Source organism: Sorex araneus, chromosome 1 (assembly GCF_027595985.1).
Source record: "Sorex araneus isolate mSorAra2 chromosome 1, mSorAra2.pri, whole genome shotgun sequence".
Lineage (NCBI taxonomy): Eukaryota > Metazoa > Chordata > Mammalia > Eulipotyphla > Soricidae > Sorex > Sorex araneus.
In genome coordinates, this window is record NC_073302.1 from 310948775 (window position 1) to 311237132 (window position 288358).

At 43.7% G+C, this 288358-nt stretch overlaps 5 protein-coding genes and 1 non-coding gene across 7 annotated transcripts in view; 3 read left to right on the top strand and 3 right to left on the bottom strand.

The window, feature by feature from the left end:
• The window catches only part of SCRG1 (stimulator of chondrogenesis 1), a 10112-nt gene extending 2601 nt beyond the window's left edge, over window positions 1-7511 (top strand). Inside the window, exons 2-3 of the mRNA XM_055118984.1 lie at window positions 3587-3842; window positions 7420-7511. Coding sequence (XP_054974959.1) covers window positions 3601-3842; window positions 7420-7474 — 297 coding nt within the window. The 5' untranslated portion in view covers window positions 3587-3600 and the 3' untranslated portion in view covers window positions 7475-7511. The remainder of the gene's footprint in view (window positions 1-3586; window positions 3843-7419) is intronic.
• A 20030-nt stretch (window positions 7512-27541) lies between these two features.
• On the bottom strand, window positions 27542-32733 carry SAP30 (Sin3A associated protein 30). Its single transcript, XM_055118933.1, has 4 exons — window positions 32087-32733; window positions 30398-30523; window positions 29784-29882; window positions 27542-27874 (listed from the first exon to the last, which is right to left on the bottom strand). Exons 1-4 carry the CDS (start codon window positions 32399-32401, stop codon window positions 27752-27754), a joined length of 663 nt encoding a protein of 220 aa, XP_054974908.1. The 5' UTR covers window positions 32402-32733; the 3' UTR covers window positions 27542-27751.
• A 30298-nt stretch (window positions 32734-63031) lies between these two features.
• HMGB2 (high mobility group box 2) lies at window positions 63032-65786 on the top strand. The gene is made up of 5 exons (XM_055118960.1): window positions 63032-63181; window positions 63561-63730; window positions 64031-64176; window positions 64279-64453; window positions 65100-65786. The coding sequence occupies exons 2-5, from the start codon at window positions 63581-63583 to the stop codon at window positions 65253-65255; spliced, it is 627 nt and encodes a 208-aa protein (XP_054974935.1). The 5' UTR covers window positions 63032-63181; window positions 63561-63580; the 3' UTR covers window positions 65256-65786.
• Window positions 65787-71073: 5287 nt separating this feature from the next.
• Window positions 71074-214053, bottom strand: GALNT7 (polypeptide N-acetylgalactosaminyltransferase 7). 2 transcript variants are annotated; one of them, XM_055118891.1, is made up of 12 exons: window positions 213298-214053; window positions 140703-141163; window positions 97314-97480; window positions 93196-93326; window positions 92862-92941; window positions 90208-90390; window positions 86190-86307; window positions 83863-83985; window positions 79423-79641; window positions 76995-77093; window positions 76189-76317; window positions 71074-73898 (listed from the first exon to the last, which is right to left on the bottom strand). In XM_055118891.1, the coding sequence occupies exons 1-12, from the start codon at window positions 213412-213414 to the stop codon at window positions 73761-73763; spliced, it is 1965 nt and encodes a 654-aa protein (XP_054974866.1). In that variant the 5' UTR covers window positions 213415-214053; the 3' UTR covers window positions 71074-73760. The 2 variants fall into 2 exon arrangements, with proteins under 2 accessions (XP_054974866.1, XP_054974860.1); XM_055118885.1 differs by lacking the exon at window positions 90208-90390 and adding an exon at window positions 90530-90712 and having other exon boundaries at window positions 213298-214052.
• On the top strand, window positions 117784-118816 carry LOC129399331 (sugar transporter SWEET1-like). Its single transcript, XM_055118974.1, has 2 exons — window positions 117784-118166; window positions 118204-118816. Exons 1-2 carry the CDS (start codon window positions 118020-118022, stop codon window positions 118582-118584), a joined length of 528 nt encoding a protein of 175 aa, XP_054974949.1. The 5' UTR covers window positions 117784-118019; the 3' UTR covers window positions 118585-118816.
• An 11199-nt stretch (window positions 214054-225252) lies between the features above and the next one.
• On the bottom strand, window positions 225253-225324 carry TRNAE-CUC (transfer RNA glutamic acid (anticodon CUC)). The gene has a single exon. It is a non-coding gene; the product is annotated as a tRNA-Glu (tRNA).
• Window positions 225325-288358: the final 63034 nt, after the last annotated feature.

Below are 288358 nucleotides of genomic sequence, written 5' to 3' on the forward strand. Positions count from 1 at the left end.
CTGTGACTAAGACTATGACAGAAATAGTACTGTACTGTGTGCTCTGGCATAGACAGTGAAAATCTGAAGACGTTCCCAGCCTGGCCACGTACCCATTTCCTTTTCTAGAAATGTATATATTTACTCCTTTGGTGACTGTAACTTGAGCACTGACTGTGAGCTCAGTCTGGCAGCAGACACTCTCAGGCATGGGTCAGAAATCAAAGGAACAGACAGTCCTGGCCATCATGCTGGTGTCTTCTCAACCTTCACGGTATGGGCCAGCCCTGACCTCAGCACTTCACCTTTTCGCTGTCTGCGCTCACTCCCCTGCAAGGTCCCCTGCTGTTCAGACTACCAGTAAAGACACTGATTTTGCATTCTTCTGCTTTTAAGTGGTGGAGGACAGTGAAGACACTTTAAGGAATAAACCTGAGTGAATACCAAGTATTGAGATGTCTTTGTTCAAAACTGTCCCCACTAATTTAATCCCCCTCCCCCTGGCTCTCAGCACTTTTTGGCCTCTACTTCTTTTCCTCAGTCTCCATTGCTGATTGATAGCTTCTTGTCTAACTTTCCTTCCACTCAATCCATAAACGTTCTTTTTCTGATGCTCTATCCCTAGACATGTCCATTTCTCCTTAATATCGCCTATAAAGTAAAGTGAGAAATAATATCCCCTACCCCCACCCTACACACACACACACACACACACACACACACACACACACACACACACATAATTTGGGCTTTTTTTTTAAATTAGTGAGTCATAGTGAGGGTACAGTAACAGACTCAAACATTTCGTGCTTGTTTTTCCCTCTTGCAGTGTTCGGGAGCCCATCCCTCCACCAGTGTCCATTCTCCATCACCAACGAACCCAGTATCCCTCCCACCCCCCAATCCCATCCCCCCACCCCGCCTCTGTGGCAGGGCATTCCAATTTGTTCTCTCTCTCTCCTTTTGGGTATTGTGGTCTGCAATAGGGTATTGAGTGGCCATCATGCTCGATCACTAGTCCACTTTCAGTGCGCATTTCCCTTACCACGCGAGATCTCCACTCACAATTTACTTGGTGTTTCCTTCTCCATTTGGTATGACTTTCCCCCAGCGTGTGAGGCCAAGTTCCAAGCTATGGAGTCAACCTCCTGGTATTGTATACTACTATTCTTGGGTATTAGTCTCCTACTCTGTTATTTTATATTCCACAGATGAGTGCAATCTTTCTATGTCTGTCCCTCTCTTTCTGGCTCATTTCACTTAACATGATACTTTCCATGTTGATCCACTTATATGCAAAGTTCAGGACTTCATCTTTTCTAACAGCTGCATAGCATTCCATTGTATATATGTACCAGAGTTTCTTTAACCAGTCATCTGTTCTTGGGCACTGGGTTTTTTTCCAGGTTCTGGCTATTGTAAACAGTGCTGCGATGAACATATAAGTGAAGATGTCATTTCGACTATACTTTTTTGTTTCTCCAGGGTATATTCCCAGAAGTGGTATTGCTGGATCAAATGGAAGCTCAATTTCTAATTTTTTGAGAAGCATCCATATTGTTTTCCAAAGGGACTGGACCAGTCAGCATTCCCACCAGCAGTGCAGGAGGGTCAATTTGGGCTTATTTAAAAAACGTGATTAAGCCTGAAATATGTTCATAGACTATCATTTTGATTTGTCAGTGGCAATTTTCATTTTCTTTTGTCAGTCAGCTTTTACTTTCTCTCAGGTAGAGATACAAATTCTTTGACAATATTGCTAAAATGGACTAGACCAAGACCATGGTATGATGACATTATTTGTTCTAGCCTGTTTTACCTCTTTGAAAGCAATTTTTCTCTACTGAATACACAAAAGGACTGGAGCGATAGCATAGCAGGTAGGGCGTTTGCCTTGCACATGGCCAACCTGGGTTCGATTCCTTTTTCCCTCTCAGAGAGCTAGGCAATCTACTGAGAGTATCCCGCCCTCATGGCAGAGCCTGGCAAGTTACCCGTGGCATATTCAATATGCCAAAAACAGTAACAACAAGTCTCACAATGGAGATGTTACTGGTGCCTGCTCAAGCAAATCGATGAACAATGGGACGATAGTGCTATGACAGTGCTTTAAGTACACAAAATAATTACTCTGGGAACTTAATAACACAAATTCTAGCTATGGTCACTATGCTTCCCTTCCGCGACCATTCTTATTCAATATTTCTCTGAAGAAATCAAAGTATTTGATGCTTATCAAACATGCGAAATGCTAGTTGCGGGTGTGGTTCAGTGGTAAGGTCTATGCCTTGCATGCATGAGACCCAGGTTCAGTTCCTGGAATTGCAAAGCAACAACAATGACAACAGTAATAATAATGCTACTGATTTATATTGTAGATGGTCATAAAACATATTTGGAATAAACTCATTCAAATAGGAGGATAGAAAATATTGATCCCTAGTTTTTCTACCTGGAGCAATAGCACAGCGGGTAGGGCATTAGCCTTGCACACCGCCAACGGGTTCGATTCCTCTGTCCCTCTTGGGGAGCCCAGCAAGCTACTGAGAGTATTCTGCCTGCATGGCAGAGCCTGGCAAGCTACCCGTGGTGTATTCGATTTGCCAAAAACAGTAACAACAAGTCTCACAATGGAGACATTACTGGTGCCCACTCAAGCAAATCAATGAACAACAGGACAACAGTGCAGTGCAGTGTAGTCTTTCTACCCAGGAGTTTCTAAGTTTCTAATATATAGAACTATATATTGAAAAGAAGTTCATCTTCAAAAAACAAAAAAAGAGAACCAAGAAATAATACAGTGGGTGAGATGTTTGCCTTGCATGCAGCTGGCCTGGATTTGATCCCTGGCATCTCAAGTGGTCTCCCAAGTACTGCCAGTAGTGATTCCTGAGTTCACAGCCAGGAGTAACACCTAAGCAACTCTGGGTGTAGCCCAAGAACCTAAAAAGAAAGAAAGAAGGAAAGGGAGGGAAGGACAGAGGGATGGAGGAATGAAGCGAGAGAAAGGAAGAGAGAGGAGCTGGAGTGATAGCACCACAGGTATGGCGTTTGCCTCACAAGCAGCCAACCTGGGTTCAATTCCCAGCATCCCATATGGTCCCTTGAGCACCACCAGGAGTAATTCCTGAGTGCAGATCCAGGAGTATTGTGCATTGCCGGGTGTGACCCAAAAAGCAAAAAAGAAAAAAGAAAGAAAGAAAGAAAGAAAGAAAGAAAGAAAGAAAGAAAGAAAGAAAGAAAGAAAGAAAAGAAAGAAAGAAAGAAAGAAAGAAAGAAAGAAAGAAAGAAAGAAAGAAAGAGAGAGAGAGAGAGAAAGAAAGAAAGAAAGAAAGAAAGAAAGAGAGAGAGAGGGAGGGAGGGAGGGAGGGAGAGAGGAAGGAAGGAAGGAAGGAAGGAAGGAAGGAAGGAAGGAAGGAAGGAAGGAAGGAAGGAAGGAAGGAAGGAAGGAAGGAAGGAAGGAAGGAAGGAAGGAAGGAAGGAAGGAAGGAAGGAAGGAAGGAAGGAAGGAAGGAAGGAAGGAAGGAAGGAAGGAAGGAAGGAAGGAAGGAAGGAAGGAAGGAAGGGAACACCAATATATTCTAATTTTTTTTTTAATCTACCTCAGGGCTGGAAGTCAAGATGAAATTTGTGGTACTTCCTGTTATCATCGGGTTGTCTTTGCTGCTAGGCCACCAGGCCATGCCCACCAATCGCCTGTCTTGCTACAGAAAGCTACTAAAAGATGGCAACTGTCATAGCCTTCCAGAAGGAGTACCTGACCTACCCAAGACAGATGGAAATATCCAGAATCATTTCTGGGCTGGAAAGAGATGTGAAATGATCTGTTACTGCAACTTCAGTGAATTGCTCTGCTGCCCAAAGTAAGGAAATGCATTCATACAACCCACAGCGCTGAAATGAATGCAAAACAGTTGTTTCATAATGAGTTTGCTTAGATAAATTACCTCTATTTAGTAACATCTCCTTTGAACCTCAACTTTATCTAGAATCATCAGCATTGTGCATGGAGCTGAATGTTTTCACTTAAGAAATGGGGTTTGACACATTTTAATAAAACTAAACTAAAACCAGAAAATTAGTCATAACACCAATATAATAAACAGTAGACTTCTTATCTGATTTTTACCACACACCCAAAAATCTACTGGTAACAGGAATCAACTTCAAGGTTGATCTTTTAAATCAATTTGAAAACTAATAAAATTCTTTAGATATAAGATCCCAATGAACAGTAATTAACTGGGCAGGAAAGTTTGAGAACGGTCAAAGATAAACTTTCTTCTTATGTAGAAGCAAACCTGAAATTAGCTAGAATTTATTAATTGACCTTCAAAGTAGAAATTATAAGACAATAAAATACATCAATAAATCTTATTAGCTTTTGATTTTAAAATCATTTCCCCTGATTATTAAAGAATATCCAAATTTAATAATCTTGATTATTTCAGATGGTTACTTTTTAAAAATGTCTTTCAGCATTTGTCACCATACTTTCTTTCTCTCAAGAAAGCTATGAGGTAGAAACGGATATATCCATCTTATCAAGGAAAGGTTAGGAAATTAGGTAAATTCATTAACACCATCACACATACCTGATTAGTATCAGCACCAAGACCAGTGTTCAGCTTTTTTTATTTGTGTCAGGTGTTTTTTATACCAAGTCAGTTAATTCATAAAATGTGTCTCCAGAGCAATACCTTCAATATCACCTGAATTCTGGTTCTAAGAGCACATCTGCACTTGACAGCAGACCAATCTCCTAAATCAGGAGCCCTGGAGGTGAGGCATAGGGATTAGGGTTGAATAAACCCTCCTGATTCTGATGCATTATAAGGTTCAAGAATTACCGTACTGAAAAATACTTTCAAAAACTTGAGTTAAGTAACTTAACAAAATGGCTCTATTTCTCCAGGTTAAACAAATGAAATGTCAATTAATGTTAAAATACCATGTTTCATTTTTGTAAGTATAAGATGGAATCCAAATCTACCAAATGAACTTATACTTATCACTGTATCACTGTAATCAATGTCATTCTGTTGCTCATTGATTTGTTCGAGCAGGCACCAGTAACGTCTCCATTATGAGACTGGTTGTTACTGTTTTTTGGCACATCAAATACGCCACGGGTAGCTTGCCAGACTATGCCGTGTGGGCGAGATACTCTCGGTAGCCTGCCGGGCTCTCCGAGAGGGGCAGAGAAATCGAACCCAGGTCAGCTGGGTGCAAGGCAAATGCCCGACTGCTGTGCTATAGCTTAATTTTTGTGGATATCTATACTATAGCTAAGAATAGAATACAATGAAAATGTGTAGGAATAGATGTGTCAGTGTACAGAATTAATTTTGCTTTTTGGATCATACTCGGCGATGCACAGGGGCTACTCCTGGCTCACGCACCCAGGAATTACTCCTGGAGATGCTCAGAGGACTATATGGGATGCTGGGAATTGAACCTGGGTGGCCACGTGCAAGGCAAACACCCTACCCACTGTGCTATCACTCCAGCCCCTTCTATCTGATTTTAAATAAACTTTATTCCCAATTGCAACAAATTCACCTTGCTAAATAATATTATTTTTCTATCCCCTGCAATAAACACAACTTCTAATTCAATATCCTAGTTCTTGCATTAAGATCTAATTGACAAGCAGTACTTTTTAAGTTGAAGGTATACAGCATGATTTGGTAAACATATGCTGTGAAATGATTGTCATAATAAGTTTAACAACCAATATCTCACATAAAACTCACGAAAATAGATTTGCTTGGTGATGTGAATTTCTAGGTTCTATTGTCTTAAAACCTTTCAGACACACGACAGAACTATATTCTCTCTAGCTATCATGCTGTACATTTCATGCTAACGACATTTCTAATGGGCCCTACTGGTGATACAACCTTGCATGTATGTACAATTTTACAACATTTTCCCATGCATACCTTACCTCATATGCGCTTCCTGTCAAGAGTAGAATCGCTTCCTATTTCTCCCATCCCCAGAAAATCTAGAAATATATTTCTTTATTTCAAATAAGTTGTTTTATTCCCCTCTTTCTTCCCTCCCTTGTTGCTGATAATGCTGTTGTTTTGTTGTTGTTGTTATTGTTTGTTTGCTTGTTTGTTTCCTTTTGCTTTTGGGGTCACACCCAGCGATGCTCAGAGGTTACTCCTGGCAGTGCTTGGGAGACCATATGGGATGCCGGGGATTGAACCCTGATCAGCCGTGTGCAAGGCAAATGCCCTCCCCACTGTACTATTGCTCTGGCACCTGATAATGCTGTTATAATGATCTGGCATTGCACATCCGTCTAGCCTCGGTGCTCACACATTTTTAGCTGTCATGCTTGCCGGAGGCTATTTACTGGGCTGCATCACTCACACACTCAGTCACAGTGCTCACAGAGGTTTGTACTTCTTTAGCCCGTGTTTGTGCCCGAACTCTGCAGGGCACACAGTCTTCATCGAGGCAGATGGGTTACCATTGTGGTGCTCTCTGGGTCTCATGATGGTGCTCCTGTACATGCTCACTCACACACTTATGGCCATGACGCTCACATGTCCTTGTTGCTATGGTATGAGCAGCAGGTGGGCATCCATTTTTGGTGCTCACACACCTCATTGTAGTAGATCCAGAAATCACTCGTGGCACACATTTAAAGAGCAGAGTTACCAGGATTGTACTCAGAGTATGTGAGATACCAGGGACTTAAAGGGATGACATATGTTTACAAAGCAGATGCTCGAAGTCCTTGCCTCTGGGTTCTGATAATATTTTTTATCATTTTGTTTTTAGGACCATACCCAGTGGTGACCAGAGGTTACTGCTTGGAGTCATACTGGTGGTGCTCAGGGGATCCACACAGTGCTGGGGATTGAGTCTAGGCCTCGAATCAGCTGCTGTCTAGCTCACCATCCCTTTAACATCAAATTTTCCTTGTTGTTGTTGTTTTGTTTGTTTTTGCTTTTTGGGTCACATCTGGCAATGTTACTCCTGGCTCTGCACTCAGTAATCACTCCTGTCAGTGCTCGGGGAAATCATATGGGATGCCAGGGATCAAACCCGGGTCAGCTGCGTGCAAGGCAAATGCCCTACCCACTCTGTGCTATCGTTCCTGCCCCAAATGTCCAATTTTCTGCATGTTACCTGTTGATTTAAGTTCCATTGTTCATCCCATATGGAAAAGAAAAAAATATAAGAGTTTGAGATTACATAATCTTTTCCTTTATGTAGATGATAGCATAGCTCACTGCCAAATGATTGGGAGCAGAATAGAACTGATTGCCTTCTCAGTCGTTGTTGGTCTTTGTATTTTATAATCAGATATGATGATAAGCATATCTGAAATTTTGGAAATCACTGTCTATTTTAACCCAGAAAAGATTAATGTATATCTTATATTTCAGCTGAATTTGAACATGTTCTCTTTTCTTTCAGAGATGTGTTCTTTGGCCCAAAGATATCATTTGTGATTCCTTGCAGTCATCACTGAGAATCTTCCAGGACTTCAGAGAACGCCATTCCTAATTTCCTGTAAACTCCATTTAGTCAGTGTAACTGTAATTCTAGTTTCTTCTATATAGTACAATAAAGCACAGACTCCATAAATTCATGCCTAAGACAAGTAAACTTGTGTTAAGTAGTAATACAATATATTTTATTTCTTTTATCTCTGTGGATATTGTTGGCACTGCTCACATTTTGGGCTAGAAATTTTTTCACCAATGAGTATCCACTGTCTCAGTAAAATAATTCTGTTTCCCAGATGCAGGCTTCATAAGGTAGAAAGTTCAATTCTTGGGGCTGGAACAATAACACAGTGGGTAGGGTGTTTGCCTTTCACGTGGCAGACCCGAGTTCGATTCCCAGCATCCCATATGGTCCCCTGAGCACCACCAGGAGTAATTCCTGAGCGCAGAGCCAGGAGTAACCCCTGAGCATCATTGGGTGTGACCCAAAAAGAAAAAAACTGAAATTCTTAGTTGACAGTTATCGATAACATATAATTACCAGGAGTAATTCCTGAGCGCAGAGCCAGGAGTAACCCCTGAGCATCATCAGGTGTGACCCAAAAAGAAAAAAACCTTAAATTCTTAGTTGACAGTTATCGATAACATATACTTAACGGAAAGAACAAGGTATACCTTGATGTCCTTGAATGGAAAATTAGAAGTTCTTAAATAAAAAATTAAAAGGGAGCTAAAATTTGAGTGAAAATTCTTCAGATTTTAAGAACACTTTCATTTTACTTTCTTTTAAAACAACAAACCCTCCATAGGCTCACTTTTCAGATACTAACTCAAGTTAAAAATTTTACCCAAAAATGGGCCTGGGAGATAGTATTGGGGTTAAGACACTTGCCTTGCATGAAGTCAGCATCTAGTTTGATTCCAGACATCACATATAATCCTCCGAACACCATGAAGAATGACCCCTGAGAAATTGTCTGTCATGGACTCAGGGGGAGGGTTGGAAAGGAGCAGGGGGATACTGAGGACATTGGTGGTGGAGAATGTGCACAGGTGGAAGGATGGGTGTTTGAACATTGTATGACTGAAACTCAAATGTGAAAGCTTTGTAACTATATCTCACAGTGATTAAATTAAAATATATATATAAAGAGAAAAAGAATAACCCCTGAGCACAGAGTTGGGAGTAACCCTTGAGCACTGCTAGGTGTAGTCCCTCAAAAAGGTATCTATTAAGGCCAGAGAGATAGTACAGCAGGTAGGGCACTTGCCTTGCACATGGCCGTCCCTGGTTCAATCCCTGGAACCCCAGACACTGCCAGGAGTGATTCCTAAGAATGGAGCCAGGAGTCAGACCTAAGCACTGCCAGGTGTGGTCTAAAAACCAACAACAAAAAAATAACCAAAATTCAAGATATAATTTTAAAATGTTCTAATTCTGAGGCCTGTAAGCTACTAACTAGCACTCACAATTCTTTTCTTGTATTTTTCCTTCCTTCCTTCCTTCCTTCCTTCCTTCCTTCCTTCCTTCCTTCCTTCCTTCCTTCCTTCCTTCCTTCCTTCCTTCCTTCCTTCCTTCCTTCCTTCCTTCCTTCCTTCCTTCCTTCCTTCCTTCCTTCCTTCCCCACCACTGCTGCAGCCAGCCTAACTCAACTCTCTATATCAGTTCTCAGACTCTGTCTTTAAAACTATGACACATATTCCTGATGTATTCATGCTTATTTTTCTTGAGAAACAGAGCACACTGAAAAAACAAAAACAAAACACAAAAAATACTTATTAGAAGAGAACTCAAAATTAACATGAATTTAGAAGTAAACCAAACAGACACATCTGAAGAGTCTTTCCAATGGTGACAGCAGCTATAGACTCTAGACTCTGTTCCTATTCTGAGATGTATCAGGGATTGGAAGCTGTCAGAAGTCATTTCAGGAAGTTAATGCTCAAAGTGGGTTAAGCATTTGGCTAAAGGCCAGCTACGATTAGAATTGGGGGATGTGGTGATAAATAAAATGGGTGAGAACTCCAGGAACTTGTTTGCTAACCAAAGGGAAATTATGACAAACAATTGAGGATGTGTGGAGTACAACACAATATGTTGTGGGGGAAATTTTGAGGAGTAGGGTACCATGCAGTTAATACAGAAGATTTCATTGTGGGAATCAACGTGATCCTGTTTCATTGGCATATATTCTTGGAGGTTCCCAATCTGTTTCTGAGACCATACCTCGTAGAGTATCTGATATTTCTTCAGGACTCAAAATTTATCATTAAGTGAAATGATTCAGAGGTAGTTACAAGACCTCTTAAAATAGAAGTGTTTTCAAATAGTAGGAGCTCCAACTGAACCCTATGAAGAGGGTTGGAACGATAGGGCAGGAGGTAGGGGCCTTATCTTGTACAAGGCCAGCCCGGGTTCTGTCCCTAGGACCTCACCGTGGATGTGGTCCAGAAACTAAGAAAAACAAAACAAAACCCTAAAATGCATGAAAATTGGAACTGTTTAAAAATAACCTATTTGTTTGATCACACAGTATGTGATTTGATAGGGCCTTTTTCCCTTTTGTTGAATTGACAGTATGAAATAATGGAACAGTACATAGGATAGAAAAATGAAACAATCAGTAAAACTATTTCACTTTCTACTTGGTACAGACTATCTGTAAGGGAGAACAAACCCTAAATATTTAGTATCTCTGTTACACATCAGCATAAGAGAAGATGTGGCTTTTTGTTTTTGTTCTGTTTTGGTTTTGCTTTTTGGGTCACACCCGGTAATACTCAGGGGGTTACTCCTGGCTCTGACTCAGGAATTACTCCTGGCATTGCTCCGGGACCATATGGAATGCCAAGAATTGAACCCTGGTTAGTCAGGTACAAGGCATATGCCATCCCCGCTGTACTATCACTCCAGGTATAGATTGTTTTGGTTTTTTGTTTGTTTGTTTAGTTGTTTGTTTTGCTTTTGGGGTCACACCCAGCGATGCACAGGGGTTACTCCTGGCTCTACACTCAGGAATTACTCCTGTCGGTGCTTGGGGGACCATATGGGATGCTGGGATTCAAACCTGGGTTGGCTGCGTGCAAGGCAAATGCCCTACCTGCTTTGCTATTGCTCCAGCCCTTGGATTTTTTGTAAGTGTTCTACTGCTGCAACCAAATTCTTCTGAGAAAAACAGTGCTTGAAAAGGCAGTAAGTATTTACTCAACACAGTTTTATAGATTATTACGATGGTCCTTCATTACATTCTCTTATTTCTAGAAATAACTTTGTAATATGAATTTCAATTCTATTTCTTATTTTATTTTCTTGTTAGTTTAGTTTTTGGGTCACACCCTAACTCAGTGCTCTGGGGACCACATGACACCAGGAGCAGGACCTGGGGCGGCGGAGGGGGGGGGTCCTGCATGCAAAGTATATACACCAGTCATCTCCCTGGTCCCCCAATTATGCTCTCTAGTAATGAACACACTACATGCCTGGTATGTTTGAGGCTTCAAGTTCAATAGGACTAAAGGCTCCCCACACCATTGGGTATGACCTTAGTCACCCCCAGCACTGAAAGGTTGAAGAGCATCCATCAGCTTATTCTAGCACTGCTCCTTCAGACCTGTGCAGTCTGACTGGAAATCACCAGAAGTGGCCCTCAAATCCCCAGGTCCCACTGGGGAGCCATCCACGGCCCAGAATAGCAAAAACAAATGTGTTGTGAAGTACATGTTCTTCTTTCCATTACCAAATAAATGTAAAGACATGAACGTTCACACAACTTACCTCAGGCAACTTTCTTTTTGACTGGCTCACTGTGTTTTGAAGAGCCGGCATTTCACATGAAGTGAGTGGAACGTAATTACAAGAGAACTAAGCTCTTATGGAAACTTAGATGTTTACTATTTTTCAGCATCTTGACTATCGTTGTGCTGCTTGTTTGTACGTCTTATAATAGAAGGAGTAGGCTCTGTCACAAAGCCTGTTCCACAGGGCAAAATAAGTCTTCCACAAGCTAAGACTTAGATAAAGTGAATTGGCCAACATTACATGATCAGAGCAGTTGAGACAGGTTTTGAATGTCTCATACTAAAAAAAAAAAAAAAGAAAAAAAAAAAAGAAAGAAAAAAGGAAAGAAATAAAAGAACCCAGAGGTTCCAAACATGTTTGGCCTCCTGCTTTTCAGGGGGGAAAAAAAATCATTCAGCACCTCCTCAGAAACCTACCTTCTTTTTTTTTTTTTTTTTTTTTTTTTTTTTACATTTGGTTATATATTTAATTACCACATTAGTTTTAAAACAAACATTTACATATTTGAAGAAATGAAATTTGCTACACAATGGAGTTTTCATGTCTATTTTCTATGTAACCCAAATATTTCTTTTTTTTTTTTTTTAATTTATTTATTTTTAATTAGAGAATCACCGTGAGGGTACAGTTACAGATTTATACACTTTTGTGCTTATACTTCCCTCATACAAAGTTTGGAACCCATCCCTTCACCAGTGCTCATTCTCCACCACCCGTAAACCCAGTGTCCCTCCCACCCACCCCAATCCCATCTCCCCCCCACCCCACCCTGCCACTGTGGCAAGGCATTCCCTTCTGTTTTCTCTCTCTAATTAGCTGTTGTGGTTTGCAATAAAGGTGTTGAGTGGCCGCTGTGCTCAGTCTCTAGCCCTCATTCAGCCCGCAACTCCCTTCCCCCACATGGCCTTCGACTACAATGTAGTTGGTGATCGCTTCTCTGAGTTGACCTTTCCCCAGAACGTGAGGCCAGCCTCGAAGCCATGGAGTCAACCTCCTGGTACTTATTTCTACAGTTCTTGGGTGTTAGTCTCCCACTCTGTTATTCTATATACCATAGATGAGTGCAATCTTTCTATGTCTGTCTCTCTCTTTCTGACTCAAGAAACCTACCTTCTTTAATCAAAGAAACAGAAAGCCCTTCCCAACTGTACCCAGGGCTATTACGCCTCTCTTGCTGGGTACAGCGCCCCCTATTGACAAGAGACTGTATCTCCTACATTGGGAAGCAATGAGAAGAGTCTTAACCACCAGACCATTTAGTAGCATTACCTAGTCTGTTTCCTTTTGGGAAAGTGAGTCTTTATTTCTATGAGTGCACATGCCACATGTCTCAAGATTGTATATTTTAGAGAGATCACTTATTCTGACTGATTACTGAAAAATAATTTATACATTTTTATCTTTGGTTTTCTATCTCCGTTTTCTGGCTACAAACCTATGGTATAAAGTTGACAATAATAGTTACTAATAATTATTTTATTGTTGATAAAATTTCTGTTGTGCTCATCATATCTCATAGAGATTTACCGAATATTTTTCTTTGCTGAAGAAGATACTAATCTAGAGATACTAATTTGGATAATTGAAAGTAACATGGGGAACCAAAGCAATAAGCTAACAGTTACAGGAAGAAGGAAAAGCAAAATAAAAATATTCATCAATCCCTTGGCAACCATGTTCCTTATAATTCTCAGGTACCTGGGTTCTTTTCATAATAATTTTTAGCGGATATTATGCCAGTTGCTGTTGGAAAATAAATAATACTATCAGTGAAGCACACCAAGCTTTAAGAATAATATTCCCCAAAGAAAAAATTATTAACTGTATGTATTTCTAAATAATTTTTACATTACAACTTAAGCTGTACTCTCAAAAATTGGAAGAAAAACTGATATAAAAAAGTTACAGCAGGGCTGGAGCGATAGCACAGCGGGTAGGGCGTTTGCCTTGCACGCGGCCGACCCGGTTTCTAATCCAGCGTCCCATATGGTCCCCTGAGCACCGCCGGGGTGATTCCTGAGTGAAGAGCCAGGAGTGTGCATCGCCGGGTGTGACCCAAAAAAAACCAAAAAAAAAAAAGTTACAGCAAATTAAACCTGAATTAGAATGGAGTTTGCATAATGTATTCATCATTTCTAGTGGTATGTCTGAAGAGAAAGGTGTAGCATATATGTAGCCTATATATTCTAAGAACTTTACAAATAAAAGCATATCACAAATTTTCAACAAAAAGAGGGTATGTGTCCTCATCAAAATTCCCATGTCATTCTTCAAGGATAGACCAAATGCTGTGAAAATATACATAGAACCATAAACCCCTGGATCTACAAAACAATCCTTAGAAATTATAACCACTGCCCAAAGGTATTAACTTACCTAAAGGCTAAAACATTCATGTTCATAAATTTGAATATTTAATACAATACTAAAAAAAAAGAAAAAAGAGGATTCACAGTCCTGATTTTATTAGTTATTATTATCATTTGTTCTTAGTTTTCTATCTTCTTTTGGTAGTGCTGGGAATCAAACCCAGGACCTCACACATGCAAGACAAGTACTTTGCTACAGAGTCACAAACCCAACACTTTTCTATTTTTTGAAAGAGTAACCTTAGGTTTTCTACATTTAATATTGACTTTTAACAAGAGTTCTTTACTTTACTCTACAAACAAATATTTACTCAAAGTGGGTCGATAACCTAACTTTAAGAACTAACAGTATATAAGTGGATGGGCATGAAAAGTTTCATGCTGAGTGAAATGAGTCAGAAAGAGAGAGACAGACATAGAAAGATTGCACTCATCTATGGTATATAGAATAACAGAGTGGGAGACTAACACCCAAGAACTGTAGAAATAAGTACCAGGAGGTTGACTCCATGGCTTCGAGGCTGGCCTCACGTTCCGGGGAAAGGTCAACTCAGAGAAGCGATCACCAACTACATTGTAGTCGAAGGCCATGTGGGGGAAGGGAGTTGCGGGCTGAATGAGGGCTAGAGACTGAGCACAGCGGCCACTCAACACCTTTATTGCAAACCACAACAGCTAATTAGAGAGAGAAAACAGAAGGGAATGCCTTGCCACAGTGGCAGGGTGGGGTGAGGGGGAGATGGGATTGGGGAGGGTGGGAGGGACACTGGGTTTACGGGTGGTGGAGAATGGGCACTGGTGAAGGGATGGGTTCCCAAACTTTGTATGAGGGAAGTATAAGCACAAAAGTGTATAAATCTGTAACTGTACCCTCACGGTGATTCTCTAATTAAAAATAAATAAATTTAAAAAAAAAAAAAGAACTAACAGTATAAAGTCCCTAAGAATAAAACAAGATTAACCTTCAGAAACATGTTTGCAGACCTGGAGCGATAGTGGCTAGGGCGTGTTTTTCTTGCACGTGGCCCACCTGGGTTTGATCCCCAGCATTCTATATGGTCCCCAGAGCACCACCAGGAGTAATTCCTGAGTGTGGAGCTAGAAATAATCCCTGAGCATTGAAGACAACTCAAGAAAATTGCCTTCACGTTTCCATGTATGACCCCCAAAACAAAACTAAACAAAACAAAACAAAAATAGAGGAAGAATGTTCAAAGCCAATTTACAGAATTAGAGAAAAATCCGAGATGATTGCAACGCACATATCAGACAGAGATTTAATATCCAAAATTAACAGCAATTATAGTGGGCAGAGCAGTATACAGCGGGTAGGGCACTTGCTCTGCACTTGGTTGACCCACTTCGATTCCCAGCACCACATATGGTTTTCTGAGTCCACCAGGAATGATCCCTGAGTGCAGAGCTAGGAACAAGCCCCGAGCACCACTGGGTGTGGCCCAATTACAAAATAACAAAACAAAACAAACAAACAAACAAAGACAAAACAGGTGAGCAATTACAGTTCAAAACACAACCTAAGTGGAAAAAATGAACAAAGGGTCAGAGAGATAGCACAACAGATAGCTTTACAGGCAGAACACCTGGGTTCAATACCCCACCCCTGCAAGCTCCCCTGGGTAATGCTAGGAATGATCTCCAAGCACTGAGCCTGGAGTAACCCCTAAACACTACTGTGTGTGCACCAAAAACAAAATAAACAAAGCATCTGAATAGACATTCCCTCCCCCCAAAGATATATAAGTGGCAAATAAGTAAATGAAAATATATTTAATATCATTGGTCATTTAAGGAAATGCAAATCAAAAGCCATAGTGAGATTCACAACAGGTAGAAGGGCTTTAGTTTAAAAAATAATTTTTTAAAAAAAGCATTGGCTATTGGAAAGGTAATGCAAAATGGTATAAAATAAATGGTTCAAAAAGAAATGCAAGGGGCTGGAGTGATAGCACAGCGGGGAGGGTGTTTGCCTTGCATGTGGCCGACCCAGGTTCGATTCCCAGCATCCCATATGGTCCCCTGAGCACTGCCAGGAGTAATTCCTGAGTGCAGAGCCAGGAGTAGCCCCTGTGCATCGCCAGGTGTGACCCAAAAAGCAAAAAAAAAAATGCAAAATGGTATAAGCAACTATGACAAAATTTGGAGGTAAGTTAAAAAATTAAACACAGAGAGTCTTGATGCTTGCCTTGCACACAGCCGACCCAGACGTGACTTCCGACACTCTATATTGTTTCCAGGCCTTGCCAGGAGTGATCCTTGAGCAAGAGTAAGCCATGAGTACCACTAGGTGTGGCACTCAAATCCCCACCACCACTACCACCACCACCACCACCAGAAAAAAGAAAGGAAAATATAGAATTATAGTATGACTAATCAATTTCACTAAGTAAGCACCAAGAAAAATAAAAACACGCCCAATGCAACACCCAGGGAAGGGTGTTAGAGTAGTTCAGTGGTCTGTGCGGTGGTAGAGTACCTGCTTGCATGCTTAAGAGCTGGTCAAGCCACAGCATCACTCTCTATCACTGAGTGTGTAAAAACCCTGATAGAAAACTGTGTGCAAGCACCACAAACAAATCTGTGAGTCCTGGGCATCACAACAACAAAAGGAGGAAAAGGAGGAAGGTGGGGATGGGCAGCGGTCCATGTTCAGACAGAAATGCAAACATGAGGGGCTGGTACCATAATACAGCAGGTAGAATTTGCCTTGCATGTAACTGAACACCAGCACCCCATATGGTCTCCTGAGCACCACCAGGAGTGATCCCTGAGTGCAGAGCCAAGGGTAAACCCTGAGTACATCTGGGTGTGACTCGAAAACAGAAACAAAAAGGAAATATATACATGAATGTTGATAATAGTATTACTTATTATTATAGCCAATGGTATCACTGTATCACTGTCATCCCGTTGTTCATCGATTTGCTCAAGCGAGCACCAGTCACATCACCAGTAACGTCTCCATTCGTCCCTGTCACGTGCTAGTGTAGCCCCATGGCGTATTGGGGTCTCTTTCAGGAGCAGGGGAATGAGGACCGTCGTTGTTACTGTTTTTGGCATACCGAGGATGCCACAGGTAGCTTGCCAGGCTCTGCTGTGCGGGCGGGATACTCTTGTAGCTTGCCGGGCTCTCTGAGAGGGATGGAGGCTTTACGGGCAGCCTCTAATTGCCTTTATAGGTGTTCCCAATCTACCGAGTGTAAGATTTTGGTCAACTGGCATGTTGTAATGATCTCCACACTGACAAACACGCACCTGCCTGCGTTTCTGGGCAGCACCTTGGACATGTGTGGCCTCAGGTTGATCTCCTTGAGGTTGATGGAGTGTGCCCAGAGGTTGTTGGGCAGCTGACAGAGCAGGACCCTATTGTGGAGAGTCTGTGCCAGGTCAAACACCTGTGCTGAGTCCCAGGTCACCCAGAGGTTGGCTGACAGCACCCCACAGTGGATGAGCCACTGTTCGCACTGCTGCCATGGCTCTATGTCTGACAGCACTGTGACTCGGCCTAGCTGGGGCAGGTGGTGACGCTGTGGTGGCCACCGCAGTTTCTCTGTGCCCCGCCGACGCCATTCTTTCCAAATCTTGCAAAACAGCCACCAATGTACATCAGGAATCACGCGTAGAGTTCCAGTAGGGATCACACCTAGAGTCCCATGCCTGGTGTGCTGAGCTGCACGTTGTCTAAGGCGAGATGGTGAGCCGGGTTCGGGAGAGCTTGAGGGGTTGGGGGGCGCTGGCGCCATCTTGCCTCCAATCAAACATGGTGTGGTAATTACAGAAAATGAGTAGGGAGTGTCTTATGATGTGTCATGGCCGTGCGGTTTAGGAATATGTTCACTCATGCGTGAGGCTCGGCGTGTGGAAAGTGGCCTGGAGAGTGGCGGAGGTTGGGTTGTGGAGGTCGGTGGCCGGGGCTGGGTCCCTTGGGGTGGCGAGGGCTCTCTGAGGTGCCCTGAGTGAAAACAGCCTGGCACAGAGTCTGGTGGCATGGTTATGGGGGCCTCATTTTATGTTCCCTTCCAGGAGAAGCAGCCGTGAGTTCTACCATAGCCAATGGTAGACAAACAAAATATCCATCAATGGATATTGATGAATATCCATGAATGAATTGTGGAAATAAAGAGACAAAGACAATAGAAAGATATATAAAGATAGATGTGTGTACAGACACACTGAATATCATTCAGTCACAGGGAATAATATATAGGCTACAACTTGGATAAGCCTGGAAAACACTAAGAGGAAAAATAACCACGAAGATATACAAGTCATATATCAAGCCCTGAATTCAGCAAGTCTATTAGCACTATTTTTCCAACAGTATATGCTGACTTCTTATCACTGTGCCCAATTTTTATAATCCTTAGACTTTTCAAATTTTTCAAGATTGTAATCTCTGTAATGGTGATTCGTGATCAGAGGTCTTTGATGTTGCTAATCTGATTGTTTTGGAGGTGCCATAAACTATGTCCATATAGTTGTGAAATTAATTGGTAAAATTTGTGTGAATTCTGGCTGTCTCTCTCCCTCTCCTTGGACCTCCTTTTTCCTGAAACACAACAAAATTGAGATTACATTCATCAATGCATAAAAGTGTGAAATAAAAGAAAGAGTTGCATATTTCTCTATTTAAATCAAAATTTACAAATTATTAAATTGAGCAAGGAAGGCATACAAAAGCTGAGATAGGCCAAAAGCTGAACCTCTAGCAGCAAACTGTTAGCCAAGAGCTAAATAAATGGAAAAGGTCTTGAAGGAAATTAAAAGTGCTACCCTAATGAGAAAGCAAAATAGACTTCATATTGATAGGGAGGAAGTGTTAGTAGTTTGGAGAGAAAATCAAACAAGACACAACATTCCCTTAAGTGAAAAGCTAATCCAAAGCAAGACCCTAACTCTCTTCAATTCAACAAAGACTAAGAGAGAGAAACAAACTGGTAAAAGAGAAGACTAAAGTTGTCAGTTCATAAGGTTTAAGGAAAGAATCCTGGGGCCGGAATGATAGTACAGCAGGTAGGGCGTTTGCCTTGTGTGTGGCTGACCTGGTTCGATTCCCAGCATCCCATAGGGCCCCCCAAGCACCGCCAGGAGTATTTCCTGAGTGCAGAGCCAGGAGTAATCCCTGAGGATTGCTGGGTGTGACCCAAAAAGAAAAAATATTTAAAAGAATCCATCTCCATAACTAAGCAAGTTGAAGCAGCAAGTGCTGATTTAGAAACGGGAGCAAGGAATCTAGAAGATCTAAGAGCACTGATAAAAGTGGTTCTGTGGGGGGCTGGAGCCAAAGCACAGAGGGTAGGGCATTTGCCTTGCACTCGGTTGACCCAGGATCAATTCCCAGCATCCCATATGGTCTCCTGAGTACCGTCAGGACTTAATTCTTGAGTGCATAGCCAAGAGTAAACCCTGTACGTCACCTGATGTGACCCAAAGAGCCAAAAACAAACCAAAAAAAAGTGTCTATGTGGAACAACAGATTATCCATGTAGAAGAACAGCCTTGGAAGGCAATGGCATGTAGGCCTTGTTTAAAGAGTCAAGGCAATGCCTGCATTTGAAGGACAGACTCCTAGTATGGGCCAATGCAATGGTGGCTTTCAGTTGGAGTCAATGCTCCAACCATTCAGAAAATCCCAAGACCCCATAAAAATGATGCTTTCTACCCTACCTGTGCACTATAAATGCCCCAAACCTAGATAGGAGCACATTTACACACAAATGGATGTCTGTGTATTTTAAGCCTCGGACCAAGCCTCACGCATGAGTGAAGTCCTGTGAAACCCAGGTAATGTGGAACTTTGTGACCTTGACTCTGGGCTTAATGGGACCAGGAGCTGAGATCCTCTGCCCGATTTCCCCAGTCTCCGTGACCCAGAGGTCATGCTCATAAGCCACCTCCTGCTGGCGCCAGATAATTTCGTCATGGTCCACCATCCAGATCCCACAGCTGCTTCTTCCGAAAGGGAGCATAACATGAGGCCCCCATAGCCAGGCCAGCGGACTCCATGCCAGGCTGTTTCACATGGGGCACCCCAGAGGGGAGTGGGTGAGAGCCCTCGCCGCCCTAAGGGTCCCAGCCCCAGTAGCCAAAAACCCCCACAACCCAATTGCCGTCATGCTCAAGGCCGCTCCCCATGTGCTTGGACTGAGACTCACATATGAGTAAACATTTTCCTGGACCACACGACTGCTTTTGCAGCCATGCGACACATCATAAAACACTCCCTACCCATTCTCCATAATTACAACACCACATTTGATGGGGTTCAGATGGTAGGTAACAAATCATAGAGGGAAATATATATATGCATATGTACATACTTTCAGATATATATATATGTATGTATGTATATACATATATATATATATACCGAAGCTCACATCACCCAAACTTTAACATCATGTTAGTGATATCCTATAGATGTCTTAATGGCTCCTGCCAAAAGAGAACAATCTTCACACTGTTTCCTATATGAGCACTTTTGTTGTAAGCATGTTCAGCAGTTCTTCATGACAGACAATATGAAATATACTATTTTGGTTGTGTTTTGGGGCTGGGACTGGGGCTTGGGATGGAAACATCCCGAATTTGGTGATGGGAAGGTGTAATGGTGGTGGGATTGGTGTTTGAATATTGAATGTAATCAAACATTGTGAACTAACTTATAAAATTTAAAAAAAAATTAAAAAGTAATGTGGAGTTCATGCTCAATTCAATCAGCTTAATCAATGGCTGAATAAATAGCAGTGCTCCTACATTAAAAAATAATATTGCTACTCATGGACAACATACCTGATCACTCCAAGAACCCCGGTGGAGGGATACAAGATTAATGTGACCTTCATGTATGTGGAGACAACATCCATCCTGCGGCATGTATTTCAAGGAGAATATTGACTTTCAAGTCTTAAGGCTTAGCAATAATAAAATGTGCTGTTGAATTAAATACATTTCAGAGGGATAAAGCAGCAGCCATAGAGTTCCTCTGAATTTGGGCAAAGTAAGTTGAAAACCTCTTAGCAAGGGATTCATCACTGCAGATGACACTGTAAGATCACAGTAAGAAGACGTGATTCACAGGAAGAGGTAAAAATATCAACAATAACAGGTTTTGAAAAAAGTTGATTTCAACCCTCTTGAATGACTTTGAAGGAGTTCAAGGCTTCAGTGGGGGGGGGGATTAATTATAGATGTAGTAAAAATAGAAAGAGAACAAGAATCAGAAAATAAAGCCTCAAGATAAGACAGAATTGCTGCACTATATTTAGGCCAAAGGCCACCAAATAGTTTTGAATACTACAGAGAGATTGTTTCTGAAAGAATCAGTGGAATGGGGTCTAGAGAGATAAGCAGCTGGTGGGTGCCTTGCATGGTGCACTCTCGGCTCTGACCCTGCCAGGAGTGATCCCTGACCACAGAGCCAGGAGTAAGCTGGGTGTAACCAAACAAACACCTGCTACACCACCCTGCCCCCCACAAAAAAAGAAAAAGAAATGACTACAGGCACCTCATCCTTCAACAACTACAATCCTGACCAAGGAGTCATGAACATTTGATCCTTTATTAGCAAAAAGGTTACAACTTAGTCAAGGCTCAGATGATGGTTATGACTATTTAGTATGTTTTAAAATGAAGGTAAGGGGCTGGAGCGATAACACAGCGAGTAGGGCATTTGCCTTGCACGTGGCCAACCCGAGTTCGATTCCCTGTATCCCACATGGTCCCTTGAGCACCGCCAGGGTAATTCCTGAGTGCAGAGCCGGGAGTGACCCCTGTGCATCGCCGGGTGTGACCCAAAAAGCAAGAGAGAAAGAGAGAGAGAGAGAGATGAGAGAGAGAGAGAGAGAGAGAGAGAGAGAGAGAGAAGGACAGTTTGGTACTGTGCTGCCTCCTGGAAATGTTGTAGTGAATTCTGATGTGATTGGTTGCCCATTTCAGTGACATAAATCCCCTTCGTGGGGCTGGAGCGATAGCATAGCAGGTAGGGCGTTTGCCTTGCACTTGGCCAACCCGAGTTCGCTTCCCAGCATCCCACATGGTCCCCTGAGCACCGCCAGGGGTAATTCCTGAGTGCAGAGTGAGGAGTGACCCCTGTGCATCACCGGGTGTGACCCAAAAAGAAAAAAAAAGAAAAAGAAAAAAAATAAAATGAAGGTAAGTTTTAAAATGAAGGTGTATGTCTTGGCTTTTAGACAAATGCTCCATTGCACATGTAAGAGTGCGTAAATTTGACTTTCACTTGAACAGGGAAGCTAAAAAAACTCATATGAAGTATTGTATTTGTTTCATTACATGGTCAGAAACCTAAGAAACATCATCTGAGGTATCGCTATCTATTGCATGATTTCTTTGATGTGATATATCCATTGACCAAGCAGATTAGGACAGGAAGCAGAGGATGGAAAGTAAAAAAATTAGGTGTAATTGTTTATAGGTTCTTTGTGTTTGGATCATGTACAGTGGTGGCTGGGAGTCACCAGTGCTATACTTAGGGGTGCTCATGAGAACATGTAGTGCTGGCAAATAAATTCAGAGCCTTAAAAATATAACATGTTGGCGACAATCCTTAGCTCTTTGTTAGTGTCTTTATCAGGTGATAAAAATGTTTTAAAATTTGAGGAGGTTATTACAAAGGATTGGGAATATATCAAGTAACACCGAGTAATATACTTAAAAATGATTAATTACAAATTATCCAAAGTTCACTTCAATTTCAAATAGCCTTATAGAGAGAAGTCATGTAGAAATTTATTTTATTTTCGTATAGAAATTAATTTCAGGTATTTTAAAGCTTTTTTTCTAACTCATTCAATAAAATATACTTACCAAGTAACTGATTTATTTCTGGAGCCCCTACTACACTTTCACATTTTTATCTTTCTAACCCCAAAGGCAGTATTGAATTCTTCTCCTGGTGTTGTAACACAAAAAAAATAACGTGTACTACAAGTGATAAGGCATCCCATTCTCGATTACTCCCCACTGTGGGGAGAGGGAGAGCAAGGGTTCTCCAAAGCAGTGCTCAGGGGACTTCGTGGCCATTGCTGACTATCCTCGGTCAAGGTTGGGGGGGACCTAAAATTTTAGAGCTCAGGCCCAGCAGCACTGGTGCCGCCATGCCTGGCATTGCCAAGGACTGAACTTGGTGCCTAGAGTGTAGAGGCATCTTGAGCAACCTCTCTCTCTCTCTCTCTCCCTCTCCTTGATTGGTACTTATATAGTTAAGTAAAAACTACTTCTCATTAATTCAGGCTTTATTTTCTGTCTTGATTGTGGGCCGGATCAGGTGGTGGCCCAGGAGTAAGTTCAGGGCTTTCTCCTGGCTTTGTGTGCAGGGATCACTCCGGGTGGGCTCTGGGGACCATATGTGGTGCTGGGGGTCAAACCTGGGTCAGCTACATGCAAGGTAAGCGCCCGACCTGCTGTACTGTCTCTTAGGCTCCATGAACTCATGATCTCTCTCTTTTTTTTTTTTCCTTTTTGGGCCACACCCAGCAATGTTCGGGGTTACTCCTGGCTCTGCACTCAGGAATCACTCCTGGTGGTGCTTGGGGGACCATATGATGCTGGGAATCGAACCCGGGTTGGCCGCATGGAAGGCAAACACCCTACCCAGTGTGCTATCACTCCAGTCCTGAACTCATGATCTCGTAAAGGAAATTAACAATTTAGAATTTTACATGAAGTTGAATTTCATGTTGCAGCCTTAGTTTTAAATCACTTTTAACAAGGATTTAATTCCATTAACCAACACCAAGAAATTACATCCAAGTTTTAACCAAGGCAGTGTGGCTGTTTGTACATGGCAGCCCTGTGTGATCTTGGTGCCCAAGTTTCCAGCCTGGCTCTTAGGGACATAGGTGACTGGCTCTATTGTCAGATGGAACTGCAACAAAAAGAACTAACTACTAAAACAAGATGTGCCAGACTGAGGCCCGGAGTGGGACACACCAAGCGTGTGTTTGTGTGTGAGCATGGCAGTAACCTCCAGTGAGCACAAACAGCATGAATGAGCATCACAACTAAAAGAGTCTGAGGTCTAGCTTGTATGGATGCTAACACCACAACCCTCTCTCTCACTCTGTGTGTTTGTGTATGTGTGTGTATGTGTGTGTGTGTGTGTGTGTGTGTGTGTGTGTGTGAGAGAGAGAGAGAGAGAGAGAGAGAGAGAGAGAGAAACCTTGGGTCATCAAAACAACAGAGAAAGGAACTGTTCAAAATAAAACTAAACTCTGCATCATAATTTCAGAATATGTCCTTGAAGTTTTATTTCTCCCATGTCACAAGCTATAAATTTGATTCCTAACAAAAACTTGGCTAAGAAATACAATCTCAGGAAAAGCAGAGGTTAAAAAATATTTAATGAAAAATCAACACAGTGAAATATATAAAGAAAACAAATCAAAATCAAATCAGAGCTATGTGTGATTAAAACTTTAAAACTTTTAATTATTCAAAAAAAATCTTTTTGTTTAGTTTTGGGGGCCACACCAGCAGAGCTCAGGAATTACTTCTGGCTATGCTCAGGGTTTGGGAGGGCCATTTGGTGTGTGGGAGATTGAACCCAGGTCAGCCATGTAAAAGGCAAGCATCCTATATGCAGTACTGTCACTGTGGGCCTTGATTAACACTTTTATTTTTATTTCATTTTTGGCCACACCAAGCAATACTCAGGGGTAATTTCTGGTTCTGCACTCCAGGTGGGTTTTGGGGAACCATAAGTGATGCCAGGAATAAAACCTGGGTCAGTAATGTGCAAGGCAAGTGCCTTACCCATTGTACTACTGCTCTGACCCGATTAAAACTTTTTTTTTAATTGGATCACCATGTGGAAAGTTACAAAGCTTTCAAACACCCATCCCTTCACCAGTGCACATGTTCCACCACCAAGAACCCCAGTGTACCCCCATCCCACCCCCACCTCCCTGCCTGTGTAGCTGATAATTTTTCACTTTACTTTCTCTTTTCTTTGATTACATTCAATATTTCAACAAAAAATTCACTATTATTGTTTGGAGTTTCCCCCCAAAATCAGACCTGCTGAAAAGGAAGCATTTGATAATTTGCTTTCCATTGCTGAGAATGAAGAGATAGGAGGTTGCACGGTTTTGTATTTCTGTATTTTAGTATTTTAGTAACTAAGTCCAGGAAACTTTCTGCCAGAAATTGCATCATTGCAAGCTCGTACCTCTCTTTAGTGGTCCTAATAAGATGGTGGTCGCCATGCCAACCCCCCCCCCACCACCAAAAAGGAAAAGCCGAGAGAGAAAAACCTTTCCCCTCCTGGGGCAGCATGGGGCTGTGGTTTAGTTCACAGTCTAGAGACATTTCTACAAGGAGTTGCTGGTGCCAAAAGTAGATAGGTGACCTCCGGGATCATGGTCATTCAGCAACGAAGAGGCCGCACACGTGCGGCCACTCGGCAGTAGAGAGCAGCGCTGGTAACGCCCCAGTCCAGAGATCTCCCATGCGTCCCATTGGTACAAGCTCATACCTCTCTTTAGTGGTCCTTCCCAATTAAAACTTTTAAAGCTTGTTAGATTCTCACATCACTCCACTTTAATAATTTTAACTTACAATGCAAACAGTTTAGGACATGACCAAAAATTATGGGGTCTAGATTGTTGAAGTCCTTTCTATATTCATGCCTATAATTACTTCTTCTCTAAGATGGAGTTTAGAAAAACAAAAGTAAAGCCATTTAGTTGGATGTTCTTATTCAACAGTCACCACGGCTTTTATCTTCTCTGACACACTGAAATTTTCTTTGGAAGGAGGTAGGCATACAAGTTGACCTTTTTGTTCTTCCTAATAATTAAGGAAGCATTCAGAAATATATATTAAAAAAAAAGTTTTAAAAAGTTGCACTGCACACTATTTACAATAGCCAGAATCTGGGAAAAACCCGAGTGCCCAAGAACAGATGACTGGTTAAAGAAACTTTACTACATCTACACAATGGAATACTATGCAGCTGTTAGAAAAGATGAAGTCATGAAATTTGCATATAGGTGGATCAACATGGAAAGTATCATGTTAAGTGAAATGAGTCAGAAAGAGAGGGACAGACATAGAAAGATTGCACTCATTTGTGGAATATAAAGTAACAGAACTGGAGACTAACACCCAAGAATACTCCAGATAAGTACCAGGAGGATTACTCCACAGCTTAGAAGCCGGCCTCACATGCTAGGGAAAAAGGCAGCCCAGATAGAGAAGGAACTATCATGTAAAGGTTGCTAGGAGGGCCCGTTTGGGATGGGAGATGCAGGCTGAAAGTAGACTTTAGACCAAACATGATGTTCACTCAATACCTCTACTGCAAACCACAACACCCAAAAGGAGAGCGAGAGCAAAAGGGAATGCCCTGCCACACAGGCAGGGTGGGGTGGGGGAGATGGGGTGGGGGTGGTAGGAGGGATGCTGGGACCACTGGAGGTGGAAGATGGGCACTGGTGTAGGGATGGGTACTCGACCATTTTATAACTGAAACACAAGCACGGAAGTTTGTAAGTCTGTAATTGTACCCCACGGTGATTCACTAATAATAAAAAAAAAAGTTGCACTGCAATGTAAATCCATTTTTCTTTGTAATTTAAATCAGATTGTCCCACAAAAAGCAATATACTACCATTTCTTACTTCTCCTTTACAGATTTACTTTCCTAATACTAAAAAGAAAAAAAACCCACAAAACCAAAAACAAAAAAAAAATAGAAAGATCTTTTCATCAAGATCTCAACATTGGAAAACCTTCACACTCCATCCACAATTGCTACCATGTTCCCCACTTGGAACCCACTGCTCAGACAAGCCTCATCCAGAAATTTGTTGAAAAACTCAGGGATATGAGTTTTGTGACTGAAAATCTCCAGCTTTCATGGGGTCAGGGATGGGCAAACTCCCCCCATATCCCTGTGCTTCTGGAATCTCAGCAGTCATGCCCACCAACAACCACCTCTGGCACCATGTAAGCTTTCACTGGCCATGATCCAGAGACTCAGAAACAAATCTCAAGAAATCAACAAGTGGCAGAATTTCTCCCAGATCCTGCAGAAGATTGAGTTGTCCCACAACCCTAAAGGTGGGGGGAGAGGCCCCACATCTACCCAGAGTCCTGGCAGCAGAAAATCTCCACACTCCACAATCGTCACCATGCTCTAGGCCAAATCCCACTGCTCTGACAAGCCTCATCCAGAAATAAGTTTGCTGAAAAACTCAGGTATGCGGGTTTTGTGACTGAAATCCCCAGCTTTCATGGGATTGGGAATGGGCTACCTCCTTCATCTCCCTGTACTTCAAGAAGCCTGGCAGTCATGCACATGCCAGTCAGTTAAGAATTTAACTTCAGCTGGATCACCCAGTTAAAAATTTTGGATAGCCTGGAGTGTGTGGCTGCAATTTTGGCTGCGTAATATCTCAAACTCCGTCACACCAATAAACCAGGAGTGGAACACCAGATTGGACGGGATGTAATGTAAAAGGTAACCAGTCTTGATTAACAAAATATAAAAACAGAAAGCTTAACCTGTAACAACACGTTAGTAATGTCTTATATAAGGGCATCAGGGCTCCATTGGGAGATACAACAATCTTCACTAACTTTCTTCTAAGGAAACACCTTTTGATCATCCTTTTAACAAATAACAAGCAATATAAAATAAATTATTGAGGGCTGCTATGCGGGCAGGCTCAAGAGGTGGTTGGGAAAATTGGAAATAATGGCGGTGGGAAGGTGCAATGGTAGTGGGATTGGTGTTGGAATACTGAATGTCGGTAACTTAAGACTTAATAAAGTTATTTTAAAAATTAAAAAAATTTTTTTAAACCAACACTGGTTCCTAAAAGTCAATGTAAAATTTTTAAAAAATCGTATTTCACAAAATAAATACACTGAAGCAACTATAATAGTAATAACCTTTATTTAAAATATTCTTTAATCTAGGAAAGCTCATTTTTACATGAGTTTCCAACTAAACGAGTCAGAAACAAAGAAAATAAAAGCAGAGAAAACCCTCTGTAGAAAAAATACACAAGGAACATTTCTACATGTGAAAAAACAATAGACAGTCTTAACATCTGAATATCCAAGTCTTAGTCTTAATTCCATCTCTCCTAGTGAACACCACTATCAACCTTGAGATCTGATTTGTTCTTGTCATTCTTCACTGAGTAGATGAAATATGTTAAGGTGTCTTTTTCATTCACTGGAATTGACCTAAAGTGGCAACCAACTATCTACAAAGAAAAAAAATAAATGAAAGCAATTATTATTTACAGATTTTGTTTAAAAATAACCACCCACATTCTTCAAAAGAAAAGGTTTAATGTGACAAGGGTACTTTCCTTAAAATAACAATATACTTAACAAGTATCAACAGAAAGTATGTAAGATGCTATAAACAGGAGATAGTGTGGTTTTCATTAAATATACATTAGAATGTGTAATTCCTTTTATCTTAAATTTTATAATTACAATGTAGATTAAGACAAAAATACTTTTACTTTAAACTTTTAAATATCAATAAAATAAAGCAGAAAGGAAGAATCCACATGTATCACACAATGGTTCAGAACCTAGTCAGAAAGAAGCATACAAAAAATGCTGAAATCGTTTTGTAGTACAGAACCATGACAAAGTTTTAAAGTGTTTACACACACACACACACACACATGGGGGAGGGGGGTGCAGAATGGTTCTACAGCTGGTAGGGCGCCTTCCTTGCATGCTGACAACCAGGGTTCAATTCCGAGCATCCCATATGGTCCCTCAAGCCCTGCCAGGAGTGATTTCTAAGTACAGAGCCAGGAGTCCTAAGCATGTTTCAGTGTGACCCAGAAACCAGAAAATGAATTAATTAAAAAAGGAATGTTCCCACATATTCATTTACTCCATCCGTTCTTTCATTTACAGTCCTCTTCATTATAATTCCTTGATACTTTTTCTAAGTAAAAATTATGGGTGAATAAGAAGGAAAAGAGGAAAAGAGGAAAGCTTACTTCTTTCTTTGCCTTTTCTATTTTAATCTAACATGAGCATTTTACCTACCAGTAGACATATGTTAGGCTGAACTGTACAGCTGATATGCACATCTAGAAGATAAAGCTTCTTAGATAGTTTTCCATACAATAACCACTAAGACAACTATTTTAAAGATTATAGTCATCCAACTTTGGAATCGCTTACAAATTCCTGCATTTCTAAGTAAACAAGTATTTATGGCTATTTGGACCATAATTGTTTCTCAGCTTTTGACAAGACAAAACTCTAGAAATACTAGAACTTTTTTTAGATCAGATTATCAAAGATTGTAGGCATGATTTATTTTTGTTGTTGTTTTTGGGCCACACCTGGCAGTACTCAACAGTCACTCTTGGCTAGTCTGTGCTCCGGGAGACCATATAGAGTGCAAGAGATTGAACCCCGGTCAGACACATGCAGGCAAGCAAGTGCCCTGCCCACTGCACTATTTTTCTGGCCCCAGGATTTTTACTGTAAATGATAAAACTGGAAGACATAAATCTATATACACCATAATGTGGTGCACGTATTTCTTGGTTCTGTTATTTCCTGAGAAAAAACATGTGGGCGCTCACATACACACACACACAAATTCAACTTTTAAAAGTTTTCAAAAGTCCTATACAAAAGCAAAGTAAAAGTTTGGGTACGAGTCCATGCTTCTCTCTACATAAAATAGTTCAATCAGTAAGCTACAGCAATATTATTAGGAGTCTTATCCATAGGACTTATCCATAGTCTTATTCCATCAGAAACTTAAAATATATTCCTAATGAAGGTATCAAAACTTTTTTGTTTTGTATCTCACCTGGTTGCTCAATAAACATTTACTGAGCAACGAAATTTTTAAAATCAACATATTTCTAGATGGAGAATTAAAAAATCCCACTCAAATATTTCTGAATTCACCATTAGTAGGTATTTAAAAATCTACACCCAGTCCCCTAAGTAGTCATCACCTAAAGGAACTTAGGTGGCAGACAACCAAGGCAACTAGATTCCCCGAGTAATGGATTTTTAAAATTAAGTTCACCTATAATGTTATATATGCTAGGTTAACAATTTCAAGAGCAATTGAATGTTTTGTTTATATAAAAAGTTTGAAGTTACTTGAAACTCATATACCTCAACAAGCTGTGCTTTATTAAGTCCTGGTCTGGTCGGTAGTTTGAAGTGTCTTTTATATCTCCTAAGTGTATTTACTTGTAACTGATACAAATCAACCTAGGGAAGAAAAAATATATATATACAAATTAGTTCAGAAATTTGTTGAAAATTATCTTTGATATGCGTGCATTTTAACTTCAAGTCAATACAAATTTAATTCTACTACTTAAAAACCTTTAACCAAAAACTCTAAATGTATTATTTTAATCTTCTGAGGATAAATGGTAAAACCAAGACCATAACTTTTTGGGGGATACACGAAGTGGCAGTGCCTGGGGGCTTCTCCTGGCTACCTGCTGGGAGTACCAGGGAATGCCATGGATTGAACCCAGGGCTCCAGACTTAACACCATCTTCCCACCACCCCCACCAAAAAATTATAAGATAACATGTATATAAGAATTGCCCTGTGAAAATACACATATCAGCCACATGTATCACTGCCCGCTAACAACTTATATATATTTTTTTCATTTTCATATTTTTAAGTATTTATAATCTTTGCTTACACTTTTCTATGAAAGTTCTAGAATGAACTAGTTGTTTACATTTGCCATATAAAAGTTCATCTACCTCTGGGGTATCAATCTCTTGAACAGGTGAATCTCCTCCGTCATCATCACTCCCTTTTCTCTTTCTTCTGTTTCGAACACTCTGAATTAAGTTCTTATGATAATCACAAATATAAAGATGCCTTGCCTAAAAGAGAAATGTTTTGGTTATGAGTACAGGAAACTGTGTCTATGTGTTAATGAAATAAACAATACACAGGCCTGCCTGATGAATTACTGGAAAGGTCAAATAAGGTCAGTGTTTAAAAAGAAAAAGACTACATTTTTTTTTTTTTTTACCCACGTTAAGTCCCGCACTTAGTTAAAACAAACTGTACCTGGCAATACAGTTAAGAGGATTGTGGGGGTAGAATGGAGAAGGGTGCCAGGAAGAAAAGGGAGGGAGACAGAAAAGAATGAGAAATTCCAACGTTCTGGATTTCGTCATCGAACTGCAGTGAGGCTGAATCAGTCAGATCATGCTGTATTTTTAACCAGTGAAACGATGATGTCCACAATTCACACTATTCAATAATTTTTCTACTTAAAGATCCAGTTTCCGTGGCTTCATATATATGTGCTTCCTCATTTCTAATACCAGCATCACAGCTCAGAAACAAAACTATCCATTTCTGCACATTAACTACTCATCTCATAGCCTAACCGTGGCTGAATCTGGGTTATAAACGTTTGTTTGCGTGTCAAATTAATAACGCTTTCCAGCCAGAGCAACGCAAAATCACTCCAGTGTACCTGATGAGTTTCTCAAGAACACCATCCAAGAACTGTCTGAGTAGGTGCAAGTAGCACAAATAAACTTTTCAAAAAAAAAAAAAAAAGCACAAAACCTTTTAGTCATGCATAGTAACATTCGAAATCCTGCTCTTTATATCTTACTAGATCACTCCATTAAAAAAATTATTTTAAGGCTTAGGCAAAGGAAGTTCATTTGATTTCTAAAGTAAGTGCAAAAGCAAAAAGCAAGAACAACAACAACAAAAAACCCGTGCAAGCTGCGGCTTGGATTCTGACATCTTGTTATTCATTGACCGCCAGCCGCCGCTCTGGGAAACGGCCTCGGCTGTTTTTGAAAACCCTGCGCCCGGGTCCGGAGCACAGAGACGCCCGGGAGGACGGGGCCGGCCCGGGCGGAGGGCGGCGCGGCAGCGGCGGCGACGTGCAGCTCCCCGCGTGCCCGGCCCGGCCCGCCGCAGCCCCGCTCCGCGGTCCATCCGGGTGGGGGCGGGGGGCGCCGCCCGGGCCGGGGAGCTCGGGTCCCGGCGCGATCGCCACTTTCTCCGGACGGCGGGAGCCCCGGAACAGGGCGCCCGCGTGCGTGGGGGGGCAGGACGCCAGCTGGGGCAGCAAAACAAAGGAGGCGGCTCCAGGCCCCCGGGAGCTGCCGGGCGCCGAGGCAAGTCCTCGGGGGCGCTGGGAGCCGCGGTCCCCTTTGTTTCGTTTCCCGATCGCGCAGGAAGCAGGAAGGGGGAGAGCCAGGGGGCGAGCCGCGGCGTGCAAGTGTGAGCGTTTGAGCGTGTGTGCGTGTGTGTGCGTGTGTGCTGGGTGCACTGGGGGTGGCGGCCGGAGTTGCAACGACTTTGTTGTGGGCTTCCTCCTCCTCCCACGGATCTCACCCGGGTTTGCACCGGGGGGCTGAGGCGGCATCCGCGTCCCGGGCCCCGGTGGGCAAGGTCGTCCCGCCCTCACTTACGCTCTTGTCCAGCTCGATCTTCACCTTCTTCTGCGAGATGCTCTTCTGGATCCTCTTGCTGAAGCTGGCGTTGCCCGCCGCGCGGCCGCACCGCTCGCCGTCCTCCCGCAGGCAGCACAGCTGCCCCGGGCCCGGCCCCGCCGCTCCCGGGGGGCCCGCCGCCGACACGGCCCCGGCGCCCGGCACCTCGGCCCCGCCGCCCGCCCCCGCCCCGTTCCCGGCCGAGGCGGCGGCCGCAGCTGCGGCTACCACGGCGGCCACGGCGGCGGCCGCGTCCCCGCCGCGGCTCATCTCCTCCGGCGTGAAGCCGTTCATGTCGCTGCAGAGCTCGGGGGCGCCGGCGCTGACAAGAGACCCCCGCTCCCCGGGCAGCTCCCCCTCTCTCCCCGCGACGCTGCGGGGGTCTCTCCGGAGCCCGCTCTGCGCGGCGGCGAGCCCCTCTGCACCCGAGCCCTCCGGCCGCACGCTCAGACGCCCGGCGTCGCTGGCCTGCGGGTGCCCGCTGGCGCCGGGACGGGGGACAGTGCCGGGGGTCGGCAAGCAGCGGACTCGGGCGGCGCCGGAGCAGGAACCCCGCTCTCTGTCACATGGAGACTCTTCAGCAGTTGGACCGCTGCGCCTCCGCCTCCCTCCGGCCCCCGAAGCCGCGCAGGCGCAAGGGGACCCGCTCCCGCCACGCCCCGGCCGCCGTGCCGCGGGGCATCACGGGAAATGTAGTCGGCTTCGAGGGGATTACCCGCAACTTCAGCGCCTGGCCCGTGGGGAGAACTACGCGTCCCAGCATGCCGCGCGCGGTGACGGGCCAGGGTGTGTGTATGTGTGTTTTTGTGTGTATGTGTGTGTGTTTGTATGTGTGTCTGTGTGTCTCTGTGTGTGTCTGTGTGTGTTAAGCACGAGGAAAACAGGGGGCAGATCTCCGCCAGAGCTTTTCTGGCTTTGTGTATGTGTTTGTGTATGTGTGTGTGTGTGTGTGTGTTTCTGTGTGTAAAGCACGAGGAAAATAGGGGGCAGATCTTCGCCAGCGCTTTCCTGGCTTTGTCGTCTCTCCCGTGAAGTTCGGAAGCGTTCCTAGGGTTTGAAAGTGTTGGCATTGTAGACGGAGCGGTGGCTCCACTTCCGAAGCCAAGCACACACATATACAGACAAAAAAAAAAAAAAAAAAAAAACGCCAGGGAGAATGTGGAGGAGGAGCCTGACGTCCCCGTGTGTGACAGAGGGGGAAAGTTTCGGGGCCGTTTGAGTATCTGGAAGAAGAGCTCGTGGGGGTGCGGCCACGCTGTCGTGGGAAACCTAGCCCCGGAATGCAGGCGCGCTGGCGCTGGTCGGGGCCGGCCGTCCCGCAGCGGAGCCCGCGACCGGGGCGCCCCGGCGGGCTGCGGCCGGAACCCGCTGCTCCCCGGGAGTCCCGAGCGCGCTTCCCGGGGCGGGGCGAGAGCCCGGCCGACGGCCCGAGGGCGCCTTTGGCCGCAGCGCTCCCTCCGGCCCCCGCGCGCACCCCCTCGGCGCGGTCTCGGCCCGGGTCCCGGGAGGAGGGCGGGGCCTAAGGCCCCCTGGAGGAGTCGGGGCGCCCCCAACGCCCAGCAAGCCCAAGTGCTGCTCCGACACTTCCCTGGAGAGGGTGGCGGGGACTCGCGTTTCCTGGATCCTGTGTGTGTCCACTGCGTACGCCTGTGCGCGCGCGCGCGCGCGCGCGTGTGTGTGTGTGTGTGTGTGTGTGTATGTTAGGCGCGTGTGCGCCCCAACGTGTGCCTTTGCTGAGTGTGCTGGACGCGGACGCGTGTGAGCCTGGGGGCCGCAACCGTGTGTGTGTGTGTGTGTGTGTGTGTGTGTGTGTGTGTGGGTGCGGACGTGTGTGCCGTCTGCGTGTGCGCGTGTGTGTGCCGGGTGCGGACGTGTGTGCCGTCTGCTGTGGCAGGGCGGCTTGGACCGCGGGGAGCGGCCGCGGTGAAAGCCGCGCCGTTGGCTGGGGAAATCGCGGCGTAATTACAGTCTCTTTTCCCCGGCTGCACAATACCTGGCAGTGTTAACGCTTAGGGGGTTGGCCCGGAGAGGGGGAAGCGCGTCGAGCCCTTGCACATTTACTCGGTCATTTTAGTGACAGATCGTTTTCAAAAAAGAATGTTCAGATGTTATCTGCCCTGAAATCCAAAGCCGTTTGTTCCATCTGTGCCCTTCCCTTCCAGGAGATGGCGAAGTGGGTGGGGTGGGGGTGGCGGTGCGGAAACAATTTAAATATTACATAAACTGAGTGGGCTCAAGAAAGACGCCGACTGGCAATGTTAATTTTTTTAGGCTGTGCTACCCAGTAGGATGTCTGATAGCCCTGCGGGGTGTGATCACTCAGCAACTGAAATGTTTTGCCACGGAAAACCCGATCGTTTTTATCCAACTTAAAAAACAAACACCGAGTTCCATTATTGTAAAGCTTTTAAGTGTGTCTGCAACAACCTGGATATATGACTTATTTTTCAAGTTAAATTTTATGAGATCTTAAAAATGGCACTTGAGTTGAGATGTGCTGGAAGTATAAGCTGGGATTTCAAAGATGTCATAGAAAAAAATTAAAGAATATTGAATCGCTTGATTTTTAGATACTTTATTGACTGACATTCTGTGGTTACAATTCTATTAACGATGATTTCCCGGTCACATCATTCCAACACCACACCCCTCGCAGGTGTACAAACCTCCCTCTCCTAAAGCACCCACCTTGTCTCCCTTTCAAACTAACCCCCACCAACTCTGGAACAGCTTAATTTTTGTACTGTTACATAAATGATATCTTGTCCATACTGGATTAACAATGTAATGTTAAAATGTTTGCCAATTTGTCTTTTTAATAATGTGGCTACTAGGATATTTATTATATTTATATACTTAAAATATTTCATATATTTAGTGTATACTAAATGTGTACTATGTTTAGTGTATATAATAAACTATATATTATATATAATATGGTTCACATTATATTTTGTTAGATAATGCTGATGCAAAGTGTTAAAACACAATATGGTATATTGTAGGGAAACACAGAGCTTATCAAGCACAGAATGTATGCTACTGTAGGCTGAATGAGCACTTTTCCTAAATGCCGAACATGAGAATATGGACAGGATGGATACCTTCTTGTCTGTCTGTGTATGTCGTGGGAAGGATACACCCAGCCATGCTCAGAAGATACTCCTGGCTCTACGCTCAGGGATCACCCCTGGTGGGGTTGAGGGTCTCTAGGATGCTAGGGAATAGAGCCCTGGGTCAGCTGTGTGAAAGGCAAGCACCATGCCAGCTATATGATCTCTCCAGACCAAGGATACATTCTAAGTCCAGCCATTTCTTGGGAGGAAAGCCAAGGGAAAGGTATCTGGGAATGGCTTAAAGATGGTTTCTATAGTAAGTTTTTTTTTGTTTGTTTAAATCTTCAACAAACTTAATAGAATTATTTTGTTTTTTTGCAATTCAGGGTGTTTGGTTCTGGCCCTTAAAACTTTAGAATCTACTCTCTGCAAAATGTGACCAAATCAGTGTGTGTGTGTGTGTGTGTGTGTGTGTGTGTGTGTGTGTTTGTGTGTGTGTGTTCTGTTCTGTTAATAGCTTCTGTGAATATAAGTGATGAATTGTGACTCTACCCCCTTTTCAGAGTTTTTTGGTTTTTTTTTTTTTTCAAATAAAAGATCCAATCAAACACTCAGTGATTGCATGCTAGGATATTTTGTAGGCAGGCCCTAAGGTTCTAATTTGGGATTTCACTGGTTAGTAGGGAGACACATAGCTTATAAAGCATATAATACATGCTGCTCTACGCTCAATGTACCTTCTCCAAATTCTTAAGTTGAAACCTAATTCGGGATGATATTTGGAGGTTGGCCTTTGGGATGGTGTCTAGGCCACAGGAGATTGAGGCCACATGAGTGGGAATAATGGCCTCTTAGGGAGAGTCTGAAGAGCCCGCTCATCCCTTCCATCAAGTAAGAACTTTGTGAGGGGACAGAAATCTGTGAATGCAGATTCAATAGACATGAATAGTCAACACCTTGATCACACACATCAAGGCACTAAAACGATAAGAAATGAAGAAGTTTCTGGGCCAGAGGGATAATACAGTGCCTAAGCAGCATGCATTGCATACAGCCAATCTGGGTTCAACCTCCCTCACCCGCCCCGCCCCCATCCTATTCGTTTCCCAAGAGCACTGTCAGGAAAAACCCCTGAACATCGCAGGGTGACACCGAAAAATAAACAAAAAAAAATTGTTTGGAAGCTGCTCATCTACGATGTTTTGTTATAGCAGGCCAAACAGACAGAAGCACATGTCTCAATAAAATTAGAGATGTACAGACTTAGCACACGGGGAAATGATTCATCTCTAACAAGTAGAAAACATTTCTGGAGTAGGTGACGTGTCAGTTCTCAGCACCAGATTGAAGTGTCTCTTTAGTGAATCTATTGTTAATGCAAAGGTATTTTCATAACCAGAAACCATTGTTTATTTCTAGAATTTTCATTTTTAGGGCTGGTAAAAATTCCTTAAAGTATAAATCACATTCAAAGTTGAAATTAGATTTTTTTTCTTTTTCTTTTTGGGTCACACCCGGCGATGCACAGGAGTTACTCCTGGCTCATGCACTCAGGAATTACTCCTGGCGGTGCTGGGGAGACCATATGGGATGCCGGGGATCGAACCAAGGTCGGCCGCGTGCAAGGCAAACATCCTACCCGCTGTGCTATCGCTCCGGCCCCTGAAATCAGACTTTATGGAGTTTCAAGCTTCTGTAACTTGATGGTTCTTTAGGGAAAAAATGCAATCTTGAATGCAAAATTAGGTACAGACCTTTAAAAGGGCCTGTCCAAGTGAAGCTCTAGGTAATGTACGTTTAATAGCTACGTCATAAGTTTGCATTGGTAGATAATGTAAAAAATACAGATTTATAAAATCTAAGGGGGATTTTTAATGTAAAAATATATTTTGCTTTCTGAAAAAGGTCCAAGTATGATTTTTTTAAAAGGCATTTTTCCAGGACCAGAGATAATACACGAGGTAAAATGCTTGCCTTGCATGTAATGGACCACCTGGTACTTCTGAGAATCGCTCCTGAGCACAGGAATTGCTCTTCAGTACAAATGTGGCCCAAACCACAGAAAGAAAGAGAGAAAGAGAGAAAAAAAGAGAGAAAGAGAGAAAGAGAGAAAGAAAGAAAGAGAGAAAGAAAGCAAGAAAGCAAGCAAGCAAGAAAGAAAGAAGGAAAGCAAGCAAGCAAGCAAGCAAGAAAGAAGGAAAGAAAGAAAGAAAGAAAGAAAGAAAGAAAGAAAGAAAGAAAGAAAGAAAGAAAGAAAGAAAGAAAGAAAGAAAGAAAGAAAGAAAGAAAGAAAGAAAGAAAGAAAGAAAGAAAGAAAGAAAGAAAGAGGGGCCGGAGCGATAGCACAGCGGGTAGGGCGTTTGCCTTGCACGCGGCCGACCCGGGTTCGATCCCCGGCATCCCATATCGTCCCCCAAGCACTGCCAGGAGTAATTCCTGAGTGCAAAGCCAGGAGTAACCCCTGAGCATCGCTGGGTGTGACCCCCCCAAAAAAAGAAAGAAAGAAAGAAAGAATTTCTTGCCTCCGCTCCTGCTAGGGCAGTGTTCCCTAAAGTGGGTGATACACCAAGGTGCTGTGACCATCCCGGGGATGCTAGTAGCCACAGGTGCATTTGGGGAGTGTTTTGCTTAAAGAAGACAGATTTCTGGTGGGCGGGTGGAGGGTGTGCTGAGGAATTTTGCCTAGGATGGGGTTTGGGTCACATCTGGTAGTGGTCAGAGCTTACTCCTGGCTCTGTGCTCAGAGATCATTCCTGGTGGTGTTCGGGGGACCATACAAAATGCCAGTGCTTGAATGTGGGTAGTCTACATGCAAGGCATGTCCAGAGTAATTTTTTTTTTCTTCCAGAGCAATAGTACAGCTGGTAAGGCATTTGCCTTGCACATGGCTAACCGGGGTTCGATCCCCAGCACCCCGTATGGTCCCCCTGACCTGTCAGGAGTGATCCCTTAGCCAGAAGGATGTCCTGAGGACTGCTGGGTGTGCCCCCCCCAAATAAATTCTCCTAAAAAGGGGGCAGTAAAGCAAATAAGTCTGTGAACCTCTGCTCTGGGGCGCTGTCACATGTTTTTGTGAAATAAGCAAATAAATCTACTTAATTTACAAAGCCATACAAATTGGTTCATGATCAAAGGTGAATGTGATTAGGAAACTGAAAGAGAAGGAAGGGTACTAAAAAAAAAAAGACTCAAGTAGTCGTTTAAAAATGGAGCTGGAGCAGATATTTCAGTTTGTCTGTTCTTTACATACTTGAATTCAATCAAACTGAAATTGTTTGGAGAAATTCTGAAGCAAATAGCAAACACTAGTTTGAGAAGTCATCCTGATCACAAGAGATATAACCCAGGGCCTTCCACGTGCAAGACACGTGTGTGATCATAGCTACTTCCCTGGCCCCACAATGAACTGTGTTTCCCCTCTACACCCCGCCCCCCTCTTTCTAGGACTCGACCTGGAGCTGCTTTTAGGGACCTGAAGATCCAGGGTTGGAATCTAGGGCTTCCCCAAGCAAAGTCTGTGCCCCAGCCTTGAACCATTTCCTTGACTCCCACATGAACTCTTTGAAAACCATTTACATCATCACTCTCTTTCCTTCCCATGGAAATGCTATCTTTTGTTTATTTTTTGTATACTCTTTAGGTTTCTACCCAGTCTGAGTTCTCATAATTGCAATTTCTCTCATTCCCGATAAACTCGCTCTGCCTCTGAACTGTGTCCTCATTTTCAGGTTAAAAGTTCAGTTAAGGGGCTGGAGAGATAGTTTGGTGTGGAGGATGCTAGCCTTGCCGAGAGCTGACCAGGGTTCAGTTCCAAGTAACCAGTGTTAACAATTCCTTATGTTTTATTCCAGGAAGAAGATTGTATTCATGTCAGTATGCATAGTCATAGGAATAAATATTAATTCTATTATAGCTGAGGATCACATTACTTTGTACTATGCTTTTAAAAGAAATCTTAAAAAAATTTTAGAGTAAAACAAACAAAAGTGCATTAAATGTAAATGTCCAGTTTAAGCAATGTTGGTAAAATAAACACGGATATAACTGCTGCGTAGGCCCAGAAACACCTAGGGCCAGAGAGCTAGTTCAGGGGTTAAGGCCTTGAGTCCCTGGCACCCCATATGGTCATGTCAGCAGTCAGGAATAGTCCCTGCACAGCAATGAATGTGTCCCAAAAGCCAAAAAAAAAAGAAAGAAAAGAACATCTGCAGAACTAAATTTATCAAGGAGGGGGAGAGGTAGGTGAGTGGGATGCCTTGAGACATTGGTGGACACGTTAGACTTTGTTGAGTGTGGTATTGGAACAGTATATGCCTGAAACTTGATTGTTACCTTGAAAATATTGTATGTTGTAAATTGCAATTTCTAAATAAATATTGGGGAAGAAAAGAACATCTCCAACAAAGCCCTCTTTGTGGGCAAGCCACCGTATAGCCAACAGGTTCCAGGCTCAAATGCTCACCCACACCCATCACCCATGACTCCTGGGTTCTGCTTGTGGTTTAACAGTCTCCAATTGCCTCTCATGACCAAGAAACTCTTCATGATTTTATCTATTAAACTGTGCTTTGTTAAGTGTCTATGAAACAAGGAGATGGGATTCTGCCTTGGGTAAAGCGCAGTGGCTTTCTAACAACTCCTCCCCCCATCTAAAGATGGTTTCTGATGGTTCTCTCCCTACTCCCTATCCCCCATTCTCTGCCTTGCAAACAGTAGGAAGTGGGGTGCCCAAGAGGCTGGGAAAATCACAGTGGTGTAAGTTAGAAAACACCCTTGAGAGGCAGAGAGACCATGAGTGTAAGAAAAGATTTTTGCATTGGACCCACAGATTGTGTAGTCAGACCTGCAGCACTTAGACTGACCCTTGGGATCTTCCTGACCTCACTTTTCATTATCATTTTATCACATAACTATCACTGTCATCACTGGGCTGGAGGAGCAATAGTACAGTGGGTAGGGCATTTGCCTCGCATGCGGCCGACCTGGGTTCGATTCCTCCGTCCCTCTCAGAGAGCCTGGCAAGCTACCAAGAGTATCTTGCCCCCACGGCAGAGCCTGACAAGCTACCCCTGGTGTATTCGATATGCCAAAAACAGTAATAACAAGTCTCACAATGGAGACGTTACTGGTGCCCGCTCGAGCAAGTCAATGAACAACGAGAGGACAGTGATGACAGTGATGATCACAGAAGTATAAACTCTAAAACTACTTTCTAGTTTTTCCTGTCTTTGAACTTCATGTAAATAGAATCATGCTCTATGTTATTGTTTCCTTTGACTTCACACAATTTTTGTTTTTTTGAAATAACACCGTGATTTACAAAGTTGTTCATAATATAGTTGTTTCAGATATTTAAATGTTCTAACACCAATCCCACTACCAGTATGACCCTCCCTCCACCAATGCCCCCAGTTTCCTGCCACTCCAACCCTGCCCCCTTAGTAGGCACAAAATAATTTACTTTTTATCGTTTGCTACAACACATATCTTACAGTGGTGTCACTAAAGTCCTTGAGGACTTACTGAGCTGCTTGGTGCCAGTTGAATTCTCTGTGTTGTTTTCGCTTACTGGGCATGGTGGGTTTCTATGCAACTTGGTCCTCTAATTTTCCGTGCTCCTTCTGAGCTGTCAGGACTGTGAAATTAGGAGGCACTTGAGCTGTGGGACTGGGACGATTCAGCAGCTTGGCATCTCTTCAAGGTTAGTCATGGAGCTGTGAAGTTGGGCCATTTATCTGCTGGAGGATGTCAGGTATGGGTTGGCTGTGGGGCCCCTCGGTAGGTTTTAAGATGCTTTTAAGATGCACTTGCATATAGTTTAATTATGGCATGTGTAAAATGTAATTCATCCATTTCATTGGTGGGTTGATATGAACTGTACATGTTCCCTGATAGATACGTGCTTGATTAAGTAAATACATATTTTTGACCAGGACTGCCGAATCATACAATATACTTCATTGCAAGTGTTCTAGATGCCAAACTTTTACACTTTCATAAACACTGTCCATGAATTCCATATCTTGCATGCCACATACCATTTGATATTATGCATTTTTCTTTCTTTTATTTTTGACACCCTCATGTGTATATATATTGTATCTCACTGTATTTTGTCTTCAGACCACACCAGCAGTGTTCAGGAGCTACTCTTGGCATAGTGCTCTAGGCCTCTGGCATGCAAAACATGCTTACTAGCCCTTTAAGCTATCCCTCACACCCCTAATTTGGTTTTATGTGAATATTTCTGATCACAAATGAGGGTGCAGTTCATTGGTCTTTGGCTTTCCTCTTCTTCCTATTTAAACCTTTTGCCTGTTCCATTGGGTTTTCTAATGACTTATTGTGTTTAGTGTATTCTGAATAAGAGCTTTTCAATTTTCACTGCAGTGGCAATTTTGGATCAAAGTCTATTTTTGTGGTGGGAGAGGGAGGATTCCCAAGCAGTGCTCAGGGACCCAAGCACCAATCTCTGCTATACTCAGCCCTGCAGTATGGATCTTATGGTTTCGTGTTTTGTCCCTTGATGATATGCTGCTCTGACTAGTATGGGGTGGACCATGCTGTGTGGGGTATTAAATTGAGGCCTTCTGTGTGCCACACATCTGCCCTTTGTGCTATCTCCCTGGGCCCTGGATTAAAATCTTTAAAATGGAAAGACATCTGTCTTTTATACGCGATTTTTTTGGTCTTTTTTTTTGGGTCACACCTGGTGATGCTCAGGGGTTACTCCTGGCTCTGCACTCAGAAATTACTCCTGGCAATGCTTGAGGGACCATATGGAATGCTGGGAATCAAACCCAGGTTGGCCATGTGCAAGGCAAATGCCATACCCACTGTACTATTGCTCCAGTCCCTATACCTGATTTTTGTGATTTAAGTTCCCTAGGGTCTTAAGTCCAATAAAAAAATGTATTGGTGGTTCAACAGGAACAAAAAATTTTTAAATGTTGGGGTCTTCCTGCCAGAGGCAGGAAGGGGCCCTTTGCTGTTGTTTCTTTCTCTCTTTGGTTTTTGGGTCACCTCTATCGATGGTCAGGGCTTACTCCTGGCTCTGCACTTAGGAGTCACTACTGGCTGGGCTCAGGGGACCCTATGGAATACCAAGGATAGAACCCGACTCAGCTGCGTGCAAGGCAGAAGTCCTACTCACTGTCCAATCTCTCTAGCCTTAGCTTTAAAGCGTTCGATTTAATTAACTGGGTGCTTCCAAGTGGTGCTTGTAAGGCCCCAGGGCCACTTCCAGCTGCGTGGACTGCCTGCGAGGCCAGCACGCTATCCGCCGTACTATCCTCCCATCCTGGATGGGTCCCTTTGGCTGGACCTGTGGGGCAAGCGCAAGTCAGGGAAAGGGGGCGGGACGAGAGAAGAGCTACTGAGGCCCATCCAATAGGCGTGGGGAAAGTTACTGCGGCTCACCCAATAGGAGTGGAGAAAGGTAGCAGGGCACATCATTTGAATCTCCTGCGTGAGCTTGGGCTGTGGGTGCCGAGAAGGGAGTATAGGTAGATACAGGTGTGTGTGAAGGGCAGGAATGATCTGGGGGAGGACCCTACAAAGCCTATAATGGATGTGGTTGGTGCAGTAACCACCACGGGAAGGCATTTGCCTTGTACTCAGACACCCCATAAGGTCCCCTTAGCCCACCAGGAGTGCCAGGAGTAAGCCCTAAGCACCACTGGGTATGGCTCAAACTTGTTTTAAAAAGAAAGAGAAGAATCAATTGAATTGGCTGGGGTTTGTATTGTGGGAATACCAAGAATGTAAAACTCTTGTTGTTTATGGGAGATAAGAGAGAAAAAGTCAAAACACAGCCCTAGGTTTCTGGCCTCTGGATGGAGGGGTCATTTCCTGAGGAGGTGGAGGAGGGGATTTAGCAGAAGGTTTTGTTTAAGTACCTCCTGACTTTGAGGAGCTTTGGAGCTCGTCTGAGGAGGTAGAGGGTGGCGTGGTGTAAGCTCAAAGTCTGGAAGGAGACACAGATTTGGATCCCAAACCTTCAGTGGTCAGAGCCACCGTGAGTTGTGAACCACTAGTGGGTCTCCTCCAGGGGTTTGTGGACAGTCTAGTCAAAACTATGTGGACAAGGGGCTGGGGCAATAGCACAGCGGGTACGCGGCCGACCCAGGTTCGATTCCCAGCATCCCATATGGGGGCAAGCACCACCAGGAGTAATTCCTGAGTGCATTAGCCAGAAGTAATCCCTGGGCATCACCGGGTGTGACCCCAAAATAAAGAAGAAAACATATAGAAAAGTAGGACGCCAAGGATCAGCCTGCAGAGATAATACCACGAGGGACTGCATTGCCCAAAGCTGACCCTGGTTCAATCCCCAGCACCGGATATGGACCCCTTGCACTGCTAAAGGTCATGCCTGAGTACAGTGTCAGGAATATGTGCTAGGCAGTGCTGGGTGTGGCCCCCAAACAAGGGAACAAAATGTAGGAAGTCAAGCAGAAGAAAAGTGGAAGCGTGGGCCAGCTTAAGAATGGTCTGTTGGGGCTGGAGTTATAGTACAGCGGGGAGGGCATTTGCTTTGGATGTAGCCGACCCAGGTTCAATGCCCGGAATCCCATAGGGCCCTCAAGTAACACCAGGAATAATTCCTGTGTGCACAGTCAGGAGTAATCCCTGAACATTGCTGGGTGTGACCCAAAAAGAAAAAATAAAATAAAAAAAGAATGGTCTCTTGCTTAATATGCATCTTATCATCCGTGTATATGTTCAGTTCTTTACAATACCATGTGGGATTTTCCCATCGTAATTCCAGTGGAACATTTTTATAATACTGTTTCCCAGCCATAAACACCCAATTTCCTCTCCGTCTATTCAGATATTTTATATTAATGTCTTTCAAAAATAGATAAAGGATGACTTTGGTGTCCACAAAATAGAATGGAAAAAAATGCCCTGTTGGTATTAAAAAATGTGATTGATTTTGATACATTAATCTTACTGAACTTTGTATATTAGCAGCTTTTGTGATTGATAGATTATTTTCAGTCTTTTATCATTAAAAAATGACAGTGATTCTGCTTCCTTTTACATGTCTTTTTTGGTTGGCTCTGACTTCTGTTACAGGTTGAGCACTCAGCGTGAGCATTTAAAAAAGAAAAAATTGGGGCCGGAGATATAGTACAGCAGGTAGGGCGTTTGCCTTATACGTGACTAACCCAGGTTTCATCCCTGGTATCTCATATGGTCCCCCAAGCATCACTAGGAGTGATTCCTGAGTGTGGAGGCAGGATTAACCCCTGAGCATTGCCAGGTGTGACCCCAAAACAATATATATATTTATATAATATGTATTATATAATAATATAATGGACTGGAGCCATAGCACAGCGGGTAGGGAATTTGACTTGCACGCGGCCGACCTGGGTTGGATTCCTCCACCCCTCTTGGAGAGCCTGGCAAGTTACCGAGAGTATCTTGCCCGCACGGCAGAGCCTGGCAAGCTACCCGTGGCATATTCGATATGCCAAAAACAGTAACAAGAAGTCTCACAATGGAGACATTATTGGTGCCTGCTCGAGCAAATCGATAAACAACGGGACGACAGTGCTACAGTTCTGACATTTGAGCCACTTTCTATGGGCTGACATTGGATCTTTACTATTTCTACATCTTTTTTGGGGGCCACAACTGAAAGTACACAGGGTTTACTCCCGACTCTGTGCTCAGGGGTGTCTGTTGGTGGGGGTCAGGGGGTCATATGTGGTATCTAGGATTAAACCTGAGTTTAATCCCTGCACAAGGCAAGTGCCCTACCCACTGTACTCTCAGCCTCGAGTTCGCCTTCCAGGAGTTACTTCCTGTGCTTAGAACTCTGTTTCCGCTTTCTCCCTAGCCCCTTCAGTTCCCGTCATATACAGACAAAGTCTGAGTCCCTCTTGCAGTGCTAACGCTGCCTACACTTCTCTGCCCTGCAGAGCCCCCAGAATACAGCAGACCGCTGCAGCCTGTGCTTCTCCACAGTTGTCCTCTGCAGCCATTGTTCCTATACCCTGCACTGGAATCGTGGCATGCCTGCAACCATCCTTTTGAAACTAAAGGGTAGCAAGTAAACACTACTAGTACTCTTCCCCTGAGTTTTGAAGAACTTTGTTGAAACAAAAAAGTAGGGCAAGTGGAGCACGGTTCCGTCATACCTCTATTTATGTATACTGTTCCCTTGCTTTTGTTGCTGTTGTTAGTTTGATGTCGTGGTCCTAGCATGCTGCACTGTGATGATAGCTGTTAGGCGGAATATCTGCTTGTAGTGCTCGCCGGGAGCTACGTTCCTTTAGCTGTGGTGCCTGTGCACACATATTCTGGTTGTAATACCCCCTTGGGGGATGACTGTAGTGCTCACTAGGCGTTGCACTCCTGACTGCGGTGCTCAGTTGCTGCGCTGGCACACTTGGCTGTGTGCTGAAGATGGCACTCAGTGTGCCACCTGCGGTCCCCGGCAGCAGAGCTATCAGGATGGCACTCTGTGCGTGGAGGTGGCCCTGGGGATTGAACTCGACTCCTCCAAGCCCGAAGGCAAGCACTTTCAGCCACTGAACCCTCCCCTGAGTGCCGCATCACCTTGACTACTGCTAAGGCTGATCTGGGGAAGGCAAGTCCCCTTCTTTGGCCATGACGATAAACCCAGAAGTAGGGATCCATCCTGGCAAAGCAGAGAGAGAGCTAGAAAACAAAAAAGACAGCGGGTTTTCCTTTGCCACCTGGCAGAGAACAGGGCAGAACCAGTGCAGTCTGGGGCTGCAGTGCTCAGGGGATCATAATAGGGATGGAACTGGGGTTGGCTACACGTAAGGCTTAGGGCAAGTCCTCAAACTGAAAGAGGCAGGGGCTGGAAGAGGAAGGCCTCATTTCTCTCCAAACTCACCACTTAGGGAACTGAGCGAGGTCAAGCATCACTTCCCTATCCCCATTCACCATTTAGTAGGGCTTTTCCTCTATGAACTCACTAAACACAAAGCCTAGAGGGCTGAAGAGAGAGCTCAGGGCCTCATGTCCAAATCCACAGAGTTCTGAATTGGATCTGTGTCACTGGAGTTCCCCAGCACCATCAATATAGCCCGGGAATGAGCTGCTGGGGAGGTCTTGGTGGCCCTGAGTTCCAGGACCTTGCTGGGTCCTGGCCTTGAGTCATCCAGCCGAACTGACAGTGTAGCTGGGAGTAGCCCGAGGGCCCTGCAAGCACTGCTTGGAACCCCCTCTCCCTCAAACAGGCACAGACATGAACACAGACTCCTCCCAAGAGGGCGTTACTCCCTGAGAGCAGCTCAGCAGTGGAAAAGGATCACCCCCTACATCACCCCGCCTAGAGGTCTCGACACCCCTCCCAGTCCAAGCACATTCTCCTGTTGACTCTCCCGCTTCACAAAGTATGAGATGACGTCACCTACAAGGCTTAGAAATGGATCAAAACAGAGACAGTAATTGAATCCGTTCCAAGGTCAACTCTGTGCCCAAGGCTGAATTTTCACTCTGTTCTACTTCTTACTCCCAATTTTATCTAGCCACATTGTGTAACATAGAACGCAGAGATCCTTGACTTCACCAAAAGGGTATTTCAATAATGAAATGCAGAGTCATATCAATAATAGAATGCCAACAACACACAGGTCATATCTGAATATAAACTATTTCCCGCTGTCAATTTCCAAGGGAAAAATTCAACTCCAACTCCAGCAATAATTAAAGCACTTGCAAGTAAAGAAGCAAACATATGGTATCACAAACCATAATGCCCCAAAGAGGAGGGTGGGGAAGGGAGAAAGGAGGAGAAGAGGAGAGGGGGAAGAGGAGAGGGAGAGGGAGAAGAGGAGGGAGAGAGGGAGAGAGGGAGGGTGTGAGAGAGAGAGAGAGAGATGCTATAGAGACAGGCAGGGGGAGGGTGGTGAAAGGGAAACTGGAAACTGGTGGTAGAAAATGTACACTGGTGGAGGGATGGGTGTTGGAACACTGTATGACTGAAACCCAACCATGAATAGCTCTGGAACTCTTTATCTCACAGATTCAAAAAAAAAAAAAACCTGGATATTTTTCTGTGATCTCTTTGGTTGTTTTCTATGATATGTCTATGCCCCTAGAGATTAGACCTCCTCTAGTTCCCCATCGGCCTATTTTCTTTAATTTTGTTTTTTATTCTAATACTACTGCTCTGGAAACATGACTGAAGCTGACTTTGCATTACTCTCTCTTTGCTCTCAGATTCTCTTTGATATCCTGAGCACATTTGGTTCCTAGAGTCAATATTTCATGCGTAATTTTTTTTTCTTTTTGGGTCACACCTGATGATGCACAGGGGTTACTCCTGGCTCATGCACTCAGGAATTACTCCTGGGGACCATATGGGATGCTGGGAATCGAACCTGGGTCAGCCGAGTGCAAGGCAAGCACCCTACCTGCTGTGCTATTGCTCCACCCCATTTCAAGTGTAATTAAAAAAACATTTTGCTTTTTGATGCACTCAATTTTCAATTTATCCTCAGTCCAGCTCAGGGAGTAGTTTCTCTTCCTTTTTTTTTTTTTTATAGGAGTCTTTCTCTCTCTCCCTCCACACACCCTAATCTCTTTGTCTCCCGCAAACCCAGTTCTCTGATCACTTGTATCACTTGTCATCCCGTTGATTTTTGATTTGCTGAGCGGTCACCAGCAATATCTCCATTCGTCCCTGTCGCATGCTAGTCTGTGTAGCCCAATGATATTTGCTCGCACTAGGAACAGGATGAGCCTCAAATAGTTTATTCAGAATTTTGACGAAGTCTGACCATCTCGTAGGTGGGTGGCCATGAGGTCTTTTGACATCCCGTGGAATCCAGTCGGTAACAGCTCTAGTCCAGCCGTCTCTGAATTGCATTACGTGTCCGGCCTATCTGATTTTTGACACCTTGGAAAACGAGACAGTGTCCTGTGTAAACACACAAAAGAGAAAAGGGGGCCAACGGGGGGGGGGGGGGGGGCTCTATCTTTCCCGCCGCCCACGTGCTGCCCACATTCGGTAGTCTCCAGCCGCTTCCCCCGCCCTGGGGAGGTTGATGGCGATGATGAGGCAGGCGAAGGAAGAAGGCCAAACTGGTTGCTCGATCAGTTTATTTCATTCTCTCTCTCTGCTTCTCTCCCGGTTCTGGATCTCTCTCTGGGTCTTCCTCTATCCCCTCTGTCTTCTTCTTCTCCCCTCTCTCTTCTGTCTCTTCTGTCTTCTTCCTCTGTCTCCCTTATCTTCTTCTTCTGTCTCCCTTGTCTTCTTCTTCTGTCACTAACTTACAGTACAAGTTCAGAGTCCTTAGAAGGATCTGATCTTAAAAGATAACAGAATCTGATTACGGAAAAGGTGATTAACTGGTTGGGAAGGAGGGTGCAGATAAGAGTTTACAGATACACAAAGGAATGGGAGTGTCTCCAGAGCACTTAAACCTAAACTCCTTGTGGCAAGGGAGGAGGGACAAACCAATGTTATCCTACAGTGTCCCTTATTCTTGACCGTAGACAGAGGTCAGAACTCCGGATTGGATTCCTTCTCTCACTTGAGTGAAACGTAATACTCCAGGCATAGCTCTTTTTGATTCTTCTTTGGGATTCTTCTTTGGGATACCCGAATAGCAAATAGCGTTCTCATCCTGTTTGTGTAGGGCCCAGGTCTCTGAGTCATACTTAGTGCAGGAAGAACAGTGGAGTCAAAAAGATGTGCCCGGAGCTAGAGTTTCTTCGTCCTCTTAACCACTTCTTCAACACTCTTGAAGGTGTTCCACGCTGATACTTCTCTGATAGTTCCTAAAGAAAATGTCACTGTCATCCCGTTGCTCATCGATTTGCTGGAGCGGGCACCAGTAACGTCTCCATTATGAGACTTGTTACTGTTTTTGGCATATCCAATACGCCTCAGGGAGCTTGCCAGGCTCTGCCGTGTGGGCTAGATACTCTCGGTAGCTTGCCGGGCTCTCCGAGAGGGCAGAGGAATTGAACCCGGGTTGGCCGTGTGCAAGGCAAATGCCCTAACCGCTGTGCTATCACTCCCAGCCTGGGTTTCCCGGATAGCTTAGCAGTAAGGCATTTGCCTACCACTCGGGAGATTCGAGTACGTGTTCCTTGTCTAGAAATAAACTGATTTGCTTAATTTTTTTAGTTATTGTAGAGGCCACACCCATTATATTTCGAGACCTGGGGGTCTCAACCAGCAGTTAAATGCCATAACTTAATTGCCTTCTTATTCATCGCTTATGGATTTGTAATAACTTCCTTAAGTTGTTTCTTTAACAGCCCAAAAGATGGCTTAGTTTTTATAAAAACTGCCATTATTTATGAATATACATCCCTTCTCCTTAAATCAAGGAAACTACAATTTGATTACATATACACCATAACAGATATCAGGATATATGGAATTCACAAGTTAAAATTAACTTCTGGGGTGGAGCTATAGTACAGCGGATAGGGCGTTCACCTTGCACAAGGATGACTGGGGTTCAATCCCCAGCATCCCATATGATCCCCCAAGCACCACCAGGAGTAATTCCTGAGTGCAGAACTAGGAGTAACCCCTGAGCATCGCTGGGTATGACCCCACAAACAAACAAACAAAAAAAATTAACTTCCTGGGTAGTAACTTTTAAGAACCTGTGGCAAAGCCACCGGCACATAAGGATTCAGTTTCAAAAGAGAAAAACTGCCTGTAGGTAAGATAAAATTAGTATGCAAACAGATAGGATTGAGATAAGCCAGCTAAGCCAGCCTAGCAGTAACAAATGAAAACTGGAAGGCCCAACAGTGCTTTTAATAAGCAGGATACTTGGGTGCCAGAGAAGTTCTCAGCCCTGAACTTGCTGCAAAGTCCAGGAGAGGCCGTAGGTAGGTGATCTGTGTCTCCTCTGATGAATTCTCTATAGGGAAAGACAGTCCTTTCCCTGAGGGAATATCCTGGTTTGTCAGGGGTTCCTTAGCCTGCAGAGACCTGAGATCTGGGGCTCACAGCAACCAGAAACTTAGGTATTGCTGTCAAGTCTGAGACACTTGTGTGCGTTAAGGATCTTGTCACCTTCCCTTCACTGAGGATTCTGAAGGACTAAGAGATTTGCTGCGCCTAGCCTGGGTTTTGCTTGGTTGCCCAATAACTCCCAGCGGTTCTTGCTGACCTACCCCTGCATTTTAGATGTGTTCTCTTGCTCAGATACTCATGCATGCTTGCTTCTGTTTAGCAGGGCTTATAAAACTGCAATTTGCTTGTTACCATAAACTGCAGCAGCTTGCCAAAGTGAAAGACTGAAGATTTTAAAGACAAAAAGAGCACAGGAATTAAAGGCAAACAGTGTGGGAGCAAAATCCTTTCAGGGTATTAGCTACTTAGCTACCAGGGTCAAAGTCAAGAATTTGTAAGGGTGGTGTTTACTAAAGCATTGTGACTTCAAGTCACTTACCTAGTTCACTCCAGAAGTCTCAATCTATCTGCTGATTTCATTTCTGATCCGGCTCGTTTGTTTTTGGGTCACACTTTTTAATTGATTTTGTGTAATTTAACACATTTGGAAATCTGAAAGGGGTCCATAAAAGAATCTGAAGCAAAGGAGAAATATGACTAAAGACATGATGACATATGTCGGCTAAACATTTTCTCTGTCTCTAGTGAAATATAATTGATTTGTACAGCAGGTAACTAAAGCCCAGAATTAGAACTCGCAACCAAAGTCCATACCCATACTGGACTTTGAAAGACAAGATTTGGACGAGAGAAAAACATGTTATTCTAGAAAGCAGTTGCTCCTACGAGAAGAGGAAAAAGAGAGGTGTGGTTGCCCAGACTCAATTTCCTTTTATTTATTTATTTATTTTTGCTTTTTTGGTCACACCCGGTGATGCACAGGAGTTACTCCTGGCTCTGCACTCAGGAATTACTCCTGGCGGTGCTCAGGGGACCATATGGGATGCTGGGAGTCGAACCCTAGTCGATAACAGTTCTCAGGTGAGTTTTTAGTTAAGTTTAAAAAATGCTGTATAGGGCCTGGAGCAATAGTACAGCGGGTAGGGTGTTTGCCTTGCACGCAGCCAACCCAGGTTCGATTCCCAGCATCCTGTATGGTCCCCTGAGCACCGCCAGGAGTAATTCCTGAGTGCAGAGCCAGGAGTATCCCCTGAGCATTGCCAGGTGTGACCCAAAAAGGAAAAAAAAAAAGCTGCATAAACATTCCAGTAGATTTTATGGAGTTATGCTTATACATACAGAAGCACTTCTGAAAGTATAGACCTAGGAGTTTATGTATTTCATTTATGGAATACAAGTATGACTGTGATGCAATTAAATGGTTTTCTAAAGTGGTTCTAATAACCTAAATGCCTACCATCAGTGTGTGAGGTTTAGTGCTAAATATTCAGGCCAATGCTTTGATGTGATCAATTTTTAAAATTTCTATTCATTGTAATGGGCTGTAAAGAAATCTCATTTTAGTTTAATTTACATGCATGGTGATTGATATTGAGTATATTTTCATATGCTTAACTACCATTAGATATTCTTTTTGGTGTGTTTGTGTAGGGTACAGGGGATCAAATCTGGGCTTCCAAAAGAAAAACCAAACCAAAAAAAAAAAAAATTTCAGGGCTTCCTAGATGCAAAGCATGATATAGATCAAACAGAGCTATATTCCCAATGCTGATTATATTTTTTTGTGGTATCAAAAGTCACAAGCTTTTCAAGTTTTACTCAAGTCTTTTTACCATTAAAGTGATTTTTTTACAGGTATTCCTCATATTTTCAGGGTATGAGATCTTCACTGGCTAACTGTATTGTCACTGTCACTGTCACTGTCATCCCGTTGCTCATCGATTTGTTTGAGCGGGCACCAGTAACGTCTCTCATTGAGAGACTTATTGTTACTGTTTTTGGCATTGTAAATAACTTTTTTTCCTGCAGGGCTTGTTTTTCTTCACCATGAATTCTATCATCTATTTAAGGTGTGAGATTTTGGTTGTTTGTGTTTTGTTGCTTTTTTTTTTTTTTTTAACTCATGTCTAACCTTCAACAGTTATGCAAAATTCTTAGCTACTATGTCTTCAAACATACCTTTCCCCCATTTTTAGTCTTTACCTTTTGGGACTTGAGTTACTTTTGCATTTTACATTTTTACTCTTGTTTCTATTTCTACTTCTAGCAGAATATTTTCTATTTACTTACCTTTTTCTCATACTGGCAACTATTAATCTATCTTTTAAAATAATCATTCTCATTCATACTATCTTTCTTTTAGTAGTGCATAGTTTATAGATCTCCTGATAGTTAGTCTATTGAATCTCAGTTTTCCTGATTTTAAAATACCATTATTGGACCTTACCTTCATAGTTTTGTTGGGCATACATTTTTTTTAAATTATATGGTCATTTTCTCTAAGTTATTAATAGACTATTTTCATCTTTTGTCATTCACTGTTACTATCTAGAGCTCTGTTCTAATCTTCCTACATATGAGGGCTTTTTCTTGCTTCAGTTAAATTCATTTATATAGTTTTGCAGATTGAACTTGATTTGTTATAAATTTATTTTTTATTACATTGCTTGGGTTATCTTAAGCTTTCTAAGTTTGAATTCATATTATTCATTTGATTATGAATATATTATATATGAATTCAAAACATTCAAACACAATGTTAAAGTAGTATTGCTCCCCTGCCCCCCAACGCAAATTTTTTTTTCTGACTTTTTTTTTTCCTGAGTAATTAAACCCATGGGAAAATTGCCAAACATTATTCTATTTTGATATTTTGGCTATGCTTTATATGTTTTTTTTATCTTATCCTACTGTTTTATTGTAGTTTCTTCTTTTTATAAAATCTTAAAAAATTTATTTTATTAAAACACAGTGATTTACAAGTTTGTTCATAATACAGTTGCTTCAGGCATACAGTATTCCCACACCATTCCCACCACTGGTGTAACCTTCCCCCCACCAGAACACCGCCCCCCCCAGTCCGTCTCCTTAGCTGGCACATGACAAATTTACTTCATACTGCTTGCTCCAACAAAATGACAAATAGAATTATCAGAAAATTAAAGTTAGATTTTGTTTCCTGATACAACTGGTTACTGTGTGCCTTTTCATAGAAAAACTCAGTTTGTTGACTGAAGATTATTGATGGGAAAGAGTTTGTTGTGTTTTCCTATGAGGATTTAGGTCATTTTGCTGTTTGACATCGGTTATTCATAGGAGGTTGTTGTCTGAGAATGTTTTTATCCCTGCTTCAAATCTCAGTGACAGCTTTACAGGGTAGAGGATTCTTGATTAAAATTTCTTTTCATCCAGTATACTCTGAATGTAGTATTGCATTCTCTTCTTGCTCAAAGACTTTCACTTCAGAAATATGGCTGTGATTTTTCTTCCCTTGCATTTGGTGCTTTGCTTCTCTCTTGCCACTTTAAGTAGTTTATCTCTCCCTCTCTTTCATTCTTACAATTTTTATTACAGTGTACGTTGTTGGTGTTGTTCTGTTTGATTTATTTTGTCATTGTAGACAATATTTTTTCACTAATATTTTCTAAGTCGATAATTTTGTTTTCTACTCTAGAAGTTAGTCTATTCATTAAGATTCCAAGAATTACATTGAATACATGGAATATTTAGTTATTTTATTTTTTTTTGTTTTTTGAGCCACACTCGGCTGCGCTGAGGGCTTACTCCTGGCAGGCTTGAGGGACCATATGGAGTGCCAGGGATTTAACTAGGTTGGCTGCCTGCAAGCTAAGCCCCTTACCCACTATATCTCTGTGGCCCTTCCATTTGGTTATTTTTCAGTTATTTCCTATTATTATCAATAGAAACCAATTGCCTCTTCATTTTTGTAATTTCATCTTTCTTTTCCTCACTAAAGATTTTATATATAAATATAAAGCTTCATCATGTGCTGGGTCGTCTTTGATCTTGAACTTATATTCATTTAACCAGACTGTGATTTTTCTGTAACATTAAATTGGGGTGTTTTTCAAGTGAAGATTTTCATGTTTCTGCCAAGAGACAAAGGGTGTGACATTATGCTGTCCTTTAACTTTCTTCAAAGGATCCAGTTCAGCTTCCTTTCCTTATGACTGGCTTATGAGTAAGGACCACAAATTAAACTGGTGCACGGGGCATTTGTTTTCATGCTAATCTGACTTGTAGATCTATTTACTACTCAAACCTACCACTTCTGAGTTTAGTTCATTGTTGGTGTTTTCCTCTGGCACTTATTTTGGTATCAGTGTGTATGTGAGGAAATTCCTTGGCTAGTTCCCCAATTTTCTGACATCATAGTAAAGCTTTAAAATAATTTACTTGAGAACTAATTTTTTTGAGGAACATAAGAACATAAGAATGTATGAGCAGCTAGTTCATTATAATTCTGACAGCTCCCATCATTTTTTCTCACAGAATAACAAAAAAAGAAAAGAAAAACATCCTGATTGGAATCTGGGAATTATTTCCAAACAAAAGCACTGGCATAGGATCTTGGAGAGACATCAGCAGCTGCGTTATCCCAGGAAGAGCTGTCAGCTGGCTCAGATCTCTGGACCCTAGGCAGGATAGAAGCAGACTTTCCCAGAGTGAAAAAAAGCTGACATTTAAAAATATCACAATGAGTAATGAAATACCAAGCCCAGGTAGATTGCTCAGGAATACTGTGACCTGAACTTAGTCAGAGGTGATTAAATCTAGTGTGGCCAAACACCATTCGTCTGCATGTTCTGAGTTAATAATATCTTGAATCACTGACTGCCTGTTTAACAGCATTATTAGAAATTACTTTTTCTGACATAATAAAACAAAGGAAGACAAGTTCCTGGTATTTTCTTCAGTACTTCACCTGAAGTTGCTCGGTTTGGCATCACTTTCCCTTATGATAGAGAGTAGCATTCTCTCAATTGATTCGAACCAATAACAATCTATCAATAACATATTTGTTATTTAAAGTAGGGAGGAAGGAGAGAATGGGTATGGGTCCTCAGCAGTTACCTACAATGGACTACATTTTAAAAGAATGATAGGATAAGAAAAATGATTAAATAAAAATAATGATTTAAGAGAAGGACCAGAGTAAGACCTTTCTACTAAAAATTCTTGAATTCTTTCTTAAGTTGGTTTACAAATTTACTTTAAAAACCTAGAATAATACATTATGCATTCATGAACACTTTCACTTGGTCAATATTTGAACCTATGACTTATATATAGGTCTGTGTCAGGTCCTATCAGAGCTATAAAACGACACATTCTTTGCATTCAAGCTTCAAAAAAACCATTCTCTGCATTACACTAATTTCATAGTCATTATTTCTTTTGAAACCATTACAATTCTATGCAGAAAAAAATTTTATCAGCTGAAGACTTACAGACCCATCAGATCCCTGCCACCTCTTTGTCCTATGTGATTTTTTTGTGTGTGTGTGTGTGTGTGTGTGTGTGTCTGTCTGTCTAGGAGGGGGAGGGAGGTCACACCCAGTGATGCTCAGGGCTTACTCCTGGCTCTACATGCAGGAATTACTCCTGGCAGTGCTTGGGGAACCATATGGCACCCCGGGGACTGAACCTGGATCAGCCGCTTGCAAGGCAAACGCCCTACCTGCTGTACTATCGCTCACGCCCTACTGTGATCTTTTTTTTCTCTTTTTTCCCTTTGCTTTTTGTGTCACACCCGGCGATGCACAGGGGTCACTCCTGGCTCTGCACTCAGGAATTACTCCTGGTGGTTCTGGGGGTGGGGATGGGGCAGTGTGTGTGGGAGGCGGTGGGAATCCATATGGGATCCTGGGAATCTAACAGGGTCGGCCGCGTGCACGGCAAATGCTGTACTATAGCTCCAGCCCCTCCCTAAATGATTGTGCCCACTTGATTGTCCTGAGACAGATTTCCAGCGGCTGGCTCTATCTCTCCTTGATGGCATTCTCCTAAGCGCATAGGCAGCGCAGTCCTGGTGCTGTTAGGGGATTTGAAAGTACCTCCTTTATTAGCAGGCTTCTCAGATGTGGATGGGATCTGTTATATGAAAGAACTCAGGTCTCTTTCCCCTTAGGTAGGTTAACTTTGGGGACCTGTGTCTTATTCCCACCCCAGCTTTCCCGTGGGACTATGCGCCAGTCATTCCTGGGGGTGGCGCAGGGGTCTGGTTTGATAAGGCTGCCTCCCTTGGTTTTACTTCCCCACCTCCTCCAGGTGTTTCCTGAGTCCATGAGAAAAAACTACCTGCGCATCAATCCACCTCTTCAGAATGTAGCAGGCATTTCCACTAGCTGACCTCTTCAATACCCCACATTCACCTCTCAAGTGCTTAGTTCAGGGCACGGGCACGTGATTCAGGCCGTCATTGAAATCCTTCCCAGGAAACATTCTTCTACCAGAAATCGAGAAAATAATTCCACTGCCTGCCCCTCTTTTTTTTTTTTTTTTCTGTCCCCATCATTGTACTTTCAGCCAAATCCAAATCGGTGTCTGGAACAAAGTGGGAGTCTGTTAAATACTTAACAGTATACTAAATGAGAGTAAGCCCTACTAGTTCTTTGCTGCCAACCAACATCTATACTCAGATATTGATTTTTGATTGTGTGAAATACTCTTCCTATAACATATCACAGTGTCAAATAGGAATTATGAGTGTAAACTCCAGAAACTGACTGCTTGAGATTTAAGCTGACACATTTAATAGTGCTGGTAATTGGTCAGTGGACTCTCAGATCCCCTCCTCTCTGCATCACAAGGGCACTTGAGTCCTGAGAAATATCGCTTGGGCTCACTTGCCGATTAGTTTCCAGTTTAGTTCTGCCAATGGGGAACTAAGAGGCAAGATGGGGGCTCCCAAGGATAGATCCATGGGACAATGTTGATCTTTCAGGCATGCAGCTGAGAGCTTGCATTGCCCCCCCTACCCCCAATGAATGTGATTTGTGATTCTGTCATAAAAAAAAAAATATGTGGTTGCAGTTGTGTTAAGTGTGTCTACTCCCTGGTCATAACCAAAGGGAAGAGTTCTCGAGAAGAGGGGAGGAGAAAGGAAAGTGATTTCTGCTGCAGGCTATAGACTTTTGGCAACTAGGATTTGAACAACTAATCAAAGGCATATTCCGAGAAGTGGTTTGTAGTTTACCGATAATTCTACTTACTCCTTTGTTCCTCTAGGTGAAGTTTTTGTTTGTTTTTTGGGTCACACCCGGCAATGCACAGAGGTTACTTCTGATTCTACACTCAGGAATTACTCCTGGCAGTGCTCAGGGGACCATATGGGATGCTGGGAATCGAACCCAGATAGGCTGCGTGCAAGGCAATCGCCCTACACGCTGTGCTATCGCTCCAGCCCCCTCCTTTGTTCCTCTAGCGCTAGAAAGGTAGCTCTAGTTGCAGTTACCTCTCAAAAACGCCTCTTCCCTTTTGCGACTCCAGCCTTCTGTGACGATTCCCTCAATAAAAAGGTCTGAAAAACTCAACATTTTTTTCTCTTCCTGACTGGATATTAACTGATACTGTGACTTTAGGCAAGTAACTTAATTCCCTCTTTGCTGCAGTGACTCTTCCTCTTGAAAAAGTAGATGAAAATAATATATCTATCTCATCAACATGATTGAATTACAATAGCTATTTCAAACTTAGATATATTTTTAACATAGCAAAAACTCACATTAACTGGAAACACCGATAAAAGTATATAAAAACTTCAAAAAATTTATAAAAGACTTATTTTCCTATTATAAGAAAGCCATAGATATGCAGTTAAATATGGGACAAATGGACACTATTACAAGCGCTATTGGTCGTTAAAACTTTTTCCTAAAATAGATTACTTGAATTAGCTTCTTTTCAAATGATCCTTATATTTTAACACTTCATATTATAACTCCCATTGTTAAGTCTAAACTGTCTTGACTGTTTTGAACGCAGTGCCTGCAAATGGAAAGACAAATCTTTCCCTCCTCATTGAGATACAATTTACATACCATAAATTTCATCTATGGAAAGTGCACAGCTCAGTAGTTTTTGGTTAATTTATACAGTTGGTAACCCTCAACATAATGCAGTCCAAGATCACTTCCATCACCTGAAAAAGTTACATCATACTTATTGGCCATCAGACCCCACACCACCTCTAGCAATAGGGTTATTACATCACATTTCATTCCAGAAATCTCATAGAGATGGAATTATACTATGTTTCCTTTTATTTCTGACTTGTTTCACATAGCATAAGGTTTTCAGTGGTTCATTCATATTACAACACGGATCAGTATTTTTCCTTTTCTCTCCACTTATTTTTCTCTCCACTCAATAACTATGAGCCACCATAATTATTGTATGAATATACCATATATTTGTTTTTTCATTAATGGGTATTTGATTTTTCTAGGTTGTGACTATGACAAGAAAAGCTGCTATAAATATTCATGTAAAAGTCACTTTTATGGACACAGGTTTTTGTCTCTGTTGATCCTAGTGTAAAAGTGAGGAACGGAATTGTTGGGTAAGTATGTTTAAATTTTGAGAAACTGTCAACACTTTTTCTGTAGTGACTGTATATTCTATTCTCACCGGGGATGTTAAAAGTATTCCCATCTTTCTATATTTTCACTACTTTCTACTTTGTCTTTGTACAGGCATTTTAGTGGCATCTTAATTGGCATTCATATGTTTAGGAGCCATTAGTTATTGACTTTTTAGCACAGATTACCTTTCTGTTTTGGGGTCACACCCGGCTGTGCTTGGGGTTGCTCTGGGGGTAGCAGAGGTTGCTTGAGATTGTTTTATTTTAGGGGTTCTCCCAAGTGGTGCTCAGGGGGCCCCGACCACACCTGGCTAATTGGGTCTCTAGTTCAAGGCTTGGGGCTGAGGATGCTGAGCTGCTTGGGCTCTGGGGTGTGGGTTTTCTAAATTAGTTTGATATTATAATCAAGTCTTTTGAAAAACTTACTGAATAAATTATAGGAATTTCAATAGAGCCGAATAACTCAACACAATAGTGCTATATTAACATTGCTATATTGATGTCAGTTTATCTACAGAATAGCTGGAAGATAGGGAATTTAGAAATCTCTAGAAATAGGTTTTATTCTAATTCAAGATAGTTTACTGGTAAATATTTATCATTTGTGAAATGCTTGGATCAGGCAAAGTTTGACAAATAAAGTGAAATACTTTTATCAGAAGATTTCAGCAATATTACCAAGCTAAAGCTTGGTATATATAATTTATAGATAGTTGGGTAGCCAGCATGTATTTTTATTTCATCATATTCTGAAGTAACCAGGTTCACAGCTAACTGGTATTCTTACAAAAAAAATTTTTTTTGAAAATTTTTATTTTTTGGGAGGTGCACACCAAATGATGTTCAGGGCTTACCCCTGGCTTTGCACTCAGGAATCACTCCTGGTGGTGCTCAGGAGACCATACTGGCTGCCAGGGATCAAACCCAGGTTGGCCACATGAAAGGCAAGCACCCTACCCACTGTACTAGCATTCTGGCCCCACTTACAAGAATTTTTTAGAATCTAAGTTATAGATTTAAAAAATTTGGCTGTGAATGGGTACAATGCTGGAATTTAAACCCGGGCCTCGCATATAAGGCAAGTGTGCTACCACTAAACTACAGTCCTGGCCCTCCCTGTACCTTTTCAAATTCCAATTTTAATTCCCCTAGCAATTAACAATTGCAAAGGTTAAATCAACTTCCTGGACAGGACAGAGAATTCAACAGGTTGAGCACATACTTTGCACGCAGGAGGCTCGGTTCCAACACAGCATGAGTGGTCCCCTGGCCAACACCAGGAGTAATCCCGAAGCACAGAGCTGGGAGTAGCCCCTGAGCACTGCTAGGTGTGGCTCCCTCAAGCCTCCCACCTCAATATTTCCCTTCATTACAATCACATAGTCAAAGAATTAGAGAATTATTCAACTTAAGAGGTGAATGATACTTTAGAGACCAACCTCATTTAAAAGACTGTCAGTCAAAAACTTAGCAATGTCAAGTACACCAAACGAGAAGCTCTTGCTGAATTTTAATTTGTACACTGCTTAATGAAGAACAGAAACACTTTCCTCCTTACCATTTCAGCGTTGATTCTGACAAAATTATACTTTGGCAATTTTTTTTAAGAATATATAAAATTGTGTTTGCCTTGCACTCAGCCAACCCAGGTTCAATCCCCAGCATGCCATATGGACCCTCAAGCACTGTCAGGAGTAATTCCTGAGTGTAGAGCCAGGAGTAACTCCTGAGCATTACTGGGTGTGACCCCAAAAGGAAAAAAAAAATAGAAATTGATGTATTTGGAAATGGTTTTTATTTAATAAAATTTTTATTGAATCACCGTGAGCTAGTTACAAAGCTTTCATGTTTGAGTTTCAGTCATACAATGATCGAGCACCCATCCCTCCACCAGCGTACATTTTCCACCACCAATATGCCCCCACATCTCCCTCTGTGGCAGACAATTTCCCTCTTCCTCTCTCAACTTTTGGGTATTATGGTTTGCAAAATAGATATTGAAGGCACATCATGTTTGGTCCATTATCTACTTTCCATACACATCTCCCATCCCCAGCGATCCTTCCAACCATCACTGACTTAGTGATCCCTTCTCTATCCCAGCTGCATTCTCCCCCAGCTCATGAGGCAGGCTTCCAACCATGGGATCTTCCTGAACCTTATCTCTACTGTCCTAGGGTAGTTAGTCTCATATTATGTTATTTTATATTCGGAAACGGTTTTTAAAGGTTTTGAGTTTTAAGAATTCAATCTTGCCTTTCCAGTTAGAAGTGTAAGAGACAGAAACACGGTAAGGATGATCTTTTTACCATTATCCCTTGATAAGATATTTTGATTTTCTGATAAAGTATGCCAAGCAAATAATAGTGAAAGACCTGTGTTTATTTTATCAATCATTCCAAAACAATATTTGGGATTGCTACCAGATTTTATATATAATATCTATTGGGAAAGGAAAAGTTGTGTGTGTGTGTGTGTGTGTGTGTTTGGTTTTAGGGCCACACCTGGCAATGTTTAGGGGTTACTCCTGACTTTGCACTCAGGACTTACTGCTGGCGGTGAACCAGGGACCAAATAGGATGCCGAGATGGAAACTCAGTTGGCCACCTGCAAGGCAAACACCTTAAGCTTTGTACCTCCCTCCAGCACCCCCAAAGAATTGCTCTTCATTATTTATCTTTTGGTTTTGGGGCCACACCAGAGCAGGACAGAGAACTCAACAGCTTGAGCACGTGCTTTGCATGCAGGAGGCCCGGGTTCCGACACAGCACGGAGTGGTCCCCTGAGCAACATCAGGAGCAACCCCCGAGCACAGAGCTGGGAGTAGTGCCTGAGCACTGCCAGGTATGGTTCCCTCAAGCCCCCATCCGCCAATATTTCCCTGGGCTTTCTCTTGGGCCTGTGCTCAGGGGTCACTCCTGCCTGGCCGGCTCAGGTGAGCATCCGGTGCGCATGAGATTGGCCCGGGGTGGGGCAAGTGCAAGGTAAGCATCCTACCCACTGTACCACCTCTCCGGGCCCCCAGTGCAATCTCCCTTTCAGACCGCGACGACAGTTACATAGATCAGGAACTCTGACCTTGTCTTCCGTAAAGCCCACTGTCACCTCAAACCGTGCTTCCACCCCCAAAGCCTCCACCCAAACAGCAGCAGGCACCTCTCTAGCACAGGCGGGCGGCCCGCCGAGGCTTTTTATTTCCTAAGCCGCGGGCCTGACGCCCAAGCCCCCCCCAGCCCCCATGCGCTTGCAAGGTCCCCAAACACTGGCTCCAAGTCCCGCTCCTCGCTCTGGCCGCTGCCGTTGGAGGAAGGGGCGACCCTTCCGCGGCGGGGGGGCACACACGGACACACGGGGGCGGCCCCACCCGAGTGTCGGGGCCACTTAAGGGCGATTCTACTCCTCAGCCCGTCCCGGTCCCAAGGTACCAAGCCGGGGTCCACTGGGCCAGCGGGACGCCCGCACCCCGCTTCTCAGCCTGGCCGGGGGCGGTGGGGGGGGAGGTGGAAACGGGGAGGGGGCATCCAGGGCTTTTACTGGGGTCGGCTGCGGGGGTGGGGGGTCTTTCCAAAGCAATTTTGATGCGAATGTTGCCCCCAAAACGCCTCGGCTAACAGCACGAAGCGGGCAGCGAGGCAGCCAGGGCGGAGAAGGGGTGCGGGCGGGCCGGGGCTGCACCCCTACTTGGGGTGCCCTCGTTGACCCCCTCTACCCCCCACCCCCGGCTGCTTGACACCGGAGACAAAGGGGTGCCTGGAGGAGGAGGAGGAGGAGGAGGGGCTTCCCCGTGGCACTGCGCCGTTCGGCGACCCCCCGGCAGGCGGCGGAAACGGCGCCCCCCTTTCCTGGCGATCCTCGCGCGGGGTTCCAGCCGAGCCCCGGCGAGCGCGATCCGCGGCCCCTCGGCGTCACCCCGCTTGTGACGGTGGGGCGCGGGGTCACCGGGGAAGGGGCCCCCGCGGGGCCGCGCCGGCTGCTCTGTTACCTCAGGATCGGCTCGCGGAAGCGCCGCCGCGGTCACCCGGCCGGGGCTGAAGCGGCCTCAGGCGCCCGACCGGGTATTTTTAAATCTGGCGGGGCTTTCCCTTTCGGGCCGGCCACGCCTCCCGGGGGCCGCTCCAGCCAGTCAGCGCCGGGCCCGCCATTTTTCAAACCTTTTTTCCCGCCGCCAATCAGGATCGAGCTGTACATTCCTCTCCTGACCGGTTCTAACGGGTCTGGGAGTTAACGACCTGGGCGAGCCACCGAACCTGCTAGGCGGCGGCGGGTGGGCGGGGACCGGCGATCCCCCGACCAATAGGAAGTCTGCGTGAGGGGAGGGCGGGACCTGTCTGCGTTTGAATACTCCTCCGGGCCAATCCGGAGAGGCGAGGGTGTGGCCTGGGGCTCTGCCCGTCAAGTTGCCGTGGCGCGGAGAACTCTGCAAAACAAGAGGCTGGAGGATTGCGTTAGCGAGAAACCAGTTCGCGCCGGAGCCTGTGCAAGGCGGCGGCTGAGGCGGACGCGGCCGCTCGGCGCACTCTGAGGAAAGGCCAAGCAAGCAGGCAAGCAGCGCGCCGGCCTCCGCGGCTTCCAGGCCGGCCGCGCCTTCCTTTGCCCTCCGCCCGGCTGAGGGGCTGCGGCTCTCGGGCTCGGCGCGGGCGAGCGGAGCCGGGGCTGGGGACTGGGCCGGGGCCGGAGCCGGGGCCGGGGCGGGCGAGCGGCCGGGGCTGTGGGACGCGGGGGGCCGGGCGGCGCGGCGGTGCCGCGTGGCGGGCGGGCGCGGCCGGCGGGGTCCGGGGCCGTGGCGGTGGCGGCGGCGGCGGCGGCGGCGGCGGCGGGGGTTGGCGGGGCGCGCGGGCGCGGGTTTGGGCGGGAAGCCGAGCCCCGCCCGCCGGCGCCGCGCCGGGCCCCGCGCCCACCCGCCGCCTTTCTCCGCGCCAGGGAGACGCCTTCCCGTCGCCATGGGCAAGGGAGACCCCAACAAGCCGAGGGGCAAGATGTCCTCGTACGCCTTCTTCGTGCAGACGTGCCGGGAGGAGCACAAGAAGAAGCACCCCGACTCGACCGTCAACTTCGCCGAATTCTCCAAGAAGTGCTCGGAGAGATGGAAGGTGAGCGCGGGCCGCGGCGACGGGCGCCCCCCCCCCACCCCCGCCTCCAATGTTTTTTTTTTTTTTAAATTTTTGAGGGGTGTGGAGGGGGCGAATCATCGGCGGGCAAGTCACCGTCCCCCGCTTTCCGCTCATCCGGATCATTTGATTGGGAGGATTCCCCGACGCCAGAATTGCTGGTGCATCGGGTCACGGAGCATCTGACTCCGGGGTGCAATCTGGGCGCTTTGGGGAGGGGGGGGGCCAGGTCGAGTCGAGTCACTGCACCTCCCCCCAACCTCTTCTACCCCCCCCCCCCAGACCATGTCGGCCAAGGAGAAGTCCAAGTTTGAAGACATGGCCAAGAGTGACAAGGCCCGCTATGACAGGGAGATGAAGAATTACGTGCCCTCCAAAGTGGACAAGAAGGGCAAGAAGAAAGACCCCAACGCGCCGAAAAGGCCCCCGTAAGGGAAAGGGGGGGTCCAAAGGGGGAGCCCCGTGCGGTCCGCCCCGTCGTCGGGCTCGCGCGCGCGCCGCGCTCACGCCCGGCTCCCACTTCCTCGCAGGTCTGCCTTCTTCCTGTTTTGCTCCGAGTATCGCCCCAAGATAAAGAGCGAGCACCCGGGCCTGTCCATCGGCGACACGGCCAAGAAGCTGGGGGAGATGTGGTCCGAGCAGTCGGCCAAGGATAAGCAGCCCTACGAGCAGAAAGCGGCGAAGCTAAAGGAGAAATACGAAAAGGTGCGTGGCCTTCGGAAGGCTTCCAAGGGCAAAGTTTGGCTTTTTGGGAGGAGGGCCGGGGAACGGAGTGGAGTGGGTGGTGTTTGCCAATTCAGTTGCACAGCGCGGCGACTCTGCAGTTTGGGGGAGTGGGGGGGGGTGATGCATTGACGGCTTCAGGCGGTGTGGAAATGTTGTGTACTCATTTGTACACAACAGCGGGGCTGTTCAGGCCACAGATTAATTGGAACTCTGTGCCTGCGAGCAGTCACCTGGAGCACTGGGAGATGCTTGCGGATAGGTTCGCCCACGGTTATGTTGGTTTCTTTAACGTGGGACGCTGTAAGTAGACGTTTCTGCACAGAGAGAACTAGTTGTAGAAAGCCGGAAACGTTCCCCCCCCCCGCCCCCCGCGTGAAGTAAACGGTGGTGCAAGTACCGACCTTGATGTACTGCAATCTTGTTTTTACATCACTAGTTTTCATAAGGGTCGGGGAGCAAATACTTGAGATTGAGTTACACAGAAGACCTTTTGAGACAGTCATTAGGGTTATTGGTCAACCACCTTTGGTTGTTTACAGCTCCGTGGGCTTTCACAGTTGAGTAATGACACCGGAAGCTGGTTGTGTGTTTGTGAGTGTTTTCTGTTTTGTTTTTTAAAATTCAGGATATTGCTGCATACCGCGCCAAGGGCAAAAGTGAAGTAGGAAAGAAGGGTCCTGGCAGGCCAACAGGCTCAAAGAAGAAGAATGAGCCAGAAGATGAGGAAGAGGATGAGGAGGAAGAAGAGGAAGAGGAAGAAGAGGAGGAGGATGAGGAATAAATGGCTATCCTGTAATATGTATGGAGTGTGCGTGTGTGCTCAGGCAGTTGTTTTGCTAAGAATGTGAATTCAAGTGCAGCTCAATATTAGTTTCAGTATAAAAACTGTACAGATTTTTGTATAGCTGATAAAATTCTTTGTAGAGAAAATACTTTTTTAAAAAAATGCAGGTTGTAGCTTTTTGAGGGGCTACTACATAGTTAGATTTTAAAGCTTCTGATGTTGAATGTTTCTAAATATTTAATGGTTTCTTTAATTTTTTGACTTGTGTATGGTAGCACAGCAAATTTGTAGGAATTAGTATGATAGTAAATTTTGGGTTTTTTAGGATGTTGCATTTTGTTTTTTAAAAAAAATTTTGTAATAAAATTATGTATATTATTTCTATTGTGTTTGTCTTAAATGTTAAATTAGCTTTCATTTACTAAAAAACCCCAGACACCTGTGGAGCAATACTGACTTAAAATTCTGCCTAATAGTTCTCTAAAGATGATTAAGGAAAATGTTTGATTAAAGGAACGTGAACTTGCACTAATTATTGATATTTAATCGTTTTTTCAAAAATCATCTGGAATTTAGGGAATTTTTAAAGGTTCAGGAGGTGTAGCAAAACAAGTTTGTCTCTTGTGCTTGGTTTTAACCTGATGCTTAAAGGGAAAGTTTCTGTGTCATTTGACAGTTGTTAGTACAGTGAGTATGTACCTAACATTTTTAGAAACAAATAAGGTCAAGGTTTTTGTTGACAATGGGAACTTAGTCCTCCTATACTTATTTTTTTCCTGCCTGGGGAGTTTCTTTTCCTTTCCCTTCTACTTTCTAATAAGCTTTTGATTAAAAAAAAATTAACAGTGGAAGTCCAAGGTAATGAGAGTGAGTGTTTTCACAAAACTAAGCTGGGCATACAACTGGGGTTGATCACATGTAAGCAAGCACCTAACTTGTGCTATCTCTGGCCCAAGAAAGACTTTTAATAAAGAGCTGTGCTCTTTAGCTGTGCTAATAAAGGTGTGTTATTTGGTTTTTTTTTTTTTTTTTTTTGCTTTTTGGGTCACACCCAGCGATGCTCAGGGGTTACTCCTGGTTTTGCACTCAGGAATTACTCCTGGCAGTGCTTGGGGGACCATATGGGATGCCGGGGATCGAACCCGGGTCGGCCGCGTGCAAGGCAAATGCCCTACCTGCTGTGCTATCGCTCCGGCCCCAAGGTGTGTTATTTGAAGAGTCAGTCTCAAGCCCCTCAAAGATGAGATTTAGACCAGTCACCAGGACTACATGGATGACTTTAAGAAATGGTGTTGGAGGGGCTGGAGTGATAGCACAGCAGGTAGTGTGTTTGCCTTCCACACAGCCTACCCAGGTTCGATTCCCAGCATCCTATATGGTCCCCTGAGTACCGCCAGGAGTAATTTCTGAGTGCATGAGCCAGGAGTAAACCCTGTGCATAGCTGCTGAGTGTGACCCAAAAAGCAAAAAGAAAGAAATGATGTTGGAAAGCTCTGAAAATGGGTAAGAACATGTGGTGTTGGGGTTGTTTTTTTTTTTTTTGTCCCAGACCAGCCAGTACTATGTAATTTATGAAAACTTCCTTTTCAATTGATCAATGTCCTTGGAGATGAATCAAAGGACTGAAGTGCATGTTTTGCACTGGACAAGGTTTGATCCTTGTCTGTACATAACAAGTACAGTCTTGTGCATTACTGGGTGTTACCCCAACTCCCCAGGAAAAAAATTGACCTTGTGCAAATGTTTTTGGGTTCCATAGTGGAGTTTATCTTTCCTTGAGTCCCATCTATCCAGTTCTCAGGAAGGAATCCCAGTAACTTACCCTTCAAAGGAGATTTGTAACTTTCTGACAAATGTCATATAAGTGGAAGCTGACTCTTGGTCTGCCACTGCTCATTTTAGAGATTGTCTTCGGTATAACTAAAGGCTGCCCCATTTTTGTGGCACTTATTAATAGCTATCAGTTTAGTATCCCACTAGGTATCTGCAGAGAGTTAACATACTTTTTAATTTTAAAAATAATGTTGCTGTGAATATACTTGTATGTGATTTCAGAGAAGTTGGTACATTTAAAAATAAGCTAAACACCTAAAACCTGTAGTTGCTGTGTGCTAGTAACTGCACTTATGCTGTAAGTTAATGAAAGTTGCCAAAATACACTTCACAGTTGTGTTCAGTGCCTATTTCTTTTAAGCCAACATAATTATCTAACTTTAACCTTATTTTGGCATAATAAAAATGGATTCTGTCATTTGGGTATATCCTGAGCCATTTGTGTCCCTTGTTGATCTTAAAATTTTCATAGGACCACTCCCAGTGATACTTGGCTGGTAGTATGCTAAGCCATGGCCCACCAGAACTATACCCTAAGGTTATAGGTATAGGTATTTCTATACCTGCTAGGAGTTGGGGGTGTGGTTTTTCCCAGCAGAGCTTGCAGAGACTGTGTAATGCCAGGAGACAAATCCATGCCATTCTGGACTAGTTCTCTTAAAGATTCCCCCTGGAGATTTTTTAAAAGTAGTGATATTCACAGGATATGTAAAGTACTTTAGAGACCAGAGTAAAGATACCTAAGTTAAGTGAATATTCACTTTCCTTGTATACTGCTCTATATGTAATATAAGAAATCTAGTAAGTGTCCCATAATTACCTGACATAAATGCTCGGTATAAAGGAGTTTGGCACTAATTAACTCAGATGGAACTCCTAGATGGAAATGTGGGTCTAGCATGCTTGTTTCAATTGATCCACTGGAACCAAAATGAGATCATTTTGTTGTTTGGTTTTGATTCTGGGCCTCCTCTGGCAGTGCTCATGGGTCATTCCTGGTGTTGCTACTTGGTGTTGGGAATTGTACCTGGTTGAGTCCTGTGCAATGCAAGCACTTTATCCACTGTACTATCTGGCCTCTAGATTATTTGCAAAGTGAAATCTTGAGTTGTAAATATTGGCAATAAATTCAAAATTTGGGAGTCAAAACATCTCCAGGTTAGATTCTGCCCTAGAAGGTCCAGTTTGCCACATCTGCAAGTTAAATGGGCCTTGCCTCTTTAGCCTCATCTACCTGAGACGTGGGCTTTCATACTAAAGATCACAAATCTCATTCTGGGGAAATTGGGGGGTGTACTTCCGACTTTCTCCACTCTTTCTCCACTCTGTGTTTTCTCTTGAGCAGGTATCTCCTTCCCTGTCTTCATTTCCTGGATTAACTTATTTTACTTCCAAAAAAAAGGTATATGTAAATTTAAGTTTGTAATGTTGATTTTAATTTGGACTACACATGAAGGTTTATGTATACTTTCCAGATAGCACTGTTTTAAACATTGTTTAAGAAATCTTGTGCATTCATTGATCATCTGCAGTAAAGGTAAATACAGTGTTTATGAGGTTTTTAATGGAATTTCATTGTGCGTCTGGGCCTTTGTTTAGAACATGTTTCTCTCAGTGAGCCCTATCTTAGAAGTTAGCATATTTTTAAAGTAGTGACTCAGAGATATGTTTTAAATACTCACATTAGAAGGAAGGAAAAATAACATGTAAGGATGATGTACCATGTTTCAGAACTGGAAATAATTTATACTACATTAACTATATTAAGCCAATCTTTGGAATCTCCTAGGGCAGGTAAGAGAAAGCAAGACACTAATCGTTTCTAATTGATTCACATTACTGTGTTACTCAGTTCTCCACATGTTTCCAACAATAATGGCTTATAGCTAAAAACTGCAGATACTACAAAGAAAAATAAGATTATGAAAGAAACAGTGAAGTGAGGTGCCTAGACTTGGGAATCAGATCAGAATTTAAATAGCAAATAGTTTTTTTTTTTTCCTTTTTCTTTTTGGGTCACACTTGGCGATGCACAGGGGTTACTCTTGGCAGTGCTTAGGGGACAATATGGGATGTTGGGAATCGAACTCGGTTGGCCGTGTGTAAGGTAAACGCCCTACCTGTTGTGCTATCGCTCCAGCCCCAGCAAATAGTTTCTTACTGGTTTGGTAACATCACTGTCACTGTCACTGTCATCTCGTTGCTCATCGATTTGTTCGAGCGGGCACCAGTAACGTCTCTCATTGAGAGACTTATTGTTACTGTTTTTGGCATATCCAATATGCACGGGTAGCTTGCTCATATAAATCATATGGACTTCTAGTTACTTTATAATATAAAATCAGAATTTTTTTTGAAGAGCAAAGGAATTAACATGTAAGACATCTCAGCAAGAAATAGTATGTACTTAATATATAGCTAAAATTGGGGCTGGAGTGATAGCACAGCGGGTGGGGTGTTTGCCCTGCACGCGGCCGACCCAGGTTCAAATCCCAGCATCCCATATGGTCCCCTGAGCACCGCCAGGGGTGATTCCTGAGTGCATGAGCCAGGAGTGACCCCTGTGCATTGCTGGGTGTGACCCAAAAAGCAAAATATATATATATATATATATGTATATATATAATTATAGATCCTAAAAGGTTGGGGGGGCTCCCCAAGTGGTGCTCAGAGGGACCAGGGACCACTCCCAGTGGTACTTGATCAGCCAGGCCAGCAGTTCAGTGCTAGGACCCCAAGATGTGGAGCTGCTTAGGCCCTGTGGGGATTACCTGGGCAATGCTCGGGTACCCCAGGGCTATTCTCAGCTATACTCTGGAGGCCACGTTGTGTTTGGGTCCAATCTGGGTTATGTGCATGCATGGCATGTGCCCTAACCTCAGTACCATCTCTGGATTCCTCTGAGATTCTTGACAGTCAACAGTAGGAGAGAAAGCTAAAGCTTGATGGCAAACACATTCCTTCAGATAATTTTCCTAGCACCAAATAGAAATTCCTCCCATGCAGTTCTGTGGAAGCTGAGTATTGAAGCTATTTATGTCTTTGACTCTCCAAACTAGTAATTTGTGGACTTGGATCAATCACGTAAGTAGCTACAGACAAATGTGTAACTTATGGTTCATTTTACTTTTGATTTTCATAGAAATGGCTTGCTTTAGTGTTTTTGGGAAATGCCTTTGTCATTCATTGTGATATTATGGACACTTGTTTATCAAGTGTCCACTCGTGTTCATTGCCATGTAACATTTCATGGTGTGATTATACCTGTTTAGACATTCTCTAAATGTCATTCTGTGTAGGTTGTCCCAGGAGTGTTGCTATTCTAAGTGGCAATGCTATAAATTCCTGTGCGCATCTCAGTCAAGTTCACACCCCCTACCCTCCCGCCCCCCCTTTAATGACCTGCCCAGTATATTCTAGCTGTCTCAGCAGCTTCCAATGTCTCCTCAGCTCAGTGATGACATCACTGCTTAGGTCTGCTTTTCTGCGCCTCACTTGGAAAAATCCTCCCAGGCCTATAAACATTACTTTTGGGGCTTGGGGTCTACCTGGCTGAGTACCCAAGTGCCTAAGGGATCATATATAGTGCCTGAGGTAGAACCTAGTGGTGCTTGGGGGACACTATTTTGTTTTTGTTTTAATCCCACTTGGCGATGCTCAGGAATTCCTCATGGCCATGACGTGCCAGGAATATTGCCCAGATCTGCATGCAAAGCATGTGCTCCAGCCTGCTGCACTATCTTCCGGGCCTAGAGAAATCTCTCTATGTTTTCTGTCTACAGACAGGTAAATTTGAAATAGTCTAAACAAACACATTTTAAGAACTCCAGTATGTATTCAACTTATAACTGCGGTTTATGACAATCTAGCTATTCTATCTACCTTGTAAATAATAAAATCAAGTAATTACTTCAAACATGCAGCATACATCAAGAGACTTAGAAATGATTACAAGTACTAAAAAAGAACCAAAACTCACGGATTAAAATACAGTATTTTATTTTTTTCACCTAAAAAACAAGCAACCCAGAATTAAGATATACATAAACTTCTCAAATTGATCCCTAATAAAATTTTGAAGATTTATACAATTTCTACAGAAACATACAGTGTATCAAAATCTGCATAAATCAAATTTATAAAATGTGTAGAAATGCATAGTGATAGTATCAATTTACAAAGCAAGAATATGGGAATTATTTCCAAAGCAGCCTACAGTAGAAAATAGTCATTATGGCAGCAGCTTCTGATGTTTTTTGTGTTTGGTACGGTTTCTAATTTCAATATAGAGAATCATTGTCATAGATTACATTAATGAATTGCACAAAATACCCATTTAAAATTTACATGCACAGTTTGGTGCCACCTTTCTTACGACTATGCATAGTTAACAAGATTATTATCTATTCAACAAGGAAAATGGAATCTATTTGCAAAAACAAGTAACTAAAGTACCAGTATTTTGTTTCTTTTTTCAGTTGATTTATTTTGCAATCATAGAAGCATATAAATGAATTCCTTTTTAAACACCCCTATTGATGAATTTAAGTTAAAATGGTTGATCACAGATCAATAGCAAAATACAAACTGAAAAATCAGAATTATCAAGAGAACTATTTAGGATTAACTCCCCAACTTTAAGAGCTAAGCATGAGAGAGACAAGTTTGTAGGCTTTTCTTTTAAAGAAATGTAGGTCTTATTTTTTTTTTAAAGCTTTAATTAAAAATATTTCCCTCCGGTAGCTGTCTGTGAATTCCTTTTATTATAACGATATCATGATTCAAGATTTAAAAAAATGCCTAATTACTTGCCATTCCCCACCTTCTCACTTTCTTTGTTTGCACTCAATGTTGCATTTGAATATTTGAGGGAAATAAAGCACTATTTAGAAATTCATATCTTCTCTGACCATTTTGTGTAATATTTGCTTTTTGTATAAAAGGTAGTCTCTTAATGAATGTTTAAATATAGGTTAAGTCATCTTTTCACTGAAAAAAAAATACAGAAATATGGTTCCTTAAAAAAAAGAATTAAAAAACACTAGAGAATGAATATCCACTCTAACAAAGTAATTCTGCTTTGCTAATTAACAATTTTTAAATAACGCTTAGAAATATTTTAAATGTGCAGGGAATTTCATTTTATGTGTAAAGGTTGAAATAAAACATCCAGTCTTCAGCAGTTGCACAGCTTAGGTTATAATGCGCAGGAATTTTGTAAAGCTTAGTCTAATAAGGGCTTGGAAATTCTGACCTTAGTCAGAAGAAGGTATTTTTACCCTCTCACCCCAACCCCCACCAGCTTCTTTGTTTTATGGTCCATACCTGGCAGTGCTCAGGGCTTACTCCTGAGTTTATTCCTGGCGGGCTTGAGGACCTTATATGGATTGAACACTGGTGACTTGTGTACAAGACAAGTGTCACTCATGTACAATGACTCCAGCCATAAGAGGTAAAATTAAAAAAAAAAAATTTTTTTTCTAATTGCTAGAAGGTCTCTTTGATGTGGTGTTTTGTTGTTTTCGTTAACCCACTTTGATAGGTAGCACTGTAGCACTGTAGCACTGTCGTTTATTGTTGTTCAACGATTTGCTCGAGTGGGCACCAGTAACGTCTCCATGGTGAGACTTGTTACTGTTTTTGGCATATCAAAGACTCCATGGGTAGCTTGCCAGGCTCTGCCGTGTGGGCAGGATACTCTCGATAGCTTGCCGGGATTTCCGAGGGGCGGTTGCGTGCAAGGCAAACGCCCTACCCACTGTGCTATCTCTCCAGTCCTTTGATAGGTATTGAGGAAAAATAGATTCCAAGTAGAGTGGACAATTTTTCTCTAGGTGATGAATCACTTCGCTATCTTAGGGACTGGTATCAGCTGAGGGGATTGGGAACACCAGCAAGTAAGGGAATTAATGTCACATCATCTTCAAGCCCTCTGGAATAAGCCTCCAGATGGTCTCTGTTGTCATATTTTTTTCAACCCATACAACATTCAATGTCAGAACAAATGGTAGCATATAAGTATTCATGTCTGAGTAAATCAAAGTATCTCTCATACAGTTGACGACTCCATTAAAACCACCTAGAAATTGCATCAAAAGCTCTTGAAATCTATACTGAGAAATGAAAGAGGCACTAAATGTGTTGAAATTCACCTTTCAAAAAAGCAGCATGACTGTGAAGAAAGGCCACCACGGCTGAAAACCTGGGGCAGTGCTCTGAACTGATGTCAAATTAAATAAGAGACACAACAGGTTGATAATCACCAAATTATACATGACATCTGGTTCATCCAACCTTTTTTTTTTCAAGTGTGTTTAAAAAAAAAAAAATCAAACTGCCTTTCAGACCCCTGAGTGTAATCCCGAAGAAGACAACGAATTTAACCCCGTTCCTAATAAAACAGAGCCAAATGCACAAATTACCAACAGCATCTTAAAACGAAACACGAAAGGATGTAAACATCTACAAAGTTTAAGGTAAAAAGCAGTTTTGTAAACAGTAACTGCAGATGATAACGTTATTATTGTAACATCACAGTTTATCAATGTCCTTCAGACCGGGAGGTTGTGGGTGTGGAACTGTACAGAGTCAGTGAGGATTGCAGCAGGTTTCAGGCGGGGGTCAGTCTTGTGTGGGTTAGTAGGTAGGTGTGGCTCTCTTCCGTTCTTCCTAAATGCCGTGGATGTTATTCATTTCCCACTTCTGACTCGTTTTACTGTCATCGCAATTAGAGATGAAAACTTGATGGAGGACGTCGGAGCGATCGAGGCACCTTCCAGTAGGGATGTGGGTGAATCTGAACAGGCTCTGGAAACCAGAGGAGAGAGAAGTTCGACATTTGAATTCTGATGGCGGGCGCTAGAAGTCATTAGACCACCTTCTTCTTTCATAAGAACTCGAGCAAACTGGGTAGCTTACCCCCATCATAGACTACTGTGGATTTCTCTCTGTCTCTGTCTCTCTCTCAGGGTGGGGATACATGGTTCAGTTCTCGGGGCTTACTCCCGGCTCTGCATTCAAGAATCATTCCTGTGGGCTCATATGGGATGCCATGAATTGAACCCAGGTCGGTCACATGCAAGACAGGTGGCCTACCCACTGTACTATCTCTCTGGGCCCCTGGGGTTTTCTTCATTGTCAGTTCTTTTTTTTCTTTTTGGTTTTTGGCCACACTCAGTGATGCTCAGGGATCACTCTTGGCAGTGCTTGGGAGGACCATATGGGATGCTAGAGGTAGAACCTGGGGTGGCTGCAAGCAAGACAAGTGCCCTACCCACTGTACTATCTCTCTGGCCCCGATGGCCAGTTCTAAGTTCTTTTATTGTTCAGTAAAATGCACTGTCTGATGCCTTGATTTATTACTTGGTACCTCAAATTCAATGTATGCAAACAAAAATGATTGCCTTCCCCTCCAAACCTACTTCTCTATTTCCATCCTGGCTAGAATCAGCTATCTCTCCTCACAACAGAGGCATTTTATACTAGGTTTTCCTCCATTCATTCATATTTTAGCAGTCGTTGAGCCTAATCATGTGTTTCCACTGAAAAAGCATATCACATCAAATTGAATACAGAGCAATATCAGACTCCAGAATTGTTTTCAGTTAAGCCAGGCATTCTGGCAATTTGTGAAACTATAAAATGATGTAATTCTTTTCACCATTTTTGAGAAAAGTCGATGTTTTTTATTAAAATATTTATAGTCGCATGTAGCAAGATTATCATTCTATTCAAACAAATTAAAGCTCGAATACAAGCTTTCTCAGGATTTAATTTCTAACTTGCGTAACCTGCACAGCAAAATCTATCCAGAGGAGTCATAACGATACTTCGGTTGGTATATTTTCCATTGCGGGAGCTCAAAGGCTCTACCCAGCTCTGCTCAGGAGTCCATGAAATGCCAGGATGGAACAAGGGTCTCTCAGTCCTTGGGGCCAGGTATGCTCCCAACACGCCCCCTCAAGCTGTCACCCTCCAAAAATTAAAAAAAAAAAAAACCACCCTCTGTAAGTAAGTTTTTTTTTTTTTTTTTTACTGTCAACATCTGCCTCTGGGAATTCGAAAATAAAAAAAAGCATCAGCAACTGCCACATGCCCCCTACGAGGCCTGAGTGACAGCTGGGGCTAAGCAATGTCACACTATCAGTGCTTGCAGCAGACAAATGTTTGCAGGGTGCATGGGACGTGATAATGAGACTACATGTGCAGATCTAGTGGAGGAGGGTCTTTCTGTTTGGGGCAGCTTCCCTGCCTTCTGGTTTCATAGTATTTATTTTTTTTTGCCAGGTGAGGACTTTGAAAGTCATACATAAATCTATTACGATGTTAGAATCCCCAGCTTGGCATGGTACTTCGCTGACGGCTGAAGCTAAAACGCTTCTCATTTCTCTGCAGTGTCAAGGGTGAAATTGACTATGGTGCCTTGAAATCAAGCGTCAGGCCACATCTAACCTAAGTCCTAAACACTTAGGCCCTGGGAAGACCAGTGTCAACTGTGTGATATGTTTGTCTCTATCTCCACCTGCTGGACAAGATGAAATATAAAAGTAGTATTTTTTATTTTTTAAGTATATAGGTAGGGGCTGGAACAATAGCACAGCGGGTAGGGCATTTGCCTTGCATGAGGCTGACCCGGGTTCGATTCCCAGCATCCCAGATGGTCCCCCAAGCACTGCCAGGAGTAATTCCTGAGTGCATGAGCCAGGAGTAACCCCTGTACATGGCTGGGTGTGAGCCAAAAAGAAAAAAAAAGTACATAAGTAAATACACCTATTTATTCTAATGAATGATTCCTGAGCTTTTAAAAAATTAGATTATGATAACGTAACAAAGATGCTGACTACCCCACAGTGCATGTTACAGTGACCCTTCGTTGTCATTTTAGGGACTCATTCATGATAATATTGGCCCACTGAGTAAAAGTGGTGCCTCATTCTGGATCAACAGGAGTTTCCGTGCTCAGAAAAATAAATGACTGAGAAGAAATGCAAGGCCATTTGAATGCAGGCTTTAAAAGTTATATGTCTAAATTCCACATGGGAAGTGCTATGCATAAAATAGTATAGAATAATATTTCATTTGTTGAAATGGAGAATACCTTAAAATACTGCCATTCCTTGAATTCATTTAGATTACAGTGTGTAATCATAATTTTTGACCCATCAGGTCCAATGGTCAAACACTGGTCATACTGCATGAGTTGATTAGCTTCATTGATTCGGAAAAGCTATAAAAACAAGCAAACAGACAAAACCCATAAGCAAAAGAGCACTTTCTCAGCAGATATACATATAACAAAATTTATAATTAAACTCAGTGACATATTTTTCTGTCATGCTGAACTCTATGTTCCAAGAGAGGAATCCTTAATTTACTTGAATGTTGTTGAAGAAACCCTACTTACACTTAAGGATTATGTTCTTTAGTCTCTTAGTTATGGGATGGGCCATGAAGACATATCATACACATTTATAATGTATGGAGAAGGTGAGGATGTGAAAAAGAGGAAACAGCCCTTAGAACGCTTCCCAATCTGAATTCAAGACAAGGAAAATACCCACATGAGGAAGGAAGAAAATACAGTAGTGAAATGGACATCACAGGCAATAATATTGTACTGGAGCATCTATCGATTACTGGAGAATGCCAGTTAGGAAAATCAATAAAAAATAGGTTGCCTACTCCCAGGAAAACACATTCTCATCTCTGATATTTATTAGACCTCATCTCTGGGTTCTAAACACATCAAGTCTCGTCCCCCTCACTTCAGCAAATGTTTGGGCAGTGCCAATTTTTATTTACAGAATGTTTAACTCTACCCAAACAAAATGAACCACTGGAAAGCTGACTAAAGGAGAATGTGCCAGAAAGCCCTGCCCCCCTCCCCCTGCGGACCCTGTGTACCTGATTTCCTCCCATCCGATGGCAGGGTCCGAGCTCCACGAAGCCTCCGTTAGTTTTCCCCATACTATCGATGCAGTAAGCGGTTTCCAAGCCTCTGATCTAGACACGTTAGAAGAGAACCGAGAAAGACACAACTCTTTAGTCTTCAGTAAGCTTGAACATCAAGGATAAAGCTGTTCAACAGCCGAAGGTCCCAGGGGATGGCTCAGCCTGGGTAACATCCGGTCTGAGCCGCACCGTGAGTCTTGTGGGAGTTTAGAGCCTATCTGTCATCCCTGAAATAATTCAGGAAACTTGACATGAACATCAGCAAGGCCTCATTCCCACAAAAAGGGTTTTGGCCCACAGATGTTATATATACATAGAAGAAATACAACGAAACGGACAGTATCAGTTAAGTACGATTTTCAGCTGCGTGATTATTCTTGAGAATGAGACGCCATCCAAATACAGCGACCTCAACCACAGTGGTCAGAGACATTGACCGCAGATGTGCAGACTGGAGAAAACTTGGAAGGAATCTCTCCCAAATGGCTCTACAGAGATTCAGGGACGAAAAGGTAGGCCAAAGGGGCCAGTGAGACGTTTCTCTGATTATGGATAAGGTAGGTGAGAAGCAAAGCCAAGGTTTTATCTTTAGAATGCACACTGTGTCTAAAAGTCATGCCTTTTTCCTTTGGGGAAGTAAATATTTACATCTCAATCATAATTATAATCTGGCTAGTATTGGGATAACAAGGCTTTATCTGTTCATTCAGCTAATACTGATTGGGCATCAACTGTGATAAGAGCTTCAGAAGATATAGGGTTGGAGACATAACACAAAGGCTGCTTTGCATGCATGAGACCCCAGGCACAGAATAAACAAAGAAATAAAGAAAAAGAGAAAGAAGGGAAAAAAAGGAGTAAAAAAGAAAGGAGGAAAGAAAGGAATGAAGAATAAAGAGAGGGAGGGTAGGAAGGATGGAGGGATAGATGGAAGGAAGGAAAGATGGAAGGAAGGAAAGAAGGAAGGAGAAAGGGAAAAGAAGGAGGGAGGGAATAAAGGAAAGAAGGAAGGAAGGAAGGAGGGAGGGCGTGAAGGAAGGAAAGGAGGGAAAGGAGGGAGGGAGGGAAGGAAGGAAAGAAGGAGGGGAAAAAAGGAGGGAGGAGGGAAGGGAGGAAGGAAGGAGGGAGGAGGGAAGGGAAGAAGGAAGAAGGGAAGGAAGAAAGGAAGGAAAGAGGGAAAGGAAAGAAAGAGGGAAAGAAAGAGAGAGAGAAGGGATCAGGAAGGAAGGGAGGGAGGGAAGGAGGGAAGGAAGGAAGGAAGGAAGGAAGGAAGGAAAGAAGGAAGGAAGGAAGGAAGGAAGGAAGGAAGGAAGGAAGGAAGGAAGGAAGGAAGAAAAAGGAACAGAAAGTAAAACAAGTCAATGATCTTCAGATACCTTATGTTTCTCTGGGGGCAAGTGGAGAGTGTCAGGATGGAGGTTTTGGGGGGGGGGCGGGGGGCTCCTCCTAGCACGAAGCAGTGGCTTGGGGAGGCGGAGTGAGAACTGAAGGTGTGCTGAGGGGTGAGACTGAAAACGGAAGATGAACTTTCCATCCATCCACGCCCCAATTTATCCCCCGAGTACAGAGGCCAGAGTCAGGTACGATGCGGTTCTGCTGGCCCAGAGATTTCATACCCCAGACAGGGCCAGAAGGAACGGATGCCCAAACCTGAGAGACGGGGTCGAAAGTGCCAAGTGCCCGGGAGAAAAAGGCAAAGGAAAGAAAGCAATGGCAAGGGGGGCTGGGAGACAGGGAGATCTCACTCAAGAGGTGGTGTAGGCACCTCCAGGAAGCAGAGGGGTGGGGGGCAGAGGTGGCAGGAGGACATGGAGGAGAGGAGCAGCTAGTGAGGCCAATAGCAAAGCGGCCCTCGAAGACCCCGGAAGGGCCTGGAAAGGATATCGCCTGCCCTGAGAGAAAGCGGGTGTCACTGCAGCTTTGGACAGAAGTGTGATGTGGCCTGATGCCTGTTTTATTTGCAAAGATCACTCAGAATGCTGCCTCTAGAACATGCCTTGCAAGAGACAAACTCAGCCCAGCAAGAAAATCCCCGGATGGGTGGTGGAAGGGAGGGAGGGTGTGAGGACAATGGTTTTTGGTTTCGGGTTTTTTTTTTTGTGGTGGTGGGGGGGTCACACTTGGCAATGCTCTGTGTTATTCCTGGCTCTGTGCTCCGAGGACCACATGAGATGCAGGGATGGAACCCAGGTCGGCCGTGTGCGAGGCAGGAGCCCGACCTGCTGTAACCATCACTCCCGTCCCCCCTTCTGGATGGTTTTTACCTGGATTTCCCCCTGAGAATATTTCCCTTCTACCCACACTTATTCCTCTTCACATTCTTCCCGATTCAGTCTCTCCACACACACAGGTTGCAATCCGAGTCTCATCTGATACTTACTTCTCCCCAGTCAACATTTTTGGGGGGCAAAGGGTAGTGGGAGGTGATATCATAAGCTATTTCTTCCATGAACCATTTGAAGCTTTTGCAGTTGTGATCTTCCCGAAATTTTTTCAGCTCCGATATATCCCCATAGGCTAATGCCTTTGACTCGGGACGGCTTGCGTAGAAGTAGTCTTTGTATTCATCCCACCACACCTCCACCACTCTAACATAATTCTGGAAACAATGAAAAAGGAAACCGTCATAGAAAACAGAAATATCAGGGAAGTCGTAAAACTTACTGGAGACACACCTCACACTCGTATCAGAGGACCCGATACTTAATTCAACAAATGCAAGTGAGCTGATCACTCTAAGACTCTGAGTGCCAGGGGGGAAATGCTGTGTACAGAAATTGATGTTTAATAAAAAAATGATGGACAGAACTTGATGACACAGAGCCACAAGATCATATATTATTAGATGCCCTTTATTCTCCCCTCGAGAGGCAGAAATGGAAGCCTGAGTTGTGGTGCTGGCTGGGCCTTGGGCCTCCTCTGAGCACAATCCCTGTCCACTAGAAGCACATTTTTCATTTCAGAAGCCATTACAAAAAGCAATAGCCACACTGAATAAACTGCATTCTTGCGGGTGCCTTTGCTGGACTCATTACGACTATTTCAATAGAGCTGTTTTGCTGTGGCAAAAACTAGTGTTTTGCCATGACCCGGAAGTAGCCTTCTCTTTTCTTCAACAGACGCATTTTCAGGAAAAAAAAAAAAAAGGAATAAAAGAGCAGTATGAGAAGTGGATACTGGACGAACCGAGCAAGATCTAAGCCCCGAAGGTTTCACTGAATGAGCATGCAGGCAGGAATGCCTGTCACGACATTTGTGCTGGCTCAGCCCAGCTCCTGAGTCCTTCACAACATGGGTCATTAGCAAACCTCCCCTAGAAAGGGCTGAGAGGATGTTTCTGCCACAGAAACAAAGAGTTTCTGTGGCAACTCCTCAACACGGCCACGGTGCAAAAACACTCGTAGACCGTGCACAAGCAAAGGCATGGGGCTGGGTTCCCAGGAAGCCTGACGTAACTCAAACGGGCTGGGCCTGGCCACTGGGCCTGACTCGCTGACTTGCTTTTGACATCAAGTGCTCAGTTTCACTTTCTGTCTAGGCTATAGGGAATCTAGCCAAGGGTGAGCAGTCCCTAGGCACGTTGTGGTGCAAGTTCATGGGGCTCAAAAAAGTTTTAAGGAAAAGGATGCTAAAAGAGCACAGGTGAATCCTCATCAGCGTTTGCAACATATCTCCTATGATCCATCTTGAATGTTTGCGAATCCATCCCAAATTAACCCAGCCCATGTCTTCTGGAAGCTAACAGTCAAAGAAGGAAGTGTTCACTCATTAGGGTTAGAGCAACTGAAAGCAGGAAATTTTAATGGTTTAGGGTGCCACAGTGGGGTGCCAGGCTGCTCAGTGGCAAAGGAGTTGTTCATTAAAGAGGTCAGAGAACGGGGCAATAGAAGCATCGAATAAGGGTGAGCCACTGGGATTCCTGTATGCGCTATAGCATAACTGCAATGCTGGAGGCAGAGGAAAACCGCTTCTGGTTCTCACCTTATTCTGTGCTGTGAAAGTGAAGACATTCATATATGTTAGGCATTTTGATTTGGGTCTGGTACATGAGAAAGCACTCAAAATGTGTCATTATTATCATGATTTTGTTTGTTTGTTTAGGGGCTTTTTTTTTTTTTGAGTGTGGAGTGTCTATTCCCCAAACTCAGGATTTGGGGGTTGATCTTGCGGTGCTCTGGGGAACACGTGGTGCCAGAACCAGGCTCCTGCGTGTGCCCTTTGAGCCATCTCCGTGGCTCCTTCTTACTCTTTTCAAAAAATTTGAAAATTTAAACTTTACAAGGGCTGGCGTGATAGCACGCGGGTAGGGCACTTGCCTTGCACGTGGCTGACTCGGGTTCGACTCCTCCGCCCCTCTGGAAGAGCCCAGCGAGCTAGCTACCTGGAGTATCTTGCCCATATGGCAGCACCTTATAAGCTACCCGTGGTATATTCGATATGCCAAAAACAGTAACAACAAGTCTCACAATGGAGATGTTACTTGTACCCGCTCGAGCCAAATTGATGAGCAATGGGATAACAGTGCTACAGTGAAACTTTACAAGAGAGTCATCAAAAGGCACTGAGTAGGTAAGAGACATTAGATTCATCGAAGAAAACAAACACAAGCATGGCCGTGGTAGGGCTGGCTGGACTGAACTTAAACCTGTGGGCAGGAAGCAGGGGGACCCCTGAATATCCGTGGAGGAGAGCTGGGGGCCTACTCAGCCCGGAAAGTGGTGGGTGAGAGGTGTTTGCAGGGGGCGGGGGTGCAGGATCATCTGGGCTTGGCAAGGTGGGAGGGGAAGGAGTGGGGCAATCCTCAGATGAGCGTCAAGTTTTACTCATGGGCAAACGGAACATGGGACAAGGAAGTCCCTTTGGGGAAGTCGCCAAGTTCAGTTTAAGAGCACGAAGGGACACCACAGAGCGTGATTCTACGAGACAAGACCCCGTAAAGGTCTGAAGCTCTGGGAAGACAAGTAGGATACACAGGGCAAGTACCAGGGAGAAGCAGATGATGCTGAATAAGAGACAGGAACATTCTAGAAATTCCCTCTCTTCGAGGCAGCCGTGATGAGATTTACAGTCAGTTCTGAGAGGAGGTGAGGACTTACTTCCCTCTCTCCTTTTGTCTGCCGCCAGCCTACCCTCCAGGAGTCAAGCTGCCCTGGCATTCATCTCTTGAGTTGGGGCTGTGCGATGCTCCTTAGGACCTGGGCTCCTCTGATGCCCGTTTTCCTCACTGTAGAAACTCTCCTGTATAGCATCTGTGGTGGCCGTGGAGCCTGGGCCGTTTCTCAGCTCCTTTGGCCGGCTGCCCAGCTGTGTGGGTCCTTCCAGCCTCCCTGTCCCTGCTTCTGTGCCTCATCTCTTTTTGGGAGCTGTCCCAAGGCTTTGCTGGACCTTTGATTGGACTCTGGCCCGCAGTGGCCTTTGCTCTGAACGGGGCTTCTAAAAATGGCCTCAGCAGAGAAACAGTGAGAGACTTGCGTGTCCTCAAGGGACTCTCAAGGACACGGGACTCTGCGTGAGGCTTCCTCGTTTGGGGCATCAAGAGATCTTCACTGTCACTGTCACTGTCATCCCATCGCTCATTGATTTGCTCGAGTGGGCACCAGTAACCATCTCCATCTTGAGACTTGTTGTTACTGGTTTTGGCATATTGAATACGCCACGGGGAGCTTGCCAGGCTCTGCCGTGTGGGCGAGATACTCTCGGTAGCTTGCCAAACGCCTTATACGCTGTGCCATTGCTCCAGCCCATCCAGATACCTTCCCATTCAAAAATGGGATGCTGCTTAGCACACAAACTCCAAATAATTTGGGGCAGGGGGAAGGGTGTGTACATTAGGGCCACACCTGGCAGTGCTCAGGGAATCCTAAGAGGTTCCAGGGATGGAACCAGGCTCAGTGTGTATAAAACAAATGCTTTACCCCTGGACTAACTCTCTGGCCCATGCTTCTTCTAATTTTAAAAAGCTAAACACAAACCATTATTTCACTCATGTGTGATTCATGGAAGGTGTTTTTTCCCTCAACCCTTTTCTCTAGGCTGTAGGACATTTATTTCCCCACAGAATATAAGCAAATAAAAAAAAAAGTATTTATTTAAACATATTCAATATACTCAAGACCATTAAATATAGGGATTGTTCTTCGAATGGGATATGATACTAAACCCCTCTGAGTGCCAGGGAGCTCTCTCAAAAGGCCGGAGCACATGCTTAGCACGTGGGAGACCTGGGTTTGATCGCCAGCACCACAGGAGAGTGACTCCTGAGCACTGAGCTTGGAGTAGCCCCTGAGCACCACTGGACGTGATCCAAGAATCAAACCAACCACAAAATAGTAAGACACTTCAGGTGAAGCCCAGTGTACTCTAAGCTAAGAGCCGGAAGTAGTGTGATTGCTTCAGGCAGAGGATATTTCGCTGGCTAGCAAAGCTTGTGGTGAATTTTGGTTCCCCAGCCATCTCTCCTTTGAGCTAAAAGATTCCCCCACCTTTTTTCATTGCTAGCTTTTATTGAATAAATACAATCCCAATTCACACTTGAACTACCAAGTTATGACATGTCAGATCTAAGTGAGTATAGTCAACTTAATATTATCATCAGCTTAACAGAAATATTTGATGTGGAATAATAATATGTAATTGTGTATGTGTCACATGGAGTTCAGAACACTGAACTCATTCATCTAAAATACAAACATCGCAATCAATTATTAGATGCCTAGAATGGGCATACTTATGAACATCTGTGAAGGGCATAATTCTGTTTTTATCAGTCCCATTACAATCCTGTCTAAATTTTTAAGTGAAATGAATGTAAAAGACTCACCTTTATTGTTGGCGAGGACCCCACATAAACGGGGGGAGGGTTCCCTTGCCAACCGGAGAGGCGGTAGATGTGTCCGACTCGGGAACAAGGGACAAAGAGTAATTTGCCACCGCATTGCCATATCTAGTGGGGGACCAAGAAGAAAAACAACAACAACAAAACAAAACACACATGGAAACAGTTTTCCAATGCCAAGAGAAATTAGAGCTGAAAAGGTGTTTTCCCGGAGTAAATCTAAAATCTAAATTAAATAGTGACCAGGGGGATTCTAAACTAAACACATCCTAAAAATTATTTGTTTTTCCGAGCTCATAAAAAGAAGTTGGTGGTAGGGAGGGTGTTGAAGGGGAGGGTGTGCTAGTACACAGTGTTGGGGACTCCTCTTATGCCTGACTCTAATCGACTTTTTCCCAGGGTCACCTTACAAAGTCACACAGAGCCTTCATTCCTAACACGCTCTTCATTTCCATCGCTAATACCCTTCCCACCTCGGTGATTATGAGAATAACCTTCCAGCTGGCTTCTTCACCTCTGGCTTCTCGCTCACGCTCTCTTTATTTATAGCAGGACAGTATTCTAGCTGAAAGGCAGCTTTGGGTCAGCTCCTTCCCCTGCTTAATATCCCGGATGGTTTCCCACTGCTTATCAAATTAAGCGAAAGAAAGAAAAAAATTCCCTGAGCTCAGCATTTCAGACTCTTCAGTACGTTCTTCACGTACTCGTCCACTTTCTCTGTGTGGGTTTCTTCCCGACATGGACAGATTCTGCCAGGCTGGCTTCCTGACACATTCTGTGTGACTCGGCCTCGGAGCCAACGGACTAGAAGTTCCTCTCTCCTCGCCTCCCTGGCCCCCGGCTCAGCAGCGCCGTGCCCTTCTGTCTAGTTTTGGCTCCAGTTCTACCCCTGGCCCAGTGCTGTTTCTTTTGTTTTTTTTTTTTCCTTTTTGGGTCACACCTGGCGATGCACAGGGGTTACTCCTGGCTCTGCACTCAGGAATTACCCCTGGCGGTGCTCAGAGGACCATATGGGATGCTGGGAATTGAACCCGGGTTGGCCGCGTGCAAGGCAAACGCCCTACCTGCTGTGCTATCGCTCCAGCCCCCACAGTGCTGTTTCTTAACCGGACCGGCGGAACGTCGCTGTAGTTAACCCGATCGCATACTTGGGGCTTGTTTTACTCTGTTCTCCGTCGATTGTTCATTCTTCACGAGCAAGGACGGGGTTCTCCTCCGTGTCCCCAAGTACGAAGCGTGAACACTGAAGACCTGACTATCTGCTGAACTCAGACTCTGCTCTGGTTCTTGATCTTTCCTTTGGGCCATGGGGTGGTGCAGGGAGAAGGGAGTGCTCATGAGAGGCAACGTGGCCCCGGTGCCACCCTCACGCTGGGGGCATGGCAGGGAGGCAGCTCTGTGTTAGTGACTGTGGGGTCTGCCTCCAGCACCAGACAGGTAAAGGCGGGGGGGGGGGTATTCTGCAACGATGCTCTCTGAAGAGCTCCTCTAACAAAGGGACCTCCCTGTGGGGGTATCGGGAGGGAAATTGGGGTCACTGGAGGTGGGAAATGGACACTGGTGGAAGGCCGATGGGTGTTCGGATCATTGTATGACCAAACAGCTTTATAATTGTTTATCTCACAGTGACTCAATAATAATAATAAAAAAAATAAAAATTTTAAAAATGGGGGTGTGGCATGAGGGATATGGGGGACATTGGTGGTGGGAAATGTACACTGGTGGAGGGATGGGTGTTGGGACACTGTATGGGTGAAACTCAATCATGAAAGCTTTGTAACTGTATCCCACGATGACATGGCGATTCAATTAAAAAATAAAAAAAATACATAAAAATATAAAAAAGAAGGACTAGAGTGATAGGACAGCGGGTAGGGCGTTTGCCTTGCACGAGGACGACCTGGGTTCGATTCCTTGGTCCCTCTCGGAGAGCCCGGCAAGCTACCGAGAGTATCCCGCCCTCATAGCAGAGCCTGGCAAACTATCCGTGGTGTATTCGATATGCCAAAAACAGTAACAAGTCTCACAATGGAGATGTTACTGGTGCCCGCTCGAGCAAATCGATGAACAATGGGGACGACAGTGCTACAGTGCTGCATAAAAAAGAAAGGGACCCCCCTGTAAGAAAGAAGGCTGTGGGAGGATGTGTTCAACCCACTGAACCACGAAGGATAGGGTAAATCAAGAGGTTTTGCTTATTTCCTCAAAACACACATCTTTTTGCCAGTCATGTCTCATCACTTAGGCCCTAACTAGTGTTCCACAAGGACACAGGCCCCCTCTGAAGGTCACGAGTCAGGGGAAGAAATTACCTTGTATGAGATCTCAAAGTTTTCACCACCCCAAATCTGAAGGCCTGGGTCGTAGAGACCCAGTTCAAAGAAGAAGTCTCGTTCAATGGCAAATAACCCACCAGCCATGGCTGGCGACCTAAGAGAGAGAAAGAAGGCAGTAAATACCCAAGAAAAGTTACCCGACGTGCCTTCACCAGTAGACAAGCCTTCTTGAAAATAATGCCCCCCAAAAGAAAAAAATTAATATGACCAAACATTAAGAAATTATAAAGCCTTTACAAAACGATCTGTTCCTAATTCCCGAGTGAATTTTTAAGATCCAATTAAAGCTTTTTAACAAATGAGAACATTGCATCATTTGGCCATTAGAGGGCGCCCCAGTACCTCTGTTGATTTAAAAATTAAGCCTCAGGTTAGCTCAAGACTTTTCCCTTTGCTCCTAAAAATACCGAGCCACCCAGTCTTGGTCTGCTAACTGCTCCTAGAATGATTTATGAGTCATTCTGGGATGAGTGAAACCATGCACCATGGAAGTAGTCTGCCAGCTTTTAATTTTATAGCTCGGGGCCTTGCCAAATAAGGGGCGTAAATCATTATAAAACAGGCACAGTTCATTCAGAGTTTGTGAATGTAGCACTGAACGACACAGGAGGAATCTGACATCGCCATTTACTGTGGTGGGAAGGGGGAAGGCAAGAAGGCAAGCTGTGGGCCTTCTTGGAACGGGGTCTGGCACTGGGTATGTCTTAGGATGAGGTTGGTTTTGGGGGGAGGGGTGCGCAGAGATTTGGCAGCTTTGTAGGGAGAAGCCACCCTCATCATGAGAAGTGCTGGGGGGCAAGGAGGGGGGAGGGTTCATTTTCACCTTGCTCCTTGCTCCCCCTACCCATTCTTAAGTGAAGTTCCTCTATCAGAGTACCTCCAGCATCATGCATGATATTGAATTCCCTATTGACTTTGGTTTGGGGGCCACCCCTGGTGTGCTCAGAGATCACTCCCAGAGTGCTCAGGGGACCATATGTAATGTCAGGGATTGAACCCCGGTTACCTGCATGCAAGGCAAGCACTTTACCCACTGTACTAGCTCTGCAGCCCCAGTCTGTGCTCAGGGATCACTCCCGGGTGCTTGGGGGAGCGTATGTGATGTTGGGGACTGAATCCATGTCAGCTGCATACAAGGCAAGTGCCCTATGTCCTGTACTATCTCTCCAGCCCCCACAATTCCTTTTTGTATCATTTTGTTTTGGGCACCACGCCAGTCTGTGCTCAGGCATCATTTCTGCAGTGCTCAGGGCACCGTATGTCATGCCAGGGGTTGAACCCTGGTTGGGCACGTGCAAGGTAAGTACCTTAACCATTCGATCTACTTTTCCACTCCACTGTCACCATTGCTCTGAATTCTGCCTAAACTCGCTGCTGGTAGGTCCTTGGTTTGGTTCTGCGCACTCAGACAGGCAGAGAGGCCCATCCCTCGTGGTGCTGGCCTATGAGCTCTCGTGCGTCCATCCTTTGGTCCCTAACCTCTGAGACATGTCATAGGAACAGATGATCCCAAAAAACGCTCTCCTTCCCATAAGCACCAATGTGCCTTGGGATTTTTCTTCATTCCGCTTCTCCCAGCGTCACCGAATCATCAGTGGAGTTATCTGTTTAATATCTGTCTGGTCCACTCTATTTTAAGCGCCACAAGGGAACTCAGCTTCTAAAAATTTATGGTTAGAAAACAGTGCCTGGAATATTGTAAGCACTCATTAAATATTGGTTGAGTGGATAAAAGATAAATCAGGTACTAATAGCAATATTAAAGGAAAATCATTATCTGGGTAAACTCATTCTCTTATTTTCTTCCTAAAATATGCCTCCTAACTCACAAAAGAGCATTATTCCATCTTTGGTTATATTTTCATGTTTAAAATGAACTGTGCATGGGGTTGAGCAATAGAATACTGGGGAGGGCATTTGCCTTGCACGTGACTGACCTGTGTTCAATCCTCTGCATCTCATATGGACTCCTGAGCCCACTAGGATTTATCCCTGAGCACAAAGAGAGGAGTCATTCTTGAGCACTGCTGGGTGCATCCCCCAAATGAAACCAAAATCTACTGTACTTTTTTTTAGGTTTAAATGTATTTCTACTTATCTTGGGGCTGGAAGAGTTAGCACAGTGGGTTTGCCTTGCATGCAGCCAACCCAGGTTCGATTTCCAGCATCCCATATGGTCCCCAGAGCACTGCCAGGAGTGACTCTGCACTCCTGAGTGCAGAGTCAGGAGTGACCCCTGTCCTGTGCATTGCTGGGTGTGACCCAAAAAGCAAGGAAAAAATAAGGGGGGTCAGAGTGATAACACAATGGGTAGGGCATTTGCCTTGTATGCAGCCAACCCCGGGTTTGATCCCCGACATCCCATATGGTCCCATATGGCCAGGAGTAATTCCTGGGTGCTGAGCTAGGAGCATCGCTGGGTGTGACCCAAAAAGCAAAAAATTAAAAAAAAATATTTCTACTTATCTCAAAACACACTTGAAAATACATATTAATATGAAAGCCAGTGAATTAAAGGGAAACCTTCCTTACAATTTTTCTTACTTCTTTAAGAGAAAAATAAACCTCTCTACTATCCTGGGGAATCAGCAAAAAACACAAACTCAATCTTCTTTATGACTTTCCCTAGAATTACTTGTTATGTCCATGAATAGATTCTTGAACTGCTTTGAGAAAAACAGGAACTTCAAGGGAAACATCAACTAGAGCTTGAAGCTTTATAATTTCTCATGTTTGCCATTTCAGTATCTCGATAAGACACGCCTCAAATCCCAGCTGCAGGGAAACCTGGTCCCCAAACAGCACTAGGGGTATTAACATGCAACAGGAAGCACTCAACCAAAAGCCAACTGTAGGAGCAGAAAGTCAAATTAGAATAATCGCACTTTCCATAAGATCACAGTGACACTGCACGGAGAACCCCCTCGGAGCATTTGAGTGAAAATTTTGTTTGGGGTCATTCTTTCAAAAGATAGTAACACCCTCCCGTAAAAAGACCAAAAGAATTGAGTTAGATTGATTGGTTCCATCTGAAGAGCGGGAAAGGACCAAAGATGATTTTTAGAATAAAACTTTCCTGAAATCAAGCACTCTCTAGTGAAATAATAAAAGATTCTGGGGAATGTTTTTCTGAAGGTGTGTATTATTTATTCATCACATGCAACTCGCACAAAATTAGTATTCAAGAATTTGCAAAACTGGAGTGCTAGTACAGCGGGTATGGAGTTTGCCTTGCAAGTGGCCGACCTGGGTTCGATCCCTGGCATCCCATAGAGTCCCCCAAGCACCGCCAGGAGTAATTCCTGAGTGGAGAAGTGGGAGTAACCCCTGAGCATCTCTGGGTATGACCCAAAATAAAAATAAAAAATAAAGAAAAGGGAGTTTGCAAAACCAAGGGAAGCAACCCCCCCCCAATATAAAAACCCCAAACCCCCCAACTCTCTAACCTACATCCATGGCATTAAAGTGGAAGGAAAACCTGGACTGTAAATGATTTAAGCATGCTAAACTTACAGAACAGCACCATCCCCCAAAGACACAAATTTAATGTTTCTCTCATCTACTATTATGGGGTGGCCAAGATGTTCTCTTTTGTCCACTTGTGTTCAGAATTAATGTTATCTAATGCTCCCCTCTCCCAAAGAGTGCTTGCATGTAGGGAAATGACCAAGAAGCAGATGTGCATTACATCTGATAAACAGTCCAGCGCCTAGTTCTTCGGGATGAGACCAGGTCTGCCAGTATCTCTCTGTGGAGTCTGGCTGTGCGGTGGGCGCAGCCATTGAGGTGAGGTCATACTTGCTGGCACTCGCTCCCGCAACGCGTTTCTCAGAAGCATCCCGTCAAAAATTACGTGAGACTTCAGTGCAAGGACAGAAACCCATTGAGAGCTGGAAGACGCAATCTACAGGTTCATTTTCAGCGTGGCAAGAGGTTACTAGGTTAGCAGCAACAGCATACAAAGGAAAAACAGGTAAGTGATTTAGTTGATTACCGATATGGTTCAGTTTTTGTCTTTCTCATTTTCTTCTCGCGAGAGGTCAGAGGCACCCGTTTCCAGAGCATACTCCAATCCCATGCTCCTCGGGCATACCCATCTTCGTCACCACCCCCTTGGGGTACAATTTGATATGTGTTGCCATTTATGACATCTATAAGCGGCACAGTGCAAGTGGTTCTGTGTTGTGTTGAGGATGGCAGCAAAGATGAAATGGATGGTATGTAGGGACCCACATATTTATATGAGCACATGGGGAAGGAAAAAAAAAGGACTTAGATAAACATTCAACATAAGAAGATAAAGTAATAATCTTTACCGATAAGGTTCAGTTTTATGTTTTCTTTTGGCCTTTTCCTTGTAGCTTAGCGGAATACGCTTCCATAGTAAACTCCAGTCCCAGGCCCCTCTGGCAAAGCCATCTTCATCCCCACCTTGCTGTGGTTCAATGGAATAGTCATTCCCATCTATGTAATCTATTAGAGGCACAGTACATGTAGTTCTGAAACATTTACAGAAAATGAAAACGCATTTAAGAACCCAAAACTGACTGGTTTGGCATGCCTAGCTAGATGCTCTCTTTTCGTGGGTTGTTTGCTTTGCTTTGCGCTTGAGAATCTAGAACTAAACGAACACTTGGAAACAGTCAAGGGGCCTGTGCTGGCAAGGGCAGGTTGTGGGTGACTGTCCCCCTACCTCCCCCAGTTTACAGATAAATGATCAGGACAAAGAGCCTGGCCGTGGAAGTTAAAAACGCTTTCTCATATTCACTGTCACCCTGCAACTTTCTCTCGATACCTTTACTTATTCACAACATTTTTCTATTGTTTTCTCTCCTTATCCCGCCATTAAAAATGTGTGTGTGTGTGTGTGTGTAGAATCCTTGAAAAGAGAATGTGAGTGTATGAGTGTGTGTGTATGTGTATGTAGAATCTTAGCAGAGAGAGAGAAAGTGTGTGTGTGTGTGTATAGAATCTTAGCAGAGTGTGTATATATGTGTGTGTGTAGAATCTTAGCAGAAAGAGAGAGAGAGAGAGTGTAAGTGTGTGTGTGTATAGAATCTTAGTAGAGAGAGAAAGGGAGAAAGAGAGAGAGAAAGGAAGAGAGAGAGAGAGAGAGAGAGAGAGAGAAAGGAAGAGAGAGAGAGAGAGTATAGAATCTTAGCTCTCCCAGCTTGTTGCAGCTTTCTATTGCTTTGGGGGCAGTTATGAAAACTGTTCCTGTACTTTATTTGATCTCTCTCCTGCTTGTATTATCAAACCCAGTTTTTATTGAAAAACAAACAAAAAGTATTATATTGTTGTCCTGCTTTTTTAAATAACAAGAAAAATATTGCCACTGAAGAATTTATGGCATGGCATGACAGCCCGGAGGAAACAAATCCTTTTGATTTGACTTTCATGAAAATGCAAGTCCTGGGTGGCCGAGAGTCAGCACGACAGAGAACCGGTGACCCGGCTCAGTTCACTCTTTCTCTCATCAGAGAAGACCTTAAATCTCCTTCCAAAATCGGGAGAGCAGCTTTTCCTCCTCATGGTAAGGTGTTTCTGAGCAATCAGGGATCAGGGGGAGGACCCCAGGGGCTGGGATGTTCTGTGTGGGGAGAGTGGGTTCAAGGGACACTGCTGGTTCCCTCCAGATTGAGGATCCTGAGGGCTCTGGGAGAAAATTCCTTTCTCACTGCCCTTGTGTGAGGTTCCTTTTCATCCAGAGAGGTGAATTTTTCCTTATCTTCCCTCTTTTCTCATAATTCCTGGATTTTGAAGTACATGGGGCAGGGCAAAAAAAAAAAAAAAAAATGTCCAGGAGAGCTGGCAGTGTGATGGTTTATCAGCTGCTAGGTTAAGCCTCAGCATCCCCTTCGTACTCGGAGCTAATAACATCTCTCTGCCAGGGTTACGAGGAGGATGAAGCCAGAGGGTCTGCAGTGAGTGTTCACTGGAGATCTTCTCCAGCTTCCCCCTCCGATTCCTACCAGCCTCCACAGGGAGGCATCTGCTTTTGCTTGATCTCGAAGCTGTCAGAACTCGGGACAGGCTTTCGGAGCCAGAGGACGGCTGCTACTGTCTATTGTTTCAGCTACTTCTGAAGGAGCTAACGAGGCTGACGGCGTTTTCATGAGCCCGTTGCTTCTGTGTGAGAACTTTAATGTTTCTATAGGAACCTACAGCGTTGGCAGGAGTAACAGCTGGCCCTGACTATGTAAAGCGCTAATTTAGAGAGGGCATGAAAAAAATCCCAAAGGGTATTATAATTTCAAAGCCCTCTCTTTTGAGTCTTTAGGGCTGTGACCACGGTTTAGCGGGGAGCCATTAATTAATACTGCTCTGAGAGAGAGAGAGAGAGAGAGAAAAAGACCTCGTTATTCGAGAAGTTTCTTCACCACCCAACCACCCGGGGTTTTTTTCCAGGGAGATGCCCGAGGCTTCTCCCAAGCGCCCCGACTGCCTACATCCAAATGAACCCCGAGATTCAGAAGAATCACAGCATCCACCCCAGCCAACAACTAGCTGGATGACAGTGCTTCCAATGCAATGCTTGGGGCACTAACTGGCACTGACATCAGAAGAATGAGAACACCAGGAGATCCTTCTAGGGTGAGGTTTACTTTTTAACCAGGAAGGAAAAAAAAAAAAGCAAGGCGATGTTACCTGTCTTTAGAAATGGGAGCTACAAGTGGTGCATACCAGTTAACTGCCACCTCACAGTGGGCATCAAGGTATATCAAAACCTTAAAGAAAAGAGGCAGGATGAAAGAACACTCTTCACATATGGCACATCACACATCACACACCATTCACACTTATACAGATGCTACTACGCATGCGCTCCACAGTCAATTTTGACATATACGTTATACCTGTTCAAGCCAGCATTTTTGTTTCAATTAAAAAAAATTTTTCTTTTCTGAAGGGTACTTGAAAAGGTCTATGATCTAGTTACCCATCCCCAAAGGAGACATCGTAGAGGTCAAATGTTTCCTACCTGTCCGAGTTTAGCTTTGTGGGCACCGATACTCCGTGCTTGAATTAAACCTTCTCTCCTTTCGTTTCGAAATACCTTCACTAGGCCATTCCACCGCTTAATATACTCATCGAGTTTCTCTTTCAAGTGTTCTGTGGGTGAAAAAGGCAATCAACACCATAAGAGACATGTATGTATATAAATCATTTAAACTATAATTTCCTTTCAAAAACAGGGATAGGTAACAGAAAAAACCTTGGAAGTCAGAGGGAATAGTTACTATATTTCAAATACAATAACTATTGGGCATTTGCCCTGCTGCATGCTGTGGCCCTAGGTTCGATCCCCAGCACCTCATATAGTCCCCCCAAGCACCGCCAGGAGTAATCCCTGAGCAAGTCAGCCTAGGAGCCATCTCTCCTTCCCAGGATAGTCCTTCGACTTCCACTATTCAGAGCCTGTATGATTGACCCCTTACAGCCATACAAGTGCCTGGCTTCCTAAATGTGTTTCTTGGAGACACAAAAGTTGTTTCTATAGAGTACAACAATATGATAGCACTGTAGCACTGTCATCCCATTGTTCATCGATTCGCTTGAGCAGGCACTAGTAATGTCTTCATTGTGAGACTTGTTGTTACTGTTTTTGGCATATTGAATACGCCATGGCTATGATACCTAGAAAAAATGTTATATAAAGTATTTTATATGGACTATTAACATTTCACCTATGAATGCAAACCTAATCAAAAAAGATGTGACTAGTGCAGAATCAGTGATTATAGGGGCAGAAAGGCTGTGTACTTAATACTTGAGCTCATTCTTAGGGGGCCAATAGTTAACAAATTCCCTACAGACGAGTACTCAAAATTGAGAGGCAAAACTTTTCTGACATCCAGTTTTAATGAGAATTGTAAATTAAAACCCCATGTTGAGAATCTGAGAATTTAATTTACAATTCTCATGCTGAATTACATTTCTTCTCCCAGAAAAATTGATGCAATTTTCCCTTAAAATTTTTTTTTTTTTACCCTGGTGTAGTCCTAAGCCCAGTTCCACCGGTGCATGGGGTTTCTCAGTTAATTTTACAGATTTAGATTTTTTCATTTTAAATCCAAAATGCTGTCAAGTGCCAACGAAATCTCTGTAAAATATATTTTAAAATATTTCTCTTGAGACAGGAATGATATTATTAATGAACACATTCTTGGCACAGAAAATTGCAACCAAGAGTTAAGCTAAACTCAATAGATATAGTGACAAGACTAAAATGTTTTAAGCGATACATTCTCTAGTACAGTTAAAAATGATTAACTGAAAACAGTGCTTAGTTACACAAAGATAAGGGAGTGGGGAGGAAGAGGCCATTTTTCTATTTCTTCTGCACAGAAACATATGTCTATAAGATCAAGATTCTGGTCAGGTCCTTGCAAAAAATAGCAGAGATTTATTCAGACTGCAAGAGCTCTAAATTAAGTTTTGGAGGAAGCTTTTATAAAGCTATTTTGAATGGTGTTCTCATGCCATCCATATTCCATCTTTCCTGCTAACCTTATAGTCAATGATACCGCTACACGCACATAAAAATTCCTTGCAAAACTTATTTGCCATAAAAAAACAAATATCTTCCTATTACCGAGTAGTCATTCTTCCAAAGTTTCAGTTCTGTTTTATGGTAAGCAAAGAAGGATAAATAACAACTCCAACCTGTGTCTCAGCAATCCTATTACAGGTTCTGAAATGTAGCAGGCTGATGTGGAGTCAAGCAGTGGCATGTTCTAAGCACGCTTGCTTTCATGAGTTGTTAGGTTTTTACTGAATAGAGGGGCCACACGTATCACAAACCTGCTTGTGTGAACAGTGCTGGGTGGACAAGGCATGGGATGCCAGGGAAGAAACTCAGAATCCTGCACAAGCAATGCATGTGCTCTTCTGCTTGAGCTACTTCCTTGGCATCACGTTTTCTCTCTTTTGATATTTATGTTATTAAGAATTTGTGTTCAGGTGGCTACGGGATGCAGGACTGGGACACATCCGAGTGTGTCTGAGCTTTAGAAAAGCGACCTGTTCTAAAAACTGAAAACATACAATCTTTTAATGGAAAACTAATTATCAAATGCTTCCTTAGTAGGGCTGTCTTTCTTGGGGGGAAACTCCAACAACAATAGTGAGTTTTGTGTTGAAATATGGAACGTAATCAAGGTAAAGAGAAAATGAAGTGAAATTCATCAGTTATACAGTTGGGGGGGCGGGGGTGGGGGGTATACTGGGGATTTTGGTGGTGGAATATGGGCACTGGTGAAGGGATGGTGTTTGAATATTGTATAACTGAGACATAAACCTGAGAACTTTGTAACTTTCCACATGGTGATAAAATAAAAATTTTTTAAAAAAAGAAAAAAGAATTTGTGTTCAGGGGCCAGAGAGATAGTACAGTGGGTAAGGTATTTTGCCCTGCATGCAGCCAACCATGGTTTGAATCCCTGGCACTACACAAAGCACCCCAGGAGCCACTCTTGAGCACAGAGCCAGAAATATCCAATCCCCCTGATACATATTGAGTTTATCACTGTCACTCTCATCCCGTTGCTCATCAATTTGCTCGAGTGGGCACCAGTAATGTCTCCATTGTGAGACTTGTTCTTACTGTTTTTGGCATATTGAATATGCCATGCTTTGCCACGGGGGCGAGATACTCTCAGTAGCTTGCCAGGCTCTCCAAGAGGGGCAGGGGAATCAAACCCGGGTCGGCCTCGTGCAAGGCGAAAGCCCTACCCATTGTGCTATCATCCAGTCCATTGAGTTTATAATCGTGGATACCTTTAAAGAATAGAACGTTAGCTTTCAGACTCCCTTATCTGGAAAATCATTGTTCAATCAGTCCCTTATCAAGCTGATCAAAGACAAACCAATGCCTCCATAAATGCTTATAAAAATGGTTCTGAAAAACAAGAGCAATGCATAATTTCCTATTATCTAAAATACAGAACAAAATAATCTTTAATGAATTATTCCTCCTACTCCTCCTACTCTTCCTCCTCCGTATTGGGGTTAAGCGACTCGGCTCACTCCTGGCTGTGCTCAGGGTTCATTTCTTTTTTTAAAATTTAATTTAATTTCTTTCACTGAATCACTGTGAGATACAGTTACAAAGCTTTCATGTTTGAGTTTCAATCACACAATGATCAAACATCCATGCCCTCACCAGTGCACACTTTCCACCACCAATGTCCCCAGTATAAATCCCCCCCCACCCTTTCCAGCCCTCCTCCTGCCTCTGTGGCAGACAATTTCCCCCATACTTTCTCTCTCTACTTTTGGGCATTATGGTTTTCAATACAGATACTGAGAAGTTATCATGTTTGGTCGTTTATCTACTTTCAGCACACATCTCCCATCCCGAACGATTCCTCCAACCATCATTGTCTTAGTGATCCCTTCTCTATTCCAGCTGTCAGGGTTTATTTCTAGTTGTGCTCCCTGGGGGGGGGGGGGGAGCATCTGCATCTGAAGGTCAAACTGCAATGGGCCCCGTTTAAGACGAGTCTCTTAACCCCTGTATGACTTGTCCGGCCCAGGAAATATTTCTTATTATAAATCAAGTCTATGTATGGTTTCTGGTCCAATTCAACAGTTGTATCAGCATTCAAACACAAATTTTAAGCCACCAAGCAAATACATGGGTTTTGGTGTGCAGCTCGGTTGGTGCTTCAGATAGCATCATGGAACACTTGCAATTTTGTTGTTTTCAGTCTTTCAATATATGACTTCTAGGAATAAACTTCTGCAAATGCAAGAACGAAATAACTGGCACAGCATACAATAAAGGTAAAATACACAGACTTCTGAATTTGTCATTCTAGATGCAGCTATTAAGTACCTGTACTGTTGGGTATGCTTTTTTTTTAACAACTCTGAACCTCAGGCATAAGAGGAATATAATAGCATTATCCTTTGCAGGGATTAATTGTCAGCATTAGATGATTCGCATAGAACACTTGGGTTAGTGCCAGCTTGTTGATACTGGCATCAATAGATGCTCATCATTAAAATTTAAAGACCTTTAAAATCACATTTTTGCAATTACTTATAATTAACTTATTTTATAGACCAAGCGTCAGTCCTAGGGCCATTCATTACCTTTATTACTGAAATCATCAATTAGCACGATTTCTGCCAAATATTTCCTTGGGGTCCTTTTAATTACACTGTGGACTGTCCTCATGAGGGTTGACCATCCTTCGTTGTGGAAGACAATGATAACACTGGACGTGAGCAGGTTTTCATCATAATGCCAGTACTTGCATCTGCAAAAGGAAAATTTCATGTTTACTCAGAGGTTATCTACAATGTTCCCTTCCAAATCTAAGTTTCTGATTGGATTAGGTGTTGCTGACTTATCTGAGGTATCTGTAAAACAACCCTTTGGGGTCAGAGAGATAGTACAGTGGGTGCTTGCCTTGCATGCCACAGACTCGGGTACTATCCCCAGCATCCCATAAGGTCCCCTGAGCACTGCCAAGAGTGGTCCCTGAGCTCAAAGCCAGGAGTGCACACTGAGCACCTTTGGGTGTGCTCCCCCTATGAGTCCCCCCAAACGTGTGGACTAGGAGCGGGAGAGAGTATGGGGGTTAAGGCACTTGCCTTGCATGCGAATTAGAGCTGGGAGTTAGCCCTGAGCAGAACTGGTGTGGACCTCAAGCCATAAATTAAAGAAAACAAAGTCTGACCTAGGAAAATATGCATTAAAAAGCTAAACAAGCCATTATATTTTATTTTTTCATTTATTTATTTATTTATGTATTTATTTTTTTGCTTTTTGGGTCACACCCAGAAACGCTCAGGGGTTACTCCTGGCTTTGCACTCAGGAATTGCTCCTGTCAGTGCTTGGGGGACCATATGGGATGCCGGGGATCGAACCCGGGTCAGCTGCGTGCAAAGCAAACGCCCTACCCGCTGTGCTATCGCTCCGGCCCCAAGCCATTATATTTTAACAGAAGAAACACAAAATTGGAAAGAGAAGCTGCTATGAGACAAGGTAATTCCTAGATGAAGCTACTTCCTAAATCATTGGTACTTGTGTGACAAAGACAACTCATTTGTGAATTGAGGCTTCTCATCTGGGGACGCTTAAGATGTTATTTACAGTACTGTTTTTTTTTTTTATTTCACATGACTCATATCTCAGTTTATTTTCATTTTTTTAGAACTTGAGCTTTTGGTGTAGGATTTATTTCACTTAAGGAAACAAACCAACCACTGGATGATGAATAGGTTTGCAAACTGTCCTAAGTTGGGTCAAATATTGAAAAACATTTAGAAACTGACCAGTATAACAGGCATTAAAAAATTAATAGTTGAACAAATAAAGCCCCAAGAGTGTTTAAAGTTATTAGACTGGTTAAAGAACGGTCTTTAGCTGTTCTATTAAAAAATATGGAAAACAACAGCAGCAGAAATCAAGTTGCCAGAGACTTTTTTTAATTGTAAGAAAACTCAAAATAGGGTGTGATGATGACTCAAAGATTCTGGGAAAACTGTGTGAGTTCATGGTAGCCTGTGTGTGTGTGTTTGTGTGTGTGTGTGTGTGTGTGCACGCGCGTGTGTGTTCATTTGGTTCTTTGGCTCTAAGAGATCAAGATCATAAGAAACGAGAGGCAAATAACAACAATTTGAGGCCCAGGTTCTTCTGCAGGAGTGAAGTTTTGGGAACCAACATTTCGCACCTCTTTCTCCTGGCTGAAATGCAAAGGGAAACGCCTGTCCAAAACTTTTCATAAAGCAGCTAACAGGCTTGTCCCAAGGATTCCTGGTAAACCTGGTAAATGCTAACTGAAAGCACAGTTAGCATTCTCACCTTGTTAACTTCTACCAACATTTACCTAAGTTATGATAACCTACTGATGGGCCTGGCCCTATTGAGAGGGAAGCCACCTTTTTCCTAGGTGTTTATTTTCCATTCAAAATTATGCTCAGGAGCCAGTGAGCAGCATAGCTAGTACAGGGGGCAGGGTGCTGCCATGCATGTCTGACCCAGTTTGATCCCTGGCACCACAGGTGGTCCCCTGAGCCTACTAAGAGTGATCCCTGAGCACAGAGCCAGGAGTAAGCCCTGAGCACCACTGGGTGTGCCCCCACTCAAACAAAGACAAACCAAGTAAACTAAAAAAAACCCATATTGTTCCAAATTGCTCTTATTTCTAATATGCTTCTTTTTTTTTTTACTTTTTGGGTCACACCCGGCGATGCACATAGCTCACTCCTGGCTCTGCACTCAGGAATTACCCCTGGCGGTGCTCAAGGGAGCATATGGGATGCTGGGAATCGAACCCGGGTCGGCCGTGTGCGAGGCAAATGCCCTACCCGATGTGCTATCACTCCGGCCCTCTAATATGCTTCTTTTATGATGAGCACTAAGCATCTCAGCTGCCCAGGCTCTGGGGCCAGACTCGGGTGGCAGAATGGAAAGTGAGTTCTCTCTCTTGCTTTTGCTTTTGTTTGGGGGCCACACACAGCTGTGCTCAGGGCTTAGTCCTTGCTCTGAGCTTAGGAGTCACACCTGGGGGTGCTCAGGGGACCATGCGTTTGGCCCGGAGATGAAACCAGACCCCCTGCATGCAAGGCAAGTGCCCCAGCCGCTGTACTATCTCTCCAGCCCAACATCCATCCATACACTTGTTGATGCTTAAAACCAGACAGTCTCTCTGGCTCGTGTCTCTCTCTTGGGCTAATAACGGTTCTCTGTTCCCCCAAATGTGAGCGGGGACACAGGGGTGCACAGGACAGATGGACCTCTTTTGGCATCAAGATATGGGGTCACGAAAGCCTTGGAGAGTTGTGGGGCAAAGTGAAAGAATGAATCGAGAAAATAATGTACTAAACCCAAGACAAGGGGAGGGAGTGAGAAGGAGAGATGGACGCATAGCCATGACTCGTGTGCATGTGACTCAGATATCAGAACTTTAAAGATGGACAGATGGACTGCACAGATGGTTTGCTTCATAGGAAGGAGGCTTGGGTTCAGTTACCAGCAGCTGGAGTGACTCCGGAGTATAGACAGTGCCAGGTACTGCAGGGTGTGAGCCCAAAACAAAACAGAGCAAAACAAGACACTAGTGAAAGGAGTCCCTGCGGTCTTAGGTAACCAACACCCCTGGCCCGGGTTTGGCCATCTTTCCTCCTTGACTGCCAGAACATTTGCAGTAAGGAAAACTTTTAATTTATTTTTCTTTTTGGGTCACACCCGGCGATGCACAGGGGTTACTCCTGGCCTTGCACTCAGAAATTACTCCTGGCAGTGCTCGGGGGACCATATGTGATGCTGGGAATCGAACCTGGGCCGGCTGCCTGCAAGACAAATGCCCTACCCGCTGTATTATTGCTCCAGCCCAAGGATGCCATATTAAGTAGATTGACTGATTTTGTTGCAGACTTTTGACTCTCTTCTCTGGCAGCTCATTTGCTAAGACAGCTCAACACTTTCTAACATCAGGAGAAGCACTGCGTTCGCCTTATCACAGGCTGTGCGCTGCAAACACCCTCCTTCATATTATACACTTGCAATGATCAAAGCTGTAGGCTTACTCTTAAAGTAATTACAGAGAATATTTTCATGGTAGCTGAGTGGGGTAGGTGCTTGATGGCGGAAGCCAAGATGGGAGGGAAGAATTTCCATTGTGACTTTTCTGTAACTTAAAAAAGGAGATGGCAAAACCACAAATGAAATGCCTATGAATAATTTACTTCCCTTCTCTTGATACCAGCTGTTTTTAACATCTTCAGTTTGATAGAAAGCCGTGTTGTATTTAGGCTTTATTAATAAATAATATCTAATTTGGCAAACTGTGAAAAATGTAAACATGTTAAGGTTGCACGTCCTTGCAATTCACATATACTACCATTAAACCACAGTAATGCACATGTTGTATATTTTTGTTTTGTTTTTTTGCTTTTTGGGTCACACCTGGCGATGCACAGGGGTTACTCCTGGCTCTGCACTCAGGAATTACTCCTGGTGGTACTCAGGGGACCATATGGGATGCTGGGAATTGAACCTGGGTCGGCAGTGTGCAAGGCAAACGCCCTCCCCACTGTGCTATCGCTCCAGCCCCTGTTGTATATTTGTATGTACAAATAACTCATTTTGCCTCTTTCTTTCTTTCTTTCTTTCTTTCTTTCTTTCTTTCTTTCTTTCTTTCTTTCTTTCTTTCTTTCTTTCTTTCTTTCTTTCTTTCTTTCTTTCTTTCTTTCTTTCTTTCTTTCTCTTTCCTTCTTCCTCTTTCTTTCTCTTCTTTTTCTCCCTTCCTTCCTTCCTTCCTTCCTTCCTTCCTTCCTTCCTTCCTTCCTTCCTTCCTTCCTTCCTTCCTTCCTTCCTTCCTTCCTTCCTTCCTTCCTTCCTTCCTTCCTTCCTTCCTTCCTTCCTTCCTTCCCTCCCTCCTTCCCTCCTACCTTCCTACCTTCCTACCCAACCATGCTCAGGGGTTACTCCTGACTCGACACTCTGAAATTAATCCTGGCAGTATTAGGGGGACCATATGCGATGCCAGGGATTGAACCTGTGTTGGCTGCATACAAGGTGAATGCCCTATCAGCTGTACTATTGCTCCGGCTCCAACCTCTTTATTTCTTCAATTATCATTGGGGTAACATGATCACAGTAGTTACTGTTTATAGGTACAAAGTTACTGTACTTGATCACCACCAAAATGCCAAAGACCCTCCACCACTGTTTGTCAGTTCTAGCTCACCTCTCCCCACTGCTAGGTAACCTCAGTTCTGCAGTCAAAGGCCAAGGGTTTGTTATCATTATGTACTAAACCATCCCTTGCTTTATTTCTTTATATGTTACAAATGAGTGATATCCTGTATTTGTCCTTCTCCTTCTGACTTATCTGGTTTAACATGACCCCCTTATATTCTATTTTAATCCTAATATAAAGACCAAATGGGGCTGGAGCAATAGCACAGTGGGTAGGGCGTTTGCCTTGCATGCGGCCGACCTGGGCTTTAATCCCAGCATCCAATATGGTCCCCTGAGCACCAACAGGAGTAATTCCTGAGTGCAGAATCAGGAGTAACCCCTGTGCATCACCAGGAGTGACCAAAAAAGCAAAAAGCAAAAAATATATATATATAGATATATACCACAATCCTCCCTCTCTGTCTCTCATGCTCACACAGACACAGACACACAGACACAGACACAGACACAGACACAGACACAGACACACACACACACACACACACACACACACACACACACACAGAGGCCATATCTGTTATTGGGCACTTGGGTTGTGTCCAGATCTCAGCTAATGCTAACAGCCCTCAGTGATCTCACCTCTTTTAAAGATGGTTCCCTATTTGTAGATCATTCACAGAGTCCATTGCAATACAGATATAAAAATAGCCATTTTGGGTTTTTCTTCAATTCTGGATGCAGTCTAAGCCTAATGGGGATGATTCTTTACATATAAGAAAAAAAATTCTCAACTTGGGAATGCTTTTAAAAAATTTCATTTTCTTTCTGTCTCCCACTATAGGCAAAAGGAAGTGGATAAATGCTTATAATTTACATGAAGTATCGCTGATATCCAATGGCCAAATAAATTAGTAATGTAGAACATAAAATTTAACTTAGCATTCGGAAACCAACACACATTCTCAATGAAAGAATAATCATCACAGAGAAACCCAACCATTAAAGCTCAACAGACTGGGAGGAGTGGATATTACTCAAGCATTGAGTTTCTAATGTAGTTTGATTGCAATTATACCAAGTAAGTTCCTTAAGACTATTCTAAGGTAGAATGTATTCCTTACAGTTTCTTATGCACAGCAAAATACAGAATCATTTTGTCAGTGAATTTTTCCCTAAGAGACCATCAAAATAATAATTCAGATATGGCAAACCAGCAAAGGAATATTACAACTCTCATGTGGCTATGATTCTTTTATAAATATAAAATTACATAGACTACACACACACTCATACTCATCTAGACATACTATTAAGTTCAATGCTTCCTATTTGTATTTTTGCAGGTGAACTCAGCATAAAATACCATGTTTTCATTTATTGCACTTTACATTATTTTATGTGTATGGAGCAGGTTCTGTTCTTTGGTGATTCTGCGGACTGGTGTGTACCGTAATCCCACTGATTTCTCATGATGAAAACTGGATTAGTCTGATTTCTATCTCTGTGTCCACTGTTTATACAGATGAATACGAGAAGGTCAAATGTAGAACTTGAAAGCTGTGAGCAGTCTGTGAGAGGTTACTATCACTCATCAATTTTGTTTAATGTACTATCATTCTGGGTCTCATTCCCCTGACCCTGAAAGAGCCTCCAATGCGGCACCATTGGGAAGGACGAGTAAAGAGAGGCTGCTAAAATCTCAGGGCTAGGACGAATGGAGACGTTACCGAGACTGCTCAAGCAAATCGACGATCAACAGGATGATGATGATGATGACTGTCATTCACACTAACATTTTTTCTTTTTTTAAAATCTTGTCCATTGGGACCTGAAGACTTTACTCAAATATCTTAAGTTTTAGACCATCTCTTGGTTGGCTGTGTATGCTCCTATCATTTTAAAGACATTAGGTTGTTTCCCTTTTCAGAGGCTCATTCTGACACCTGGCAAAAGCCACCTTTATAATTATGCAAAAGTAATCTTTCCTAGGAGTTTACTCATATGCCAGTGTCGAGTTTCCAGAACCAACTCTTCCCTTTGGAAATTAAAAGGCAACATTTTCACACCTCCAGTTTACTAAAATCTCTCCTCATCTGCATCATACCTCTGAACTATGGCTAGCACACCCTAAATATCTGCTCTGTAAGAGGCTTTCATAACCCCCCCACCCCAAATTTCAGGCACTCATGTACTTTTTTATGTCTATGCTCATTATATCTGAATTTAATTCCCTCTGTGTGCTGGCTATCAAACTTTTGAATATGGAGATTCATCTGCACATAGTTAAAAAGGAACAAAAATAGTACACATACCTGTTTTCCCTCCTATGCTGAACTCACAGAATATGCCTTAATAATCTGCCTACTCTATGCTTTTTTATTTCACTCCAGAGGCTTTTTTTTTTTGGCTTTTTGGGTCACACCCAGCGATGCACAGGGGTTACTCCTGGTTTTGCACTCAGGAATTACTCCTGGCGGTGCTCAGGGGACCATATGGGATGCGGGCATTGAACACGGGTTGGCCGAGTGCAAGGCAAACACCCTACCTGCTATACTATTGCTCCAGTCCCATGACTCCAGAGTTTAAAGGTCACTTTGTGTGTGGCTATTTTTGGCAGCCACAAAATGGGATGCGTATCCAGAGTGTCTCCTGTGTCTTCTTTGAAAGCTGCCCCTCTGAGTCCTGCCCAGGCGCCCCCATCCCTACATCTCCTCACATGGCAGCTTCTGGGAGGACCACAGGTCCTGTGGATGGGCCAGAAGGAGCCAGCAGTGAACATGTCCAAGCTCGGTCAATTCAGGGCCTCTCTCTCTCTGGGCTTCTGAACCTCCTGCTGGTTTCTCAGAGGGTCTTGTATGATCTTGTAATAGAGGGAGCAGTCAGTTATTTTCAGGGACAGGCTGACAAGAGTCTAGGAATCTTAAAAGGAACGTATATGACTTCGTTTTTTCAACTTCTCAATTCTTGATCAGTTAGGTGTGCTTCCTGAATTTGGGTTTTCCCAAATACTTCTGTACCCTTTTAGCTAGTTTCTTATCCCCTGCCACCTGCTTTGCTTTGCTTAAACCAACTGAGGAGATTTTTGTTTGTTTGTTTGGGGTCCAACCAGTGATGCTCAGGGCTTACTCCTGGCTCTGCACTCAGGGATCACTCTTGGTGGAGAGCTTGGGGTGACCATGTAGAGTGCTAGGGATTCAAATTTGGGTCAGCCGCGTTTAAAGTAAGCACCCTGCCTATTGTACTCTCTGTTCCTCTAGTTCAGTAGATTTGCTTGTGACAATATATGTCCAACATGCTATGTTTGACATTTTTGTGAATTGAAATAATTTGTGTATGTATGTATAAGTTTAAAGAAAGGTTTAAATTAATACCTATAGTGAGGTTTAGATTTATACACATCACTATCTTTTAATCAAGCAATCAATCTCTTAATTTGAGATTACTGGCAATCTCCCTCTATGAGTATTGTTCAAATTACAGAGCTGGAGATGTCCTCGTTAGAAGGTATTACTTGGTGGGTTCTATGAATAATGTTTACAAGTGTACATAACTGATGAAGTTCAAGAAAATTACACAGTCTAGTCAAACAGAAAACAATAATTTGATGTGAGGAAAACCCCGCAAGTTTTCATGGAGTCTACTTATGGCCACAGAACCTGTCTTTGAATGCTGGTTATAATCAGGTGTCTTGATGGCACAGAATCTGACGCTTCCTGGTTGGATGAGAGAAAACTCTGCGCATCCTCCCCCATCAGGGTCTGCTGAACAGACTCAACTCAGCAAGCAGATGGGATGACTCACACAACTGCTCTGTGGGACTGCTGGCTTTACAATGACCCCTGCTCTGCTCTGGGTCCCTTATTCCTACTGCCACGTGTTACCTTCTCACTGATATATTCCTTCTTCTAGCTAGACTTCTGTCCTTCCAAATGTCCCGCCCCTTCTTCCTTCCTCCCTTCCTTCCATCTGTTCTTCCCTCTCTCCTTTCCTTCCTTCCCTCCCTCCTTCCCTCCCTCCCTCGCTTCCTTCCTTCCTTCCTTCCTTCCTTCCTTCCTTCCTTCCTTCCTTCCTTCCTTCCTTCCTTCCTTCCTTCCTTCCTTCCTTCCTTCTTTCCTTCCCTCCCTCCCTCCCTCCCTCCCTCCCTCCCTCCCTCCCTCCCTCCCTCCCTCCCTCTCTTCCTTCCTTCCTTCCTTCCTTCCTTCCTTCCTTCCTTCCTTCCTTCCTTCCTTCCTTCCTTCCTTCCTTCCTTCCTTCTCTTCCTTCCTTCTGTCCTTCCTTCTCACATGACAGGCAAGTGCTCTATGGTTGAGTTACATCCCCAGACCTAGACACGGTAATTTAAGGTTATAGTTTTCTTTTCCAATTTCATAATTTTCTCGTAACTCTACCCTAATACTTTAAAGAGCCTGTGTTTCTCTGATGATTGAAAAACTGGAAGATGATCTAATTACTTTCCCCCAATGTTCTCATAGCCAGTCTTCCCTTGCAGGTCAAAGGTAAGTCTGTAATAACAGAATCCATTCTCCCCTGACTATCAGCAATATGAAAATGTCAGCAAAGTTAATTGTCAGAAGTTCTGCTCTAAGCCAAAGTACCACTTCCTGCAGGATTTTTATACTCTTACATAGTTTGGTTTGATACTTCCCCTTGATTTAGAATACTGTATCACAGAATACCATTCATTTCTTCATTGAGAAATGAAAATATGAATGAAAGGAAAATAGTAAAAATTTAACTTCTGCTCTAGGAAGGGTTGAAAATCAAAATCAATGAACAGTGTTAATGGTTGACTCTGCAGAAGTTTTCCAAGTATGAGACCTTCCAGTATAAAACTCGGTCTGGAGGCAGAAAGAGCTGTTGGTGGTGCTTGTTTGGAGTGTGCCCGAGTGTGCTCTGGTTGGGAGGGGGGAAGCCAGAGGGCTCTAAAAACAGGGACAACATAATCTCAGCCTCCCGTCATCACCCATCATCTCCCCTCTCAATTAGCTCCATCTAAATTAATGAACGCATTCCAGACATGTATGTTAAGATGACACGCGTTGGTTTCTACCTGAGAAGCTGCATCTCAGCTTGTCCTGGGATAGACTTAATTTTCAGGTGCAGACTGCTGAGGTATACAGGTTTATCATAGGTCTCAGTGATCAATGTGCTGGGGAAAAAGGGAGAAACTTCCAGCAGAGCAGAGTGACTAAGAGGAAAAGTTCTCAGCTCCTCACGGCTGAGTCCTAAGGCAGGAAGTTCCAAAGAAAAAAAAAAAGGTGCGAGTAAAACTACAGTTTTTACGCTGCCTCTGTAACAAAGAGCAGCTCTGGACTCCAAAGGCCTCCTGAGACCTGGAGCTTGCTAGAAAACTTGGTTCAGTTTGATTGTCACTTGCCCTAATCTTCCCCCAGGGCAGCCCCACGCCTGGGGAGACAGCAATCTCGTTGTTAGTCACACCAGCTCAGCCTCCGTGGGCCTTGCACAGTCACAGTGTGGTTGGAATCCCAGCTCCAGACGCCTCCTGGAGACTGTGTCACTGGGCATGCGCTTTCTGTCTGTGAGTCTGAGTCTGAACCTTCCTGGGTGGCTCTGGAGAAACGACCTTCTCTGCCTCCCTGCTGACAAGCCTTTCCTTTCCCACCAGGGATGAAGGGCATTTTCTCCATTTTTTTTTTCTTTTGGTTGTTGTTATTCTTTTTTGGTCATACCTGGCGATGCACATGGGTTATTCCTGGCTCATGCACTCAGGAATTACTCCGGCGATGCTCAGGGGACCATATGAAATGCTGGGAATCGAACCCGGGTCGGCCATGTGCAAGGCAAACGCCCTACCCGCTGTGCTATCGCATTTTCTCCATTTAGAGATACCACAATTAGAGCTACTGAAGAGACTGTCACGGTGGACAGGAGCCAAGGTGGCCACTGATGGATGAGTCTATGAACCTGGACTTTAGTGTCATGGGCTCAGGATTCAGCGAGCAGCAGTGGAACGTCTGTTGCCATGAGGAGGAAGGAGAATGCAGGTATGGTCTACGGAGAAGGGAGACAAATAGCTGCAGAGAAGTCAGGCATCCAGGATGTCTCATATTCACAATGTTCCATGAAGCATTGGAGAGCATCAAGAGCTAGGGAGCAGACAGTGGTGTTTTGTTCTTGATTTCTGTGCTCTTACTTTATCCCAGAACAGGGGAGAGCTGTCCTAATAGCTCCTGCGGATTGCAGAGCACTGTGACACATGTGGTCTTCTTGTTCTCTCAAAATCCCCGGCCGGAAGGCAGGGCGTGTCCTGGGCTTGCCTTTCTGCTTGACAAGACTCAGTTCCTGCTATATGACTCGCCAACAAACTTGAAGAGTGAATCTTTTCATATGATGCAGAAAAGAGAAAAATCTAGCCGCTGACTGCAACTTGGGTGGAACTGGACTGAGCAAAGAGAGTTGGAGAGAAGACAGATACTGGCGGTATCTATGGGTACAATCATCCTTGGTACAGAGACTAGACAGTAACCAATGATGACCAACCTCTGGCTTGGCAGTATGGAATAGAGATTACCCAGCAGTGGGGGTAGGAAGTGGGGAGAATGAAGAGGCAGACCAGAAGTAGCAAAGAGACATTGGCGGAGGGGATTGGGCATTCTGGAGACGGTGAGCTATGTATGTAACTGTATACAAGATCACAAACATTAACACTGTGGTAAACATGCCAATTTAGCTATAATAAAAATAAGTTAATCTCAAAAAAAAACAAAAAAAGGAGATTTCTTTGACTTCAAGATTTGTTCACCTAAACAGATTTACTAAGATTTACTTGTAAATATCCACTTACCAAACAGGAAAACTAAGCCCTTCATTCATTTTCTCTCAGTACCCAGGGAATGCATGACCACTAAGAACATAAGCACACAGGGCTCTGTGGATTTCTGCCTGATTTAGGGTCTGAAGACAGGAAATGCAGCAGAACAGAGTAAGCATGCTAAATCGTATCACTGGGTAGCCGTCTTCAAATGTTCTCATTTTCAAAAAGGAACCAAGGAACCCTCCCCCCTCCCCCCAAGACAGATGTATTTACATCACGAGCTAAAATGTCAAACCACACATTTAGAGGAAAATCTGGGCAGGGAATCCTAGAATTGAAGGTTTAAAAAAAAAAGTTACCTTTCCTCAAAATTCCCCGAGGAAGAGGAAAAGAACATGTCGCTATGCATGTCACATGCTCAGAGATCAAAGGGACACGCACTTGTAGCACTAAGGAGCTTGGTGCCCCATGTTGGCCTCTAAGAAGTCTCAGGTAACCTTGAAGCAGGATCGAGGGCCAAGGGGCCCGGGTGAGACCACCGTACCGAGTCGATGTTCCTTGCTGGAACACGCTTACGCTCAAAGGACTCCAGGAAGCTGACAGACACACAAAAAGCAACACAATTACAGGCACTGTATCTAGGAAGGGAAAAACAGAGATGGATAAGGGCAGAGCAAGGGGAAAAGAAGCCTGATTGAGGGGTTGAGGACAAGAGTGCTATGTCTGGAAGCGTCTTTCAGAGGCCCAGTAGCTTCTGGGTGGGTACTTCTGGGACACCTGCACGAAGCAAATGCCAGGAATAATGCCCTCCCGAGCTGAGAAACCAGGGGGCCTGAGGAGGCGGGGGTAGGGGTGGGGGCTCCCTGGTACTTATGGGTGGGCCACCATCTGTCTTGAATTTTGTTGCCAGAAAATCTAGCCTAGTCTGTGTTTAGCAGAACATGTACGATATTCCCAGGGTGAAGACCAGATGGGATTCTCTTCAAGGAGGCCTTGACATGGTCAACACAGGAATGGGTCCCGTGGGCTGGTTTTTCCCGGGGACTGTCAGTGGGGACCGATGGCCATAGTCCAAATCACAAGTCAGGAGGAACAGCAGGGTGGAGACCCAGTCGGGAATTTAAGTTCAAGACAGAGTTGAAAATCACACTTTGCAAACAGTCTTTGAAATGTTTATTGAGTCATCTCTCCTATTCCATGTTTCATCACTCAGCTGGTGATCATGGGCCTGTTCAATGTACTCTAATTGCAACAAGGAACTCACAGGCACCATATGGAGGCTTGTATTTCAAAAGCAAATTCTGACCCTAATGGCTAGGGAAGAGGTGCAAGCTTCCAGGGGTAACATGGGGACTTCAGAGTTAGAAAATAACAGTCCCATTAGAGAACTGTTAGATGCTGATGGATATATCAACACAGACGGAAGAATATCTACTCTGGAAAGTCTTTCATACAAATTGGCAATAAAATTGTGCCAGCAAAACAAGGAGATATACTGATGACTTGTTTGTTTGCTTCAGGGGTCAAACCCAGCAATGCTCAAGGATCACTCTTTTTCCCCATATTAATTGAAGTAATTATCTTTACTTCTCTCTCACATGCTTACTTTTTTTGTAATTTCCTAGAAAATCCAATCCTCTGGAGGCTGATACTCTACCCAAAAGAGCAGAAGTGTGTTATCTAAAGGTTTATGTTCCGAGATGGGATGGAATTAGAAGGCAAAACTTGGAGTGGCATGGGAATTCTCACTCTGACAAAGGCAGGTGCCAAGGAAATCTCAAGCTGCAATTTTGGGAAACATTTAGTTCATTAAAATCTGGCAAGGAACCCAAGAATGTAGATGAGCATTCCAGTCAACTGCCATTTGGCATAGTTCATTACCGATCAACTACTTTCTCTCCTCAAGAGTCCCTGGGTTCCAAGAAGTTTGTAGGCAGGCCACTGACATGGGGAGATGGTTAAAAGAAGACGAGAAGAAATAAAAAGAAAAAATAAATATTAAAAGGGCAAAACAAACCTGTTCTATATGACGCAGAAGCTGAGAGAACAGCAGGTCCAGGAATATCAAGAATGAGGAAAGAGGGACTCCAGATTAAACATATCATATTACCAGGGCTGGAGTGATGGGACAGCGGGCAGGACTCTCGCCTTGCCCACAGCCCACCAGGGTTCAATCCCCAGCATCCCATATCATCCTCTGAACAATGTCAGGAGTAATTCCTGAGAGCAGAGCCAAGAGTAACCCCTGAGGACCTCCGGGTATGGCCCCAAGGTATATATATGCAGATATATATATGTTATATGTTGATTATGCATATGTATATATTATATATGATATATCAATTGATTTATATATATATAAAACATCACTAAGCAAAAGTAAACAGTTACTAGTCCCTTGAATGAACAAATCCACTAGGAAATGGTCCCATTAAAATAATCCATGATGGGCACAAAGACTGAATCCACAAGCTTTATTTCTTGCAGCACTGTTAATTAAATAGTGATAATTTGTAACTACCCCAAATGTCGCAAATAAGGGACCACTAAAGTGAACTGAACTGTAGTCAATCCTTAAAGGAAATACCTCTATTCCTAATTGGGTGGAGGTGATTTTAAAAATCTTTTTTCCTTAAATTTTCTATTAAACATTGTGCTTTCCTTTTTCAAAAGATTTACAAATAAGGTTTTTCCTGAAGAGAACTTGTGGGGAACAGACTAGACTGTTAACTCTGGCAGCCTTCAGAATTAGCAACCCCTCCTGGGCCAGAGATCTGTCCTCATTCAAACTCTCTCACGGAGGCTTTCCCTACAGTGAGACCTCTACCTTACTATCGAAATTTGAACAAATTGAGGTACGCGCTTTGTAGATGGCTTTACTGGAATGCACCTATTCTAGGAAATGAGGGCTGCATATACATGTATCTGGGGCCGGAGAGATAGTATGGCATTTGCCTTGCTTGTATCTGACCTAGGTTTGATCCCCAGCACCTCATACAGTTCCCTAAGCATTGCCAGGAGTGATCCCTGAGTGCAGAGCAAGGAGTAAGTCCTAAGCAATGCTGGTTGTAGCCCCCAGGCCACACAGACACGCACAGACACACAGACGCATGTATGAGTGCTCTGTGTGTGTGTGTGTGTGTGTGTGTGTGTTATACAAGGTCAACTGCAGTTCAATTCCCAGCACCTCAAAAGATTCCCTGAGCACAATCAGTAGTAAGTGACCCCTGAGCACAGAGCCAGGAGTAAGCCCCGAATACAGCTGGGTATGGCCCCCAAAACAAAACAAGCTATAGCTATGTGTGTGTGTGTGTGTGTGTGTGTGTGTGTGTGTATATATATATATGTATATATATGTATGTATATATATTCATACATATATACATTATGCTCATTCTTATATCAGTTAGATTATTTCACAGATTTGCCTATGATTAGAATTTTTAAAAATCACAGCTTAAGAAATCTGGCACAATAGTGTTAATGTTTATGGTGTTGATGTATAAAGTCATTGCTTACCACTGCCACCAAAGTGTCCATGACCCTCTCCACTGTCCTTCCATTGACCCTCTTCACTTCTGGTCCTATCTTCATTCCCCTCAGCTTCTCCCCAGCTGCATGGTAATTGTAGTCCAAGGCGAGAGACTTGTCACTATTCTTTCTATACCATCTAGTTCCTTATTTTGTCTCTATTCTACCATTGAGTGGGATCTTAAAGGCACCTCTATTGTTTCTACCCATTTTATTTTCCCTTCTGATATACGCTGGTTAATTCCACCCAACTCCTTTTCATTCTAGGCCCTTCCAAACAGTTGCCTTAGTGTCGTAAAGAGCAAGGGGGCCCTACACGGCTCAGACGCCAGGAGGACTAAGGTTCCCACAGGCTTGGAGCAGTGACGAGCACTGACCCCCTCGCTTAAGTGGGAAAAGCAAACCCAAGCAAAGACAGAAGAAATCTTTCTCCGAGGCCACTAGCCAACTTCTAGAGGCTTCTGACTCCAAAGAGGAACACCAGCTCTTCCGAGTTCCAGTACCAGGTTTCTGAGATGACTAAGGATGTTTAACTCTTGCCACGACAGCAATGAAGTATGTCACGGGCAAATCTCCCCAAAGCCTGGAGAATCCTGGAGATTCTCATTCAGAAGCTGTCACGATCCACCCAGCCCTGTTCCTCCAGGGTAGAAAAGTGCAACTTCTAAATTCCACTTAGTGGCATGTGGGGTGATGGGAGATTGCTGGGGTCCCCTACACGGACTTTTCCCTCCTCCCGAACCCCAAGCCACGTCCTGACTTCCGACAGCAAAAAGCCCTGAAAACAAGGCAGCGCTTTCCGCAGCTTCCTCCCTCCCAGACCCAGCAGAAGGCACCAACGGTGCTCTAAAGTTTCCAGCCACAAACACCTGTGGTTGTTTATTTTTTAATTTATAATTTTGTCAATTAGCTTAACTCAAGACCATGAAGGAACGATTTCATGGACTCCCATGGATGCTTCAATCCTCTTTTTCCAAGCTGAGGTCCACCTGCCACATCTCTAGGTGGGGGGAAGAACAGGACACGTGTAAGGGGGTAACTGTCACGATTAAAGGGGCCAGAGGCCAGGGACATGGGCACAGCTCCAGGTCTACGTAGGCAGGCAGGTAGCTAGGAAAGGCCTCTTGCCTCAAGGCAATGGCAATGAATTTCCTGGGAAATCATGTTATCAGTAGCCCTGAAGTTGCAAAAAGCCAACTTTGCAGAAAACAGGAAGGAAGGGCCTGATAAGATTTTCACCAGGCCAGACCCAGAGAGGCTGGACCACCCTGACAGAAGCTCCAAGGAGAAACAAAGGCCAGGGAAGGAATTTCAAAGAAGGCCATGGACCACTCCCAACCCTAACCCCATTGGCAACCTCCTTAGCAATGGACTTTGACCTAGGTAGAAGCCCCATGTGGGGACAGGCTGGAGAAGCCCTATAAAAGCCACCTTGAACAAAAGGGCGCCTATATGCTGCCCAGCCCATGTGCTGCTTGTGCTCACATGGCCAAGCACATGCGTGCCGCACCGCCCCTTGAGATGTGGACTTTCATGCTGGGGCTGATGTGGCAGGTAGACAGGGAAAGGCCCTCGGCAATAAAACTTAAGTCAACAAAACTGGGAGGAGAATCCTAAAACTAATCCACCCCATGGATACAGAAAACAGACTTGATAAGACCTTCAGCAGACACAGGGGAGATTGGACCCCCACCCCCCTCGGACCTCTCCCTTAATCCGATTAATTTTCATGATTCAGTCCCAGAATATTCCAGATCAAGACAACCCAAGAAGAGCCAATAAAAGCTACTTTGAACAAAGGAAGGGAGCTCATATACTGAGTCTGTGTGCTCCTTGAGCCCGTGTGGCCGAGCACATGAGGACATGTGTCGCCTGCATCTCCCCTCTTGAGATGTGTACTTTTATGCTTTCATGTCTAATGCTTGGATGTGTCTAGGGGCTCTCTCCGCCCTTGCAGAAGCCCGCGTTCTCTCAAGCACATCTCTCTCTCCCTCCCTCCCTCTCCCTCTCTCTCTCTCTCTCTCTCTCTCTCTCTCTCTCTCTCTCTCTCTCTCTCTCTCTCTCTCTCTCTCTCTCTCTCTCTCTCTCCCTCTCTCCGCCCTCCACACCCTCAAAAGCCCTCCAAATAAAATCTGTTTTACTTCACTGCTTGTCTACTGAAATTCTGCGAGCGAGACAAGAACCCAGTAACCGTGGGTCCCAGGTGGCAGAGGCAGATGAAGAGAAAGTGACCATCTCGACTCATGTGAACCACCCGTGGGGTCCACCTACATCAAATTGTGTATAGGGGTTCTCTCCACCCTTGGAAAAGCCCGGGTTCTCTCTAGAGCACATTACTCTCCATGTTCCCCCACTTTCTCTCCCTCCTTCCCTTCAAAAACCTCCAAATAAAATGTTTTACTTCACTGCTTGTTCTACTCCTGAAATTCTTTTCTGGCAAGAAAAGAACCTCGAGACCCTGGGTAAGTCCCGGAACTGGCTTCTCCTTTCCTGCAAGGAAAAAAATCTTTGTCCCAACCTGAGTCTGTGGCTCCCCAAGAAACTGGGTGGTGGGAATCATCTCCCATGCTGAGAAGACCATGGTGATGTCAAGTGTGGCTTGACGACCACCCGTGGGGCTGGCCAGGCAGAGCCTCATCTCAGACTTAATCAGTCCTGGTCTTCCCAGTGGGTCCTGGGTGGCAGAGGCGGATGGGGAGAAAATGACTATCTCTGTTCTGCCCTCCTCACATTAGCCACCCGTGGGGCCCCCCACATCAGGTCGGAGCATGTACTCTGCACTGGGGGGTGGGGTGGGGGTGTGAGGTGGGGCCCAGATTGGAGCATGGTCCCCAACAGTGGCCTCCCAGTGCTCTGAAAAGGAAGGACTGAAGGGAAGAAGGGTCTGTCCACATTTACTTTCAAATTATCCCTATCTTAATTGAAAATATTTCCCTATAAAAAATAAATTCATATCCTAACATACTGCCAGTGAAGCAGGGCTGTGAAAACCAGTGGCGACACTTCAAAGGATTTTCATCAGGATTTTATATTTTTCTGGTTCTGGAAATAGGCCAGCCTTTGTATTCCCTGGCTTTATTCTCCCCAGGACTTTTGCAAACAACTTCCCCGCTACTAGTTGTGTGGAAGGGAGACAGGGTGGGGAGGATGAGCTCACTAGCTTTTCTGGATCCCTGGCAGAGAGACTGCTCAAACCACCACCCCCCAATCTTTTTTTTTTTTTAATCCCCTACTGGAGCAATAGCACAGTGGGTAGGGCGTTTGCCTTGCACACGGCCGACCTGGGTTCGATTCCTCTGCCCCTCTCGGAGAGCCCGGCAAGCTACGAAGAGTATCCCGCCCGCAAGGCAGAGCCTGGCAAGCTAACCGTGGCATATTCAATATGCCAAACACAGTAACAAGTCTCACAACGAAGACGTTACTGGTGCCTGCTCGAGCAAAAATCGATAAAATCCCCTATATTATTTCCATTGGACCCAGTGCTGTGGTCAGACTTTCTTTCTTTCTTTTTATTTTTTTTTTATTTTATTATATTGAATCACCATGAGAAAAAAAAAAAAACAAAGCTTTCAGGTTTAAGTCTCAGTCATACAATGATTGAACCCTCATCCCTTCACCAGTGCACATATTCCACCACCAAGAACCCCAATATACCCCCCTCCCACCCAGCCCCCACCTAAGTAGCTAATGATCTTCATTTTATTCTCTATACTTTGAATACATTCAATATTTCAATAGAGAACTCGTTGTTATTGTTTGGAATTTCCCCCCAACAATCAGGCCTGCTGAAAAGGCATCATAGGGCCATGCATTACCTGGAAGGGATGTAAACTTCTGCCCTTGAGCAGGACTGGAGGTAAGATTTAAAAAAAAATTAATCAGTGACATTCTGGACTGGTTACTGTAGCACTGTAGCACTGTCAGTCCAGTTCTTCATCTATTTGCTGGAGTGGGCACCAGTAACATCTCCATTGTGAGACCTGTTACTGATTTGGCATATTGAATATGCCACGGGTGGCTTGCCAGGGCTACTCTCGGTAGCTTGCTGGGCTCTCTGAGAGGGACACAGGAATCGAACTCAGGTCGGCCATGTGCAAGGCAAACGCCCTACCCGCTGTGCTATCGCTCCAGTTCTGGACTGGTTACTAGGCCATGAAACAGATTCTGGGCAGCTTCTGACCATGTAGGGAATACGGCGCAGTTAGGGCCAGAGAGTAAGATCCTAGCGCATTTGCAAGGCCATCAGTGCCTCTGAAATTCAGATTAGGTCTGCTAATCAACAGAGACTATTTCAGCACTGAATCTAATAAATATTCCAAAGAGCGCAGGAGGCCTCCCGTGCTTCACCACTCCTGCCACCAAGCGCAGTATTCTCCGCTGAGCACGGCCTGGCACCACGCCAACCTCTCCCCGGCCCGGGCCAGCAAGCAGTCAGCCCAAGGAGGGCCGTGGAGCAGACAAAGGGGCTCACTGACTAACAACAAGTGCAGGCCGTGTGGCCTCTGAATTAAAAAGAAAGAAAAGAAAGAAAAGAAACCCTTTACCTTGTCCCTTTTTGGGTCTTGATTTCTCAACACAGACTGTATTTTTTCTTTTATTGGGGTCACACCCGGCAACACACAGGGTTTATTCCCGCCTGATGCACTCAGGAATTACTCCTGGCGGTGCACGGGGGAACCATATGGGATGCTGAGAATCAAACCCAGGTTGGCCGTGTGCAAGGCAAATGCCCTAACCACTGTGCTATCGCTCCAGCCCCCCAGACTGTCTTTTGAGGGAAGAACTATCTGGCCTCTGCGAGGACCATTTTGCAGGGTTAGTGAGATCTGAGTTTACCAAGCTCGTGAACTAGAATTGATACTTCTGTAAGCTAAGCTCTCTATTCAAAGACAGAGAAAGAGAGTGGATCCCCACTTCTGGTGGGTTCTCTACTTGTTTGTTTGATCTACTCCCTAAAACTTATTTGTAACCCCCCTCTCTATCAACAAGAACCCGAGCAGGACAGAGCAGTGAAGAACATGTGAACTAGCCTTGCACATCCGGGCAAGGCTCTGCCTTTTGGGGTCTATCCTGACCCTGTAAACTAGTGTCCTGGACAGAGCCTATTTATTGCTTGCTTCCCCCACGCTGAGCATTCTGCAGGGGGTCTTGCTGCTTACAAAGGCCCCCGAGAGTGGCAGAACTGTGTGTGCCAATGGAGCATTCTTTGGCATGCTTTACTGTGTGGTTGGTCACGCATGTGATGTCTCGATTCACCAATCTGTGTTCAATAAGGTGGCTTTAAATGGAAAGGTACCGGAGACAAGGTGACATGTGACCAGAGGCTCCCCTCTCCCCCAACCTTGCATGTCCCCTGGGAGCAGATTCTCTGCTCTGAATCTGGTGCCAGGGTGATGACTGCGCAGATGACTGCCTGTGGAACTAGGGATAGTCCATCAACACGCCCAGAAGTGGCACTTGCCCAATGCAGTGTGCTACCTGAGGTGAGATAGAAAGTGTGCCCATTGCAAAGGCGGTGCGTGATGGGTGTATGTGCCAGGGGCATGTGCCTAAAAGAGGCATGAGGGGCTGGGGCAGGACCAGGAAATCAGGGAAGCCGAAAGCGGGGCCCCGCGACTCGGCCGCAGCCTCAGGCTGTGTCCGGGTCCTGGGGTCCCCCCGCACCGGGGGATGGGGTCGAGGGAGCCGGGGTCCAGGAACAAGGCTGGTCGCTGATCGGGGCTGAGGGCGGGACCGGAAGGACGACAGGCAGCGGGATCTCCACTCCGGGTTCCCCCTTCCCACCTTTCACCCTGCCTTGGGGTTCGGGGTGCCTTACAGCTCGGACTTCAGGCACATATGGAAGACTCGGAGCGTGGACCATGTGCAGTTCCTGCCCTTTCTCACCACGGACATCAACACCCTGAGCTGGCTGAGCTACGGGGCCTTGAAGGGAGACTGGACGGTGATCATCGTCAACGCCGTGGGCACTGCGCTGCAGACCCTGTACGTCCTGATGTATCTGCACTTCTGCCCGCGGAAGCGCACGGTGCTCCTCCAGACCACGGCCCTGCTGGGCATCTTGCTCCTGGCCTTCAGCTACTTCTGGTTGCTGGTACCTGAGGAACAGCAGCTTCAGCAGCTGGGCCTCTTCTGCTGTATCTGCACCATCTCCATGTACCTCTCACCAATGGCTGACTTGGCCAAGATCATTCACACCAAGTCCACACAAGGCCTCTCTTGGCCACTGACCATTGCTTCCCTCCTCTCCTCTGCCTGTTGGACCTTCTACGGGCTCCGTTTCCAGGACCCTTACATTACAGTGCCCAATCTTCCTGGCATTCTCACCAGCCTCCTTCGCCTCTGGCTCTTTTGGAAGTACCCACAGGAGAGAGACAGGAGCTACCAGCATTTGCAAACCTGAAGAGGTCCAGCACCTTAATATCAAAATGTTACCAAAGAGAATGCCTTGTTTCAGCCATTCCTGCTATAGAACTCCAAGGCTGTCTCAAAGAGACTTCAAGAATTGAAGGACCAAAGAAAGATTCATTTTGATGGGACCTGGGAGATTAATCACTTTTATTTTTTATTATTTTTGAGATGACATTTTTTAATTTGGGAGGTTGGGGAGAAATCTTTAGAATGTGCCTTAAAATAAACTGTTCGCAACTCCAAAAAAAAAAAAAATAAAATAAAAGAGGCATGACAGAGAGAGACAGAGAGAGAGAGAGGGAGGGAGGGAGGGAGGGAGGAAGAGACAATGAAATGAATCACAACTCTCTCGGAGAAAATCAAAATGAAATCTATGCTTTGGAAACAAACAATTATGTCAGAGAATAGGACTTGTGATCAGCAGGGTCATGCTAAGTGAGGGCAAGTCAGGAACTTTCTGGAAAGAAATTCCAGGATAAGGATGCCCCTCTAAAAATGCCTTAAAAACTGCAGGCAGCTACTGAGAGAGAGACAGACAGACAGACAGACAGACAGACAGACAGAAAGTCTGGGTCTCTGTGAAAACCACGACCAGTCAGATGAGGGCACGATTCAGAGTCAAACCTACCTTTGAATAGGTTTGGCTCAGAAGAGCCTGGCAGCTAGTTTTGTTTGTTTTTTGCTTTGGTTTTTTTGGGCAACACTTGGCAGTGCTCAGCCATTACTCCTGGCTCTGTGGTCAGAGATTGCCGTGTGGTGCTGGGGAATGAACCAGGCCCTGCCCTGAGCAAAGAACGTGCTCAGTCTTGGGGCTATCGCTCCAGCCGTAAAACCTAACATCTCACACTGTGGGATCATGTAACTTGAACACATTGTGTTCTGAAATACATTTATGATTTATTTAACCAACCAACGTCCACTCTGGGTTTTTTTTTTTTTGGTATTTTTTTTGCTCTTTGGGTCACACCCGGCGATGCTTAGGGGTTACTCCTGGCTTTGCACTCAGGAATTACTACTGGTGGTGCCTGGGGGACCATATGGGATGCTGGGAATCGAACTTGGGTCAGCCGCGTGCAAGGCAAACGCCCTACCTGCTGTGCTATCACTCCAGCCCCCAGTTTTTTGTTTTTTGTTTTTTCTATTTCTAACGTTCACTCTGGATGCTTATTTTCTCTATCTCTGAGCCTGGAACTACATGAAATTCCTGAGGTGAAACCTGGGGTTCCTTCTCAGACAAAGGAGAAAAGTGTCTGTGATTATGGAATGATGATTTGCAGACCTAAACCTACTGCCCTAATATATCTTAACTGTTTCTCCACTGGATGACATGGATTATAGATGGCCTATAGATTTGTTTTTGTTTGTTTCTAAGCCACACCCAGCTGCCCTCAGGACTCACTCCCGAGAAGGGCCTGGGAGTGCTCTGGCATGTGGTGGTTGGGACCTGACTTGCTGTGTGCCAGGCAGGTGCCACCCCCCACTGTCCTGCTGCTCCGGCCCAACAGAGTACAGATTCACCCCGAGTCTGTTCAAGCAAGAAGCGTTCCTTTCTCGCTCCCCGAGTCCTTAAAGATTCTTCCTCTTCTTCAGTAAGATGACAGGAGGCCAGACAATGACGAGAAGGCACCAGCGTAAGGGTGAGGCTGAACCTCACACACACCAAGCAACCCCCTCCCCCCCCCCCCCCCCCGGGGGCTTCTAGCTGCAGGGCTCGCCTTATCTGCTATGTGACACTTCAGCTCCTCACTGGATCCGGAAACGAGGATTGGACAAAAGAGGAAAGTGAGGCCAACTATCAGCCTTCCTCAAACCCCTCACTCCAATGGGACCCCTTCAAAGTCCCCCATGAACACTCGCGGGCCTGGGACTCTAGGTTTCTTACAGCACCCCTTTTGCTCTTGCTCGGGGATGGTACCCTGCTGCCCGGGGCCTCTGTTCTGGCCTGCTGTCCTGTCTGGGCCATGCCCTGGCCTCCTGCCTCCTTCACACACTTTCAGGAGTGGAAATGGAGTATCCCAGAGTCCCACAGACATCGTCCTGAACCCCTCCTGCACAGGCTCTTCCTGAGCACGCATGGAAGAGTTGAAGGGCCAGGTTTTTTTTTTTTCTTTTTGGGTCACACCCGGCGATACACAGGGGTCACTTTTGGCTCATGCACTCAGGAATTACTCCTGGTGGTGCTCGGGGAACCATATGGGATACAGGGAATCAAACCCAGGTTGGCCATGTGCAAGGCAAACGCCCTACCGGCTGTACTATTGCTCCAGCCCCCTGAAGGGCCAGTTTGGAAGCAAATTCGAATCTCAGGCCCTGGTAGTGGAGAATTCTGTCCCTGGCCACCAGCTTCTGGCATACACCTTGGTACTTTTCTGGTATGTTCCAGCACTTTCAGGAAGCACAGCATGCAGGGCCCTGCCCTTGCATGTGGCTGATCTAGGTTTGATCCCCAGCATCTTATATGGCCCAAAGAGGCCACCAGGAGTGATCCCTGAGCACACAACTAGGAGTATGCCCTAAGCACAGTCAGAGTGCACCCCCCACCCCACCCAAAACCAAACAATGGAATGAAGCACAGGCCTAGGTATGAATAGCTAGAATTTCTTTGCTGTTGTGATTGGTTTTGTTTGGTTTTTGGCCCCCACACAGCAGGGTCTGGGTGCTCGGGGCTACTCCTTGTTGTGTGCTCAGGAGTTGCTCCAGGTAATGCTCAGGGAACCTGCAGCGCAGAGAATCAACCTCTGGTGAGTAATGCATATTCTCGGCCCTCTGAGCTACCTCTCTGGCACCAATAGTTGGGATTTTAAAGTTAAATGCTTCCTTCTTTAGAGTTGGGGGAAGGGCGGAGTTACTGGGGAGAAGGGTCACAGCTGGCAGTGCTCTGGGCTTACTCCTGGCTCTGTGCTGGGGGGGCTGAGGCGGCAGGGATGAATCTGGTTTCATGGACAAGGCAAGCTCCTGCCCACTGTACTATTTCTCCAGCCCCGATATTTCGGATTTCTAAAGGCTTGAATTGAAAGTGCTTGAGGCGAGGGACAAAGTTCGCAGCCATATCTGCCTCTCCATCCAGGAGTGATTTTATAACTCATTCCTTTCTCTTCTCAGTGAAAACATGTCTTTGGAACATTACACTTGAGGTGGCCTTTCTCATCAATGGACTTGCCCAAATCTCCTCTTGGGCTTGACGAAGGCCCGGGAACATTTGACTCACTCCTGACCACCAGAGTATAATCACCTAGTCCTTGCATCTCTCTCTCTCTCTCTCTCTCTCTCTCTCTCTCTCTCTCTCTCTCTCTCTCTTTCTCTCTCTCTCTCTCTCTCTCTCCTACCACCAGAGTATAATCACCCTCTCCTTGCACCTCTCTCTCTGCAAATGCTCTACCCACTGTACTATCACTCTGGCTTCAGTTTCATCAGCCACGAAACGAAGAAATGACCCCAGTGACCACTCAGGCCAGCTCTAAAACTCTGAGTCGACAAAACAGTAAGAAACGAGCCAAGTTCTTTGGCCTTTGAGCCGTTCCCATTCAAGCGGCCGCACGTGTCCAGAAGGGTCATCGTGTGCGTCTGGCTCCCATCCGCGGAGACGGGCAATGTATTTGGACCATGTGAGAAGTGAGATGAAAGCAAAGACCTGAATTCGAAGGATGGCAAACAACCGAGCGTGGCAGTGTTGTGAGAAATGCAAGGCAATTCTCTCCATCCCCCCATCCCCCCCACCTCGCAAGCCAGCGGGGAGAGGGAGTGCGCAAAGTGCCTCTCTCCACTCCGCTGCCAACAGCTGGTCTGGGGCACTGATCTCACTGCGCCAACAGCCTTCCGTCACCTAGCGAGGCTGCTGAGGGCGAACCATCTGGGACCTGAGAAAGAGTAGGAAGTGAGGCGCGTCTAGAACATAGAGCAGGATTCTCTGCTCTCAAAACCATGGCTACATGCACCTAAATGTGTACGAAATACGCCCGGCAAATGTTCACGGAACATAAGGGAGGCAGGGGACCTTCACTTCTCAGTGGCTGTGAGGAAACAGGTTTCCTCCACCCACTGGAGCGGGCTTGTACAAAGGTCACCGGGGAGGCAAGGTTCCCCTCCTGGGCTAGATCCTGGAGGTGGTGCAGGCAGAGATGGGCTGGGCAACGTGAGGGTGCTGATCAGCTGGGTCCCCCGGAAGCTGCTGCGATGTTCTTCCTGCCAGGTGCAGTCCAGGGTGGGGCGGCTGGCCGTGGGGATGAGGATGGCTGAACAGCACCAAGTGCGAGGGACATGAGCGGTGCCTCGTGCTGTCAGGAGATGCCGCACTGTGCCTGCCACTCCAGGAAGAGCCGCCGCAGTGCCGCCCAGGCTGCCAGGGCCCCCGCCCTTCCAGGAAGCAGGAAGAGGCAATACCCAAACAGAAGGCACCGGCTCAGCCAGAGGGAGAACAGCTGCACACCAGCTGCCGCCGGCTGGCGCAATCCTGTAGCGAGAGGAACCGAGGGAGAGCCTGGGTGAGAAGGCAGGAGAGGAGGGGACAGGCAGCCGCGAATGGGGAGTGGGAGAGGCCCTGGCCACCGAGTGCGGGCTTCCCGAGCTGGGTGGAGGAGCCTGGAGTTCAAGGAGCACTGAAGGTCAGAGGGAGGTCACTGAAAGGAGGGACTCTATGGCTGAAAAGAGGAAGATAGTATGGCGGGTAAGGGCGTTTGCCTTGTACACGGCTGACCCGGGTTCAATCCCCGGCATCCCATATGGTCCCCCAAGCACCGCCAGGAGTGATTCCTGAGTGCAGAGCCAGGAATCAGAGCCCTGAGCATCGCCGTGTGTGATCCAAAAAGGAAAAAAAAAAAAAAGGCAGAAACTCAAACAACTTCCTGTTCCTACCTATAAGATCTCTGGGGTTCAGAATGAAGTATTAGAGGCACATTCTCAGAGAACTCACAGCATAGGAAGGCAGAGACAAGAACGCAAAGGGTAGAGATACCCACGCATGGCACTATATCATGGGGCAATATGGTAAACTGTGAAATGATTTTTTTCTCACTCAGAGGGAAAATAAGATAAATTATCAGCACCATTACTTTGGCATAACCACTCAGAGCTAGTTACCCTGACTTTGGATGACTTTTTTATTTTTAATTGAATCACAGTGAGACACAGTTTTTTAATTGAATCACTGTGAGATACACAGTTACCAAGTTGTTCATGGTTGGGTTTCAGTCATGCAATATTCCAACATTTGTTCCCTCACCAGTGTACATTTCCCACCACCAATGTCCCAAGTTTCTCTCCTGCCAACCCCCCTTTCCAGCCCCCTCCCAACCCCATCTCTCTCTCTCTCTCTCTCTCTCTCTCTCTCTCTCTCTCTCTCTCTCTCTCTCTCTCAGATAATTCTTTGAATTCCAAAGTTTTTTTGTTTTGTTTTTCACTTTTTAGGTCACAGGGGTGACTCCTGTCTCATGCATTCAGGAATTACTCCTGGCAGTGCTCAGGGGACCATATGGGATGTTGGGAATCAAACCCAGGTTGGCTTCATGCAAGGCAAACACCCTACGCACTGTGCTATCACTCCAGCCCCCTGAATTCCACAGTGTTTCAGGCACTAGTGGGGGAAAAGGAAGAAAGAGATTTCTGACTACTCAAGTACTGCACCATGGGCATTTTTTTTTGTGTGTGTGAAAATGAAAAGGTAGAATGAGGTGAAAAAATAAAGAACAAAATATACCCCTGAGTTGCTTTCTTTCCTTATTAAAAATTAAATCCTGAGTAATTTGAACCAAATTATTCTGTGTAAACACTACATGTGATAAAATACCCCTTCCTGCCTAATAATTTGCAGAAGAAGGTCTTGCAGAGAGCAGCTCTGCAGATGTCCCTAATCAATGAACTAGCGGTCTAGATGCTAATTCAGGTCATCAAATAATATCTGACTGAAATTTTCATTATGTAAGTGCTAGTACTCTCATTTTCGGATGCATTTATTTGACACATTGATAGTTTTCCTACCAGTATCTCTAGACCTTAGGAAGTAAAATGACTTTTTGACATCCTGTTATGAAGAGCCGAAACGTGATTAACATGGAATACCGGTATTGCAACCAAGCGCCGAGTTGAAGAATGGCTTGCTCTCCTGGGTTCCTTTCTGAATCACCTTCATTATTTTGTCAAAGGTAAACTCAACTGGGGTCAGTGACGGAATCCGGCTTCGCCCAAGTGAACACCCCTGTAGAGAGCTACATGTCGAGCCCCTGTACTGCCGCCCTGCCCTTTGCTCTTAGTGGACCCATCAGTTCTATTCCTACACGATTCACTTAGACACTGTGTTACTATCACCCACCTTCTTACAGACGTTCTCACATTTTCAAAATGTAAAAGCAAGTTCTTCTGGAGTGATAGTACAGTGGAATATGAAATCAAATTCTGGAGGGCGCTGGAGTGATAGCACAGCGGGTACGGCGTTTGGCCTTGCACTCGGCCGACCCGGGTTCGATTCCTAGCATTCCATATGGTCCCTTGAGCACCGCCAGGAGTAATTCCTGAGTGCATGAGCCAGGAGTAACCCCTGTGCATTGCTGAGTGTGACTCAAAAAGCAAAAAAAAAAAAAAAAAATCAAGTTCTGGGGGCCAGAATGATAGTATGGCAAGCCCTTGCCTTGCATGTGGCCAAGTGGGATTCTATCCCCGGTTCTATCCCCGGAATCCCCTGGGCCCCATCAGAAGTGATCCCTGAGTGCAGAGAAAAAATAAGCCCCGAATACCACTGGAAGTACCCCCCTCCCATCAAATCAAGTTATTCCTTTTTTCTTTTTTCTTTGCTTTTTTGGGTCACACCCAGCGATGCTCAGGGGTCACCCCTGGCTCTGCACTCAGGAATTACCACTGGCCGTGCTCAGGGGACCATATGGGATGCTGGGAACGGAACCCGGGTTGGCCACGTGCAAGGCAAACGCCCTACCCGCTGTGCTATTGCTCCAGCCCCTCTTTTTTTTTTTCTTAATGAATCACCAAGAGATACAGTTACAGACTTACAAACTTTCGTGATTACGTTTTAGTCATACAATGATCAAGTCACCCATCCCTCCACCAGTGCCCATTCTCCATCACCAGTGTTCCCAGGATCCCTCCCGCCACGCCCACCCTCCGCCCCCCTGCCTCTATGGCAGATACATTCCCTCTTACTCTCTCTTTTTGGGGGCTTTATGCTTTGCAGTATGGTACTAAGTGGCCATCATGTTTGGTCCATAGTCTAAAATGAAGTTATTCTTTATCAGTGAATTAAACATAGATCAGTTAAAATTTTAATTAGGTATCTAACGTATCTAAATCATGAATAACCATGGAACCTGGTGAAATTACCCATGAATCAAGAGTAAGAGATCCACTTTCACTTTATTAAATCACTGTCACTGTCATCCTGTTACTCATCGATTTGTTCAAGCGGGCACCAGTAATGTCTCCATTGTGAGACTTATTTGTTACTGTTTTTGGCATATCCAATATGCCACAGATAGCTTGCCAGGCTCTGCTGTGCGGGCACAATACTCTCGGTAGCTTGCCGGGCTCTCCGAGAGGGGCGGAGGAATCGAACACGGGTCGGCTGCATGAAAGGCGAATGCCCTACCGCTGTGCTATCGTTATTTAATGGTCCCAATTGGAAGATATCTTTTTTTCTGGGTCTCGATACTATTGTTTTTAGTATTCACCTGGTTCATTCTAAAGTCTTGAACAGTAGTTCTCAAACTACCATCTAGGTCCTTGGGGGCTCAAGACTCTTTGCAGGGCTTCGATTAGGTCACAATCATTTTCATGGGGTCAAAGACAGTATAAAGGTTAAGTGAATGCTTTGAATACATTTTTATCCCCAGAACTACACAGTACCTAGAGCATTTTAGGTGCAGTCTTAGAGGCCCCAAGCACCCCTGGGGTGGCCCAGGTAATTCCTGACATCACAAAGTCCAAGCAGTACTACATTCTCTGTCCCTCACACTGAACCGAACTGGTGGGTCCAGAATCACTTGGGGATATAACCTGAGGGTGTAAAAAAGAAATGACATCTGCACCTGTCTGTTCATTGCAGCACTGTTCACAATAGCCAGAGTCTGGAAACAACCCAAGTGCCCAAGAACAGATAACTGCTAATGAAACTTTAGTACATCTACAAAATGGAATACTATGCAGCTGTTGAAAAGATGAAGTCATGAAATTTGCTTATAAGTGGATGGTCATGGAGAATATCGTGCTAAATGAGATGAGTCAGAAAGAGAGGGACAGACACAGAAGGACTGCACTCATTTGTGGAATATAAAATAACATAATATGAAACTGACACCCAAAGACAGTAGACACAAGGGCCATAGTTGGAAGCCTGCCTCATGAGCTGGGGGAGAAGGCAGCTGGGATAGAGAAGGGATCACTAAGTCAATGACAGTTGGAGGGATTGTTCGGGAAGGGAGATGTGTGCTGAAAGCAGATAAAGGACCAAACGTGATAGCCTCTCAGTAATTCTATTGCAAACCATGATGCCCCCAAATAGAGTATGGGGGAAATTGTCTTCCATAGAAGCAGGGGGAGGAGTGGGATGGGGTGGGGGGATAATGGGACATTGGTGGTGGAAGATGTGTACGGGTAGAGGGATGGGTGTTTGATCATTGTATGACTGAAACTCAAACACGAAAGCTTTAGAACTTTCCGGCGAGCACCAGTGATTCAATTAAAAAAAATTTTAAAAAAGAAAAAAAATGAATCACCAGAAGGTGTCCCCAGGTCTCTTGCACCACCTCTCAAATTAAAAAATCATTATTTTTATAACAATATCTAATACCGCATCACCTTTTGGATGGTGTCAATATATACTCTGATGGCAAAAAAACTGGGTAAAACTGCTTTTGTTTAAGCACATGTCAAGTAAATGACAAAAAGGCATGTGTGTTCCTTGATCACGTGAGTCTTCAGCTCACACAGAAGTAAGACCATAGCTGGGTCCACTAAAAGCCCTTGGTGAAGACTCATAAACTGGATTGTCTTGCTCTTTTTTTTCCTTTTGCTCTTTGGGTCATACCCGGCTTTGCACTCAGGAATTTGCACTTGCTCCAGGCTTTGCACTGGCGATGCTCAGGGGACCATATGGGATGCTGGGAATCGAACCTGGGATGGCCATGTGCAAGGCAAATGCCCTACCAGCTATGCAATCGCTCCAACCCTGTCTTAAGTAATTTTAAAAAAAAAAAATAGGCAGTGAGACAACATGAGCTTGCAAATGACAGGCTTTAGCTCCACCTTGGCATGGGGTGTAACTTGAGCTTTCAAGTAATACTTGGGATTCTGGAGTAATGCAGGCTTCCCAGCAATGAAAGACTTTTTCTAACGAGATTACTGAGAATATCAACAAACTGTCCAGTGAAACATTTACAAGATGCAGATTACTCAGGAAACCAATAGTTTCCAGATGACCAACACATACTGACGGCCCCATGCTTATACCTACATTCTACATTACAACTACTTAAAACAACAGCGTCTACATTCTACACTGCAACTGCACCGTAGCACTGTTCATCAATTTGTTCAAGTGGGCACCAGTAATGTCTCCATTGTGAGACTTGTTGTTACTGTTTTTGGCATATCGAATATGCCACAGGTAGCTAGCCAGGCTCTGCCGTGTGGGCAGGATACTCTCAGTAACTTGCCGGTTCTCCGAGAGGGACGGAGGAATTGAACTCGGGTTGGGTGCGTGCAAGGCAAATCCCCACCCGCTGCGCTATCACTCCAGTTCACATTGTAACTACTTTAAAAAAAAAAACTTTTGAATTTTAGCGTAATATCAGATAAGAATATATACATAATGATCTGAGATGTTACCAAAATTACTCCTTTTTTTCCAAGTACATGTATATGATGCACGGCCAGATTTCCTTTACAAACATCAACACAAACAGTATATAAGCATAGATTAGGGGGGTGGGAGGGAGGTATACTGTGATTCTTGGTGGTGGAATATGGGCACTGGTGAAGGGATGGGTGTTTGAGCATTGTATAACTGAGACTTAAACCTGAAAGCTTTGTAACTTTCCACATGGTGATTCAATAAAAGAATAAAAAAAAAAAGAATAAGTTTTTTTTAAAAAAGCATAGATTACATTCAGAAGGAAATACTAGAATTCAAGCTATCTCCTATAAGTCACACATTAAAGAAATGGGCAGAACTCAAATAATGCCACTTAACACAAAGTCCTCTTGTTTTAAAAAATTTAGTTTTAGGGTTTTTTTGTTTTTGTTTTTTATAAAACACCCAGCGATGCACAGGGGTTACACCTGGCACTGCACTCAGGAATTACCCTGGCGCTTCTCAGGGGACTATATGGGATGCTGGGAATCGAACACGGGTCAGCAGCGTGCAAGGCAAACACTCTATCCACTGTGCTATCGCTCCAGCCCCAAGGCAACCAATTCTGAAGCTGCTATTGTCCACCAGGACTGACTGAAAGGTAGAGCTGGACAGAAGGCGGGAATAGTTCCTTTACTCAGTTTTTGTGGTTTTTGCTTTTGAGCCACATCTGGTGATGCTCGGGGCTCCTCTGGGCTCTATGCCCAGGGATCACTCCTGGAGGGCTTGGGGGATCAAACCGGGTGCTAGGGATCAAAGCTGGGTTGGCCATATGCAAGGCAAGTGTTGAATTCTCACTCTAGCCCTTTCACTAATTTTTAAATTGGAATAAAAGGATGGCTCCCTTCATCCTGCCTCGGGGGGTTTTAAGTGTATACACACACACACACACACACACACACACACACACACACACACACACACACACACACACACACACACACATATATATACACACACACAGACTGGAGTGATAGCACAGTGGGTATGGTGCTTTCCTTGCATAAGGCCAACCTGGGTTCGATTCCTCCGTCCTTCCCGGAGAGTCCAGCAAGCTACTGAGAGTATCCTGCCCGTGCGGCAGAGCCTGGCAAGTTACCTGTGGCGTAGTCAACATGCCAAAAACAGTAACAACAAGTCTCACAGTGGAAACATTACTGGTGCCCGCTCGAACAAATCAATGAGCAACGGAATGATAGTGATACAGTGATATATACACATGCATCATATATATCTGTTTGTAGATATATCTACACACACCCACACCCTCACATACACATGTGAGAACAATGTAAGTACTTATGGAAAATTACTATATTACCACTGATAATGATATTCTGCAATCACAAAATCTTCCACTTCCCCCCACCCACCCCCCGCCCCGTCATAAACAGGAAATGGGTTCTGGACGCTTGTACTCCTTTTCATCATGATTCTCACAAAGTGATTTTCTAATCATTCAATTTTCTTCTCCTTAGTACTTACTGTTGCCCCATTTGGCCACAAATCCCACCTAGTCTTTTCACTGTTATCCCTCCCTCCCCCTCGCCCTCCCCCATTTTGACCTTGACTGGCCCCTAACAGCAGAGAGTCTCTTTTGAGGCACCCCATCCATCCTTCCACAGCAGTCTTCATCAGGAATGGTTCTGCTCTTTCAAGGGACACTTTGTCACACATCTGGTGACAAACTAGGGACAAGGAGCTGGTGTGTATGCGGGGGAGTGGGGTGGCGGTACAGGCTCCTGAGATGCAGCTACCAAGGTGCAGGTCAACCCCCAAATCAAAATAACATCAATGACCCCCCCCACCCCCAGATGTAGAAATCCTGACTTGGAACTGGTTAAAAAAAAAGAAAAAAAATCTGCAAAGACTGTCAGCAGCAGCAAAGACTGAAAAACCCTTAGAGGCAGGCAAATCTTCTGCAATAATGAGATACAAAGTCTTTGCCTGTTCACTTTTTCTGTTTTTTTTTTTTTTCTCTGTAAAAAGGCTAACATCCTGTCAAGTACTGGAACATACCCCCTGGGCCATTAGTTTAGCATCACTAACGAGGCAATGCAGTGTGCAAGCCAGACTCTGAGTCCCAGAACCACCTTCTTCTGCTTAGGTGACCTTCAAGTTAGCTACGCTTCGGCTCCAGCCTATTGAACTGCATGCAGTGAAAAGAAAAGCCAGCCCGTTTCCTCAGGAAGTGAGGACCACCCTGCCAGGGGTGCTCCACAGACAGGCAATGAGGCTGAAGATGCTGTCAGGTGTCTGCTGAGGACCCCCCTCCATCCCACACACCTCCTGCTTCCTTAGCTGCTGCAATGAGGGTATGAACCGTGTCACTGTGACATAGCTAATTATCTGGGAGGGGGAGACACAGCTTACTCCCCATTTCAAGTAGAACCCCAAACTATTCACAAGCGTAAATAAATGCCGAGGGGGCGGGGAGAAAATTTTCCTGCAGTTCTATGTGATGGCTGATGTTCACAGCCTGTCGGGTCCTTAGTTGTCCCTCTCTCGCCTCTTGGTATGTATGTGATGTATGCACATGTGCATGTGCATGCGTGTGTGCATGAATGTGTACGTGTGTATGTGTGTGTGTGTATGTGTGTGAGTGTGTCTTCCCAGTAAGTGTCCCATTTGGTAACAACAGAAGGTATGAGGTCGCAGGTCTACTGAATTCTCTGGGCCACTGTCCACTTAGACGCAGACTCTCCGTGTGACTTAAATCGGAAAACCCCATGCTATCCTTGAGAAGTTGTGGTTCATGCAACAAGAGCCATTTAAAATGAATTTTTCTGTCCTCCTCCAATGAACCAAAGAGCTGAGGGTTCAGAATCTGCCAGGAAGGGCCAGGCATGCAGGCTCGCTGCAGAATGTGTGCTCAGGGCAGAGGCCCAGGAGCTCAGTGCTCGTGCTTTCTCCCTTCTCTAGAAGCGACAGCTACACCCCTGCAGGGCTAAGATATGTGGTTCTGCGCCCCGTCACCTCTCCCATGCCCTGGAGCCTGGGTCTGAATGTGCTCACTGGGACCTGCTAGTCTGGAGAATGCATATATATATATATATATATATATATTTTTTGGACTCAAATAAAATTCTTCTTTTAAAACAAGATGCCGGGTCATACCACTTCTGGGAATATATCCCAGAGATGCAAAAAAGTATAGTTGAAATGACATCTGCACTTCTATGTTCATCACAGCACTGTTTACAATTGCCAGAATCTGGAAAAAACCTGAGTGCCCAGAGAGAACAGATGACTGGTTAAAGAAACTTTGGTACATCTACACAATGGAATACTATGCAGCTATTAGAAAAGAGGAAGTCATGAAATTTGCATATAAGAGGATCAATATGGAGAGTATCATACTAAGTGAAATGAGTCAGAAAGAGAGGGAAAGGCATAGAAAGATTGCACTCATCTGTGTCTGTGGAATATAAAGTATCAGAATGGGAGACTAACACCCAAGAATAGTAGAAATAAGTACCAGGAGGTTTGCTCTATGGCTTGGAAGCTGGCCTCATGCAGGGGGAAATGACAGCTCAGATAGAGAAGAAAATACCAAGTAAAGGGTGTTTGGAGGACCCGCTCGGAATGGGAGATGTGTGCTGAAAGTGGACTATAGACTGAACACGATGGCCACTCAATACCTCTCTTGCAAACCACAACACCCAAAAGGAGAGAGAGAATGCCACAGAGGTGGAGTGGTGTGCGGAGGATGAGGTGGGGGTGGTGGGAGAAATATTGGGATCATTGGTGATGGAGAATAGGCACTGGTAGAGGGATGGGTACTTGATCATTGTGTGACTGGAATGCAAGCATGAAAGTTTATAACTCTGTAACTATACTTCACAGTGATTCACTAATAAAAAATTAAAAAAAAAATAAACAAGATTCTAAGTCATTCTGTAGGACTGTCATCCCGTTGTTCATTGATTTGCTCGAGCGGGCACCAGTAATGTCTCCATTGTGAGATTTGTTACTGTTTTTGGCATATCAAATACGCCACTGGTAGCTTGCCAGGCTCTGCCGTGTGGGCGGGATACTCTGGGAAGCTTACCGGGCTCTCTGAGAGGGACAGAGGAATCGAACCCGGAATGGCTGCATGCAAGGCTGGGTCATTAAAAAATAAAAATATTGTTTCCCTCCTCAATTCCACCTGCAGTTTGGAGAGAGACATACAACCCCCGGGATCCTGTGAAGAGCGAAGCAAGAGAGCTGATCAGACCACAGCAATACACCAAAAGGCGCTGCTGGATCTTCACCACGAGGTACCTGAAGGATGATTTTAAACTTTCACAATTCACTTGGCCTTTTAACTTTTTAGCATGTTCATCTTTCATGAGTTCAGAATGATGGAAGGGAAATTCTATTGATGGCAAAGTGTATAATTTTATAGAGTTGGTTAAAATTGGAGCAAAGCAATGAACCTAGTAGAGCGTTCAAAACGTGAACCACAAATGACTCCTATTACTCCTTCCACAGGCCTTGTGTGAGGTGAAGAGTACAGCACTGAAGTACTCAATGCACCCCAGGACCTGCCCTCATCAGTGGGGAGCTGCTACCGTCTCCTCACAGCCCAGGAGAGGGCAGGTCTAAACACTTCCACCCGCCTTCCTACCCTGTCACTATTTGCTCCTCCCCAGTACCCATCCTGACATCAGTGATTGCCGAGGTCACATTTACACATGGAAATCAAACAGACAGCTTTCACCGGAAGCTGGAAAACCTGGACCTCACTGGTCCATTTGCTTCCGTTGTGAGGCCAGAGGTGAGGCCTGTCTGTCTTCGACAATGGTGGCTTTGCTTCCGGAATAAATGAAGAGAGGGAAGAGTTATTTGTCTCCTTTACTTTGGTGTGTGCTTGGCTGAATAAATAACCCAGTTCACATACAGTATCCACCCTAAATGTGGAAAACACCTTATTAGATGGCCTTGCAACCCAGTTATGATTCAGGATTCAGCTGGATTTGGTTCTCACTATAGCTGCTCTCAAGGCATTTCTATTTCATTCTCTCCCCTATCTCTTACACTACTCCCCACCCCTAACACACACACACACACACACACACACACACACACACACGTCCTCTCCCATATTGCTGTCTTGCAGAATTGTGCGTTGAAAGAGTTGGAAGCAAGTGACTAGACAAGGAAACTTTGGGACATGTATACAAGGGACCACAGCTTGGCTCTAAGCAAGACAAAATCTCACAGCCTACAAAGCACCACGCTGGGGGGAGGGGGGTGCATTGGGGGGAGGGGCACAGGCAGAATGGCCTGTGCTAAGGAGCAGAGACTGACAAGAGGCTCCTTAGCACAGACACAGGCTGTGCCTGATGGTCCTGGTGACCTTGGAGGCTGAGCTGCACAGATAAAAATCGCCACCACATTTAAAGTTTTACATCACGGTCTTTACTTTGCAGCCTTTGCAGTCCAGGGGCCTGGAATTCCCTTCCTGTCGGTCCTTAAAGACATCGAGAGCTTCTCATTTAGAGCCACTTCATCAGGTGAGGGGCAGGAGTCAGGGACCCTCCCCCCCTTTCATTTATTTATTTTGGCTTTTAAGGTCACACCCAGTGATGCTCAGGGCTTACTCCTGGCTCTGCACTCAGAAATCACTCCTGTTAGTGCTCCGGGGACCATATGGGATGCCAGAGATCGAACCCAGGCCACCTGCATGTATAGCAAATGCCCTACCCGCTGTACTATTGCTCAGGCCCTGTAAGACTACCCCAACCCCCTTCTGTATCCCTCAATCTCCTCTTTGTTCCTTTGATACATGTGGGCAACACACACACACACACACACACACACACACACACACACACTCACTTCTTGCATGACAAAGGGAAAACACTCTCACGAAAGTGTCACTTTGCCCCTTCTGGCCTTGTTAAATACCCATTGCTAGGGTACGAGTAAGAAGACACCCCCCACCCCCCCCACCCCACCCCACCCTGCTTAGCACGGCATTAGGCTCTAATGGTCCCAGCGGCCTTTGATGCTGAGCTGCTGCATGTGACCTGCCCCTGACGCCAGGGCGCGTGCCCACCGCCCCGCTCTCCGCAATGCATCCGGCAGAGCCCGCGTTGGGGGAATGACTGAGAGCTCCAACACTAACTTGCCGCAGAGGGGGCCCAGGTGGGAGACATCCCTTCATCTCCTCCTCAGTACTGAGGGATGGGAACCAGCTGGGGAGACCACGGGGGTCTTTCCTGAAACTGGCAATGGGCTGGGAAGGGATGGTGTAACCAGGGGTTCCACCACGAAGCTTATTCTAACCAGCCTTCAAAGAGATTTACTCCCAATTGCTAATCAGGGGTCATGGGATGATGGAACCAAAACAAAACAAGAAAAGCAACCTGGGTTTATACCTTGATTCAGACACATTTGTAACACTGGTGTTAGAGGCATGTGTGTGTGTATGTGTATGTGTGTGTGTGTGTGTGTGTGTGTGTGTGTGTGTGTGTGTGTGCGCGCACGCGTGCGAGCACGCGTGCATGTGTGTGTGTAAGGGGGTAAGAAGGAGGGAAGCTACTTCACTCTTAATGGGGCAACCGGGGAGTCGGACCTCAGAGGAAGGGAGCAGCAGTATGTCTCTGATCCATCCCTAGTGCCTTAGGCCAACAGATGACCTCTCTTCTCAATCTGTGGAGTCTCTCTCTGAATGGGGCACCCCCTACATGGCTGCATAGTTCATCTGACATAAATTTGACCCTCTACCAGTTTGGTGGAAAACATTGCTCACTGTCACAACAGGAAAAGAAATCCAGAGAATTGAGCTGCTGTTGTGAGGGAAGGCAAAAGGGAGGGATTCTTGGGGGAAGGAGGATGTGTTGGAATTATGTCCCCGAGAAGCCATCACTGACAGTACTGTCAATCACAGACTCTCCATCAATCAAAAATGGAAAATAAAAAATTAATCGCCTGCTGCCAGTCAGGACCTTAAGCAAAACTTGGAAAAAAACTCTAAAAGCACAAGGTACATATGTACATGTGTTTGTAGGTGGGTGGTTAGAAGAGAAAGAAGAAGGAATCTCGGGGCGCAGTTTATTTTTAGAGTTCATCGGGAACACCTATGGACTCACAAAAAAAAAAAGTAGCTTCCCAGAGAAATAATTTTTAGGCCAGTTAGAAAGTAATATTTTTCGGCCAAAGTATCCTGGGTCATCTGAAACTGATTTCTAATGTGTTTCCCACTGCCAAAATGTTGTTTGCAAAAGGAAATATAGTCTGAGAAATTTAGAAGAAAAAAGAAACACATGTTAATAACTGTGACACTATATAATTTAGTGTCTATGAGCTACCATATAATAATGACAAAAAGCAGGATAAATAAAAAATATATGTGCACATACATGATTCATATAAGTTCGTTTGACTTATTCATTATTCCAATTCTTCATTTTATGAAAGGGATGAAATGATAGCGCAGCGGGTAGGGCGTTTGCCTTGCACAAGGCCGACCCGGGTTCGATTCCTCCGTCCCTCTCAGAGAGCCTGGAGATGTTACTGGTGCCCGCTCAAGCAAATCGATGAACAACGGGATGACAGTGCTACAGTGCTACATCTTATGAGCAGCTCCTTGGGGCCGAACCCTTAGCAAGCCTAAGGTTCATGATATATATATATATATATATATAAATCTATGGCATTTCAACTAAATCAGTATTTTGCGACTAGCAACTATTTTTATAAACTAAGTACTGTCACTAGATAAGTGTATCAGAGAGTCTTTAACATGAAGATAGAGAAAGGAAAACAGTTCATGACCACAATTCATCTTAAATAAGATTATAGTGTAAAAATCAGGACGTGGAGATCAGATAAGAGAATGATTCAGTGTACCCGGCATTAGTATGAACACACTATAACTTTCTAAAAGCCCTCAATTTCTCACAGACAAGCTTAAGAAAGTTACTAATAATTAATCATATTAACATTTGTATAGCTCTTAGAAATTTCAAAGCAATTTAACACCTATTATTTCATTTTGCAAGTGCAACTAAGATAGTTTTCTGCAAAACAGAAATGCAATAGGTGTGTAGGAAGGAGAAAAGGTTATGCATTAGAGGCAGATGAATTTGTTCAACAAGTCAAAATATTGAATTCAATTACTGAAACAAAACAGCTTGGATTCTATACGCCTCTGATTGTCTGCCTTCTTGGGCAGAAAAAGGGCAAGCGTAATTTCCATGCATTTGCATCAACAGCAGTTCACAGTAAAGAAAACAAGACCCAAAACTTTATGAGGAGAAAATCTAATAGACACTCTGAGAATCTGACCCCCTTCCTACAACCAGCTCCTTCCATCATGCTGACTGGCTCTGTGTGAAGTCAGGAAGGTGAGAGAGCAAAGGAAAATGAGGTAACGAGGTTGGCCAGCCTCTCAAACTCAGACCCACTATTTCTCTCAAGGAGTTATCCTTCTTTGAGTTCTTTTTCTTTTTGGGTCACACAGGCGTTACTCCTGTATTCACGCACTCAGGAATTACTCCTGGCGGTGCTAGGGGGACCATATGGGATGCTGGGAATTGAACCTGGGTTGGCCGCGTGCAAGATAAACACGCTACCCTCTGTGCTATCATTCCAGCCCCTTCTTCAAGTTCTTGACAGCACCCTCCTGAATTTCAGTTCTTTGCCTGTCTCACATGGACTCTCCTTTCTCTCTGGTTCTGGAATCTTCCTCAAAGTTCCTCCAGGAACACAGCGAACTCTTCCCCGGGCCCCCACCCGCCCCCAAATCCCTCTCCCAGCTGAGCACCCTAAAGTTCTCTGTGGCTTCCCAAACACCAAACTCCATGCAAACATGTGACTGACCGTGTGTGCTTCCCCAAACCCAAGTGGCCCACCGAGTTGGCTGGCCCAGCTTTGCTCCTTGGACCAGTGTGACTCTCTGCCTTTACCCTCGGATGCGCCAGCGGTCACACAGTGCTGCTCAGGGGGCCGGGACACGACTCAACAGGATTCTCGTCAATGCCCAGCTTTGCGCCTCCTAGACTCTGAGCCTCTTCCTAGGGAAAACTACGCTGCTCACAGGGTCCACCCCTGCTGTACCTTCCGAGAAAGCCCATCTGACTGCCCTGCCACTTGCTGCAGCCTTTCCCTGGTGTCAGGTCACCCTGCTGCCCTCCTTCCTCTGGCCACCACGGGCACAAGTCCTGCCACTTCTCCTTGCAGAGGCCGACAAGGCCCTTGAAGGCAGAGACTGGATATTCTCATGCTGCCATTGTCCGAGATGAGGACCAGCCCAGGGCTGAGCATACTGGAGATACTGAAGTGAACGTCTGTGGAGAAAATGAAACTTTCTGGAAAACAAAAACAACAGGGGCCACTTCCAGGGGTTCGGAGATGGGGAGATGGGAGGATGGGAGGAGGTGGCCACACAGGCTGGAGCTCAGGGCCTCATACAGGCTAGGTCTGTGGCTACCACTTGAGCCTCACTCCTCGACCCCGTCAAAGGGTGTTTTTTCAAACGGGAAATGAATGTGAAGTCAGGTGACGTCATTCTTGGCTCAGATCTTTCAAAAAGATGTCAGCTTTTAAAAAAAAAGTCTTGTTACTCACATTTTGAGCGGGAACCAGTAACGTCTCTCATTGACTTATTGTTACTGTTTTTGGCATATCCAATACACACGGGTAGCTTGCCAGGCTCTGCCGCGTGGGCTCGATACTCTCGGTAGCTGGCCGGGCTCTCCGAGAGGGGCGGAGGAATCGAACACTGCTCTTGAACAAATTGATGAGCAACAGAATGACAGTAACAGTGACTCATATTTAACAAGCGGGTGTGACTGTCATTGTGTACTTGTTTTACAGTGCAGACATGTGAATCCCAGGACAGCTGGGCAGACCCGTCCTGCTCCCCTGGGTAGCAAAGACCCCTCTGAACAGTGGATGGACCAGGCTGAGAAGGGGCAAATCAGTCACTGTATCAGTCTTCCCAGTGGATCAATGGCCACAGGTTCCTGGGCTTGGCGGATGCCATGGCGGCAGGTAGGGCAGAGGGAAGGGCACCCGGAGGATGAGGCCTTCTGCCAAGGCTGCAGCAAGTCAGCCAATGGGACCCGGATAGTCCCACCCCCGCCCCCGAAGGCCAGTATGCAGGAGGGGTGCACACCCACTAGGACGGGGGCCTACTTTCAGGGGTGGGCATGCATGTTGGGGAGCATGCAAAAATGAGGGGGTTGCTGCATTCACTACTGGCTTTTCAACTGCAGAGAAAATGCTTATGACTGCTCGCATTCTAATTCGTGAATATCAACTCTCCTTGAAAGTTAGTGATTACCCTACATTACATTTTAAGTATTCACAGGAGGAATACAGCCTACCTCATTAAAAAAAATAAATGTGAGGAAGAGCCAAGCTTAAAAAAAAAAAAGAATCTGGATTCAGTTAAAAAAAAACAGCTTCCGGAGGATATTGTGTTCGAACATCAATTTTTGTTTTTTTCTCACTCATTACTGGAATTTCCAAGAGGGGCCTAGGTACGAGCTTCGGTTAAGGAACCTCGAGTCCATTTATTTGAGTGGGGCCACAACACTTCTGGCCAGGAATCTGTAGGACCTCCGACCACCCCCTGGCTAGGTACCTCCAGCTGTACCTGAGAGAAGGGTGGGGGGAACAGCATGGGAGAGAGGAAGAAGATGGCAAGGAAGAAGAGGAGGCAGGCAGGAAGGAAGGAAAGAGCAGCAGAATCAGGGGTGGGAGTTTAGGACAGCAACGGGTGTGGTCTGAAATTATCAGAAGGAAGAAGGAAGCTGAAGGTTTTGCCCTCCGGGAGGTGTAAGTAGGAGCAAGCAGATACAGATAAAGTTTTGTTCCACAGACGGGCTTGGTGGTAAAACACAGGATATCCAGTTAAATTTGGATTTCACAGAAACACTAAAATGCTTTTCATTATCTGAAATTCAAATGTAAGTGGCATCTTCTATCCTGATTCAGTAAATCTGGCAACCCTAGAGCTAGGCAAGTTTCTACTTTGATTAAGAACTACATTGCTCCAAGATTTCTTTCACAGGCTTTTGAGATGCTCTAACTCTTCTCTGTTCGAGTGTTTGTCTCCCCCAACAATGTCCTCTACCTCTGCTTCTCTCCTTAGTTTCTCTGCATCTTTTACTGATGCCTCTTGCTCTTACCAGTAAATACACAAATGCTCAGAGTCTCCTGAGCACGACGGCAGGTATAGAATGGCACGCAGAGTCATAAAGAATGCGGCTGTGTATTTGTGTGTGCATATTACAAGCATGCGCTGTGCTAATCTTTAAAAATAATGATGATGTTAACAATGCACCGTGAAGAATACACTATGAGTTTTCCATTTGCTGCGGTTTAAATCTACATCCACATCTGTGCAAGTTATTTAGAGATCACGGGAGCAGAATTGGTTATTGAATAATGTGAAAGAGAAACACTTTAGAGTTTATTCAATAACTACCATCTATCAAAAGGTAAGAGTTGGAAATTCCTTACTTTAAATTGAACTGCATTGAAAAAAAAATTTGTTAGGTTAGGCCACAGTTTTATCCATCTGAGTGTTCCCTTCACATCACTCAAGAGTTTCAATTTCCAGTTTCAATGCAAGAGGGAATATAAACATGGGCTTGATTTCACGAGGTACCTTCAGTGTTGCTGCCACGCTTTTGCGTTACTCCACAACCAGAGAAGGAGCATGATCCTGAGTGAAAATCAACACACGGAGAATGTTTTGTTATTCCCAGATTCTCATTAAGTGAAAGCAAGCATTGAGTCCTGGGCTTGCATGCTCATACAAGCGCGTTTTCTCATTGTGGACTGGTAATAAAAACGTCAACAAATGCCAATTTGGGGAGGGGGGGAGAGGGGACATGTTTTGAGGAACAATGAGAGAGAAGAGACCAGACCTTCAATAGAATGCCTGGGGCTGGAGCGATAGCACAGCGGGTACGGCATTTGCCTTACATGTGACCGACCCAGGTTCAATCCCCGGTATCCCATTATGGTCCAGGAGTAATTCCTGAGTGAAAGCCAGGAGTAACCCCTGTGCATTGCTAGGTGTAACCCTAAAAGCCAAAACAACAACAACAAAGGCACAAATACGCTGTCCCTTCAGTATGATGAAAAAGAGGCTAGGCCTTTCAATAGAATGGCACACAGAGATCGTTCTGGTCGCATCGCAGACCAAAGATATAAAGGCACACCTGTTTTCTCCATTCTAACCATCTAGTCTAGCTGTGCTTCCACCAAACAGGAAGAACCCCAAGTTTAGAAAGAACAGGAGGCATGCTTACTCTTCTTGGCGTAAGTCATTGATGGTCCGGTCCAGGGAGATCATGTCGCTGGCCACCATGTTGAACCCGAATTCTTTAATGCTGGCTTGAACGGCCGGCTTGTATTCCGGCCCCAGTTCCAAAGGCTTGGCGTGCTCCCCGGGCCCCCCAATGACTCCTTGTGGTTCTGGTTCTTTGGGCTCGAAGTTCCCGAGGACTCCTGGGCGCAGCACGGGCTCCGGGTAGGTGACAGTCTGAGGCTTGAACGTGAGGTACTGCCTCTGCATGACATCTCTCTGCTCGTCTCCGCCGGCGTGGCGCTCTTGCTCATTTCTGGCCTTGTTCTTTCTTCGGATCGACTCTAAGTCCACTTCTATCCCTTCGACGTGAGGCCAGGGCACCACAGGCTTGAATCTGTCGTCCCCGGGAGCTAGCGCATTGCCGCCTCGGTTAGGGACGGGGCCAGCGAAGCCTCTGTCTTCCTAGACAAGGGGAGGGGAACACACAGTGAGTACACAGAGGCAAAGCCTGGCGGCGCTGACGCTGCCCAATGTCACATTTCAGGAGAGGCGGGGGCAACAGCGGGGTGGCTTCAGATGTGAAGCCAGCAGGCCAGGCAGCAGGAATCCCGTTGAAAGATGGGGAGGGCGGGGGGGATAGCGAGGCAAGGGGGACACGGGCATACCGAGAACCAGACTTAACTTCTTAAAATTTATTTTTTAATGAATCACCAGGAGATAGTTACAGACTTACAAACTCACACGATTACGTTTCAGTAATACAATGATTGAGCACCCATCCCTCCACGAGTGCCCATTCTCCACCACCAATGTTCCCAGTATCCCTCTCGCCCCCCTCACCCCACACCTCTGCGGCAAGCACATTCCCTTTTACTCTCTCTCCTTTTGGGTGTTATGGTTAGCAGTAGTAAGAGGTCATCATGTTTGGTCTAGAGTCTACTTTCAGCACGCCTCTCCCATTCCAAGAGAGCTCTCCAAGCATCATTCACTTAGTGGTCCCTTCTCTATCCCAGCAGCCTTTTCCCCCAGCATGTGAGGACCGTGGAGTGATTCTCCTGGCCCTTATCTTTATTATCTTTGGGTACTAGTCTCCCATTCTGTTACTTTATATTCCACAAATGAGTGCAGTCCTTCTATTGTCTGTTCCTCTCTCTCTGACTCATTTCACTTAGCATGAAACTCTCCTTGTTGATCCATGTATATGCAAATTTCATCTTGAGATACAGATTAGTTACCTGCCTTATCGATCCAAACAATAAGTGACTGCGTTTTATTTTTTACTTCCCTCCTTGTAAGCTTAACTCTGTCCAAGAAAGATCTTAATACAGCACAGCACGAGCTCTGGGGCTACAGAAATGAGGTTCTCAGGCTTCTGATGAGCAGATACACTTAGCAGCCTGCGGTGGGCAGTCGGCGGGCCTCTTGGTTGTCTGGTGTGTGATAAATAGAACTTTGCACCAGCAGTCCAGCCATATGGGGGCCATGGCATCAGATGGCCTCTGCCACCAGCCTGGCTTCCTGCCCCGAGTGGCAGAGGACCAAGGGAAGGAAACACTCCACTGCCCAAATGGGATTTTCTGCTCGGGGATCGGTTTGCTAAATTCAGAACTCAAAATAATAAAATCAGGTCAAAGAAAAGCTCGGATCACTGGAGCCAAGCCAGTGTATGTTTTTTTTTCCATTTGTTTTTGTTTTAGGGTCACATCCGGCTGTGCATCAGGGGTCACTTCTGGCTCAGCACTCAGGAATTAACTTCTGGCAGTGCTCGGGGGACCATCTGGGAAGCTGGATCAGCCGTGTTAGCAAAAACGCCCAACCCGTTGTACTATAGCCCCAGCCCCATGTCATTAGACTTTTCAACCAGATTCTGCAGGAAGGTTATTTGGGCTGAGCGGCCTCCCTTTTCTGCACGACCCTTTCCTCATCGAGACGTGGCTCTTTCACTCCGGAATCCAGGCGCTTTTGCTTTGGGGGTAAACCGTGTGAAGTCTGAGGCAGCCCCGTACCCATTCTTTGTACGTGGCAGCTTTTCTCCGCATTAGCATCAGCTCAGTGGCTTTAAAAAATACCGATGTCTGTGTCCCACCTCCAGACATTGTGATTTAATTGGTGTGGGCAGCCAGGGTTTTAAAAGCTTCCCAGGTGATTTTAATATGCATCCAAGCTTGAGAACTCCAAAGGGAGAGCCGCTAGCTATAATTAGACAAGGGGATTACAGAGTGTGCGCCGCTGGGGGAGAGGCGAGGTGAAATCAGAGCAAGTGCAAAACAGGTGGGGCCGTCTGCCCTTCCCCCCAGGTGAGGCGATTCCTGGGTAGGCTCAGAACAGGACTGATACCATCTGACTGTAGGCTTAGAGCGGCCTCAGAGCTACCTTGGAAGGTTAAAAACTTTTGTTTCACTGAGGATAGAGAGAAGTGGGCCCTAGAACTCTGTTGGTTTCCTTAGAGACAGGAATCTCTGGAAGGCATCCATCCATTTGAATGCAAACTTAGGTGAAGTTCTGAGAAGGGCTAGTGAAGGACTGCTTTGAGAGAACTGAAGATTTAAAAAAAAAATTCTATTTAAAAAGCATCTCTCTCTGTTTGTTTCCCATTAAGCACGTCTTAACAATAACCAGGGGCTTCCAAAGAGCGTCTGGTGAAGCTGGCGTTCCCGCCTTCCCTTCAGAGGTGCACTCAGTGCTATCACGTTCCCATAAAACTTTACTGAGACGTCCTATGCACACACACATACACACATACCTGCATACTTACAGTGAGGTTATTGTTTTGGACATAGAACAGGAATTTTAATGAGCTCACGAATTAAAAGGGAAACCTTCTGATGTTATAACTGGCTCAATCTTCTGATGTTATAACTGGCTCAAAGGTGACTCCAGAGAACAAGTATGCAAGCATCAAAGCGGGCGCTGCGAGTTTGCAAAGAGATGCAAAACAAGCCAAACTGGTCAACACCCAGAATGCAATAACTACACTCTGCAGTGTGCAATTCCTATTTCAAAGGACGAGGATTTTCCATGTTACTATCAGGGGACCATTATTTACAGCATTGTGAAACAGCTCAAATGATGACGAAGACGAAACGGGGAGATAACCTAGAAAGCTGAGTCGGATGACATACCCAGTCATCTTTTTGATCCACTTAAAGGTTTTCCCATATTTTTTCTTCCATAACACGAAAACTAAATATAAAATGCAACACTCTGCTTGGTTATGTAAGTGTGGTGCCTTCTTTCAGGCATGAGCTATAGATAGACAAAGCTTCCCAAACCAGGCTTCTGCCTGTCACCTAAAGAAAAGCAGGTTCCCAGCTGGAGCCCAACCCGTGAGCGATGCCAGCCGCCCTGCCAGTCCTACTGGATGTAAAGACGATGCAGGCAGTCTTGCCAGTAATCCTGGATTCATAAAGAATGCAGGATTTTCATGGGGGTGAGCTTATTCTAAGGAGAAAAGGCTGAGTGCAATGCTGTAACAGAAAGGCAGTCACTGCCGCTCGGGGCTGATTCTGGGGATGAAAAGTGGGTCCTTTTCTCCTACTTAGCTCTTGGCTCGCTCTGAGATTACAGCCACTTATGGCAATGTCATAAATAAATTAAAATAGACAAAGAGTTATGAGACTCTGTAAGATACTGGGCCCTGGTTGATGATGCTGAACCATGGATCACACACACACACACACACACACACGAGAGAGAGAGAGAGAGAGAGAGAGAGAGAGAGAGAGAGAGAGAGAGAGAGAGAGAGAGAATATCCCTCCTACTTAAATTTTTCACATCGAAACTCCAGCAAACTGGTAACAGGGGAGGTAAAAATGAGAGAAAACAGATGCCTTAGACTTGTATTGTATAGGTCATCAACTGGCAACCTCCATACTGCAGATACTCTGCTGTCTAATAATCCTTAGGAAGAACACGATGACGTCTTCAAAGACTGATGTCCATGACACCTAACTGTGAGATAATGAATTGCAAAATTCAGGGATGAAGTTGTCCTCTGCTCAAGTGAGTATCCCTTAAATCCATCCACCTGGACAAGAGAATAACAGATCCAACCTTCACACTTATCTTCCTCTGAAAGTTGTGATTCTGTTTGTTCGGGGATTACTCCTGACTGTGCTCAGGGCTTACCCCAGGATCTGCATTGAGGGATCCCTCCGGGCTGGGCACGAGGGGGCCATTATGTGGTGCCAGAGATCAGCTGCAAGTGCCTTATGCACTGGACTACCTCTCCAGCTCCAAAAGTTGTGATCTTTATACTCTGACTCCAGGGCTGTTTCATCTTTGGCACTGGTTGTTGTTCCTGATGACTCTCTCAGAAGCTGACCTGTCATTCCACCTCGCTTCAGGGCTATCTCCCTCTGCCAAGCAAAGTGACCAGTTATTCTGATTCCGATTTATTCTGTCCACTTATTTATTTCCTTAGTCCAAACCACACTTTCTGAGCTCTAGAATTTAAGAGTCGACTACTTCCTGAACTCTGTCTCTCTGGAACCTACACTGGAGCCAGCCTGAACTGGACTCACTTTCCACATCAGACCAGTTTCCCGATTCTCTGCCCTGCGGCAGGGACAGGCACTGCCATCCAACTGTCCTGACCAAGCCCAGCCCTTGCACGCCACCTTCCTCTTCCTGTTCTCTTTGATTGGCAGTCGGCCACCAACTCCTGCCCCTTCTGTCACCTCCCGGGCTTCTGAATCCCACTGCTTTCTACTGCTCTCACGGCCAGCCTCATCTCCAAAGTGAAAAAACACTGAAATTCAAATGTATTTGAATAACTAGCATCTTCTATCCTGATTCTGTAAATCTGGCAGCCCTAGGACTAAGCAAGTTTATACTTTGATTACAAATACACTGCTCCACGATTTCTTTCACAGTCTCTTGAGATGCTCTAACTCTTCTCTGAGTGTTTATCTCCCTCCAACACCGTCCTATACCTCTACTTCTCTCCTTACTTTCTTTGCATCTTTTATTCATGCCTCTTGCTCTTACCAGTAAATATACAAATATCCAGCGTCTCCTGAGAAGCACTGTGTCAGGTATAGAAAGTCACGCAGGGTCGTAAAAAATGCAGCTGTGTATTTGTGTGTGCACATTACATGTGTGTGCTATGCTAACCCTTTTAAAAAACATCAAATGTGCTGAAGTGGTAGTACAACAGGAAGGACGTTTGCCTTGCACGCAGCCGACCTGGGTTCGATCCCCAGCATCCCATATGGTCCCCTGAGCACCACCAGGAGTAATTCCTGAGTGCAGAGCCAGGAGTAACCCCCAAGCATCGCCGGGTGTGACCCCAAAAGCAAAATAAATAAATAGCACTGCACTGTTATCCTGTTGTTCATCGATTTTTTCGAGTGGGCACCAGGAACGTCTCACGTCTCTATTGTGAGACTTGTTGTTACTGCTTTTGGCATATCGAATACGCCACAGGTAGCTTGCCAGGCTCTGCCATGGGGGCGGGATGCTCTTGGTAGCTTGCCGAGCTCTCCAAGAGGGACGGAGGAATCGAACCCAGCTCGGCCACATGCAAGGCAAATGCCCTACTCTCTGTGCTATTGCTCCAGTCCCAAAATAAATGAATAAAGAAATAAAAATAAAAACAGCAAACACTGGCCTCTGAGTGCTTCCTGCACTTTGACTTAATCCCCTGGTAGGCTCAAGGCGGGGTCCCAGGAGGACTCTGCCTCAGGAAGTCTCACCCAGGACTCCCTGAACATCAGCAGCAGCCGTTTGCAGGGCCAAGGTTTGCACGCAGGCAGCCCTGCTTCCTTGTCCGTGCTCTCTGCCTTCACACTAAAATGCTCCCCCTTCGGACACAGGTCTTTTGTTGTTGCTTTCTTTCGGGCCACATCTGCAATGTCAGAGCTTATTCCCAGCTCTGTGCTCAGGGATTACTCCTGGCCGTGTTCAGGGGATGACAGAGGGGTGGCTGGGACTGCACAGGGGTCATCCGCATATAAGGCAAGTGCCTTACCCATTGTTCTATGGCTTCTGCCCAGACATAGGCTTTCACTGCCTCGTCTATGTTACTGTTCAACCCCATCGCCACAGTGACTTCCTTGCGTCTCAGCAGTGAAACAGTTCCTTCCCCTGCGAATATTCCACTCCCGTGCCCCGCCCCCCTGCCAGGAGGGTTTTCACCCTTCACTGAGGTTGATCGGCTCTTCAGGCTCCTGTTGGCACCCATTTCTCCCCCAGGCCCACTAGAGCGGGGGGTTGGCTTACTTTTTCTGTCAGGGGCCCGAACTACACAGTTTAGGCTTGATCATAAGGTCTTTGCAATGCGTCCAACTTGCCATTACAGTGCAAAAAAGGGCAGTCACAGACTGTAGGATGACATTACTTTGTCCTCTCCCCCCTTGCCACAAGTAGCTTGTCCTGGTTTTCCCCGGAGTTTAGGCTCACCCCAGTCACACCCATCAAGGTGTTCCAGATTCTCTCCCATCCCTTTGTTTAGCTATAATCACTTCTCTATGCTCTCTTCCCCAAAGCAGTTAATCCTGGGCTTTCCCTTAATCTGACTCAGCTAATTTGCAAGGTCAGACCTTCCTAGGATACTGAATTTATATTATATAAGTTAATATTGCCTTTCTCCTCTTCTTGTGCCTTTTGAATAATTTACTTTAAAGCTATGTCTGTTTTTGTATAGACACAAGAAGACAATATTATGTTTTTATAACTTAAGACTTAATTGGCCTCGAATATTATTCCCTCCCGGGCATCTGCTTTCTCCACTTAAGCCTCGGTTGCCCTCAGTTCTTAGCACCCCAAAGCAGGGTCCCCGACGTGGGACGGGAAGGATCCAGGGCAAGCGGTGAGTTATGTGCTACCCTGGCATCGAGATGGGCCTGGCCAAAGTGCCTAATTCTTAACTATAAGTTAAGAGCTTGATCATAGACAAATGCTGTTATGATCCAATAGTAATTATGAGACTAGGACCCTGCCAGGGATAGGAAAGACTGATCTGGCCTGAGCACTGTAGTCTGAGATTGAGATGGCCCCAGGAGAGCAATTCTATAAGCTTTAATGCACTCTTATTGTGTCCATACAAAATAATTAATATTATGAATTTTTATATGTTTGCTGGCTGAGGAGAAGAGAAACACATTCATGGGACTCCGCCCTTGGGTGGATCCTCCTGCTGAAAGAGAATTAAGTCCTAGGAGAAGCATCCCCTAAGGAAAAGGAGCCTGACCCTATTGATGGTGACCACACCTATGTGTACGCCCCAACCCCCTCATGCTGTGGAGATTTAACTAGGTGATAAGAGTGGGTTGGGGGGCCAGATCCACGGGGGCCAGATCCAGAGATCCAGGGAGAGACCGAGAGCCGGGAGAGAAGCAGGGAGAGAGAATGAAATAAACGGATCGAGCAACCAGTCTGGCCTTCTTCCTTCCGTCGCCTGCCCTCGACCGACAGCACACACAGCAGTTCCGGGGCACCGAACGTGGGCGGTGAGACAGAGCCGCCCGGAGAGCCCGCGAGTGCGCCCGCCCCTTGGCGAGCTTTAGTTTTTTACAACAGACTATGCACAGAAAAAGCGAGCAGAGTTGTGTTCCAGTCACACTCTATTTACGAGGACAAGTAGTGGGTTGCACATGGGCCCAATCCCTGTCTCGGACTGTAAGTTCCGTGAAAGGGGAAGGGCACGCACCGCTGCACCCCCAGTGCCGACCGTGGTACGGTGCTCCCCAAGAAATAGTTACTGAGTAAACGTATACAGTCTAAAATTCCAGATGGGTTAGCAGAGAAGCATTTAGAAGGAAAAGCAGTATGTCGTGGGGAAGGAGAACCCTGGGCCAAGAGAGGCATAGATTTTTTTTTTTTTTAATGAATTCAGGAAGAAAAAAGGACAAAACTTCATATTATGTCTTCGCAGAGTCTTCCATTCAATAATGCCATATTAACAGTTACCAGAAAATTGGATTTGCTCACTTCTCAAAGCTTGTATGTCATTAGATCTAAAGGTGAATACGAGAATTGTCTATCTAACCCTAAGTCAATTAAGCATCAACGTCAAATCTTAATGTTCTGTGATTCAATGGACAGCTGTACAGCAGAGTAAAAACTCAACTCCCCTGAGAAGGAAAACTCTATTTTCCTTCCTGAGGGTGGATGAGTATCAGCCGCTGTGTGACTCACCGGCTCGACAGGACTTTTCTCAGCACCATCTGAGCTACTGTACAATCAAAACTGATGAAGCACTGGAGATGAGAAAAGGAGAAGCAAATCGGTAATCCCCTAAAATCTCTACATTCACAAAGAAGGAAATGTAATGAAAAACACAATCGCTTGTCAGCAGAAGGTAATACGAAAAGATCAGGAATCAAATCAGACTTATTCACTACAAATCCCTCACAATTTGCAAAGTTCCATGCCCCCGAATTCTACTGAGGCATTTCATTTTTTTTTTTCCTAAGGTGGTCGTGCCTTGGTAGAAACTATCTACGCAAAGGGCTTTTTGCAAACGGCCTTCAGAGCAATGAATTTGAGATAAGCTTGTTGGGACTTGGAATGACAGGTGGACGCTAGAAAACTAAGCTCTTCATGAGGGGCCTGTGTAGTGACGTGATTGATGGAGATGTTACAATTTCGGAAGTGGCCGTGGCACGGTGCTCGGTTAACACTTCGAGGGTGCCACGCTACTTGGAAACTTCACACATCAGATTTCATCCTGTGATTCAGAAATCCTCTTGATACAAACACCTTTAATTAGCAAGCCTCATCAGCATCCTTCGCTACTCTAGGAGACGGAGCCAAAGGAAGAGGGTGGGAGCACAGGGACAGAAGTGGCAAAATAAAGTGGCCTGTGGTGGAGGTAGCAAGGAAACTGCTTCTAGGGGCCACGTGTCCAGAGCTGGGCAGAGGTTGGGCCACTCCAGCTTCGATCTCCTGGTTTCCTCTGATTCTGCTGGATCTGTTTCCTGCTGACTTTGGCAAGAGACTGAGGACAGCCAGGAGTCCCGGTGGGCACCCGAGGCCTGTGGGGCAGAGCTTACTCGGGGCTAAAAGTCAGATTAAATGGAGACTTTACCTGTCCTTGAAGATTTAGGATGTCATGCCTTAAGGAGAAAGCCCTGTTCTGGGCAGTGTTTAAGATGGGTGATTTAGGAAGAGACTGCATGCCAATGCGTCTGCTAGCCACTGAAAATGGACAAGAGTGGCTCATCAGGATGAGAAAGCATTACATGGGGCTGGAGCGATAGCACAGCAGGTAGTGTGTTTGCCTTGCACGTGGCCGACCCGGGTTTGATTCCCAGTATCCCATATGGTCCCCCGAGCACCACCAGGAGTAATTCCTGAGTGCATGAGCCAGGAGTAACCCCTGTGTAAAGCCAGGTGTGACCCAGAAAGAAAAAGAAAAAAAGAAGAGAGAGAAATCATTATGCAATGGGGCTGGAGTGATAGCACAGCAGGTAGGGCGTTTGCCTTGCACGCGGCCGACCCTGGTTCGAATCCCAGCATCCCATATGGTCCCCTGAGCACCGCCAGGAGTAATTCTTGAGTGCACAGCCAGGAGTAACCCCTGTGCATCGCCAGGTGTGACCCAAAAAGCTAAAAAAAAAAAAAAAAGAAATCATTATGCAATGATGGGATGACTGAAAGACAAGACTCCGGAACAATTCCTAGTCTTAACTTTTAAAAAACGTTTTTGGGTCACACCTGGCGATGTTCAGGGGTCACTTCTGGCCCACACTCAGGAATTAACTCCTGACAGTGCTCGGGTGACCACATGGGATGTTGGGGATCGAACGTGGCTCCAGCGTGCGCAAGGCCTTATCCACTTTACTACCTCTCCAGCTCCCCCAATTCTTGTTTTCGGTATTTTCCCTAAGTATCGTGGCAGGCTACACGCCAAATAGGTAACAGGTCGGAGAAAACATCCTGGTTGATACCATGGTAACTGTTTGACCAGAAGAAGCCCAGGGCAGCAACTTGAATACTTTTATATGTTTGACTTTGGTCACCACTAGGGTGACCCCCAGTCCAGATATAAAATTACACAGGTAAGTATAAAATCCATACAAATTACAAGCAGGAAAGGGGAAATTTCACCCCAAATCCTCCTCTGTATAACTTTACAACCTCTCCTGTTACAGTTTGTAAATGAGAATTTGCCGTTAAGTGTTAAGTACCACCCCCTTTCCTCTCAACCCATAACCCTGTAGTTCAGAACTCAGAATTCTGCTCTAGGCTGCCTCTCCCCAGCCTGCCAAGTCTTGGGAAAATTTCTGGCAGCAACTCTTCCACAGTGTATCAGCTTCCCTGAGGCCTCCCCGTCAGGCTGTTTATAAAGAGTCTAAGTGTATTATTAGTTCTCCACGTGCCCCCAGCACCTCGTTCTGAGCAGGTACCAGCAGACACTCCTTCATGGAAAAAGCAAACAGAAAATCTCTACTGTGGCTGACTTTATTTCTTCCTACCTGAAGATTTTAAGCCAATTTTGGCTATACTGTCTTTTTTTTTCCCCCCCTTTTTGGGTCACACCTGGCGATGCACAGGTGTTACTCCTGGTTCTGCACTCAGAAATTACTCCTGGCGGTGCTCAGGGGGCCATATGAGATGCTGGGAATTGAACCCGGGTCGGCTGCATGCAAGGCAAACGCCCTAACCACTGTGATATCTCTCCAACCCAGCTACACTGCCTTAAGTCATTGTTTGGTATGATTTAAATTGGCATTTCTAAAATCCAAATGAGACTGCTAAAAAAATAATATTTTCCCAAGAAATGTAAAATTTGAAGAATCCTTTTTGAAAAAAGTTTCTCTTCCAGATTTGGATAAATCATGTCTGTGAGTGAAATGTGGTATTTTATGGAAAATGAGTACTGGATCTGTTGATGCTAGTCTTTGAAGACAGTTTCTCTTGCAAATAAAGTCTTTTGCCAAATTTGGTCCCTGTTGTAAAACAGTTATATGATATTCTAATCAGGTCAGAAAATGCCAGGGAATATTCAAGGAAGACTAAATTAAAAGGGATTGATGATTAAAGGAGATATTAATGTTTACAATAAAAATAACAAGAGTATCCTCTCATAAAAATTTTATTTGTAAGGTTGTTTTATGGCCCAGACCAAAGTTGATATCACAGACATAAAATCAAAAAGTCTATGATGCACACAGGAAAAAAAATTATTTTGGCCACACAAAATATTGCTCAGGGATCAATTCTATTAGTGCTCAGGAGATCATATGAAGTGCTAGGAATTGCACAAGGGTCAACTACATGTAAGGCAACTGCCTTACCCTCTGCACTGTTTCTTTGGCACCAGCATTTAGAATTTTACCAAATTTGTAGAATCAAAACATTTTTTAATCCAAATATTTTTATTTTTCATAGAACTTAGTAAAAGATTCATGCCCCACTCATGAACTAAATTATATATATATATGTTTATATATATATATATGTTTTTTACAGACTGAAGACAATCTTTCTTGTTGAGAATATTTAATTTAAACCTTTAGCTGATTCAGACTAAATGTCAAGAGTAAAACTTGGGTATTAAATGATCAATAAATCACTCGAGTATATTTCAAAAGGTGATGAAGCTACATTTGTCAAAATTTATGCCATCGTTTCAGCGCTGAGAGTGCAGTAATCAAGCTGAGGCTATAAATACAAGGCACGCCAATGTCATTTAAAGGCCCCATCTCCCACCAGTAATAAAATGCAGATGATAATACTGCATAGAAATCATAAAAGGACAGAATGGGCAGATTTTAACTATCTTTGGGTGCTAAGCAATTACTGAATTTTAAAAAAGAAAGCCCCCCCCCATGTAGCCTTTCCTTTTAAAAATAAAAGCAAATATTTTCGTAAAATAGCAAATATCTTAGCAAAATTGTCACTATTTTATTTTTTCCTCTCTCCCCCCATTAGTCTCTATTTTAAAATCAATATCCTACCTCATTATTTACAACCCCAAATGACCTAAGTATAAAGAAGAATGGTGTTAGGAAGAAAAGAGGGGTAGGGCTGGGGGTGAAAAAAAAAAGGGAAAAAGACTATAAAATAAGATCTGTGAAGATTTTTAAACACATGAATAATTTATGGGTGCATATATATTATGTATGCACATGGAGAGCAGAAATATACATTTAAAAACCAAATAGCTTAGTAAGACAAGAAATTAGAAATTAACCCTGCTGAAAAGACCTTTCAAAGGAAAATCACAGCATTTCATCAGGTGGAAAAAAGAAAATGCTGAATTGATGGAAATGAGATCTCATCTGCTCCTCTTCTGCCCACTCACACAATAATCTGGAACTTTCTTTCAGTTTGTGCCAATCAACTCTACTTACTCACCCAGAAGAGCTAAGAAACTCTCCTCACCCGTGTCGAGATTGTATTTAAAGTATGTTAAGGGGCTGGAGAGCCAGTACAGGCGATAAGGCACTTGCATTGCACGCAGCCAACAAGGATTTGATCCCTGCCACCACACAGGGTCCCCTGCACACCACGAGGAGTGAATCCTGAACACAGATTAAGGAGTAACCCTGAGTACATCGAGTGTGACCCCCAACCAAACCAAGTGTCAAAGAAAAAAAATCCCTACCCAAGACTGAGCCTTGGGGACTACTCTGTTAAGACCTTTCGTCTGGTTTTGTTTTGTTTTGTTTTGTTTTGTTTTAGGTCATACCTGGTGATGCTCAGGGGTTACTCCTGGCTCTGCATTTAGGAATTCCTCCTGGCAGTGCTCGGGAGGCCATATGGGATGCTGGAGATCGAACCCAAATCAGCCACATACAAGGCAAACGTCCTACCCGATGTACTATCACCCACTCGCCCCTCCTCCTCAACATTCAGAGAAGTGCCAATTTAGTCCCACCCTTGGGTTCCCATCTCCAACAGAATGAATGACACATTTCATCATCTTATCCTGGCCAGGAACAAGCGGGCGGTTTCACTCCTAATTCTCTCTCACATCTGGTAATCCCAGCGAAAGCCCATAATGACTCCCAGGCTGTCCTGAAAACTTTTATCAGAAATTATGTCACCCACAGGATCATCAATAATTCTTATGACAATAAGGAAATGGTTTTACTGGGTGAGAGCAGAAGGAGGTCAAATGTGGCATTTCTGTTGGGAGAGACTGTTTGTAATACCCATTTGAAAGCTGAAAAAGCAATGTCCTATTATCCCTCTAGGGGAGAAATTCTAGAATGAACACAGCACTCCCACATGAAGTGTTACTACTTTTCTGCAGCTGGAAATGCATAAAAGAGCGTTTCCTCTCGTGCTTCCTTACTTTGCCCTGAAGCTTCGCTTTCATAACAGCTCATAAAAAAAAAAAAAAGTATGTACTGCAAACCTTCAGAACACACACAATTTGATTGGTATAAGATAATCTTCCCTTAAAATTGGGGGAACAAAGTCATCTCGAGGAAGAAAATGCCTCAATGCTTTCAGGGCGGAGAGATCATTTTTAAGTGGGGCTTGGCATTTTATAACCCTCGCGGGGCTGGAAATCGGTTTTGGGAGGGTGTCACAAAAAACAAAAGCAAACCTAACTGCGTGAGACAGAAAATGTGCAGTTGTATTTATGGAATAAACTCTTGACGTTTTACTTTTCAACTACCCACGGGCCTGCTCCGAAGAGGGGCTATGCGTTTCCAGCCATACTCCATTTGACCCTGAGTGTGGTTTAAGCTCCGGGTCAGTACTTATCTCCGCATCATTGCAGGATGAAAGAACTCCTTTTCAGTTATCCAAATATTTACTACCAATCTAGTGAAGTCTGTTAATACCCAGGTTTATATACTTGTAAACGCCGGGTTCCTTACAGAGTGCTCCCTGTCGAGGACTCTGAAGAGTTTTGTCAGTACAAAGGCCCTGTCTCTAAGGGAGTGGCAGCCTGGGTTAGGGGGTGCCTGAGAAGGGGGATCCCGATTTTTTTTTTTAAAAGAAATATTTTATTGAACCACCGTGAAAACAAGAAAAAAAATACAAAGCTTTCAGGTTTAAGTCACAGTCAAATACTGATTAAACCACCATCCCTTCACCAGTGCACCCGTTCCACCACCAAGAACCCCAATACACCCCCCTCCCACCCACCCCCCATCTAAGTAGCTAATGATATTCGCATTATTCTCTCTATATATTGAGTACATTTCATATTTCCATACAGAACTCACTATTGTTGATTGGAAATTTTCCCCAACAATCAGGCCTGCTGAATAAGCATCATCTAATAATTTCTCTTCCTTGGTAAAAGTGAAGACTTTGAGTCCGTGCGGCCGCGATAGCGGCCGCGCGGTTTTGGGTTTCTAATATTTTAGCTCAGTTCACAGTCAAAATGGATGGCTGCAAGAATCTGCTCTGGTGCCAAAATGGGTTAGGAGACCTCAGGATCACAGTCAGTAGGCACGGAGGCTCTGCTTCTCGTGCCGCGGCTCTTGGTTCATCTCTGGGCGGAAGGCGCGCCGGGATCCCGATTTTGAAAGCAGAGATGCTCCCCAGCATGTGAGGGAGGAAGCAGCTGGCAGGTTAAGGAGGTGGCGGGGGCAGAGGGGGAACCCCAAAGACTGGGTGATATGTGTGTCCCAAGATAGGCACCCCTGGGAGGAACAGGCGGTGAGACCCAGAGGAACCTGAGGTGCCTCAGAATGCCTCTGAGGAGATGCCACGATTGTTCTCTCAGACGGAGAACAGGTCAGCAAGGAGCTGGGGTGGGCACCGAGTCGGTAGGCTGATGGAGAGGACAAGAAAAGATGCTAAAGCATTTTCCGAGGTGTAAGAGAACAAAGCCTCAACTCAAGCCAACCAACGACCCCGAGAAGTGAAACACTACGAAAGGCAAAAGGGCAGCAAGAGGGTTTCAAGGGAAGGTGTCCGCCAGGCGACAGCTGCCAGGCAAGGCGCTCAAGACCCAGAGCTGCACGGCCCAGGGCTCAGTGAGGAAGTGCCCCGGCTCCTGTGGCCTGGTTCCACACTGGAGGCCTCCTCACCTCACCCAGCTGTGGGCGAAAGACCTCTGTAGGAGAGGCGTTTCTGGGGTCCCCCCCGGAGAGGCCCAGCTATTCTGAAATGCCTAAGGAGGGATCTGGCACAGGTACAGAGACCCTAGTTCTATGCCACTACAGAGTGGCAAGGATGGGGTGGCCGTCCCCGCGAGGGCCTGGCACTAGGGGTCTGTGCTGAGGAGGCTGAGGCCAGATGCGGCGGGACCCGGCAGGTGTGGTATGTGGGAATGCATGGCTTAAGGAGGGCAGAAAAGAGCCAGGTCTGAGGGGCTTTCTGTGTTCTGTTTTGTTTTGAGGGAAGGGCCACACCAGGCCCTGCACAGATGTACCTCTGGCCTCTAGCCTCTGGGGGTCCCCTGGGGTGATTATAAAGTGGGGAGAGAAGGCCTGGCCTGGTGCCTCTTTGAGGAATCAGGGGTGGGGGGTGAGAGGGGTGGGGGGTGAGAGGAAGAAAGACACGGAAGAGAGGGAGAGAGGGAGGGAGAAAGGAACGGGGGGGGGGGGAGAGGAGGGGGGGAGAGAGAGAGAGAGAGATAGAGACAAAGACAGAGACAGAGACAGAGAGAGACTGGTTTGTGTCCTGTGGGGAGCAGAGCAAGGCACACGGAGAGCGGGTGGAGGATGGAGTGAGGGCGGGTCCCAGTTCCAGAGGAGATGCTCAGGGCGTGGTGGAGGAGAGCTGGTACTGACTTGGAAGCAAGCAGAAACATCTAGAAGGTGGGAGAAGACTGACTGTGAGGGAAGACCAGCAACGGAGAGAATGAAGACGTGGAGCCAGGGTCTGGGCTGGCACTCTGAGAGCAGAGGAAGGGCAAGAGAGACAGCCTAGCCCAGCGTGGACGGTTTCAGAAGGGAGGGGAGTAGGGGTGCGTGGGGGCCAGAGCGGGGCCGGGCCAGGCGTGTGAGGAGGAAGGTGGGTGTGGGCACAGCCCCGCCTATTTCTCTCCCAGGGCCCTACCCCCCACCTAAGGTTGGGCTGACTCTCCGTCTCCTCTGTTCATTCTGGTCCACGTGCTGCTTTCCCAGTGCCCGTGTGGGCTATCCAAATAAGACACCCAAAAGCTCCCCACCGATAGATACATATTCTGAAACTAATATCCAAGGCAAGGGGAAACAAGGCCCAGGAGGACAGGTCAATGGCTGGAAGCTTGCCATAAGAGTGTGTGCGGGTGAAGGGCACTGGGAAGGGGATAGACCTGAGAACCTTTCACTATCCATATTGCAAACCATAAGGCCCAAAAGGAAAGAGAGAGAAGGAGAGAGAGAGAGAGAGAGAGAGAGAGAGAGAGAGAGAGAGAGAGAGAGAGAGAGAGGAGGAAGGAGGAGGAGTGCCTGCCATAGTGGCGGGGGGGGGGCGGGCAGGAGGGAAACTGGGACCATTCGTGGTGGAAAAAGTACAATGGTGAAGGGACAGGCGTTGGAATAGTATATGCTGAAATCCAATCATGAACAACTTTGTAAATGTGTATGTCACTGTGATTCAATGAAAAAATAGCACTGTCATAGCACTGTCGTCCCGTTGCTCATCGATTTGCTGGAGCGGGCACCAGTAATGTCTCCACTGTGAGACTTGTTACTGTTTTTGGCATATTGAATACGCCACAGATAGCTTGCCAGGCTCTGACGTGTGGGCGGGATACTCTCAGTAGGTTGCTCCCAGAGGGACGGAGGAATTGAACTCAGGTCGACTGCGTGTAAGACAAACGCCCTACGACTGTGCTATGGCTCCAGCCAGCTCCTATCCATTTTCATTCCCAAACCCCTCAGGTTCAAATTCCTTTGCCTTCAGGCCACCTGCTGTCATTCCAGGTGCGCCCTTTCAGGAGAGCCTGGGACCACACTCTAAAGCTCACCTGCCCACGAGCCAAGGGCGCTGTCCTGCTGGCCTCTCCCCCTTCCAGCTCAGGTTCCAATTCCATGAACATGACATCTTGGGCCTGGCCATCTGTCTTCAGGCCAGTGACAATATTTCCTCTCAAGAATTTCCACGTCTATCATTCTTTCCCGGAGATGCTAGTTGTTCCCCTCCCCCCGCCCCCTCAGAGACTGCAACTCCAATGGAGGAGAATCTTTTTTATTCTTTTTGGTGAGGAAGAGTCTGTGTTCTACAGCTTTTCTCCAAAGCTCTGACATTCCTATTTTTCTTACTGCTCCTCCCATATCCCAAATAATGCCAGCTTGATAGGGAACAAGATGTCTGCAGGAAATATGATTTCTGTGGGGTTTTTTTCTTTGTTTTAGATGGATTTTATAAGACCAATGAGGATTTTGATTAAAAAATAGGAAGACAGTGAGGCGTGTGACGGTCTGGTCCTCATGATAACCCTGAGACACAGGTCCTGTCATCTTACTTGTATACTTCACAGGTGAAGAAGCCAAAGACAAGAAGTCTAAACAGTTCAAGGTCACAGTTAGGATCTCTGGCATGGTTTCCCAGAGTGGGCAATACTGCCCCCTGGGGGTGGGACAACCGGGTGCTGGGTCCATGGAGCCCTGGACACTTAAGTTTCTTCACTTCGAGAAGGCAGATTTCCAGGGGACCACCGAGTGGTCTTTACCTCTGAAAGGGGTGGGTAGGGCAAGTGGTAGAGAAGCTACACCCAGCGGCAGTGTGAGTTCTAATTCTGAGCACCCAGTTGTAGTGCTGAGCTGTGTAAGACTGCTTAACGACATGTATTTCTAAATAACACGCGAGATCACTTAAGATATCCAATAGAAACGTCTCCGTCTCTTCCATCTGCCTTTCAGTGCATTATTAAACCCATTGGTGGCAATTATTTGCACCAAAGAAACAGCCAATTCTGACACTCCGAACAGTCAGACATACGTTGTCAAAAAGTTTTGCTCCGTCAGCGTGTTAGGCTGAGATTTCCTCTCAAAGGTGTGTGAGAGAAAGCAGAAAACAGTGAGCTCATTTACACAGGTGTCACACTAGTCTCTCTCATAATGCAGGACTAACGTCGTTTTTTAAAAAATTTTGCCTCTGATGCTTTTGGAGAGCGTCTGCGGCTGTGAATTCTGAGCTCTTTGAATCATCACTCGAGAATACCTTGGCCACCTTCATGCGACCCAAAGTACCACGTCATGCTGGACTGACACCCGATTATTCATGATCGAGTCGGGGACTACGGCTGCACTGCTGTTCTGCTCCCACCCAACAGTGCTCAACTGCTGGTCCATGAAGATGGCAGGAGACAACTACACTGACACACAGGCACACCCCTCGCTCCTCAGGATGTGCTGAGATAACCCAGACTGAAAACCACTGTTTGCCCTTCACAGTGTCAGGGAATCCTTTAGGGACGGTGGAGGCAGAAAGGTTGCACCTCGAGTCTATATCCACAACCGCTACTGTCTTTTCTCAGATATCTGAAGATGCCTGCTATGAAATTCAGAGGAGGATGAGTAGAATATGAAGACAGTACTTCTACAGGAAATAATACAGGTACCTGCCTTATTTAGTCTCCAGTTTATCTGTAGTAAATATACTGTGCTCATGTTAGAACACTAAGAATCTGATCCAATTAACTTTTTTTTTTTTTGCTTTTTGGGCTATGTTGAGGGGTTACTGCTGGCTTTGTACCCAGTAATTACTGCTGGGATTGCTTGGGGGACCACGTAAGATGCCAGGAATTAAACCTGGGTTGGTTGTGTGCAAGGCAAATGCTCTACCTGCTGTACTATCGCTCCAGTCCCCGATCCAGTTAACTTATATTAACTTTCCATTTCTTTAGAATCCCATTTCTTAATCTTGACAAATTTACCTCTTTTTAGGAATCAGAAGCAATATTCTAATTTTACCATAGCTAGCCTCAAAATACACACACTTCTTTCTGGAACGCCTTATACATAGATCGATAATTTCATCTACAGAAACCTCTTGGCACTGTGAGGAACGAAGACACTGCAGCTTTGGGGTAACGGAGCACTTACCAATCAGCCGAGAGAAGTCTATCACACTTGCTAATTGAGACTTTCATTCCAGTCACCCCCAGTGGCCACAGGCAAGCTGCCCAAGGGCTGCCCAAGTCCGACTTTCCAGTGCAAAGTGAGGCTCCAACAAATGGGCACCGCACTTCCAACAGCCACAGCTGACCAACGGCTCTGCTTGACTCTGCGCTCATCACCCAAGAGCCCTGGGGCTCAGGTTTGTGCCCTTCTTTTACCTAGTCCCATGAAGGTATGTGATACACTTATTGTGGCATCTATGAATGAAAGACAAAGGAGTCCTTGTAGAGGGCTGAGGGCACAGGAAGACCCTGTAGCACGAAAGCTCTCAGCCTTCAAACCACACCAAACCAAGAAAAACAGAGTATTTTGTTTTTTTTTTTTTTTTTGCCCTTTTGGGTCACACCCAGTGATGCTCAGGGGTTACTCCTGGCTCTGCACTCAGGAATCACTCCTGGTGGTGCTTAGGAGACTGCATGGGATGCTGGAGATCGACCCAGGTTGGGTGTGTGCAAAGCAAATGCCCTCCCCACTGTACTATTGCTCCAGCTCCCCCAAAAGGGAAAGCATTAAACATAGTAGTACAACTGTTCACCACGGAACATGTTCTAGGGAGCTCCCGTCATGGATCTCCATGAGGATGACCACAGTGATGATGGTGGGAGGATGAGGAGGCGGCTGAGGAGCCCTTCCAAGCATCACACTGATCTCTTTCCGTCCTTGCAGAGGACTGCTGAGCTGGCCCCTGTGATTAGCCCGTTCTGCAGATGAGAAAACTGGGGCATAGAACGAGGTGCCAGATACTGTAGATGTGAGGACAACCTTCTCATCCGGGGTCTCTAGCTTCAGAGACCTAGGGATGGAGGCAACCACCAGTTTTTCATAACTTTTAGCCACAACATTCATAGTTCCAAGATTTTAAAAATATATTCTCTTAAAACAAATCCCTTAGAAAAGCTTAGTTTTAATAAATTCTTTTTGTTGTTGTTAGTTTTGGGGGCCACACTTGGCGATGCTCAGGGGTAACTCCTAGCTCTGCACTCTGGAATTACTCCTGGCAGTGCTGGGGGTAAGGGGGGGCGGTATATGGAATGTCAGGATTAAACCTGGGTCAGCCACATGCAAGGCAACGCCCCACCTGCAGTGCTATCTCTCCTGTCATACATTTTTGAAGAAATGTAGACAGATCATTCTTCTCTATGACTTGAATAAACAGTAGAATATTCTATTTTAGAAAATTCATTTCAACAAAAGTTGCCTTCATTTTCAACCAATCTAATGCATTTAACCAGAGGTAATAGCTCAGAAATCATTACTTTTATGAAAATAACCTTTGAGGACTCCAATTAGTACTTTAAAAAGTCAATAACTTACAATGAAGCCTGCTAGTCTAAGTGAGTGTGAGTGGGAGAGTGGGTGCAGGGGTGGGGTGGGCGGGAATGTGTAGATCTTGGAATTATCTAGTCACCTCATGAGATTTTATTTCTGCAGGTCAGAGCAGGAATAACTTTCAGTGATCTCACTCTGGTGTGAGATGGGTAAGCTGAGCTGCGTGTATTTGCTCTTCTGATTACATGGACACCTCACCATTTCAGGCATTTCCTATTAGTCTGCCACTGATAACTGTCTAAACTGATGCGAAGGCCAAGTTAACGCCATTCCCACTGCCTAAAGCACATCGGTCTTCCCTCAAAAGCCCCCTCAGTTTGAATCATATGCAGGTCTCACTAAGATCGTATTTTCAATCAGTTGCTTACAATTCTGTTTCAGGTGTGCGGGTGCCAGCTTTCTAGAAAGCAAAAAGACAGGGATGACCTCCGAAACTAAAATCTCTTTAAAAACATAAACACAAGGGCCGTGGTGAGTTACGGTGCATGACCAACCCAGGTTTGATCCCCTGGCACCTTCTGGTCTCTTGAGCACCTCTGGGGTGGCCCAGGGAAGCCCTGAAACTGTGGGTCAGAGAAACACACAGCTGGGAACCCTCACACTGAACCAGAATCCAAGCTGGCTGAGAATCAAATGTTTTAAAGTACATCCCACATGCATCGTTTACAAAACATTCCTAATATAAAGCAGAGAAATGATAAGACTGTATACACCAATTCTCACCTTCTGAAAAACTAAACTTTGGATTTGTCTTATTTTTGGGGGGGACCAAACCCAGCAGTGCTGGGAGGATATCCCCAGCTCTGTGCCCACGGCTGTTCTTGGCAGTGCTGGGGGAGAAATGCAGAGGGAGACCATGAGGTGCCAGGGGGTAAATCCAGGGATCCGCACATGAAGTCTGCACTAGGCTTATCAAGCTCTCTCTCCAGCCCTGACTAAAACCATACAACAGACATACTTTTTTCAAGATTCTCTGAATAATAAAAATAAAAATCAAGATCAGATCAATCACCAAAAGATGAAGACAAGAGCACACTTGCAATATACAACCCCAACTAATTCCAATGGAAAAAGCATTGGAATTATGCTTTTTCTGCACTTCCTACACCTCCCCCATCCCCGAAACACACATGTTCACACACACACACACACACACACACACACACACACACACACACACACACACGGTCCTTGTCTCCCAGCTCACTGAGCACAGACTGTTCTGTGGAGGTAGGTGAGGCGACGCTGAGACAACTCCATTAGACCACTGGGGGCTGAAGGAGGGCTGCGGAGTGTCTGAGTGTTTTAACAGAAGGGTTTGTGATCCGGGAGAGCGAATATCAATGGCCATACTGCTCAAGACCATTGATTAGGCAGTGTTTGAAGAGCTCATCTTCGATCCGCATGAAATGACGCTTGGCCCCAGGAAGGTCCAAGTGGTTCCAGGCGCTGATTCAGAGAAGTGCTGAGGCGAGGATGGAGGGTTTTTTTTTTATTATTACTTTATTTTTTATTTTTTTTTTTAAGGATCATTCTCACTGTGAAGAAAATTACACTTCTACTGTCAGGGAAAAAAAAAATCGATTCCCCCAAAACAGACCGTCTGGTTTAACCCTGGAAGCAATTTTATTTTATTTTAATATGAATGGAGGGTAAAAAGAGGTAGAACAGGGGTTACAGCACTTGCCTTGCACACAGCTGACCCCAGTTCAATCCTAAGCACTGCATGGCCCCCAGAGCACCACCAGGAATGAGTCCCTGACACAGAGCTGGGAGCAGCCCCTGAGCACTGACAAGAAGTGTCCAACCTCAGGGCCAGAAGAGATAGCTGAGGAGCTGGGTACAGAGGTTCCCAGACCCCAGTCCATCGCAACTATTCCAAAGGGCTGGGCTAGACTCCCACTTGTCAAGTTGCTTGGACAGCCAGACTTGGTACTCTTTCCTAGCCACAACTTTAACAAAGGGTCCGCTGGAAATAAAGCGACACCAAATGCGCTACACGGTGGAGAGTTAGGAAAACGGGTCGAAATTCTCTGGAGGGAGATTTCCTGCAAACAGGGAACAGGTGGACGCGTGGGGCAGACGGTGCTGCCTCTCCGGGCTCCCTGGAATAGAGGACGAAGAGGCTGTTACAGATGGGGCAAGGAGGCCGTTAGAACCTCTGAGGCAATCTGACAGCTTTAAGGAATGCCTTCTGGATCGAAGTCAGGACGGAATTGTGCAGGGTTTCAAAGGCTAATTTCTCTATCGCTTCACTTTTACTGTACCTTATGCAAGTCTTGGTTTGTGCACCCTCCCTCCCCCCCCCAAGGCCAAACAAAACTCTCTCTCTCTCTCTCTCTCTCTCTCTCTCTCTCTCTCTCTCTCTCTCTCTCTCACGAGATCAACCACTTTGAACAGAGGCAAATAGTGGGGGTGGAGTGGAACAGATCTGAGTGACTCGCCACTGAGGTACCTGCGATGAATTCGCACCTCTGCCTGTGTAATAGTCTGAGATGATAGCAAAACTTGCCAGCATCAGGGTCCGAGCTAGAGCTTCACACTGACACCTGCTTTTTCCACTCTTTTCTAGAGAGAGCTAAAGTCGTTTCATAACCAATTTAATAGGTAAAACGAATCAAGTGCTAAAGAAAGACTCTCTAAAGTCTGAGCCTTGAAACGGTTATTTTAGAACTTAACATTTTTATGAGGGGCGCGGAAACTTCAAGTAGTCTTAAAGAACACCTCCCAAGTTAAAAAAAGAATAGTTAAAGTGGTGAACACCTCACTGAGCCTTACAATTGACAGCCACGCACATAGAAAGACGCTTCACATCACATGTCACCAGGGAAATGCAAGCTCAAATGAGGCACATCGCACACCTGTTAGAAGGCTCGCGATTCAGAACTGACACCACCGAAGGCTGGCAAGGATGTGGAGCACTGAGGCCTCTATTGTACTGCTGGGAATGCTGAAGTTGTCATGTTGAAAGGCAGCTTACAATTTGTTACCAAATTAAACATCCCGGGGCTAGAGATATATAGTCCAATATGCCAAGTGCAAACTTTGCAGGTAGGAGACCTGAATTTGATCCCTGGCACTGTATATAGTCTTCTGGGCACTGCTGGGGTCAATCCCCAAATACTGCCAGGTGTGGCCCTCAAACCAATGAAGAAATAAATATATAAAATCAAACATCCTTTCACCCTATGGTCCAGCAACCAAACTCCCTGCTATTTATCCAGGAGTCGAAACTGTTGGTCCTTTACAAAAACCTGCAATGATGCTTGTAACAGCTTTATTCATCATTGCCCAAACATGGAAGCAACCAAGATATAATTCAGAAGGAGAATGGACAAAGAAGCACAGGTGTATCCAAAGATGAGGACATCATTTCGTTCTAAAAGACAATAGAGCCATCAAGCCAGGAAATGTTTTTGCAAAGTGAAGGTAGACAGTCTCTCAAAAAGGTTACATACCTTGTGATTCCAACGATGTGACATTTGGAAAGGGCAAAGCCAGGATGACAGTGAAAAAAATCAGTGGGTGCCACATGTGGGGGAAGGTAGAGATAAACAGATAAAACACAAAGGATTATTTGAGCGCTGAAAACGTCATGGTAGATACATGACATTATATATTTTGCATAAACCATAAATGGACAATCCCAAGAGTAAACACTGATTTCTACTACAGAGTCTCATTGTAGGTTTATCGATCCTAATACATTTATCTGCCTGGAAGGGGACATTGAAAATGGAGGAGTTATACATAGGCGGGGTGAGAGCGCATTTGGGAAACCTCTGTAGCTTCCTTTCAATTACTTTGTGATCTTTTCAAAATCCTGCTCCAGACATGGAGGCAGGGGGAGGGTGGGAAAGGGGGGGTATACCGGGGATATTGGTGGTGGGGAATATGCACTGGTAGAGGGATGGGTGTTTGACCATTGTGTGATTTTAACCCAAACATGAAAGCTTGTAACTATCTCACAGTGATTCAATAAGATTTCAAAAAATAAAAAAATAAAATAAAAATTTGGTTTTGATTTTTTGGGTTTGGGGGCCATATCCAGCTGTCTTCAGGGCTTATTCCTAGCTCTGTGCTCAGGAATCACTTCTAGCAGCCTTAAGAGGGACCATTTGGGATGCGAGGGAACAAAGCTGGGTCATCCATTTCAAAGGCAAATGCCTTAACCCACTTCAGTTCCTCAATTTCCCCTTTCCACCCATTAACAGTATCGTACAACACAGCACCTGGATCAGCAAGAATCATAACTTTTGCTTTATTTTATTTTATTTTGATTTTTGGGTCACACCTGGCAATGCTCAGGGGTTACTCCTGGCTCTGCATTCAGGAATTTCTCTTGGCGGTGCTTCGGGGACCATATGGGATGCTGGGAATTGAACTCAGGTCCGCCGCGTGCAAGGCAAATGCCCTACCTGCTGTGCTATCACTCCAGCCCCAAGGATCAAGACTTTAAAGACTATTTTACTTCAAAAATATTTAAGTTTTGATGCTGTTTTGAATTCTTTAATAGTTCACTTAATGTGTGGAGAGAGAGAGAGAGAGAGAGAAAGAGAGCGAGAGAGCGAGAGAGAGGGAGAGGGAGAGAACGAGGGAGAGGGAGAGGGAGAGAACGAGGGAGAAAGAGATTCAAGAAAAAACAGGAGCTTCTCTAAGGTGGAAAAAGTGAAAAACTTAACAAGAATTCATGTAGTAATTAGCCTCTCACCCAAGAATTCTCTCTGTGACTCTAGGGTTCTAGCTCTATTCTCTTTGAAAACTCCAGGTCAGTATTGGTTGCTTCTATATTTTATTCATGTTGACCTTATTACTGCGCTAGAGAATGGCTCCATAAAGGATGAATCTATTCCTATCCTGTTACTGCAGCCTTTGAGTACTTCACCAGATCTCCAAGAAGCAGATGTGGGTGAAAAGAAACAAAAAATTGACCAAGTCTTTTTTTGCCTATAGCTTCCCTTTCTTCTTCTTTTTTTATATAATATATATTTTTTATTTTATTGAATCACCATGAGATACAGCATTTACAAAGCTGTTTATGACTGCATTGCAGTCATACAACACTCCAACACCATCCCTCCACCAGTGTAATTTCCCAATACCAATGTCCCCAGTTTCTCTCCCACAAGTCCCAAACCAATTCCATCCTGCCTCTATGACAGGCACATCTTCTCTCTCTCTCTCTCTCTCTCTCTCTCTCTCTCACACACACACACACACACACACACACACACACACACACATTTCAGGCATCATGGTTTGCAATACAGATGATGAAAGGTTATCATGTATATCCCTTCTACCTACTTTCAACACTCAGTTCTTGTCCATAGTGTTATTTCCAACTAATGTCATAATGGATCATCTATCTTAAACACACACACACACACACACACACACACACACACACACACTCACCTTTCCTTGTGGTAATTTCCAACCATTGACCAATTCTCCTGGCCCATTTGCCCTGGCCTTGGACATTAGTTTCATATTATTCTTTATTTATTTATTTATTTTACATCCCACAAATGAATGCAGTCATTCTAAATCTGTCCCTCTCCTTCTGACTCATTTCACTTGACCAAACTTTTGAAGGCTGGTGGCTCCTGAAACTGAGGGACTATGACTCATCTGTCTTGCAGAAGAAGCATCTAACACAGTGCTAGGAAAAAGCAGGGGTCAACAAAACCCTTTTTGAATACAATAAAGGGGGTGAGAGAATGAAAGAATGAATGAATGAAAGAGAGCACTAGTAGAGGCCGCCAAAACTGAAAAGGGTGCAGATGCCCTATACTCTCTACTTAGCATAGTTTAATATTTACAATGACTACTGAGCAGAAATGTTATTTTACTATTATATCAGGTATCATCAATCCTGCCATTAAAACAACAAATAATAATACTGAAAACTAAAAAGAAGAGGAGAACTTGTCTAAGTGAGAAACCTGAGTTGCTCATTTTGGAGGCCACTTATTTCCTCTATGCTGCAGAATTTCCTGCAGAATTTCACACACACACACACACACACACACACACACTCATACACACTTAATGCCAGCGCTGAATTCCCCACTCTCCCCACCCCCATGGAGGAGAGGAAGATTCAGACGATCCCTTTCAGTGCCCAAAGATTACTCCTAGCTCTGTGCTCAGGACTAAACCTTGGCAGTGCTCAGGAGACCGTATTTGGTGCCAAGGATCGAACCAGGTGGGCAGCATTCAAAGGAAGTGACTTGGCTTAGTACTAGCTCTCCAGTCCCTGAATACTTTTCTACAGCAAAGAAAACAAAACATTCAGGAAAGATACAGATAAATGTAAAACTACCTCATATTTCATTAATGTTTTCTTCTCTAATTTAGGAAGATTTTTTTTTTTTTTTAGAAAACCTCATACTTATGCAACTAGAGAAATAGAGCAGCACTCTTCACCCAGCCCCCAACTGCAACCATCTCTTCTCAGCCGGGAACAATTGAATAAGAGTCAGCTTTTTTTTTTTTTCTCAGTCAGAAGTCATATTTTATTCACGAATGAAATGACTCCTAATCTACAGAAAACATCTCCACTAAAAATGTAAGGATAAACCAGTTCGTAATCTATCTTTATTATCATTTAAACTTTTTGAGAAACTCAGCCAAGCCCAATAAATAAATAGCAGAAGGTATCGGAATTTAATCCGTCTTCCTGCTCTGTTCTCCAGAAGCCAGGAGAAGATTTAATGAAGTGATTCAGTCAGAGAAATTAAGGTTATAATGAAATTTAATCAGAAAACTCTCTGGAGCCTGATGGTTTTATGATGCTATTTAATAAACAATTGTCAGCACCCTTAGCATATTTCCCCCTTTAAGATGGAGTATCTTATAATAGGGGCAATCTTCCATAAGCAAGGTTGTGGGTTTATCGGTCCAGCTCTAAATTTCAGAGTGAAATCAGACTGAAGAATTATCTGTGCCTTACTGGATCCGCACAGAGGCTGGGTGCAGGCTGGATTTCATCCTGTGGGTTGTGAAATACATAAATGGATAGACAGAGGTAGGGAGGCTTAGGGAAAAAATTGGGTAACAGAACCACCTGCTATTATTTAGGTAAAGAAATGTTGGGTTTTTTTTCCCTCCTTTCATAAAAATTGTTTCAGAGGATGGAGGGATTGTTAAGAGCTTAAGGCACTTGCCTTGTCCAATGCCGACTTTGGTTCGATCAGTTGCCCTGCAAGGTCCCCTGAGCAGAAAGATGCGAGCAGCCGTGAAGCACTGCTGAGTAGGGCCCAACCCCCTCCTCACCAATATGTCTGAAACACATAAATGGAAACAGGCTTTTCATGCAACTTATGTTCTTGTAGATGTCGGAGAGCTACTGCAAATTAATGGATGACTGTCATATGAAACGTTTTATATATATATATATATATATATATATATATATATATATTTTATTTTTTACTGGAGTCAGTAAGATGTATAAGACTTCACCCATTCAGATTCTACTGGTTTGACCTTGATTATACAGGATGTTTACCTTTGTAGTTTCTGTTGGTTTGGGACCACACCCAGCTGTGCTCAGGGCTTACTCCTGGCTCTGTGCTCAGGGATTAGGGATCACTTCTGGCGGTGCTGGGGTTACCATATGTGGCGATGTCAGGGACCAAAACTGAACTGGCTACTTGCAAGGCAGGCCTCTCACCTGCTGTACTGGCTCTCTCTGCACTTTTTAAAAAGAAAGTTGTGCTACCGCAAATTTATGATTGGAAACATATTAAAAGAGGTAAGTTAACAAACAGAACCATATTACATAGAAACAATATATGGATATCATCCCCAATAATCATTAAAGCTGGTTTCAGAAACTGAATGTTCACAAAAGTGCAGTCAATATTGTCTCGTCCACTCCTAATTACCAGGAGTTTCAAAATAATTGACCAAAATTGTTTATACAGTCTATAATTATAAGATTTCATGAACTAGAAATGAGCTTTTTAGTTACTTCAAGAAGTTAAAAGCCTTCCTGTATCAGACCTGGGAAAGCCTGAAATTGAAACACTATCAATAATAGTTAAGCCTTAAGCACTATTAATTTTCCATAATTAAATGACCTTACTGAATTTTTCACACCAATTTCATTTTCATGCAAAGACTTTTAAGCAAGCTTTTGCAATTTTCTGCCTTTGCAAGACTGTCCAGAGAAACATTTTTTTCCCCTCCAAATGTGGTTTGATTTCCCCCCTTTTTTTTTTCCTTTGGAGGGGGAAGCAATAACTGGCAGAGTGGGGGGGGGGGTAGAGGAGACCATGTAGTGCTGAAATTAGAACCCCCACCTCCTGCATGCCAAGCTTGAACACTCAGCCCTTTGACGGTCTCTCTGGCCCTGGCTGGTTATTTTAAAGACAAAACTATTGTGTTTACAGCTAGGGAAAGATATTACTATCACTGCTGCTAAAGCTGTAATCCTAGTCATTGACTCGGTTCTAGAATATTCTTTAGTTACCTAAGAGTACTGATCTTTGAAAGGAAGCCTTCCATAGAGGTGAGGATCCATATGCAGAACCAGTAATGGACCTTGGATCAGCAACGATCTGTTATCACAGGACGCCACTGGGTTCCAAGGAGAAAAGCAGAGAGCTGTGGGGGCTCATTCAGAGCCTCTTGGGTAAGTGGCCTGGCTCTTCCAGCTCACCTTCTTTGTGCACCCACCACACCACGATCCTAGGAGACCACGCTCTGAGGATAAGAGACAACAGTCGTGGCCTCTACCTTCTATGAGCTTTGGTTCTGGCTGGGTTCTGCTCTCACACCAGCAATTATGATTGGATTACAGAAGAAATGGGCCCACACATCCAAACCACAAGTTGGTTATGCAAATTGGCATTTGGCCATCACCAAGGCAGTTGGTGTATTCCTGAAGTACACCCATTGAACAGATGCCAGGGAATATCGGTTCTGCCTTTGGTAGGAGATGGGTATCAAATAACATTTTGGAAAGTGGCTATGCAGTGTGGGGAATGGAAGAAATAGAATTTGTTTTAACTCCACAGAGACCTGTAGCAAATGGGAGGCGGAGCTGGCAGTTGACTACCCGATTTCTTAAAATGTTGTGTTAGTGCCCTCCATCCCCTGCAAACTTTATCACATATGATCTCGCTCCTTCTCATAAAATTGTGTTTCAGAAGTCAGACTTGTTAGAGATAAGTCAGAAGCCATAGGACAATTACAGAGTAATCTGGGGCAAAGCACGGTTAATGACTTCTTCAAATAGTCTCATAGGTTACCAAAAACCAAAGGCTGAAATAACTATCACACAGTCTAAACACTGCTTTAGAATTTTCCATAACGATTAATTAAAAAAATTGATGCATAAGAAAGCCAATGATTTTTTTCTTTTAATTTTGGGGTCACACCCAGCTGTACTCAGTGGTTACTTCTGGCTCAGTGCTCAGGGATCAATCCTGGTGGTTGGGAGGGGAGGGGGGTAGGTGAGGGAAGGGAGTATATAGAATGGCAGGAATTGAATCCAGGTAGGGCACAAACAAGGCAATAATCTCGCCCCCCCATCCTATCCCTCAGCCCAGAAATTCATTTTAAAGGAATAATCACTTTTATTTAATGACCAATGATAGACGAATAGAAGAGCAGATGGTACTTTTAAACCCTGAAGTCAGACTACTATTGTCTTTATTCTATGCATTTATAAGTCCAACAATGCAAAAATATTTTTATTGTTCTTTTATAGCCAAGCACATTTTATTTATTTATTTTTAATTTAATATTTATAAAGTAGCTCAATATTTGATTACATTTAATATTCAAACACCAATCCCACCACCATTATACCTTCCCACTACCACATTTTGGATGTTTCCAGCCTGAACCCCAGCCCCTGTCCCAAAGCAGAACCAAAATAATTTATTATGTATTGTTTGTAATGAATAAACCACTGAAAATGATCCAAAAAAGTTTCCTTAAACTGTATGAAGATTGGGGCTGGAGTGATAGCACAGCGGGTAGGGCATTTGCCTTGCACGTGGGCTGACACGGATTCAAATCCCAGCATCCCATATGGTCCCCTGAGCACCCCCAGGGGTGATTCCTGAGTGCATGAGCCAGGAGTGACCCCTGTGCATTGCTGGGTGTGACCCAAAAAGCAAAAAAAAAAAAAAGTGTATGAAGATTGTTGTATTTCAACCAGGGGCCATCAAGCCCCTCTATAAGAGATTACTAACATGCTGTTAAAGGTTGAACCTTGTGTAACCAAGCACATTTTAATGTGATCATATTCCAACAAAACAAAGTCATCACAGAAAGATGTCAGTGCAGTGAGTCAGAGAACATGGGTAGACCAGTAAAGGAATCCCTGGGACCTGGAGTCAACCCCTGGATCTTCCTGGATCTCAGTCTGAAATTTTCATCTAAAAAGACAGAAGCAAAACTCTGGAGACGGTAAAAAGATCTGTGGCTATGTGGACTATGAGTGTGAGCGTGTGTATGTGTGACACACACAGGATTTTTAGGCCAGTGAAAACATTACCATGATACCATAACAAATGACTACATCTGACCAACGGCACCACCCAATGGACGACTAACGTAAACTACGACGTTGGGTGATGACGCTGTGCTGTGCCAATGGAGGTTCACTAGTTATTTATGACAGAATTATAAACCTACCCTCTGGTGTCAGAGGGTGACATCGGCATAGACTACACAGATCAGGAGGAGGGCAGGGGACATATGGAAAACCTCTGTTCCTTTGTTTTCAATTTAACTATGAATCTAAAACTTAACCCCTCCCCCCCACACACACCAGTCTCCCCTGAAAAAGGCAAAGAAGAATATACGGATTCCAAAGTCAAGACTTTTTCAACTGGGAGGCATAAAGCCATCCTGATTACTACAGAAATTTTTAAAAAAACAATCTGGAACTTTCACATGCTTTTAAAGAGTCTAGTGGCTATGTGTAGGCTACTACAGAAACTGTTATTTTATTTAATGGACCTTGCTGGGATTTGGGGGAGGGGGTTAATTTTTGTGTTTGAGGCCCACATCTGGCAGTGCTCAAGGCTTATTTCTGGCTCTGCACCTGGGATCATTCCTGGTAGAATACTTGGGCGACCAGGTGGGTTGTGGGGATGGAATTCAGGTTGGTGACATGCAAGTCAGGCTCCCTACCTGCTGTGCTATCTTTCCGACCCCTGTTTAACAGTCCATATTAATTACTTGCAATTCTTGTAGATTCAACTCATTTTTGAAAAGCCAGGATGTGAATTTAAAGAAACAGGGAAATATTTCACTATTAAATTCACTAGCTTTAAATCAAACTGTTGCTTTACATATGAACGTTGGGTGATCTTTTTTAGGTTAAGTTACTTCATCTGAGATGAGTGTTGAAAAACACACACTTTCCTTGTTGCTTTCAACTTAGATCTAAAATAATCCCACGTGACCTCCAGATGAACCTCCCTGAGATTTAGTAGCTCTCAGTGTTGTATATGTGCTGCCCTTGTCATTTCAATGTGAAGAGGGAGAAGAAAGCCGCTGTGACTCACCCTAGAAAGAATTCCCGTAAAATGACAGAGCAGTCAGCCACACTGCCTGATGATGGCTGGCGCCCTTGCCAGTCTTTCAAAGAGAGGAGATTTTTAATCTGAAAACTTAAGAGTTGAATGTGCTTTGTTCATATTTTGAAAATGGACAGGCTGAAGAACTTTTTAGGTTATAATGTCTACCAGTACACAGAAATAATTAAAAGAGCCCCAGTTGCTATTCTGATACAGATTTTTAAATGCTCTATACAAACAGCCATCATAGTTAGAGAAATACTACCAGGGCAAGTAAGGAACATGCCTTGCAAGCAGCTAACCCCGGTTCAATCTTTGGCACTGCATATAGTCCCAAGTACTACTTGGTGTGGCCCCCAAACTCTCCCCCTCCAAATAACCAAAGCCCCAAATAATAGTCTGCACTTAATTCTAATATCAATCAATACTAACGTCTAAAGGAATGGAGCAATAGCACAGCAGGTAGGACATATGCCTTGGAAGCAACTGACCAGGGTTCGATTCCTCCGTCCCTCTTGGAGAGCCTGGTAAGCTGCTGAGAGTATCCCGCCTGCATGGCAGAGTCTGGCAAGCTACCTGTGGCATATTCAATATGCCAAAAACAGTAACAAGTCTCACAATGGAGACATTACTGGTGCCCGCTTGAGCAAATCGATGAGTGACGAGACGACAGTGCTACAGTACTACTAATGTCTAAAAAGCATCAAGAATTGAAGTACATGTAAAATGCACATAAGCATGCCAAATAACAAGATTATTTATGTAATGTGTATATATAAGTACACACATGTTAAGTGTGATATTCTACTATAATTCTTCTATTACATTTTCCTAGCAACCTAAACATCTCTGGAGATCTTTTTGGTTTCAAATTTAATTCCTTTCCTTATCACTGAAAGAAAAAAGTCCCTTAGTTTACTTCCTTATCTACTGTGATAGAGATAAGTAAGAAATATATATAGCAAAAGAGGGTGCCAGATTTGTTACTGGAAGACTCTAACCTGTACTACTCCTTTCTGGAGAAAGCTGTTTGATCAGGGTGGACATATTCCGTTACAGGTGTAATGAAGAAACTGGACAGTTTTTAATTAAAAGTATTAGTAACAATCACCTATATTCTATTCTAGGACATGGGCCCAGCCCCCCACACAGAAACTTTTCTTGCTTTGGTAGATCTAGGAGGGTACAATTATTTCCCCGAGTTTCTAGATGGCTAGAGTGATAGTACAGTGGGTAGGGTGCTTGTCTTGCACAAGGCTGACCCAAGTTCAATCCCTGGCAGTCCATATGGTCCCGAGTAGCACCAGGAATAACTCCTGAGCACAAAGCCAGGAGTAAGCCTCGAACACAGTGAGGTGTGCCCAACCCCTGCAAAATTTTTTTACATGATTCTGGACAAGCATCCCTTATTGAGAACTTAAACTTGGAATTTTCAATGTAAGAACAGAGCAAGACATTCTAAAATGAAGGGCTCACTTCTGACTATTGAGCATTTGACTCAAAGGATTTCAAAGGAAAAAAGAGAATTTTAAGTAACTCAATTACGTTTTACATTGACTATGTGCTGATATATTTATTTCGGATATATTGAGTTCAACAAGGTTAAAGTTTATCTTACTTAACTTTGAAACTCTTTAAATGTGGCTATTAGAAAATCTAAAATTACATATGCAAACTGCATTTATTTTTTTCTGTTTGGCAGCACCAGCGCAGAGTTTCAATTAAGTAACTTCCATGGAAAACGCGCAATTTTCAACGTTTTCATTTTTTTTTTTTAAGAAGCAGAAAGGATGGAACTAGTAAAGCAAATGTAAAAGGAAAAGAAGTAGAGCAAGTGATTTTCTGCTCTCCTTGACTTCTTCTAGAGATTAGCGCAAAGGTGACCATTTTTCATTTTGATCTAAGTGTGCTTGCAAAAGAGTCGATGAAGGTGTTTCCGGCAGTTTGAAACTCTATCTACCTCAAACACAAGCCCCATGCCCACAGAGACTCTAGAGCCGAGTTTCCTGGCATCCCTCCTGCCAGGAAACAAGCACTTATTCTTCTGGCTGGGATGAATCATGTTTACACTGTAATGTATCTGAGTTCTATGTTTCTTTAATTGCTAGGTACCAGCTCTGATTGAGCCTCAGACAGGAGAGGTCAGGAACTTTCTGTGCTGACACCTCGGGAGAAAAGGCTGTGGACGGGGTAGGAAAGGAGCCAGACCACATGGCCGCAGGGGTCAGCTACCCATTCCTGAGGGAGGCAAGGCATGGCTGCGGGAGATAGGGAGATGGGGGCAAGCAGAGGAGGTGCAAGGAGCGGCTGGCATGTGCCAGGGAGCTGAGCACTCTTGCAGTGTTGGTAGCGCAACCCGGCAAAGTGAACTGTTTCCTCTTCCTTTGGGTCCCAGTTCTTGAAAATGTCAGTGATGGACCATGTTTGCCTAGTCAGAGGGGGAGTTTTTGATGCTAGTCTTGGGTTGAGTGAGAAGAATGGTTCTCCAGCCACCAATGAAACAGCGAGCAGAGAAAACACCATCAACATTCATTCCAAGGCTTATCCAGGACACGGCTTTTGGGGGATGGGGAGACAGGAGGCGGGGATTGGGGCCACAGCCAGTGGTACTCAAGGTTTACTCCTGGTGGTGTTCAGGGGAATCAGATGCAGTGCCAGGGTTCAGATTGCAGGAAATGGGGTTTAAGATACTGAGAGAGATCCAGAAGTTTGCTGTCCATGAGATGAGCAATCCAGAAGTGTGGGTGATCCCCAGGTCTGACAAAATTTCTGGGCCTTTATTTTTTTGGTATGGTGGGGCACATCTGGTGATGTTCCGGCTCACTCTTGGCTGTTCTCAGAGATAACTCCTAGCAGGCATCAGGGGACCATATGGAGTGCCAGGGATCAAACCTGGGTTGGTGGTGTGCAAGGCAAATGTGCAAGACAAAAAACCCACTATAATAACTCTCTGGCCCCCTGCTATGAAGGCCTCTAAAGGAGTAAGCAATGTCCTCTATTACATACATGTGGGGACCATCCTGGAAATGTAATAAGAAAGGAAATTCACTCAACAAATTCAAGTCATTGATTACCTGTGATCCTGTCACCACCACTTTCAAAAATCTTGTGTGGAGGAGAAAGAACTGCTTATTGTCAAATAAAGTTATGAAACTGCCAAAACAAAGAAGAAAAAGACAAACAAAATACCCAAACCCAGACCTTCTGCCTCTACCATCACGCTGGAGAAACAACTGCTGAAGAGCTATGAGATGGACTTACCTAGGGTAGCCTGCTTCAAACATGAATAAAAACAGCTGCCCAGGCCAGGGGAGGACTCCAAGGGCTGAAGCATGGGCTTAGTTGGCATGAACCACCCCACCCCACCAAAACAAAGCAAAACAAAAGGAAGGTAAACTTTTCTTTTCTTTTTCTTAGAAATGGGCAGAGGAAACACAACAGTACCCAAGAAAACGTCGGGAAAAAAGTACAATGATTCATTTGAGGAGGGACTTTCCCTGCCAACTATTATAAGTTTGGCACGAATGCTGGCACCAATCCATGTGTCAAGTATTTAATGCTATGTATGGCAGTCATTTCAGAGATAAAGTCAGAGTGAAAAATTATATAGGTAATAAAGAGCTCTTTTTAAAAAAAGCTTTGTGTATATTTATGTAAAAGCATATTAGAGGTATAGGAAAATGCTGTGATAATACCAAAAAAATCAGTAACTTATCTTTGGGTAGTCATTCTTATTTTGTTATATTTTATGTTGCCAAGAGATTTGTTACTTGCGGGGAATGTCAATTGGTGGAGACATTCTGGAAAATACTTTGGAGCTTCCTTAAGAAGCTAATAACACTAGAGCTATGAGATGATCCAGCAATCCCACGCTGGGGCATCAATCAGAATACACAAGCATTCACACAGAAAGCATTCACACCCAATGTCTACTGCAGCACTGTTTGCACAGCTAAAACAGGAAAGTTCCAGTCGCTAGAAACAATGCATAAAATGTAGTAAATTTATACCACGGAATGCTATTATGTGACAAACATGATGGACACTGGCCGTTTACAATGGGAAAGGAAGAAACTCAAGAGACCTATGCCAAGTAAACGCAAGTATTGGAAGAGTGAACATACATGTGCCATGTCAGGATACAAAATGGGTGGGCAAACTGAAAAGTAGCCAGCAGCCAGTGACAAGACAACTTCAATCCCCAGGGGTGAGAAAGAGGTGTGGGAGGGGGATTCACTGTGTTCGGATTAAGGGGTCAGAGCATGTACCAAAAACAGAATCCTGGCAACAAGATCACTGCCACTGTGGAAGTGTGTGTACGCACGCACGGTCCCAAGACAAGAGAAAGTTCTGGAGCCAACCCTGCAGTTCCAGCTACTGAAAACAAGTGATACAGAGAGCAATGAAGAGAAAGAAAGAGGAGGGAGAGCAGCTGTGCCTGCCGCCGGGAGCAGGGCCAGCCCTGGGTGGTAGCTAACTGCTAAATCAGAACAGCTCCTCGAGTGGGAAGACTGTGCACTGTGGGTAGGGGGTCTCACTGAACCCCACTGCACCCCACCTTCAGCAATAGATCTTCTGGGGACAGTGTCCACCAGGCAGACACGAGAGGGAGTGAACTCTAGGAAGACCTGAAGTCTGGTGTTCTTTGCAAATAGCTAACACTTGTGTATTTCTGCAAACCTGAGACACAAACCTTGTTGCCTTGTTTCAAATGCGCCTCCCAGTCCATCCCCAGGGCTAGGCGTAGAATGTGGCACTAAAGAAGGTGACTTAGAGGTCAAGGGTGAGTGACAATTTTTCAGAGTTCTCCAGAAGAACCTGAGTGTCCAGGGCCACCCACCGAGCAGGGACAAGTTGGCCTTGAATCCTCAGATCTCTGCCAGAAACGAGCTCCTTGACTTGACAATTTCATGACTGGGAAGAGATCCTACCTCTCTGATCCTTAATGTTTGTACTGGCGAATTTAAGATAATGACCTTTTTACTTTAAGGAAATAAAGTGGTATACATAAAGCTTTAGTTAAAAAAAAAAAGCTAACTTTTTTTGGGAAACACCAGGCAGTATCCAATCAAGGGCCAGATCAAATGTGGTAAATGGCAGGCAAAGAAAAAACCAATTCCCTTGTGAGCGTAAGGTTTCCCAATGGAGAGATGGAGGAGGAAGAGTGTATGAACTAGGCTTCTTGCTGAACTAGACAGCAAGATCAAGACTGAAGAGGCAGGAATCAAAACAAAAAGAGTAAGCCAAGAAGAGCAGGAGTAAGGGCAGGCACCCAGGACAGGCCCTCTTAAAGGACAGACCTGTGCTAGGAGCCGGTCAGCTTGTCTTTACTTCCTCGATGGGCCCAGTTCAGAAAGGAGGCCGGGGCCAGAGTGATAGTTCTGCATGTAGGGCTTTTGCCTTGCACACAGCGGAACCAGGGTCGATCCCTGGCATCCCATATGGTCCCATAAGCACTGCCAGTAGTAATTCCTGAATGCAGCCAGGAGTAACCCCTGAGGCACGTAAGACTCAAAAAAAAAAAAAAAGAGCAAAAAATATAAAAATTTTAAAAATGAAGGAGGAAGGCATGCTCTATGCCTTCTCCGATAGAATTCATATTCACCCTCAACCTCTAAGTCCAGGCAAGTGTTATCTATTCGCAAAGCAAAAACAACTCATTGGCTTGCTCTGATGTAGTGATCACTGTTATAGCAAAGAAGGAAAATCAATGAGTATTAGGAATTTTAGACAGCCTGATAAATAATTCATGAAGAAAGGAGCTTCCGTGTTGTCTCTTAAAAAGGCTTAAGCTGCAATACACATAGAAGTGCAGATGGCATTTCTGCTGTGCGTTTTTTGGGGCCCTGGGCCATATTCCCAGAAGTGGTATTGCTGGGTCATATGGAAGCTCAATTTCTTTTTGTGGAATGTCCATACTGTTCTCCAAAAGAGCTGGACCAGTCGGCACTCCCACCAACAATGAAGGAGAGTCCCTTTCTCCCCGCATCAGCACCAGCACTGGTTGCGCTTGTACTTTTTGATGTGTGCCCGTCTCTGTGGTGTGAGATGATTTGCTTCCCCTTGATGATTAGCAAGGTAGAACACTTTTTTCATGTGTCTTTTGGCCATTTGTACTTTTTCTCTAAGGAAGTTTCTGTTCATTCTCCCCATTTTTTGACAGGGTTGGATGTTTTATTTCTTGTAGAGTTCTATCAGTGCCTTATATAACTTTGATATTAACTCCTAATCAGATGGGTATTGGGTAAATAATTTTTCCTAATCTTGTGGGCTGTCTTTGTATCTTGGTGACTATTTCTTTTAAGGTGCAGAAGCTTCTTAGCTTGTAGTCCCATTTGCTTATCTTTGCTTTCACTTGCTTAGTCAGTGGTGTTTCACAGCCAGAATGTAGAAACAACCAGAGTGCCCGAGAACAGACAACTAGGTTAGGAGTCTATGGTACATGTACACAATGGAATGCTAAGCAGCTATTAGGAAAAATGAAGTTAGGAAATTCACTTATAAATGGATGGACATGGAGAGTATCATGTTAAGTGAAATGAGTCAAAAGGAGAGAGACAGACATAGAATGATTGCAATCATTTGTAGAAAGTAGAAAAAAGACAAAACATAATATATGACTAATACCCAAGGACAGTAGAAACAAGGGCTGAAAGGATTGGTCCACGGTTGGAAGAGAAAGAACCACTGAGACAAAGATAGTTGGAAATGGATCACTCTGGATAGGAACTGCATGCCTGAAAGTAGGTAAGGGGACAAACATGATACCTTCTTAGTATCTGGATTGCAAGCCATAATGCCCAAAAGGGGAGAGAGAGAGACAGACAGACAGACAGACAGACAGACAGACAGACAGACAGACAGACTGGGGGAGGAGGGTGTGGCAGGAGGGAACTTGGGACCATTGGTGGTAGGAAATGTATACCAGTGGAAGGATGGAACATTGTAAGACTAAAATCTGATCACGAACAGCCTTGTAACTGTGTATCTCATGGTGATTCAATTCAAAAAATAATTTTTCTTTTGAAAAAGGCATATGCTCTTTCATTGCAAGTGTAAGATCAGGCGTCCATTTTCAGTGGGACTGTCACTTTCCTCAGATCCTCCAAACTGTACCAAGACCTCCAGCTCTGCGAGGTCTCTGCCTCCCGCCTGAGAAAAGGCTGCAAACTGGCATCCTAATGGGGTGGATACAAAGGTGCCTGTGAGGTTGTGGGCAAGCCGGTGAAGCGTTGCTAGGCATTCCAAGCCAATTAACACGGAAGGTTGTAGGACACCATCAGCAATTACCAGGAAAAGGTTGCTTTCTCGGAGATGTCTTTTCTGATATCACTTGTTGCTCATCTGCTGTGAATGGGAGTTGGCATTTTCATTAATGTTAATACAACAGCGAACTGAGTTTGCCATAGGCGGAAAATGGCTTACTGAGTTGGCTCGATATAGAACAGCATAGAACCCAGCTCTCTTTGCCTGAAATAGATTGTATTCTAAGTCACACAAAATAGCCGTAACTCATTCAAAAACACTTAATTAAAAAACTTTCTATCTTAATTTCTATAAGGCCGCCAGGCACATTTGGAACAGCCAGGGCTTTGAAAATGGTCATTTTTGATTTTGTATTATTATGTGTTTTTTTTTCTTTGTTTCCTACATTTGTGACTTTCGCTGTTTGTAACTCATTAATTAGTTTAATAAACCTATCTTAGGCTAAAAAGTTCATGAGGCACCCTATCTAAAACCATATCACAAAAATAGAGCTTTTAGAATATTGGGGAGAAAGGAAAAACAAAGGCAGGAAAATCAGTGGGAATAAAGAAATACAAAGTTCATTCCAAAAGGTTTGAAAAGGTATCACTGTATCACTATCATCCTGATGCTCACTGATTTGCTCAAGCGGGCACCAGTAACGTCTCTGTTGTGAGACTTGTTGCTACTGTTTTTGGCATAACGAATACGCCACAGGGAGCTTGCCGGGCTCTGCTATGTGGGCGAGATACTCTCGGTAGCTTGCCGGGCTCTCCGACAGGGGTGAAAGAATTGAACCTAGGTCGGTCACTGGAGCGCTAGCACAGTGGGTATGGCATTTGCCTTGCACTCAGCTGACCTGGTTCAATTCCTCCGTATCTCTCAGAGAGCCCAGCAAGCTACCGAGAATATCTTGCCCTCATGACAGAGCCTGGCAAGCTATCCGTGGCATATTCAATATGCCAAAAATGTAACAGTTGAAAAGGTACATTTTATATAAATATTCGGCATATATACTTATATATACATATGTAAGTATATATACATATATACTTACATATACTTATATGTAAGGAACTATAGGAAACCTTATTCAAATATATAAAAGATGCTACAGAGTTACACAAAGTAGGATAAAATTTGACTCTGAATTTTGAAGACATTAGAACAAAGTTAAAATAAAAATTTACAAAACCATTTGGCAATATACTTAATCTGTACCAATTTATTTGAGGTGGATGACACAGGTCCTGAAAATTTACTACAAGAATTAAATCCTCTATAAACCAACCTAGTATAATCCGAGTTCATAGTGGCTGTCCCATAAATGTTCTTTCCTCTCTTAAGCTTCCCTCGGATAGATGTCTTTATTTCAAACAGACATTCAAAAGTGACATTTCAGAAATGCTACTTAATCTTTAATTCTTTCTTATTCAGAACATCAATGTTTGTTTCCCTGAAATAAAAAGCAACATTCAACATACTCTACAAGGTAGAATTTCGAGATAATAGAATGTTTGTTCTTTAAAAGTGATATAACATATTTTGTGGAAAATATACACTGCAACATCCCTTTTTTCCTTATCTATTCGTGGTTTTGTTTTTTTGTTTTGTTTTTTGCTTTTCGGGTAACACCCGGAGATGCACAGAGATTATTCATGGCTCATGCACTCAGGAATTACTCCTGGTGGTGCTTGGGGGACCATATGGGATGCTGGGAATCGAACCTGGGTCAGCTGCGTGCAAGGCAAACGCCCTACCTGCTGTGCTATTGCTCCAGCCCCTATTTGTGTTGTTTTGGGGTCATATTCAGCGGTGCACAGGGTTACATTGCTCTAGGGAGGCTGTCAGCAGTGCTCCAAGATCCCCAGGGACTCATACGTGCAAGGCAAGTGCTCTTCCACTGAGCCACTTCCCAGCCTCTGCAACCTCCTTTCAGAGAACGCATGTACCACCGTCTTCTCAGCAGAAACATCGGACAGTATACATTCTTCAAACAGATCAGGAAGCTGTTATCAGCAAGCTGGGAAAATACATGCTTATTCAAATAGCTAGAATGGCAAATCCTTGCATATGGAACCCTAAAACAATATGTAGGAGTTTGTCGGCTCTCTGTTTTGTTTCGGGCTACACTTGGTGGTGCTCAAGGATCCCTCTTGGCACTGATTGGGTGACAGGGATCGAGCCTGGGTTGGCAGTGCATAAGGCAAGCCCCGACCCACTGTATTATTGCTCCGGCCCCTAGCTCCCTCATAGTATGTATTTCTTAGCTCTCCCCAGAATGCAAAGCATGTCCAGTGGAGTCTGCCAGCCTTCCTTTCACTGCATCCAAGAACACAGTGGACACAGAACACAGCAGCACACATGATATATGCAGAGAAGTGAAAGTAGTCTAAAATGGGTTGAGTTGAGTGACTTTCTGCCTTAACTAATCAAGGGGAAAGTGGAGCCTCTAATGGAAAGAGCTGACATTTCATTCTGTTGGTATAAAATCGTCATGTTGCAAACGGTGAGCGAGTCTCAATAGAATGCAATCAGGTTAATTCGAAAGGGCTGCCACAGATGTTAGAGATATAATTGGTGCACCAAATGGCTCCTTTCATGTACAAATAGATTTTTAATAATTTCTTTAGCTTTATAAAAATCTCCCATTTATCTAAATGGTCAGGGAACAAGTTCTTTAAACTATGAATGTTTGTGACAACTGTCCTCTTTGACACAGGGATTACCGGTTTGCTGGGAAGTAGAATCAATAGTATGCTAACAATAATTTCAGGTAACATTTAACTTCCGGGAATTCAGAACAAAAACACTGCATGCTGAGGACCTGGCTCATGGAGAGTGCAAGCTCTGTACACACTAGGCTTTGTGTTTCACACACACAGACACAGACACACACACACACACACAGACACTCATGCATGCACACAAGATACACAGTAGATCTTTAAGTCCCCTTATATAATCACATAACCCTGATTTTCATCATTTAATCCTCCCACTTAGTGACTTACTGTGAATTCTGATTTGTTCCATCTTAAAAACAAAATCAAAGGAGAGCAGAAGAACACGCTGAATCTTTGGCTCCCTTGAGGTCACATATGAGAATGCCTTACAATGACAGAACTGTGATTTTCATCCAACTGAATCTTCAGTGGCATGGCTCACTGCAGATCCTGTTCTGGCCCATCTTGCCATCAACCTTATCACCCTTGTCCCCAGGGCCCACAGAGAACCTTCAGAACTTTGGTGGGGCTGCGGGCTGTTGGCAGTGGTGGTTAAAGCACAGTTAACTTGGCTAGAAACAGACAGAGCAACTTTTAATCTGCTATGCTGGGTAAAGATGGTGCTGCATGATGGGCCATCCGACGGGCTCACAGGGAACTGGGCCCCCTTGTGGGGGGATGAAGGAAGCCTCAGTGTCTGGCCAGTGCCAAGGTGCTCTGGAGCCTTCCCCAGGGAAAGAATGACCTCACGACCACCTTCTGCAAACAGTGAAGCTGTCCAGTACAATGATCATAATAGGAATGTCACACCATCACCACCACTAGCATGTCTTAAGAAGCAGCTTCTGTGTCCCAGGAACTATTGGAAGAATTTTGCATATATGAGCAATTGCTGGAAAAGAGGCATCTTCACAGCCTTCCTACTATTCCGGCACAGTGGTTCAGTAGCCTGAGGTTCTAAAGCAAGGAAGCGGCAGAGCTGGGGTTTGAACTCGGGCAGTCCTGCCTCTCCCTCATGCTTTCTCTCTCATGTTCTACTAACGCTATCATACAACCTGCCACCCTGTCCCCTAAATGTTGTTCCTTCTTCCTTCGCATCACCCTATCCTCTAAAATAGAACCATGGGGGCTGGAGAGATGGTACAGCGGGTAGGGCACTTTCTACCCGCTGTATCACCCACACCCCATATGGTCCCCCGAGAAGTCAGGAATGATCCCCGAGAACAGAGTCAGGAAGGAGTAAGTCCTGAGCACCGCTGGGACTTAAAACCAAAAAAATTAAAATAAATAAGAATGAAATGCAACTGTGATCTGTCTGAAGCATCCCCTTAGTCCCTGGAACGAAATGGCCAATAAAGATTTTCACCGTTATGCATACATAATTTTGACTGATAACATCATGCTCACAGATTCTCTGCCCTGAACTGAAAACAGCTTCCCTCAATTGGAGTCTCCATGAGCACAGATTTCTTCTTTGCTTTTTTTCTCTGCCTCAATGGTTCTGCTCTTCAGGATATGTGCAAAATCCATTCCAGCACCATCATTTCAATTATCGTTCAGATTCCTGCCCCAGCTTCCCCTTTGTCAGAGACCTTCAGACCACATTAAGTAAATAAAACAGATCTCCCCTCACCCCTGGAACACCCCACCAGATTTATGAGGCCCCAAGTTTTCACCAGTGTCTGAACTTTGTCCTCCGCATCCTCTTGCCTCTCCCTCCACTTCCCACCTGCACTCCTGGAATATAGTTAAGTTTCTAAACATCACGGGCTGAACCTCTAGGGTTAATTTGAACACTGCAGACTTCTCAGACACTTGACTCTGGAAGGGGCAAGTGAGACACATACTGTTTGTGGGTGAAGTAATATGGTAATATGCTTACAACAGCGTCAACATGTACGCTTTTGGTGTACAAAGTCATTGTGCTTTCATCACCACTGAAATCCCAAAGATCCTTCATATACTTCAATGGAATTCGGGCCCCAAATAAAACAGAAACATCTCAGAGGACCAAGCAGCACAACTGTTCTCACATGATAAGACAAGAAAGAAGAGAAGGTCTAAAGGTCTTTTTCACATTTCTCAATGAAGTCAAATTAGGAAATGAATGACTTTTAGCATAAAAGTCCGGTCTAAAACTTATCAAAGACATTCCTAGCCTTTCTTTTCCTTCATACAAATGACTTTAAGGGGAAAAAAAATGCTCTTGAAGAACGTGCAACAGTAAGCTCCATGCAATATCACTGTCACTGTCATCCCATAATTAATCGATTTGTTCGAGCAAGCACCAGTAACGTCTCTCATTGAGAGACTTATTGTTACTGTTTTTGGCATATCCAATATGCCACGGTTAGCTTGCCAGGCTCTGGCATGCGGGCTCCATACTCTTGGTAGCTTGCCGGGCTCTCCGAGAGGGGCAGAGGAATCGAACACGGGTCGGCTGCGTGAAAGGTGAAAGCCCAACCACTGTGCTATCGCTCCAGCCCTCATGCAATATAAATGTAGAAAATCTCAGGTTTCAGAAATCCAGCATAACAGTATTATTTTAAGAAAAGTATATAACTGGTAAGAGCCTGAAACTCTAGGGTTACACTCCCAAGCCTACAAAGAGAAGGCATTCAGGGAATTAGATCCCTACAATCATATTTTCTCCTGAACTCATCATTCCCTCCAAAAAAAAAAAAAAAAAAACCCAAAACATCTAACAATTTTACCTATTTTACCTATTTTGAAACACATGTACCTCAGCAAGTCTGAGCTAAAAAACCTAATTTTGATATGCACCGATGTGATAGTTGAATGGCAGGAATAAATGAGAATAATTTTCAGGAAGAAAAACAAAGTCCAAATAAGGCCATTATTAATCCACCACATAACCACCACCAAAAAAATTCGTCTTTATGAGAAACATACACACATATTCATATCAACCAGCACTTCCTGTCCCTCTATCCCTGCTCCAAGTTCTGAGTCCTCTTTAAAAGAGCCTATAAAGGAGCTGGAGCAATAGCACAGCGGGTAGGGTGTTTGCCTTGCATGCTGCTGACCCAGGTTCGATTCCCAGAATCCCATATGGTCCCCTGAGCACCGCCAGGAGTAATTCCTGAGTGCAGAGCCAGGAGTAACCCCTGTGCATTGCCGGGTGTGACCCAGAAAGCTATAAATAAATAAATAAACAAAATAAAAGATCCTATGGAATATATAAGATACTTTCATCTTAAACAATGTAAATACATTCCAACTTCAGATTCTCATTTTTAAAGCGGAAGCTAAAGCAATCTTATGTGACTTAATGTAATTCATGGTCCAAGAGTTTGTTTTTCCCTTCCAATTAGAGAATGATCAAATAACTATAAGTATTTTATGCATACCCAAAAGCAAACATAGCAAGCAGTTGGAGATGATTAGTAACTTTCCAATTAACTTGAAGACAACTTTTTTTTGACAGCCTAACACTAGTAAGAGGCACGTTTTAGTTTCAGGGCTTAAATTAAAATGTCAGAAGACGTCACAAGCTGATGTGTATTCTCTTTTTTGGTCATTATTAAAACCCACAAGGCATTTTCTTTGAATTGTCACTTCACATCTGGAGTCTTTCTACTGCCTCGGACCTCAAATATCTGAATACAGCCAGCTCATTCAGGCTTTAGTGCTGCTACAGCATAAAACAGCTCCTGAGTTACACTCAAAGTTTCAAGATACCTAGAGGTAGAGGAAATATCTTATGCCATTTTGTTCCTTCCAGAATGATCCACAAGACAACGGAGTGCCAATTCAAGCAAGAAAGGGAAGGAGTTAGATTTGGGACTGTTTCCAATAAAAAGCTTGCTTCAAATCTGACCTGGAGCTAAGAGCCGAACACGCAGTTGCCCTTCAGGTGATTGTTCTACCTGTCCACTGTATAGGGGATTTCAATCACCTTTAGTCACAAATGCTTGGGAGAAGAGGCTTGTTTAGAGATACTTCATCAAGTCTAAGACTCAACTCCAAATCTCACAGGCAGGCTGGTACTTTGGCCTTGAAATTAAAGGTGGGAAATGAATGGGTTTATAAATACTTTGCACATGTGAAAATAAAAACCTGTGACCAATTTGGGGCTGGAACGATAGCACAGTGGTAGGGCGTTTGCCTTGCACGCAGCCAACCCGGGTTTGATTCCTCCACCCCTCTCGGAGAGCCCGGCAAGCTACCAAGAGTATCTCGCCCGCACGGCAGAGCCTGGCAAGCTACCCGTGCGTATTCAATATGCCAGAAACAGTAACAAGTCTCATGATGGAGACGTTACAGGTGTCCGCTCGAGCAAATCGATGAGCAGTGACAGTGACCAACTTGAGTCTTTATTATTACACTGACAACATAACCTCTGAGTCTCGGTCTTCACTGATCTCATCAATAGCAACAAAAGAAGATGGGCACATCTTTAAGATTTAGTCCGTATGTTCCAATGCCTAAAAGCCATCTTACACTTACCTCATAAAAGAACATAATCCAAGACTCACTTAAAACTACCTGTGGAAAAATGCTTAATTCAAAGCCCAGTATCAATTTCATTTTACTATCAGCAAACATCTCTCTTGTTTCTGAACATAATGAATTCTTACATTTACATTCAAAGGCACATAATATGACTGTGATTGCAAAAATATTGGTAAAAAGAGCTCCCAAGAGCTTTCTAAACTTGTTTATATATTTTTAAGTTGCAATATAATATATAATAACCCTTGGGCAGTAAGACAGATTTCCAAGTTGGTAAGTAAATTGCCTTCTTTAAATTTAAATTTAAATTATCCCTTTAAACAACTCAAGGCATGTACAAAACATGCCTCAATAAATTCTGCATATTAACATGTGATATTAAATCTGACACTAAGAACTCCAACTAGTTTACATCATGTTTCCTTAACCTTCTACTACCTTTTAATATGTTAAATCCTCTGAACCCTAGCAAATAATAAAGTTATGAGACAATTAGTTGAATCATTAAAAATGCATTTACTTTTGGGATGGAGACATAATACAGTCGGTCAGGCACTTGCCTTGCAAGCTTTATGGCATCTGGTTCAAAATCCCTAACAATGCATACGATTCCTTGAGCATCCCTGGGATGGCTCCTGAATACAGAACTAGGGCCTGAGCTCTACCAGGTATGGCCCCCCAACTTCTCACTCCCCAAGTACATAGGAATGTAGAGAACTTTTAAATCAGGCTCTCAGAAAGACTTATTCCTTCGTCCCTCTAGGAGAGCCCGGCAAGCTACCGAAAGTATCCCGCCCGCACGGAAGAGCCTGGCAAGCTACCTGTGGTGTATTTGATATGCCAAAAACAGTAACAAGTCTCACATCAGAGATGTTAGTGGTGCCTGCTCGAGCAAATCCATGAACAACAGTACCACAGTGCTACAGTGCTACAGAACTACACAGTATAGGTAACATGGTTACAACAGTGCTGACATTTATGATGTTGACGTACAAAGTTGCTGCACTCCACCATCACCAAAATGCCTAAGACCCTCCACCACTGTCACTGTGTCACCTCAAGCCTGCCTCTTCATTTCTCTTACCCCTGCTGGGTCATCTAAGTTCAACTGCTAGGTCATCTAAATTCAAAAGATCTTTATTTTTCCCTTTTTGGGTCACACCCGGCGATGCACAGGGGTTACTCTTGGCTCATGCTCTCAGGAATTACCCCTGGCGGTACTTGGGGGACTATATGGGATGCTGGGAATCGAACCCGGGTCGGTTCGCAAGGCAAACACTCTACCCGCTGTGCTATCATTCCAGCCCCTAAGTTCAAAAGATCTTAAACCCACTGATGAGAGGAAAGCGCTCCTTCCTTGAGACTTTCAGGTTGTCCTCACTGAGTAACTTTCCTTTCTCTCGGGCTGAAAGTCCCAGACCTGGTACCATGTCCACAGGCCCACTCTGACTTGGAGCAAAAGTGAAAAACTTCAGGGCTTTTTTGACATCTCAGGAAAGTGAGTGTCTCAGCAAGATCTGGCTGCAGCACAGTTATGAAATGGGTGGGAGGGAGGGCAGTGAGAAATTCCAAAACAAGGCCAATCCCCCAGAAGGCCAAACAAGAAAATTTTAGGGCAACTGACAAAGGTTTATCAGACACAGTGGGTAACTATATGGCATAGGCCATCTTAGTCTTTAGCCCCCACCCCTTAATCTTGCAGTTTCTACTTGCTCTTCCTCCCCCAGAATAAGCCTATACCCCCCACCCCACCTTATGCCCCACCCCTCTGCTGCCATACTAGGAGATAAGCACGAAAGCTAATTCTTTCACCAACCTGCTCTTTTTTTTTTGCTTTTTAGGTACAACTCATTCTTTTTAACACATAGCATAGAATATTCGTTTTTTCCCTGTGCACCTTGTACCACAAACTAGGTTGTTACTTCCCAGGGACAGAAACTGTCTTAGCCATCTTCGTACAACACAAGATATGTAAACAGTCCCCCCCAAACGGTTTAGTCACAGGTGCTAAAAATAAACAAAGCCAAGACAGGCTCAGGGAAATTTGTGAACACCTTCGTAACAGATTTCTAAAGCATAGAGAGAAAACTGTGAGCTGCCTCATTAGGCCGGGAGCCCGAAGGCTGGAGTCAGGAACGCTTTGCCACAGGCTCTGAGACGGGTTGTAGCACAGTGGTCCAGCCTCTGTCCAATCCCTCTTCTTTGGGGATAACACAGACTTCAAGACTGGGTTGACGGGCCTCTGTTCTATCTGGTATACAACCAAGTAGCAGTGGGGAAAAGAAGGCTTATTCTGTGTACAAGCCACGCCCATTGTTGATCTACTGCTCTGCTGTCTCTCTGGGTTGGTTAGCCCTAAGCTTCCAGCACCAATCTTCCAAGGGAAGACTGTAAAACCAGTACCGTGCCAGTTACCGCTCAGCCCCGAACACCCTTCTAAGGCATTTTGATTTATGGCCTGACACCTTGCAAACAACTCCCTTTTGCCAGCGGTCTCCTTGTTAAGCTTCAACAGGGGGCACCGGAGGAAGTGAGAAAGGCAGGCGGATTAGCTCTCTGCTGTCAGTCAGACACTTCCTAGGTGGCTGGTGCGTTTCTCTCTAACATTTATCCACCCCACATGTCCAAACAGCCTCATCACATTCTAGAGACACGTGTCGGCCAATGAGGTTGCCACGTGGGTGAAACCCAGACTTGTGGGGCCCTAGGATGAGCTTTGAAATTCTCATAATCTTCTTCTGATCACCTTCTTCCCTCCCCACTCCTCATGCCAGGGCTCCTTCTGCAATCACAGTTTCTGTTCTTTGGGATTCTCCAACACATTTCACCCACTGTGAGGCTTACCTTTGTATGTCTGTCTGTAAATCCATTTTTCCCCCTTCTGCTAACTCTTTCTGTGAACCATAATGCCTTGGTCCCCTCCCCCCCTAACCGCTAACAACAAAGAGGCCTTGAGAATGACTTTGGGGCACACCTTTGCCAACCTGAAAATTCCATACCTCCTCTATGTCTCCAAGCATCCACAGAGGCAGTAGAGACCAGTCTATGTGATAGAAAGAAAAAATAAGAAAGCCTGAAACCACTAGTAGCCGAAAGAAAGAGCACAATTGTAGTAAGCCATCAAAGGTCACTTGAGATAAAAATAAATTCTCGAACACCTAGGTTAAAAAAATGTCACTTGCTCATTTGTGGAATATAAAATAACATAATATGAGACTGAAACCCAAAGACAGTATACACAAGGGCCAGGAAAATTGTTCCATAGTTGGAAGCCTGCTTCATGAGCTGGGGGAGAAGGCAGCTGGAATAGAGAAGGGATCACTAAGAAGATGTTGGTTGGAAGGATCATGGGAGATGTGTGCTGAAAGTAGATAAAGAACCAAACGTGATAGCCTTCAGTATCTATATTGCAAACCATAATGCCCCAAAGTAGAGAGAGAGTATGGGGGAAACTGTCTGCCACAGAGGCAGGGGGAAGGTTCGGTTGGGGGGAGGGGTATACTGGGGATATTGGTGGCGGAGAATGTGCATTGGTGGAGAGATGGGTGTTTGATCATTGTATGACCAAAACTCAAACATAAATGCATTTAACTGTATTTCATATATTGCTTGGTAGTAATGGGTTTCGAAGAGAAAGTTATGATCTGGTTCTTAGTGACCTGAGCTTAGCAGGCAAGTCTGAAAAATTGGTCACGGAATATAGAAATTTGAGAATAAGAACTAGCATGTTCCATATGTTGGGACTATTCTGATCATTCCAGGGAAGAAGTTAGATAGAAGTAAAGGTTGATTTCTTTTTATTTTTTTCTCTTTTGTTGCTTTTTTGGGTCACTCCTGGCGATGCACAGGGCTTACTCCTGGCTCTGCACTCAGGAATTACTCCTGGCAGTGCTTAAGGGAACATATGGGATGCTGGGAATCAAACCTGGGTTGGCGGCGTGCAAGGCAAACACCCTACCCGCTGTGCTATCGCTCCAGCCCAGTAAAGGTTAATTTCTAGTAAATTCTTTTTTCCTGGTTTGGGGGGGTCAAGCCCAGAAGTGACTAGGGGTTGTTCTCAGAGATCATTTGGTACCAGGACTCAAACCCAGGTCTGGGGACTGGAGAAACAGCACAGTAGCAAGGCGCTTGCCTGGCATGGGGCTGACCTGGGTTCAATCCCTAGCACCACATACAATCCCCCAAGTCTGGCGGGAGTGATCCCTGAACACAGAGCCAGGAATGAGCCCTGAGCACAGCCAGATGTGGCCCCAAACTGAACCCCAACCCCAACCCAGGCCTCGACTGTGCAGAGCAATCACAGCAGCTCCCCATGAGCTAGCCACCCAGCCCTGAGTTCCAGAGACTCGACTTTTACAACTTGATCACTACAAAAACTTACACGCAAAGATGGTACTTCTTCACAATCTCTTCCTGCCTGCCTTGACATAGCTGTCTCTTATCTTCCATTTCTAGCCATCATACCACCATCCAGAACGACGGTCCATTTCCACTTCCCCCAGACTGTCCACATTTGAGATGTGACTGCAAGTGGCAGGTACAGAGGAAGCAAAGCCCCCTTCCTGTGTCCTCTAGTCCCTGCTGGAATGCAGGAGGAAAGCAACTCTCTAGGAAAGCCGCAGAACAAGGGAGATGGCACAACGGTCCCCGGTGAGGTCAAACTAAACTTGGAACAATTGCTAGGTCACTTTGGCTATCCATATAAAAGGGGGAAACGCAAGGGGGGACTGGCAAGGGGGAATGGACAAATAGCCTGGGTTCAAGGCCCATATGGTTCCCCAAGCACCATCAAGTATGATCCCAAAACCGGAAAAGAAAAAAAAAAAAAGAAACAAGTAATGTTTTGGGTTTCTGCTGCAGTTAAGTCTATGCCCTAATTGCTCTGAATCCCCCTATTGCTTATTATCACCCATCAGCGATCACACACAGCCGGCAGCGTTCCGAGGTAGCTGTCCCTTTGGTCCGCTTCTCTGGTGCCTCCCCGGGGACGGTGGGGTGCATAAAGCAGCGGGCTCCAGTGGGAGACTCTCCTGAGTGCGCACTCTGCACACAGCAGGACGGGCAAGACAGATGATGTTCATTTGGTTGGAAGTCCCTGGGAGCAATGAAGAATATCCATGATTACTGCGGGGACTTCCCGGGAGGCAAGGTGGTGCTGGCGGGGCAAACTCTATTAGACTCATATTTTAAGAAGCTTCACTCAATCTTGCCTATGCAGAAAAATGTACCCACACGACATCCTGTGCTATGGCTCTGGTGTTAAGTGCCAGCAAAACGCCTGTAAAACATTTACTGTGTTCAGGGGAACTACTTTGATATTTCTGTGACAGCAAATGAGTTTCCTGTAACTGAAACACAATTTATCACTGTACCTCAATCTACGTCTAGATGAATAGCAATGCAACGCGGGCCATACTTGGACCATTTGTCTCACATCAAGTCAAGAAACCACGGGTGCTGGGACTCCCTGCATGTAATAAATCCCTACCCAGAAACACTTAGCAAACTCCCTGGGGGCTGCTGCTCCTGCACGGATGCAGGAGATGCAGGCGGGAGACATGCAGGGGCTGTTCTGAGAAACCTAATTTCACTAAGCAGAAGGATTTTTCTGTAATTGTAAAGCGCTAAGGATGAGAGCTTACAACAGAACTGAAATCACATGGGGGAATCGAGACAGCAAGATCAGAGAGTTGCGTCCCACTGCGAAACAGCACGGGAGTACAGCAGCTAAGCTCAGGGGGTTGGGAGATGAGCCCAGGGTTGCACCGACAGTTGTGAACTGGGAGGTAGAGAGCGTGTTGAGGCCCTGAATTGGGCCCCCGAGTACTGCAGACTGTGGTTCTCCCATTAGGCTTGAACTAGTCTTAGGGCATTTTGGGGAATGACCAGAAACCAAAAATAAACTAAGGGCAGCTTTCATTGGGAGTCTGTGACTGGGCAACAGGAGACAAGGAGTTCTTGCTAAGGGAAAAGTCACGTCCTCAAACAACTCTCTTCAATTGGACAGTGAGACCAGCTCATCTGCAGGGCACCCTAATACATAGATTGTCCACAAGCAGCTTCGGGGACACCTGAAGTGTAATAGAGACATAATGGGGCACTGTGTTGAAGAGCCTTTCTGAGAATGCGGCGGGCTTGAGCAGTGAAAGGAAGCTTCCCCTGAAGGTGGGAAGGCTGGTGGAGGACGGTGAGACGTCCTCGGCTGGATGCTGACCTTCCAGCCCTGTGCAGAACAGTCAGCGCCTGGAGGCAGAGCCCTGGCAGCTAGAATCCGCCCCCAGAGACGCACACTTCTCTCCCCAGAGCGCTGGCTGGTAAGGAACGTCGCCCAGGTAACTGCCTTGCTTTGATGCAGCCATTAGCCAACTGCTCTCAGGATGCTCGAGCTTTTCAAAGACTGAACCAGTGACCAGGTCAGTTTATGAAAGAGCAAATGAAATCTGAAAGTGTATTTTCTATAAGACTGAATTCAAAGCCTTTCACAAATCCATGTGTGCGGGTGTATTTTCTAAGGCGGGGGGAGGGGTTGGTTGTAATATTTCTTTGGCCCAAAGATCCCCCTTTTAAAAAATTGCAAGCTAGAATATGACATCAACTCACGTGTCCAACGACAGATGAGCAGATCGTGAAGGTGTGCATACACAATAGAATACTAAGCAGCTGCAGGGAATGGTGAAACCGTGCAATTCACCGCAACGTGGATGGGACTAGGAGGGTATTGTCAGAAGAAGGACAAATAATGGGTGCTCTCACTTATCTGTAGTATAGAGAATAGCAGGAAGAGTGAATGCAAGGTGTCAAGGAGGGATGTACCTAGAAATACCTGGTCCCTTGACTACAGAAAGGAGAAGGACAAAGAAGGAAAGAAATCAAGCAGAGAAGGAAGAAGAGGTGAACAGGAGGCAAAAGGGGCAGGGACTAGGAGTCTCGGGCACATCAGTGGTGCAGAGGTGGGGTATGTGTGTGTGTCTGTGTGTCTGTGTCTGTGTGTGTCTGTGTGTCTGTGTAGGCAGGGGGAGGGGGAGAGCCAGTGACACCGCAAGCAGGAGATCCAAACTAGAATAATGTAACATGTCATGCTCTTTGCTATAACAAAACTTAAAAATGTGCCTGTTCATGAAAAAATGTTCCACATCGCTATTCAGCAGGGAGATGCAAATCAAAACAACAATGAGATATCATCTCACATCACAGAGACTGGCACACATTCAAAAGACAAAAGCAACCAGTGCTGGCGTGGATGTGGGGAGAAAGGGGCACTCTTTCACTGTTGGTGGGAATGCCGACTGGTCCAGCCTTTTTTGGAAAACAATATGGACAGTCCTTCAAAAACTAAAAATTGAACTTCCATGTGACCCCACAATACCACTTCTGGAAATATATCCTGAGGTTGGAAAAAAAAGCACAGTAGAAATGGCATCTGTACCTATATGTTCATTACAGCATTGTTCACAGTAGCCAAAATATGGAAACAACCCAAGTGCCCTAAAACAGATGACTGGTTAAAGAAACTTTAGTACATCTACACAATGAAATACTATGCAGCTGTTAAGAGATGAAGTCATGAAATTTGCTTATAAATGGATAGACATCAAGAGTATCATGCTAAGTGAAATGAGTCAGAAAGAGAGGGACAGACATAGAAGGACTGCATTCATTTGTGGAATATAGGGTAACATCACATGAGGCTGACACCCAAGGACTGTAGATACAAGGTCCAGGAAGATTGCCCCATAGTTGGAAGACTGCTTTATAAGCGGAGGGGAGAAGGCAGATGGAATAGAGACGGGATCACTGAGAAAATGATGGAGGAATCAGTCAGGATGGGAGATGTGTGCCAAAAGTAGATAATGGACCAAACATGATGACCTCTCAATATCTGTGTTGCAAGCCATAATGCCCAAAAGTAGAGAGAGAGTATGGGGAATATTGTCTGCATGGAGGCAGGGGGAGGGTGGGAAAGGGGGGGATATTCCAGAGATACTGATGGAGGGATGGGTGTTTGGTCATTGTGTGATTGTAACCCAAACATGAAAGCTTGTAACTATCTCATGGTGATTCAATAAAATAAAATTTTAAAAATATACCTGTTAAAAAGGCAAACTGGGGGGTGGGGGGTGGGGGAAAACCTGAGGTGGGGGGGCATTGGTGCTGGAACATTTTATGTCTGACACTCTATTATGAATAATTTTGTAAATAATGGTGCCTTATAAAAATTTAAAATTAAGAAAAAGCAGTTCAAGTGAGAGGGTACACCCAAAGCATGAACGTCAGCAACAGTGCTCACACTTACACTCAAGGTGCACGAGGTCACAGACGTGACCCACGTCCCAAAGACCCTCCGGCCTCACTGTCCCTGAGTTGCTTTTAGATCTAAGGCTTCTTCCTCCTCCTCCTGCTGGGCAACCTTAGCTCCACTGGTGGACCTCGGTTGTGCAATCAAAACCCAGGCTCTGTCCGGGAGCACGCCTCCAGACACCTCCTGCTTGGCCCAAGCCCATGCTGGAAGTGTTACTGGGTGGTGGCCAAGAGGGCGGAGAGTCCCCCATCAGCTGTGTGTGAACTTCACAGCACACACTTCCTCCTCTGTAAAACGTCAGAGGAGCAAACCGGAGGCGCAAAGCAGCACAGTGTTGTAAGTCGCTCAGGGGCATCCCATGCTCACCGGTCAGTTCTCGGATGGGGACCCGGGTGGGGCAGGCTGCACCAAACTGTTGCATGGCTATACATATATGTGCAGATAAAATGTACTTGAAGTATGATTCAAGGACCCAGAGGAGCTTGATCACAGCCTAGGGAAATAGGTGTAGCCCAACTGTGCCATGAGTCAAAAGGCACAAATGTCATCTCCAGACACTTATAATATGGAGAGAAAGATTTGGTAGAGTCCTTAAGTGACTGGGTTGAATCAGTGGAAAGAGAAATTCTTCTTCCTAACACAGATACAACAGAAACAAGATTAATAAATGGAATTAGGGAAACAATATATTTATTAAGCCTCTCAAGTAAGCCCATGGCACTGACTTTGATTTCTTAATATTTACTCACTAAGCACAAGTTTAAAAGTCTTGGTGTACAGCAACTGCAATTCAAAATTAAGCTGTGGACAAAGCTGGGGAAAGCACAAGGAAGAGACAGTGAAATAAATGACTTAATATGGAATAGTTATTATACTAGAAATCTTCTAGTTTTGATGTCTGAGCATTTGTTTATTTTTTTCTCATTTAATTTTCGGCTTAACCAAGAAGCACTCCGATTCAAATAGCAAGTCTTAGAAACCACCTTACAAAAAACATACAAAATAATCTATTTTTTTTCTCTCTTAAAAGGTAGGTATAAACCAATTTTGCAAATATGATACATGTGAAAATTTGGGATCTGCAATTCCAAGTTCACTGGTACACAGATATATGTATATGTATGTGTGTCATTATCATCATCATCATCATCCCGTTGATCATCAATTTTCTTGAGCGGTCTCAGTAATGTTTCCATTCGTCCTAGCCCTGAGATTTTAGAAGCCTCTCTTTACTCGTCCTTCCCAAAGGTGCCGCATTGGAGGCTCTTTCAGGGTCTGGGGAATGAGACCCATCATTGTTACTGGTTTTGGCATATGAATACACCACAGGGAGCTTGCCAGGCTCTCTCTGTGTGTGTGTATAAATCCATATATGTGTATATATATATATATATACATGTGTGTGTGTGTAATGTCCTTTTTTCCTGAAACTCCATGCTAAAAGGAACAGTATTAAAATATTAATTTTCAAATATCAGTATCTATACTAAAAACATTATATAAAAATATTTCTATAGTAAAATTTAAAAGGCAATTCACAAAGTAGGATGTATGTAGCTTGTATAAACACGTACTTAAATACTAGTTATGTATAAAGAATACACAAACAGATCCTGATAATGGTCTTAAATAAGATGAAGATAGGTGTTTTTAACTTCTGATTTGCTGTCACTTATCGTTTCTACAACAATTAGTTTGAAAAGTCCGAGAAACAAAAGCATCTGCTAATATACTTCTCACTTATAAAGCAGAACAATAAATTTGCACAGTACATTTTCAATATCACATGGACTCTCAAAACTCGGTGCAAATTGCTAATTTCATCCTAGAAGGAGGAAGGGAAAAAAGGGGGAAAAGCTTAAATCATGAGCTACTACTCAGCAAAGGTCTTCCTCCACTTGGTAGGCACTTCCTCCCCTTCTTCCTCATCTCCAAGATCACACTCCCTGCCCTACCATCAAGCCTAAGTACAGAACAGGACGGACTTGAATGCACCTTCTCTGGGAATCTTGAGCTATTTATAGTCACTTGGGCTTTACAAAGACCCAAAGACAATGACCAGAAAACACTACTGAAGTATTCTAAAGCCATCACTCCGATGAATCTCTTGAACTTTTAAACACAGTGTGTCTTACTTCACTGGCATGCAATTAACAGAACAGAAAAGGTCACATTTCACACTACAGCAAAAGGAGATGGGTAAACTCCCAAATTTGATGCAAAGAATTGAAAGCCTCTCGAACTTCATATTTGACATGAGTGATTTTATGGTAACTAATCTACAGTGCAACTAAATGATGAGTTCCTAACCTGTAGGTACTGTCTTTGTTTGTGCTAAGTAACCAAGACACTTTCGCTCATTTTCCTGCCTAGGAGGTAAGCATGTGAGTAGTAGTTTAAGATATATACTACTCATATGACAAAAACAGTAACAAGTCTCACAAAGGAGACATTACTGGTGCCCGCTCAAGCAAAACATGAGCAACGGGATGACAGTGACAGTGACAGTGACAGATAAGAGATTATCCGCAATCTTAGAAGACCAGAGAAGTCTGAGTGAGGCACAATAATCCAAATTTGAAATTAGACTAGCTTTCCCCCCCCACAAACAGACCTTTCCACTTGTCTTGTTGAGATACTCATCTTTACTCTTGTCAAGAATCCAGGTGTGCATGAAAACCTGTAAGTCTGTAACTTTGTCTCACGGTGATTCACTAATTTAAAAAAAAAAATAAGAATCCAGGTGTGACTTGGACCAGCACTCACTCCTCAAACACACTGGGCAAGTGTGCAATTGCACATTGCCATGGGCAAGTGCATGGGCAGTTGCCTGGTAAGCAATGAAGAGGATCCAACAATCTACATCTCCACCCAGTAAGGCCAGGGTGATTTCGAACTGGTAGATGACAAACACACTGAGCTAATCTCTCAGGTTTTGCGCTTTGCAAAAATCACTAGCAAAATCAAAATTAGTGCTTTTAATTTTGTTTGTTGTTCACTCTGTCATCTGTTAGTCATCTATTATGCTTTAGGGGCAGGAAAGCTAGTAGAGTGGGCAGTACTGAAGGCTTACCCCTGGCTCTGCGCTCAGGGAGCACTCCTTGCGGGGCTTAGGAGACCATGGTGCTGAGATGCACCTGGGTCAATGCAAGAAAGGCAAGTGCCTACCCGCTGTACAAGCTCTCTGGCCTCAAATTACTTTCCATTTCATTCCAGTTTCCATACAGAGTGTATGTGACAGTCTTCTGTTAGAAAAGGAAATGCTTGAGTCATTTGGCAAAAAGGGATTCCCTACTGAAAAATCAAATCTCCGGTCTTCACTCCAATCTTTGTCAATATTTACGCAAGACACAGTATCTTCTTGGAGCAATTCTGTGAAAGAAAAAGGCTGATGAACAATAGAAGTTGTGGAGAGGACAATGAAGAGAGATTACAAAAAGGGCACAAAGTTCTTCAAAAGTTCCTTTTCTAATTTTAGAAAAGAATGTTTTGCTTTTTCATTCAGATTGACATCACAAGATAATGGGTATGCCATGGACTGTGAAAGTTGGGTTATTTTTAACTAAAAAGAATTATAGATATTTATATTCAGAAAGGGCTGAAGTGATAGCACAGCGGTAGGGCATTTGCCTCTCATTCGGTCAACCCATGTTCGAATCCTCCGCCCCTCTCGGAGAGACCGGCAAGCTACTGAGAGTATTGCACCCGCACGGCAGAGCCTGGCAAGCTACCTGTGGCGTATCCGATATGCCAAAAACAGTAACAATAAGTCTCACAATGAGACATTTACTGGTGCTCGCTCGAACAAATTGATGAGCAACGGGATGACAGTGATATTCAGAAAATACAGTGTATGTCTCTCTCTCTCTCTCTCTCTCTCTCTCTCTCTCTGTCTCTCTGTCTGTCTCTCTCTCTCTCTCTCTTTCTCCCCCATACCTTCCGTGTGTGTGTGTGTGTGTGTGTGTGTGTGTGTGTGTGTGTGTAAATGATGACTAAGCTGCTAGCACTCGGAGGTAACATGCTGTGTGCCCAAATGGCAGGCTTGGTGTGTTTATCTACCTTTGTGGTTAATTATACCTACAGCATTTTTTAACCTTTAAGGAATCACAATCTCATTTTTTTTTAGCACTACTGAGACCCAAAGGAACCGATCAACCACTCAACCAATGTGAAGCTTCATAATCAAAGGCACCTCTAGTTACTCTGGAGAAGAAAAAAAAAATGAAACAGATTTCAGTTATTTTCATGAAAAGTTGAGGGACTAGTGGGAAACGTATCTCAACACATGAGAAAACAGAAAACACTAAAAAAAAATACTTATTACCCATACTATGAAGTTTCCTGTCTATAACATTTTTAAAACATCTATTCCTTAATTGTCACTTACAAATTTCTACTAGCTACTCTCTGCATTTCATCAGCCCTTGTAAGTCGTAAATCAGTACACAAGACACATTTTACTTTCAAACACAAAGAAGCCGTTCATGCAAATCAGAATGTTTCAAGCCATTCACCTAACCTGTAGCAAGGAATTTTTGCCAACCAATACAAAGGACTTCAACATTTACTTTTCCCCTTGTTGGCCGTGGCTGAAGGGGAGGTCAAGGATGACAACGGCCTCTTATGAAACGTGTCCGTGAAACTCACAAGCTGGCTGAGAGTTTCTCCACTAGAGTCAGAGGCAGAGGCAGCTCCCACAAGACAGGGTTGCACACTTCCCGCCCTGGTAACTCAGGGAAAGTGCCCGAAGGTTCCTGAAGAACCTGTCTCAGATTTCAGGGCACACTAGGGGGAACCAGGGCAGTAACTACAGGTCTGACTTGGGCTGGAGGAGATGCCAGCTGCTGTCCCAAGCTCAGAATCAGCAGGACCTCTCTGAGGTGACGTCCTTTGCATCTGTATTTGTGGGTTTGGAAATGCTCTTTGGAAGTTAACACCGGCAATTACAGACATTCATTTATCTTAAAAAACAGAAGTTCTAGATGGGATGACTTAGAGTCTAAATGGCAGTTAGAAAAGACCAAGAGCTTTCTTACTTCCTACTGAAAATATACCTGTTTATAATACCAAGGATTGTAGCAATCACTTTTTGTCACACTTTTAAGAGATAATTTTAGAAAACTATCTACTAAAAGTATTTTCCTCTTTATCACTCACTAGGATCTCTCCTGGACTATAAGCAAAATTATTCTAATTGACCACAATAGAAACACTCTCCCCCAGCCTTCTTTCACAAATACTGGTTTCAGGATTTCCTCTGAGACCATCACGCAGAGAGCAACAGTTAAAGGAACTGCAAGCACAAATTTCCTCATTCTACCAATCCTTTGCTTAAATGTTAAAATGTAATTACATATTTCATGTGATCGAAATTTCCAACCTTGACAGTGATCTTTTAGCTTAAAATACTAAACACTACATAGAGAAATCTGCATGTGTAAAGTAATAAGATTTTAGTCATTTCCATCCCATTACTCTAAAAAGCACTTTGTACTCATTTATTCCGTACCATAATTGAGAGCTTATTTGCCAAAAATCTAATGGATTTTTTATTCATTTTAAATCACCCTGGCAAGAGTCAGCAGACTTTTGAACAGGGGTTTTAAATGCCTTCTTTCAAAAGAAAAGATGTAAAACTGCAAACAGAATGTCAAAGTAACAAACATTAAGACTTATATAGTCTAACACTGTTTGGGAGATTAAAAGTCTAATTCTGTCAGACAGTTGAATTCTATAAAACATAATGATCAAACTGTCCGATAAACACTGCAAAGCAAAATATTAAATTGGCAGAAAACTGCGGAAAGGAGGATTTAGTCATCTGAGTAAGTATAATTAAAACCTGTACCTAACAAGGCAAATATTTTTAAAGATGCCTAACACAAGTTTTGAAATGACTATATAAAGTTAACCTCTGAATTTTACAGACACACAAGCTGCTTATAAGAACTAGGGGTCACTACAATGTATTGTACTGTAAATTTTCTAGGCAAATATTTCTCATCGTAAGCACAAATTTTTCACAGAAGCTTTAAATTGCAAATAACATTTTTAATTGATTTAAAGAAATTACTTCTGAGTCATTCTGAAACGTTTGCACAAATAATAAACTACAAACCTCAAATTGGAATCTGTTGTGCCCCTTATCTAGAGATCTGTGATATATTTTAGCAATGTGAAATTTGTGTGACTAAAGTACAATGATTGCCCAAGTTTGTGGTAGGATTTCAAGGAAGCTATTTTCTCTAACGATTGTAACCAAAAAAAAAAAAAAACATGAAATGTTTACTACATATTAAACAGAATAAAATGATTTAAAGAACAATAGTAAACCCTGACAAGAAAAGAACCACTGGAGCACTTCACACATGATTGAGGGACTTTACTTTCTCCAATGTACCATGGTATGGTATTGTTCTTCTTTATCTTCTTCTTTTTTTCTATTTCACTTCCCTAAAAGAATTTATCAAAAGAGAAATTCTCACAGAAGCACAAAAATTGTGCATTGATGTTAGGATATCACTCCTCAACAGGTAATAATTCTTCAAATTCTGTAGAACTGTTCAAAAGCATTTCTTCTACTACACGCAGAACCTCAGCTGATGGTCTCACTTCAATGGTAAGACTCAATGGGGTCCTTTCCAATCACCCGTTCCAGCTGGAGGAGGAGTTAAGCATTCACACGGTTGGTAAAAGCTACCTGCAAAACTTGCGCACGTTAAAAGAGAACATTTTGGGGCTGCAGCAATAGCACAGCAGGTAGGGCGTTTGCTTTGCAAGCGGCCGACCAGGGTTCGGTTCCCAGCATCCCATATGGTCCCCTGAGCACCACCAGGAGTAATTCCTGAGTGCATGAGCCAGGAGTAACCCCTGAGCATTGCTGGGTGTGACCCAAAAAGCAAAGAAAAAAAGAGAACATCTTATCTCCATGTTTTATTAAAAGGATAAACACAAGTCAAAGGATAATTTTGGTTTCCTTAAGAGAAAATGCCACCACACCCATCATTTTGAAGAGCAATGCCAAAGTTTGGGCAATTTCTTATCAAACTCTATTTTAGGACATACTTCCTCTTTAATTAATACCAAGTCTTCAGATAGTTGTACGGACACATGACTAGAAATAAATACATCGCTGTTACACCTTCCTAATACTGAAGCACTAATAACTAAGTCTTCGCATCTTCTAAAGTACCACAAATGCTAAAATTATGTTTAAGCCAGATAATCATTAAGCATGTAAGTTTACTTTTGAAGCAAGCCGCATACCTCTTGAGGCCCAAATGTACTCTTAAATCCAGGGACTCAATAAAAGATTAAAGATTACAAACAATGATTAGGTCACCTACTCGATTCTCATATATAACTGCTCCCAATAGTATGTGATTTAATTTTAATTCATCCAGTTTAAAATATCCACGGTAATAACAAATTCCAATTGCTTTGCTTGGAAGCCATTAGCAGACTAGTTGGTATTGATATAATACTGCAGTTAATTGTACCTTCTAGATTTGGGAAACCGGGCGGCTCGGCAGCAATTCCATAAACCTAATTAGATAATGCAAAGTTAATTTTTTCCTCAAGTTTCAGTGTACTGGTTCTTACACTCAGTGAACTGAATCAGGTCTCCCCGTTGGCATATTTAAATGCTTCTCAGGAGCAACACTTAAAAATGCTATGAAGGCCCGGGAGCCCAGAAGGGAATTTATAATGGAACAGAAATGAGAACATCCCTCATTTTTGAAACACTCAGGATCCTTAGAAAATGAAGCAACCCAAAGCGAGTTCGTTCCTCTCCAAAAGGAGACAGAAACTCTGCATAACTGCTGTTCAGGCTGTCTCGGTGTCACTTCTGGGATCGTCGATTGAACCAGGATGAACCAGAGGCCTTAGTTTTAAAAATGAACATTCTTGAAATGCTGAGCTTAGAGTTTTGCTCCTCTCTCTGTTTTCCCCTTTAAACACACACCGGCCAAATTAATGTGTTTAAAAAAAAAAAAGTTTGTTTCTGTGTGTGTGTGTGTGTGAGAGAGAGAGAGAGAGAGAGAGAGAGAGAGAGAGAGAGAGAGAGAGAGAGAGAGGAGAACGAGAGAGCAAGCAAATGAAAGATAGAGAGAGATACACTTTTCAAGGGATGGAAAGACATGTTCTCCAGGGGTTGATGAGTGCTTTATACCCAGATCTGCTGGGGTAATCTTTAACTACCCATGATCTAGAACTGGAATTAGTAGATTAGAAAATGAACAAATGCAAAGCATCCATTGCCACTAAAAAAGTGCTTTGGCTCTTTAAAAGTTTGGTTGATGTACACCCAAAAGGAGAGAGAGAACAAAATGGAATACCCTGCCACAGAGGCGAAGTGGGGTGGGGGGGGATGGGATTGGAAGGTGGGAAGGATACTAGGTTCATTGGTGGTGGAGAATGAACACTGGTGGAGGGAGGGGTTCTGGAACATTGTATGAGGGAAACACAAGCACAAAGATGGGTAAATTTGTAACTGTACCCTCACGGTGACTCACTAATTAAAAATATAAATTAATTTAAAAAAAAGTTTGGTTGATATTTTGTCACCAGAAATATATCACAGGACTTAGCTCCAGTGTGTACCAAACGCTAAGGCAAAGCAGGTTTCCTGACATAACATTTTGCTTTCCGTGGCAGGTCTAAGTAACTCTCAGTGACATTCCGTGAGGATTGGCTGTGGATATATGTACATGCATGTGTCCACACATAGTGGCTATGAATATGTGTGCATACATGTTTACACACATAGTGGAGGTGTGGACATACAGAGGCACGTCAATGGTCAAGGCAGAGCAGATACAGCTGAACACATTAAGTCTCCAAGATGGTCCTGGTTTTCTCAAATACAGGTTATCTCCTGAAGGTTATGTTTAGGTCCTTGGAGCCAGTTTCCCTTGGTCACACTGACAGGTAGGAAGATGCAGCTGGACTCCCTACTGTGGCGCACAACTACTGGTTACTCTAGGCACTGGGTGAATTTGCTGCCATAACTTGCTGGATCCACTTGCTGGATCCTTAAGTCTCACCAGCTCGTTGGTTTTGGTATTGTTCAGGGCCATGGGTTTTTGCTATTGTTCAGCAAGGTTCAATGGCTACTTTGCATTCTGCATTTGGGGTCACTTCCAGCGATATTTGCGTGCAGTACCAGGAACTGAACTCGGATCTCCTGTACACAGAGCACCCACTCCAACCTCTGGAGCTATTTCTTAGACCCTTTCTCCATCAATTGCTGCTCAAGTGTTGAGCCTTTGAAAATGCTGAAGCCATCGTCTTGGGCTGTGTTTTCAACAGCATGATATTCTCCACGTCACGCTTGGGCCTTCCTCCTCTCCCAGCATCTAACAGAAGAGTTTCTGTGTTTCTTTTTTTCCACCCGTGATTTTTCTCCTCCACATACACCAGCTCCCTGGATCTACCTATCTGCTTCCTGGAGCTTCAGTCCTCAGGCTCCGGCCAGTGACGTGGCATTCTTGGTGGCAGTGCTGGTTTCTATTCTGAGCGCCAGCTACCAGGTGGACACTGGCAGTTGACTGGCATGAGGTCTACAGTGCCATATGTAGGACAATCTAATTCTTGTCCCTGCATTTCCCCCCTCCCCCTGCACATCTCTGAGTGTGAAACCTGCACCCGCAGCTTTAGCAGCACCTGGGAACAAGTCTCACACACGCTTCCTTCTGCCAGACCCAGCCCAAGCGCTCAGGAATTCTGGGCACGAGGCTGATTAATCTGTTTCCACGCAGCCCTGAGGGGATTCTGCAGCCTGCGGAGAGTGCGGGAACCACCGCTTCAGACAGTTCTACTCCTTCCAAGGGCACCAGCCTCCTCCCTTCCCCAACCCACCATGCTAGATGGGGGTCACCTGGCGACAGTCTCTCCTGCCCCGGAGTCATTTTCTTGCTCTTTCTCCTCACTGAGGCCCCTGACGTCCTCCAGAGCTACTGTTCCTTTCCCCGAACCCCAGCCTGCTCCATTCCTAAAGCACGCAACGCTTCGAGTGTTCCATCTCCTGGGTTCAGAGTTTAGCTCTCTTTGCAGGGTCCTCCCCCACTCAGTCCCCGCCCCCAGCCCCTGGGTGTGCAGACTGCTGCCGCCCCTTGTGCTTTTGCACATGCTGTGCTCCTGTCCCAGTGTACTGCAGCCTCAATCAGCTGCCTCACCCCACCCTGCTGCACAGATTGCAGCCTCTTCCCTGTGAGCCCTTGGACCTCAGGGGCTTGCTTTACGCAGCTCTGACCTCACCCGCTGTCGTTTGTGATCTCAAACCTGTGGCCAAGAAAGACGACTTGTTCTGTTCACCTAAGACGGCGCAGGGCGAGTGAGCTGACCCCAGACTGTTTGTGGAACACAGAGTTCTGCTTGCATCTGTGAGCTTCTGAAGCACTGGAGTCTGTCCAAGTCCACCTTCTTCCCCTGTCTCAAACTGTCCTGGCCCAGTCCAGCCCCCGGGGCTCTGTGCTTTGCCCAGGACGCTCTTCCCTCAGAGCCGCATGAGAGGCTTCGAATTATTCCTTAGGCTTCAGCTCTGACCTCCCTTCCAAGGGGTCCCCAGGTCCCTGGAGCTTTCAAACCACCCATGCTGTCTTCAGAGTTAACTCTATTTCAGATTCTCTTCCAAAGTGACCTCTCAGGGTAGTTCCTCAGTGTAACCACGTGGTTAAGATCCACAGTGATGGGTCACAGATCAGAAGGCGGAAGTCACAGCACCTGAGAGATAGTCTTGGCCCCACCTCTGAAAAACAGCCCAGGGCAAAGAGTTCAGCTCTCTGGAACTTGGTGGCCTCATCTATAAAATGGAGACTACATCAAATTTACACTCGAGAGTGACTGTGATAATTAATGCAATGCATGTGGAATGCTTACCTGGCACACATGAAAGATTCAAATTAAGTTATCTATTATCTATATTGTATGATTTACTACTCTGTAGTATCTCCAGTGCCCGGAGCAATAAATAGTACTTAGCAGCCACTCAAAAATATTTTAAGTATTTGAGTGAATCAAAGGCAGATGATAAAAGCATGTCAATATTCCCTCAACTCCACTTGAAAAGCTCCCTAAAATCTTCTCTACCTGCTGAATTAATTAATAAATGCCAACCCAGTTCCATAGCTTACCACTTCATTTCCTTCAGAGCATGACCCAAATGAATTTTTCCAATATCAGATTCCCCACCATCTTCATCAGGATAGCCAGACTTCGTTCTGGTCTCACCACATTCCCTTTAGTCTAAAATATTCTTCTCTGCATTTCTATCCTGACACACCACATCTAGACAATTGTCACACTCTTCGCACGTCTCTAAATCTCCACTCTGACAGCTGTGTGGGATCTTCCTTTTGGATGTCGACTGCATTTGCACACAGGTTGTCTGATTTAGGGGAGGCACTTGAGGGAGTTTGTTCCCTTGCCATCCACACACCTCCAGTGTCCAAATAAGGACCTCAGGGGAGAGAAACATCCCAATGCATTATTTTGAGTAAATGGATGGTTGGATTCTGGGAAGTGCTGTAGAAAGGCCTTGGTTTGTGCATCAAAAGGAAACCGCTGTTAGAGATATAATACCTACGGTGTGGCTATGATGTCAAGACCCAAGTGATAACTTCATTCTGCCCAAACGCTCTTCACTCTTGCTCTGCCCGTTACAGTCCCACCCAGAAACACGAGGTTGTTCACATATATTGTCAATACATATTTCATCTTCTCACCTTCCGACCTCCCAAGCATAATCTAATCATAAAATAATGCCTTAGCTTCAAGTGAGCCCATAATAGCTTTGTATGTACACAAATTTATCCTAGAAGATTTAAATTATTAATCTGTCTTTATCCTTGACAGATTGTACATTTCTTCTTTGAGAAAAAGCAGTCAGAATTCCAAATATGAGCTAAGAATTGTCCAGGTTGCCATTCAGTAATCAGTTGTTTTCCTACATTCAATACCTCTTCAAATCTTGCTAAGTAACTCTAGCCCCTCCCCCAAAATTAAATTTGTAACTATCACTGCTTAAATGGCCCACTTCTGATCTTCAGCCACTAGCTTTCTTTTCTCTCTCCAGCTCCAAGTCCCTATTGACATGTGGCGCCATGCAGCTTCTAGCGAAACCCATATCTACCATTCCCCGTGGCAGCCTGTGACACAAGATATTTTTCCAATTGCTGCTCAGCATTTCTCCCTTCTGCACTCCCTGAATGGCAATTCTCACCTACTGGTTTGGTTCTTAGCAAGACACAGCCTTGGATGAGTTCTCATTGGGCAATGCTGCAGACAGAGTGAGGACGCGGGAAGGACCACAGGGCTCCAGAGTTGCTCCATCTTTCGGAAGGAGGGACCTTCACTTCCTGCGTTCTCTCCAACAGGGCCTTTTGTGGGGTCCTAGGGAGGGTTACTATGGCTCTGGTGGGCACAGAACTGATGCCCCGACCTTCAACCACTGGCTGGGTGGGAACACTTCCGAAATCATCTTTTGTTCAATGTAGTTCAGTTAGAACACTGATGGAGCGAGGGGACCACCAAGTTCTTGGCTTGGCTAGAACTTGGTTAATTTCTGTGTGAAATTTGCTGTTGCCCCCTGCTTCCACCTGCTACTATCTGCAAAGACTTTTCTCTAGCTACTCCCATTTTCTCCACATCCCCATGGTGGAAGGGCAGCGTGTCCTGAGCTGCATCTCCGTCTTGTGCTGTGGTGCTGGGGTGGGCCCCGTCACCCACATGCCCGAACTAGAGAAAGCAAGCTGGGAAATGAACAGTTGAGATATCAAAAGTGTTTGGGATCTTTATTTACAAGTCCAAGGCTGTGTCTGAGATGCAGCCACTAGCCTCTGGTGAAACTGCTTTCTGTACCTGTCACTGTGCTTCGGGTTGCCATTTCCAAGAATCTACTGACATTAAATAAGGCCGGATTCACAGCCAGGATGAGGAATGTCCACATTTCCAGGTACCCTGCCCTCTCTGGGAGACATAAATAAAGGGGGTTTGAGCCTTGGCAGACACTCCACGGACATTAAACGTGAATCCCCATCCCTCCGGGCCCCAGACTCAAGTCAATGAATTACAATCACCGTGAAGAGAGATGAAAGCTCCTGGTTGTCCTTTAAGGATACACAAGGATTCTAGAGAGCCCACATGTCTTGAACCTGGCAAAGGATGTGTGAGAGGGAAGGGTGGACAGTGGAGCAGACTAGCAATGCCGCAGTCTGGGGAACCAAAACAAGTGCAGCCACTGGAGGTGTCAGACGGCCCAGAGGCACAGCACCTTGAGTGTGTGAGGCTCCAGGTTCCATCCTGGGTGCTGCCACAGGATCTTAAACTACTGATTTTTTTTTCCTAAGTGAAAGTTTCATCCCTAGGAGTGCACCTGGAATTTCACTTGAAATAAAACCTCATAGTCACAGGTTCTATTTATCCAGGTTACAACCAATCACCACAGACACCACATGGCTTCGGTAAAGTGGATCTTGACTCTCATTGAGTAATCAACTCTGGCCTGTGGCTGTCTGCTGGTCTTAGCTTATTTGCCCGGTAAAACGTCTCTGTCCAAGCGTGGTTCTTGAACTGGCCCTGCAATGTATGCACATATTCGAACATGGCCTTCGGTGGTCTGGCCAAGGCAGCACGTGCACACATGAAGAATCATCAGTTTACAGGCAGGGCCTCGCCACTCGGGAACAGGCTGAAACGGCCACGCAGAGCTTTCAACATTCCCATTAGATTTTTATTTTTAGAGGCTTCTGGTTCAACTTTAAACACTCAAGGCTAAGACCAGGGATTTGAGAGATACTATCATTTATTTAACCATCAGAACTTTCTCCAGTTTCCAAGTGCTAAACAGATGGTCTCGATAAATGCTGACCTAAACATATCCTGTGGATAGGGCCTAAAAAAAAAAACTTCCCATGATCCTCAAGTACAACGTGATATATAAATTCTGTCTTCAGGAACTACCAACCATGTAACCTAAAAGAATCTGCAGACACATTCTCCTTCGCCCCTCATCCACTCACCTTAGTCCTGAAGCCTTTTAGGTCTTTATTAGCTCTTGAATTCTTTAACTTTTTTCCCACTTTCCCTACAACAGCAATCCAACATATTGCATCTGAACTATTCATAAGCTCCAACAGGATTCCCATCTACTCCTGCTTTAAATTCTGCACTGTAGCACTGTAGCGCTGTCATCCCACTGTTCATCGATTTGCTTAAACGGGCACTAGTAACGTCTCCATTGTGAGACTTGTTACTGTTTCTGGCATATCAAATATGCCATGGGTAGCTTGCCAGGCTCTGTTGTGCGAGTGGGACACTCTCGGTAGCTTGCCGGGCTCTCTGAGAGGGACAGAGGAATCGAACTCGGATCGGCCGCATGCAAGGCAAACGCCCTTCCCGCTGTGCTATCACTCCAATCCCGCTTTAAATTCTAGCTTCTTAAAACCATGGTTCACACTGCCATATAATCCCATGCATTTAAAAAAGATCTTTTAATAAATGTTTTATGATCATCCGTAAAGTATTTAAAATATTTAAGTTGCATACCTATTTCATATACCATATTCCCTGATTACATAAAATTTTCTTCGGCCAAAAGGGGGTAAGATTGGAAAATCCTTAAGCCCTGCTCTAAGAAGTGGTCTTTTCAAAGCAAATCTGATCTGTCCTCTCTCAGCCTTGAAAATCCTCAACTGGCTTCTCACTGATCAAAGACCTTGGCATGCTCCACAAGATCCCTACCCACCTTTGCAGGCCCATTCTGCTTCTCCCATTCTTGGTCCAAACTATATTGGTTTTCTTCAGGTGACTAAGATACCTCAGGGCCTTGGCATATGCTTCTTTAGCCCAGGAGTGCCCCATCCCAAGCCCAGATCAACAACTACTTCCCTTCAGAGTCTGAGAGGTCAATGTCACTCATTTCTTCAGGTAGGGAAACTGTGGCCAAGCCCTTCCTTTTTCTTACCCCCTACTGTTTTTCTTTACAGCAGATAGCACATTTTCTATTTACAGATTTGTAGAATCTTGATTGGTGTGCTCTGTGTGTGTGTGTGTGTATTGAGAGAGTGTGTGTGTGTGTGTGTGTGTGTGTGAGAGAGAGAGAGAGAGAGAGAGAGAGAGGGAGAGAGGGAGAGAGAGAGAGAAGGAGGAAGGGAGGGAGAGAGAAACGTGGTAGTTTTTATTGAAACTTACTTAGAAAGATGTGAGGAGCGAGAAAGAGAACTGCATATTTGGGAGAGAACATAGTTCTCCAGAGTGGAAACAGCAAGCAAGAAACCAGAGACACGCATGTGTTTGAGGGAGAACATGGGCTTCATTGAAGAGCAAATCTCTTTTTTTTGTCGGGGGTTGGGGAGGCTGTTTTTTCACTCCAAGACTCATGGGGTTGGGGGTAAGGAGTGTCTCTCTAACAATCAGCACAGACAGAAACTGCTCAAAAATCTTGAGGGAATAAGGCAGATCAAATGCAGCGTATGACTGAACACTAAGACAGACTTCCTTCGTTCCTTCCTTCCTCTCCCTCTTCCTTCCTTCCTTCCTTCCTTCCTTCCTTTCTTTCTTTCTTTCTTTCTTTCTTTCTTTCTTTCTTTCTTTCTTTCTTTCTTTTTCTCTTCCTTTCTTTCTTTTTTGCCTCAGAGAAAGCAGGAGACCAGACACCATATTTGTCTTGGCAATGGGATTGTGATTTTGTAGTGAAGCCTTCCACAATTGCACACAGCTTAAACAAGGAAGCAATCCAGGTTAAAAAAAAAAAATCACCTCGTAACACTTTCCTATTTGGAAACTTCAACGTATAAGATAAGAAGTGGCAGGTGGCCACAGAGTGGAACCAGGAATATAGTTCAGTTTGCCACGGTGGAGGCAGAACCCTTATTTGGTAAACTGGATTATTCCATTCCATCTGACGCCATTCTGGGACTAAGAGCCCTGTGAAGGTCTGCATTCAGAGCCAAGCAGGGGTGAGGACTGGTACCACTATCTGCAATCATCATCAAAAGAACCAAAAGGGTCCTCTAGAGTTAATCAGTCCTGGCCAGAATCTTCTTTCACGGAGCCGTCCTTCAAGTATGGCACCTTAGAAACTCAGGGGAGTTTTTATTAAAGCCAGCAGTTCCCACTCGTGCACATATGATTGATAAGCTATGCCTGAAATTGCTTAGTTACTCTTTGTCACAGAGCTAAGGGTGGCCGGGTACCCACACATTTCTTTTGGTATTATGTTAGAAAACCCTGGAACCTCAGTTTTAGTGTTTGGCAGATGAAATGCCACTAGATCCACTGACAAACTACCGAGAAATGGAGGAATTATTATAGTGTCATCTTTTACACGGACATGAGGTTTTTTTCTTTTCAGGTGACAGAGCCACCTCTAGGCCTTGGCACATATCAGCACTAGTCAAATATTTCAAAAGCGATGGGGGGTGGGGGTGGGGGTGGGAGGGGTGGGGAGTGGGGTAGTGAATGGATGTTCCATCACCTTTTTTAAAGGACATGTTTCAACCACAGGACATTCTGGGTGCGGCGAGTTTTGTTAGTCTTTCCTTCCATTTCTCTTAGAAAATGGAATTTGTGAATTCCCAGCTGTCCGTGCACGGTGTTCGGAACATACTAGCAGCCAGCACGGGAAGGAAGCAGACCACTGGGAAGGCAAGCACCAGGCACAGGTCCCCCACCAGCCAAAGCCCAGGGACGTCCAACCCCAGCTCCACTAAAAGCAGAAGGACCGCGGCGCTTTCTAAGTCCTCCTACGGCCCGGTGGCTGGTTCAGAGGACCGTCCACCCGGCGACACGAACAGGATCCCCAGGCACCTGGTCCGGAAGACTTAGGCCAACGTCGCCGCGAGGGGAGCACCCAACGGGCGGCGACGGGCGAGATGCTGCGAGCAAACCTCGCCCAACTTTCAGACGCCAAACTTTGCAAGTCCACGGGGGAGGAGAGATCACGCAGATGCCGCGCCGAGGGTTTCCCTGCAGAAGGCGCCTTCCACCCCGATCTGGGGGCTCCCCGTGACTCCCCCGCGCCCCGGGCGGCTGACCCGGGGGCCCGGTGGAGGTCCAGGGCTGGGGGCGGGGTGCAGCGGCTCGCGCGCGCGGGGTGGGGGGAGGCCTGGTCACCCGCCCACCCGCTGGGCCCGTGACGCCGCCACTGTGTCCAGAGGGCGGGGGGAACCGCTTTTCCGGGGGCGGCTCGGAACCGCTCCAAGAAGCCCCCCGAGGGCTATCACCGCCGACCCCCGAGTGGGGCAGGGGTGCTGCCCCCCGCCGCGCCCGCCCCTGGGCGTCGCTCGGAGCCCGGGGCGGCAGCACAAGTTAGTTTCCCGGCCCGAGCGGCCGTGCCGCAGCCCCGGGGCGCGGGGCTCCCCCCCACCCCGAGCGGCGGGCGGAGCGGGGCGCGGCTCCCCGGCCCCGACCCCCACCAGTCTCCTGGGCCGGGGCCAGGCCTCGGCCGCCCCCCGCACCCGGACTCCCGGACCGGCGAGCCGAGCGGGGGGCGGCGCTTCCTTCCCCGGCCGAGCCGGAGGCGGGGCCGCGCCAGTGCCCCGGGGGGACGCCGAGGGGCCTGCGCGGGGCGCCCCGGGGTCCGGCGGCATCTCGGCGCCTCCCGGGCCTGCCCGCGCCGCAGGCCGCAGCCGGGACCCGGCCCGTCGCCCCCGGGGGTCGCTGTCGCCGCCGCCGCCGCCGCCGAAGAGCCGCCCCCGATTCTCCCCCCGCCGGCCCCGCGCCCCCAGTCCGGGGGGACCCCCGTGCCGCGCCCCGCTCCGCCCGGCCAGTCGGGGCGCAGGGCTTGGCCGGCGGCCGCGGCGTGGGGGTCCAGGCGCGGCGAGGGGGCGGGCCGGGCGCCGGGGGGGTCCCCCACACCCGGGGGGCTTGGGGGGTCCGGCGCCCCCGGCCGGCCAGATCTGCGCCCGCGCCACCTGCGGAGCGGCCGCGGCCCCCCTCCGCCCCGTCCGCCCCCCGACACCCGCACAAGTTGCCGGGGGGCGCCGGGCGGGTCACTCACCCTGATCGGGCTCGGCTCGTCGGGCCGCAGCGACAGCGACGACCAGAGCACCAGCAGCCCCAGGAAGCCGCCCAGCAGCAGCAAACTGCGCACCAGGAAGCCGAGCTTCAGCCGCATCTTCCCGCGGCGCCCACAGCGACCCGGAGCCCGGCGCAGCCGCCGCCGCCGCGCGGCCTCCTCCCTCCCTCCCCGCGCCCGCTCGCCGCCGCCCTCCCCCACCCCGCCCGCTCCGGAACTCCCCGCGACCCTGCCCTGCGCCCCTCCCGCCGCCCCCTCCTCCCGCACCCCTCCCTCGTCCTGCCCGCCTCCGGGCCGGGGCCGCGGTCCCCGCGGGCTGTCTGCACCCCTGCCCGCTCCTTTGTGCCCTTTGCACCCCCCAATAAAAAAAAAAACTAACTTTACACTTTGCCAGGTCGGGTCCCCTCGGTTTGGCCCCCCCGAGAGCCTCCCGCTGGCTCAAACTTGGCCTGGGGGGGGGGGGTTCCTGAGCCACCCCGAGCACTCCTGGCGTTTCTATCCCGACCACCAACACCCTCCGCCCCCGCCCACCGCTGCAAGTCTCGGGCTAATGCCACCCACCTCGGTCCCTTTTGCACACCCTCAGCCCACCCCCACCCCCCACCCCGCCCCAGGCTTGCAGGAAGCAAACCAGGAAGTCGGGGCTCCAGATGCTGCAGCCGCAGCAGCTCCACGTGGCTGATTTATAGCAGGGAGGAATTTTTTTTTCCCTCTTATTGATTGTTCTTGCTTTTTCACACGGCTCCTGGAGGAGCTGGATTTGTAACTGAAAGGCCAGGTGAGATGCACAGATCACCCGGCTGAGGAGCCCCCTCGGAAAGTCCGGATTTCACTTTCTTCGCAGCTAATTAGAAGAGAGCCCAGCTTCTGGGCTAATAAACGGTTGCAACCTTCTCTGTGGGCGGATCCGTTTTCTGCGAGTAGGGCAAGGATTCTGAAACTGAGGTTGGGGGCGGGGGGGAGGGGTGGGGGATAGTTTAAAAACTGCCCTCCACCCTCGTGGCTTCCTTCAGACTTGTTTTTTTTTTTTTTTTTTTGACCCTTGAGTTTTGTTTCTCAAACTCCCCTTCCTTCGTCTCCTCCCCCCCCCCCACCACCTAAATTATTCAAGCAAGTCTATGGACAAACGTTTAATCAAATGCCCTGCCCTGAATCAATAAGTTTTGTGCACATATCTATATCGATAAGATTATCCCTATCGCCAAGTGCACGTAATTCAATTATCAGTGCGCCTTATCCTAAACTGTCTATTTTAAGTTAAAACAACAACGTCCCATATTTTAGAATGATGGAAGTGGGTCCTTTCCCTCCTAATATTGACTCATCCCAAGGTACTTTGAAAACGGTAAGACCTAGTGTACAGTTTTCAAAAAGAAGTGGAGACTTTGAATCATCAACATAGGTGAAAAATGGAATGAAACTAACTTCAGATGCCTCATTGTGGAGTCACATTACATTGTTTGGGGGGAATTCTGTAATGCTGTCATCTCAGAATGCCTCTGAATACCTGAAGTGATCTACTGAAGGGCTTGGGGATATCATTCAATGGATGACTAAATAGCAGTGGATTTGTGGTTGTACTGAATAATTGCACAGTAGTTCCTTAAAGTCCCAACATACAATCTGGCAAAGGGGAACAAAGGTATTGAATACAAATCATTGTCTGGCTTCACATTTTTATCAGCCCCTGAAGTTCAAATAGCCCCTTTGCAAAGCTCCTAGATAGAACCCCTGGCTTGGTAGCAGGTGACCTTCAGGAGATCTTTCTCTGAAGACAGGAGGAAATAATTTTTCTTGAGACCAGCAGCCTAAGTTGGCCAAGAATAATGAAGCCTTCCATTTGGACTTTCATTTTCACTGTCAGAAGAAATAGTTTGGGGTGTTTTTTTTTTTTTTTACAATTAAAGCAGTTTCACTTTTACTATTCATCCCTGATTTAGGCACGTGGGTCAATTGCAAGTGATACACAGCACAAAAGGTGACTGGAACGGATCCTGGGCGGAAAAAGCATTCTGAGAAAATGCTGCCGCCATCACCACACTCCCTCTTTACTTTCGCACATAGACAACTTAAAGTATGTGTGAAAGAACACAAAGTTAGAAATGGATGAGTGGGTATACGGCTGTGAAACCCATGTCTCTCTAGTCATGTGTCTGTGGCAACATTTGGGGAGAGACAACCTCTGTAGAATCCACAGAAGTCTGCCTAGAAAATGCAGATCCGGGCTCAAAGGTTACGGTAGGTTCAATCACTGGATCTCTTTGAACCTAGGCCTCTCCGCTGCCCAACGGATTACAATCCTCAGCTTCCCACTGTGGTCCAAAGGCATGATGGAGGCCCTGTCCCTGCCTGTGAATATGAAGGGCAGAGAGGTGAGGGAACTAGTCTCAGCTGGGCAGGGGGGTGCAGCTAATCCATCTAAGGGAATCAAATGTTGGAGAGATTGTCTAGCAGGGATTGTTATGCTAGAATTCTCTAGGTGGTCTCACCCAGAGTGCCCAGTGGAAAAGGGGAGAGACTAGATTTAGATCCTGAGACTAGATTTTAATCCCTAGAGGGTTACGGTAGATGGGAAGAGAGGGCCATCCTCAGCCAGGTGATGAAGTCACACTTGGTAGATAGCTGACCAGGCACCTCCAGCTTGGATGGTAGCTGGTGCCTCAAGAAGCAAGGTCACTGGAATGGAGGAAAAAATGTGAGTGCCAAGTGCAAAATGCTTCGCCTTTTCCCTGTCCCTTGTCTAGCCACAGCCTGGGGTTGGTGGGATGGTTGTGGTTCAGAGCTGCTCTTTCCGAACTCAAAATTCTTACTGCTGCGTCTAAACTTTCCCCACAGGACTAGCCTTCTGGACCTGGAATATAAATAAGTCCTCTCAGCCAGGCTGCAAAAGGTCAGGGGCGAAAGATTTCTTCTCTTTTTAAATTCTGCCCCATCTACTGGCCCTGTTCACAGGAATCCCAGGCCAAGAAGTATACCTCTTCCAGGGGTACACTTTGAAGAGCCGTGCCCTGGGGCTCTCACCAAGTTAGATACACCATGATTTTCAAATGATCAACCCATAAAAAGGGGGTGGCAATGGAGACAGAGCCCTAAGTTGTCTTAAAAAGCCTCCCCTTACTTAATGAAGACACTGGGGATTGTCTCCTTGGGACACAAGGAGGGAAAAAAAACCCTATGCTGGGTGGAGAGGTCACCTCAAGTCAATTAACAGGCGTTGCTGGAACTGTCTCTCAGAGCTGTATAAATACAGCTGAGTCAAGCCATCCAACATGTCTCCCAGGCCCCACCCCCATGGGCCTAACGCCGTTTCCGGGTTTGGGTGGAAGTCACTGGGAGCCAGGGAGCAGGGCAGAGTTTGATCCCATCATCCCCCACCAAACAAACAGCCCCTCAGGGTTCCCCCAGTATCTCAGGCTGTACACTGGAAGCTGTCAGACAGCCCCCATGCCATTAGGGCAGGGCTGAGCCTGGCTGCCTGTGACAGTGCAGGGCTGAATGAGTACAATGAGCCAGCGAGACCGATGGCCTGAGAGTCACCCAAGAATGGCCCCCAGAGTCCCCTGAGAATCCCATGGGAGCACAGCCCCCCCACAACAAAAGTATCCATCCCCTTTCTGCTGACACTACTGTGAGGAAGTCTGCAGTCTTCCATCCACCACTGTCTGCTTCCTTGCTTGCCCTCACTGCAGGGGTCCCACACTGTGTCTGCTCACCGCATCCTTTGCTTATATTGTTGTTACATGGATGCCGGGCCCCCTGGCCCCCAACCAATCATAATGTGATGTTTCTTTTGTGGTTGACATGAGCCTCTTTGGGGGGGCCACCCTTATTGGCCTTATTGTTCCTGCTCCCAGGTCTGTGGGTTGGGGTCCTCGTCCAGGTCTGTGGGTTGGGGTCATCCTCAGTGCCTTTGGGAGGACCGAGGGGTGGATGGTATTGATGGCAATGTGCCGCTGGTTTATCTCTCCAGCTTGAGGTTTAAGAGAACACTCTTTGTCTGGGTGGGAGGTGGCACTTTTCCAATCTGAAGAATCTCACACCACACAGCCACGCCTTGAGGCTGCAACCAGCCCCGCATACAGTGTGAATACCTTGCCTTCAGACTTTTGCAACTGGAGGTTTTTGCTTTTTTGTTTTGTTTTGTTTTATGTTTTTTTTCTTTGTTTGTGTGTGTGAAATCACAATGCAACAAAAGATCTTCCCTTCTATGCCCTGTCTGCTCTTCCCACCCCAGTCTCCCTCCCTACCTGGATACTGTGATAAGTAGATCAGGTCCTCAAACAACATCCTTATAAATTTGATGAGGGAAAAAATATCTGGGTCCCCATTGAACAGAAGTGATAATATTGGAGAAACTGATTTCATTATACTGTTTCACCTAATGTCCGCAATTTCCAAGAACACATCAAAGATGCTCAGAGAGGTTCTATTAGCATTTCCATTGAACACTCTACTTCTTTTAACTTACAGCTTTTCACTTCATTGTAAGGGTTTGATTTCTTTCTTTTTTTTTTTTTCACTACCGCATGAAAATGTACATAAGGCTAGACTTTGACTGTCTATTCAACTCATGATTGTATCCCTAGATTGTCTGGTGGGTGGGTTGGGTTCAATAAATATTTTGAAAGAAGAAAGAACACTGGCTGGATAATTGGATTGAGACTATAAAAGGAAAATGAAATTTAGAAGAGGGAGCAGTATTACTTTAACTGCTGTTTCTCCTTTCCTGGAGGGTCTCCTATGGCTAAAACTTTGGAGGTTTTATGTAATTATAGAAAAGTGATTATTTTACATGTGTTTCTCCTCATCAGCTGGTTGGCTGTTGTTTACCCTTTATCCAGTTCCTGCTCAGGTCTAAGAAGAGAACATAGTTTTAATTTAAATTCAGGTTTTTTTGTACCTACTAAAATATTCTTCTTACTTAAAAAAACCTCAAATTATGCTATATTAAAATGAGGACAACATGAAGTTAAGGGAAATTACTAACGACAACAAAATTTCAATTTTAACTTTATAATAGCTAAGAATTTTTATTAAATTAAGATCAATTATAAATACCTAATAAATTATAACCAAGCAATATAATTATCCACAAATGATCCATTAAATATCCTATTTCTATTCTGAAAATTCTTTAATCACTTCTTCTCAAAGACAAACAGCAATTGTAGTATTTTAAAATTATTATTCTTTTATTTTGGGAGCCATACCCAGTAGTGCTCAGGGCTTACTCCTGGCTCTGCACTCAAGGACCACAACTGGCAGTGCTGGGAGGTCGACCAATCATATGTGGTGCTGGAGATCAAACCACGGTCAGTGCCTCACCCCCTTGTACTATCTCTCTGGCCCTCCATTTGGTAGTATTTTAAAATTTGGAATGGATTTTATCACTTTATCACTTAGGTATTTTATTTTATTTATTTTTTATAAGAAATATTTTATTGAATCACTGTGAAAAAAAAATTACAAAGCTTTCAGGTTTAAGTCACAGTCAAATACTGATTAAACCCCCATCCCTTCACCAGTGCACATGTTCCACCACCAAGAACCCCAATACACCCCCTCCCACCCCACCCCCCACCTAAGTAGCTAATGATATTCCCTTTATTCTCTATATACTTTGAGTATATTCCATATTTCCATACAGAACTCACTATTATTGTTTGGAAATTTCCCCAACAATCAGGCCTGCTGAATAGGCATCATCTAATAATTTCTCTTCATTGCTGAGAGTGAAGACTCTGAGTTTTGGGTTTCTAATATTTTAGCTCAGTTCACAGCCAAAATGCATGGCTGCAAGAATCTGCTCTGGTGCCAAAATGGGTTAGGAGACCTCAGGATCACAGTCTTTAGGCGCGGAGGGTCTGCTTCTCGTGCCGCGGCTCCGGATCATCTCTGGACAGAAGGCGTGCTGGTAACGCCCCCCCTCCCAGGACCACCTACAGGCTACGTCACTAAAGAAAGTCCTACCTCCAGGTTGAGGGGTCTTAGAGGGTGGCTCTCACCACGTGGATGCTGCCGCTGCTGCCATTTTAGCTCAGAAAAACGGGGCGGAGAGGGAAAATCCCTCCCCGAGCTGCACGAGGTTGTAGCTCAGTTCACAGTCAAAATGCATGGCTGCAAGAAGCCACTCTGGTGCCAAAATGGGTTAGGAGACCTCAGGATCACAGTCTTTAGGCGCAGAGGGTCTGCTTTTCGTGCCGCGGCTCAGGATCATCCACTTAGATATTTTAAATTAACTTTAATTTTAAATTTAAACTTTAACAAACTTTAAATTAAGTTTGTTTAAAATATGAATCTGTGGAGAGTCTATTACCAAAGAATATATTATTTTGAAGTCGGGATTCTGAGTGATGTCTTACTATATAATGACATCACTGCCAAATTTTGGCACTTTGAAAGTGGGCATACTTCTGATTGTGCACAGATTCTGAGGGTTAAGAATCCAGAGTGGCTCCGCTGGTTAGTGCTGGCTTTCAGTGTCTCTTGAGGTGGTAGCTTGACTGTTTGCTGGAGCTTATCATGGGTCTAGCTCCAAGTTCACGTGGCAAAACTAACATCCAGACCACAGTTCTTAGCTGCTGTTAATCAGAAGCTTCAGTTCCTGGTCAGGGGCCTTTTCACAGGGGCAGCTCTTAAAGTACAGAGGGGAAGATCTGAGAGAAGGAAGGAGGGAATGAGAGCCTGCAACAATGTGTACATGAGTGTGTGTGTGTGTGTGTGTGTGTGTGTGTGTGTGTGTGTGTGTGTGTGATAGAGAAGGGCTACACAAGTGTGTAACTACCAGGAGGCAGGGACCCTTGGAAACTTAATAGCATTGTGCAGCCAATGTCTGGGTCAAAATACTATTTTCATGTATTATACCTAGTAGTTCCATGATGACCTGCTGAGGTCTTTAAAAATGAATTCAGATTTTATTTCTTTATTTCTATATTTGGGGCTGGGCAGAAGTTGGGCCACACCCAGTAGGGACTCAGGCCTTCCTCCTGACTCTACACTCAGGGATCACTCCTCACTGGGCTTGGGGGCCCCTATGAGGTGCTGTGGACTGAACCCGGGGAACTGGGTACAAGATAAGCGCCCTTTCCACTGTTCTCTCTCTCTGGCCCTGTATCCAGATTATAAGCAATTGCTCATTTTTTATTATCTTGCCAAAAAAGTCTCTAGGCTGTTTTCATCTGGAAAATGGAGTTGGACCAAATGATTTTTAACATCCCTTCCAATACAGAAATTCTAAGGTTGTCCTGTGATGTTAATGTATGCTTGGGACTTGTAAATTTGTACTCCTGTGCAGAATATGACAAAGTCATATTGTGCCTTTGTATTTTTTTTTCTCTGACATGGATTACTATTTCTATCACAAGCTTAAGAGGTGAATAATTCCTGAGTTGTACTCATCTGGAATAAAAGACTGTTGTCACCAGGGCTTCCATTTGATGAGGTTAATGGTCTCCTATGGTGTTTTGAAAGTAGAAATGCTTATTTAAAAGCCTTCTTCGATTTAACACTATAGGACACTACCTCTCCATAATTCAGTACTATTTTCAGGCCCCCATAATTCAGAAGTGCTCTTCTGACTTAACTATCATGTCAGAGACGATCAAGACACATTTTTTGTCTCTTACCACTCTTAGAATTAAGTCCAAGTGTCTCCAAATTGGGGGAAGAAGAAAATGATTTATTTCTACACACGTTTATCAAGATAAATATACTAAAACTCATAGAGATTGACGGAAACTAAGATAAACATAAAATGAAAACCTTTCATAGGAGGAACTTAAATGCAATTAAATTTAAATTTAAATTCCTTTGTTAGTGTGACAATTTATTTTTTTGATGTCTATTTATTTTTTTGGATGTCCTAACTTATTTTTACTGAATCATGGTGAGATACACAGTTACAAAGTTGTTCATGATTTGGTTTCAGGCATACACTATTCCAACACCCTTCCCTTCACCAATGCACATTTCCCACCCATGTCCCTAGTTTCCTTCCCAACATCCCTCCCCACAGACTGCCTCTGTGGCAGGCCCTTTTCTTCTCTACTTCTCTCTCTGTCTCTGTCTCTCTCTTTCTCTCTCTCTCTCTTGCTTGCTCACTCTCTCACTCTCTCACTATATCTCTCGCTCTCTCTCACTATCTCTCTCGCTTGCTCGCTCTCTCACTTTCTCTCACTATATTTCTCGCTCTCTCTCACTATCCCTCTCACTCTTTTTTTTTTGCTTTTTGGGTCACACCTGGCGATGCACAGGGGTTACTCCTGGCTCTGCACTCAGGAATTACCCCTGGCCATGCTCAGGGGACCATATGGAATGCTGGGATTTGAACCCGGGTCGGCCACGTGCAAGGCAAAAGCCCTACCCGCTGTGCTATCTCTCCAGCCCCACTATCCCTCTCACTCTTGCTCTCTTTCTATTTCCTTTTGGTCATTAGGGTTTGCAATATAGGTACTGAAAAGTTAGCATGCTTATTCTTTTACCTACTTTCAAGAACTGAGTGGATAAGCACTCAGTTCTTATCCAGAGTGATCATTTCTAGCCATCACTGCGGTGTGACAAATTTAAAGCCCAAATTCGAGGTCATTGTGAGCTTGTCTCCACATGAAGCCTTAGAGTTGGCCGATTGCCTTCTCTTTTCCCATTAAAAATACAGCTACCTTGACCTCTCTCCTTTTTCTAGAACAGGCCAAGTTCTCACTCACTTCTAGGCCTCAGGCCAATAATTCCCTCACCTGGAACACTCACTCAGTTTTGGCTCTAACTCCCTCCTACCAAACTCCTAACTCTTCATCATTTTTCAATTTAAATATCAATTACATTAGAAACCTTGGGTTCTCCCCAGTTCCCACCTTTTGCTAGTTGAGGAGCCCCTGCTGTATGCTCTCAGGACACCCTGTACACTTTTATGACATAGGGAATTCAGCTTTGGAATTGCTTATCAACGGCTTGTCAGCCTCCAGTAGGCCAAATTCTTCAAGGGCAATAACCGGGTTCTCCTTGAACTCCCAGTCGCTCCCAAGGCCCAGAACCCAGGAGATGCTCAATGTTTGTGCTCAGTTTGAGGGAAATTATATTTTATCTTTTCACTGTTTCTCCTGTTTATTCCATGTTTAAGCACAGAAAAGATTGGAAGCATCATGTAATAGAGGATATACTGCATATATGTATAGTAGAAGCAAATATAATTCTTCATTTTAGAGTTATTAGAAAATAAAGGTGAAGATTCCTTGTATCAGCAAGAAATTATCTGACATAACTGGGACATAAAGATTAGATAGGAGCAAATATCTACTCCCCAGCTGTCCAGCCTCTAATTCCTAGATTATTTAGGATAATCTCTCTGCGTCTGTCTTTCTGATTAGTTTTTTTAAATTTGCATGCAGTTATAAGTATCATTCTTAAAATATCTAAAATGATCTAAAAATATGGCCCATCATTAAAAAAAATCCAATTACTTATGTAACTAGTCAAACAGTATAACAGAGTTCTATCAATAAAAATTAAAAATCTTGTAGCAGAGCTTTCTTTCTGCTACATTTTGCCCCCACTCACTCCCAGCAATGAAATTTTTACCTTAGTTTCCCTCAATCATTATGAGTTTCAGTGTCTTTATGTATCTTGATAATGTGTATAGGAATAGGATCATTTTTTCTTCCCCAAGCTTTAGTAATTTTGAATGTACAGAGCCTAAAAGATGATAATATATAAATGCTTTGGGGAAATATTTTATAGGCAGGTGGTTTTGTCTTTATCTGAAGGCTGGGAAAGGAGGAACCCTTATTCTGCATTTTTATCTGAGCAAAACCAATGCTATAATTCCTAGATAATAAAATGATGGCTCTTTGGAAGTACCCATCTGCTCACTGATGCAGAGGTGTACGTGCACAAACTCTGTGAGAGAGCACTGACAGTTATACACTGACAAATTTCACTTTGGAAGATTTTTTTTTATGTCATTTAACCACACTGCAAAGTTGAATATTTCATTTAGTGCCTTTCCTACCTTCATTTTATAAAATGTTAGCACTAGAAGGGAAATTAGAATGTAGAGTTTAGCTCGATGTCCCTTTGAATTATAACACCTGGGGGATCAGGGTAGGAAACAAGTTGAGGGCAGGTAGGGAATTCTTCTTCCTTCTATTGGCATAGCTCCTGTCCATTCTGCCCCAGTGGCATCAAAAGTAACACTTTAAGAGAATATCAGTGTTGCCAAGAAACACATCCATTTGGTTTGAAGGTGTCAGGTGCCCAAATTAAAGAAGGACTTTCTAGGTCACACATTTTCTGGTTCTCTAGACTGTTATGGGTAGTGCTGAATAACCAGGATCTTTGGAGAGAAGTGAAGTTGTACAGACCAGGAGAAAGGGGCCAAGGAAAGACTGTTCTCTGCATATCCCAGACAAACTCTTTCCACTAAACGGCATGTGAAAAAGTTTTTGACACCACTTGCTGAATATTTTTTTTGTTTAGTTATCAATAAGATGGGATTATTTTGGGTAATGATTCCTGGCTGAAAGCCTATTCAGGCATTTTCAGGTTACAAATAAAATTGCATGCAAAAAAACAGAGGTACAAAATTACAGAGAGAGATTCTGGGAGATTACTGCATATGATCCAGGACTCAGAAGCTGGACATGGAGCCAGTATCTGTTCACTCCAAATATTATATTCCAACTATGTTTTACTATATCTTGCTGATACAAGGACATTTCATCTTTACCTATTTTCTAGCAACTGAAAAACAAACAAATGCATTTTCTCTTTATTTGAGCATGCCGCTCTAAGTTAAAAGGCAGACTGGAGATCCACAACAGGAAAATGCAAGCCAAGAGTGCCGGTCTTCAGAAGAGCTCAAAATACTGTCATTTTGATAAATATACCTTTGGCATATTGCAAAGACGTTTAAAATTTGAATTTTAATTACATTTCTTTTTGGAGAAATGGTCTTCAAGGTCTTGGTCTTATGGGATGACTTCTATTTCTCAAACTATATAAAATGACTTTAACAAATTGGATCATTTCTTTAATCACTTATTGTATATGGAAAGATATTCCAATTTACTCAACACGTTTTGAAGCATTGTATCCTGTTTTAGCCTTTGTTCTAGATAATGAGATACAAAAATAAAGTAAAAAGCCTAGAAACTCCTGTCCCAATGGAGTGAGACAATTTACACTGTATGTTAATTATTCTACATTATTATCAAACAATCTGGTATGTTACTTATGTGCTAAGCAATAGTTCTATTATTTTCCAAATATTAGCTCATTTATTTAGATAGTGTAATAGTAGATAGGACTGGAGTGATAGCATATAGCGATAGCAATACCTACCAGCGATAGGTAGGACCTTGCATGTGGCCGACCCAGATTTGATTCCTTCATTCCTCTCGGAGAGCCCAGCAAGCTACCAGGAGTATCCAGCCCCCATGGCAGAGCCTGGCAAGCTACCCATGGTGTATTCAATATGCCAAAAACAGTAACAACAAGTCTCACAATGGAGACATTACTGGTGCCCACTCAAGCAAATCGATGAACAATGGGACAATAATGCAACTGTGCTACAGTGCTATAGTGCTGCAATAGTAGATAAATGCTGATAGGGAAAAAGAGAGCAGAGAAATAGGATTTGGAATGCTGAAGAAGGGTGAGGGAGAATTTCTGCTTAAAATAATCTGAGAATGTCTATATAAGAGATGCTTTCTGAAGCCAGAAAGATATTATAGGGGTTAAGGCAAATGTCAGGCATCCCATAGACTTGGTTCGAATCTTAAGTGTAGGATTACATGGGGTTTGTCCTTTTAGCCTTGCCGCAGGGAACTTAGTTTACCTTAAAGCAATGTCCTTTCTGTATGGACACAGGAAGACAATTAATGTTATGCTTTGTAACTTGGAAGGCAGCTATGCTCACCACTATACCACCAACGCAAACGGAGCTTCCCTGACCGGGAATCGAACCCGGGCCGCAGCGGTGAGAGCGCCGAATCCTAATCACTAGACCACCAGGGAGTGCTATGCTTTGTAACTTGGGAGCTGATTGACTCCAATAATATTTACTCCTGGGCATCTGCTTTCTCAATTCAGTTGCCCCTAGTTCCTAGTACCCCAAAAGCAGGGTCCCAATGAGGGACAGAATGGACCCAGGGCAAGCTGTGAGCTACCCTGGCATCAAAATGGGTCAGGTCAAAAAGCCACAATACTCAACTATAAGTTGAGAGCATGGTCATAGACAATTGCTGTCATGATCCAAAAGTAACGACGAGATTAGGACCTTGCTGGGGTTAGGAAGACTAATCTGGCCTGAGGACTGTGGTCTGGAATATACAGTGAATGTCCTCAGGAAGAACCAAACTTTAAGTCTGATATATCTCTTACTGTGCTCATACAGAATGACATTGCTAGAAATATTAGAAGTAAATTTACTATAACTATTTAAGCAGATTACTAGCTGAGGGAGGAAGAAAGGGACACACCCTGACACACCCTTGTTTGGACCCCACCCTTGAGCGGATCTCCTAGTAATCTCCTTAGATGAAATTTTGTTAATTTCCTCGAGAAATGGTCTTATCTTCTTTGTTGATTTGTTAATGTTCAACCCACCTTTGTGTTACTGCCCTATGTAATTTGCTATATAAACTAAGACTGTAGGGGAAGATGGGGGAGACAGAAGAAGACAGAAGAAATGGAGGAAAGACACACGACAGGACACGGGAGAAGAACAGGGAAGACACAGAAGCAGGGCAGGAGACAGAGAAGAGACAGAAGAAGACACAGGAGAGGACACACGGGAAGACACAGAAGCGAGAAGACACAGAAGCAGAGAGAGAGGTTGGAAGAGACCAGAGGAGAGACTACAGAGACAGAGACAGAGATAGGGAGACAAACAGAAGAGAACACAGCGGCACACACAGAAGCAGAGCACAAGGAGGAGCCATCCCAATCTAGTCCATACACAGCAGCTCGAGAACACCGAACGCTGGTGCGTGAGGGAGAGAACTGTCCCGAGAGCCCGTGGACAACAGAACACAACACAACACATCATTGCATCTCCCCCTACCGGGTGCGCCACCTTTGTAATTTTTTACACTTAAGTACCATATATGGTTCCCAAGCACTACCAAGGATCACTCCTAAGCATAGTGCCACGAATAGTCCCTGAGTAATGCAGGGTGTGGGCTGGAGCAATAGCATAGTGGGTAGGGCATTTGCCTTGCATGTGGCCGACCTGGGTTTGATTCCTCCATCCCTCTCGGACATCCCGGCAAGCTACCAAGAGTATCCCGGCTGCACGGCAGAGCGTGGCAAGCTACCCGTGGTGTATTGGATATGCCAAAAACAGTAACAACAAATCTCACAATGGAGATGTTACTGGTGCCCGCTCGAGCAAATCGATAAACAATGGGAAGTCAGTGCTACAGTGCTACTGCAGGGTGTAGCCTATCTCTACCCTCCACCCCTACCCCCAAAGAAGATTCAATTTGAACAAGATCTCTAGGGAAAGGGGATAATCTAAATACCATCTGAGTGGACACAGCGTCATGCAGAGAGAACCACATGCACAAAAGCTTTTGGGTAAGAGCATTCCTACTTATTTGGGGAAAAACAAGATTAAATATAAAGCACTCACTGAGAGAGTGAGACAGCGAGCTGAATTTCAAGATGAGAAGTCATCGACAGTACAGAAGTGTACTTTGACCCACCTTCCATCTGAATAAGGTTGACACATCAAATTTCTGGGTCTGGTGTGGCAAGGAAAATAAATGAAATAAAAAAAACAATCAGGAGGCAATTGCAAAATCCAGATGGGAGATGGAGCTCACACGGATAAGGCCTAAGACAGTGGGGATAGTTATAAGATCCAAATATGGATGTTTTGATTATTCTTCAACTATTATGGTTTCAATAATTGGGCTGCTTGTTTTGCTTCCAGACTCTTGTAAGTAGTTAAATTAATAACCTGTAAAGCATATTCTTTAAATGCTCTGGCAGCACACATGATTTTAAGAAACTGTAAGCAATTACTGGGCAATTTGTTTTAGATTTTCATATGCGTAGTAATTTTTCCAAATGGAACAACATGTTTTTGGAAATAAAATCGCCCACGCAACAATGGCAGTGAAGGTACTGGGATGGTAGATGAGCACAACTGAATGTGCCAGGTAAAATATTTTTAAGCTCTTTCTAAACGCCTTCAGGGGAATGAAATTTCTTAAGGTATATAGGTAATAAAGGTTCATAAAGAATTCTTAAGTCAGATGGAGTTAAGTATTTAAACAAAATGGAATGAAACTGCCCTTCGGGCTACTTTGCAGCAACGGTCAAACATGAGAGAGCCCTGATTATCATCTATATTCTGCATTCAAGGATTTGGAAATAGATTAACAAACTCAGGGACTAAGGGACCAAGGATCTCAAAAATCCAAAAATCAAAAAAAAAAATGGATCTCAAAGGATTTCCACAGGGTTCCGTTTTCAAGGTGAGAACTCCAAGGAACTCATTCACCTAACCCCACGAAGAGAAACATCTCCCTAAGTATTCCACACCAGCCATCTACGAAGGGAATCAGCATAAATTGGCTCTCATGCTGGTTTGCACTTCTGTTCCCATCACTGGTGGTGAAGGCTAGTAGAACTTTACAGAGTTTAAAGTGGTCTCATACCAATAAGAAAGCATCTGAAAAAGCAAGCGGTCACAAGGCATCTGAAAGGCAAATGTAAATCCTTTTTCAAAGAACCCTCCAGGTTGCACATTGTGCTTTGATAAAATGTTGGGTTCTTGTGGCTCCCCAGGAGAGGTATGGGTTGCCTTTGACAATCATTGAACACACATGTACATAAAAACACTTATGCACGCACACACACACACACACACACACACACACACACACACACACACAAACACTTGGGAAGAGGGGGAAGGGAGGTAGAGAGAGAGCCAACTGGCCAGCAGACCAATGCACTGCAAAATCTGCCTCATTAACCTTGCAAGTACTAGGACAGGCTGTGAAAGAAATATATTGCAGAGATATATGCAATGGAAGATAGAGCTGTGAGAAGAGGAATAAAATGGAGAAAAGAACCAAATTTCCAGAGATAAAGAATATAAATTTAAAAAGAGTGAGGTTAATGGACAGCTTGAACTGTGTTTTTGGAGTGTTTCTAATCCCTTGGTTTCCGAGCTTTTGGCTCGTTGGCCTCTCAGGTCCCTCTGTGGCCATGTTCAATTAATCCATTATCTCAAAAGACTCTGTCACTTAGAATTCCTTTGTAGTTCTTTGAATTTCTTCCTGTTTTTATTTTTATTTTGTTATTTATTTTTGGCTAAAACTCCCAAGTGGTGCTCAGGGACCTAGCATGGTTCCTGGCCAGTTTTGGCTATTTGGGGGTCTTCAGGGCTGCAGCTGTTCAAGGGACCATGTGGCATTGATTGGAGTATTTCCAGCACCACATGATCCCCTACGCATGACAGGGTGCTGTCGTGGTGACCCCCAGTTTGCAGGGTTGACTGCATGCAAAGTGTGTGTGCCTGAACTTCCATACCATTTCTCTGGCCCTTCTCTCTCTTGCTTTTAAATCTTTGCGTGGATACTGATAACAAGTTTTGACTCGCTGAAATTGCCACATCCCAACTTTTAGCAGACATTTTTCATAAGCATTAGACAACAGGGAATTTCTTTTCTTTCCTTCCGCCCCCTCTCTTTGATTGTGGGCTGTATCCTGAGATGTTCATGATTCACTCCTCGATCTGAGCTCAGGGTTTATTCCTGCGGGGGCTCCAAGGTACCATATTAGGTGCCAGAGCCTTTCTTATCTGGCTATTCTGCTGATCCATAAAGTCAGCATTGTCAGAGATTTCGTTGTTCATCCCTACTAAATTTCTTCTTTGATTACTGATTTAGCCGTTGATACTTTATAAAGAAATATCTAAGACACCTTCATAGTTTCTTCCACATTTTTGGTATAGATTTATTTAACAAGTCTAGACCAGTCTACCACCGATATTTTCTTTATTTTATTTTATTTTATTTTTGGTTTTGGGCGACACCTGGCAGTGCTCAGGGCTTACTCCTGGCTATGCATTCAGGAATCACTCCTGGAGGGCTCAGGATGAATGAGATGCCAGGGATTGAACCCTTATTGGTCTCCTGCAAGGGAAGCGCCATACCCACTGTACTATTGCTCCAACCTCTGATACTTCTCTTTGTTTCTCTTCCCCCTGCAATGATTTAGGATCCCTTGTGATTTCTTAATTATGTTTTCTTGTTTATGAAAACTTTCTTCCTATCCTAAGTAGAAGTGTTTTTTTTTTTTAAGGATAGATTTAATTATCTTACTCCCAAAGCCGCTTGGCTAATGTTTGGTGTTATCAGAATGATGTCATCAGCAAAGTGGACGTGGTGTAGTTGCGACCATCTATCTTCACTCCCATTCCTTCCCATTCCAGTCATCACATGACATTCTCCAGGGTGGCATTGAAGAGTTTTGGTGAAATGGTATCACCCTGCGGAACCCCTATCTTTACATCAATGATCACTTCCTTATAGAATGGTGAAATCCTGGTGATGAATCCGTAATACAGCTTGCAGAGGATATTGATGTACTGAGTTTGAGCGCCCTGTTTGACTAGGGCTTCGATGACTGCTTCAGTCTCAACAGAATCAAAGGCCTTCTTTAAATCAATGAACGTTAGACAGAGTGGCATCTTGAACTCTTGCGAAACCTCAATGAGCTTGGTTACTGTGTGGATATGGTCAATTGTGCTGAATCTTTTTTGGAATCTTACTTGCTCACATAGTTGTCCTTTGTCTAGTGTTCTGCCTATTCTATTCAGGATGACTGAGTGACAACTTGTAGATGACAGACAACAGACAGATTGAGCAATAGTTGCTGATGTTGTGGATGTCTCCCTTCTTGTACAACAGAATGGTCCTGCTGGTTTTCCATTGGGACAGAACCTTGCATACAGAAAGGTAGCATGTGAAGAGCTGAGCCAGTGTATTGAAGAGTACTGGCGGCAGATTCTTCAGATGTTCGGGTCTGACCTTGTCTGGATGGGGTACTGTATGCGTCTTTACTGACGAAATGGCCTATTGGATTTTGGAAGGGAGGATGTTGGGAATGACATATCCATCCTGTGGAATTTGGTATGTGGGCAGGTGGATGTGGCTGTCTCAGAGATCCGAGTAGAAGTCGTGAATAGTCTTCTCCATTGCCCTTCTGGAAGATGTGATAGATAGATCTATCAGGACATCTGAGGGCAGTCATCTTGGTCTTGTAGTTGGTGAAGGACAGGCGAGCATTGCGAATACTTTTCCTAGCTTCTGCCGCATTGGCCAATACTGCTGCTCTTCTCTCTTTAAGGTCTTCCTTTATTGTTTCTCTGCATAGCTTTGTGAGCTTGGACACTAGCTTGTGATTACTTGAGGCTCGTGCCAAACCACATTGGCGAATGAGATTGAGAGTTTCCGAAGACAGGCGTCTGTTTGTGGCCTTCCCACTCTCGGCATTCCTCACGCAGTCATGGAGGTGTTGAGCCAGTCAATCATATTCTTTGTCGATGTTGTCAATGATGGTGTCTTCCCACGTTGCCGCAATAGTGCCGAAGAGCTCCCAGTTGGTGGTCATTCTAAGAATTCTCTCTTAAACTTAAACTTTGCAGTCCTTTCTCCCTGCTCTGTGAAGTAGAATTTTGCACAAAGGAGACAGTGGTCTGATCCCGTTTGGAATTTTGGGACAACAGCGACATCGGTCAGGCAAAACCTTTGATTGAATATGATGTGGTCAATTTCATTGTGGAATTTTCCTCTGGGAGACTTCCATGTCCAACGTTTAGATTCAGCCTTTTGGAACTGTGAGTTACCATGGATAGTCTTGGTTGACATGATGAACTCAGACAGTCTCTCACCCTGTTTGTTCCATTCTAAGCCATGAGTCCCAATGTGGAGTTCTTCGGGAGACTTTCTTGGTCCTTTCTTGGCATTAAAATCACCGACAATGAACTTGTAGAAGGTACGGTCTTCTTTAGAGAACTTCTCCAGCTCCATGTAGAACTTCTCAATTTCTTCTTCATCATAGTTGGATATTGGTGCATAGATGACGAAGATAGAAACTGCCATCAGTGAGCCACATCTTTTCAAGTGTAATCATCTGATTCGGGTTGTTAGGCATTCGAATGAATCAATGCTTATGGCCAAGTTCGTGTTGACAAGGACACCGACAACACCGATGCCTCTATTGTTGCATGTTCTGAGGAACAGTTCTTCTCCAGTGTCGAAAATGGTGTAATGTGATCGATCCCTTCTCATCTCGGTCAGACCAATGATGTTGTACTTGATCTTCTGAGCTTGCACCATCAGGTCCTCGATGGATGCTTCCGATGCCAGCGTATGTGCGTTGAAAGTACAGATGGTCATTTTAGTTCTTCTTTGTTTTGGAAGTCTAGTTCATCCCTGAGATTTTATCAGCCTCTCCTTGTTCATCCTTCTTATTGCTGCCATGTAGGGGGCTCTTTTGGTGTCAGCACAAATGCTGGTCGACTTTGACCAAGAGTGTGGAAAGGTCGAACTGCAGCAGAATCTCACCAAAACAATGTTCATGAAAAATGAACTAGTCCCTGACGTTCCATTTGCTCTCAATGGAACGAACATCGCCGAATGCAGCAGCTATGTGTACCTGGGTCGAGAACTCAACATGAGGAACAACTTGGCGCCAGAACTGCACAGGAAAAAGAGAGCAGCGTGGAACACCTTCAAGAGCGTCGAAGAAGTGGTGAAGGGGCTGAAGAACCTCCGGCTCCGGGCACATCTTTTCGATGTTCTTCCTGAACTAACATATGCCTTAGAGACCTGGGCCCTATGCAAACAGGATGTGAACACTATTTGGGTATCCCAAAGAGGACTTGAAAGAACTGTGCTTGGAGTATCATGTTTCACTCAAGTGAGAGAAGGAATCTGGAGTTCCAACCTCCATCAATGATCAAGAATCAGGGACGCTGTCTCATTTGCCAAGGTGTCAAAAATCAGATGGGCCAGGCACATAATGCGATTTAGAGACGACCACTAGACTTGAGCTGTTACTGACTGGATTCCATGGAACATCAAAAGCATGGCCGCCCACCTGCAAGATGGTCAGACTTCTTCGTCAAAACCCAGAATGAACGATTTGAGGCTCTTTGTGTTCCTGGAGTGAGCAGATACTATTGGGCTACACTAGCACGTGACAGAGATGAATGGAGACGTTACTGGCGCCTGCTTGAGCAAACTGAAGATCAATGGGATGACAAGTGATACTCCCGAAGCAAAATCCTTTAGAAACCCACCCTTCAATGTGTTAATTCAGTGCATTCTGGGAAGGCTCATTGCCTTAAAACACTAAAACTTGGTGATTGTGGCCAGGAGGAAGTCTGGCCTCAGATCCTCAGCTCACAGGGTTTGTGGAGTTTCTGAGACTAGACAAAAGGTGCAGAAGAAAAGATTCCTGCAGGATTATATTAGGTTAGATTGTTTAGTCTAATAGGACAAAGAAATGAAGAGCCAATCACTTTCCTGATCTGAATTTGAGAAGAGACATGAGTGAAACTAGTGCCTTCATGCAGTCAGCTCACCACTTGGTAAATTACTTCATCTGACATCAGGAACACTGAAAAAAAGAGAAAAGAATCAAAACAGCACCTATAGAAAAAGTGCTCCAAAAGCAGAAGATGGACATTTGGAAGCGTTTAAGACAGAGGAAAAGATTGTAAATAAATTAGGGTCGGCTGAAAATAATGATTAAAAACATAACCCCCAAATTTCTGGAACTTCACAACCCACAAACGTGTCAGAGACCCTTTTTCTCTGAGGATTGGGTAAGGGTGTGAGGAAGGGATTCTCTTCCACGCCACCCTTTAAGGGAGTCAAGTTTTTCCCTTCTGTGGCTCTATCATCCCCCGCAGAGACCAAATCCACTACTGAGTTCTCTGCACCCAACAGGCAGTTGGTGGGGTGGGTTGGGGGGGGTGGCTGCAGGGATAATGATGTGATATTTTAATAACTGGGCAGAAAATATGCTTCTGCCCCACTATGCTGGCCAGAATTAGCCACATGTTAATTGGTAGTTTATGGTATATAGATGGCATATTTTATACTTTTAATCTTGTTCTAGAAAATTTAGACACATGTGGTCTCTAGGTAAAGGATATGTCACTAATGTGTAAGTCCCTGAGTTCGATCCCTGCACCACAAAATAAAGCAATGAAAGAGATTATAAGGAAATAAAGCATTTTAACTATCATTTTAACTATCATGTATACTATCATGTATTTGAGTAGTGTGATTGTGGGGATATATCAATATATTTCTGTGTGCAATATAAATTATCAATAACCAAAATATTGCTGTTATATTACTTTGCAAGAGTGTGAATATTTATACACACTAGCAAAACAGCGCTACACCATATCTACCACGGAAGTGCCCAAATCTGTCCAATCTTGTTCACAGGAACCTTGTTCACTTCAATTCTGCTGTCAGTGGGCAGGGGTTTGTTTTCATTGGACATGGTCTATTCTCTTGCTTCATTAAAAAAAAAAACATATTCCACATGTGAAAAGGCAGCTCAGATAGAGAAGGGACCACCGAGTAAAGGGTGCTAGGAGGGCCTGCTCGGGATGGGAGATGTGAGCAGAAAGTAGACTATAGACCGAACATGATGACTACCTCTACTGCAAACCACAGCACCCAAAAAGAGAGAGGGAGAGCAAAAGGGAATGCCCTGATACAGAGGCGTGGTACGGCCGAGGGGACGGGGTGGGGGTGGTTGAAGGGATGCTGGGACCACTGGTGGTGGAAAATAGGCACTGGTGGAGGGATGGGTACTTGATCATTGTATGACTGAATGCAAGCAAGAAAGTCTGTAACTGTACCTCACAGTGATTCACTGATAAAATTTTTTTAAAAAATTCCACATATGAATGATACCATACATTGCCTTTCTTTATATGACTGTCATTCAGCTTAATGTCCTCTGCTTTATCCTTATTGTGAATGGTAGGATTTCATCTTTGTTTTAAAAAATAGCTAAATAATATTCTGTTGTGTGTAAATACCATATCTTCTTTATCCACGCATCTGCCATTGGGTACTTGAGTTACTTCCATATCTTAGCTAATATAAATACCACTGCAATAAATGTAGGCGTGCATATATATATATATACATATATAAGTTAGTATTTTTTGCATTCTTAAGCTAGATATGTAAGGAAAGAATTGCTGCATCATACAATAGTTCTATTTTTATTTTTTTGAGATATTTTATACTGCTTCTTATAGTGGCTGAATCAGTTTACATTCCCAATAGTACATGAAAGTTCCTTTTCCTCCACATCTCTGCCAGCAGTGTTTTTTTATAGTCTTCTTCAGATAGGCTGTTTTCACAAGTGTATAATGATGGTCTCATTGTTTTGATTAGAATTTCCCTGATAATCAATAATGATGAGCCATGCCTATAGCCATCTCTGTCTTCTCAGAGAACTGTCTGTTGAAATCTTCTCTTCAACTTTTGATGGAGTTCCTTGTTTTGTGGATATCTTAGATAATATCTTCAATAACACTCCTATGTCAAATGTATGGTGTGCTAGTACTTTCTCCCATTTAGCAGGGTATCTTTTTGTTTTACTATTCGTTTCTTTCCGGTGCAAGAGCTTTGCATTTGCTGCAGTTCCATTTATTTAGTTTCACTTTTTCCCTTGTTCTTGGAGTCCAATCCTGAACTTTGCAATCACCAATATTGTGGCATGCTTTACTTATGTTTTGTTCTTTACTTATGTATTTTATGGACTTAGACTTAAGATTTAATTTTTTTTTTTTTTTTTTTGCTTTTTGGGTCACACCCAGCAATGCTCAGGGGTTACTCCTGGCTTTGCACTCAGGAATTACTCCTGGCGGTGCTTGAGGGACCATATGGGATGCCAGGGATCGAACCCAGGTCAGTCACGTGCAAGGCAAATGCCCTACCTTCTGTGCTATCGCTCCGGCCCCAAGATTTAAATTTTTAAGCCATGTTCTGAGCTAACTCTTGTGCATAGTGTAAGGTAGTGCGATTCCATTCTTTTGCATGTGGCTATCCTGTTTCCCTTACATCATTTGTTGAGGTAACTGCCCTTTCTCCAATTTTTGTGTTCTTGGTTCAAACAAGACACTTACTGCATTAAGGTTGAGAGAAAAGAGTAGAAACAAGTGATTCAGGGTCACCAGTGCCTAGCTGTCCCTTGCCTGGTCTGTGAAGGTCACAGGCATGGGTACCGCAGAGGATCCGTAGAGAGGTGGGCAGTTTTAGGAGGAAGGTGTGACTTTCAAAACAGTGGGAACCCAGCAGGAGATAGGAGGCCTGCTTACTAACAACTTATGCTTTGGGAGGTGAATAGGGTGTTTCTGACTATGGGGGTGACTGTTAGTCGTCAATTGTGGATTGGAGAGGGTCAAATCTGTGCTCTAAGTCTGAGCAATTATCTCTTGACCATTCAGTTAATTTGGCTATTAGCTTGGTATGGATGAAGCTCTCTGAAATTATTCCTCAGGATTTATTATTGAAAAGAGTGATGAGGTCTGGTTTCTGTTAACGTGCAAGATGGCAAAAGGTTATCAAGATGGTAACTACTGGTGACTCTGTTGCTATGGCCACCGGAATCAAATATGGTACCCAACAGTCAGGTTGCAGAGGTCCCCCAAATAGTGCCTGCTGGTGACTCTGTTACTAGGGCAACTGAGGTTCCTGATGACAACTCTGTCCTCTGTTTATAGCCAATAGTTCCTTGGCTCGTGTTCCAGTATTGTAAGCATTGAACTGTAGAATTGGTGTAGCAAGTGTTTGATATAAATTCCTGCTCACCAGGGCAATGTTCTGTACCTTCAGATATCCTCTTTATTGTAGCTTGTTGCTATGTGGTGAGTTTCTTGCAAAGGCCTCCCTCTATCTCCAGTACATCTGGAAGCTCTTCTTCCGTCTGTTCTTTGCTGGGGTTTCAGGTACGTTTCCATGATTAATCCAAGTTTTTGTGTAGTGATTGCAGGATGATGCAAACACAGATACTACATTTTATTTTTTATGATTAGCTTATTATTGTTGATATTATGAGTACCTTGCTCCCTTTCTCTTTCAGTGATTAGCATTTCAAAATATTTTTAATGTTATTTATGGCACCCTAGTTTACAATACTGTTGATGAGATTTCATGCATACACTGGAAAAAAATTATGGGGCCAGAGTGAGAGTACAGTGGTAGGTGCTTGCCCTGCACATCACTAACCTGGGTTCGATTCCTGCCTTCCCATGTAGTCCCTTCAGCATTGCCAGAAGTAATTCCTGAATGCAGAGCAAGGAATAACCCCTGAGAATCTCTGTGTATGACCCAAAAACTAAAGGGAAAAAAAAGGATTTTTTTAAGAAAACGGTGTGCCCTTTAAAGACTTTTTTTTTATTTCATTGGAAATTGCCTATAGTCAACTTACCTTATACATTTTCTTAGTGAATGTTCATTCCTTGAACCAGCAAAACTGAAATAGAATGATCAAATAAAAGAAACTGAAGAACAAGGGCCCAGGGATATCTCAGTGGTCAACACCTGCCTTGTTGGCACACACCTGGCACACCTGGTCTAATCCTGAGAGCACTGCTAGCTGGGCACGGTGCTTAACATGTGATAACTCCAACCCAACCACAGTGTGTAAGCCTGGTCACCACAGTAATGAGGCGGAGGGAAGCAGAGTGTTTTGAAAACATGCTTCAGAACAAGATGTTTAGAAAATGATAGTTGACTAACACCCAAGGACAATAGACACAAGGGCCAGGAAGATTGCTCCAGGCTTGGAAGCCTGCCTCATGAGCTGGGGGAGAAGGTAGCTGGGACAGAGAAGGGATCACTAAGTCAATGATGAATGGAGGTTCGCTCAGGATGGGAGATGTGTGTGGAAAGTAGATAGAGGCCAACCATGATGGCCTCCCTCGGTATCTGTATTGCAAGTCATAATGCCCGAAAGTAGAGAGAAAGTGGGAAATGTTTTACCATAGAGGCAGGGGAGGGGTGGGACGGGAGTGGGGGAGGGATATTGGGGACATTGGTAGTGGAAAATGTACACTGGTGGAGTAATGAATGTTTGATCATTGTATAACTGAAACTCAAACATGAAGGCTTTGTAACTGTATCTCATTGTGATTCAATTAAAAAATATTTAAAAATTGAAAATGTGCTAGTTCCCTAGGGATACCATGAACCACAGTCCTACTGATACTTTGATTTCAACACTAAGTTTCACAATGGAGATGTTACTGGTGCCCTGCTTGAGCAAATCGATGAGCAACAGGATGACAGTGACAGTGACAGTGAAATTATACTCTCAAATCTGGTAGTTGGTGTGATACCAAGCCTAGTGAATTACCTATGTTAGTGTCTTCTGAATTTTTCTGACCTTGGGCCAATTTCAGTCTTACCTAATGTAGGATAATATAGGATAACACCTTTCTTCCTGGTTGCAGGGAGTTTAGGTTTGTTGGGTTGCACCCATCACAGTGCTCCTGAGGCACTCCCGTTCCTCTGTGTTTATCTTTAACCTCTTCTCTGCTCTGCTTCCCCAACTGATTAATCACCTCTATCCCCATAGCAGTACCTGTGGCTTGTAAAGTCAAATTCTTCAGAAATCTCTGGATTTGTATTTGTAAGTGAAACATTTACAAATATTTCCTTATGACCTTTGCATAGTTCACTTTAGAGTAATGTCCTTTGTTCTTTTTTTTTCTTTTTTCTTTTTTTTCCTTTCCGATTTTTGGGTCACACCTGGCAATGCACAGGGGTTACTCCTGCTCTGCACTCAGCAATCACCCATGGCTGTGCTCAAGGGACCATATGGGATACTGGGAATCAAACCAGGGTCCTCCGTGTGCAAGGCAAATGCCCTACCAGCTGTGCTATAGCTCCAGCCCCAGCAATGTCCTTTTGGATTAGATACAGGAAGACAGTTAATGCCATGCTTTTGTAATTTGGGAGTTACTTTGATGTAGGCAGGTAGATAGGGAAAGACCCTCGGCAATGAAAGTTAGGTCAACAGAACTTCTGGGAGGAAAATCCCAAGACTGATCCACCCTGTGAAAACAAACCTGATAAGAACTTCAGCAGAACCTGAGGAGGTTGGACCCCTCCCCATGAAGTTCCTCAAACCCTAGAACTTCTCTTTTAATCTGATTAAAATGTGATCCATCCCTGAGAAGATTCCAGAAGTTCCAGGTCAAGTTCTGGAGTCTTCTCCAAGAGAAGAGCCTATAAAAGCCATCTTGAACAAAGGGAGGGAGGGGCGCATATATGCTGCCCGAGCCTGTGTGCTGCTTGCGCCTGCTGGCCGGGCACATGTGGTGCCTGAGCACATGTGTCGCCCGCATCTCTCCTCTTGAGATGTGTACTTTCATGTCTAATGCTAGGACTTGTGTAGGGGCTCTCTCTGCCCTTGGAGTGCATTACTCTCTCTCTCTCTCTCTCTCTCTCTCTCTCTCTCTCTCTCTCTCTCTCTCTCTCTTTCTCTCTCTCTCTCCCCTCCTGCACGCCTTAAAAGTCCTCCAAAAAATCTATTTATTCACTGTTTGTCTACTCCTGAAATTCCTTTCTGTGAGGTGAGACAAGAACCCAGTAACCCTGGGTCCCAGGTGACTGAGGCGGTTGGTGAGAAAGTGACCGTCTTTCTCCTCTTTGCTTCACATAAGTCATCCGTGGGGCCCACCGACATCAACTTGATTCCGAATAATATTTACTCCTGGGCATATCTTATATTTTCTGGACTTTCTGGACTTAAGCATTAGTTGCCCTTAGTTCCTAGCACCCCCAAAGCAGGGGCCTGACAAAGGGACTGGATGGACCCAGGACAAACTGTGAACTACCCTGACATCGAAATGGGAAGGCCAAACGCCATAATACTTAGCTGTAAGTTAAGAGCACGGTCATGGACAAAGTCTGTCATCTAAAGAGAAATATCTGGACAAGGACCCTGCTTAGGCTTAGGAAGGGCTCATCTGGCCTGAGCACTGTAGTCTGGGATGTATAGGGAGATGTCCCCAGCTTAATGTATCTCCTTCTGTGTCCATACAATATGACTAATATTATTAAGAAGTAGAATTAAGATGAATGTTTAAATGGTTGTTGGACTAAGGAAACGAGGAATGCATCCCTAGATGAAATTCTGCCCTTGAGTGGATCTCCTAGCAGGGGATCTTTGTCTGTTTTGTTTTTTTTTTTCCGCTTTTTGGGTCACACCCAGCATGCATTGTACAGGGGTTACTCCTGGTTCATGCACTCAGAAATTACTCCTGGCGATGCTCAGGGACCATATGGGATGCTGGGAATTGAACCCCAGTCAGCTGTGTGCAAGGCAAACACCCTACTCACCGTGCTAATGCTCCAGCCCTATGGGTGGGTGTGGGGGAGGATCTTTGTCTTAGAAGAGCTTCCCCAGAAGGAAGGGAAGGGCTTTACATATGTTGATTGTTCCCAATGCTTGGAAGTGGGGCTCTAGACTAAGTCAGCATGATGGGAGCTCAGGGAGAGGAAAGGGGAGCATGGATGACAGGAGGAATACGGGGTGGGTGAGACTGGAAGAAGGCAAAAGGAGACAATATGAATAAACTGCAACTGATCACCAACCAGCCTGGTGGCCCTGTTCTCTCCTCCATGCGTCTGTTGCAATGGCTGCAGGTCGGGGTGGAGAAGTGGCTCATGGCCAGCAAACGCACGTGGTGGGCGAGAGACCACTCCGGACACACTAATTTATTTTGTGAATACACACCTAGAATTTTGTATTATTGCTCTAATATGGTTTGTTAAAATTACATAATCATTAAACATTACATTTAGCTTGGCACTATGCAACAACATCTAGTCAAATCACAAGATTGTGAGATTCCCTTTTATATACAAACTAAATGAATATATTGGTAACAAAATTAAAAACATGGTGTTCTATTTAATCGCTTTCACTTGCCTCCTTCCCCGATTTTCTAAACTTTATAAATAACTGACCCGTTATATGTATTTACCTACTTACTATTTTAGGTTTAAGCTTTTTTGTATTTGGGGATCTTGAGTAATGCTTACTGATATAGACGATCTAATTTTATGATGTCTGATCTACTTTTGCACATATTATTATATTAAAATACCAAAAATGTTGGATGCTTGACAATGTCACATACTGACGGGCAATATAAAATTTGTGTGTGTGTGTGTTGTATGTACTCAAAGTCAAGAACTCTGTGCAGAGGACATGTGCTTTTTCACTAAGCCAAGCCCCATATTTAGTCCCCTCTGTGGGACATTTTGAAACACCGGAATTCTTTAGTTAGTACTTCTCTCAACAGAATAAAACAGAGAGTTCTCTATTTCTTGCTATCATAATCTTGTTCCTAGAGATGGTAAATAATCACCACCAACACAAAACTGTTCAATTTCATACTTCAGAGGAAGGTTTCCTTTTGAACAACAAAGAAAAGAAAAACTAGGTTTTATGATACTTGAAAAACATGGCAGGTAACAAAGAATCTATATCTGGGGAAATCCTTACGGATAAAGACCTGTTTGGGCTGATGTATATATTGCATAGAAAATAGGAGAGCTGTGTCTGGGTTATTTCTGGCTGTGTGTTTACTAAAACCTCTCGTTTTCCTTAAGTTCGATATTAAGGAAGGAGTGAGAACAGGACAAGACAGATCAAGGCAGCTCAAGTTAATGAGATCAGGACCAAGAAGAAAGACAAAATAAGTTACCTTAGGTTAAGGTAGGAAATATACAAGATTTTCCTTCTCTGTGTTTTTAGAACAACAATCTTCAACACAAATTCCATCTACAACATCATAGAAAACAGCTGCTAGATAAATATTTGCATTCAGTGTGGAACACAGGCTTTTTGTGAATACAGGCTTCTGCCCCTTCCTGAATACTGATGATCATAAACACATTGGCTAGGATGTTTGTTATTATCACAAATTAGATATAGCTGAATCTCTATTATGGAATCTCATTCCATCCTCTGCTCAACCTTTGGGTAGATTTTAATTTTTTTTCTTTTTGGGTCACACCCAGCAATGCATAGGTGTTACTCCTGGCTCTGCACTCAGGAATTATTCCTCGCAGTGCTAAGGAGACCATATGGGATGCTGGGAATCGAACCTGGGTCGGCCGCATGCAAGGCAAATGCCCTACCCGCTGTGCTATTGCTCCAGCCCCTAGATTTTAATTTTTGAACTAAGAAATGAATGCTTGGATAGGTAGTCACATAGAAAGATATCAGTCTTGCATTGCTTGTCACTCAAATGATGAGTTGCTTTTTTTTTTTTTTTTTTTTTGCTATCTAAGAAGAAACATCCATACATCTATAAGAAAAAGGAAGAGAGTCAGAAAACAGGAATGAAACACTCTGAACTGAAATCTTCCTGAAATGGTCCCTATGGTTCCTGAGCTTGAACCTTAATACTATATATGTGGCTTTAGTGATTAACCATCCCAGTACACAGTTATTATCTCCTTACCAGAATCTGATAGCTTCTGTTTTGAAACATGTTTGAAACAGCCTTTTCCCATGTCTTATTCTCTATCACCTGACCTTTTTTTTGTTTCAAAAAGTGAAATATAAACAATATTTCATGATGAATTCAGCCTCAGTTTTAATTTCCCTTGTTAGCTTTCCCCGGAACTCATGGAGATGCACAAATGTACATTTCAGTTGTTTTGGCACCAGGGTTGTGATGGCTGAAGTTCATAAATGAAATAATAAAAATGATTCTGTCTTGCATGGACTGCTCGGCAAACAGCAGTCAGATGCTCTTGGAACACTCTGGCCAGTGAATTGATGGAATGATTGTGCTGTGCATCCCCGGAGGACGCGCTGTGGACCCGGCCTGTTAACCTGTGAGCAAGAGCACTTCCCATTATGCTGCCGGCTGGGAACGACTGTTTGTCCCTTTCTGCAGCCACGTTGCATAGGTAGCCCTCAGATTCAGGGACGCCAAAGCCTCCCCCCAACCCCAATTCATCATATCAAACTCCTCTTTGCTTCATTAACTGCTTCATCCTTCTAGAGGAACAAGCCAAATTCAGCTCTTTGACTTGCTGTGTTGGAGAAAGAGAACCAGAGTCAAAGTCAGTGGTTGTGAGACCACACTGTGCTGATAATAGAATTGAAATTCTCATTCCTTTTTATGGAAACACATTTAATTCAGTGATGTGTTTATCTAAATGTGGGTGCTGGACAAGACAGATGCCCCCTCCCCTTCGTAAATATACAGACCAAGAGGGAAGGTGGGTGTTACATGAAATTATGTATATAAGAGTTGTTCAGATCTTTGCAGTGTGCTATAGAGACACCTAATGACACCTAGTCTAATGGACTGAAAAAAGGCTTCCTGAAAGAGAGGTGTTTAAAAGAAGGCTGCCAGACCTTAGTGTGCCACCTAAATTATGAATAATGAAGGGAGTGGTGCGGGGTGGGAAGAAGATGTGCAGAATGCCCAAGATAAGTAATAGAAATACGAAAAAAATATTATGTTTGAAATAAGGGTCTGAGCTGGGTGGGCAATAGATGAATCATGGATTTTAAAAGCAAGCTCCGGGAAGGAGAAAAAAAACGACCACTGAAGGGTTGGGGCTGAGAGCTTCAGCTTAAACGCCACAGAAAACGTGCGGCTAATTGATAGAGCTACCCTCGTGCTTACCTTTATTCTCAGAAAATTGGAAGTAAAAGCAGTCGGTGCTCTTCTATGAGACATCGCCGTGCATTTTATCCAATCTCTGTAATGGTGCGGACTAGCTCGGTCCGAGACCAGATGGACTAGGAAGTCCCTGTGCCTGGCACGTGGCTTTCCCACTGTTCTCAGAGAAGCCTGGTGATTTCATGGTTTCTGTGATGGTCCTAGGGAAGACAGGCCCGAACAGAACGATGCAATAGAGCTTCTGACCAGCAGGTATTGCAAATTGCTTCATGCCTTAGTAAGCACATGGATCTTAGAACTATACCTAAGAATAAGGGAATTTTTGCTCCTGAAGAAAAAAAGTCAAGAGTTAATTTTGGTTTTATGCTACCTAATGACTTTTTTGCTTAAAACTCTGAATGCATACCATCTGCCACACATTGTACCAGGGAGACATATTGTTCCTAGCTCTCCAGGAGTCTACAGGCTGTAGGAACTATAGACATATGTGCTAAGATATCAGAGATGTGCTCTAAAAAAAAAAAAAGGGAGTCAAAGCAAAAATATGGACAATGCATCAACTTGGTTACTTTTTGCCCTCTTCCTTACTAGTGTTGTGCAGACTCACTGTGTCATATATGTTTACCAGGGGTAAACAGAAGTTCTCATAGATCTTTAGTCGAAGTGCTGGCAGGGCACTGGAGATTGAACTCTAATTGTGGTACGGGGTCACAGAGAGCAGAGCAGAGCTGTAGGAGTCACGCTCAGAGTATGTGAGCAGCACGGGGTGGAGGGTGGGTCAAACCCATAGCCTCATGTTTATAAGACAGGAATTATAGGTCACTGAGCCTCTCCCCAAACTAAGTCTTCTTTAATTTGTTCCCTTATACTGCAAAAGTGAGAAAAATGCCTTTCTTGTATTTTTTCCCTATTGATTCAATTTAAAATAAAAATGATTTAAGTCTAACACATCATTCTTTTCTTCAGAAATTTTCCAAATAGAAAGATATCTATGAAAGTGATAAACCAATTCTCATTTGGGGACTTAAACTTTTGGTAGTCAGGAGAGAAAGAAACAGCTAGAAATTACAGTCCTAAAATTAAGTTGTTTTAATCATAAGGAGACATCTCAGTGTGATTAGATTATAATGCAATCTAGTTTTTGGTCTAATTTGGTTCATTGGACTAGATCTTAGAGAACTTGATAAGAATATCCGGTTTTTTCTTTTTAATGTACTCAAATAACCCATTAGTATATGGAAAAGCATTTGTGCAGCTTTCTTCTTACATGCTAGCCACCAATTTTATATCTGAACATGAAAAGCTTCTGATTTTATTTGAAACATACAAAGATATCATAAGTCTTGCTTTTATGACTTCATTGATATAGTTATTCAACAAATATTGAGTGACAAGTTGTATTAGGCTGAGGATACAGAGTACAATAAAGAGTTTCTTGCCTCACAAGGCTTAGCCTGTAACAACATGTTAGTAATCTCTTCTACAAGGGCTTAACGGCTCCATGGTGATATACAACAATGTTAACACACTTTCTTTTAAGGAAATACTTTTGATCATTTTTTAGCAAATTATTTGTAATACACAATATAAAATAGATTATTCAGGGCCTGATTTAGGGGCAGGCTTGAGGAGTGGCTAGGAAAATTGGAAATAACAGCGGTTGGAAGATAACAATGGTGGGGGGATTGGTGTTGGAATATTGAATGTAATAAATCATCATGAACACTTTTAAAAATAAGTAATACTGTAGCATTGTCCTCCCATTGTTCATCGATTTGCTGGAGCGGGCACTGGTAACGGCTCTGTTGTAAGACTTGTTGTTACTGTTTTTGGCATATCCAGTACACCATGGGTAGCTTGCCAGGCTCTGCTGTGTGGGCAGGATGCTCTCGGTAGCTTGCCGGGCTCTCTGAGAGAGACGGAGGAATTGATCCCAGGTCGGCCGCATGAAAGGCAAATGCCCTACCTGCTGTGCTATTTTTTTGCTATGAAAATAAGTAAGTAAATAAATTTAAAAGGGAGTTTCAAGTCTAGAAAATGTGAACAGAATGATGTGAATAGTATATGGACAGAATGACTATAGGATATATGTCCTTTGTTTTATCATTCTTACTACTATCTTTAATACAAAATTTAAGGTTACATCATGTAAGCATTTTCAGATGTACTTTTTCTCTACTGTAATTATGTAAAATCACCTTAACTGAATTCTTTATTTAGTGTCTTGCCATAATGACTCATATTTTTTAGGGAAGTTTTTGTGGAGGAAAGTAGAATATAGAGAACTGTAAAACAAATCAGAATGACTTCAAATTAAAGTTGTGATAATAGGAAAATAATAAGTCATTGAAATCTAAGGCAAACCCTAATTACATAAGATAGAGATTGAAAAACTATTAATCTGGATATATTATGAAGAAGAAAATTTTGTTGCAGTTCTTTAACTCAGCATTAAATAAAATTTCAGTCATCAATTTTCCTTGTAAGGGCCACCAAGTAACCAAATAGATCAATGTCTCTTACCTAGACATAGGTCAATAAAGCTAATGTTTGATAGGGAACATTTGAAGGCTAGTTTCATGCATCACTTAATATTGATAACAAGACAGATCAATTAAGGGGGGAACAAGTCAAATCTGTTTACTTGGGGTTTTAGATTTTATTTTACATGTTTCATTTTGAAATTTCACGTGCAAAAGAATCAAGATGTTCCATTCCATTTATCTTTTCTTCCCTCTCATGTGACACCTTGTTGAATTAATTGTATTATATATGAAAGTCTTCAAGAGCAGATTGTCTTACTTCAGAGAGATTTTTTTAAGTTGATTGCACAGATAGGTGCTATGAATAAGAATCCACACCTGCCTGGTATAAGGAGACATTTTAAGAAGCTGTACATCATTTCTAATATGTTCTCATATTTTGGGCTCAGAAAGTTAAAAGAAGAACTTTGGGTTTCTATAAACTTGCCTTGTTTGATCACTCAGAGATTGTGCTCACATGGTTTTTATTTATTTATTTTTATTTATTTTTTTATTAGTTTATTTTTAATTAGAGAGTCATCGTGAGGGTACAGTTACAGATCCATACATCTTTGTGCTCATGTTTCCCCCATACAAAGTTCGATAACCCATCCCTTCACCAGTGCCCATTCTCCACCACCCGTAAACCCAACATCCCTCCCCCGCTCCCCGTCCCGTCTCTCCCCACCCTACCCTGCCACTATGGCAAGGTATTCCCTTTTGTTCTCTCTCTCTGATTAGGTGTTGTGGTTTGCAATAAAGGTGTTGAGTGGCCATTGTGTTCAGTCTCTAGTCTGTATTCGGCCCACATCACCCTTCCCCCACATGACCTCCAACCACATTTTACTTGGTGGTCCCTTCCCTGAGTTACCCAGAATGAGAGACCAGCCTCCAAGCCATGGAGACAACCTCCTGGTACTTATTTCTACTATTCTTGGGTGTTAGTCTTATAGTCTATTATTCTATATTCCACAGATGAGTGCAATCTTTCTATGTCTGTCTCTCTCTTTCTGACTTATTTCACTTAGCATGATACTTTCCATGTTGATCCACTCATATGCAAACGTCATGACCTCATTTTTTCTAACAGCTGCATAGTATTCCATTGTATAGATGTACCAGAGTTTCTTCAACCAGTCATCTGTTCTAGGGCACTCGGGTTTTTTCCAGATTCTGGCTATTGTAAACAGTGCTGCGGTGAACATATAAGTGCATATGTCACTTCGACTATACTTTTTGGCTTTTCTGGGATATATTCCCAGCAGTGGTATTGCTGGGTCAAATGGGAGCTCAACCTCTAGTTTTTTGAGAATCGTCCATACTGTTTTCCAAAAGGGCTGAACTAGCCGGCATTCCCACCAGCAGTGTAGAAGGGTCCCTTTCTCCCCACATCCTCTCCAACAGTGGTTGCTTTTGTTCTTTTGGATGTGTGCTAGTCTCTGTGGTGTGAGGTGGTATCTCATGGTTGTTTTGATCTGCATCTCTCTGACGATTAGTGATGTAGAGCATTTTTTCATGTGCCTTTTGGCCATTCGTATCTCTTCCTTGGTAAAGTTTCTGTTCATTTCTTCGCCCCATTTTTTGATGGGGTTGGATGTTTTCTTCTTGTAGAGTTCAACCAGTGCTTTATATACCATTGATATTAACCCCTTATCTGATGGGTATTCACATGGTTTTTATATCAGTATAGTTCATTCAGTAATAAACAGTAACTCTGACCTACTCTTTAATCTAGCATCCCTTCAGAGCCAATGGTTTGGCACCCAGATCAGAGCTCATTGGGTAATTTGAAGATTCAGTAGAGTCCCTTCTTATTTCTAGAAATCTGAAGACTATCTAAATACACAAAATATAAGAAAATGATAAGTTGATGATTAGTAGTAGAGTGTTGTGAAAAGGGTTTCTCCACGGGTCTCATTTATACCTCCCAGTAGTCTATGGGGGTACAGTGTAGAAACCATTGTGGGTTCATCATATTACTTCCCCTTTTCTCCATGGATGCACAGTTCTATTTTTTATGTTTTGCAGTTACATAAATGATAGTTTCACTAGTGCTAACGTTTATGAGGTATAACGTTACTGCATCTCTTCACCACCAAACAGAACAACCCTTTCCCTCAATACTAGAGACATAGTCTATTTATTTGTTTGTTTGTTTATTTGTTTGAAGTTTGCGCCACACTGGGCAGTGGTCAGGGACTACTCCTGTCTTTGTACTCAGGGATCACTCTGGGTGGGGCTCAGGAGACCTAGACAGTGTAGGGGATTGAAACTGGGTTGGCTGCATGCAAGTCAAGCACCCTCCCCACTGTATTATCTCTCCAATCCTAGACACACAGTTTTAGAGCATATCCTTCAAGTTCTTGTTTGCATCATACCATGAGCATAGCCTTTGAAATGATATAGACTGTTGTCAGATCCTGTCTCTAAAAATCACTTTATGTAGGTCTCCAAACTCTTTCTCTTTATCAAGTGCACAGGATGCAGGCAGAAATGTATGGCAGGAAGAGGCACTCTGAGGCTATATGTAGCGGTACACCCTGCCCCCATCCCCCACTCACGCTGCACTTGCATTAGACTGTGCCTCAAACAGGAAATTCGCCTATCATACATTATACCCTGGAGGGCTGGGGTTGTTTATCAAAGCAGTTAATACACGATGAATAATACAGTTGATAAAGGGAGAACACAGGTATGGGAATGAGAAAGCAAAATATCCTTGCTTTGTAGTTTACCACTAATGCCACATTGCTCTTTGTACAAATGAATATAGCAATAGCAAAACCACATGATTTAAGTGCCAGGCAGAAAAAAGGTTACCAATATATTAAGGTTTCATACAGTCGAGTACTTTGTTATCATTCATTTATTTCTTCAAATAAGTTCTGCATATCTGTGCTACATTTTCTCCAAAACATAAAGCTCCTGACTTGCCCTTAGGAACAAATTGTTCTTTTCTGTTACTCACAAACATCCCCCTCCTTGATGATTTAGCTTCATTATCCTGCATTCCATTTCCAAGTGGTTAAAATTATTTTCTGGCTTTTAAAAACAAATTGTTGATCACCAAGTATTTAAAATGAATAATTTTGCAAGGGCAGAGAAGAAAATAGATTATATCTGTGTAGAACTAAAAGGCAGTTTAAAAATGTAATTATATTTAAAATGAAGAGTTTGCTTATTTTTTTATTTTTCCTATCAAATATTTCTTTGGTGATAAACACCAGAATAGAGGTGATGTTGTAACAGACTGTCAGATTGCAATGGTAGATGGAAGAGCTTATTCAGGCCTCTATGTTACTCTTGCATATTATGCTTTTCTGTTTTTCTGTTTGTGTGAATATTCTGTTTTTATATTTATGCCCATTCAGTATATTTATTCTCTTTGATTTTTTACACACACACACACACACACTTTTTTTAAAAAAAATTTATTGATTCACCGTAAGATATAGTTACAAGATTTCATGTCTGAGTTATAATCACACAATGTTCAAACATCCATCCCTCCACCAGTGCACATTCCCCACCACCAATATTCTCAGTATGCCCCCACTTTTCCCACCCTCCCCCTGCCTCCATGGCAGACAATATTCCCCATACTATCTCTCTACTTTTGGGAATTATGGTTTGCAATGCTGATACTGAGAGGTTATCATGTTTGGTCCTTTATCTACTTTTGGCACTTATCTCCCATCTCAACTGATTCCTCCAACCATCATTTTCTTAGTGATCCATTCTCTATTGCAGCTGTCCTCTCCCCGCCCTCTTGCGAGGCAGGCTTCCTGATTGTGGAGCAATCTTCCTGACCCTTCTATCTACTGTCCTTGGGTGTTGGTCTTGTGTTATGTTATTTTATACTCCACAAATGAGTGCAGTCCTTCTATATCTGTCCCTCTCTTTCTGACTCATTTCGCATAGCATGATATTCTCTATGTCTATCCACTTATAAGCAAATTTCATGATTCCATCTCTCGTAACAGCTGCATAGCATTCCATTGTGTAGATGTACCAAAGTTTCTTTAACCAGTCATTCATTCTAGGGCACTTGGGTTGTTTCCAGATTTTGGCTATTGTGAACAGTGCTTCAATGAACATATAAGTACAGATGTCATTTCTACTGTACTTTTTTGCAGTCTCGGGATATATTCCCAGAAGTGGTATTGTGGGATCACATGGAAGCTTAATTTCTAGTTTTTGAAGGACTGTCCATATTGTTTTCCAAAAAGGCTGGACCAGTCAGCATTCCCACCAACAGTGAAAGAGTGTCCATTTTACCCCACATCCACGCCAGCACTGGTTGCTTTTGTTCTTTTGAATGTGTGCCAGTCTCTGTTGTGTGAGATGATATCTCATTGTTGTTTTGATTTACATCTCCCTGATGATTAGACACACACATACACTTAATTCCTCAGTGTGATAGCAACATCGCTAATGAAGCTCTTAATGTCCCCCAACACCTGGATCCACACCTGGTGTAGTCCCCACCCAATATGTACTGGGGCTGGCTTGTGTGGACTTGAAAGCCAGCAGAGCGCTGGGATGCCAGTAGGTCACTTCCATTTTAGACACTCACTTCCTTTCTTGATTGAATCACCTGCTCTGGGAGAGCAAGCTTCCACGGGTGAGGTAGTGAACACAGCAAGAAAGGCCTCTGGGAGATTCCAGTCCCTGTCCAGCAAATGAAGTGGCTGGCCAATGGTCCTGTGAGTGAGTGTGGGCAGGAAATGGTCTCCCCTAGTGAAATCCTCACATGGCCGCAGTTCAATTGACAACTGAACTCTCACAGAACCAGAGTTCTACTTTCCAGAAATTATGTGAGGTAATACAGGTGTGTTGTTTCAAATTTGGTTTTGATAACTTTGGTATATGTGTGTATGTGTGTGGTCTTAATATGTTATGCAATAGATAAAAGTCATAACATGTTAATGAGATTAATACGCCAGTATGGGTCAATGAAATGATCTAAGATTTTGATACTTGGAAATTTTTTATTGATTTTCTCAAGGTTAGGAAACCAGTCTTGAGTCTGGATAAAACAGTCAAGACTGGTTACTGAGAGGACATGAGAAAAACGAACAATTGGCCATGGGAACTAAAGTGTAACCATAGCATTATTTTCATGTTACTAAATTTATTAGACAGTGTTGCACTGTATTTGTTTCTATGGTTAAAAAGCATGATATTTATCCCCCCTTAGGGGAGAAGAGTGACTTCAGATTAGTCTGAAAAACGATCATTTCTTTCTCACAATGTGTAATAGTGTAGTGATTGCTCAGTAGGGGCTTCCATGAGTTAGACTAACATTAATTTAAGCAGAATTTTGTAATCAAAGAAGATCTTTCTCAGTACTTGAAGATAGTTTTGGGGGTTTTATTTGCCTGTGAACCTTCTCCCTTAGAGTACTAGTATAGTTGGTGGTCTCTGTTATTATTCTTGGCATAAAATTAAAAATTCAAGAGAGTGTGAATTTGAACAGTTTCTAAACTGAGGACTTACCAAATAATAAAACTTTATTATGTATAATGGAATTAGAAAGGTTAACATCCCAAGTTATGAGTCATGGCAATAATTCCAAGATACATGTATCCCTGCCAAAATTATAGCACTGTATTCTTTTTGTTTCTCTAAGGTTAAAATACATTTGGTTACTAAGTTATCTCAATTTTGATCACAGTGGTAATTTCATGTTCCCACTCCTCTAATTTTTGCCAACCAGAATGGCTTGGAGCAATTAATTTTCTACATAGAAAGAGAAAGAAGATAGAGTATTTCTTCACAACCTTAAAAAAAATCCCAGGGGCTGGAGCAATAGCACAGTGGGTAGGGCATTTGCCTTGCACACGGCCAACCCGGGTTTGATTCCCAGCATCCTATATGGTCCCCTGAGCACCGCCTGGAGTAATTCCTGAGTGAAGAGCCAGGAGTAACCCCTGTGCATTGCCAGGTGTGACCCAAAAAGCAAAAAAAAAAAAAAATCCCAGATGAATCAAGAGTAATTAGTAGAATCAATCTAAGAGTTTTAGAAGCAAGTATCTGGGATGTGACTCAGTGGTAGAGTGCATGCTTTGCATATGTGAAATCCTAGGTTTTATCTCTTGAACCACAAAAGAAAACATTTGGGAAGGAATGTAGAGATTTTCTTATGGCTTTGGAAAAATTTCATCACTACAAGAGAAAAGCTGAGATGAGAGAAAGAGAGAGAGAGAGAGAGAGAGAGAGAGAGAGAGAGAGACAGAGACAGAGAGACAGAGAGAGAGACAGAGACAGAGAGAGACAGAGACAGAGACAGAGAAAGAGGGTACAAGGATCAAGGATTAAGGTGCTGGCTTTGCATGCAACTGACACTGGTTCCATCCCTGGCACTGCACACAGTACACATATTCTCTACTGGTAATGATCCCTGAGCATGGAGCCAAAAGTAGCCCCTGAGTACCACCATGTGTAAGCCAAATCACCTCTCATCTCTTCCATTTCAAAACAGAAGAACTGCAAACCACTAAGGAAAAGGAAAAAAATTTGAGTACATCACAAACTTCTCTCTTTTTTTGCTCTTGATTATCAGAACACAAATATTCTACTACTCTTGTAAATAACTAATATTAAAGTATCAATTTTTAATTATAAATATTGCTAACTTATTGCTAATGATGTAAGATTTAATAGGTATTGGAATGCATGCAGGTTTGATTCAAAAAATAGCAATAGAGAGAGATCTGGTCTATGATCCATTCTATGCCTGTATTTTTTGGGTTTTATTGTGTTTGATAGTCTTACGTTTCTCAACCTTTTTATGTTTTTAATTTTAATATTTTCTTTTTATTTTGTGGTATTTTTGTATGTTCCATCAGAACTAATGGAGTAGGGAATAAAGTAATAAGTTGAAGAAAGCATTTTCGATTCAATATGCTTCTGACAAATGAATGTTTGCAAATGAAGCCTTCCCCAAATTATAAAATTTTATAAATGGATAATTTATGGAGATGGTGGCAGCATCAAATGCAAAGATGGGTATATTGCCAACTACTTTAGTTATGAAAGAATCTGAACACCCTACATTCTTAGCAACAGAATACCAAGTATGTCATAAAGAGATTGTGTTTCCTAGTTTTCTAAAGATTCAATTTGTCAAATTATCTTATTAATTTTTATCAAGTTGCACCTCAGATTGCATTAGCTAAATTGGAAAAATATCATACGCCGACTCTACCTGATTCCTTCAAGCCTTCTCTGAATACAAAGGAAGATGAGGAACCAGCTTTTGTTCTTCACAATTCAATTTTGTTGTATGATGCACAAGTTACAAAGCTTTCATCAACAATTACTGACTACTTTCATTGTCATCCTCATGTGGGAGTTCTGAAAGACTGTTTGAAATTCGTTCAAGTAAGAGCAGAGAGGGCACAGTGCTGCCTTCTGTATTAAACAAAGAATAAGAGAAAATTATTCACTTCCATCAAAGGTGCAAGCAATAGAGCATCCACACAAACAGCACAGACACAAGCCGAAGGCTGCAGGAAATCAGATCAAAAGCAAACTCAACAGAGGTAAATGGTATAGAGAAAATACAATGTTATATGCCACAGAACTTTTATAAGAGAAAGACAAGCATGAATAGACTATTTACCAGACACTTGTTAAGGCAAACTGACTTCTACCCGATGATTTAATTTGTAAGGATTCCAATGTCCCTTAAACAATACTAAGTGAAAGAGTTCACCAAAATGGTCTGTCAGCTGTTATATTTAGGCCGAACTAATTCAGCCACAATCAATACATTTTTTTAAAGTTTAACTCAGTGAAAAACCATGGGTATTTCATAGTTTTGTTTTTTAGGGGCCACTTCCAACATACTGAAATTGGGGGTGCTGTTCAGAGCCGTGGTTCTATGAGAGGGGCATGCAGTGCTGAGGACTCAACCCAGGGTCTCACACGTATAGGTTTTGATTAGGATATTTTCATGATCATTTCTGCAGTTGTTCGATGTCATTTTAGCAGTGGGGAAAATTCCAATCCAGGGTGAAACGTGCACATCATCCGTGTCTTACTCATTCCTCTCAGACCTAAGTGCTTTATATCAATATCACTATCACAAAAGTATAAAATGATTTGCTCCTTTTATATTACTTCAATAAAAAGTAAAATATCTAGCTTTCGCTTCAAGCCTTATGATGACTACTGACAGATCATGTAAGAATTTCCTCAATTTAATGTGTCATTATAAATTGCACTGTTATAAATTGGTCACATTAGCATAAATGTCAACAGGAGATTCTGAACATCTGGAAGTAATATTACCCTAGAAGGAAAGAAAATCGAATTTGTCAATAGTGCTCCTGTGGTAAGCTGATGGCGGTCCACAGATGCTAAGCTGCCTCTCTGTCCAGGCCACTGCTTGGGAGGGTTGTATTTCCCAATTTGGAATTAGGTATGGGAAGGGATTTCTTTGTCTAAGGAAAATGAAAGTGCTAAGAGACTTTGCCTCCTTTCCCACACTCTTTCTCCCACTGGCTTTGTGATCGACAATATTTAACATGGCAGCTGCTCAGCTAGCCTGAGTTCCTGAGTCATCATTACAGGCAGAATTCTGCTTCTAACATGCTGGAGGAACACAGTGCAAGCAAATTAAAAAAATTACTAAAATAAAAACTTTCAACCATTGAGATTTTGGGGCTTGTCACTGAATAACCACTTAGTCCATCGTGGCAGCAGGCCACATATGAAAGTAAATAAACAAGATTCAATTCTGGGGCATCACTATCGGGAGACTGAAGTGATCAGGTCTTTGGCCTTTGTTTGACTTGGTTGTATTCGAAGAAACACTAGCAATCACCAAGAGAAAAGCATTTCAAGTTGTGTCCACTTATTTGAATATTACAAAGATATGACTGATGAACAGGGGCTAGATGGTACATGTTATAACACAGTTGCTAGAAGAATCCTAGTCTATCTGGAAACTGAGTATGCTCTCTCTTTTTTTTTTTTTTTTTTTTGCTTTTTGGGTCACACCTGGCGATGCACAGGGGTTACTCCTGGCTTTGCACTCAGGAATTACCCCTGGCCGTGCTCAGGGGACCATATCGGATGCTGGGATTCGAACCCGGGTCGGCCGCGTGCAAGGCAAACACCCTACCCGCTGTGCTATCTCTCCAGCCCTGAGTATGCTCTCTTGTGAATATAAATCTGTATTTATAAATACTTGGATATTATTTACAGACCTTAAAATAAATAGGGAAATAGTGGAAAGAGTATAGTGTTCTTTTTTTTTTTTTCTTTTTGGATCACACCTGGCGATGCACAGGAGTTACTCCTGTCTCATGCACTCAGGAATTATTCCTGGTGGTGCTGGGGAACCATATGGGATGCTGGGAATCGAACCCAGGTCAGTTTCGCGCAAGGCAAACACCCTACCCGCTGTGCTACTGCTCCAGTCCCAGGGTGTTCTTTTTTTAAAGTAATGATTTCCGATTCCATCTGGGCACTGATATTTATCCTCTTGACCCGAAGTGAACCAGGGAAGCAACTTGAGAGTCTTCCATTTGTGTTTTAACTTCAGACTATATTGTAGGTACCACTGACTTTATTGCAAGTTTTATTGTTATGTTAATTTTGTGAATGAAGAAATCTGACTGATAGTGTTCAAAGTTATATCCTTAGTGTTTCAAATGATGTACAGAGTAAATAGACAAAAATGAAATTATTTGTATGTAAATGTATCTCTCTCTACTTTCTTTGTTCATTTGTTTGGGGGCCAAGGATTGCTAAGGGGTTACTCCTGGTCCTGAGTTTGGGATTTGTTTCTGGTGGGACTCAGGGGCTCATTCAGATTGCAGAACACGCCCTCTAGCCTGGTAAGCTATCTTTCCGGCCCCCAAATCTATATTTTTTTGCAGACAATTTTGGTTAAGTATAATATCTATATTAATTAATAGACTGTTGTCACTCTCCCAAAACCGAAATGTCATCTTAGATTCAATAATAGATGTGTAAGATCTAGACAAACCGTAAAATTAATTCATCTATCATTCTTAGTGTTCTGGAGTTAAAATGTTTAGTTAATTCTAGTATCTCACACCAAAACAGACATTAATTAATTCTATTAAAGCACTTCTCTAGTATCTCTTTATACCACAGTGATCCCAGAAAATGGTAATTTTTTCTAAGAATCAAGTAGGTGAAACAAGCCTTGCTGAACCCCTTTTAGGGCTAAGGGACTGAAATACTAGCATATTTATTTAAGAGAGAGTTAAAACTATCATATTTATCTAAGAGAATCTTGATTTTTTTTCAGAGCAGTTGCTATTTAAGTGTCAATAATAAAAGAACACTTACATGAAAAGAGAGACACTTTTAAAAATACTAAAAACTGCTGTATTAAACAGGTAAGAACATAAAAAATACAAATAAATTACTTGCTTATTCAGACCAAGGTCATGACATCTGGGGAAAAATGATAATGTCCTGCTACACCTGTAGCTTGTCACATAAGGTTGAACCAGAAGAAAAACAATAGGATAGAAGGAGAGGACTTGAAGTCAGTGTTGATTGTTATATCAGTCGGTGTAAATTCAGCACTTAAAGTAAGAGTGTTAGCATACATTGTGTTAAATCCTTACAACTTAACAACTATATGAGATGGGTGTTACTTCTACTTTTCCATTAAGGAAAGTGAGACTTAAAGACATATACGATTGCATCTAGAGCCATGGAAATAGCAAAGGGGAGAGTTGGGATTCTAATATAGAACTGACCCCCAATTCTCCTATTCTTCCTCCTGCAAACAGCAAATCAGAAAGGAAGAAAGGAATCAGGTGTACACAGCCATCTGCAAATGTTTAAGGACTCTTAAGGGGAGCAAAGTACAAACTATGTTTTTATTTTTGGGGCTCCACCTGACTGTGCTCAGGCTTTCCTCCTGGCTCTGCACTGAGGGATCACTCATAGTGGGTTTCAGGGGACCATATGGGTGCCAGGGATCAAACCTGGGTCTGTCACATGCAAGGCAGCAATCACACTTTATCTGCTATACTATGTCTTTGGCCCAGCATAGACATTTTTTCATGTGTCAGGAAGATAATTTAGTACAAATTTAGTCTAATTCCCTAATGAAGGGAATAGCAAAAGAAGACAGACTTTGTTTCAGAACATGGAAAAAAGAGTTTTAACCTTGATTTTCCCTCTACAAGCACTGCTTAGCAAGTTATTACTTCTTAGGGAACTTTAGAGGAGACTCCTGCTTGGCTGACCTTTCTTTTATTCCAGATACAGGAGTATAATGTTCTACTACTTAAAAAGCATGAGAAGTCTGTTAGAAGTACCTTTTCTCTCCCATGAACTTTCTCAGGAGGTATTTCCCTCTCAGACTAACTGCATGTAGACGAAGAATCCATTTCCGAGAAAGAAGCTTCACGAATCCTCCAAAGACGTTATAAGCATCTCTCTTCAAAGATCCTTCTGATACTGTTGACCTTCCTGAGCCTGGTCAGAAATACATCATTCTGAAAAAGCACAGTGCAATCTCAAACCCGCACCACTAGCAAGATTGGAGCAGAACAACAAACATCCCGTCCTTCCCAAGGAATGAGTGGAACCAAGTAACAAGGAATCTTAGAATTCATGATTTCCTTCCTTGGGAGAAAAGCTTTTACTAATTTAACATTTGATGTTATTGACATGTGTGTAAGAGAAAGACTGGTGTTTTATTGCCATTTTGGGGAAAATGTGACTGCCCCACATATCTGATAATACACTGCCATTTTCTGTTTTAGAATTGCAGTGATTCTTATAAACAAAGAATTCTCTAAGAAGACTGTTTCTGGCTTTGGGAGAGCACATGAAAATAAAAATAGAGCATTGGGCACTGACCAGGATAGAGAAATTATCAAGCCCAGTGACCTAGTAGCTCTGCTGTGGGATATGTGCATTATTTTTTGACTTCCCTTTGCCTCTCTCTCTTCCCTCTTTCCTTCTTTAACACCAGGGCAATTGGTGGCTTCTTTTATCTTCAAACTTGTGAGTAGTCTGAGACAACTTTGGAGCCACAGAATCCTTTTGATTCATCATTTCTCAAACCTAAGGCTGTTAGAGATACTTCTAAACCAGCACAGGGAAACAAATTGTACACAGGGATGTGACTTCTCAGTTATTTGCAAACAATCCTCCTTTTCACTGGTTTTCTTTCATTATAGGGGAGAAAGAATGGTTGAAGTCAAAGATAGTTTAGATAGTTTAATGAAACTGGACTGTAGTTAATTCTATCATTCATACCATTATTTCAAATGAAGTCAAGCACATAGGTATCAATAAGTTTTGCCAAATGGTATTTATCTACTCAGATATAGAGTTGTATATAGATATAGTATAGTAGGATATAGATCCATTGGTAAGGGTTTAAGACAACACTAATATAAATAATTTTCTTGATAAGAGCAGGATTAACAATTATTTCTCTAATCATCTCAGAGAAGAATATGTTCAAGAGTATATATTTAATATTCGAACCGCTGGAACTCAGCCCCCTCACTTACCAGCTATATCACATTAACCATTTTAAATCTATAGTTTCCTCAACTGTAGTAGGTTCTCACACCTCATAAATTGAGAAGAATCTTAAGAATGTGGGAAGGCTTAAATGAAATACATCTCTTAAGGTACTTATCATAATTTCTGACACATAGGAACTGTGAAATAAATGTTAACCATCATTATTGTTATTATTAACCTGCCAGCATATAGGATAAAAGAAAATATATGGAGAGGAATGTTACATTAATAAATAAAATTGTAGTTTAGTTGCTTCTAAAATCTATACATTTATTTTGTATATTGTATGTTATCATTCTCTATTAGTACATACTGTAACACCTATTGCAAAATAAATTAATGCTGCCATTCTGTGGAAATACATAATAAGTGGATAAATGCTTTATAAAGCATTAAATGTAGTTATTATATTTTCTCAAAGCAATTTTCTATTTCAGACATACAATGCAGTGTCTATTTTATACACTACTAGAACCTCTATTATTCTGAAGTATGGAGACATGATGCCAGTGAAGTTTGCAAATGAATTGACAAGCACTTCTAAGAGGCATGAGCAGAGTTCGGAATACTATCCTTGAAGTAAAGAGAATACTATATAAATAGAACTGAAAATTTCTTTATTGTGAGCTGACAGTTCAGTACCTTAACATCATTCAGACTCCAAAGTTATTAAAGTTTAAGATAATCCCTGATGAGTTCGTTCAATTACTGTGATGTGGGCCAAAGAGCAAGGTTATATACATCCTAATTGAGAGAGCAATGTCATTTTTTATTAGTTTTCAGACTCCTTCAGATAGATTCCTACTAGCTGTTTTATTTTTTTAAACAACATTTAAATTTAACTTCTTATTCACCTTTCTTACTACTTGTTTTTGTCTAGCATGATTTTTTATGCCTTCAGGTGCACATGAATTATTTATGTACCCATAAGATTTTCTTTCAACATCTCCATGCTGTGTTTTAAGTGAAAAGTTATGAAGGAATATTAAATAAGATGAGAGCAAAACCAAGGGAAATGCAATATAGTTGTGTGTGTGTGCTGATAATGCCACTCGTCAAGTATTACTGGACTTAGCTGCATAAAAACAAATATGAGCTGTTCTGTAAATGCCTTTACTGGTTGCTCACTTTATATCACCCTAAGGCAAGATTATTTTCTGGAAGACATTGTTCTTTAGCAGAACCCTTTCTCATCTCTAATCTCTCTATTCCTCTGTTGCAAATACTTGGTAATTTTATTAAATTATAATGCATTCTGTTAGTTGTATGGGGAATGGGACTAAAATGAATGTTGGGGAATCCATTATTCCAGTGGATAAATTGCAAAATGCCATTTCTCCAAATCAAATTCATTTTCAAATCAAATCTGTAGTAGAGGAAAAAAAAAGAGACATTGCCAGACTCATATTCATTTAAAGTCATAAGTCTTTAGGCTGCCTGTTGAATCCACAGATACAATTATATATCTCTTTCCACACAGTTTCCATAGAGGTGAGAAATTTGCTATACTTTCATGATTCTCTCCTAACAATTCATATCCTTTACTATCCTTTCTCAAAGACCCATCTTTCCTTTAATAGCTCCCCAAAGCTGTAAAACCCATGCATTTTTCTCATTGATGTAAAGACACTCTTAGTCTGAAATCCCTAACTTTGCATTTTCATCTAGAAAAATCTCTTTGGTGGGAGTAAGCCCTTTTCTTGACTTTCAAATCAGAGAAAATGAAAGTGGTATTTCAAGTTCAACCTGATCTCTCTCTCTCTCTCTCTCTCTCTCTCTCTCTCTCTTTCTCTGTCTCTATTTTTTTTTAACCACCCAACACCTGTTTCTTTCTTTTATTCCTCACAGTCTGCCATAAAATCCTGTGTTAAAAAAATATACCTCATCCATCACTGAGTTAGAGATCAGAAAAAGTGCCTATCAAGGCTGTGGTGAAAGAAACCATCTGCTGACTTTCAACTGGCTTTCAAGAAGGTGCAAAGTGATACATTTCAGTGGCTTGTAGCGTTACGAAAATGAGACCACAGGGCGTAAAGTCAACTACAGCAAACAGCAAGTGATGTTTGCCTTCCCTGTTTCAATATGTTTAGAGGAATCTTTTATTTCTTTTTCCTAGGCAAAGAAAACGTACTCTCTTGTAAAATGACCTCTACAGAACCATGAAGGAATGTGGTTAGAGCTGTTCATTAGTATGAAAGTAAGAAGAATACCCTTACTATAGCATCTTTAACAGTTCACTGATTCTCTTGGTGTTCTGTATTGATATTTTTGCTGTAGAATATAAACCGACATTTAGAGTATGTATAGGGCAAAAATGATTTGAAACTCTCAACTTGGTGTTTTCTCCTATGAGAATTATAGAGGTTTTTAAATTTTGTTTTGGGGAGCCACTTCCAGGGGTACTTGGGCTGCTTCCATCTTGGTGTAAAAGGGACATTCCTAGCAATGCATAGGGGCCTTGTGGAACCAGGACTTCCTGCATGCAAAGCACGTATCACAGCCCTTTGTGCTATCTCTCTGGCCTTAGGTTTTTTCTTTTTGAACAATTTCAAAAATTAGCAGAAATGAGCAGTAGTGTAGCTTAATTCTTCAGCCTTTACATCTATATTTTTACCTTATGACATTATTCCATATTATTTTTTTGGCCACCTCTTTGAAAGCAAAGTAGCTCCTAAATACCAACTGTAGGTTTTTATGTGTTTCTTTCACGTACTACTTCTATTAAACAGTTTAATGCCCTTTCTTTTCTAGAATGTTCACGGAGGAAGATATCCTTTCTGAACTCTTTACCAGCGATGTTCAAAAGGACTAGACTTGATAAATCTTTCTGTGCATAGATTTCCCAAACTACTATTGATGTAACTGTGCTTTCATGCTAAAGAAAGAATTGAAATGTCAGCTTGAAATCAAGATGACTTCAGCTCTGTGGCTGAGGAGGCCAGTTGACTGCCTGGTAGTTCTGATATTAGAAGGATTTTGAACTTTTCCTTTGGGAATGATCAGTTATATCCACAGAGGGCTATGAGGATGAAGATGGCTACTCACATGAGTTGGATAAAATCTGGAAGTAGTGGAGGACAGTTCAGAGAAATCCTTTTTTATTTATTCACACAAAACTGCTTTGCATGTTCCAGAATTTGTCCCTTGCTCCAGCCTTCCCCAGTCATCAGACTGAAGATCTCCCCCTTTAGAAGACTCTAAAGATGGAAAAGAGGGAAAAAAATGAAAGTTGAATGTATGTCAACTTTCCAGCCACAGTTCAATACATATATTTTGAATATTTTGATGGAGTGAGTTTACTCTGGGCTACTGACAAAGAATATTTTGACTTTGGCAACTAAGACTTTCTGTTAAGATCCCCAGATCTTCACTTCAATCAGTAGAGATCAAAATATTCCCGTAATGTCTGCTGAAACTGAGCTGCAACCCATTCAGGTTATTTTTAGAGAAAATGCAGAAATAGGAGAAGGTAAGTTATCAAGGATTTTGTTTTCCCAAGTTTCTGGTAGACAGAAAGCAGGGAATGAATCCAACAGACAGATGGAAAAGTGGTTCACAGGGGTTTCCATCAATCTCATTTTCCAGGGCTTCTCAGGGGTCATGAGGTTGAACTAGAAGCAAATTTAGTCACATGAGGATAGTTTGGGCACAGGAATTTGAGAAAGTATGAGGATATAGTGATTACAGAGATAAATCCTTTTCACAAACAGAATCTTGCCTATGTAGAAAGCATTGCTTTCCACTAAAACAATTTTCAAGTTTAAATCTTTAAAAAAAATTTTAACGAAATTGTTCATGGGTTGTCAGTATGAGTTTCTTTGGTTCTTTTTTTTTTTTTTCTTTTTGGGTTACACCCGGCGATGCACAGGAATTACTCCTGGCTCTGCACTCAGGAATTACTCCTGGCCGTGCTAAGGGGACCATATGGGATGCTGGGAATCGAACCAGGGTCAGCCCCATGCAAGGCAAACACCCTACCCACTGTGTTATCACTCCAGCCCCTCTTTGTAATTTTTACTTGGTATTTGTCTTCACAATTTTTGACCTTAAGGAGATCAAAGAGTCTGTTTCTACCAGATCGCATCTACCATTATTCTCATTGTATTGTATGTGTGTTTTATAATGTTGTATAACAAATGTACACATGCTATTCACAGAAGTACTAGTTTCATTCATATTTGTGTGAAACAGTAAATGTGAAACAGTCATAATTATTGCAATTATAGCAGGGATGACCCATCGGTAGTTGTTTTAATGACTTACCAATTAAAAGTGAGTTGAAAATCTTGCAAAACTCCGGAGACTTCTCAGTATCATCAACAAGTAGAAAAGTAATAATTAAGATAACTTACTTTGCCAGGTTGTTACTCAAAACTGAAAATGCCCTTTTGATTCCTGTCCCCTCCTTTTTCAGTTGCTCTTTGTACAGAATAGTGTATTTACCCGACTTGGGTGAGTTTTGATTTGCCCTCTGCCAAGAAGTCTATTTTTATGTATTCTTTATTAAACGCTCTTTGCTCCTAGTTTAAACCATATAAAAATAATCACAATTTTTTTTTCAAGCTCAGCTCACTTCCATAGGAGTCTATTTTATAAATTGAAATTGATGGTATCTCTTGTAATCTGAAACACTGGGGTACACGAAAAAAAAAAACCAGACTCAAAATCAGTTGAAGAGTCCTTTCAACAATTGAAATACTATTTAATTTTTATCCATCTCAAGTTCTAGAGGGTAGAAGTTAAATTTTAATTCAAATACTAAAATTCCAGTTTGCTTCTTTTCTTCTTGCACCCTCCTTTCTAATTTGTCTTGGATAAGATTTCAGTTCCACGTGTACTAGTCCTACTTTCACTTAAAGGCTATAATTAAGTCTTTTGTTTGTTCTGACTGCAATTCATTCCTGGCACAGGTTAAGAGCTAAGACATCGCTTCTGCAGGTTTTCTCCACAATAAACGTGGAGGCCACAGCAGAATGATTACTAGCTTTTCTAATGTGAATTATAATACACATGACAAAATAAATTCCATTTAATATAAAAGGGGATGTAGGATTTTATTTCATCAGCTACCCGTCAAATGAGCCTACTTCTTGCATTCCTCTTTCTTTACATCCTAAAGAAAAAAAAATCTTCGATTTTAAATGGCATGCTCTATTTTGGGTTTATGTACTTGTTAATTGATCTTATTAAATTTCTTTTATTTTTTGATTTACAGTAATATTAATAATAGTTTCTTATGGACATAATCTCAATACCACACTTATCACCAGTTTACCCGTCACCCTCCCCCAAGAAACCCAGCTCCCCTCCCTTGCACCCCACCCCAACTTAACTGTGTGTGTCAGTTCTCCTGTTACTTTTAGATTTTGTTGCTTTTGGATCTTTGTTGCTAAGTCACTGTGTGTACTGAAGTCTTATGTAGCAGAGAGATCCTACTGTATCTGTCCCTCTCATTCTGACTTACTACTTGTGCTTTTAAAAGGCCGTTTGCAGCCTATGTTCAAGTATCGCTTCATTTCTTCCATTCTGGCTCCTGTTAAGGTCAGGAACTAACAACTCATTTCAGCATGCCTTAAAACTAGCTGCCATACACACATCCAAAAGAATAAAAGTAACCGCTGTTGGAGAGGATGTGGGGAGAAAGGGACCCTTCTACACTGCTGGTGGGAATGCCGACTGGTTCAGCCCTTCTGGAAAACAATATGGATACTTCTCAAAAAATTAGAAATTGAGCTCCCATTTGACTCAGCAATACCACTACTGGGAATATACCCCGGAGTAGCAAAAAAGCATAGTCAAAATGACATCTGTACTTATATGTTCATCGCAGCACTGTTTACAATAGCCAGAATCTGGAAAAAACCCGAGTGCCAGAGAACAGATGAAACTGAAACAGATGAAAAGAAACTCTGGTACATCTATACAATGGAATATTATGCAGCTGTTAGAAAAAATGAAGTCATGAAGTTTGCATATAAGTGAATCAACATGGAAAGTATCATGCTAAGTGAAATAAGTCAGAAAGAGAGACAGACATAGAAAGATTGCACTCATCTGTGGAATATAAAATAACAGAGTAGGAGACTAATAACCCAAGAATAATAGAAATAAGTACCAGTAGGTTGGCTCCATGGCTTGGAAGCTGGTCTCACAGGCTGGGGGAAAAGGCAGCTCAGATAGAGAAGGGAACACCAAGTAAAATGTGGTTGGAGATCCTATGCGGGAAGGGATATGCGTGCTGAAAGTAGACTAGAGACTGAACACAATGGCCACTCAATACTTCTATTGCAAACCACAACACCCATTGGAGAGAGAGAGAGACCAAAAGGGAATACCCTGCCACAGAGGCAGGGTGGGGTGGGAGGGAGATGGGATTGGGGGGTGGGAGGGATACTGGGTTTATTGGTAGTGGAGAATGAACACTGGTGGAGGGCTGTGTTTGCAAACATTGTATGAAGGAAAAACAAGCTCGAAAATGTGTGAATCTGTATCTGTACCCTCATGGTGATTCACTAATTAAAGAATAAAATTAAAATTAAAAAAAAAACTAGCTGCCATAAAAAATAACCCTATTTTCTGGCAAACTCTTATGCGACGTTGAAGTTTTTTAAAAATTAATAAATGAGCAAATAGGGTATTGGGAAAAAAAATGAAAATGGACCTTGTAATCTAAAACAGCTTTAGATTAGGAATATAGTAAATATTTAGCAATCTTAAAACAATACAGATCTTGACAATTTTAAGATAAATTTTATATCCTACTAATTCTTCTGCAAAAAAAGGCAACTGGGGCCTAAAATCTGAGATCTTCAGATTATAAATGGGTCAGGAAATGGAAATAAAAGTCAGCTTCCTGACTCTTTGTTCTGCATTTCCTTCACTAGATGAAAAAGGGACCCAAGCCTTTATCTTTAAGGACATGGCATCTCCATTCAGCTTTTCTGGGATTGATCCCAGAAGTCGTGGCAGACGCGGCTGGCTTTTGAAGACCTTCTGTAGTGTGACCTTGCCTTCCTTGTTGGAACCAATATGCCCTCGAACGCCTTCCCTCCAGTCCCCCTGCATGACACCAGCATCGGCTCCTGTGTCCTTTGCCTAGGTTCTGTCCTTTTCCCACACAATGGCTGGGCAACTCCCTTTTCGCTTCCAGGCAGCTCTACTTTCAGAGGAACTCTGCTCTTGTTTCCCTTCAGCAGCAAGTCTGCTCTTGATGTCTGCAGTTAGCATCAGTTCCTCCTTTTCTGTCTGTTCTGTTAATTCACCAACGCATCTATTTCCTCGTCTGTTTGATGCTGTTGTTGACATCACTGGGAGTCACACAAGCTTGGTTGTGGTGCTCACACACCTTTTAATAGCACACAGCTGTCTGGACTGGGACGGAGGCATGCAGAATGATTAGTGCTAGTATAGGAAATGATTAGTGCTAGTATAGGAAATAGTATAGAGCTGATGATATATAGAGATGATGTTTCTCTCCTTTGCATTAGGATATTGCAAGAATGAGAGTATCTGGAAATCAGACCTCACCCTGGCCTCAGACTTACAGCCTCTGGAACTGCAAGTTAAAAAAAAATGCAATTGGCAGTTCCAACAAGCCAGCCTATGGTATATTTAGTTATCGCACATTGAAAAGATTAAGCCAACAAGTAAGTCAGAGTAGACAAACAACAGAGCTCAAACTGGGTGGTTTAATAGGAAGGACTTAACAGGATGTTGGAAGTACTAAAGGGCAAGCAGCAAATGGTAAAGCCACAGATTAGCAAGAGCAAGACATTGCAATAAGGCATTGCCAGCACCTTGTACTTTTTTTTTTCTTTTTGGGTCACACCTGGCTATGCACAGGGATTACTCCTGGCTTTGTACTCAGGAATTACCCCTGGCGGTGCTCAGGGGACCATATGGGATGCTGGGAATCGAGCCCTGGTCGGCTGTGTGCAAGGCAAACACTCTACCTGCTGTGCTATTGCTCCAGCCTAGCACCTCGTACTCTTGGAGGGATCAAAACAGAAGATGGTTTCAGCAGAATGTAGAAACTGGGGCTGCTCAGCAGGGGCTGGGGCCAACAGGGCTAGGAATGTCCAGGACAGCCTGGGACCCTGCAGGAGACACAAACACTGCCAGAGCTGCTGGTCAAAGTAAGGAAAAAGAAGAGGTATCCTCTGGCTTCTCCCATCTCTCACACTTCAATCTCCTGCCTGTGTCTGGTCAAACTAACCAAAAGCCAATTGGCAAAGAAGCCTGGGCAGTGTGTTTGCAGAAATCACTCCTTCGGTGTAAAGCAGAGCAGGGCAAGAAAGGTAAAGAGATGTAAAAGCAAACAGGCAACTAAAACACGCCTTGATACCAAACACCTCTGAAGCTGTTGTGTATATGCTAAGACTACAAATTGGTCAAAATAATTCATAAGTAATCTGTTTCCAATATCTTTACCCATTGCTATTTCTGAGTGGTGACAGCTGAATAATTTATATTTGCTAAATAATTTAGGTGCCTTTTATTTTATTATGAATTATGAAAGACATACCAAGTCTTTCTTCTACCTTGGACCTGTTACAAAAGGATTGAAATTATTCTGGTATCTGTCACTTCTTTGAAGAAGTCCTCTCCAAAATAGATCTCCTGACTTAATCTAGTCTTTTTAGCTGCTCCTCCACTTATATCTATTTAATGAATTTCCATCTGTTAACATATCAAAAAAGAATCCCATTTTAAATGTTAGTTGAATTGTTTTCATTTAAAAGTAATAGAAATCCAATTCAATTTGTTTAGGCAAAGGATAAATTTTTTTATAATTAAAAAATTTAAATCCTTTGTCTCTGGTATAGCTTGATCCAGGAACTTAAATATCACTTAGATTTTCTGTTTGTCTCTTTTTCTGTCTTTTCTCTCTGTCTCTTCTTCTCTCTCTCATTCACCTATGCTACCTGTCAGGTTTCATGTTGGTATGTAGAGTTTAGGATGCACTTTGGTTTGCTTGGATCACACAGTCATCATAAGAAACCATTCACTGGGATTGGAGCCCTATAAAGGATAGGGCAATTCTATTGCACACACAGAGTCAACCAGGGCTGGATTCCTGGAACCCCAAATGGGTCTCTGAGCCTTCCTGGAATGATCCCTGAGCATAAAACTAGGAGTAAGCCATAGGACTTCTGGGTGTGCCCCCCAAACCAGTATATGGATATATATAAAGAAATCATCCACTAAGACCATGGCTGTTGTGAATTTCCATTTGATTAGACATAGATCTGGAAAGTACCACCTGGACAGGGTGGAGGGTTGTGGTCTTGTCAACCTAAATGACATGACAGTTTGAGGAGGATGTTGTTTCCAAGGAAAAGAATGCTGAGAAATAAAAATTACACTTCTCTTTCTTCTTCCTACTAATTTCTTTAAAAATGTTTGATTTTGATGGTGCCTAAAAGGGAGAGAGAGAGTGACAGAAAGAGAGAGAGGGAGAGGGAAGGAGACAGAGAGGGAGAGAAAGAGGGAGAGAGAGAAGAAGAAAAGTGACATGAATGCTATAGAGGCAGGCAGGGGTGGAGGGAAACTGAAGACACTGGTGGCAGGTAATGTTGGTAATGTTCACTGGTGAAGGGATGGTTGTTGGAAAATTGTATGAGTGAAACCCAGTTATGAAGAACTCTATAGCTGTGCTTCTTATAATGATTCAATTAAAAAGATGAAAACAATGTTTGTGGTCTAGAAAGATAGTGCAGGGGATAAGGTGTTTGCCTTGCATGCAGTTGATCCTTAGACCAACTGGTTAGATCTTTACCACCACATATAGTCTCTGGAGCACTGCCAGGAATGAACCCTGAGGACAGAGCCAGAGGGCTAAGCCAGGATCACAGCTATGTGTAATCTCCACCCCATTCCCACAATTTTTGGTTTTCTCTTATAACTTAGTCATAGAAAAATTGATATTTTTTCTTTGACCTGCATTTTATTGACTATATGTTCCCTATCTCCCACCTACAGATCCAGTCATCAAATCCTATTAGCCTTTCTTTGAAATAATTCTATTATCTGTCATATTGTCAACTGCCACAATGCATCAATGTTTTTTTAAGTTTCTTAAAAGAAAACAGGCTAAATAATCAAAGACTGAGTCAAGTGTGAGCACTGTTTGATGCATGACTTTGGTTTTAGTTCTTTGCCCCCAGTTCATCTCATTCTCCTGGCAGAAACTTGGGTCCTCTTTTGTTGGATCTTCACGCTTACTTGACACAGAACTAAGTGACTCATACATCCATGGAATGCTATTAATGTGCCAGTACTAATGCTCTGTTTTTAACATAGCTGTGTCAGGTTGTCAAACAGGAAGTTTTACTACAAGCAATTGTATTTAAGATGGGATATGGAGGAGCAACACCCCAGGTTCCCAAATTGTAGAGTACACTTAGGTGGACGTTAGCTCTGGTCAAACAATTATGTTGAAAAAGCTCATGCAAGTCCTGGAATGAACTTATAGGTGTAAACCCTATTGTATATATGTAATTGAAGTAACATTGATTTCCAATATTATAGAAAAATTCAAATGTGCATTATTAAAAATCAACATATAGGGGCCAGAGTCATAGTACAGTGGGGAAGGTGTTTGCCTTGCATGTGGCAGACCTAGGTTCGATCCCCAGAATCCCATATAGTCACTTGAGCACTGCAGGGAGCAATTCCTGAGTAACCCCTGAGTAACCAGAAGTAGATGCAGGAGTAACCCCTGAACATGGCCAGGTATGACCCAAAAAGCAAAAAAATATATATATGTATATATATTTATATGACAAGTTCATCACTCAGATACCACATTGTTGACCCCCTTCACCTGATTTGTCATTTCTTATCCTCCTTTACTTCTAGGAACCACTAATTTGATCTTATGGTCTACAACTTCATTTTATTTAATTTAGTTTTTTTTTTCCTTATTTTGTTTCTTTATTCCCACATATGAGTGAAGTCCTATGGTCTGTGGCTCTCTGTTACTGTCAAGGTGTCATATTCATATATATATATATTTTTTAAATTTATTTTTGCTTTTCTAAGACCATACTAAGATCACCATGGAATTACTGGAGTTTTTATGTCTCTGTGTAATGCATAAACTGTATTTACAGAAACTCAATTTCAATTTTCTGGTCTATTTCCTTTTTTGAGTATAACAGGAATACATGAACTTCCTATCCCTTTCCTGAGGGCGGATGTTTTAACCTTTGAGAGTCACCTGGGATGTAAGGTCTTTCTGTTTCTCTTGCCAGTTTCCTCTCTGGGGTTTCCGCCCTTCTGGGTTTCTTGACTGCTTTGATGATTTTTTTCATTCCTCTCACTCTTGGTGAGAAGAAAATGGGATGGAAACATCTGTAGTTACTCTCCTGATTCCTTAGCTTCTTCAAGAGGTAACCATCAAAGATCATGGCATATTATAAAATATTTATCGAAATCTGGGGATAGTATAGTGGGTAAGGCACTTGCCTTGCACGTGGCTGACTGAGATTGGATCCCTGGTAATGCTTATAGTTCCCTAAGTATTGCCAGGAGTGATCCCTGAGCACCAACTGAGCCAGGACTAAGCTCTAAGCACTGTCAGGTGTGGCTTAAAAGCATACACACATATACATATATATATACATATATATAATATGTATATACAAACATGGTAATTATTGGAAGTGTCCCCAGGACTCCTGACCACTGCTTGGGAGGGATCTTCAATGATGCATTTTTTAAAAATTAGAGTTATCATAGTTTATGATAGTGTTAAAGTCATTATTTTTCAGTTCCCGTTGTTCTCAGATCAACATGATTCTCCACATGCAAGGGATGGACTCCAGCCTTTGAGCACCACCTGGTCCATAAAAAGCATTGTTTTCAGCTTGAAAGGGAGTTCCTTCTGTTGTGTCTAGGAGTCTCTACTCAGCTTCGTGCTACTGTCAATGTCTTGGTAAGTGTTTTGATAATGATATAAAGAGAATAATATCCCAACTATGCAAAAAACTAAACCAGAAGTTGTGGCTATAACACTTTCTATCAAAGCCAGGCTTCGTCAAAAGGTTAAAATAAAGATGCAAAGGGTCCAGGAAAGAGACACAGCTGGAGAGCACTTGCCTGACTTGGATCCCTGAAAATGAGGAAAAAAAGATAATGAAGATACTAAATACATGCATATCTCCACACCCCACAGTAGTGAATGATAACCAGGAAACCACAGTTAACATTTATTTGCCTTTGCGGAGCACTTAGGATTTGTCATTCACTATGTTGGATGCTTCAGGGAATGTCCACCTGAACAGTGGACAGCTCTACCAATAGGTGCTATTATTGTCAATGAAAACAATCTTAAAGGGGTGTAGTAATGTATTCCTTGGTGATATGGGGGCCTGGATTTCAACTGAGGAAGTCTCACTGGCGTTATGGATCCCACCCAAGATTATAATTTTCTACCACTGGGCCACCTTTCCCATAACCCAAGTGCAATTTTCTTTACACAACCATAGGCCATAAACACAAGTCATGGGTCTAGCACACATCCAAAAGAACAAAAGCAACCACTGTTGGAGAGGATGTGGGAGAAAGGGACCCTTCTACACTGCTGGTGGGAATGCCGGCTAGTTCAGCCCTTTTGGAAAACAGTATGGACGATTCTCAAAAAACTAGAGGTTGAGCTCCCATTTGACCCAGCAATACCACTGCTGGGAATATATCCCAGAAAAGCCAAAAAGTATAGTCGAAGTGACATATGCACTTATATGTTCACCGCAGCACTGTTTACAATAGCCAGAATCTGGAAAAAACCCGAGTGCCCTAGAACAGATGACTGGTTGAAGAAACTCTGGTACATCTATACAATGGAATACTATGCAGCTGTTAGAAAAAATGAGGTCATGACGTTAGCATATAAGTGGATCAACATGGAAAGTATCATGTTAAGTGAAATGAGTCAGAAAGAGAGAGACAGACATAGAAAGATTGCACTCATCTGTGGAATATAGAATAATGGACTATAAGACTAACGCCCAAGAATAGTAGAAATAAGTACCAGGAGATTGTTTCCATGGCTTGGAGGCTGGTCTCTCATTCTGGGTAACTCAGGGAAGGGACCACCAAGTAAAATGTGGTTGGAGGTCATGTGGGGGAAGGGTGAGGTGGGAGGAATACAGACTAGAGACTGAACACAATGGCTACTCAACATCTTTATTGCAAACCACAACACCTAATCAGAGAGAGAGAACAAAAGGGAATTCCCTGCCATAGTGGCAGGGTGGGGTGGGGGGAGACGGGATTGGGGAGGGGGGAAGGGATGTTGGGTTTACGGGTGGTGGAGAATGGGCACTGGTGAAGGGATGGGTTATCGAACTTTGTATGGGGGAAGCATGAGCACAAAGATGTATGGATCTGTAACTGTACCCTCACGATGACTCTCTAATTAAAAATAAACTAATAAAAAAAAATTACAAATTACAATGTAAAAAAAAAAAACACAAGTCATGGGTTACATGTGTGTCCATGTGCTGCCCATACGTTAACCCCCCCACGACTTCTTTCCACTCTGCGGAGGTTGACCTTGGATCATGTCCTAGTTCCCGGGCAGCATGGGAGAGGAGTTCAGAACTGCTCCCCGCTCTCCTCTCACTGGGCTCTGCCCGAGTCTTGCCCTGCAGGTGTCATGGTGGCTGCCTAGATGGGTCTGGCCAGTCTCGCCCAGGGGTGGCGACACTTGCTGTACCAGCCCCGGAATTGCCCTAATCACTTGCAGTTCTCTCCACCCAGTCCACACCTGTGTAAATAAGCCCTTTGTAAAATTTTCTTCGAATTTCCTCCTGAAGAGCACCTTGACTTTTGTTTCTTTCAGGGACTCCGAACCCTTCCTGAGGAATTCAAAGTTCCTGACAGGAATCTTAGCTCAGTTCATACTCCTGCTTCCCAGAACCCCAGGGCGATCTCTTCTCCCTTGCTCAGACAGAACAGGTGATGCCTGCCTCGGCTGACTCAGGCAGACTCTGGATGAAGGCCTGGGCCTCCGAAAAGGGAAGAAAAACCTCAAGTTCCTCAGTTCCTCAGTCCCTCAGTCCTGTCCCCTCTGGGGAGGGCTCCAGACCATTAACGAATGATCATTGACTCCTCTCAAGGATGTACATTAATTATTTTCATAGAGACAACACAACTTAACCTAATCTAAAGAAAAATATCTCTTTAATTAGCTGGGCTATAGCCCAGACCTGCAGAAACCCTGGATGTTCAAGGTTGTGAAGAAAATCATTCAAATTCTTATTCTTTTCAGCTTTGCCTGGGGCCCTGGCAGCAAGAACAAAGGCTCATAAAAGCTTTTAGTGGCCAGGAGGAAAAGGGTACCACTGTGGAAAAAAACTGCTTTGTTTCAGAGTTAGAAGGTGATGGGCGTTTAGAGAGAAGCAACTGTTCTCTCTACTTCACTGCCCCCACCCAAATCCTGAATATGGGTGTACCTCAATCAGGTCAAGGGTCAAAAAGTCTTCAGGCAGGAAGTTAATGATGTTAGCTAGAGATTTCCTAGGAGGAGGGACAGGTCTGTGCAAAGGCACAGGGGCAGGAGAAAGCATGAGAAAATTGGGGAAACTGAACAGAGGTCTTTGTGATTCTCCAGGAGAGATCCGGTACAAAGGACTTCAACTGCCAAGGACAGGCGCTCAGATGAAGGACACATGGGTTTGGTGTAGTTGCCCTTAGCTCTGGTTAGTTTATTCTCTCCTTGGGGGTCTCTACACATACAGGTTGCTCTGAACTATCTCAGGATTTTTTGTTTCTTGAGCCATGTCCAACTATGCACAGGGCATACTCCTGGCTCTGTGCTCAGGGATCACTCTTGGCAGTGCCCAGGGAGCATATGTGGTGCTGGGGAAGTTTGCCCCTCCCCCACACCACCCATGCAAAGTACACATCTTATCTCATGAAGTAACTCTCTAGCTGGGACTGGCTCCGTTTTAGTAGTCACAGCAAAAACAAACATAGGATATAGCAAGTCCTGTATCCCAGGGAACCCCTTGGTGCCAGATAGACTAGGACAGCTGGTCACCCTCTGCTAGTCCATCAGCTGTTCACAATTTTGGACATTACTCCTGCAATAATACACATGCACACACAGATTAGGTGTCCTGCATGTGCATTTGTGTCTGGGTCTCTACCTTACAAAGGTCTGTCTCCAACAGTTCTCCTGTTTTCTTTATTTTGAACAGGACATCAGTCAAAGTATTTCTCCATCCATGTCTTTTCTGAGACATCTTGAATCTCCTTTGCCGCCATCAGAATGTGTTTCCCTCAAGGACTTTTGAAGAACTCTCTTTAGACTTTTCTGCTTAGAGGAAATTCCTTTTGAGCCTCGGGAGATGAAGTGCTGTTACGACTGCAACGCTTGAAGATGGATCCAGAAATTGTGGGTTCATTTGAGTTTTAATTTTAGCCTCTGTATGATGTATTTAAGAGAGACCTATTTGCAGGAAGAGCAGATCTCCTAGCCGACCTCTCTGCTGCTCTCAGATCCAAGCAGCTGGGCTCAGAGTTTGCTAAGTGTGAGAGCCCTGCAGGACAAACTGAGACTTCTAGAATGCCCCTGGACACGCCCCAGAAAAGTCTGTCATCACAACCTCTTCTACACCCCCGAAACTCTCAGGCATGCGTAAAGGATTTGCTGAAATACAAATGTTTCTGTTGAGTTAGACATCTAAGCTATGTTTGTTTAATATTGAGACACAGTCATGTTTGGAATCTCTTTTCTCTTTTTAGGGCTTACAACAGGCCCCTAAAGTCCTCTAACTCAGTTGAGATCTGCTTAGTTATCTCCAAGCCTGTGGCCGCCGCCGCCACCACCACCACCACCACCACCACCACCAGCATTCTTATTTTCACGTTCTTGAAAAATTAAATTTAAACACATTTGGAATGAGCAAATGCAGGGTTCCTGTCCCAAAGGCCGACTGTGTACTTCATGTTTATGCCCCAGAGTTACCTTTTTCTTTCTCTCAGTCTTTGGTAAATCTTTGCCCATACCAATTGGAAAAAAGTTAGAGGCTGGAAGTTATCTTCTGTTTTGGTCTCTTCACCCATAGGTGTTCATCAGTGAATTCAACAAAGAGTGATTGAGCCCTCTCATGTTTGATGGGATTCCAGCCTCAGTGGATTGTAAATCTCATATACTCTTTCCATTTCTATTCTGTTCTATTTATTCCATTTCACTTGGAAACTGTAAATGCTAAGGTGCAGAAGAAATGCCGTGAGACCAGCCTTACCAGTGACTGATGGGGCTCTAGAAATAAAGAGAAGCACATGCAACATCAGGATATGTTTTAATATTGAAATATTCCAGTTTAAAGACAGGTGTGATGGTTCCTGTTTTATTTGTAAACACATAACTGATGTTTTCTTCTATATGCCAAACTCATGCTGCGTATTAGAAACACTAATGCATATCTTGTAATTATCTTGTAAAAATTGTAAATTCACTACTCTTCTACTGAAAGCATCTAGAGAATGTTCTTAAAAGCCTTTTCCTACTTGGAGCACAGGTTGAAAAGTTCTGGTGTCGTCCAGTTGATGAGTTGTTGATCAAGAAAATTGAGCAATCGAGGCAAGAAAGGACTAATGATTCATTGTGACAAAGATTGTGGAAAACAGATCTCAAGAAGACCCTGATTTTGGTCACCAGCCAAGTTCTCTTTCAGCAAACACTTAAGATGATGTTAAAAGGGTAGTTACGGAGCAATTTCTGGCATAGCTCATTAATATGCAATTAGAATCAGGGAAGTCTGGTCATGAGAAAGTCCGGTCAGCCCAACCAAGGTTAGAAGACTAAGTGCCTGAGTTTGACAGGCAGACAGACAGACAGGTCCAGTTAGACCAGCCGAGTCATTGTGAATTATTGCCTGTTTATCATGAAACCACCAGATACATCAAGATTTATGGGAGCCATCAAGGAAAATTAAAAGCAAATGCCTGATCTAATCTGGAAGAAGAGCAGGAAGAATTCTAAAGAAAACTGATATTCTACAGTTTCCTGATCAGAAAGGAAAGGGAAGCTTGCTAACCAGATGAAATTTTTTTCTGTCAGGATGCTATTCGTGTAGAAATTGAACACATATATATTTGCACGACAAATTGTGAAAGCATTTCTTCGCTAAGAACAGGAGTGTGTGACAGAAAGTTTTGAATGTCCTGCTGGAAAGCCTGGGTCTGCCTGCAGCATTTAAGGTGCCATAGGAAGCTCTTGAGAAAGAAAGTGACACATTTTCTCTTGTATGTTTGAACATTAAAAGATCTTATATGCAATTTGGTAATATTTCTCATTCTAATATATTGGCATTTTGTGAACATAATTGTCTGGAAAAGCATAATTTGTTTGACTAAGATCTGTTGACAGATGTTTAAATGACTTCAAATGTTCATATTTATAAGATTACCATAAGCAACATCTTAAGTGCACATTGTTCTCTTGTCTAATTATTTCCTTAGAATAGTTTTTGAAAGTGTATTTGTCAGTTCCTTTAGAATGTTTCCAATTTTTCTTTTTCCTCAGAAATTTCTTCTCTGACTATACATTTCAATGTTCACTTTTACTAATGTTAACATTAAATTTTAATTTTGCATATGTAAACTTTTAAGTCACCTTAAATTTGTTTTAAATTTGTTTAACAATGTGAGATGTTAATTTCATTTTAAAAATTGCTTTCTAGTTGTCTTGATTTATTAAAACAGTCTGTTTTTCCTCCTAGTGTTTCACAGTACTTAGCTAGTCATATACTCAATTCTTATGTATATTGAATTTAAAATTTGAATATGGTATTTATTCTATTCATCTAGTCTGTAATCAGTATCACAATGCTTTATTTTTTGCAACTTTACAGTAGACTTAATAGAAAACTTTTCCTTATTCAAACTAGTTTTAGGCCGTTTCCTGCATGTGCTCTAGTAATTCCTTTTCATATACCTTAACTTTCAGTAAAGCCACTCATATCCAATAGCCTTATGTTAGTGATATCAGGAATAATGAGATTTGGGGTATCTTCTCTGTAAGAAGGTGGTTCTGAGAGAGGGGAACTATATGTAACACAGGGTAACCAAGCAAAGAGTGTAATATTTAGAATGATTGAAGAAGACAAATTTGTGTGTTTTTTGGGGGGGTTGGGTCACACCTGGCGATGCACAGGGGTTACTCCTGGCTCATGCATTCAGGAATCACTCCTGGTGGTGCTCGGGGGACCATATGGGATGCTGGGAATTGAACCCGGGTTGGCCGACTGCAAGGCAAACGTCCTACCCGCTATACTATTGCTCCAGCCCCTGAAGGAGACAATTTTGACTTGGGAGGAAATAATGAATCCAGATTGCTTTAGATGTAGAGAACTCAAAACTTATATATGTTGTATATATTAGACAAATGTATAGAATATAAAATATATGTAAATATTATAATATTATCAAACACGATGGCCACTCAATACCTCTATTGCAAACTATAACAACAAGAAGGAGAGAGAAAACAAAAGGGAATGCCCTGCCACAGAGGTGGGGTTGGGTGGGGGGGATGGGAAGGGGTGGTGGGAGGGATACTGGGATCATTGGGGGTGGAGAATGGGCACTGGTGGACGGATGGGCACTCGAGCATTGTATGACTGAAATACAAGCACGAAAGTTTGTAAGTATGTAACTGTACCTCATGGTGGTTCACTAATAAAAATTAAAAGAATAAAATAAAATAAATTAAATTAAAAAAAGAAAGTGGTGTTAAAGATAAATATTACCACAGCTCAGACAGGTTAAGTAATCTACATGATTTAAGACTAGAAGAAAGGTCTTGTGGCATTAAGTTTAATGATTTTTTTTTTAATTCCCCTATATTGTAGCAGGTCATTCTTGCATTCTCTGTACACAAGTCTATATAGGCTGATAGGAATATTTTTGTTTTATGGGATTTTTTTTTTTAACCACACTCGGTAATGATCAGGTTTACTCTGGGATCACTCAGGGATCACTCCTGCCAGTGCAGGGGGTCCATATGTGGTGCTGGGGAATGAGCCCTGGTCTGTCTTATGCAAGGCTAATGCTCCCACTATGCTATCTCTCCTGCCTAAGATGGATTTTATATGCTCAAACCTTATATGCGATTCTTATTTGTATTTATAACTTGTGTTTAATTTGTTGTGTTTTACCTTTGATGCCAAAATGAACAAATAAGTTTTTACAGGTTCACACTAATAACAAAAGCTACTTGGTACATTTGCCTCAAAAACAACCTACCACCAGTTTACTGTTGGAGTTGACTTTTCTGTTATCTTTTCAAATTTCTTATTTTTAATATTAATCTTGTCTCTGAGGCATGGTTTACTTTCTGTTGCTATCTAGTTTGTATCTTTTATTTTCTTATCAAAAGTTTCTTTGTTTTATGGTTTTTTTCAAAGTATTAGATTTTATTAATACTGAGTAAAAAAAAATAAAAAGTGAGAGGAGAACTAAAGTTAGATAAAATGTATTGCTTTTTTTGGGGGGGTTGGCTTCTAAGACATATCAAACTCTTATACTTATTGTTTTTCTCTTAGTTTTACTTTGTGGATTTCATAGCTGTGTGCATGAGTGTATAAAAGTTTATTGCTGTCACATATTTTTTGTTTATAATTTTTATAAACACTATTTCATTTTTTAATCAGAAAGTGTTTCTTTGTTTACATTATATTTTGTCCAATATCATCAGTATTGTAACATGTACTCTTTATTTCCGCCAGTATATTTTTGTGACATCCTTTCATGTTACTTTATGTTTTACTTGTCCTGTGCTTTGATTTATGGTCTGTCAAACCTAGGACTGCCTACATCTCTCTTGTTCATGTCATAATTTTATTTTTTGATTGCAATAAGGAGAAAACCAGGTAATAGGAATTAATCAAAGGGTCCAATATATTCTCTTTCTTTCATATTCTATGCAATGCTCAAGTAATAGCTGGGTATTAGCCACATTGGTTGCAGCTGTCTGCTTGAAGGAGAAACTATTTAATCAGACTGGTGCTCCTGGATTCTGGGGCCATTGCGGAGGAAGAGGGGAAGGACAGATGACACGAGAGGATTAGCGCAGCTCACATGAAGGGTAACCTGCCTTGTAGCTTTAGAAACTCTTTTGATTTTTGTTCCCTTTATCTTTGGCATTCTGAAATTCCTTCATGAATATTTTATAATTTTCCTGTTTGAAGTTCAGTCTTCCTTTCTGAAAGCTCTGGGAGTTTTTTTTTTTTTTCCTAAGGTTCTTCACAATTTACGCCCCAGCTTAGTTCATTCTGCTATTCATTCCTCCTGAGTTATTTTGTCAATGACATTACATTTTTTTTTTCCCACAGATGCAGTGCCTTCTTAAATCTCACTGGCTATAAAAAAATGATCCCCTGTGGCTTCACTAACTTGCTGCTCTCTGTTCTAGGCATTCTAATTTGTAACAACTTGTGCTTCGATTTGGTTATAGAATATAATTTCCAGGCCTGGGAAGATAGTACGGGAAATCAGGGTGCATGCCTTTGCTCTGTGCCAGACCTGGGCTGGATCATGGCATCACATAGACTCTGGAGTATTGCAAATGGATACTCAAAGGTGGCCCTGGTGTTCTCCAGCACTGCAGATCCTGAGTCTCACAGCACCCACAGGTCTTTGAATTGAACTACTGGCCGGGTTGCCCAAGAATTCACTGGACGTGGTCCGTGGATCCCTGAGATCTAGGGACTTTGGAGGTTGTTTGCGTTCCCCTGCCACAAAAGTATATGTGTAATTTCCAAGTGGGCCGGTACTGTCTTTTTTACTTTCTTAATTTTCATTCATAGGCTGCATCTGTACCCTGTGGAGTTTCTGCCCTTACCTTTCTGAACAGGGATCAGTCATTCTTCTAGAATGGCAGAGCTGGAAAATGGAAAATTGAAAAATAGATCTTTGATGGCATGATCAAATAGCTACCTAAACCTTGGATTACCTTCCACCAGCCTTTTCCTTAGATGATGAAAAGAAACCTCTCCTCTTCATCTCTCTTTTAGCTGGATTTTCTATTATCACAAATATTTGTAATCTTTGATTGATACAACTGATTTAAGTTGTCTTCTGATTGTCCAATTAGCTTGTTATTTATTACAGATCTTCCTTGAATTCTGATGTGCTTAAGTTCTAATAAACATATCATAAATGGAAAATATTATAAGTCAAAAATGCATCTAATAATTCCAATTTATCAAACATCAGCATGTAGCCGTGTCAGCTGAAATGTGCTCAGGTAGAATGCTAATAGGCTAATATACTGTAATAAGAAAGAACACTTATACTAGCTTACAGTGCAGTAAAATCATCTAATGCAAGTCTATTTTATACAAAAATGTGGATGGGTCAGAGAGAGATGAATGTTTTTTAAATAGGTGATGCAAAAACATGAACCACTATATCCCCCAAAACTTGGTAACACCATCCATAGTAGAGGATTGGCGGTTTGCCCTGGCCACCACATGGCTGGATGGGAGTTACAGGTAAGCATTGGGAGAAACATGCACCTTGCACCATCGCTGCTGGCTGAGGGAAGAGATAAAGACCCCCAATTAGGAAGCAGAAGTCTACTGAATGTACCTCACTTTCAAACCATCTGGGAATGTCAAAGAATTGTAAGTCAGCCAGTCCTAGATTGGGAAACTTGTAAAGTTGTATTGGATCCCTGCCTGTTAAGGCTGGTGCATTTATGGTTGTTTTTTAATTTATTTAATTAATTTTTATGAAGCTGTTCATGATGAATTATTGCATTCAGTATTCTAATACCAATCCCACCACCATTGTACCTTCCCACCACCATTATTTCCAATTTTCCCAACTGCCACCCAAAACTGCCTCAATAGTAGGCCCTATATAATTTGTTTTATGTTGCTTGTTATGAGCAATTTGCTAAAAATCACCAAAAAAGGTTTCCTAGAAGAAAGTGTGTGAAGATTGCTGTATCTCACCCTGGAGTCATTAAGCCATTGTGTAAGAGATTACTAACATGTTGTTACTTGTTCAGCCTTGGGTGTTAATATTTTCTTACTCGAGATTGGTTACCTTTTACTTTTCATCCCATCCACTGTGGTATGCTCCTCCTAGTATATCAGTGGTGTAGAGTTTGAGATGTGGCGTGGCCACAAATGTGGTCCTGTACTCCAGGAATTCTAAAATTTTAAATGGTGTGATACAGCTGAAGTTAAATTTTTAACTGGATGGTGATTTGGGAGTCTGGAAGCATCCCTGTATCTTGTTGATCTCTTTCAAGACTTATTTATGAGTCTCTGGATCATGGCCAGTTAATGAGCTTATATGGTACCAGAGACAGTTCTTGGGTGTAACTACTAGGCTCCCAGAAAAACAGGGAGATAGAGGGAGGTAGCCTATCCCTGATTACATGAGAACCTGGAGATTTTGGTTATAAAAGTCGCATATCTGAGGTTTTTTCAGACAGATTTGTTTCTGGCTAAGTGGAGCCTGTGCAGTCTGGCCGTGAGCATGGTGGCAATTGGAGCGTGGAGGTTATCGACTGCTGGAGCTCTGTGAGGCCTGGTGGTGGGTTCACCTGCCCGCCCCCTCCTCCAGAGTGCCCTTGATGACACTCATCTCTATGGTTGACTTTTTTCAAAGAACAACAGTTCTTGTTGGTTTACTTGACCCTGTAACTAATAATCTCTGCTTGTTGACCTTTCTTACCCCTGCTCATGTGTTTGTCCTAGTAATCATGGGGAGAATAATTTCTGAGAGGCCAGCTCATCCTCTGAGGTAGGTTCCCTTATCTTTTCCACCGAGAGCTGCAAGTCCTGTTCAGCTGTCACCACCCACATACACTGCAGTAGTATGGGAAAGTCACAGCTGCTTATGTGACACCAGTGCAGTTGGGAGGGGCATGGGGACCAAGGAGAGCCAACCATTCAGCCTACTGTTCCAACATTGCTACCGAATGAACATGATGTTGCCACTGGAGTTGAAATTTGTCTTATTAAGCCACATTCAAGTGTGAACCACCAGTGGTATGTTTTACTGCCACCACTAAACTGTTTCTCACACCCCACCCTCCAGCACCCCTCCCCAATTTTCTGTTAAGGAAAACCTTTCCCTGACATATTTCTTCCTTAGGAGACTTTTTTTTTCTCTTGTAGGGGATCTACTTTATCGTTTCTTCATGTATTGACATTTTTTTTTTTTTTAGAATCTGATCGAATCTGCTTTTGATTTCTCAGAAATGTCTTTAAACAAATTTTGCTTGTGTTGCTTTGGGGGTTCATACCAGAGTGTGCTGGTATGGCTTGTTGTTTGCAGAATGCTCCTGCTGGTGCTGAGGGAAGCCTGTGTGAGCTAAACCCAGCTTCCTGTGTGCACAGCATGCATTCCTGCCTGTTGAGCAGTTTCCAGCCCTGTAGTTCTTTTTTTTAATTTTTAAATTTTATTTTCACAAAGTTGTTCACAATAACTAATTACATTCAATATTTCAACACCAGTCCCACCACCATTTCACCTTCCCACCACCATTATTTCGAAGTTTCCCACCACCACTCAAACCTGCCCCATTGGTAGATGCTAGATAATTTATTTTATATTGCTTGTTATGAATAGTATAAGATGTCTGTAAGGGTCTAGATCACAGTGATTCAACAAAAAAGAAAAAAAGATGGTATGAGATATCTGCAGCCACTTTTGCCTTCTGTGGCTAGGCTCTCCTAGGATTGTAAAAATTTAAATAATTGGGTCTGGAGCCTCTCTGTAGAAAGCTGCTCAGTTCCTAGATTCTTTTGTGTGAGTCTCTGGGTTGTGGCCATTAATATGCTTAAATGGCACCTATGGCCAGTTTGTGGGCTTGACAGCCAGGACCCCAGAAGGACGAGGAAATGGGAAGGGGTGGCCCAGTCCCCACTCCATGAGGCCTGGTATTTTCAGTCACTGGTCCCACAGATCTCAGCCCTGTAGTTTTTTAATTAAAAAAATTTTTTTTAAAGTTAAAAATTTTTAGATTAAAAAGTTTTTTAAGGGGGCTGGAGGGATAGCACAGCGGGTAGGGCATTTGTCTTGCATGCGGCTGACCCGGGTTCGATCCCCGGCATCCCATATGGTCCCCCAAGCACTGCCAGGAGTAATTCCTGAATGCAAAGCCAGGAGTAACCCCTGAGCATCGCTGGGTGTGACCCAAAAAGCAAAAAAAAAAAAAAAGTTTTTTAAGGGGGCCGGAGGGATAGCACAGCGGGTAGGGCATTTGTCTTGCATGCGGCTGACCCGGGTTCGATCCCCGGCATCCCATATGGTCCCCCAAGCACTGCCAGGAGTAATTCCTGAGTGCAAAGCCAGGAGTAACCCCCTGAGCATCGCTGGGTGTGACCCAAAAAGCAAAAAAAAAAGTTTTTTAAATCTTTAATTTAAAAAATTTTTAATTTAATTTTATTATTGAATCACTGTGTGACAGGGAATCACAAAGCTATTCATGAATGAGTTTCAGTCAGACAATGTTCCAACACCTATCCCTCCACTAGTATATAATTTTCCAGCACCAATGTCCCCAGTTTCCCTTTCCCCCCAGTCACTCCCCACACCCACCTGTCTCTATGGCAGGCACCTCTCTTGTTTTTAAAAATTCTCTTATGCTGCTAGTCTTTTTTTGTTCATGTTTGCTTGCAGAGTTGGGTGGCTGTTGGACCACACATTGTGCTCAGAGGCTTTTCTGATTCTGTGCTCAAGGGTCAGTCCTAGTAATGTTCGGGAGCAATATTTGGTGCCAGGTTGTAGTAATTGAACCAAGGCATGCAAGATGAGTGCCTTACCCCTGTACTCCCTCCGACCCACTGATGTTGGTACTCTTGCCTATGTCTCAAGCCTATTTGGAAAGTATTCATTTAAAGCAGGCTCTCTAAAAAATTAGTCCCTTAAAAGAGCTTTCTGGACTTTTCTCTGCAGAGTTGAAATTGAGGAAGAGGATGTAGAAATGTGCATGTCTGAAATGCTTCCAGGTGACGCTGCTGCTGTTAGTTCTGAGTAAGGGCTTTCAAACATATTGAGAACAACGGTACTCAAATGTATTTTTCATTCAATGAAACTATGGCACACAGTAATTAGTTTACTCTACTGATGTCAGCTCAGAAGTTTTGTTCCATTTAAACCAGTGTTTTTTTTTCTCTGAAACCCAAGATTTTAATAATTGGGTACTCAGTACTGAGGAGGGAGGCTAATGGAAATGCTAGCTTTAAGTTTAATTTAGCCTCCTGTGTGCTTCCCATCCAGTTAAGATGATTTCAGTTCTTCCTATTCAAAGCCTTATGTTTTCCCATTGAATTTTGAATGCAAGAAAAAAAGAAAAAATCAAACCCTGGTATGTGTGCCTGTGCCTGGTTTGATATCTGCATATGTAGATAAAGAAGACTTTGAATATCTAAACCTTATTTCAGAAATCTATATTCGGAGGAAGAACAGCCGCTAGGTATATGTATGAGACACATTCTCCAACTTGGTGAGACGGACTCAGATAAAGCACTTATCTGTCAGAGGCAATCCACTCATGTTTTTCCCAAATAGCCACTGGTACCTGAGAAAGTCCAAACAGAAAGGAAAAGCAAAATATGCATTGCTTTCTCTTCTCTCATATCCTGTTTCTCCTTCAAAAATTATTTTCAGGCTCAAGATAACACAGTAGCTTTTAGATTTAAATACTCACGTCTGCTTTATACTGTGTTTTGGAGACAGATGCTAAATGCCTGAATGAATTTACCAGAAATATCTGCGTGCTTATATCTGGATCATTAGAACATAAATTACGATGCACATATTAACCTGAATAGTTTATTTTAACCTTGAAGCTTTTTGTCATACCTTAGAGAGAGGATGCCCTCTGAATCTCCTTTACTTACGTATGTGAATGTGCGCTGAGATTATTTTATTCCCATTACCTGTCATTGACTGTTGAGCTCAAACACAGCCTATTTTAAGGTCTAACTACTTTAATTTAAATTTGCAAGCAATTATTACTCTTTGCATTTGAAATGCACATTTCTTTAAGTGCAAAAAATCACTCTCAAGTGAATTAGCCTATGTATGAATATAAACAACCTTAGAGTAAAGGAAACCCAAATTAACCAGTCTGGTATTAGCTATAATCTGAACATATCAGACACGTATTTTAGGCTGCCGCATCTCTCTTATGACCTAACACCAGAAAATACTGGCTGTGTGCTTGTGGGTAAGTTATGACTATCATGGGAGTCATCATTTTGAACTTGTTATTTGTGAGCGTAAATTTCAGCTCTGTTCCTACCTCAGCCTTGCCGTCAGACAGAAGAAAATGTTTGAGAGTCTCTTTGCATACTTAAATGAGAGCGTTTGGCCTCATGATGAGCTCCTGTGGCTGCCACAATCACTTGCAGATAGTGCACTGAGCCGTGGGTCCCAGACACAGGATCCCCGACTAAGTCTTTCTGCCCTTAAGCATGAAGATTCATGATTGCATTATATCTACACAGAGAAGGGCAGATTGAAAGACCACTGATGCCTGAAAATTTTCTAGGGGAAAGAAATAAAAAACAGAAGAGGAATAACATCTTGATGGTCTTTGTGCACTATTTGTACAAAAATAGTCTCTGAAGAGCAGCTGTAGCATGATCAGTGTGGCTCTGCTCTGATTGGAGATTTTAGACCATTTAGTTGCATCCTTGGAAGAGGGGCTCATTCACTTAATTATCTGTGTTCTTAGCTGTGGAATGAAGGTAACATTTGAAGAGAGGTTGTGTGGATTATATGAAAAATATGAATAAAGTGCTTAGCATAGGGCAGGGAAGATAGCGCAATGGGTTTGGGTGCTTGTTTTCCATGTGGGGGCCCCAGATCCATCCCACCAAACACAAGACTAAGAGTGGTTTCCTCCAATTTTTTTTTTTGGGGGTCACACCGGGCAACACACAGGGGTTACTCCTGGCTCTGCACTCAGGAATTACTTCTGGCAGTGCTCGGGGGACCATATAGGATGCTGGGAATCGAACCCGGGTCGGCCGCGTGCAAGGCAAACACCCTACATGCTGTGCTATCACTCCAGCCCCATCTTCTAAATATTTTTGTGTGTCTCCAAATGCATAAGCAATATGCAGAGTGGTTTTTATGTTGAATTGCAAGAGAACAATGATTACCAAAGAAGATGCCAATTCTGAGCTGGTCTTGCATGTGTGTGACAATAAACAATGAAGTATGATTTCTAGGCAAATTAACATATAAAAGTACATTTTATGAATGAATATTTACATGGGCAATTCCTTTGTATTCAATTCTAAGTGTATTGGCTACATAGTGCTGCAAAAACCATTTTATGACAACTAGTGTTTTATTAATATGCACATATTATTTCATAGTCTCATGGGCCGGGAATCTGGGCATTGTTTAGGTGGATCCTTTGTTTCTGGGTCTCTTACAGGCAGCAATCAAAGGGTAGGTCAGGTTTGGGATTTCTTCTGAAGACCAAACTGGTGAAGGATATGTTTCTAAACTCACTTGGTCCTTGGTAGAATTCAGTTCCTTAGAAATTGTGAAACTGCGGCTGGAGCGATAGCACAGCGGGTAGAGCATTTGCCTTGCACGCGGCCGACCCGGGTTCAAATCCCAGCATCCCATATGGTCCCCTGAGCACCGCCAGGAGTAATTCCTGAGTGCAGAGCCAGGATTAACCCCTGTGCATCGCCAGGTGTGACCCAAAAACCAAAAAAAAAAAAAAAAAAGAAATTGTGAAACTGTGAATTGAATTTCCAGTTGGCTGTTGGCTGAAACTACCCTTAGTTCCTTGTCAAACTGGTCTTTGCAATATTGTGACTTTTGTCATGAAACAAAGTGAGACAAAGTAAAACAAAGTAAGACAGCAGAGCAAGTTTGCTGACAAGACTTGTAGGAATGCACACTGTCACCTTTGTGCAATTACATGTAGGAATGCACATAATCACCTTTTGCTGTATTCTATGGGTTAGAAGTGATTTATAGGCCCCATCTAAGCTCATGGGAAAAGGATTACACAAGGGTACAAATATCAGAAATGGGTCAACTGAGAGTTCATCTGTCTTAGTAGTTAACATGAAAATAATAGAAATTCTAATTATAGCGAAAGCTTAGATAATCCTGATGATGTGCCAAATACTTTATGATGTTTACATCTGTTACTCATTAATCTTCCTAACCATCCAATGGAGTAGAAGTCATGATGTTGACTTTCATAACGAGGCCACTGAAGCCCAGAAATCTTTTGTCACTTGGCTAAAGTCACACAGCTAGTGAGTTGGAGTTTGAACTCAGATATTCAAATTTCAGAGTCTTCTCCTAATTCTTATGCTGCACTGTTCATTCACTCTAGAAATAGACAAGAAAAATCATAAATAGTAATGTTTTTAAAAAAGACTGCAGTTAATGCAAATCCTTCTTTATTCCCCACTTTATTTAAATACCATGGTTTACAAAGTTGCTCATAATGATTTGTTACAGATATTCAACATTCCAACACCAGTCCCACCACCACTCACCTTCCCTCCATCCATGTAAATATTTCTACATTTAAAAGCTATGTCTATTGATAGACTTAAAATGAAAATGTTGTGAATGGGTGAGAGAACGTATATACTGACACCTAGTAGGTGCTTAGTCTGTGTTACTCTCCTTCCTCTATGTTGGCAGTCCAGGATGTGATATAGTATTCTATAGGGCCATCTCTGGATAACTCAGTATTTGCTTCCATTTAGCATTTCTAACTTCTGAGGGCCCAAAGTGCTCAGAAATGTTTCCTGAGAGCAGAAAATAACCCTACGCTCCTAAGATGATATAAGGACTCTGCTTTCAGAATGGTGCCTCAATAATACTGAGTAAGTTACTGGCTTTGGATGCATGGATTTTACTGACAGAGTTGTGTAGCATTTGTTTAAAGGGGGATTTTTTTTTAATGGTTTGCATTAAAGCTCAGTGTAATCCTCTGTATGGCATGGATAAATAGAGTGTATTTTTGTTTGTTTAAACACTGGTCGAATTATGTTTTTACTTGAAATATTTTTAACTATGCATGTCTATAGATGTGTAATGGTCATCATACTCACTACTGAAGTTCCTGTGTCATCCCCCACTCAAAAGTCCTCCCTCTCTCTCTCCATCCTTCCTCCTCCCTCCCCTTTCCTCCCTCACCATTCCCTCTGGCAACCACTACAAAACCCAACCACCAGAGGTGGGTTTTTTACTTTCCTGCCAGTTGGTTTGCCTTAGTAATTCTAAATAGTATGTGTTTAAGTTGATCTCTTTACACCATAGAGTTCCCTTTGTTTTCTCTGCCAAGTCTACCTGCTTCTCTATGTTGAGATCCACTCTCATTCCTTGTTAATTAAAATAAGATGAAGCTATTCGCGTGAGTTCTTGAGATTATCTCTTCCTACTCAATGCTATGTGACTTTGTCTGTCTAGGAAAACCTGACAAAATAATGTTGTTTGTCCTCTGGTACTGTTTCTTTCTGTAGGATATCTAATTACCACCACAGAGCCATCACAGCATGCCTTTTGATTGCTGGGTAATATGAATATCTACTTACAGCTTTAGTAGTCTGGGTAATGGACCACTGGCTATATATGACCACAGGTTCATTATATACATGTGAGAATTCTGGTTGAGAAGGTAGACTAATTCATAAATCATTCTTTAATGTTTTATTACAAATAATTCTGGACCATTAAGTGATCATTAGTAAGTAGATCCATGTGCGTTATACTTAGAAAGTAAATTCAGATATCATTTTATGTGGCATAGTAGATACCTTTTGGGGAGATGTTGTGGACTGAATTGTGTGCTTATGCAATTTATACAAAGCCCTAATTATTTAGGGATATAATTAAGGTTATCCAGAGCCATAAAGGTGGGCCCTTAACCAGTATGATTGAATCCTTGTAAGAAGAAGAAGGGATAGCAGGGATTTTTTTCTTCCTTCAGCAGTGACTGAAGAAAGGCTATGTGAGACTGAATGAGAAAACTTCTGCAGGCCAGGATGGGTGCTTTCACCATAAACTACCCTGCTGACACCTTGATCTTGGATTTATAGTTTTCAGAATTGTAAGAAGAATAATTTCTGTGGCTTATGCTACTGGATGTGATACTCTGCTATGGCAGCTCCAAGGACTCATATAGATGCCAATCAAGTTAAAGTCTACCTTAAGCCCTGCTTTCTCTGCCCATTTCCTTCTAATAAGTGAGCTTCCACAGACTTGGCTAAGTTAGTAACTAGTAATA

What these genes read in the sequence shown, in the direction of transcription:
- SAP30 (XM_055118933.1), bottom strand. Translation starts at nt 32,401, where the DNA reads ATGAACGGCTTCACGCCGGAGGAGATGAGCCGCGGCGGGGACGCGGCC. An exon ending in AGATCGAGCTGGACAAGAGC is followed by an intron (nt 30,524 to 32,086) that starts GTAAGTGAGGGC and finishes TTTCTCTTTTAG; the next exon opens with GCAAGGCATCTTTATATTTG. An exon ending in ATAAAGCACAGCTTGTTGAG is followed by an intron (nt 27,875 to 29,783) that starts GTATATGAGTTT and finishes TTTTCTTTGTAG; the next exon opens with ATAGTTGGTTGCCACTTTAG.
- HMGB2 (XM_055118960.1), top strand. Translation starts at nt 63,581, where the DNA reads ATGGGCAAGGGAGACCCCAACAAGCCGAGGGGCAAGATGTCCTCGTAC. An exon ending in AGTGCTCGGAGAGATGGAAG is followed by an intron (nt 63,731 to 64,030) that starts GTGAGCGCGGGC and finishes CCCCCCCCCCAG; the next exon opens with ACCATGTCGGCCAAGGAGAA. An exon ending in TAAAGGAGAAATACGAAAAG is followed by an intron (nt 64,454 to 65,099) that starts GTGCGTGGCCTT and finishes TTTAAAATTCAG; the next exon opens with GATATTGCTGCATACCGCGC.
- LOC129399331 (XM_055118974.1), top strand. Translation starts at nt 118,020, where the DNA reads ATGGAAGACTCGGAGCGTGGACCATGTGCAGTTCCTGCCCTTTCTCAC. An exon ending in GGCACTGCGCTGCAGACCCT is followed by an intron (nt 118,167 to 118,203) that starts GTACGTCCTGAT and finishes TGCCCGCGGAAG; the next exon opens with CGCACGGTGCTCCTCCAGAC.
- GALNT7 (XM_055118891.1), bottom strand. Translation starts at nt 213,414, where the DNA reads ATGCGGCTGAAGCTCGGCTTCCTGGTGCGCAGTTTGCTGCTGCTGGGC. An exon ending in TGATGATTTCAGTAATAAAG is followed by an intron (nt 93,327 to 97,313) that starts GTAATGAATGGC and finishes TTTCACCCACAG; the next exon opens with AACACTTGAAAGAGAAACTC. An exon ending in ATCGGATGGGAGGAAATCAG is followed by an intron (nt 76,318 to 76,994) that starts GTACACAGGGTC and finishes TTGTTTTTATAG; the next exon opens with CTTTTCCGAATCAATGAAGC.